General features: G+C 39.3%; 1 protein-coding gene across 2 annotated transcripts; it reads left to right on the top strand.

Annotated features, from left to right (window-relative positions):
- The first annotated feature begins 22,519 nt into the window (after positions 1-22,519).
- CCDC91 (coiled-coil domain containing 91) lies at positions 22,520-132,820 on the top strand. 2 transcript variants are annotated; one of them, XM_054282149.1, is made up of 13 exons: positions 22,520-22,693; positions 42,965-43,007; positions 43,114-43,192; positions 48,103-48,260; positions 51,189-51,356; positions 53,210-53,314; positions 70,685-70,762; positions 80,231-80,338; positions 92,585-92,677; positions 92,839-92,907; positions 94,538-94,714; positions 106,813-106,926; positions 131,484-132,820. In XM_054282149.1, the coding sequence occupies exons 2-13, from the start codon at positions 42,978-42,980 to the stop codon at positions 131,601-131,603; spliced, it is 1,299 nt and encodes a 432-aa protein (XP_054138124.1). In that variant the 5' UTR covers positions 22,520-22,693; positions 42,965-42,977; the 3' UTR covers positions 131,604-132,820. The 2 variants fall into 2 exon arrangements, with proteins under 2 accessions (XP_054138124.1, XP_054138123.1); XM_054282148.1 differs by having other exon boundaries at positions 22,520-22,644.
- Positions 132,821-281,273: the final 148,453 nt, after the last annotated feature.

Here is a 281,273-nt window from a genome sequence, read left to right on the forward strand (position 1 = left end):
GTTCTCTGTCTTCTCCCTGCCAAAAACACTTCCTGTCCCCCAGACACAGGAGCTGGCAGTGAGGAGCTGGGTCAGCTGTGAGAGGTTTCCATGGAAGCAATTAAGCCTTCCTGGCAGTGGGAATTCAGACACCGTGGGATGCGATGGGACTCACTTCACACAGAGTTTTGACCTCATCCAGTCTCTGAAAGCGCTCCCTGACCTCCAGCCCAGCATCTCCAGTGCTGCTACTGCCCAGAACACAGAGTTCCCAGACAGACCAGGTGTGCAGGGAGCTCTGTGCCTCCCTCTGGTACCGGAAATTGTTTGGGATTCAGCAGAATCCCAGAGCAACGATTAATGCTGCTAATTTTTCTGACAGGAATCTAAATGGCGTGGAGCCAGTCACAGCATCAACAGAGTTGCTGCCAACTACTAAAAACAAGCAAGTCAACCATAATTTACTAGCATTCCTGACTCTTTTTCTGAATTAGATTAGTGCATTTTGAGCGTTTTCAGAGAACATTTGAAAGAATTCAGCTGGACGAGGAACAAGAATTGTTTCACTGACACAGTTTATTGGGATTTTGAAAGCACTTTTGACAATATACCTCACAAGAGGCTAGTAAGGAAACTGAGAGGTTGTGAGGTGGGAGTTGTAGTTGTGTGTTGATCACAAGCTAGCTGGAAGAGAACAGAATGGAATAAAAAGCTCAGTTTTCAATATGGAAGTGGTTAGCAGCAGAGCACTGACAGAACTTCAGTGCATTCGTGGCTGTCGCCTGGAAAAGGCCTTAATCAGCATGGTGGCATGATTTGCCATGGAACTGTTTTTTTTTAACAAGGAACAATTATTTAACTGAGCAGTTATTTAAGTTAGTCAAGACAAACCTAGGCAATTAGGCAGCACAATGGCAGAGGAAGTTCATGATGGAAAATTCAAAATAAGGTGTGTTGGGAGGATATTACTAACACACATTGTTGAATTTTGAATTAACAGTAACCACCCAATAAAATGACCCGTGTGTCACCTTGGAGAGCTTAATAAAAACATCTGCTTAATGTGGGAAGGCAATCAAAAGCACATGAAAAGTGACCACAAGTGGAGAGAGGGGTGGGGTCGCAGTGAACCTGCTCTGCCAGGATGTGCAGTGAGCGGGACGTGTTCTCACTCTGCTGCGCAATCCCAGGATGAGCTGGAAAACCTTGAGCACCTTTGACATTGCCTCCCCTCCTCTGCCCCCAGCTCTCTCCAAAAGGCCTTCCTGTGGCTGCAGAGCAGCTGTTCCCAGGATTTCTGCTGCTGAGCTCACAAAGCAAGCCCACCGAAATGCGGTCATTTAATAAGATACAGGATTTCGAAACAGATGAATAACACCCCATCCACTTCAAAATAATAACAGAAAAATCAAGTAATCAGAGTTTTCAATGCTGAAAATTGGTCTGGATGCAAGGGCTAATGTTCCCAAATATAGAGACCAACATTTCTTTTTTTTTTTAATTCCATAACTCAGTAGTCTGCAGACTCAAAAGCTGTGAATACTTACTATGCCGTGATGAAGAAAGACATTCACCACAGGGCAGCAGGGCTCACGAACTTCTGAAAGCCTAAATTAAAAACATCAAGCACCCACAATACCCAATTAATCACCAGGTTTTGTCTGTGGGAGTTCTTTGCACCTCCTTATAAGCTTAATCCCATTATAGCAAGATATTCCATTGCCTCAAACTTACACACTATTATTCTGCATGTAAAATCTCGTTCTCTTTGCAGGGAAGGTGGGGACTAGAAGGACTGATAGAACCAGTCCCGCTCAAACTTACAGCATGAGGCAGAGATCAAACTTTGATTATATCTAGTTGAGAATGCATTTTTACTCCACAGCACACTAAGCGTCCTGTACATGTCTGAAAACAGGTAAGCCAAAATAATGCTGATTGGAAGTAAAACAAGAAAGCAGCTGATCAAAATGCATAGAGGGGAGGGAAAAAAACACCCAGCAATCCAAAACAGAGTTCTGGATCAATAAAAAAAAAAACCCCAGGGAGAAGCAAAGAGACTGGTCCTGAATGGAATCAGGATTTATCAGGCATCATGTTTTTACTTTGCTACAAAAAAAAAAGTATTATTTCTGTTTATGCTGGTTCACCTAGACAATGGTTAGTCATCCTGCAATCAATCACTCTTGTCAGTTCATGTAGGGCAAAGCAGTACAGTGGATTTGGGTTCCAATCCTGCTGACATTTCACATGCTGCCAGAATACAGTACTTTTTTCCAATTCATTTCTTAAAAACTTAAGAAGAAATAAAACATTACATGGCAATTATGCACTAGGGTCATAATGTCAACCGTTAACATTTATGAAAAGCCCAAACTAGAATTATTTATGAAACCTTCATTTGGTCACCATATGCAGGGTTGCAATATCATATTTAATTACATACTTGAAGAGTTATTTATACACAAGATCCCAGGTTTTTTTCAGTATAATGAAAGAAACTTTAGCTACAGCATAAGTCTAAGGCAAAGGCGGAGAAAACAGTTTAAGAGAATGCCCTAATGACTATCAGATACTAGCCTGGAGGATTCTCTTCTAGACTCTGCTACTTCCCATAGAATATCAGACAGCTGACTTAAATTTGTCTTTCCCAGATGATCTGCAAGTATGTTCTCTATTTTTTAGGTGTCTGCTTGGCTTACAGAAATGCCTGCAGCTCAAGACCACATTGGGTATGTGTGGGACTTGTGCTTTGAGCACATGAAGCGGTGGATAGTTCTGAAAAGATCCAACCCACAATAAGTGAAAACTTCTGACCTTGAGACCTTTGTGCTTCTCTGCCCATAATACTGTGTTCCATAAGACGGTCTTGTGAAAACCATTCCAGAAATATTTGTGAAGCATTCATAAAGTGTAGGCATGAATATTAAACAAAATAGGGCAGGGAGAAAGGAACAATTCTGGGTTTACATCAGGGATTCAAAGGCTTGCAATAAACAGGGCACTAAAGCACATGCTGAAGAAAACCCTGTATTAAAGATACCTGTTCATTAACTGAAGCCTCTCCACCCTCTGTCCTCAATGAGACAGAGATTCCCTGGAGAAAATAAAAAACAATATGGTCTTCAATATCACAATCTCAATGGATATACAAAAGGTGACACAAAATTCTGACAGTCTAGGTACCTTATGATTTCATCATACTATAAAAACTTTATGGCTTTTAACTCAATTTCACCCATGTGTGACGATATGCAAAAACTGTTCTTTTGTGACAAAGAAAGATGGACACAATGTTGAGTGACTTGATTAACTATCAACCTATTATTTGCATCCTATTTTACATTAAATCACATCAAAGAAAATTCTCAAAGACCTCTTGGAGACCTTCTCAAAGGTCTACAAGACCACAGCCCCATGATCCTTCTCAGTCTCTTTATTTGTGCAGGTATGGGATGGAAATTGCATTGGCTCCATCAGTCTGAGGCTGAATTATGACTTCATGGCTAGGGTAACACTGCAAGGCTTCTCTTCCACATTTCACTGGCTTTCATATTACACAACAGTGGTGAACATTGCTTTGGAACTGCTTTTTTCTCCCCTGATTTGTTCTTCCCAGAACATCTCATGCAAAATTAATTTCCTTTGCCTGGAGGCTCTCTGAGGAGGGACTGCACTGGAGATCTGCATTGTCATCTTTCCTGTCCAATGTGTATTTGAGACTGTTGGGTGGGAGGGAGGTACATAGGATCCAGGTATTGCTTCTAGGGTGTTATCACAATTTTATCACTCTTCCAACCATCAGAGTGCCTTGCCAAAAGTCTAGGCAAAATGCAGAAGGGTGAAATCTGCTGATGCATCCAGTGCAACAGGGATTAAATTGATGGCATGGTTGAGCATTGCAGCTGAATTTGTAAAACCCCTAATCTTTCATTGTTTCAGTATTTCTTCCACTATGTTTGTAAGCCTGTGGTTTTGATGGATAGCAGAAGCTACCAAAATGCTGCATTGCCCATGCTTGAAGCATTACCTTTAACTGTGGAATTTCCTGTTAGGATCCTTGCTTTCACACTTCACAACTGAACCACCTCAAAGTAAACTACACTGTGTGCAACCCAAAATCCTACAAAACACAGGACCAAAAGAAGATCTGTGGCTGTTAGAAGATCAATATATGCCCCTGGTGCTCCCGGCTGTGGAATGATTCCTAGCTGGAATATAAAAACTTGATTTTGGCTGTAAGGTGCTGGTTGTGAGTCCCGAGGACCTGGCTTCTCATGGCCTGATTAGACACACTGTGTGTTTTTGGTCTAAGTCACCAAAGGCTGGAAATGTCATCCCAGTGGAAGTATCCTTGGAAAATCTCTCTTGATTGAAGGACAGCAGGTTATCCATGGAGTATCCTCAGCTTGGGAAGGACCCACTCTCCTCTCCTCTCCTCCTGACCCCCACTGCATGCCAGAAGCACTCAGCTGAGTGCCACAGGAGTGGGATTTTGGGGGAGATTTGGCATGATATTCCTGTAATATATGGCAGGGATAGCCAGAGGATTTACAGCCTTCCTCTTGTGCTTTCCTGTGAGTCTCATTCAACACAAATGTTGAAGATACCTGGGACACAGAAGGTGCCTGGCATGTGCCACTACATGAGCAATGCGAGATGCAAAACCAGTTTCAGATTGCAACCCCCTGAATTAAAAAAAGAAAAAAAAGGTGAAGGAAATCCTTCTGTAGGGAGAGAACACCATCACAGAGATCTTTTTTATTTCTGTCATTCCTTTCTTTGGACCAATAAAACCCTGCAAACTTATGAGAATCTGCACTTGTTATTTCATCACTCATGAGCAATGTAGCAATTCCAAACTCATGTTTATAAAACTGTTACATCCTTTCAACATCTGTTTCCAATATATGTGAGAGCTGGGCTTATCTTTGTTGTCTGCTTCAGTCTGGCAGTTTTATTTGGGATTTAAATCCCCTTTGAATGCACTGTTCTGTTGATCTGGAGTTTTGGACCAATCCAAAAAAGCTCAAGTGGAAATGATAGATCCTTATGTTACATAAATGTCTTTCTGAACTTTTTAAAGTTCATTACACTGATGGACCAGAATATTTAATTATTGTCCTTACTATCACTTTCCTTCTACTGTTTTCCTCTAATATGATTATAGAGTAAGAATAATATGATGGCTGAGTAAGTTGTCTTGGATACATTTCACACAACCCTATGAACCATCTAGTTTAACCCTAAATCTGTCACTTCCTATGGAATTATTTCAAAATACATAATAATATGTGGTAAAAATGAATGCAGGGTAGATGACTTGAGGTAAATTGAACAGGTTTGGTCATGTGAAATTTTATACTCCTGGAAGTTAAAAGATAAAAAGCAATTTTTTACTGAACGTTTTCATCAAATTGATAGTTATTATTTCCAAAAAATATTCAAAAATTGCATTAATTTTGGAACTAGTTTTCCCTACTCCAAGTAAATTTTTTATATAACATATTCATAAGGGTATACTCTTCCTTTCCTGTCCCATCCTTTCTGTTTTTCCTTACTAGCCACACTGTTACTGTGCTTGCCAGATTGGCTGTGCTTATCACCTTTATGGGACAAATAAGGAGAAAGGAAATAGAGTTTGCTTCAACATGACTTGTGCCTGCCAGGACAAATATAGGCCTGAGAATGGAAAGACAATTTATTTCATTTTTTTTAAATCAAAGATTGCCAACATATGAATTGATGGAAGTTGCATGAGTAGCTCAAAAAAAAGGGGATGATCAGAGACAAAAGGAATAAGAGTGAATTTGATTTAAATGACTGTAATACACTGACACAACTACTTTTGTAACAACCTGGGATGAGTTCTGACAGCTTTTCCTAGTTTTTATTCACTGATTATTCAGGCAAAACTCCCACTAACTTCTCTCCCACGGTCTGACTAATATTTATGTACATTATCTCCATGTCACCTTGTTATGGATCACACAGATCTTACTCATTTAGCTTCAGGAGACAAGTATTTCACACTCTGGGACAGGCAGAGTTGTTACAGCCTAAACATGAAAAAGGATTAGAAACATCATAACATTCATTACTGCTTCTCTGTGCAGTTTTATGCTCCCTTATGTAAAAACCTTTCTTTACAGATGCAGAACTGCTTTCATTATACCATTCTGTCAAATAAGTATGTAGCCATATGATGGCAGCAATATGCTTAAATACGTGGATCCCAACATTTAATATGTTTTACTTGTCCAAAAAAGGAAGATACAACTCAAACTAGTGATCTGGAGAGCAAGGCACAGCAGTCAAACATCACATTCAGACTGAAGCTGTCTCAGTTTTTGACTACAAAATAAAGATTCGCCACCAGTTTTGCTGATGAGTACAAGTCTAAGAAATCCAGTCATTTCATTTCAAATTCCAAAGCCATTTTAACCTCTTTAAGTGTAGAAGAAGCATTTGACAAAACAATTTGCCTTAGCACTGTACGTGTAATGGATGGCATGGAATTATCTGTGCACTCATTGCTCCACAGTAACCAAATATTATCAGCAAAAATTAAGCCACAGTATCAAAATGAGGTCTGGAGGGAAGATGCTGGAAATTTAAACTTTCACTGGTTGATCTAAATTTCTCCAAAATATATCCTTTAGCAGGTGATGAAATTGAATGAACACAAAATGCAAGCCAAAATGGAAAAGAGATTTCATTGAAGTGCCATGCTTGATAAATCATTCAAATTATTTCCCAGAGAATTCTTAAATTCTCAAAAAGACAGTGTAAAAACAGTGGTATGTAAAACCTGCATGGACATACAACCATGCCTGTAAGGCTTGGATGAATAATTACAGCACTGTCGAAGAACAACTTTTTTTGTCCTTTCCTCGGTTTTCTCATCTTGTATCACTGGCTTCCTCAGGAGATCATCCTATCTCTATCTAGCCCATACAACAGAGCTCTTTTAAGACAAGAAATCCAAAAAAATAAAGGAGGTAAGATCTGGAAGGATAAGGGGACACTGGAAATATATTCCCTTAACCCTCTGGTAGTAATTTACTCATTTTTTTTTTTCCAGGCACATCTCCACTGAAAATTTATTGAACACATATTTCTATCCAGTGAATTTGAACTCCTCTTATTCCAGGGGGAGAAATGCTTCATGGAAAGGAAGTGGCATGCCTACAGCCTGGACAGTAAGAGACTCTTTAGATAAATACAGAGAGATTCAAGCAAAACTTGAGGTCCTTTTAGACTTTAGATCAGAATAAAGGTTAGGGCAAATCAGAAACTGAGGGGTCAGTTCCCCTCTAGTACCTGCTGTGTAATTCCAAATAGACCTAAAGGGGCATAGCAGTGTTTGAGCAACTTGAAGGACATTGGGTAACACAACTTTACACCTCTTCCTTCTTTATTTCAATTGCTCTCTCAGCCTTTTTTCCCCCCAATCCTTTACTAGTTTGTGCTTTATTTAACAAGGAAGATTATTCAGAAACAAACCAAAACAAAATAAAACATATTTTCACTGATCTGATTTCTTGTTAGTGGAAAGAAGCATTTTGTATTTCAACAGATTAAACATCTTACAATAGATTTTATTATTTTAAGAATGTTAAAGCACAACCTCTCATCAAGGGACCCAAATAATTTCTGGAAACAGTTTTGTGGTAGGAGATGATATATGGAGAAGATTAGGATGCTTTAAAAAACAATAAATATCCATTTGGTTGTGTGTGTCTATGATTAAGAACACAAAAGACTATTCTTTCTTTTTAACAAATGGTTTCTTACAGATCATTTTGAGGATCCACCTGTATTGTCTACTTACATGGCCATGAAAAGAAATGTAATTCATAATGAAATGGAGAACAGGAAAACTTTGTACCTTAATAGAAATAATAAAAATCAAAAAAAAATCCTGAAAACCACATGGTACATTGTTCTTGAAAAAAACACTTTTACTTATTTATCAGCAACTGAGCTCTGGTATCTACTGAATGCTAAAGGTATCATGTCATTACTGACAGATTCCACCAAATGAAAAATACTAAAGTAATGTGATTTTATTTTTTTAAAAGTAGCAACTTTTAGAGAATATAAATTATTTTCAGTGAGCCTTTCAAAATTTAAGTATTCGTACAGGTTCTAGAAATTAATGTTTACTATCAACAGGAGTTCACACGCAAACAGAAAATCAGTTAAGTCCAGTAAAAAGTTGTTGTTCCATTACCCTCTCCTACATGAAGATTATTTTATATAAGGAAGAGAGGTATGTTATGTTTTTCATCTCCCATTCTTGCACTATTTACTGGTTTGATCCTTTAAGCTGCAGCTCCAAAGCTCAGATCTTTCTGAATGAGCTGCACTTGTATAGAAAAAATGTCTTGAAAGAAATGTGGCCATATAGATTCATTCCCCAGTTATCCCTAAACCTCCCCTATCACCATCCTCACCATGTTTTCAGGTTAAAAAAACAAAACAAAACAAACTATAATCTGCATTTACGGAATTTCCTGTAATTTTCACAATCCTGTTGTATTCATAACTCAGGGCTACTAGCATGAGAAGTGTCTGATCAACCAGTGCTTTATCAGAGAACACCTTGAGCCAAAGCTGCAGAAGGCAGGACTGGAGAACCTGCAGGGAACCCAGGTGTCTGTAGCCTAGCCTGACTGTCAGTCATCCTTGATCTACAAAAAATACTCTCAGCTTCTCCAAATCTTCACCTTTGGCCATTAGAAATCACAGAAATGACCCATGGACATTGCTGGTCTTTGGATCACATCTCAAATGTAAGGGAAATCTGTTAAAACAGGTGGCAGTAGTGCCATGAGAACTGAAAAATACCTGTATAACAAGGTATAGCAATTTCACAGACACTTTACCAAATGCATGCTTCTACACTTAACTAAGACTTAATGGGTGCTTCCACTATATTCAAATTTTCCCTGTGTGTTTTGACCTTTTCTCCTCAGAATATTGCTTCTAATTTTCGGTCATTTGCCATATGAGACGAAATCCACACACAGTTCATAGAAGACTCAAACAGACTTTCTGCTGCTTCTGTTTTCATTTTATTTAGGTTTATTTTTCTAAACCACATGTTACCTTATACCTTGCCAATGTAACTGGTTTGGAAATAACATATTAATTCAAACAATGTTTGTTTGGAGGAACTCTCTGATAGCTTTCAGCTGGCTAAACACACTTAGATAGCATCCTGTTGGTTTCTGAGACAGAAGTGAAAGGCGGATCTGCTTACCAAGTGACGGCTTTGATGCAATATCCTCACAATATATGAGCACTTACACTTCTATATTCCTGGTGGCAGCTCTTTCTCAGGAGTCCTTCAAGTGCCAAAGTTCATGCAGTTCATGTTTATATTCAATTAAAACCCCAACTAAAATATTTGCAGACAAATGCTGCATTCTCAAGCTCTACGGAAGCCATTCAGACACATCTTCTACACAGATAACAGTGTGGGCTAAGTAGATAATTCCATGACAAATCACCTCTACTGCTGTTTATTTTGGTAGAAAGTGATTGCTAAATTTGTTTTCATGCATCCAAAATGAAATGTAACTTGATAATGCTTCCACTGAAAATACAAAATGGGTTCAGAAAAGGAAACTGCAATTCAGATTTGTTTTAAAACATTTCACAAACTGACACATTATTTTGTTTTCCAGGGGAAACAAAAATCTAAATGTGCCATGTGAAAAACTGAATGAAATTCAGTGTGTTTCTAGAATGAACTTGAAATACTAGTACTTAAATATAATGGTTCATGTTTTGATAGTGCTTTTCTCTTTTGCTGCTCTCTGAAAGCCTTGTAGGAGCAATCAAGGAAAGCAAATATAAACAAATAATGTTAAATGCAGTATGAATAAGAGTATACCTCCTTTTAGCATGAGAATATTTCCCTCCCACCTGAAAAAATGAAGATATTTCACTAGTGTTGTGGCAACATATTGTATTATCTACTGTTATTAAGCTCAAAAATCCCTGAAGTTTACTTAGAGAATGGTTCAAAATATAAAATATCTTTATTATGGCACACCCATAGCCACACATTAAATGTTTCCTTTTCTAGCTGTCTATGAGAATGGCATTGACTTAAAAGTAATTTGTAAGGGAAAGATACAGTAAATAAATGTCATGAACTTTAGGTAGATATAATCATTTTTATTACAGCACCATGTTATTTACTGCTAAACCACTAATGGTTCAGGTTGATCAGGGCAGCATAATCAGGTGATCAGTAATTAATCATAATTAATAACTTCCAAGTTCCATGAGTTCCATGATGGTAAGACAAAGTAAGTATAGAAAAAGAGTGTCTGCCACTTGCCTGTCTTGAAAATGCCCTGCTCTATTTATTGTCTTTACATAGAAGAGCATCTTTTGTGGGATTTTGTGGGCAGGATATTTGATTTTCTGTGAAGGAAAAGGCCTCTTTCAACTATCAGCTTTAAAAAACAAAAATGAGAAAAAAATAAGTAAAATAAATATAAGTAAAAATACAGGACATTAATAATTTCAAGATTCTCCAGTTTCAGTAGAGTAAGTTATTACCCATTTCTGGAACCCATAAGCACTTTCCCACTAAAACCCTTGCCTTTGAATGTTATGATGGTATATATATACTACCAATAATCAATGGTATGATTATTGATAGTACCCTTCCTTTCAAATCCCTGATAAGCAGCCATGACTGCCACTGCCAGTCTATCATAACTAGACACTGTCTACACATCATTCATAGGGGGTTTTCTTCTCTCATTTCATATTTGCTGCACAAAAGAATCATAACTGGCAGTGTTGATGTAAGTCTTAACATTTGTTTCAAAAGAATGTACTTAATGAATGTGCTTTTTAAAAAAAAAAAAAAAAAAAAGCAAATTTTTACTTCAGTCAAACCTCAGGATATTTGCTGGAGTAAAGCCAAAACCAACCCACCCTAAACAAAATGGAATCCCTGAGAATGAATCCCTTCCCAAAACTAAGAACAGGTTCGGTCCTGTGTTCCTGAAGCTGGATAGATTCTATCAGTACCACATAATTACTCTCACAGCTTCTCACAATGCCTGCTAGAACAGAGCAGTAGACCTGAAATGTGTCAGTGGACTTCAGAATGACAGCTGTCTCCTGAATAAAGGATGTTTTCTGTCAGCAGGCCCTGGTACCAGTGCATAAAATCAGACCTGCACTGCCATGTGTGCACAACCTCAAGCTTAAAATGTAGTTTCTGCAGCAGCTTTATTGTCTGTGTATAAATGCATGTTCAGACTCAGGTCCAGCATATACCACCATGCTCACTGGCTGGAAACTCTGTGCTGGAGAGGGAACACGATCAGAGGATTGGGATCTGATTTATGATTCAGCTCTATTGTTACAGAAAGCAATGGGCATGGCTGAATTAATTTGTCCTGGCTCCAGTCCTCCAAAAACCATATCAACTTGCCATGTCCTTCCACCATGACTCAATAGCAACATAATCTCAGGATTCTATTAAAAATCTGTTAGGCATGAAACACACTTGTGCCTCCTGAGGGAGTCTTTATGGGATTACGTAGCTCCTACATGAAGCAGCTTAGTGAATTACAATATAGAAGAGAATTATGTGAGCCTAGGAGAAAAATAAAATTTTTGAAAATATCTAAAGGAAGAAAAAGTTTTCCTCTAACCACCAAACAAAGAAGGCCACAGAGGGAATATAATTCTGATCTGGATGCACCAGGAGAATACAATACAAGACTAAAAAATGAAGAATTTAATATTTGTTCATACAGATCCCCAATATCAACCAGCCCTGCAGGGACACACATGCCTGTTCCATGGAAAGCAGGGTGGATTTAACCTACATGATTTAATTTTTGAGCCCCTGTAATTCAATGGCAGGACCACAAGTGAAACAGGTAAGTTGGGCCATATCCCCCACGAGGCACTCAAAGTGTGAGACCACAGGGCATCAGACCCTAACAAGGTGGATTTTGGAAATCCCACTGCCACAGCTGTGGGTCCCACACACACCTCAGCTGCAGACCATCACTGCAGGTCCTGTAGAGCAAACCCTGCTGCTGCACAGGTGTAATGCAGATGTTTGCAGTGGTGAGCACAGGTGTGAGGTCTGTCACGAAAGGCGCAGCACATATGGAAAAACTGGGAAATCTAAAATTCTATTGTGGAAATTTCCTAAGTGTTTGATTCCAGGATGAGTAAACATAAGCTGTGGGGACAGTCTGTGCACAACTCTGTGGGCTGCACCTTTCAGATCCTTCATATTTCTGTGAAACACAAAAATATGGACATACCAGAAGGGCAAGAAGGGCAAAGTACAAGACAATACGTATCCTACAATAGAAAACAGGTACTTAAATAATGATCTGGTGAAAATTCTTATCTTACATACATTTCCTAATTTCCTTGGCATGACTGAAAATGAATTCTCTACAAACCTAGTTAGAATAGCGTGATAAACTGAAAACCATCACAAAGTAAACCCAAGTGAATAGAAAATGAACATTACCTGGGACATCACACCTTCCTTCACAAATAGGTGTACAAGCTCTGTAGAAAACCTTTACTAACAGTGAACTTTTAAAAGTACAGGCACTTTTATGAGAGTGAGCTGGGTTTATCCCTGCAGTTTCTATGGAATGTGAAGGGTTAGGTGGAGGTAAGCCCTACAGCCTGTGGGCCAATCTCACATGAGACACGAGCCTGTGGGGCAATCTCCCCACAGCTCATGTTTATTCCAGGATGAATAAACATAAGCTGTGGGGACAGTCTGTGCACAACTTTGGGGGCTGCACCTTTCAGATCTTTCATATCGCTGTGGAACACAAAAATATGGACATACTAGAAGGGCAAAGAGAATAGGTATCATACAGGTATTTAAACAATTATCTGGCGAAAATTCTTATCCTACATACATTTCCTAATTTCCTTGGCGTGACTGAAAATGAATTCTCTACAAACCTAGCTAGAATAGCATGATAAATTGGAAACCATCACAAAGGAAACCTGAGTGAACAGAAAATGAACATTACCTGGGATATCACACCTTCCTTCACAAATAGGTGTACAAGCTCTGTAGAAGAACTTTACTAATGGTGAACTCTTAAAAGTACAGGCACTTTTATGAGAGTGAGCTGGGTTTATCCCTGCAGTGTCTATGGAATGTTAGGGTTAGGTGGAGGCAAGCCCTACAGCCTGTGGGTCAATCTCACACGAGACACACATGCAAGTGTCATTTATGCGCTGCAGAGCTCGCCAACACTTGCTGACTTCAGAAAGTATGTGCACAAAACCGTGGGCAAGACTGAACAGCCACTTTTCAAACCGAAGTTTGTTCACAGAAATGCAAACACTTTCTGCAATCTGATTCTAATTAACAATAGAGTCATTCATTCATTCTCTAACAAATGAGCAGAAATCCCCTTCCTTTAGCAATACGCAGACATTTGATAGTAACTGAGTATTTGAGGTGATTATGTGTTACAAGATCTGATTCTCTTGTATTTAACACTCAAGTCTTGTTTCCACCTCAGCTATAGGCCACAAAACCACTGTGCTGGATTATTTGCTTTGGGGCATTGGAAGAAGAAATCCTCTACACACAGCTGCAAAGGAAAGCAGTGTTTTGACACAATGAAGAGAACCTGAGGGTTGTCCTGATACTTAGCTCATAATCCCCAGAACAGAAAAGTACCTGCTGAGTGTCAGCAGGAGCAGCCAGCACAGTCCTTTTTTATGGTCTGAGATCTCTCCCACATGAAACTTCCCAGCGATTCCTTTGATCCCAACTAATAAAACCAGATCTGTGAGGAAGCATCCCTCAAGCTACTGGCAATACCCAATTGCTACTAAGCACTTGATGCAGCTATCAGGCTATTGTCACTTAAAAAACCCTCACAAAACAACAGAACAATTCAGACCAAAACCAAAGAAAAAATCCTGCTGACCATCAAGCAAGTATTTTAATTATAAAAGAAAAAGTAAAATGCTTGCTGCACTAGAAACTGAGATTCCTGCCACAAGAGTCTACTGTTGGCTTATGTTCAATTTGTTGTCCACCAGAACTACCAAGACTTTTCTAGCACAACTGCTTCTCCAAGACTCTTGTTTAAATCATGAAATCTTCAAGTTTGGAAATACATTTTTGCTTTCTTCACTCATGCAAACAATATACTGGTGTGATATTCCATTACAATGTGCTAATAAATAATGTTATTTCTAAAGTATGTAGTGTACTACAATGCGGATCAACGGATTAAGGTCAAAATTCTCCTGAGTAATTTTGCAAGCATTCATCCTAATTTTTTTAACATGTGGACACATTTCTTAATACATATTTTCAAAAAGACAGATGTTTCAATTACTTTAAAAGTTTAATAATCTTTGTACAACTGAACAATGCAAATTTTGTTTGTATGCATAAGTTGTCTTACAAACATCTTGTAAGTAAACTGAGAGATTGTAACATTTCAGGCCATGCCAGATATTCAATACATCCTCAAAAATTCTTGATTGCCCAAAATAATTCCATGCAATTAACATGGCCCATGGCAGAGAGTTTGGAAATAAATGATTTTTAACGTTCCTTCCAACCCAAAACATTCAAAGATTCTATGATCTTAATGGGTACAGAACTACAAAACATTGGGACCCAACTTTCTGCTGCCATGAATGTTCCCAACAGGAATATTCTTTTGCTCATTGTTAAATGAAAATTTTGGTTCATGAAAACCACCAATAGTAGTGGCCATCACAATTTGCCCACTGAAATATATCACCAGAAAGCTAATAATCAATTTTTTTAAATCGCTTGTTTTTGGTAAAAATAATTGCCAAGCATTTCAAGCACCACTGGCAGATCATGAGTAGAGGTTAATTTTTAATGTTATGATGGCATCTTTTGAGGATTAGATGCAAGAACCTTAGTTTATAGCATACCAAATAGTTTACTTTTTCTTTTGTAATTAAAATACTTGCTAAATGGTTAACAGGGTTTTATGCTGGATGGGTTTTTTTTGAAGTGGCAATATCTTGATTGCTGCATCAACAGAAGATTTTCCCTCTAAAAACAGTAAGAGTTGCTGGCACTTAGAACCTGCTTAGCAATTTCTGGGTTTGCCCAAAAAAACCTTTCTTAAAAAACAGTCATTATGCGTGTCTTTTTCACTTCTTTTTCCTGTGTGATAATGTAATTTATGAGTACCAAAAGTCTCCAATGCTACTTGAAATTCTTTGCTTGAGAGGAGGTTTCTCTGATACACTTGCACTTTAGCAAACATTTACCTATTTTCAATAAAAATGTCTCATCCAACTATCTTTTTATGGTCTTAATTAGCAGCTTAACTACTTGGAAGGGTTTCAAATAGAAAAACAAAATCTAGTTTATGAAAGAATAATCAGGATCAGAATACTGATCATCTATTTGCTTGACAGTTATTCTAATGATGTTATGCCCCAAAAAGGACCATGTGGTTAATTATTCTCCCTAAAATTTAGCGTGAAGAGATGGCAAAAGGTGTCTTCATTGAGGAAAGAGAAGTGGGACAGGAACACGTGTTCCTTTTAGCTCTGCAATGTCAAGCTCAGTCTTTGACTATATGTAGACATGGATATGACATTCCTGGCGGTGCAATGGCCCAGCACTGCTGGATTACTGCTGGAGAAAGGAATGGTCAGTCCCCTCTGACTGCCAGTGGAAGGAATGCCATTCCCTGGCTAAGAGCTGTCCAACAGGGATGGCTGCAGCCACTGCCGCTGACAAAGTCCAGGTCTCACAAAAAGGTGCTCACTTTTTACAACGAGAACTAATTGAGGTTTTTTTTTTTTTCTTCCAGAACCTTTCTGGCTGTTTGCCTGAGTCTGTCTCAAACATAACAAATTCATAGGTGGTTATAAATAACTCCAGGATTGCATTCAGACGCTCAGTCTGAAGATTTTTAGGTCTTACCACAAGCCATTTTTAACAGCGGATATTAAGACACCCATAAGGAATTACATGCTAATACGCTGAACAATCTGAGGCAGTACCTGGTTCCAGCAAGTTTGGTCAGAGAGGATTCCAGGACTGAATAATGTGGCACAGCATCTGGTTCAGCTACTGCACTGGAGTCATGATTGCACAGTAGGACAGACAATTCCAAGCAGCTGCTCCAAAACAATAGCATTTGTCCTTCTTTGGGGCTCCAGCTCGTCCCTGAGTAACTGGAATAGTTGCTCATGCAAGTTCTCTGTAATATTTTACACCCACCTTTTTAGCTGTTGGATCATTTACCTGGCATTTTTGAGATTCTAGAAATTCTGAGATTCAGCTCTGGGTTTCCACAGCTTGGAGCAAACTGTGCCAGTTCCTGCTTAAGGGAAGTTCAGGACTCCATGAGTTCCTAGATTACCTAATGTCTATTTCCAGTCATTACTACTAAGAGCAAACTTATTATTATAAATTTTCTCAGTAATTTTAGCAAAATAATAATAAACAACCAAAATTCCCATGATAAAGCTCTGTATTTCAAATATAGGTACTCTGAGTAGAGGAACTAAATGTAAGGAAGTGGCACGATTTAACTCTTTCATTTCTTGAGTTAGTCTCCACAAAACTGCATCGATAGGACAAATCCAGTAGTGCTGCAAAGCCTGTCATTTTCTTTTCAAGTATTTATTAAAAATTAAAATAAACGCAGAAGAACAGCAACACTGCAAAAACTTAAAGAGAAGCAAAATCTTTTGGTCCATTGAATTTCTATGCTACTGGACATTAAAGCACAACATATGCTTAACTTCATGAATTTTGGCAACATTGTGGAGAAGATACTGCTGATGTCATAAATAAAGTTATGTTTCAATCCTATCCATAGAAGCCTTAAATACTGAAGCTCTAAGAAAGCCAAGTGTGAAAAGAGAATTGTTTTCAAGCGGCAATACTTCTGTCCTCCAAAGTGATTTCTTCTGGGAGTTCTTACCCTAGGTGTTGAGAGAATTTATGGACCTTGTTTGTCCACTCTTTCAAACACCCACAAAACATGTGCACATTTGCTGCCAGCTGAAGAATCCAGCCCTACTTCTTGTTGGTGAGGTCTGGCTGATTTTAAGTGCCCCAAGTATGTTCATAAGGGCTTTAAACAAAACTACTTGGACATTTCCATCACAGCTAAACCATTCTCCCAGCACTTGTGCAATTTTCTGTGGTTTTTAGGTGACCTCTTTGTGCCATATTGTTTACACTGGAGTTTCTGTGAGCTCAAATATTTATATATTTTGACATTAAATAAGGGAAGCTAAAATACTGTAAGAAATTACTACCTGAAGTAAAAGCACCGTTCATAATCGCTCTTGCAGATGTAAGCAAAAGCTGATTTAAAAAGAATTGTGCTTGTGACCCAAAAATCTGTCTTAAACCTTTTAACATGATTTCAAAAAGATGTCTCCAGTGTAGCATTGCTGCTTATATAAATGCATTTAACATATAAATCAATTAAACAAGGAAAAAAGGTAGCTGAAAAATAGATCACTGATTACAAATTCAAAAGTACTTCCACAAGATTTAAAAACCAGCAGGATCCAATATTTAAAAAAAAAAACCCACGCAACTCAGAAAAAGACTAAGCCACCTAGTACAGTGCTTATTTAAATGCACAAAAGCTGTGATAATTAGAGAAGGTTAATTAGGTAGATACTACTAATTGACTGCAAGGACAGGACTGCATGACTTGAGATGGAAGGTACAGTACAACATGCTGCCAGAATGACTCTTGGTGAAGCTGCAGAAACCTTGGCATTTCTGCCAATAAACAGATTCTATAAATGGTGAAAAAAAACCCCAAACCAAAAACCGACACTTTAGAATGTGGCCTCTGGGTTCTGTCATCTAAGAGAAGAAATAGCTTTTAATAGGTAGAGAAGAAACGTTACTCTATAGTGGTTTTTGTGTTACAGCAAGAGTTGTAACTGTCTACTTTTAGTAAATTTTCTTGAAAGGAAATGACAATGACTTCTATACTATGCTTTTCCTAGAAAACCCTAAAAGGCAAACAAGTATGGTATGCCTTGACAGTGGGTTTTTTAGTGGGTAGAAAAGGGTGGCAGAATTTTGCTAAGCTGGATTGTGGTCTAGCAACAAATACACTTTTTGCCTTATTGCCAATTGTGAGGTCTGAAGTATGTGAGTAGCTTGGTAGGGTAAAAATCAGAGATTTAAGTTGAAACAGACTGAATTATCCTACACATGATGGCTACTTGGACAGTTAATAAGTTCTTCAGTTAATATAGTTAATACATTTTCTTCTCCTGCCCTTTCAAGCTGACTGGACATTGCTCCTAATAGTGGCCACAAGAATGAGAGAGGATGTTGGTTCTTGCTGTGGAAATGCTAGTTTGGCAACAAGATGAATTTGGTCCACTCTTCCCTGCTGATCACCAAACAGTGGATCATAAAGACTTTAGATTCCCCAAGGTTTGGCTGTGTTTGAAAAAATAAAAAAATTGTGGTTACCTTTCATATAAAGAATCTCACTGTCCCATGCCCCATTGTCTCCATCTGCTTCAGGGTAAGAAAAGTAAATATTCATTTTGTTGTGTTCTATCACCAACTTCCCTCAGTATGGAAGACAGCCCTGTAGGTTAATGATGGCATTTAACAGTGGTAAATCTATCCATATCTACTTTAAAAATCATGCTTGTTTAGCAGTTTTGCTTATTTCTCTACTAGGATTTTAAAAAAGCCTCCAGTCCAACAGCATTACAAACATTGTTTCCTTTGGAAGATCCACAAATATGACTGGCTTCATACCACACAAAAATGCTCAAATGAAGGGGGGTATCATCCACCTATTTATAACCATCCAGTGCTACCATGTAAGGCTGAATAAATTAAAAAAAAAAAAAAAAGTTCCAGAACTGACAGGAATCTCTATAAACTTTGCTCTCTAGGAGACAAAACAATAACATTCAGCCAAAATTAAGATTTTTTTGGTCTTGGATTGTTTCAAACTATTTTGGGTGCAATTATGCTGAACCTTCTGTTTTTCAGTATTATGAAAGGTCTTTTTCATATTTCATAAAGCTTTAGAGAGAAACATAGTTTAAAGCTGAGTACAGCTAAAAATATAAACAATCAACTTTTTGCTATTTACTACATGCGACCTTATGCCAAATACAAGCCTCCCATACAACTTCTTCCTGATTCCTTCTAAAAGCTGTAATCAGTGTATAATTTGCATTGTCTTTCCTACTTTTGCTTTTTTCTCTACTTGCTGAATTTGCACTTAATAAATTGTCCACTTCAAGGAATGAGTCTGAGGCTGAGACAAATGGATTTTCTTGTTTCCATTTTGCTTCTCTGCCCTTCCATTTCCCAAAATACAGTGGCTGTCAAGAATCAATACTACTTTGGAAAAAATGCCAACAATTTATACAGACAGTCTGACCAAAGTGAGGTATTCAATGAAATGCAGTGCAGGATAGTAATAAAGTTTTGGCTCTATTTCCTCAGGGTGTGCTAAAACAAGAAATACTCCTAAAATAAAAGGGGCTTTATCCAGGGAGATTTTCAAAGTGAGCTCATGGGTGCCTTGAGACAGGTCAGATGAAGGAAAAATTGAAGTAGATTCACCAAGAGCAGCTTATTTCAAGGACTACAGTGTGGCAAATCAGCAGAGAAGACAGGAAAACAATTATCAAAAAAAAAAACCCAACCCATCAAACCCCAAGGAAACCAAAAATACAGATATTTTGAAAATTATAGCCTTAAAAAAACCCAACAAACAAGTAAACAAAAAATCCCAACCAGAGATAGAGGTCTGTGTCACAAAGATCTAAATTGTGTGGAAGAGATGTTGAAATAGATTTTTGGACAAGCTAAATATAATAATTCACAAAAACCCCTTAATATTTGAATTTTTTCTTGGAACAGTTCTAGTATACTAGGCACACTTCCTCTTGTGCTCCTGGTATATAAATTAAGGATAGAAGACACAAAATTAATGCAGCTGTTTCAGTGGAAAATCAAAACAAAAGTGCTTTCATTTTTCTCATCTACCAAGTTCTGACATGGAAAAAAAATAAGAGAAATCTGATATTGGTCATAAAAAAATTAAATAAAATCAGGAATAGTAATAATAATAATAATAATAATTGTAACAAGAAATACATTTACTTCTATTACATTTCAAAATGGGGAAAATAAGGTAATTAGAGAAGTCGACATTTTGAGGGGACATTTTTCTTTTGATAAGAAGAAAAGTGTAAAGCTATGTGTATTAAATATTAATTTTCACAACCCAAAAAGCACAGCTGTGCTTTAAAGACAGAGTGAAATTGTAATTATCTAAATTGGCTTGGTAAGAGCTACTTTTTCTTGGCTTTTTGCCCAGAATACATTTATCCCTTCTTTAAAAAACAGTATAGCAAATTCTAAAACAGAAAACGAACATGCTAGAGACACAATACAAGAACACAATGATGATAAATAACATAATTATGCCTTCAGTAATCCAAATTTACATTAATCTGTACAAAGAGAATCATATAGTAAAATTTGATAACAGAAATGAGTGAAATCTTCAATTTATTGACAAAACAGGAGCAGACACTGCAGGCCTCAGAGCAGGTTTGAACACTACCCTGGAAAGAACCTCCTGAAGTCCTGAGAATCTAAACACTCACTTACAGCATTACAGAAACCCACCAAATAACTACTGACTAAAACTTTAAAAAACCTATTCAATGTACCAACATTAATATAGAATATTGAGAAGGTGTTTTTAGGGAGATTTTTTTCCCCTTTACATCCAGGAAGATATTCTACAGTCTGACTGACTGATATAATGGTTGTTAGCTAGGCTAACGCTGCAGTAGAAGATCAACTAATGCTGAGAACAAGCCCTTAATTGCTGCTTTTGTCTGCTGAGTAGGAATATTTTAGAAACTTCTATCAAACTGTCAAATTTTTTAGTGCTCAGCACACAGGCACAAGCTTTTTTTTCCATTTTGTATCTTAGAAGAAGACTGATAATGCTGCATGCTATTTACCCCTCCAAAAAATCATGTCCTATAGCTACCTACAGGAACACTGCAGTCAGGTATAATGGGACACAAAACCTACACTGTAATATCTCTTCATTTTAATAATATTTTTGTGAGGCCCTGGCACAGGTTGCCCAGAAAAGCTTTGGCTGTCCCATCCCTGGAAATGTCCAAAGCCAGGCTGGACAGGGCTTGGAGCAACCTGGGGTAATGGAAAGATGTCCCTGCCCATTTGGAAGCCAAACCATTTTGTGATCTTATGTTTTTTCATGTAGTGTGGAACCCGAAACTGCTGCAAGGTACTGCTCCAGTGGCATAATGTTACGTCTTTTTCATTCTATGACCTTTAATGTACTGTTCACTAAGTAACTTTCTACTTGATACTGACACAGTTCTGTTCACAAAAAAGGTTCAGTAGTGAAATTAACGAGTTGTTTTCCCAGTTCATCACAATGTGTCTTTCACAGCTCAGCTGCCTGCCCTTCCTTTGGCCTCTTTATGCCATGTCCTCTCATAGAATGGCACTAAGGATTATCTCCTGCCCAGCCCAGGGCTGGCGTGATCCTCACTGTCCTGTCAGTTCCTGATTCATTTCCATGCTTCTCAGCACAAGACAAGAAGAAGGAGACCACAAAGGTGATGAGTGATGAGCAGGTCTGGTGAGGAGGGACTGCTGGAGCTGTTTATTCTGGAGAAGAGAGGACTGAGAGGGGAAACCTCATTAATGTAGACAAGTATCTCAAAGGAGTGCCAAGAGCAAGGACCAAAGTCTTTCCAGTGGCACCCACTGACAGCATGAGGAGCAAAGACCATAAACTAAAACACGAAAAGTTTCATTTTAACATGAAGAGGAACTTCTTCCCATTGAGGGTGCAGAGCACTGGGACAGCTGCCCAGGGAGGGTGTGGATACTCCCACCCTGGAGACATTCCAAACCCATCTCTGTGCCACCTGCTCTGCCTGCCCCTGTCCTGGCACAGAGGTTGGACTGGATGATCTCCAGAGGTCCCTTCCAACCCTCAGGATCCCGTGATTTTGGGGTGACACTGAAGAGACACCGCTGATGCTCTGCCACTCACCGAACCCACAGTCGGGCTGGGTGAGCAAACACGGACCGGGAACCAAAGGGCAAGGGGCAGAGGCTCCGTCGAGGGCCGGGGGTGATGCCGGGGTTGATTCCAGCCGTGATTCCAGCCAGCTGTGATTGATTCCAGCCGTGATTCCAGCCCCGCCCGGCAGGATCAGCGAGCGGCGGGGGCGGCCCTGAGCCCGGCCGGGATGAGCAGCAGCGCCCGGCGCTGCGGGGGCTGTTCCCTAATTCAAGAGCTCCCTAAACGCAAACACAGCAGTCTAGAGAGTTTACAGAATGAATTCTGTTTATTCTCCAAAGGACGCACAGTGGGGCTTTCCACAAACCACGCTCAGGTCGTAACAACTCGCAATCTTTTGTAAAGCAAAACACACATGGTGGACCCGCCTATCTAATCCACGCTCTCCGCCTACCTAATGCATATTTATCCGGTGATGCAATCTTACGCAATGCTACAAACACAAGGTTGTTTCCTTCATTAAGCAACCCGTATTGTAGAAGTTATCTGACGCCATCAGTTGCGTTTACACAAGGTGAGACAGCCCAGCCTGGGGACAGACAATTCCGCTCGGAGGCATCAAGGTGACCTCGGCCGCGGGGAGCGGGGGGGCGGCCGGATCCACATCCGGGTGAGGCCGCGCCGGCGGGGAGCGGGGACGGGCCGGGGCAGGAGCGGGGCTGGTCCCGGCTGGCTCCGAGCCCTGCCAGCCCCGGTCCGAGCCGGGTCCGAGCCCTGGCAGCCCCGGGTCACAGCCAGGAGCTGCGCTGGCCGAGCGGGCGGCAGAGCCCGGCCGGAGCGTGGCCGCAGGGACGGGCCTTTCGAGGTCCGGCTCCACCTGCCGCCATTCTCCTGCCTCCAGCTGCTGCAGCTTCATCTGTTCCCTCCTGCCTCCACCTCTTTCCATCTGCCTTCACCTGCCCTCACCTGTCTCCTCCTGCCAACACCTGCCTTTTCCCGCCTTTTCCTGCCTTTTCCTACTTGCACCTGCCTTCTCTTTCCTTCATCTGCCCCCTCACCTGCCTGCCCTGTCGAGCCCTCCCTGTGCCGCAGCACTGACAGCGTATGTGGCGCTGGTGATGCCCTTAATGATGGGCATGTGAAAAACGCCAATCACTTGTTTTTAAAATTGTAAAAGTTTCGTAGTAATAAAATGGTTATAAAAATAGGGATACAGTTAGAGTAATGATAATTTGGACAGTTTGAATTGGGACAATATGAGACAATAGAGACAAAGAGTTACGGATGTCCGGGTACCTTTTTCTGGGCAGCACAAGCCCGAAAAAAGACACTCGTTAACAAAGCATTAACCCTTAAAAACAATAGCCTGTTGCATGTTCATACACTTCATACATGATGCATAAATTCCATTCAAACACAGGATTCTGTCTGGTCATCAACAACTTCATCAGAATCCTAACAGCGCCTTCGAGGCGGGAAGAAGTTCATTTCTTCTGATAAGAGGGCAATAAATTCTTTTTCTCTAAAAGATTTAGGTGTCCTCTGGCTGCTATCTCACTGCGAGTCCTTTCTTTTAAGAAAGTATCCTACATAGCATAGTTTCTATTTTACCCTACATAGCACAGTTTCTATTTTTTATAAACTAAAACTATATTTAACACACTACTTAAGAGAATTAATACAGCGTTACTTTCTAACACAACACGTATAATATTCATTTTAATATTTGCAAAAAGCCAATTATAAAATACATGCATTTTTCACAGGGCATAAGGATCGCTACAAAAGGGGATTTTAGAATTAGTTCAGAGGAGCAGCAAGGGCCTGCCTTCCTTCCCTGCATTTTCCTTCTTTTGCACCAGAAAGTTGGTGTCCCTTGTCAATGGGAGAACTCTTGGAGTAGTTCTCTAGCACAGAGGTTTGGAAATCCTGGCTGAGTTCTTTGTTCATCTGCTTCCAAGGCCAAGCTGCACATGGCCAAGTTTTCAAACATTGTCCAGAATCTTTCAGTTGTGAAATACCCTGCGTGATTTTTCAGAGATGTGTGGGCGCCTAGTATCTGTTACTGTAAACGGAGTTAGGTGTTGAAGTACTCCTGAAAATCTCTCAGAATCTTCAGGCATTTAAACCACTTTCTGTAAATCTGCTCTTTAAATATTTTAGGAATTTTGAGGCTTCTGATCTGTGTAACAAGGTTGACTGCATCCTCTTGATTCCTCAGCGCCCGAGCCCACCCTTCTGCTCTGGGATATTGTCATGCTGAGCTCTGCCTGCAGCTTTGGTTCTTGTCAGTAGACTCTAGTTTATTTCATAAACAGTTTTTCTTTTCTCTCCTAGCAATTCTTTTTGCCAGTCAATTGCACACTGTGAATGCATCTTTTGCCACCTTACTGCAGCATTTTGGTGGAATTATGAGTAGTGTTTGTCACAGTGCTTGAACACCTGTTTCAGTAGACCTGCTTGATAGTTTTTGTTCTCAGCACTTCCTGGCTGTTTGCCTTTCTGTTCTTTAGATTTTGTTCTTCCATGTATATTTTTTGAATAAATGACCATGATCTGAGTGCCTCCACATCCATGGCTTGACTGTCTAGAGTAAATATTGATGCAAGTGTTGTAATTACTTCCTTGTTTTTCCTTCAGGGGCTGTCAGTTTCTCACTCCCTAATACTGGAAGCAGACTGCTGACCATCCTCAAACACAGATTGCAGGGCAGACAGTGTCTGTTGAGTGCAGTAGTGACCCTCATGGCTGGTGGGATCTGAAAGAAGAAAATCACAGTAGTGTTCAAACAGGTGATGCTTGGAAGCTCAATGAAGGGTAGATAATTCCAGAGCCTTTTTTCAGAGCTTTTTAAAGAGATTCTTAAGTGTATTTTGAAGACAGTTAAATGCAAGAGATAAGTTTCTGTGCTCTGTGCCTCAGTGTGTCTGTGAATTGATCCACCAGTAACACTTTTTGCTGTTAGTCTGGGACACTGAAGCTGAAATGGTATTTTAGCTCAACTGAGGGCGTGGCTGGGTCAAGTGCAACCAGATTGAGACAATCGGCATTAAAATAGGGTCTGTTGCCTTTGGATTTGTTTTCATCCAGATCTCTCTCTGACCATTGTTATAATTAAGTTTAAGGCTTCCTACCAGTTTGATTCTACCTGAAGTGGTTGAAAACTGAGCGTACCAGATGACACATTTGCTTCTGTTGTATTCACACAGAAACCTCCATGAGGATTTGGAGACACAGTGATCACTCCCAGTGCAGTTTTAGTCCTTTTGCAATTGATTAGGAGCTCCTTGACTGTTTTGTGCACGTCTTTGGAAACAACCATGGGCTGTTGGGGCAGCTCCTTCACATTTCTTTCCAAGTGATGCAGCTACTGCCAGAGCTTGGTGAGGAGTATCTGCTGTCTGGGTACTGTTAGCTGTTTCTCTGGTGTCAGGCTGATGGCAACCACACAGATTTAGAGATGCCAAGATGCAGCTCTGCTATGAAGCATATTTCTGCTCCAGAGGAACAGTTGGATTGCAATCTTAAGGGCAATAACTCCCCAAATCTTTACAGAACTTCTGAGACACATATCTAAGCGTGGTGTCTCTCTGAGGGCTTGGCTGGAAACCCAGCTTCCAGGAAAGCTTGCAACACCAAATGGGGAAAGGATTGTGATGTGATGGAAACACACTTTCTGTGAGTCCTTAAATGTACAGTTCACAGTGCCTTCCTGCCCATGTTCAGGTACTTGAGGTGTGTTTTGTGTGTGCAGGGCCCCATATCCTTATGTGTGGTGGAATCTGCTGCTGTCCATCTGTCCAGTGCTTCATGCTCAAGTGCCCTTACAGGGGAGTTCTTTCTGCTCAAGGAAAACGAATTTGGTTATAATAAGGACACAGAAAAAATCTTGTTAAACCAGTTTTGATACTCAGAACTTTTACAGCTTTTGTTTGTTTGTTTGTTTGTTTCCTTGCTTGCTTGCTTGCTTTTTGTGTAGGGCTTTCCCCTCAGTACACTCCAAGTCTCAGGCAACAGACTCTAAATTTTAAGTCATGTGGACTAAATCTACTTTTAAGTGCAGTGTAAGTGGCAGATCATCTGAAAAGTGTTTCAAGGTGACTTTCAGGCACTGTATTTTAACATCTGTTACGTTTCATTACTTTGTTACTTTCATATTTATAAATGTAAGAATACATCAGAAGTTCAAAATGCAGGACTTGTTTTTCTTTTTTCTACCTCATACTTCTAAAGACTTAAGACTTATGTGGAAATAAACCCTGCTGGTGTTAGTAAAAATAAATACCTTAAATTTGAAGGTTGGATTTATCTTTTCTGATAAGGCCTCTTGCAAACCTAATCTTCTCTCATTACTTTGCATCCTTTAAGCAAAGGTATCTGCTCTCTAGACCTGAGTCTTGAGAAGTAGTATTATTTTTACACATAAAAATCAAGTGCTTTGTAATTTGCTTAATGTAGAATTATATTATCTAAACTTTCTTGGTATGCAATAGGATTTATATTACTTTATCCTGAAGAGTTGGGATTGACCAGTGTGAAGAATTTTGCTTGCCTGACATAGCAGGCTTTTTTTCCTTTTCATTGTTCAGTTGGCAGATTTATTTTAGGTGTGACTGAATTGAATTCTGGGGGTTCTGTCCACTCTTTCAATTAAACCATTAAAATTGTAAATTCCATTCTAGGGAGTGGGTGGAGAAACAGAATTATGCACCCATAAATTTCTTTCTAAGTAATCACAGAGGACTTTCTGAATTAAGAAAAAGTGAATTAAGTTTTTTTACTTACACATACAAGTGGCAATGGATGTTCCTCAAGTGGTTTTCAGGGATGTAATTTTTATTGAGTTTTTCTGCAGTTTCCCATCAGATTTATGTGACATCTGTGTCTGCCTTAAGTTTGTTGGCACTCATGAGGCTGACGTTTCCTGTGATCACCTTGCTACAGACACTGCCTAGTAAATGTACCCATCCTTTGAATCGCAGCTAGAGGAATGGGCATAATGTATATAAAGTTGTTTTGGATCCTCAGAAAGAGAAATATTTATCATAACTTAATAATGCCCATAAGAAAAAAGCAGGTGTTTGTATTTGTCATTGCAATGATAAAAATTTATTCATTTGAATGTCTTTCAAGGAAGAATTTGGAGATGGATTTAGCTTAAAAATATGTCTTGTGTTATATTTGCAAAAATTCTTAAGTTTTAGTTTTAAGAAAATCAAGCGTGTCTAAACTGTAGTGCTAATTTAGTACAAAAAAAAAAAAAAAAAAAAAAAAACCCAAACAACTCACCAAACAAAAAACCCCTAAAATCTCAGGCAGTTTGTAGAACTCTGAGGTCTTTAAAAACCTTCCACTCAGTGAAAATGATACAGTGCTAAATCCTGATTTTTAGGGCTCCATGAACAACTGTGGTGAGTTTTAGAATGTAGAGTTTTCACCTGTTCAGCATTTTCCTTGATGAAAGGACCAAATTTGAACCTCTTTATCTGATAACATATGGCATCATAATACTCAAATATGAAATAGGCAAGTCTTCACTTGCAGTGAAACATAGGTCAGGTTCAGACCCAATCAGACCCGTTCTTCCATAGACTCCGAGAATATTTGTCTCATTTTTGTGCAGTCCTGGAAAAGATGGCAAATTTTTGTGTGTGTACATAAATTGATTTTAGGTGCCTGTGCAACATTAATGGTTGGAGCTGTTTGTTTCCTTTGAGAAAAAGTAATTAAAATATTTAATTTTAATTAAATTAAATGTAATTTAAATTTTTACCTCTCTGGTAGCAGAGGTGGTTCCAAATGGAGACTTTTGCTTCTCTTCATCTTTCCTCTGGCTGTAGCAGATCAAACAAAGCAATCTCTGCTGGAGGGTAGGTTGCTTGCAGGAATACAGTTGGAATCTGGCATAAGGGCTGACAATATTTAAAACTTGGTATCTTTGGAAACGAAGGATTTAGGGTGTGCAAGCACATTTTGAAGTGCAAAACATCCAAACTCAAATTACTCCAGTGTGCAAACTAGTAATTTCAAGGCTGTAGCTTAGGATCTGTTACTAGAGCTGTTGCTTTTCCTTCAACAAAGGACTTTAAAAAGGGACTTAATGTGCTGTGTTATTTACAGAAAAGCAGTTCACAGGGACCTTGCTATCAGTGTTTGAGCGTGCTGGCTGATTGGGTTTTGTTTCTGTACATACTGGAGAATTGCACTCTGGTTATAACCACGGCATTCATGAGAGCTCTCAGCACAGCCACACCAAAGCACTGCATCTTTTGATCTGAGTAGAAGATGAAAAATTCACAAATGGCAATCCACTGCATCTTTTGATTTGAGTAGAAGATGAAAAATGCACAAATGGCGATCATCTCTTTCAAGTGACAGTGAGTGTGTATGAAAATGGAGTGGAAATTCCATACTTCAGTACGGATTTGATAGAAGGCATGTCCTGTGAGGAGTAGCCAGACAAACTTTGGGTCTGTCCAGTTTGGAGAGAGGGAGGCTGAGGGGTCCCGCCATGAGGGTGGCCAGGCAGGGCAGAGGCTCCCAGGTCGGTGCCCCAGGCGTGTCCATGTCCCAGAGGCACTTGGACAATGCCCTTCCTAATGGGCTCTGACTCTTGTGAGGGCTCAGGCTGATGGACCAGATGGTTGTTGTAGGTCTGTTGTAGCTGGAGCTATTCTGTTCTGTGAGCACTCTGGGGAGGGGATGCAGCTGTGGGAGAGGATATTGAATAAATACGAGCTGAAAGGGATGACAGATGCTTGCCCTAAGCTGTGGACATTTCAAGAAAATCACTGCTGTAGACATCCTTACTGGTGCACATGTGCTGGGCACATCAGCTGGAGGCAGAAGAAATCTGGAAGAAGGTGAACAGGTTTAGAGGTGCTTCATCAGTTAATAACCATGCTCTCAAAAAGAGAATATAATCTTCTGCAGCAAAACAGGAGCTAACCTAGTGCTGGAAGTAGTTTAACATTTAAAAACCCAGCTGAACAACCCCCCTTTGTCTGGGAAGCAGAAACTAACAATCTATTACATCAATTCATAAGCAATTTGATCTCAATATACAAGATTATGAAAGGATTCTTTGTAACAACCTTATAAGCTCATAAGTAATTTTGTTGTCTCCTTCCCAGGTGTTTATATTCAAGTGAAATGATTCCACATAAAATTTAAATATTAGCAATACAAAACTTGCAAAGGTTTAGAAATTATTTTGTTAACTAAACTTCTGTTAGATTGTAAATAAATAGAGATACTAAATGTTCTGAATTCATTCTGTGTTTCCTTAATGTTTATTCTGTGTCTCCTTAAGGGTTCTGAATAAAGTGAATGCAGGTAAGAGCTATAAAGTGAATGCAGGTAAGAGCTATCCAATATTCTGTGTATTGTTGCAAAAACTTGGTCTTGTAGTTCTTTATTCCTAAATACTTAGCCAGAACCCGCTGCTAGAATTTTTTTATCTTGAGGTGTGTTTACAGAAAGATGGAATTGCTTTGCTTTGAATTTGTTTTAGTATCCATTTATATTAAATACCTATGTTTTCATATAAGTATCTCCTGTTTATTGCAGAACACAGTGATGTTTGGGATTTTTAAAAAATTTCTGAGGAAGAGAGACCTACAGTCAAGTTCTTTGTGCTAGGCTTACTTTTTTCAAGATTTTTACAACGCATTACTGTGTTACCGTTGTTGAGCTTAGTGTGTGTGTATAGAGAGAAATAAAGTGGAAATCCTGTCTCTGAGGATTGGAATTTAGTGTAGATTTAGATGGAAACCAAAATATTTTAGCATGCATTTGCCAGTTAAGCTTTTAAAAGGACTTTCCATGGGGTTCAGCTTCTGAAATAGTCTAATAGTGAGTTTCTGAAGAGGTTTCCACACCATGCACATGCCACAGTCAGCTTGCTTTTAGTTCATAAGCTGCTGCAGTGAAAAATCAGTATGGCCTGATCCACTATGGACTGAAGAAAAGTTGTACTTATTTGAAATCATGGAATTGTTAAGGTTGGAAAAGACCTTCAAGATGGTCGGGTCCAACCATTAACCTCACACTGCCAAGTTCACCACTAACCCATGTCCCCAGGTGCCATATCCAAGTCTTTCTAATGCCTCCAGGGCTGGTGGCTCCAGCACTGCCCTGGGCAGCCTTGTCCAGTGCTTGACCACCCTTTTGTGGAAGATTTTTTTTTTCCCCAATATTCTATCTAAACATCTCCTGGTGAAACTTGAGGCTCTTTCCCCTTTTCCTGTCCCTTGTTCCCTGGGAGCAGAGCCTCACCCCGATCTGGCTGAATTCTCCTGAGTTGTGGAGAGCTAGAACATCTCCCCCAAGCATCCTTTTCTCCAGACCAAACATTCCCAGCTCCCTCAGCCACTCTGTTCACAACTCTCTGGGCCTGTTCACCCAGCCATTTATTTTACCCAGTCATTTATTTTACCCAGCAAAGAGTGCACAAGTTCAAGCCAGGAGCAGCCAGTTTCTCCAGGTGAAGACATTGGAAAAAGATAAGTTCTACTAAAGTCCAGGTAAAAAAAAAAATCCAAAGCCTTTCCCTCATCCAAAATGTGGGTCACGTTGTCACAGGAGATCAGGTCAGATCATCCTTCCCTCTCTGTTGGTAGGTGGGAGGAATACTTTCCCAAGCAACTGCCCAAATAGCCAGGACTGCTGGTGCATGGTTGGAAGTGGCTCTGTGGCTCTCTCAGCAGCTTGCCCAGCACCCTCAGGTGGATCCCAGCCAGCCCTGTGGATCTGTGTGTGTCTGAGAGGCACAGCAGCATCATCTTCTGGAATGTGGGGCTCATTCTGCTCCCTCTCAGGGCTGGCTACCCTGGGGACACCTGGTCTTGCTACGAAGACTGAGGCCAAGACAGCACTAAGTACCTCAGCCTTTCCTCATTCTTCCTCACTATTATTTTCCACTGCATCCAGTGAGGATGGAGATTTAGCCCTCCTTTTCTTGTTGTATTTATAAAATCATTTTTGTATTTTTTTATGGCGGTAGCCAGGTTAAGTTTTAGTTAAGCTTGAGCCCCCCTGAATTCCTCCCTGCAGAGCCTCATGCCCTCCTTGCAGTCCTGTTTCCCTCTGCTGGGCTGGATTTCTGGCAGGCACCCTGAAAAAGGGCCAGCAATCGTGAGACTCATCCAAGTCCTTTAGAGAATATTTCATCTGTCTCCATCCTGGTTGGGTGGGCTGCAACACACTCCCACTCGAATATCTGCCTTGTCTACCTTGTTCATCTGATTTTTACCCAAAACACTTGCTACTCCCTTTCCCCTTTTTTCTTTTTTCTTTTTTCTTTTTTCTTTTTTCTTTTTTTTCCTTTTTTCCTTTTTTTTTTTTTTTTTCTTTTCCTCTGGAAAAGTTCCTGCACATTTGTTTAGCACTGATAGACAGTAGCATTCTAAACTTGCTCTGGAAGGAGTCTCAGTTGTTTAGCACTGATGGACAGTAGCATTGTAAACTGACTCTGGAAGGGGTCTCAGAAACTGAGAACTTCAAAACCACTTTTGTTTAATCCACTTAAAAATATTCTTATGGAAATTTAGGGTTAATCACAGTGTGATGAATGATAAAATGAGATACTGATGCTCCAAGACCAGATGAAATTTATTATTGGGAACTAAAAATAGATTCTGCTTTAGGACTTTCATAAATACTTTTTCTAATTAAAGAGTGCTCAGAAAGTGTGTGATACAGCTATTTAACTTCCATTAATATTGAATGTACCTAGGATTTAGTTAAATTATCCTTACAAATGCACTTATGAACTGCCTTTAATGTTTATAAAAACTCCTGACTTGCCCTCTTGTTGGGGTTGAAAGAACAATATTGGTTTAAGAATCTTTAAGTGGAGAAGAGACAAGAACTAATATTCTTGAAAATTTCAAAAACTGAGTCAAATTATACTTATATTTGGAAACTTTTTCATTTAAATTGACTGTGTGCCCTGAAGACTTTGCTATACATAGATCCTTTCATTTTACTATCTGAAAATGTGTGTTAATTGTCTTTCTCTTTATATACATATATATGTATACATATATATATATACATATATATCTAGGTACACACACCTGTATTGCCTCAGTGGTATTTTCACAGTTCAGCAAAGTTAGTAGTTGTTTCTTTGGGTTTTGTTTTGTGTTTGTTTATTTTTCATTTTTTATTTTAGCAAGTTGAAATAATGTAGTGTAAATCCCTAGTATTTTCAGAGCATACTTTCAGAAGTTACCACCTTTGTAATTCATTTATAGGGGACCAAGGTAATACTGTTAAAAATGAACTTATCAGTAAAAGATTTTGAAATGTTTTTGCAAGATACTGGCTTGCTAAATTGTCTTAATGTATTCCAGAGTGTGTTAAGGAAAGATGGAAGAGGTTAATTTATTGAGTTATTGTGATGTGAACTGTATTAAATACATATTTTTAGTAAAGCAGACGGATACTGAGTTGCAAGAGTACTCAAAAATAGTTACAAAAATATAAATCACTTTTTACAAGTTATGATCTAGATATAGTATTTGTAAAACACACTCGGAAATGAAGTAATTCTCCTTCTAACATTATTGAATATTTTTTATTTAAAAAAAGGAAAATAGTTACAAAGTTGTGGCAAAAACAGAATACATTTTGATTTTAAATGGTTGTCTTTCCAATTTCCTTATGGTGTAAAATACACCATAATCTGATTAGAGTCTCTAGTTAATAAATAAAGGTTTCAATGGGGGTTTTTTAAAAAAGATTTTTTTATGTTAAATTTTATGTCAACATTGAATCCTATGGAAAAATTATTGTATTTTAAAACTATATGTATTTAACCTGATTTAACTCCCCATGACTGCAGAACATGTGAAGTTGGTAAAGCTAACAGAGGATGGAACACTGACATTGTCTTTGGTAGAGCAGGGGCTAATGATTAGTTTTTCCTTATTAACCCAGTCCAGGTTCCTCCAGAAGGTTTGAATTATAAACCCAAACACCACACACCAAATAAAAAAGTGAGGGAAGGCTGAAAGGAGACCAGCAGCCTCAGAGCTGAGTTTAGTGCCAGTCTTAGGCGGACTAGAACAGGCAGGCTCCTGGTCAGAATTCTGGTGCCAGCCAGCCAGGCTCCCTCCTGAGCAGCTGCTCTCATGAAATGCACTGGGTTTGAATTTCTTAAAATTATTTTGGCATTTAAAAGGGTTTTTCTTTGTTCCTATTTAGTGAAATGCTTTACCATATTAATTTTTCTGTGTAAGTTGTGCAGTGTGCAACTACATTTGATGATAGGAATAACCTATTAATTATGAGTGAAGGAAGATAGTTGTGAGTTTTTCAGTTGATTTTTTTTACAATCATATATTTTACAAGATGGCTGGATTAGCTTGAGATTGGCCATTCACATACATTTCTTTGTCAAAGCCTCTACAGAAGATTATAGTTATCACCTGAAACTTTAAATTGCTAAATGAGTTGGTTTTTTTTTTTAATTACTATTGAGTGCAAATGTAGGGCACTAATGGTTATTGTTGTGATATTCAAGTTTTTTCTTGCTGACTTTAGTCAAGCAGAACTTGTTTTCATTGGGAATTTTGCTGACTGAAGACTGTGTAATTGCCCAGTAATTAACATAGTTAAAAGATACCACTCTAGTTGTAGTGTGTAGTTTGCACTTTGGAACCCAAAGGTTCTGTTGGTTTTCACAGCATTGCCAGAAGGGACACTTTTGCATAGTAATTTGAATAAATTTCAGTAGTTCTCTTTCAACAGTGCTGGTGTCAAAAGCCATTAGTCTCTGTGCAAACATAAGGCCCTTGTTACCTTAAATAATTCCATAGATTCTCAAGTATATTATTTCTAATTTCACTGTGTGCTTGTGTAACTAACTGTCCACTACAACTTGTTACTGGTTTGTTCTTGTACCTACCTGTATTCTACATGCCTGGAAGTTTTACACTTTAGGATGAATATCTGTTAGGCATGCATTTACTTCCAGTTCAGCAAAAGTCTTAGAGGAGTTACAAAATTGTGGTTTAAAAGAAATTAGCTGGGAGAATGAACAATTGGTTTCTTTTAAACCGGGAAGATGTGGAACATTTTGGTTTTGTCTGTTTGAGGTTGGGGGGAAGTTTAACTCTTCTTGAATGAGAAATAATTTTTGCTTAATTGTTAACTGACATGTGATATTCTTGGTATGTGCCCTCCTCAATTAGTTGGTCCTTAAATGTCCTTGCTGAGTATGGAACCTGTCAGGAAACATCTCTGTCTGTTTGAGAAGGGCCTGGTAGTTCTGACAAATCTTTGTCAAAAGCTTTGGGCCTTAGAGAAGAGCTGTATTCTAGAAATGCATGGTAGGCATAAAGAATCAACCTGAAGTGATAAATTACTTTAAAGTGTTGTGATCTGATTAAAAGAAAAGCATGTAGGTGTTGAACTCAAATCCTGTTTTCGCTCTGGCCTAATCTGGAATCTCTGTTTGCAGCTCCCTCAGCATATTACAAAGGCATTGATGGCAATCAGCCCTTTCTCTGAGGAATAAATATTTTATATTTTTTGATTGCAACTGAGAACATACAATTATGATAATATCCATTTGGTCAAAGGTTATGTGATGGAAAGTGTTGCGTTGCGTGCTTAGGAGCAGACCAGAAATGAAGATGAAAAAAGGAAAGATAATGTGCACAGACATTCTGGCAGCAGTGTTTTCTGTTGGAAAGCACATTAGCATTTTGATTTTACTTGTTTATGAGTTGGGAATTGGACAATGTGAAACCTCTCCAGTTTGCTTCATAAGAGTCATAAGAAAAGGAATTTTAAGTCACATCGCGAGTTGCTTCTTCATGAGCTGGACCATCTCTTTGGAGACCAGGGAAAATCAAGTTAATCTGCTTAATATGTGAACAAAAAGTCATCAAGTCTTCTTTTTAAGTATTAATAAAGGGAGCAAAAGGTGCAGTGATGATACATTCTTCTTTCTGTGTGGGAGGGAGGGTAATATCTGGTCTTGATCTGCTTCTAACACTATATCTAGAGCTTGCAAACAAAGGATTAAAAGGGTGTTTTTAATGACCAGTTGTGTTGTATTTCAGTTTTTGCATTAAACCTCCATAAAATCTGAATTTCTAATAGATGATTGGGTCAAAATGAATATTATTAGTGTTATTTAAGGTTTTCCTTTTCAAGACCAACAACTGAGTGATATAAAATCAGAAAGACTTGAAAATCTGAGACATAATGTCATAATGTCAGAGAAATAGATTAGTGTCTTGTTTCTTGCCTGAAATGAGTATCTTTCCCTGTGAGAGGTGCTGTGCTTTCAGGGTTTGGAGGAAGCTGAGGAGAGTTGTTTTATTAATTGGAAAAGTGAGTCTTCCAGTCCATTGGGAGACATAGAGGAATGATAAAAGAATGCTGTAGATTTTTATTTAGTACAATCCTATCTTAAATAATGTATTTCTTTAGTATAATCCTATCTTACCATGTGATGCTGATTTTGTGGAGGCTTTTGGTTCTTTGGGTTCTTTTGGTTTTGTTTTTTACTTTTAATAAGAGAAAAAAGCCTCATTTTTAAGTGCATGACAAGATGATCTACAGAATTTTTAAAGGTTTTTTTTCTTGGTTTTTTTTTTTTCTTTTTTTACTTCAAAGATTCTTCTTCTTGTGAAGGAGTGTTGGTTTTTAGAATAAGTGATTCACTCAGCACCAGATTTTCCTAAGTACTGCATTGTGCCAAAACCTGGTATTACCCTGGGTTTGGTTTTGTTTAGTTGTTTTTTTCTACTTTTCATTTTCCTGTGAAGCATATATTCCTTTTTAATGTGAAAGGTCTTGAGCACTCTTTTCATAACATTAATGACATTTATTAGTGCAAGTTACCACACATCCATATGCGCATGCATTCAAAGACCTAGATTTTTATTTGACATGTTGTTACATTAAATTGTGTTGCTGTGATGCTCTTACTGTTACTAAGATTGTGTCAAACCTTCTGTTTTCACATACCTGTTCTGTGACAAAGTTCCCTTGAGGCAGAACTTGGTGCCTTTTACTCTTGGAAAGCTTCTCCATTGTGCAGACACCTCTTTTTAAGTTCTGTTAAAGCACATTACTGTGATTTGCAGGTAAAAAAAATTGATTGCATTTGCTAATGCTGCTTATAGTAACATGGAGAAGCAGGAGAATTTCAGTTGTCAGAGTTCTTGAAGCTCAATAATATTTTAAGTGGGAATGCATTTGAAACATGTCACCCTTTCTTTTTGCTTTTAAACCCTCCATTTCTTTAGTTTATCAGACATGAACTGTAGAAGAAAGACCACAGTTTGTTCTGGCATTCCCAAACTCTTAACAGGAGGTGTTTCTGTACCCTCTATTTGCTTCTAAGTAAAAAGCTTGTGTTCCTAAATCACAGTAGAAAAATCAAGCGTTTAGTTGGAATTACTGGTGGCATGAAATTCTTGGAACTGGTATCAGCTCTTCTCTTGAGAGGGAAGCCCTGAATTGCAAAGCACTGTGTCTGTTCAAAGGCTGAGAGGAAGGTAAAGGCTGAGCCTACTGAACCTGGCTCAAAGAGCCATTGATTCATTACGAAGCGCAAGACTTTTCTTTTTGGGAAAAAGAGTTGTTATTTGTAATTGTCTTGCCATGTTCTTGATCAAATAGTAGCATTTAATGTTTCCTAGGAAAGGTTTTGAATAAGTTAATGAATTTACAAAGTAATTTATTGCTTCCAAAGAAGAAGCATCCCCGTGCAGTTTTGCTTTTTTGTGGGGATATTTTTTCCTTAATGCCAAAATGTTGAGCTGCATTATTTGGGCTGTGGAAGAAAATTCATTACAATGGGCCAGGCTTTAATATTTTCTTAAAAATACCATAAATTTGAATGGAATAAATTGTAACATAAGCAACTACTAGTGCAAAATAGGTGGGTGTGCAACTGCTGGCTTTTTTGGTTTATTTTGGTTTTTTTTCTATTAGAAAAGTTTTAACGTTACTTAATGTACTAAGTGATTATTGAGTCAGTACTGGAAGTGAAATCAGAGAATAATTTAGGTTAGAAAAGACCTTTAGGATCATGGAGTCCAACCCTTAACCTCCCACTGCAGAGTCCACCCCTGAACCACATCCCCAAGTGCCACATCTATGACTTTTAAATACCTGTGGGGACTGTGATTTAACAGCCCTGGGCAGCCTGTTCCAATGCTTGACAACATTTTTGGTGAAGAAATTTTCCCTTATATCCAATCTAAAACTCCCCTGGCACAACTTGAGGCCGTTTCCTCTTCTCCCATCACTTTCTGCACCCTCCTGTAAAGGGAGTGGTAAGGACTGATAATATTCCCCTGAGCCTCTTATTCTCCAGGCTACATGAACCAGCCTCAGTTCCCAGGAAAAATTGCTGTGACACTTTCTGTGTTGTCTTCTTTTTCCCCATAACCCTGAACTGTTCAATGTGCGGTTGGGCAGGCTCCTGTCCCCTGTTAAAATGAATGTGCTGACAGCCCTGTCACTGTGCCTTTCACTCTGGGAGGTGACAGCTCTCTGCTTCCTGGCAGGGCAGGTTTCCCACTTGTCCCTTTTTTATGATGGGATCCACACTGGAGCATGGTGGAGAACACTGGTGTTTTGTTGTTGCCTGGTTTTCACTGTGTTATGATGGAGTAGGACGCAGCATGCAGAATTGTTAGGGTGACTTTTCTTCTGTAGGGAATTCTACAAATGCTCTAAATGTATTTTAGGTTCCATTATGCTTTTACATTCATATTCTGCTCTTTGTTGAGCTAGGTATCCTTTGGGATATGTGTATTCTGTAATTAAATTTTTCCAATTAATGGCTTAGTAGCTATGACAAGTTCTTAAGATGCCAAATGCTTATCCTTCAGTTATAATTGGTATAGAGCAAGAGGAAAGCTTGTATCAGCCAGGTAAAAAGTAGGAAGTTTGTTCCTGAATTTTAAAATTTGTAAGGAATACTTGGAGTTTTGGTGAATGCCATGGGGAAAAGTGCATGTGAGCTAGTTAAATCTTGGTGATACAGAAATTTGTCATCTCCCCTTCTCTTTATCACAAAGGTATTGCCACTGTACATGCTTTCTAAATGATGTCTTTTTAGTTTTGTTTTATTTGGGGTTTTTTTTGGTTTTCTTTTTCTTTTCTGGTTTTGTTTCTATTTTTCTACATCTCATCCTGAGCTGACTTTTTGGAACCTGCAGTTTTGGCCAAAGATTTATTCTTCAAGTGCTGTGTTCCATGGTTTGTCCAGTCAAGGGACAAATAATAAGCCTATCCTGGACTGAACACCTTGGATGAGGCATTTAGGAAATATAGGAATGAAAATAAAACTGATAGGCTGTCACAGATAGGGAGTTACCCTGGGGTTTGCCAGAAATACAAATGCAGCAGCCCCACCCTCAGGCAGCTCCACACACACCATTCTGACAAAACAAAAAGCAGTATATTCTGTCAGGTGTTCCATTAAAATGTACAAAATTCGGCCTCAAACTCAGACTTACAGGCCAGGTTGTACAGAAGTCACTTGATTGTACCTGGCAGAATCAGATCTCTATTACCTAGACAGATTTAGATTATCAAAACTTGATTAATTTGAATTCTCACTTATCAGAGGTGGATGTGAATGAGAAATTCTTCCTAATTCACCATTTGGTCTTTCTACCATTTCTGCCTTTTGCATATGAAGAATACCAGGATTTCTGGTGGGATTACATTGTTCTTTCTCCCCCTAACTGTTGGAATGGGAAAGAGGGAATTTTTTCCCCAGCTTACATTTTTCTGCCTTATTTCTTGGTAATGGCTCTTGTTCTTCCTGTGTATAAAAACATGCTTTTGGTGTGTCTGTTAGGTAGGCACATTTCACAAAGTTCTCATGAGCTGTTTTAAACTGCTGGCCAGGCTTTGGTGACTGGATTTGGCACAGGAAACCTTGTGAGCTTCTGAATAAATCCATCATGCAGCCTTACCAGCCATGCAGGAGAAAGCCTTGAGCAAATTTTCAATTTCATGTGAAATGCAGTGTTGACCCTGCTTTGAGCAGGAGCTTGGGTTGGATGACCTGCCCGTCTGAATTTTGGCAGAATTCACTGTTCCATTTGGTGGATTCAAGCTTGTTGATAAAACCTTCTCAAAATTCAGTGGCTTGCATATTCCTTGTCCATGGAAAGTTTCCTTCCTTTCACGGCATGTGACTGGAGAGCTTCTCAAAGCCTTTTAGGACATGACTGTCTGAGAACTGCAGTGTTTTGGAAATGACCTGGGCTGGATGACCTACTGTGTCTTTTCCAACCATAATTTCTATGACTCTGTAATTTTGAGGTTGACTTCTTGTTGCCCAATTTTACAGTTACTTAATTCCAGTATCGGGCATATTTCAAGAGACCACATTTAGTCATGGTAAGACTGTGTGGGTTGTTTTGTCTTTTTCTGGTATTTTCCAAATCCTGGAGATTGTCAGCACTTAATGTATTCTTTCCTATTCTGGTGCCACAAATAATTTCCTACCCAGTGAGAAAAGAAAAGTCTGATTCCCCATTTTGGAATAGATGGTTGATTAAAAGAACTTGCTCCCAGATTTTTTTCAGTTCTAAGGAGAGGTGTTAGGCTACTTCTGTTATTTATTTGTACCAGAAATGCATTTCCATCATGAGAATAAGGGACAGAATTGAGAAATTTTGTATTTGGTCAAATTTTCAGCATTGTTATCAGTCAAATTTATAATGCATTATTAACACATTTTTAGAGCTAAATGCACACGTACTTTGAGGACTGTAAATGTCTCATATTTCTTTTTCTAAACATTTCCCATAGCATTGATGTGGCCCTTTTCCTTGCAGAAGGCTCCTTTTTATGCAAGAAGAGATCATATTTTGGGAAATGCATTGCCTAACAAGAGCTCTTGCACCAACATTCTCTGAAGAGAACCTCAGCCTTTGAGTTTTTGATGTGCCTTATATCAGCATCCCTCAGGATTTATTCCATGCTTTCTATCCTAATCTGCTGCCTCCATATTGATGACACACGCTGAGTTTACCAGTTTCTGATGTTTTTAGATATTTTTTTTGTCCACAGTAATCAAAGCATGGAAACAAATCAGGATTTCCTTTTGAAAGAGAGGTGCATGCACATGTATGAATATATATTATACACACCCAAAGAGCAAACAGACCTAGAATTCTCTCACCTGGAGGAGAATCACTTGGCCTGGAATTCCTGTGGGGTTTCTGAAGAACTGGAAATTGGAGGATTAGCATCTAGGTGTGAAAACACCATTAGTACTACAGAGACTTGCTGGGGGTTTGTTTATCTTTTGTTCCATATATGTGGAATAATTCATAAATTAATCACGCTGTTGCAGCCACAAAACGTCGGTGTTTAAAATTTGTGGGGTAAAGGTAATCTTAGGTCAGAATAGTCCTGGGACTGTTACCAGGCTTAAAAAACTGTATATGAAATGCAGCAAAAAGATGATGGATTCAATAACAGGTTGGTCTCCAGTTTTTCATCTGCCCTACATTCTTTTTCTCTATCAAAAGCTCCGTTTTATTTATGCATAGTTTCTTATAAATGCTCTTGAAGGAGAAATGGAAATCCTCACATGTTTTTCTTACAGGGCCTTCTGTCTTTACTGCCTCAGGTCAGTGTTGTATTTGAAGAGAAATCAAAGTAGTTAATCACTTCTTAGAACATGATTTTACATATTTTCTATTTTTGTTTGCCTTTTATTTTTTTAGAGACTCTCCATTTTAGCATGCCTTTCCAAAATTGCTTTAATTCTTGTTGAACTCCTCTGAACTTGTTCCAGTTTGTGTTTTTAAAATACAGTGCTGAATGTAATTTCCCTGGTTGAGACAGAGCCAGTACTGAGATGATGGGAATAATGTCTCATGCACTTTGTGGAGAAAATCTGCTTTGAAGGAACTGTGTGTGGAGCCTGTAAGACCTGTTGATGTGATACAGAATGTATTGCAGATAAAATAGATCAAATACCTGTTTGCGTTTCTCAAGGCTCACTTTCTCCAGCTGGCTGCTCTGCCTGGTGCCTGAACTCTGGGTTGTGCAGTGATTGTGTCAATCCTCAGTCTGGTTTGGGTGTTTTTCCCCAGAATGTGGCATGGACACAGTGACATTCTCAGTTTGTGCTGTCTCCATCTGCACTCCTGTGCTGTCCACACAATCTCCGTCCATCACTTGTGCGCACACTTGCTGCATTCTTGAGCTGTGTGTTAAAGCTCTGAATGTTGATAGACTGCATGAATGTTTGACCAATTAACCTTAACACTGATGGGAAAAATACCCAATTACCTTCTTTCTCTCTTGGAAAATGAACCAGCACAAAACCCAACTGACGCAAAGCCAACGAAACCCCTCCTAGTCCCTAGAAAGATACTGAGTTCTTGTACCACGTGAGGCTATAGAGCAATAGTTCAATTTAGACAAATATTTGTAGTTACACTGTGATAGTGATGACTTATCATTGAATCACAGGGGTTTGGGGTGGAAGGGACCTTAAGGATCATCCAGTCCCATGGCAAGGGCATCTTCCACCAGCCCAGGTTGCTCCAAGCCCCATCCAACCTGTCCTTGGGCATTTCCAGGGATAGGGCAGCCAAAACCTCTCTCAGCACCCTGTGCCAGGGGCTCACCACCCTCACAGGGAAAAATTTCTTCCTGATATCCAATCTGAACCTACTCTCTTGTAAACAGTCCCTTTCCATCTTTTCTGCAGTAATGTAAGTTTATCCATCCTATAGACTGTTTTAACTGAAGGCAGTTAGCTTTATAAACATTTTAACATCCTATAAAGACCATATAGGTTTTTTGGATCATCCTTCATTTACCTCTCAGAATTACATATATATATATATATTATTAATACATAATACCTTTCTTTCAACAGCTTTGTATATCTTGAGTTAGTTTCATTAGCTGAGAAACTTAGCCTGCTTTTTTTTTTAAAAAGGAACTGCAATTTAACTATAAATATATCCAAATGCCACAGAATTCAGGGCTGCAAGTCAAAAATGCTGATCAGTTTGTAAAATCTTAATCAGTCCCTCCATGAAACCTAGGGACGGACCTCTGTGGTAGCAGGAGAATTTCCAGAAATTCACCACAGTCTTTTTCCAAGCTGCAGTTTGTTCTGATGTTGCCAGACAGCTAAGAAGATATGGGAGAAGCAGGAAATCTTTTTGGATTTAATCACAGTGCTGATTTGGAAAAGCAACCTAACAATGGAAAATATTTTTTATGCTTTAAATCATAAACGCAAAACTGTACGAGGTCCATGGTAGATCACGACTGCATTAAGATAGATTGTTTTCCTTTTGAGTAAAGATAACCCTTCATTTTGGAATCTAGTGGTCAGAAATCCTATTTCCTAGACATATTTATGTATTTATTTGTTTATTCTATATGTATATATCCAGACTAGATTATTTGATGGTTCTAGTACCATTTGTTGAGGTACTCATGACCTGTTTGCTATACCTGAAGTATTTAGATATAACCTTTAGGTGACATCTTCCTATTTTCCTCTATGAGGAAGCTTTTCCTGCATTTTTGCTTTCAAAAGATGTTGGACTATGTTGGTGGGCAGTGCTTATGTTTTCCCCTGAAGTTATCCAAGTCCTGTTGTAAAACACCCAATGTTTTGTATTTTACTCGATCAATAAAAAAGCGCTTCTTAAGCGAGATCTTGCAATTCTTGGCCTTGCATCCTCTGTGTGAAAAAGTTCTTATTTAGGCCCTTTGATCTGTTTTAGGACTTTAAAAATGATGGAGACTTCAGGTGGGCTGTGCAGATGAGACTGGAGGGAAGGATTGAATGCTCATTTCTGAGCGAGCAGGGGATGAGGTTATGAAAATGTTTTAAAATCAAGATTTCTTTTGTGTTCCAGTGCCTGCTGAAAGATGGATGATGATGACTTTGGAGGATTTGAGGTATGCTGTTTGGATAACTTTGCTTTGAAATTTAACAATTTTCAACTATTTTATGGACATTTATAGCATTTTGTAAAATAATATAACAGTGTCTTCTTGTTTCCAGGCAGCAGAGAGTTATGAGTTTGGAAATGGTGAAAAGCAGACCACATCTCCTGCTATTGCTTGGGCAGCATTTCCTACAGGTATTGACAGAATCACTGTAAAAAATCTTAAGATTCTACTCCTTTCTTTGTGTACTCACTGTAAAAATCAGGGCTTAGAAGGATGTGTACAAAAAAATAATGCACAATAAAAAAATAGCCAGCAGTCAAAACTTGATCATAAGGATGTTCCTGAGCAATTATTTTGGGAAGCTGCACTTCTCAAAGTTAAACTTTATTGAGCAATGAAAGAGAAATTCAGTTTATACAGTAGAAGAAGAATGAAAGTTCTTCATTCAAAGGTTATTCTTTTCTACTGAGTGTGGAAGATCTGTTGGAAATTGTGGGAAAACAGAAAAAGTTAAAAATGGGATTGTGATGAAGTCTTTAACTTGCTTTGGGGAAGAGAATGCTTGTTTTTACTTAAGCAATTTATATAGTTGAAAAATGTATTACATATTCTTTATCTCAAGCAGAAGCAGAAACATTAGGTAACTGTTGTGTTAATTTATACAAGTGCCTGGTGCCTGTCTGGATTTTAGGAAATTGATAGAAGATTATTGATAAATGAATATTATCAGTGGAACAAAAAATATTATGGAGGTCTTAACTGATTTTCTTGTGGTCTAGATTTCACTCTTTTCACAAAGCAGAACAGCACTTTTGCTGCACCAGGAAAAAATGACCAACAACCCACATTGTATTGTTGTGAAGAATAAATTTTGCAAAATAAGGCAGGGATTTTTCTTAACGTGAGCTCTTTATAAATCATGCTCTTAAAATGTTTTTATTAATTTATTTCTAGCTTTTATCTCTTACAGAATAATTAGTTTTATTTGTCATTGAAACAGAGGAAAACAAATACTAAATAAAAATATTTTTCCAAATAACTTTATTATTCATCTTGTCATTTTGACTGATATTTAAAAATACTGCTGAAATTCAGTAGCATGTTTTAATGTGTTTAATAAATTAAATCCAATAGAGCTGTGCAGTGTCTGTCAGTGAAGTCCAATTAAAATTCTTTAAAGTGTGTAGAATTGAAATTATTTGTACATAACACAGAAGTTTTTTGTATGATTTTAAGTGACACAGAAGTCTAGGATAAGTTATACCAAGGTATTTTAAGCATTTCAAAATGAAAGCTCCTGTGTTCTGGATATTTTGTTACTGTAGAATCTTTATGTGACTTTTTCATGCAAATATTGCTGTGAATAAATTAGTTTATTGCAATAGGCAAGGTTTTAATAGTATTGGCCAAGTGCTTCTTGGGCATTGACCTGTAGGTGGATGATTTTAGCAACAGAAATAACTGAATTGTCTGCCCAATGTTATGTATATATAAACATGTAACTTTCTTACCCTAGCAATTTCTTAGTAAGTCTTGCTGGGAAATTCAAATGTATTATGGGGCTGTTGGGGTGATTTTGATAAATTTGGGGGGTGATAACATTGCATACCCGCAAGATTTTGATAAGTGTTCCAGAGGAGTTACTCAATCTTGTGAATTTCCTCCATGTCTGCTGTTTGGACGTTATAAAACAAAACACTGAAGCCTGTGGCTGTATTTTTCAGTGTGCAGGCAGAATTCAGAAATTATTTCTAAGGCCTCAATAGTGACTTTATTGCAATTTTTGCCCTTGAAATTGGTCTTGGGCTTCTTACTATTTTTTTGGTAGTATGGACCACATGGCTGTTGATTTAAAATGTTAGGATAGTAGATGCAATTCCATTTCTTCTAGAATAGTTTGGCCTTGGAGGAATAAAATGTGGGGAAGAGTTACCAGAAATCAGCTTGAGAGTGCAACAGAGTGGTTTTTCCCACTGTGGTCACAAAATCAGTTTTAAACTCAAACTTTCTACCCAAATCCCAAATGCTACTTTTAATGAAAATGTTCAGGGATTGAGTTTTCAGTGTATAGCTGAAAGTGTTCTTGAATTATAAAATCAAGAAAGAGGAGTTGAGGAAGGAAATTTAATTTTGTTTCTGAGGGTGTTTTTACGTTAAACAGCTGAAACCTACATGTAGGGGAATTGTGCTACAAGTAGTTTGCAACATTCTACAAAAATATGTCAAATTATTATTATATGGTCTTTTGCTCAGAGTTCTGCTGTCATATTACTTCTTAATTGCTAGATATAACTAACATTCAGTTAGTAAATGTTACCCATGTGATACATTTGATATTTGATGTCTTCATTCTGAAACACAGCACAAAGGATAAGACTCAATTGGAATGTTGATTTAACAGCTCATCTTCATCCATTTGGCTTTGTTTTCAGAATTTCTGATCCCATACGGAATTTTAATAATTGTTTAAGCTTCATTACCAGCATAAAGACAGAATTTTCCTTGCATTAGCAAAGGAAAATTGCAGGCTGTCCCTGATCTCTGCTGCTATTAACAAACTGCATGGTTCTGGCAGTTCTTACATAGAAAATTATGACAGAAAATTCTTAATATTGGGGAGCCTGGTCTTCAGAAATTATTAAATATTTTTAAAGTAGAATTCTGGCAATAACTTATATCTGCATCTTATTTCAGCCTTTTCAGGTGTATGACTTTTGATATACCTGTAATTGTGTGAATGCTTCTTTTCTCTACAGTGCTGCAGCTCTGATCATTGAACAATAAATTTATTTGAAAATTCATCAGACTTAGCCTGTTGAAGTCAGGTCTGGTAGTTCCAACAGAGGCAAGTTTTTGTTTCAGGGGTTGTGAAGCTGTTCCATTATGGTAGCTAAGGCATGGTAAGCAGGAACGATTTAGGAGTTCTCTTTATAAGCGAATTTTGAGCTGAATTAAACGCAATTTCACCAGTATATACACAAGAGGAATGAATTAAGAGAGCTTGAATTACAGACATAGCACATGCAGTTCTAGGAATGTCTAATTTATGAATCTTTAGCATTGCTGAAAAGTGAAAAGAAGGTTTTGTAAAAAAAGATGTTTGATACCTTGGAGAGTTGCCACATTTTCTTGTCTTCTGCAAGGTCATGTGTTTAGTTGAAAACTTTATACCAAAATGTTCAGAAATGCTCACCAGTGGTTGCTCCTCATTTCCTAGGCTTCATTTTGACAACTTAAGGAGTGAGGATTTTCTTTCTGGTTTGTTTTTTTCTCCCCTTCAAGATGCAAAGCATTCATTACTATAATTAAAATACTGAAAGCTCCACCTGATTGTAGAAGATTCCACATAAAACTCTACTGCCTGAAAAATGGATTTTTATTGCTAGGATTGGACACCCCAAAATATGTGAATACCCAAAGCTCTTATCTCAGCAAGTCTACACTCCTCATATGTGCCCAGTCTCCATGGCTGTTTTTACTTTTGTGATAAATTATTTATATGTGAACTATGCCTGTGCCATGGTAATCCTCACCAAAGGTTGAGCGCTCTCATCACAAGGATCATGGTCAGAAATTGCCTGGTATATTATTTTAGCTGTTTTTCAATCAGGTGGAAATTGATTCAAAACTGAGACTCTGGCCATTAAGCGATAGCATCAAGCTGAAGATTTAAGGTTTGTTTAGATACAAAGAGATCATCTTCTATGTCACTTCACTGCCTCTTGAACTAATAGAGTAGGTAATTATTATAGGAAATTGCCTTTGAAAGGAGACATTTGGAATGGGAGGGCAGTTTTATCTTAAGATATTTAAAGGAAAGCCAAAAAAGTCCCATTTCCAGCTCTGGAGAAGAGTTAACTATTAAAATGCAGTTACCTAAACTGGTTCCTGTTCTGTTTGCTGAAATACTCTCCTCTAGGCTTTTTAGCCAAGTTTCCATCTTCTGCTGGACTGTGATTTTTTTTTTCCCAATTTTTTTGGCCACGTCCAGATCTACTATCATTGCAGTTACCTTACTGATACTTTTCTGCCTCATGATGTATTTTCTTTCTTTTCATTCGATGTGGTTTGCATGTTCCTCTGTGTTATACCTGAATCCTAGAACTGGCACCTGAAGAAGATGGGATAGAGAATGCCTGGATTCAGGGATTAGTGTGTTTTTCAAATGCCTTGAAGCCATTTATATACTCTGTTTTGTACTGTGTGAAGAAGAGATATCCAGAGGCTGAGCCTGGCTAGTGGCATCTTTTACATGTTGCCAGAGTTGTAATAATAGTGGGAGCTGCTTTTTCTGAAACACTTTGGTTGTGCTTTTTTCCCTATTGCAAAGACACACCTGGAGACGACGGTGTCAAAGTTTGCAGGACTTCGCTGTTAAATTAAAAATGTATGCAAAACTTTCTCTTGTTCTTTCTTTTTATTTAATTTGTTTAGTTTATGTCTTTTTTAAAACCAAGATTTTCTGTTGTGCTGGGCTGGTAATGCTGATTGAAGGTTTTTATAGCATAACTGTAATTTGGGATAGAAGAGCTCTAGGTCCAGAGTTGATTCCACTTCAAGTTTATTAGCTAGAGAGTTATTTACTTTGTTGTCTTTTTATCTCTTAAAAAATATAAAGCTGTTTTATTGTGTGTCTTGGCAAGCTGTTTGTATGTGGCTTCTAAGACGGTTGTGGATTTTTTTAATTTAAAATGTATAAAACTTGGGAAATTATGAGTATACTTTTCCTGTTGATTGAAACTGATTAAAGATCATGCTGAAGCTGTAAGACTGTGTGAATCAAAAGAGACAGAGTTAAAACTGATCCTTTTGAGAGCTGCTGTCTTGTAAAACCTCTGTGTAAATTAAAAGTCTGAATTTATTGTGACTGAATTTATTGTGTAAGTCTAAATTTATTATGATTTTGATTGTCCTTAAATTGATACTACTGAAAATCACAGGCACTTTAAGTGAATTACTTTTCAGTGAAGTTGAATTATAAGAGGTACATAAGCTTACATTGGTATGACTAGACTTGTGATGGGTTTTTCTAGGCATGGACTCCAGGAACAAAACTAATTTTTGGGTGTTTCTCCATATTGTGTGTGTTTTCTGTTTCCAGTACCCGAAGTCCATAGGTCTGCTGATGTTCTCCTGGAGCACTCTGTGCCTTCTTCCTGCCTGCTTCCTTCTGACCCTTTCATTTTGTCAAGTGACAACGTGGCAGCAGTTATTCAAACAGGCAAGAATGTGATGAATCCAGCTGTTCCTGAAGAACAGGTAAATTTTTGATCTTCAGTGTGAGAACTCAATGTATTAAATATTAGTGTTGTGTCTTTTTTGTGCGCATTTAGGTTGAAATGCTTTTTAAGGTCAAAAGGTCCTTGGATTTCTGTGATGCAGACTTTGAAGTAAAATGGTTTTTAGATTGTTTATGAAAGCTATAACTGATAGGAACCGTACTACTTTGATCTGAACTGAGAAGAGAGATAAATGTATTGGAGTTAATAAAAGTTAAAGGCATGCTGGTGGTGATTTCCATGCTCATTTCTTTCCATGCATGAAGGAATTATCAGCAGGTAGGTTGTCTCAAAAAAACTGGCTACTGTTAAAGCTTGTCATACTTGTATGTTTGCTCAACTATGTTTTTAGGATTTTCAAGGATGGGGCTCTGAGCAATCTGGTCTAGTGAAAGGAATCCCATCCCTGCCCATGCAAGAGCATTGGGCTAAGATGATGTTCAAGGTCCCTTCCAATCCAAACCATTCTGTGATTAAATAATTAACATTTAATCTTTACCTAATTATATTTATATGAATTTTAGGGGGGTTAAATTGCTTTACTTTGTTTTTTCCCCATTACTTTTAAAGTAGATTTTTTTTTGGTTGTCTAGTTGTGGCTTCTTAATCTCTGCTGCTGAGAACTGAGCTTTATTTCTTTCTGGGGTGTGAAAATATTTAGTTTTTAACTAAACAACTAGGTGAGCAAGGAGAGAAAAAGCCTTTCTGCCTGGAGATTATCATAGGAATTCTATCAGAATCACAACAGCTTCTGCAGATGAGACTTAAATAGATTAACCCTACTGAATTTTTTACTGCCATTAATTGCAGTGACCCCCATTTGGACATGTTAATTCATTGTAAACTTCCTTGTTTCAGGATGTGGGGTAGCACATACTTCAATTAGAAAAGGCTCTTTCTCACTCTGTAGCAATCAGTGTTTTGGGCTATTTGTCAGCCCTCCTTTTCCAGCACTTCCTTGATTTTTTTTCTTTTTCAGGTAGACTTTATCAAGTCTTAAGGCTGCTCCTGGTGAAAGCTGAATTTCATTATTAAGTCAGATTTTCTGATCATTTAAATGCATTTCTTTAGAGCTATTTAAACAAAATTCACAAAATAAAGGTTTTGGTTTAACTGAGCCTTATAATTTTCTTTTGAGGGGCATCTGTATGTTCACACTTCCAGCAAGTCTGTGGCACAAATTGTGAATTAATTAATTAATAAGTTACCATTTTGTATTTGTACCCAGGCAATTGTTCTGTGGAAAGCCTATACAAAGTAAAGAAGAGATGTGCCCAGATACAAATGATATCAAAAAAATGTATAAATCCAAAAATTATGGGTTTTTTTTCTTGAGAGGGAGGAGTATTTGTTTTCTTTTTTGACTGATGCCAGGCACAGTAATTTTCTGTGTTGAAGGCTCTTCATCTGGCTCTTTGACAAAGTTTTGATAAGTAAATTTCTTTTACTGGAAGTCTGATCAAAAAGTGATTTTCTTCAGCCACCACAGATCCTGCCTTTTTAAATTTTGGCGAACAGTGAATAACCTTCAACCTTTCTCGTTTGAGCTAGGCCAGCAATTTCAGCTTTTGTGTTCTCTGGAAAGAGCACTTGGGTTATTCCAGAACACTAAGGCTTAGGGGTATTTTTTAAAACTATAAAGTAATTTAGTTAGGTAATCCAACAGAAAATTAAAAAATACTCTTTGTTACTTCAGACTAAGTGCGTGTGCAAATTCTAGTTGTGGTTCATGTTTCAGTTTTTCTCATCTTGTTCTGTTCAGCCACTGAGAGACCCATCATTCTGTAAATTCTCTGCAATGCAGGAAATAGTCCAGATTAAAAAACTTTATTAGCAAGTCCTGCTGAAGGGAGTTGAGAGCAGGTCCTTTAACATTATTTTGAAATGGAGATGGCTTTGCACTAAGGAGTAAGCAAAAGGAAAAAAATGGGCAGAAAACTAAAATAAAATATTCTAATACCTATTAGAGGGTGGTGTTAGTAGAACTGTATTTTATAATTCTATCTCCAGAGCCTCTTGAGGTTTCAGGTAAAAAAAATCCTTCCCTGTTACAGGTTCCATACTCACAGTTTTTGGTGGTGCCAGATTCTGATCCTGAGTAGTACTCAGAAATGGAATTGGCACATATGGCTCCCCTTTCCTTCTTACAGGAGAATTCAGAGCACAAACTGCAGTTTTCTCTCTGTCTGTTTTGTCTGCTGTATCTTGTATATTCATGTTCAGTCAAGATCTCAGCTTTGTTTGTTACTTTATTTGAATAATTTGAGAGATTTTTATGGGAAAGACCATGCATTATCTAAATGTATGTTTGGAATAAAAGGTGCTAGGGGGTGGATGAGGTCAGATCAGTCAAACCTCTCTTTAATGAAGACACTGAGATGTTCCCTTCACCACCCAAATCTCAAAGCCACATGCTTGGCTCTCAGGTTGTTGAAAAAGTGGCAGCTGAATTAATGTACTAGTTCTTTCCTTGGAGTTCTTTTCTGGTGAAAAGAACAAGTTTTTGCCCCTTCCTTTATTTTTTTAAAGGGGAGAAATAAAGTTTTGAATTTTGTTATCTATACTACAAAATGTTTTAAACATCTTAAACAAATTTATTTGTGTTCTTTTCTGAAAGTGTGGGCTTACTATCAGTCCTTCACCTGTTTTCTGTACTTCCACAGTTACTGAAACAGCAGTCACGAAATGTTTAGAGATGTCTGGATTTCTTTTAGTCTGTTAGTCTAGCCTAAGGATGAGATATTTATTTTAGATATTTATTTTAGCACAAACCCTTTGTATTCCCTCTCTGTGACCACTGATTGCAGCGTGCACTCGGTGAATACATGAAATGACTAATCCAAGGAGAGGTTGTTTCCCTGAGGCATTGAGAGAGATGATTCAGTTCCACTTTTCTCCTCTGAACTAGGCTCAAGCAGATGTTCCAGTTGCCTCTTCAAATGCAGTTGAAGACAAGACTTTAGCTGATGTTGAGACAAAGAGAACAAATGAACCCAAGAGCTGCCTTCAACAAGCTGTTGCAAACCTCGAAATCAAGCTCTGCAGTGCTGAAGAAGAAAAGCTAAAAATCAAAAAGGTATGAATAGTCATTTTGAAGGGAAACATTTGGCATTTATATAGGAATTAAATATAGGTGGAGCTGGCAGAAGTTTAAAATTTATTTGAAATTCATTTTTTTCATAGAAATTAGCCAAATTCCAGAGAAACTGGCCAAATTTAGAATCAAAGACTTCCAAGACTTCCAAAACTATCAAGTTCAACCTGTGCCAGATCTCCACCTTGTCACCAGCACAGAGCATTGAGTGCCACATCCAGGGATGGGCACTCCACCACCTCCCTGGGCCTGCCTCCCTTTTCCATGAAGAAATTCCTCCTGATGTCCAACCCGAACCTCCCCTGGCATGCTTGAGGCCATTTCCTCTTGTCCTGTCCCTTTGTCCTGGGAGCAGAGCCTGAGCCCCACCTGGCTACAGGAGATAAGGTTCCCTTGAGTCTTTGCTTTTCCTCAGCCTCTTCTCATCAGATTTGTGCTCCAAACCCTTCCCAGTCTCCATTGTCCTTTTCTGGATGCTCTCTAGAGACTGGCCAGAACTGGGCACACCACTCAGTTTAGCTGAAATACTTTTTTTTTTAGATCTGGTGTCTATTTTAGGCTGAATTTTTGTAAACTGTCAGGAAAGAAAAGAAGATGCAAGTTTTCTCAGCATGAGCTTTGTTTTGATTTTTTTGGAGTGGGAGTTCTAGTAGCTAAATTCTTCATATTCCTTCTGACCTGAATACAATATAAGCACCAAGCAGGGCTGTGCCTGCAGTTACACATCTAGAGTTAGCAAAAGGTCACTGAGGCATGGGAGGGTGAGTTTAACTTCTGTTATTCTTAATATTGTTTCTTGGGAGGCCTCAAGCTGTGCTGGGGGAGGAGAAATCAGCTTTTTGGAAATGAAAATGAGGGTGAATAACTGGAAGAGGAGACAGGTTGAGAGAGAGGCTTTAGATTGGTGCTCCACTGTCTGTTTCTGTCTCACCAGTGAAGTCTCTGAAACTGTTTTGACTATTCCATCCAAAAGCAGGGCTGAACTAAGAAGACCTGCTCTTTCTGTCCTCCTCATGACCCTCCCAGTCGTGCCTTTGTTTGAATAGCTGTGCACTGACCTGGCAGGTCATTTGTTTCTATACTGGCTTCCTGCATGGCTTGCAGAAATAATTGCTCTTGAGCAACTGAAAGGGTGCCAGCAATGTGCAACAGCAATGGCTGCTTTAAGGAAAAATAAAAATCTTTAGCTCTTTGTATAGCAAATAATTTTGAAGTTTATTGTCAGTGGTGTTATTCTCCTTTCTCTCCATAGCTTGATATTGGGCAGGCTTCCAGAGTGGCTCTCTGCAAGATCCCAGAATATTTTAAGATTTTATTCATTTTGGAGATGTAGATAGAGATCATTACATACATGCATAAATGTCATAGGATTCCTGCCTTTTCAGTGAAAACATTTGCTGACAGTACATTTAAAATGCTGCTTTTCAAGAGCAGAAAGGCAGAGCAAGATACTAAAAATATAAAAAATAATTGGAACAGAATAGAATGGTTCCAGTTGGAAGGGACCTGGGACAACAGGTCCAGCTGCCTGAACCCTTCAGGGTTCAGAAGGAGTTAGAGGATGTTATTAAGGGCACCTTGGCCACTTCACATGGGTCATTCCTTATACATGAGACATGCCTTGGGTTTTAAGTACCTCACACTTGTAAAATACTGTGCCAATTAAAAGACTGCAGTCAGATTTTTCTTGCACAACCCTTTATCTCTGGGATAATTATTAGAGCAAATATCACAGTTATCAGAAATTAAATTAGTTTGAATGGTTTAATGAATCTGTATTTTCACAATTTGCAGATGTTTGTAATTTCAAGTGTTTTATTTTACAAACTTTATAGGAATTGGAATATTTGCTGGAAAAACATAGTGCGCTAGAAATGGATTTTTTGAAGGAAAAAAAAGAAAAAGTGCTTCCACATCAAGATCAGTACAAGACACTCCAGGTAATTTCTTTCTTGTAGTATCTTTGTTTTTCAGGAGGGTTTTTTATAGAGTATATTTATGTCCAACAAATATTCTTTTTGACATATGTAGGCCTGCTGCAAAGCATTTTGATTTTAAAAAATTTCTAAGGTTTTTAGATCAGAGCCTGATCTTTTACATTAGCAGGAAGGGAAGTTTAATATTCCACTTGCCTTTCTACATTTTTGTAACTCAGAACACTCTTCCTTGTTAGGACCTATTTCATAAAACAGATGAAAAGGAAACCACTTTTTCTCAGTGGTTGTGTTTAACAGCATGACTTAGCACGTTCTAGAGTGCTGTGGCCAAATCTTTGTGCTGTTTTACCTAACTTCACTGTGGAATAACTCATGCTGCATACTAAAAATCAAAATAAAAAATTAAGTGTAATTAAATGATGGACAGTGCAATTAGAATTGTTTCAATTGTAAAAGTTAACATCTTCCATTAAATACATGTATAAAGTTTCACATTCCAGACAAAATTTTCATTGAAGTTTTCAGTCATCTTCCAATATTAGAGCAAATTTTCAGAAGTTTGTGTCTGTAACTCAGCTTTGCTTAATTTTTTTTGTTGCTGTGGATGATATTTAATAGCTATTGCATTGTTTCTCATTTTTATTTAAAGGGCTGCTGTAGTAATTTGTTTTGAATTCCTTACAGCAGTACATTCTGGAATTTACAGTAATATAATTATCTAATACTGGTTTTTTTTTCCTTTTTTTGTGTGTAACACTTTACTCAATGAAATAAATGTTGCTTAACCATGATATAAAAGGAAGTTTAACTTAAAACCCTCATGATTTATGGAGTACCGCAGGGGTTAAAGTTATTGGTTATCCTAAGCAATAGAATGGGTGAATTTCATGTTGTTAATACTTAATTACTTCTGCTTGAAGATCACTGTGAATTTGAATAGTGGAAATGCTACCGAGGTTTGCAGCTATCAGCCCATATCATAACTCTTTGAGTCAGGTGCTGCAGTTTCCAAAAATGGCAATAAAAGGGTCATAACCTCTAACTTGGTAGAAATGCTCATGTGCCTCCTCTTGATGTCTTCTGGGTACAGCAGGAATCAAACCAGAGGAGGAAAGTGAGTCATGTTTCCAAGAGCTGCCGGTGAAAGTCGCTTTCATGGGGCTTGAGTTGTGGATGCCTTCTGTCACTGCAGCTTTCAGTTTCTTTTGTCTTTCTCCTCTGGCTCCTGCAGCGCCAGGGTCACCACCTGTGGCCACACGTAGAGCAGAGCTGGCAGCTCCTGGGGACGGATGTCTGTCCCTGGCTCTGCCTTTCCCACTGATAATTAGTAATTAATAATTTAAAAAAAATTAATTAGTACTGGTAATTAGTGCTGGTTATCAGTGCTGTTGACCTGAAGAGCTTTAAAGCAGACTGCAGTGGTGCCTCTGGCACAGCTTTGGGAGCTCTCTGGGTGAGATTTCCAATGGAACCGATGCCAGCACCCAAAGGTGTAGGGTGTGCATTGACTTAATTCCTTTTAAAGGAAATTGCTGTGTTAATGTTTGAGTAAAAAGTATAAAACCAATGCCTTAGGAGACTTTTCTAACTGCCTTTTACATGAAAATGTAAAGGTTTCATGCACCTTTATATTTACTAATTAACTGACTTCTGGCACTTGTGGCAGGGAATTCTCAAAAGCTGCTCTAGATAGAACAAAGCAAGTCAGTTAATCTGTTAAAACTTTGCTTTAACAAGGTGATCTTTAGAGAAGACCTATTTTTTTTTTTTGAAGAAGAAGTTACTGTACTTAATTCTGAGAGAAGATTTCAGTGATCTTTGTCAACTAAGTCACTAATCTAATTTTTTTGCATGTTTTCCTATTGGTTTCTGCATCAGTCAAGGGTGACAGTTATGTCACCACAGTTTTGTTCTCACAAAATTGCATCAATTAAATATGTTTTAGGTTTTTTGATATAGAAAAAAATATCTTTGAAAGGCAAGGCAGGAACATAAAAACCTAAGCTTTTCTCTAAGCTGGGTTACCATTCTAATGAAGCAAGTTTTGTTCTGGACTAGTCACAAACTTTCTTCATCATAGGTGTGCAAAAAGGCCTAGACTGAATTTAGTAGTTCTTAAAAATTGAAGAATGGAAGGCTAGTGATAGTCACTATTCCCAAGCATGGGAGGCAGACTTCCAAATCTTTGCTATAGTGTTATTATTTAACCAATGGATGACAATAGAGTTATCATACCACATTTATCATTGTGTAAAACCAAAAAGTAAAAAGTTCTGTGTTTCATCTAAATAAAATTAGCTTTAAAAAAATTAGGATTGAACAGACCATATCTCCACATTCTCAACATTATTTCCATATGTAGCTGCAACAACCAGAGACAGTAAAGGGGCAGCAGTGGGTTCATAAACAGAATAAACAAATTGCTATTAACTGGTATTATAAAGTTGCTTGGATATTTAATGCAATGGTCTCTTTGAGATCTTGAATTCATATAAGCTAATAAAATTAGTTATGATTCCCACATTCATGCTTCAGTGTTTGTACTACTTAAGAGGCAGAATAACAGAGTATATTTTTAACTTCTTTACTTGCAAATTCGAACTGAGTTAAAATTGCATTGGGAAGTGAAATTTTAGGGGCTTTGATTTGTGTGCAGTGTTGCAACCATAAAGTTGCAGTCTTTGCCTTATAATTCCTTGCTTATTTTAGGCAGCAGAGAAACAGGTGAAAATTTATGTCTGATTTTATATTTTCTTGGTTGGTAGGTCAGTTTTGTATTTTTCCTTTTTTTTGATCAGAGTTTATATATTCATCTCACCTTTTAGCTTCAGCTCTTCCCTAGGTGTGATTTGCTACATATTTTTAAGCCATTTGGGGCTAGTAAGTCATACCAAGTTTTGGAGATAATGCAGATTTAGTGGTCACTTAATCCTAGAAATCTAAAATTTTGCTGTAGCCACATTGTAATAAGTTATAGAGGTAAGCAAAGGCTGCACTTTAAAACTACCAAACTCCAATTTGTAATACAGTGAAAACCATCAATAGCAAAATTAACATTCCTGTTCAATAGGTGATGTTCTCTTGTTCACAAATCACTGAGGGAACACTTAATTTGAGCAGGGAAAGTAGTGCCTGGTTTCCACTGCTCTGCACAGGAATTTAATTCTTGGGACAGATTGCTTAGCTGATAAGGCCCCTGATGTTTGGTCTGTCTACAGACAACTGGTTTTGATGATTCACTGAGAACTGGATCATACTTTTCACTGCTATTTGTTTGATTTACCACACACCCACATTTGAAGTGCTGCATTGCTACTGGAAAATTCTCGCTGCGGTTTTACACATTTTTTCCCATCATCATCCCTTTCTGGAAGTTAAGCAGGCTGTTTTTCTAAAGAACAATATAGTTGCTGTGGTGTGACCTTTCTTTTTGAAATAAACTTCTTTTTTATCTTTTGACAGCAGACTTCTGTTCTTCCAACTTATCAAACCTGTAATTGTTATGAAAATACCAACAGGTTTTGGTTTTTTTTTTTTCTTTTGGAAACCATTGTTTCTGTTCCATCTTTCTTTAGGGAACACCTTAGAAATTTTTATTTTAAAAGGGACTTTAATAGGCTTATTTTATGTAGCAGTATTACAGTTATTGCAAAGAGTAGTGATTGGAAATGAATTGGCTAGTGTGACTTCACCTAATGTAATATTTTTGTGTGTAAGAGAGCAGGTCAGATAAACTCCTTGTTTGAGTGGTTTTTCAGAAGGGCAGGAGAGGAAGATTATCCTAAGGAAAACATTGACAGAACAGTACAGAATGATGCAAAGGAAGTTCACTAATTCATGCAGTAACACCTAGCTGGGATTAAAAGTAGCAATATAACCTAATTTCAATCATTGCAGGTGTTAGTTGTTGCTTCATTTATGTATTTCCATGGCTGTTGATGTTTTTGGAGATTTTTCATTTGAGTACCTGTACAAATGTCACGTTTAAATTATACAAATTATTCAAATTATGAGGAAAAGTCTTTAAATACAGTTATACAAAGATAGAAAATGGTAGACCTGAGATTTTGGGCCAATTTGTTCCCTCTTAACTCTGAAGGATGACTTTATTTTTAGTTTGATTAATATCTCTTGTTGTTTCGGTGGTTTTTACATATTAGACCCATTTATCACACAAATTCACATGAACCAGGATGCATATTTGGTGGTGTCTGTCTCCTTGTTTTTGAAGTTAGTGCTTCCACTTCCCTTTTATGTCAGAGTTTAGTGATATTCATCCATCCAGGCCTCCTGCTGCCAGCTTGTCCCTATGGACCATTCTTGGGTTTGGAGGAGATAATCCCTGAGCAGCAACCAGCTCCTTTGTGGCTTTCTCTTTAGGGTGGTGTCCCATGTCCCAGGCAGATCCCAAAGAGGCCAAACCCTTCTTCCCTCCATTCCAGTGTTGTGATCCTTGGTTTTGTCCTTCTCCTGAACTCACCATCTCATGGTCACTGCAGATCTTCCCATCCCCCCATGGGAGAATCCTCCCATGTTTTTAAGGCTTGGGTCCAGCAGAGTACCTCGTGGATTGTTCCTCAGTTGCCTTGTGTTCCAGGGCTTGTTATCTGCATGCCCCAGGATTGCTGCCTTGTCCCACTGGCAGATTCTGGGGTTGTAAAAATGCAGATGTTAGAATGGTGGGTGCTGCAGCCTATTTCTTGTCCCCAACCGACCTCTCCTGGTGAAAAGCAAGCTGAGTGAACATTCAGGCAATGCAGTCAAACCTCCACTCAACACTGACTGCAGCTGGCTCAGCGATAGAGGCAAGAAAGGCTCTTGTGCAAGGTTTTATTCCAGCAGGGTCTTGTGCAGCTGAAGGGGAACCTGGGGAGAAAGAGGAGGAACCACATGGAGCAGGCAGCTTAAGGAGGGGAAGGGTGGTGTATTTGTTTTGGTTTAGGGCAAATTTGGGAGAGAACAGCCAGTGGCTTAGGGTGACTGTCTGATTTAGCTACAGCCTGAGTAGCTGGGGTGTTGGCTGCAGCCTGAGGGAGTGGGGCAGCTGCTGATTTATCTCCCTGACCCCTGCCTCTGTCTGCCACCCACAAGCCTTAAAGGTGCAAAACAACACACAACTGGGGATAAAAGCATCATATAGTTAACTTAGGGCAGGGTGGGAGGCAGAGCTAAGGGCTGGGCAGAGGGGACTGGCATCCAAAGGAAGGGGGGCAGCCACCAGGGATGCTAAGCCAGTGAGGGGACAGGGAAAGGAGAAACCAGGGGAAGTTTGGACACAGAAGTCCATGGGGGAGTCTGTTTTTCTCCCCAGGAGGGCTAACCCTATGGTCAGTAGTTACTGCTGCTTCCAGGACTGGGGGCTTGGGATTTGGCCAGTGCAGGAGAGTTCATGGGATGCAACAAGGTTGGACGCATTCCTTGTGAGGAATCACATGAGGCTCCCTCCTGTTGTCTGGAGAAGGTCTCACCTGCCCTCATCCTTCTGGAGACTGTCTGGCACAGCAGTTCCCGCTTTGCTGGCCCTGCCTGCTAATCCTGACCCCCAAATCCTTCAGTGATCCCCTATCCCAAGACAGAGCTCCACACATTCCAGCTCCTCCCTCGCACACCCTGTCATCGCCTTGCTGGCCTTTCCTTCCAGGAGAGTGCATTTATGATCCTGGAAAAGGTGTTCTTCTGCAGGAGGCTGGAAGCAGGTCTTGGAGGTAGGTGGTTTTTATGGCCGGAGTACTAGAAAATGTATGTTTTCTTACAAAACTAATATATGACTTACATCCTGTTAAACACTATCTTCTAAGAAAATATTTAGGTTGGTTTTAGGTGCAGACATAGAGGAGACAGAATGTTAATAACAAAAAAAAAAAAAAAAAAAAATAGGTGTGAAAAAAAAGTTTATGTGCTGTTCCTGCAAACAAATTTATAAATGAGATTCCAGGAAATTTCATGGGTCACAGCAGGGTTTAAAATTATGGAATATGGAAAAAAAGGGGGAATTTCAGAAAAGACACTTTAACAGATAGCAGTGCATCTTTTTGCTGAACTGCTAAAGGTATTTATGGATATGGCAAAAATCCCTTGCCCACCTCTTTTTCAAGTGAGTGCCAGATATCTCACGTTTATTTATTCACCTTTAATTTTTTTTAATGTTACTCTCTGTACTCGTCTTTCAGACACTCATTTTTATTCAAAGTCTTTATTTATTAATAATTTCAGAGCTGTTTACATTTTGGCCTGTTTCCCCTCTGCCTTCACTGCCCCCCTCTCCCCTCCCAGTTTTGATGTCTTATTTCCTCTAAATTATTTTTCCGTTCATGAGGAAAAATAACTTTTACTTGTATTACAGAAAGATTCTGCTCTTTTACCTTATGTTTTCCTTTTAAACTTCAATTCTTTTATTAATCATTTTGTTGTCTTGTTTCAGGATTATTAATTAGAAGAGTGGATGTAAGACTAAGCATTTGAATTTTGTTTTAAAAATATACCTCTTATGCTGTTGTAGTGTTATTTAACAGCTTTGAGATGCCCAACTTGCCTTATAATCTGATATTCAGTCATGGGGCATGACAAGTATTTTTTTTACACTTTTGTGCCTCCTTTGCCTCCCTGGTTTTAAAAACATTCAAACAATTATGCTTAAATAATGTTCATTTTCTTAGTGCGCAAGTAGGTGCTAGCAAAACAGTTTGTTTTTTTTTTTTTAACCCAAGTTTTGTGTCCTGATCTGCTTTTTGCCAATGCACCCTGGATTTGAGTGCATTTACTGATTTATGTTCAGTGTGTTTAAGTCTGTGACAGCTGCTCCACATCTTCATTTGCACATTTATATCAAGTGCATTCAGAGGGATTCCTCTTTTACTTTTTCTCCTACTTGATATGGAAATTCTACTAAAGAAGGTTGTGAAATTCCCAGATATATTTAGCACTGGTTGGTTGGGGTTCTTTACCACCAGTCTTGTCTCCTCAAGATTTTCACATCAAGATTTTTCTTTTGTGGGTAGGAGTAGTATCTGGTTGGATTTTTGAGGGAATGATGAAAATCTGCAAAATTGATCTAAAAAGAAACCTGTGTAGACAGGAACTTGAGTAGCTGTATTGCTAAGACAATACTTAAGGCCAGTTATTTGTTACATGAATAAAATTTAATAGAGATGGAAAAGGTTTAAAGGTGTAGCAGGTTAATGAGCTATAAAATTTTCGGCAATCTACAGCCTCTCATAGTTTATTAATGAACTGTGAACTAGACAAGATGATTTAGGAGTTAAAGGGAAATATTATAATGCTTGCAGGACAGTTGCAACACCTTAAAACCTGTGAGGAATGGTGCCAAATCATCTCCATGTCTCTGGGTCCACTCCAGTCCTGTTTGTGTTCAGTGTGAGCATCTGAGACGGGGTAATTACTGTACCTGAGCATTATTCACCCCCAAAATAGTAAATCCTAGCCAATATTAGCCAAAATTAGTCAATACTTTTAAAAGAATTTGTATTTCCTTTTTATACGCTTCAAGGTATAAGATGCACTGCAATTTCAGGATGATGTTTTAGGGAGAAATTTGGGAGATTGTTCCTTCATTGTCCTTTACCAGTTAAATCATCTTACTTGGGTTATAATTCATTAATAAACTATGACTGACGGCAGAATGCAGCTTAATACATTACTGAAACTTCTATTGGTAAATTAACCTGCTGCACCTTTAAATTTACTTTTTCAATCTCTATTAAATTTTATTCATCTATAGTATACACATGGTGTTGAAACACAGTTTACTTGTGTTTCTAAACCCAGCTGAAGTGTGTAATTTTCCATGTATTAAGCGTGTAATTGTGTAATTTTCCATATAAACAGATTTATTTGTATAAATGTGTTCTAATCTAACTAATTCACACACTGGAAGTTATAGCCAAGAAACTCATGTGATTTACATATCAAAGTTGAATTTATTCATCCCTTCTAAGTTCCCTTAGAAACTTCCTTATTAATTATGGCTATACATTTTTCAATTTGAGGGAACTGCCAAAATGTTAATATGTAGGCAAAGTGTCAACAAATAACTACTATTTTAGACTAGTACTAAAGGTGTGTATCAGGTCACTTCTGTATAACTCCTGATATTGAGAAAGCAGTTCCAGAGATAAAGTATTGGTTACTTTATTGTTGCTGCTCTTAAATAAATAAATAAGACTTTGCTGCTGAGACTTGTATAAGGTTTTTTCCTCACTAAAGACTCACAAGGTCCAGAAGGGCATGTGACATTTAAAATAATCGTGTACTTAAACTACTGAGAACTTTTTTACTATTCTTGGCAAAACTTTTATCACTGAAAGAAAGCTGATATTAATGGAAACTAGAACATCTGTTCTTAAACCTGGAGGATATTGAGATAAAACAGATTTTCCCAGCTCTATGTAATTCCTTAAAAATAAACCTACCTTACTTGAAGGTATTTTTAAACACAATGCAGTGTTTTGGTTTTGGATATGCATTACAAATTAAACCATTCTCAGGCGAATAATTGGTTAGGATGATCAACATTAATTTCCAGAAGTGAATATCATAATGACACAATGAAATTATGAAAATGAAGATATGAATAATTCTTAAAAAATAATCTAAGGCATTGCGATGAAGGACTGAGAGAAATTCTGAATTTCTTCAGTTATTATATTTTTAAATATATTTTAAGAATAATTTCAGCCAGTAAGTCTGTGCGTAATGTACTTCATGTTTATGTAAGGAGAATGCAAAGTTTCTGTGCTAGGTTTTCAAAGGGCTGAGTTTGTCTGGCTTTTGAGATAAGTAATAAGTGAGTGTGTTGTTGAAAAGCAAATTTCCATTTACTTGCTAGGCAGAGAATTTGCAATAAGTCTTGATAATTCAGGGAAGCTCAGAAGGAAAACACCTATTGAGCTCATAAGCAGTGGAGAATGTAAAATGTCCTGAAGCGCCCTTATATTCAAACTTTATAACTGGAAAGGTACTTTTTATGCTTGAAGAGGCTTCTTGTTAGTGATAAGCAGAGGAGGAGATCCATTTCCATCTTTTTGAGCTAAAACCTAATTCCACACAGTATGCAACGCCTGCTTTTTTGAAAATACTTAGTGAAATACTTTTGTGAAGTAATTTGTTTAAAAGAGTAAATAAAACAAAGAAAATAAAACAAAAACAGAGGAGGGTCAGTAGAGGGAACAATTCTGGGGTTTCTTATGGAGTGTGATAACATCTGGCCCTTGGGAGTTCCATTACCTGCACAGAATTCCCAGTGGGAGAACAGCTGCGTTCAGCTGGGCTTGTTGGGGAGTTCCCTGAGTCCCTGGGGCTTGGACTCACTGCTTACAAAGACACATTTCAACTCTGTGTCACTCCAACACGTTCAGTGGTGGTTTAAGATCAATTTGTCTTAGATATCCTACGCTATTATTTTCTATAAATGTGGTGACAGTTGTCAGCTGAGGAAAATTATTCAGGGCTTTATGGCATTCAGCCAGAAATGCAGTGGACATCTCCCATGCCAGAAGAAAGGGGATATTGTAGCTAACAAAGACTACAGGAATAGTTTAAAAACTCTCATATTTCGCATAATATTTTCGTTAGAGAGTTCTCTCATGAATGGGGGTCTAGTGGCACTTGCCATCCTGTTTACATCAAATTTGTCTGTCTTTGCTTTTACATGTTTTTGAGAAATGATTATTTGTTAAATAAAAATAGCAGCTCTTTGAAGCGTGTTGCAACTCTTGTGACAATATTTTATCAACTTTCAGCACAGTCCCATTCTGTCACCACCAATTAAATTACCTTCTCCTGTACCAATCACTGACATGGCTGATGAATCTTCCATTGCACAACAGAAACACAGTAGTATTTTTTAAGGAAGAACAAAATGTTTATTCATTTTTATGATATTTTGTATTTTTAACTGCTGCTGCACTACTTTACATTTTTAAATGTGGCCTTCAGCCCTTTAAATACCTTTACATATGCTTAATAAATCTGCATCCATCCAGTTGAGAAAGCTATATTACAGCAGGATTTGCTTTCCCTTTTTGCAAACACTTTTAGCCAAGAGCCTTACTGTAAGCAATGTTTGTGCCCCTCTGAAGAGGGGAGCTGCTCAGAACAAGAACGTGTCTTAATCATGATTTTTCTCATCTGGGTAAGCCAATTTGTGGGAGGTCTGACGTAGTGTAAAATACCAAGAAGTCTCAAACCAACCTAAAACACAGCTCAAGATTTCTATCAAATTCAGTCCTAATGCTACAGCCTTTTTGAAATGTATTTACATTTTAATTTCTCATGTACAACAAAGGAAGGGTGAGCTTGTTTTTGCCTCCTTGCCAGTTGGCTTGGAGAAAGGATCTGAGGGACTTCGAAAGGGGCAGCATTTTATGGTCTGGGTTTGTAGAGTTAGAGGAAACAAATTTTTATGTCCAAATTAGAATCCCTCTGCTTCTCCCTCTCATTCTTTCAGCAACAACAAGGCTCTTACTGGGGAGGGAAAGTTTTGGCTGCTGTGGGATGTTTGGTGGGGTTTTTTGGTTTTTGAGGTTTTTTTTTAGGGGGGAAAGAGCGAGATTGCCTTTTTGTTCTTAAGTGCAGCATATTGAATAGATTAAAGAGGGAGCTGTGGAATTACTGTAATTCAAAATAAAAAATTCAAATATGAGAATCGTGGTTTTAACATCGTTGGAGGGAAAGACAGAGTGAGGGGAGGAAGAAAGTGAGGGGTGTTCTAGAAACAGGGAAAAGGCAACAAGGAAAAATCTGGAGAGTGAATGACTGTCAGATACAGTAATGGGAAGGTTAGTCTCTGCCTCATATTTATGCACTTATCAAAGAATATTTCTTTCAATAAACTTTCAATTTATTTCTTTCAACAAAAAATTGAAAGTGATGGTACTGTGTTAATTAATATCATCAAGATGAAGAAGTAAATGGGATGTATAAAAATGTCAAGAATCTTGAGTTATATTACTTTTATCCTATATTTCAAAAAGCACAGATGTATGTGTATTTTTGTTAATTTCACTGTACCTTTAGAATTCTGAATATCTGTATGAAGCCATTTGCTTTTTGTGGTCAGTAGTAATACATATTAAAATAGATTAGTTGACATAGCTTAATGATCTGTAATTTTTAAAGTTTAATAAGTCTGTGTTTTTTAAAATACAGTTTAATTAAAAAAAAAACAACCAAAGTCCAAGTAAAACCCAACATAGCTTTTAGTTACCTCTAGGAAACTTAATGTGGTGTCAATCACTGCTGACTCTTTCCAAATGTTCCATTTGATGTTTTCTGGCTTAACTTAGAGAAAAAAAAAAAATGGATTTTGTACTTTGGTTCAGTGATTTTAGTGAAACTGCTTTGCTTTGAGGAAGAGATTAGGTTAAATTTATCTTTTTTATTAAGACTCTGATTAGATTTACCGCCTACCCCACATCCTCAAACATAACTTTTCTCCTCTGACGTAACTGGTTTTGTGGTTAGTTCAGTACCATCAGTGTTTCACAGTAATTAAAATAGAGACATTAATAAACGTATGTTATAGTTTTCACCTGGGGTTGGTTGCTCTTTAGATGCCCAGGTTTATATTTAGTCTCCAGAATATAAGGGGGTTTTGGGAGATATCAGGGTGATGTTTGTTTGTTACAAATCCTGTAGAATTGGAACTTCATTATGTCAGGCCATTTGATGATGTCAGGATGTTGTCATCATCTTTGCTAATCAAGCCAAATTCTTTAACACATTCTTGAGGATTAATTACTGTCATCTTGATTTGTCCATGTTATTTGTTGCTTGTAAAAGAGCAAAGCAAGGTTTTCTTTCTCCTCCCACGTGTGAATTTGGCATCTATTTGTAAGTGGGGGTTTAGCCACCTCAGAGGTGGGAGGTGGTGAAAGAAATAACCCAAAACAGGCTCTCGTGCTTCAAGCAGCACAACAATTGGCTGGATTCTGGGGACCCATGCCAAATGTACACACACAAATACATGATGTCTAGGAAGCCAGCAGAACCTGAGCTTCACCAGTTCAGCAAAAAGGAATGGGAGAGAAGAGGTGTCGTTTGTGAAAACGAGCAGCTTCAGCCCACAGAGCTCAGGAGTGATGAGAGAGTTGGCTGTGAGAGAGTTCTGCATCCACTCAGAGGCTGGGGGAAGCTGCTGGTTGTTGGAAAGAGACAGGAAGGATGATGGATGGATGGATCCAGGCACACCAGCCTCTTTGGGAATATCATGGTGTAGGTGCTCTTGGCAGCCATTTCCAGGCACACGAACAAGGTGATTGGAAATGGCCAACATGGATTTACCAGAAGACAAGTTATGCCTGATTGCCTTCTGTGGTGAAACTCCAAGATTTTGGATGAGATTTACACTGACTCAGTCTGGAGAAGAGAAGGCTTAGAGGAAACCCAATAGCAGACAGTCAATACTTGCAAAGTTGTCAGAAAAATGGAGCCAGGCACGTTCTGCAGAGGTGTGTAGCAGGAAATTGGGTTACACTGAAGCATGGGAAGATGCAGCTTGTTATAAGGAAAAAGGTATTTTATGATGAAGATAAGTATTAGGATGTCTTAGCCAGTGATGTTGTGAAATCCCCATCTTCGGAGTTTTTCAAGATCTCACTGGACAGGGATCTGAACAATCTGGTTTGAATTCAGTGTTGATCTTGCTTTAAGCAGGAGGTTAAGCTAGTTGACCTCCAGAGGTTCTTTCCAACCTGAATGATTGTGTGACTTTGTGATTTAATACTTTGGTCACAAACTGAGAAAAATAAATAGCCTACTCCCAGTCACTAAAGTTATAAGTCCAGTCCAGGGGATATTCCCCAGGCTGAATTATTTGGAATATTTTACTCCAATCTGGCCTACCTCATTGCCAATTAAGGGCAGGGTCAGGAATGCCTGAAACAAAAATCTGATTAATGCAGTATTTGAAACGGTAAAGTAGTCAAAATATCAGTTACTGTAAACTTAAATAATTGTTGTATGGAATATAACATTTTTGGTGGTTTTCAGTGTATCTGCCATGTAAGAATAGGAGCTTGTACTATGAAACCTATCCATGTTCAGTGTGAGGTTTTACAGGAAGCAAAATAGAGTTGTTCAACTGCATTAAAAGTTCCCTAAGATACACTGGAAGTGTAAAGAACTTCTTATAAAATCTGCGTATCTGTGATTTAGATACCTTCTTCTAGTCTGTGGGAGATGCTTCCTTCCAACTGGAATTTTTCTGAGGTTAGGCAAAAATCTGTTTCTTGCAGAATTCATAGCAGTATCTTAAAATAAGCAAGCAGTAGTTAGTGTTCTTCTTTTCTTTATGTACTTCTTTGTTTTCCCTGGTAAAGGTATAACTTCTATCTCTTTGGATTTTTTCCCCCTTCATGCTTAGACTATTTTTGACTTTTTCAGGAAGTACAACAAAAAACCAACAAATTAATTTTGAAGTTGACAGCTTGATAGCAGTTCTCTGATGGAGGAAAATATTTGGAGTTCAGTTGCAGATGATGTTTGTGTTCTGGTTTGGACAGTATAGTCTAACTGATGAGCATCTGATTTTATTTCATATCCCTCTTTTCTCTGCAACCACACAGTCAAGAGAAGCTTTTCATGCAGATCTTCAGCTAAGAAGGAATTTAAAAGGCTGTATTGTCATCTTCAGTGCCTGTATTTCTTGATATTTACTTTATCCCAAACTCTTTGATTTGATGCTCAATTTCCCAAGCTGATGGTTGTTTTACTTTTTGATCTAAATTCTTGTCACTTTTCTTATGAAAAAAATACAGCAAGTTGATGCAAAGATGGATACTTATGTCTCTGGTTGTCCAGTGAATTCTGTGAGTTTTGTTCAACCTGCGCATCATCACTTGTCTTCTGGAAAGCAACAAACAAAAATGTGTTTGTAGCCCAGAATGAGCATGGCATCAATTTGTGTTGAGGCTGCTTTGCTTGTACTTTGATGGGAAAAGAGCTGTTGTTCAGCTAGTTTTCATATAGTATGTCTGCTTTGGAATGCTTTTAGTGTTCCAAAATATATTTACAAATCAGAAAAGGAGTTAAGATTAAAAGAGACAAGTACATCACCATTGTTTGCTCCCAGAGTTTTAATTAAAGAGGCAGACAAAGAAAATAGTTTACATACTGAAAATGGAAAGGATATTCAAATGTAAAGATGTAACTTATCTTTCTGCTGATTTTTTGCTAAGTATGATTGTTGATGTTATAATGAAACTTCTTTTCTATACTTCAAAAATAAGGAAGAAAACAATTAGGTTTTTTATTACATTGGAAAAATTTCAAAGATATGGTGATCTTACAGCTTGACATAAAATTATTAGAGTATTTATACATAATGATGCTATGAGTTCTTTTTTTTATATCTTCTAGAAGTAAATCTTGGAAAGTTTTTACTCATGCTGAAGTGAAATTTATTCCTGCATGCTTTTGAAGCCACTTGACTGGGTGTCAAGTTTCTTTGTAGATGTCTTGGATTTTTAAACATCCATGAAAAGACTGAAGGTATCCTCTAGGAATGTGCTGTGAACATCATTATGTGTTATGAATGGTACAACTCTATGAAAAATCAATATACATTCTTTCAATTAGTTATATTTTTAAAGCATATGTTAGTCACTTCTTAAAGGTTAACAGAGCTGCAGATGGAACTGTTACCAATTTTTGGTGCATAAGGTATCTCTAGTTAAAGTCTTGTTGATATAAATTGTGGGTTTGATTACTATTAGTTTTGACATTTGACATTTCATATGTTTGAAACTTGGTAATAAAAGATTGTATCCAGAATAAATATTGGAAAACAGCATGTGCACTGTAGTGAGCTGTATGCAGTGGTTCCTTTGGAAGGGCTCACCTGTGATAAATATGCAGCACTCCACTGTTGTTTGCTTTGTAAGATATTTTTTAGTGCTTTCTGTGGAAAAGTTTTCAGAAAAACCAAATGTAATTTTTTCATACATATCCATATGTATCATGAAGTGTACTACAGTAAAGAAATAGGGATATATTATAATCAGTAATTACTTATAATTATTTAATTATAATTAAATTATAATACTATAATGCAGTAAATAAATACTGATAGATTTTTAAATACATGCACTATGTAAAGTTGTGTTGGGTGCTACAGCTAGCTTCAGTATCAGTAGCCATTTATCACACCTGGCAACCCTTTCCAAATTAATATTTTGTTCTTTATGAACAATGGTGGAATTTAATTTGATTTGAAGACTGATGGTTTTGAGACAAGAGACATAAAAATATCCTAATGAAGCTCAGAATTCCTTTTATGATTACTGTGTTGTTTAGTGGAAATGTCTCTTGTTAGCATCGCTGGCACTGTTCTCCTGTTCACTCCTTCCTTGCTTCCTCTTGCTATCCTTTATATCATTTAGATTATGTGGGGCAGTAGGAAAGTATCCAGGGCATAAATTGCCCTGGCACATTTCTATCTTCATCCCAAAGAACTATCTGTGTAATATTTTAAGAACCTCAAGGCAGCCATGGAAGGCTTCCTGAGCCTTCTGTGTAGGTGCTATTTGCCATATCATGCAGTTTTGGCAGTAAAATGTGCTTTCATACTAACAATACTTTAGCTTTAGCACTTCTTTTTATTGTTCAGTGTCCTCCTCAGTGGAGGGTCTCTGTATGCACATCCTGTAGGGAAGGGGAAAGAGCAGATATAAACTATAATTGTTCTTCACAAAATATTAATGTCTTAAATGTGACAGGGAGGAGATCCTTGTTATACCCCCCAAATACTCAGAGTGGTGTGGGAACTCTAATTCTGTTTCAGTGTGGGGCATGTGCAGGCTCTTCCATACCATTTCCTTTGCATAGTTTTTCACATTTAATCAGTCACAATATTCCCAGCAGGCTGCTCTGTTCACACTCACTCAGCTCTGGCTCAACTCATTTCTAACTCAGCAGGAAATGTCCTCACCACCACGATGTTAGGCACTTGCTTGTGAAAGTTTATTTGCTACCTCACTTCATTTTTCACCTCAGAGTCTTCCATTGTTATGCTTCAGGTACAAATTATGTTTACTTGTATGAAATAAATCAGTGTCTCCTTGCTTCCTGTGGTGAGCTTCAGGTTGTGTGTAATGTGGGGGTCTTGGTTATCTTGGGATAGCTGAAATCTTTCTCCCCTCCATGTATTTTTCCTTATCTTTAGGTTCTTAGCTGTATCTTTCACTAGGATGTTGATGATAGGACCAATGTGGAAATACTTGCTTTGCTAGAGACCTGGAGATGCCCCCATGTCTTAGTTCTGTAGATCTCACATCCTCATTTCACATGAACGGAAATAGTGACCAACCTCTATTTTATACACAAGAGCACACTCTAGTGTGTATATTAATTAGCCATTATGGACTGATTCTCATCATGTTTACCTCAGTTTCTCATTGGTTTTCATCATGTTTACCTCAGTTTCTCCTTTGCATTCAGTATTAATATTATTTTTTTCTCTGCACTTGGGTAAATTGAAGGAAATATTTTTTCTTCAAATAAGAACTTAACAGAATCATTATGATGCTAAATGTTGAAATCCAAGATGATTTAAAGCACTTACATCTTGCCATATAAGCTGATACAAGAACAGACCCTGAAGCAAAGAACAGGGAGAGAGGGAATGTTTTTTATCTTCATACTAATAAGTGATTGAAAAAAGTGGTGCTGCTCATTGATAAGGGGAAAATGCTGGTTAAAATCCTATGAGGTGTTCACATTGCAGCCTTAGCAAACTATTAGGTAAAGGAAAAAATGCTAGAATGTTTCTCTCCAGGTTCCTTTTACATAACTATGCAGAAAATAAGGTGAACAATGTAGCTTCTTTTGAAAAATCTACTTAGGATTTCTTTTGCAAGAAGACTTTCCCTGAAATCTTAAGAATAAAACAAATTATAAAAGAGGAGCCGCATAATAAATAGGAAAAAATGTGCATTTCTAAGGAAACTCAATCTGATACTACTTTATCTCAAAATTTTTATTGGTCGGGGCAGTAAATAACATTACTAAGAAGGTGATTTGGAAGTCCTACCATCCACAGGTATACTAAAAAGCATAGAAAGTTCTGAAAAGAACTTGAAGAACCATTTAGAACCATCTGTGTTCTATGAAGTAAAATTAAGAAATAAAAATAAGTTTAATAGTGGGACCTGCTTATAGATATATACATATATATATGTATATAGATATATACATATATATTCATATACATTATATATATAATATCTAAAGGATCCATCTGTGTGAATTTCTTCATGAAAGATATAAAAACATGAAAATAATTGGTATTTATTTATTTATTCTCCTGAATTAAAATTGTTATGTCATGTGCTTAATATTTTCTGTATTTTCGTACAGGAAAAGCATAAGCAGGAATTAGAAGACATGAGAAAAGCTGGACATGAAGCCTTAACTATTATTGTTGAAGAATTCAAGGTAAATGAGCTGCCAAGCTAACACAATTTCCAAATGGTGTTATTGTAGTGGTGAACAGGATGAGTGCCTGCAGTGCACAATTATTAGTATTTCTTGTGCTGATTGCTTGACTTCTCCCACTGTCTTTTCTGTTGCTTTCAATTTAGATTGTTTGGTCTGAAATTTTGCATGACCTGTTTTCCCAGCCTGCACTTTGGAAAACTTCTGATAGAGTTGGTTAGCCATTTTCAGTAAGGAAACTTAAAACCAGAACAAACCCCAAATTCTCAGTCAGTTGTGGTAAACTTTGGGTTGGATTGTTTATCACAAATCCACGTTTTGGACCTCTTCAGTCTCCAGAGCTGCACTTGCAGGCAAGCAGCATCACAGAGCAGTTTCAGCAGGTTTTTGTCCACACAGCAGCACTGAGGGAGGGAGTTATGGATGAAATAAAGCTGAATCTGTGGTTCTTCTTTCATGCTGTTTTGGTTCCTGTCAGGATGTTGCCATGGAGCATAAATCTGTGTCTTCTGTTATGGAAACTGTTGGGTAAGAAACTCACAAAGGACAAAATCTGAATCAAGTCAGGAGGAGAAGGTAAAGCTAAGAATTCTAATTGGACTTAAAACTGATAATAGGAAATGGAAATTAAGGCTGGTTTTGAAAATGAAAAGGGAAACTTAAGACCTGGTAGGCAACTGTGAGCTGAGAACACAAATCTGACAATGTAGTTAGTGAAGGGGAATTTCAGATTTTAACTGTTTGGTAGCAGTAATTTGTAACCAAAGAATGATCTGGCATGGAGGGCATGAAGATGTAGTGGTGGGCTTGGCAGTGCTGGGTTAGGGGTTGGACTAGATGATTTTAGCAATCATTTCCAATATTAATGATTTTATGATAATAAAGCCTTTTAATAATCTTGCTAATGTTAGTAGTGTTGTAACTAATATTGAAATTGGCTCTCTGTGGAAATATGTTTGTGTCCATCAATATGACTTACAGTAATTTCATTCTGAACCTATCCAGAAAAATGGTTCAAAAGTTTTCATTCCTGAGAAAACTTAAACATGGCCAGTGGTGGTATCCCACTTCTCCAGTGGGAGAATTTTGCTCCTCTTCCCTTAATTCTCTGAGGACCCCTTTGCCTTAGAAATTCTCAAAAGGGAATTTTATTTGGAGTGTGCACCTTTGGATGTGCCACTGAACATCTTCAATGGCAGCAATTTTAGTTTCTGTTGTGTTCTAGATACGTGTAAAATGTCTGTCTGTTCTGTGTGGACTTACATTTCAAAAAGCTTGTGAGCTTTTGGTGATTGCTGCCCTTACATTTCCTTCTTTTTAGTTCTGAAAATATAGGCAAATTGTGAAATCCAACAATTTTATGCTGTTGAATGAAAGTTTTGAATGTTTTCGAGGTGTAATTTTTCACCATTTTAATGGATTTGTGTCAACTAAAGAAGAGCTCTGCATGGGTTATATTTGCCCTTTAAAGGAATAATTTCTTCCTGTGTAGTTGGGTAAAGGGATACATTTATGAGCCATAATAATTTTTGAAAGCTCTTTTGCCAGTCAGAGGCAGCTGGGTAGATCTCACACGCCTTCTGGAAAATAAGATTTATGGTTATCAGTTTCAGTGATTTGGCACAAAATAGTAGGGAATTAATTGAACCCTGTGTTTCTAAACAATGTTTATATTTAGTGTATTATTTCTCATAGAATGTTTATATTCACGTAGTTACATAAAGTCACTCTTGAATACCATGGAACCATGACATGAATATACCTCATACAAATCTTCCTGCTGCATCATGTGGTTAGTTGAACACTCTGATGAGACATATTATCAGATATGCCAAGCTCTGAGTAAATTACTGCAATCAGCCCTGTCTGCAAACATGAGGTGACTTATTCATCAGGGTTTTTAAAAAAAACCCAAGCATTTTTTGGTTGGTTGTTTGATGCCTTTCTTGTAATCCTTTGCCATGTATTTTAAATAAAAAAGTAACACTATATCATCAGTGGACACAAAATCTGTTCTGTAGTTTTGTCTGAGAAAATTATCTCATGGATTCTTTTAAAATGTTAATTCATTGTTCATATTTCAATATGAAACAGGACTAAGATCTATTTTTTCTTAAGTAAGCGAGTAAAATGTGGTTTTGTAATTATAAAAGTAGTATCTTACATTCTTGGGGCTTTATAATTGCTCAGATCCTTAGGAGTCGATTCTATTTTTCAGATATGGTGACAATTAGATAATCAAATAATGGTTCCTAATGCAGCATTTTTTAGGAATGTAAATGAAATCTGATTAGTCATTTTAGTGAAAGACAGAATCGCGAGATTCATTAACTCTTTTAATTTACTCATGATTAGCCAGACTTAATTTTGTGCTGAAATATGTCTTCTTTAGAATTTAGACTGTGTTACTGTAATACATATTGTTTATATGCAGAAGTAATTTCCATTTTCAGTAGGTTGTTGTAAGTGCTATCTAGTTAATCCCCAAGTTACGTTGAGTGTGGAAATTCACCTAAACAAATCTATGGGTCATTTAAAAAGATGTGGGAAGGAAGATCTTGTTTGTGATGAAAACAAGTTTATTTTGCATTCTTGGGGATTTAATAAAGGGAACTGATGAGGGTTATTCCAATCAGGGGATTGCTCAGGCCCTAATTAGGTTGTGTTGCAGTCAGGAGTGTTGGAATTCTGACTAATCCGCTCTGAAACCAATTCAATTATAATTCTGTGGTGCTGCTCCAAGCAGAGCTACAGCACAACTTAAAACGCCCAACATTGTTGGGTTGTTTAAGGATAGCTTGTGAAAAATATGAGCAGTTCATCCTTAGCCCCAGGAAATAATCCCCAGAATGCCTCAAACCCCAAATCCTCAGGTATTGAAACCTTGAGTGGAACAACAGTGGAAGAAAGTTTACTGGCTTGTCTTTTCTGTGTTCTTGGCACAGGTAAGTGTTATTGTTGGTAGATTTATGAATGTGCCTTCCTTTTGGTTTACAAAGGAAAGGAGAGTTGCCATTTTGCTAACCAGAAAAACACCGTTTTCTTTCATTCAGAGCTAAGTCCACTCCTTCCAGATGTGCTGCTGCAGACCTTTGTTGTGTTTGATGTATCTTTCTGTACTTCCAAATGGCTTACACTTCCTTCTAGTCCCTTTTCATGTATTTTGGGGATTTATTTGTTGTGGAAGGGACAGTATTTCTCCACATGGATCTTTCACTAGTGTGGTATCCCTGGGCAGACCAGGTACTCCAGTTTGAGGACAAACCCCCTCAATTCCTGCTCCTGACTGGTCCTTAATATGGCAGCAGTGCTGAAAATGCAGCTTACACAAGAAGCCAAATATTTAATGACCTGTTTTCAACGACCTGGATATACCAAAACCCTTAGAATTAAATTCAGTTATCTTTGGAATGTTCAGTTGTTGAATGTGTTTGGAAATCCATTAATAGAGACCATTAGATGCTTTGTAGCACAAACCCTCAAAAGCCTTGGCCATTGTTAAGCATCTCACATTCTAATCTTCCTTACAACAAATAAACCATCCACAACACGGTCACGAAATTTGTATTAAAAACCACAGGAAAGCAAATTAAAAATTAACTCAGTGCTCTGTGTAGGCCAAGTTTCCCCTTCTCATGTTTACCTAATTTTGTTTAATTTCTGTCTTTCATGTCATTGTTGTTTTAAACTTTTATCCCTGGTAATTAACCACGGTAAAGAAAAGTAAATGTAGATCTTGGAAGTTTTGCTTGTGGGATCACATCACATCTGAAGATATTTACCACAAGCAACATAAGAATTTCTCCTGTGCTTGTTTAGTCAAGCTTTTGTTCTGAAATTGTCACAGTTCTGTAAATAGATGAGTTAATAGTTTTAATCTGTTTTATTTCTCATCCTATAAAGTATCCTCTAATGTAAGCTTTAAAGAATATGAGGTTACAGGCAGGTGTATTTATTTTGATGGGTTTTATTTCCTTAGATTATTTTATGCAATTAATAGTGTTCTAAAAGACAACCTGCATGAATCAGATGTATGTTCCCTTTATAGAAATGAACTTAAAGGTGCAAAGTTCTTCCCAGCCCTTGCTGCAGTAAGAGTTTTGTCCACCAGTTTTCAGTGTAAGGTGATGGGATTTTTCAGATTTTCAGAATGTAAGAACAGACAGATTTTCAAAGCATGGAGTATGTGGGGGCCATCAGATTTTCTTTCAAAAATATTTGTGCCAATAATACACCTCTGAACTGAAAGATTACCCTCTAATAAACAAAGGAAATTTTAAAGGATTTCATTACAAAAGAAGTTAATCTAGAATCAGGATATCTTTTTTTAGACATAGTTTATCCCTAGTGAGGGAAAGCTCTGAAATGTGGCCAGTTCTCAGCTCTTTTAAACATCAGCTTAGCTTATTAAGTTTCCAAGTTGACATCCTGGCTCAGAAAAGCCTGACACATGAATAAAAGGAAAAATCCAAAATTGTTGCAAGGGCTTGTATTTCACTTCCAAACTTCTATGCTTGTTCATGTGCAAGTCACACTAGAATTCAAGTGAGCCTAGAATATAAAACAACATTGTTTTTTCTCATGGAGAGTATTTTCTCATTTTTCTCTGGTGGCTGGAAAAGGAGAGATTCCTTGGGATTTTACAGTATAAGAGTACTTCTTTACAACAGTGATGCTACTGTGGAAGTGTCTCTAGAGAATTCCAATTAAAGCAAGGTGCAATCAAGTCTCATACTTTCAGAGATCTGGCTATCAAAAATATTTTATCGTTGATTAAATGGCCTTTACATTTTGAAAGCAATTATAAAAATTGCAAGGAATCTCTCCCTCCCCTCTAGTAAGGATGAATTTTGTAAGTGCTTCTAACTATAGAATAATACATAGAGTGTTAAATATTATAAAAATTGGAAGGTTAATAGAAGATTAAGAGTGAGTTTGCAGTTTGTGTGTGGTAGGAGTTTGTGGGAACATTGTTTTGTGGAAAATAAATCCTTTGCCCTCACATACCATTAAAACTGAGCTATCTAGATAAATACAGCATAGTATTCAAACTATAAGTTGTTGATCCTTACTGGTATGAATTCAACCACAAGCAGTTGAATATGGTTGTGGATACTCAACAAATATCCACAAATATTCAACAAATAAAAAATTAAATTTTTTATATCACTGCAAAAAACACTTCTTCTAAATAGTTTTATTTGTATAATCTCTGTCTTAGCTAATAGCTGAATTAAAACCCAACTAGTCAAATACTGCATTTTATTGAGTTAATGCATCTTTTCCATGGGTTAGGAAAGAATTTGCATTGTGTCCTCTGCTCTATCGTTCAGCAATTGGTTAATTGCATTTCACCCTTAAATTAAGTAGCAGCAATTTATTAAATGGTGGAGACAGGATGCTGAATTAGATTAATCATTGTCTAATGCTATAAAGCATAAAAAATTCCAAAGTACTATTGCTGCATGTAATGCAATTCGCATGTTTGAAGCAGTGTGGTAACTTCTCATTAGTAACTTTTATTTTTAAAGATGACTTGTTTTGGTCATCCTGACTCAGCAATTTTGAAGTAAAGAAGTGGTTTTATGTACTGACCTCCATTTAGCTAGTTAAACAAGCCAATGATGCTTGAGCAGGATATTCTTTTCGGTTACCTGTGGCTTTTAAGGAATATTCTAAAACGTAACCCAGCAATTTGTACACCATTATTTGTATTTCATACTGATGTTACATATGAGTTTAACATTTACACACAATGCTATGTGTCTGTGTGTGGGAAGCCTGTGTTTTGCATGTGTCAGAATTGCTTTTAATTTTTTAATTTTTTTTTTCAAAAGAGATAGGAGAGGATAATAACCTCTGCTTTGTTTTTCCTGTTGCCTTTATTCTGACTAGCTTTTTTCTGTAGTAAAAAGAGTTGAAAGAAAGGGGTTTGGTAATTTGTTACTCTTGGGGAATTCAGGAAGAATTGGGATAATGGTCCTATTTTGGCTATTTAATTCAAGAGGTTTTCTCATAAATTCTAGCTTCTGGCCTTACAATAAATTCTGTCTGGGCAAGTAGCTGTGGTTACTATTGCCAGTGGAATGAACACACTATGCACTAGGGCTGTACAAGTAGGTTTGTATCAAAAATAGTCTGGGGTGTCCACTTTTAGCAAAACTGTAGTTGCTGCACTTTTGCCTTTTTAAGTATGAGGAGAAATCTTAGAGATAATCTGGTGCTCAGTACATAACACACTGTAGAAATACAGGATGAAGTGTTGTGATCATTTGTGATTTTAAGCTTTTCTTCTCATATTGGGCACAGCGCAGTTTTTCAGTCCCTGGTGTGTGTGCAGGAATGCTGTTCTCCAGGATTCCCAGCACACAGGTAGTGTGCTGTCAGTTCCAGGACTAAATACTCTGACCAGGGATCATGGATCTTATGATGATATTTGAGTTTACTTTCAGCTCAAGGTCTTCTAAAATTATTTCAATGTATGAAACTTATGGCTAAGGTTAGTTCTTTATCTGAGCTCAAACAAGGGATTCAGACTAATTTACTTAGTTTAACTCATTTAATTTAAGAATGTTTTGTGCAGTCATTTAGATGTGTGAAGATTTTTATAATGGTTTGAGGAAATAATGGTTTTTTCTTTGATTTTTATAATGTATCACACATCAAACTGAAATGGAGGCTCTATAGAGAACTTAAAGGGTTTCACTCTATATGTTCTGTCAGAAGCCACCCTGATGTTTTGGTTGTTGAAGGAAAAGCAGTATCAATTCTCTGAAAGTGTTTTTGGGTTAGTAGAGGGATCAGAAAGTGGGGAAGAAGCCAAGGTTGGATGGGGCTCTGGGCCACCTGGTCTGGTGGAAGGTGCCCCTACCTATAGCAGGGAGTTGTAGCTACATGATCTTTAAAGACCCTTCCAACCCTTAAAATCCTATGATCTTGTGATTCTGTGATGATCCTTCCCAGCCAGTGTCTGGGAAGTTCATTGCACAATACATAGAGGGAAAAATTAATTAACAAGAGCACTCATACTGAAATCCTACCCTTGAGTTCATACAACAGGTGCCATAGGCTTCATTGTGATGTAACCTGACTTGAAATTATTCCATTGAAAGGAGAGTGTTTCAAGAATGCCAGCTTGGTATTAGGTCATTGGCTGTAGATCTATGGAATGTCAGCCCAGCAGTATAATTAATAAATCCTCCTTAAATAATTAAGGAAGAAAGTGGTATTTCAGCAGTGATAAGAGTGTTGGCCTAGGATAGCAATTAATCAAAAGACTTTTGATGTCATTGTTGTTGTAACTATAGGATTAGAGATACTGATCATCAAGCAGCCAAATGTGTGTTTCAGTTTAGCAAATGAGCTACTTGGTAAATGATTAAAAAAAAAATAAATTGATTAGTAGTTGATTATCTTGAAATTTGCCAGAGATTTGGATGGGTATCACATATCTATGCTGTATTTCCCATTGAGAAACCTGTAGTACTGTGCTACATAGAGAGATTTTTTTCTCTTTCTCCTCACTTGGCCAACTAGTGGAACAGTCAGATACAGCATCAACCCTGTGGTACTATTTAAACTGTGTTAATAATGAGTATGACAGAAAAGGAAGACTTTTGTTTCCAAATGTGGAATTTTATGTATTTTACAAAGAAAAATAGTAATAATAGGTTAATTTAAAAAAATGAACAGCCTCTACATGCCATCCAATGAATAATATTTATTTCATTGAAAACTGAAAGTTCTTTATACCATTTAATAGGATTTTAGCAGTTGCCAGTGAAGGCTGCACAGCAAAGTGCATAAGGTGACTCAACCCTTGGCATGAGCAAGATCTGTCTGAGAAATGGCATGGCAGCCTAATGACCATTATGTGACTGTGTTCCCTAAAAACAGAATTATTTTGTTTTCTTTTGTACTGGTTACATGAAACCAGTACAAACCATCGCTGCAATAATTTAGGCAAAAGGAAAAAACCCAAACCCCAAGGTCCAGGCTTAATTTTTGCCTGTGATGTGTGGCTATTCTAATTCAGGCAGAGTATAAAGATTCATGTCCAGAGGTTACACTTCTTTGAGAGTTCAGTTTTTCTGCGTGCTCAAATTTCTGTGAATGAAAGAATTTAATTTAGTAAGAAATAAATAGGCTTTTTTGAAAGTAAACTTACAGTTTGCTAAATACCTTGCAAACACCAGTAAATGTATTCTTATACTTTGATTAAGCACAAATTTTTACCTTTTTGATCACTGAGCTTGTGCTGAGAACTGCTACCATGGTACAGCATTACTGAAGAACAGCGATTTTGGCATAAGAGGATAGTTAGTGAAAAATTTGGAAAGGTAATTGAAAAATTGTCAGAAGATTTTATCTTTTTTATACATTCTTGGGGGTTTTTTTAAAGTATTCAGAATTTTATTTGACGTGTGTGTTATGTTCCATGAAGTAAATGTATCTCTAAAATAAAGACTGTTTGAAAGATGGGGATTTTTTTACTTTGTCTGCATTTGGGCCAAAGGTCTGTTTTCTGTAAAAGTCGTGTCTGTTTTAACTTACCCAGTCATTTTGACTATTTCAGTATATTGATTACTAGTCAAGAATAGTTTGGTACACTGTGTATAAATAGCCCGATGAATATTTGGAAAGTGGCCAGAAGACTTTATACAACCAGGGAAAAAGGCTTGAATCACATGAGCCAGGTAAATGTTTAGCTGCCATCATTGTTTAGGGAAACCTGAGCGTAATTCTCCAAATGATAATTATTTTTTTTTCATGTATTTTTGTTGGTCTTTCTGCATTCTGGAGGTTTTGCAGGGCTGAGCCGCGCGCGTGTGAGTTGAGGCGTTTGCACAAACGCGCGCTCGCACACTCACAGCTCCTGCTCCCATCAGCTGCCTGTTACTGCCCTGGTGCTTTGACTTCCCACACTTCGGCTTCCACTGCCTCACATTCAAGTGTGAACATCCTGGGGGGGCATTCTTTCATGTTTTATGTTGCTCAGAATTTCCATCTGCTTTTACTTGACTTGTGGTTGTGAAGATCATGCTTGGCCCATGGGATCTTACACAGTGCCGAGAGGATGTGGAGTTTTGTCAGCCAGGGAAATATGTCTGGCTTTTTCTTTTTTTTTTTTTTTTTTTTTTTCTTCTTCTCTTCAGCAGCTTTCATATGCTCCTCTTCTTGTGTGGTCCCACTAAACTGAGTATATTTAACAGAAATACTCTCCCTCTCTCTATCTTCTGTGTGCTGCTGTCTTTTAGGCAGACTGTATAAGAAATCTGAGATACAAAAAATGTTAGTAAGGACTGAAAACAAGGTAGTGTTACACAGAAAGGTACTTTAATCATTGCACATTCCAAATTTTTAACAGCATTCCACATTCTGGTTGTAGATAAGTCTTAGTGGATCTTCAGTTACCAATAAACATCCCAGTTATATCTTTGCTGAGTATTTTGTGCCCTTTTTTTGCAGGCGCTGCTACAATCTACAGTTCAGCAGCAAGAAGCAGCTATTGAAAAGCAGTATATATTAGCCATTGAAAAGCATTCTCACAAATGTCAGGAGCTCCTTGATGCTCAGGTATGGATGTGCACATGCAAGAATTTCCATTATTTTCTTTTAGTGTCAATTCTTTCCTGTTAGAAAAAAATATTAACACATATGATTCCCCAAAAAATTATCATTCTCTTACCTTGTTTCCTCAGCATGCCACTATACACAAGTATTTAAAAATGCTATATAAATAGAGACTCTTCATCTGTTGGGATCAAAAATGTTCTATAACACTGGAGCCTGCTTGGAACAGATTCAAGGAGAGTATGTAGCACTGAGAAAAAGTCTCAGAGCAACTTAATACTTCTTAACAGCTGCCATTTTATGTGGTCTTGGAAAAACCATTCAATTATTTTTCATTTATGTAGATAAATGAAGGATTTGATTTTGTGGGATTTGCACGAATTTTTGGTCCAAATTTTGAGATGGTTCTTAGATGGCAGATGAAAATACATGTTGTCCTGACCTACTTTTATTTCAAAGAAATCCTACCTAAAAATAAAAAAGCTATGAGTTTCATAATATGCAGAAGTATATACATATATGCATTAATTGCCTAAATTGGCTCATTTAGCATGACTGGAGTAAAAGCACACTGCACAGCAAGTATTTGAGATCAGAGCAATTAGAGATGAGTCTCTGAACAGTGTCAACCTGATTTGTTATCAATAAGATCCTGCTTTGGCTGAAGTGCTGCTCTAGAATCAAAATGACCATGAGCATGAAAGTCTGAAAACCAAGAAGTTAATTTGTTAGTAGCCCCCTGGAGTCGTTTATATTGCAACTAAGTTACCTTTTGAGTACTGTTAGCAACAATTCTGCAAAAAATACCAAAGATTACTTTTTTAAAAATTTTCTTGCAGTATCTTAGTCCTAAATACATCAAAAGTCCCTTTGAAGGACTCCACTATTTCCAGAAGTGTTTTATGACCATTTGACTGTTCTAATCATATCAATTAACACCTAGTGCAAATGTGTATTAAATACATAAGCATCTGTGTCAACAGTATGAAGGAAAGATGTCATAATGTGGAGAAACTGATTGTGTCATGAGTGAGTTTATTGCACAGAATTGCAGTTATTTAATGCTTGCTTTAAAGCTCTAAGAACAAGTAAAATTAATTAAAAAAAATGTTTTGTGTTTTTGAAATGAATACATTGTTTGCTAACTTGATACCACTTTCTGAATGTTAAAAAGGAATGAACCTCATGAAATGCAGAAACTTCACAGGAAGATTTTTTGAGATTGTTCTTACAGACTGAGCAATGACTTGCACCTGTGATCAGTGAGATTTGCGTCAAAACCCCAAAAATGGGAGAGAAGTGTGGAAACATGCTGAAGAGGTTCAGATTTACCTGGGGAGAACCCAACAATGTAAAAAACTGTTCTTGGTCATAAGGACGGGCTGTGGTTATGACAAAACACAGTGCCCAGTTCACATCATATCTCTATTCAACATCCCTTTGGATCCCAGAAAAAGTGTAAATTTTGTTCACTAATTTCCAAGTCATTTCTCATTCAATACAATCACGGTTTTTGTCTTCTCATTGTAATGTAACACTGGGATTTTGAAGCCTAATCAAATAGACAAGTGTGGGTGCTTGTGGTTGAGCTATCAGGTTTAATTAAATATGATTTATACTGGCAGATTTTATTCACTCATAAAACTTTGTTGAAAGATCTGAGAAATGGGTGGTATGGTTTCTTATTCTTTTTGAACACATCTATTCTTAAATGTATGTTTTCGTGTTTATTTTCACACTTCTTTTTCTTCAAATGACTTTATGTGCTAACAGTTGAGTTTGATGAAATTACTGCTGGTATTTATACACAGATTCAATTGCTGTTTTATGCTATGGGTTTGTACATGCATAGCCACCTTTACTAGTTGATCTGTGAGTGTTTGTATCACTGTAAAGAATATTTTTGGTGCAGCAGTAATCACACAGTGCAAGTGTACACTCAACACAAAAATCACTTCATTTTTTTGTTCCCTTCTAAGATTTGTGCCTTACAAGCAGTATTTTGCCTTCAAAGTTTTAGGTTTGTGTAAAACTGTCAAGCCACATAGTTTTTTGTGCTCATTTGCCATTCCTTTTAAATTTTCTGCTGTTTTATTCATTTCTAGTTCCGCACAAACAGATTATCTCATGTTAACTCCTTTGTCATGTGTTCCACTTACTCTTGTTTCCTCCTAAATTCCCATGCCCCTCCCTCACAAAAGTCTCTTTGAGATGGAGGAAACACTGTTTTTCTCTGCTTGTCTTTAACCTTTTGTTAAAGTTTATTGAAGTTTCTGATTTTGAGGCTTAATTATATCAGGTGGAGGTGCAGGTTAAAATCCTGTCCAGAGTGGTGCTGTCCTGCTGATAATGTTCAGTGTGCAAGGTTGTGTTCTCCAGGATGGGGGAAGAAGTGAACGACCTCACTGCGTTGTCCTATCCCAGTTTCCAGCTGGAAAAATACCTGCAGCTGATATTTGATCATTATGTGTCAGGCTTGTCAGCAAACTGGCTTTCTGTAGGAAGCATCCTGGGTGATGATCTATGCTATGCTTGTCAGTTCTACTTTTCTAGAGTTTGAAAATATCAGAAAATACTATGTCAGTTCTTTACAAGTTGGAAAATCACAAATTTCATCTTCATCTTTTTCTGAGACACAAACCTTTGTTGCCTTCTGAAAATGAACATCAGCTGTGATCTTGTGGTTTTACTCATGTGCTGTGTGAAAATACATGGTGAAAAACATAATCAACAAATTTCTGAATATTTTTTTTAATACTCAGCAATTTGTCATACTATTCAATCAAAGCTGATGGTGTTAAAATGTGTCTATAGCAAGGTATATTTTTTTATTCTTCTTAGATAAGTCAATGATATGTGTATCAAAATAAAATCTTGAACACCTAAAGCGGTTATTTTTCATGATGATTTTATGTGTCTGAAACATCTCATATTTTTAAATGCAGCAGCATTTAAGACAACTAGGGTTACCCCCATGTCTTTAATGCTTTTTCCACTCTATCATGATGTTGGCTGTGATTTCTATGATAAATAGTAGCTCAAAATCTCTTGCATGAAATCTTTTGTCTCTTTGAGACTGACTCAGAGAAGTATTGGTTTACCTTCAATATGAAAACAACTGCTGAAAAGTCAGAATAAAAATTCCACTGGCTGGAGCTCATCTTTTAAAGTTTATGATGGTTTCAAAAGCAGCCTGTGGACAAGCAAGAAACTGGTGTGACAATAGCCACAAACTGCTGGAATGTGATAGGTATCTTATCTTCTCTGTATTTAAATGATTCATTTTGATGTGCTTTTCATAACCTTTTGTCAAAAGTACCACTATGTCTCCCAACAACTCCTAGAATGCAGAATGACAGTTCTTTTACAGCAATTGTTTGTATGCCAGGGAAAATGTTTGCTTCCATTGGAAACTTAGTTTCACAGGTGATATAATTTTCTTTGTTTCCAAATAATTGCTTTTATAACTACTCAAAATGTGCCTCATGCTTCTCTAATAATGCTTATTGTGTTAAGTTTGGTTATGTTTTTCTTTTCTTGAAAGAGGCTCTGTGTTTTTCCCATCTGATGGTAGTAATTGTGAATTTTTTTTTAATGTCTGATCTTGGAGGAGCCATATGCAAACTAGATTCTGAGAGTCTTGTGAATATTTGCATTTTTAGGAGACATTGGCCAAATTTTTGCAGTGAGAGTAGTAATGCTAAAGACTTACAGACTGAAAATACCAACACTGTGGTGGGCATAACCTTTCTAGTTCAATAATTCCAACTATGACAGGTCTGGAAATTATTTAGAGTATTTACCATGTCCCCTTCTTTGAGCATTTCCTCTCAATTCCCAGAAATCTTGTCATTTGCTGCAGTAGAAATATTTGTTTATTCATTCCCTTCAAAACCAAGTACTTCCAATCAGTCCTTCCTGTTACATTTTCATGTAATTCACCTTCACATAATTCATCTAGCTGTGTGTTTTCAGGTCTGCTGCTCTTTTGCCAAGAGTGAAGTTACACTTTCCCAGATCTTAAAGGAGCAAAAAACAAGGATTGATTAAAATGCTGTGGCAAATTTCAGAAATGTATTCCTGAATTCTAGATACTTCCTTGATTTCCATGTATATTGACAGAATCAAAATGAAAAGAGCAAGAATCAGCTTTTCCTGTGCTGGGATGGCATTTTGTTTGTTCCCTTGCTTGTTTTTTTCCTAATTCTGAAGTTTTTTCAGGATTTATCCTGCTTGAGCAGGGATATGGAACCAGATGACCCACTGTGCTCCCGTCCAGCTTGACCCATTCTGAGATTCTGTCCTTCCATGAAAAAACCTGGTAACAGGCAGAACTGTTTGGTAGCTTTTTTTTAAAATATAAACCCTTACCAGAGTTTACTAACCCAATTTCAATATACCCACTCTCACATGCCAGTTGGAGGTTGATTTTGCAGTCCCTTTCCACTGTTAATTCATCCATTTAGTGTCCCCACCAAAAATCTGATTTGGAAATTACATTTGCTTCCTTGAATTTCTCAAGTGGCGCTTGAAAGTAGCTCTTTAGAGTGATTTTTTTTTCCTCTCTCTTTTGCTTATATAACTTGTTATCTTCAAACATTCACTACTTGTTAGGAATTTGCACCCTCAACTCTTGTTGATACTCTGAACAGCTAAGCAATACAGAATGGATTTTTCTCCTCACTTATTTTTATGTCAGTTGAAAAAAAAATGTATGTATGTATTTATGTAGTTGAAAAAAAAATTGGGTTTGTTCTTTTTTGCTGTCTTTCATTATTGAATATTTCGCTGTTTACATTGGTCATGTTTTAGGAGTTCATTTCCTTTATTTCTTCCTGATAAATGGAGCAATTTCCGGAGAACTCACATGGGAAATGAATTAGATCAAAAAATAGAAGAAGTCATTGATACTTTTTTATTATTGTCACATTTTTATGAAGTTGCTTATCTCTGTATCCCCAGGAGCTTGAAGTGTGTTGGGTTTTTAATGATCTCTATTACTATGTATGCTTTCCAAGAAAAGTATTTTCATTATTGGATGTCTTTATATATCTTCCTACGTTATTTATAAAAATTATGAAGTACTTATGCAGCAAAATGTTTTAAACCTAATTTCATCCTCTGATGTGGCTCAAATGATGCAGTTTGTGCATCATTGTATGCTGCTGAGTGGGACCCCGAGTAGAAGCCTATCTTAGTTATTTTATTACTGCTGTTCCACTTTTTCTTTATATTTACATTGTTTCAGCTTTTCTCACGTAATGATGTTTTGCTGTTGCCTGAGCTGTCTCTTGGAAAAGCTCTGCTGCTTTAGCAGACGCTTGGACCTCAAACTGGCACAAAGATGCAGCTCAACCATGCAGGCAGTAATAAGTTATAATTTGAGGAAGTGGAAATATGTACCAGATGTTGGAATTCTGCAGACAGATTTTCCACCTTGCACTGCCAAACACTTGAGATGCCACAGATAGTGAGGACAGTGTACGAAACCATTTAAAATTACCAGTCCTTGTCATTTGACTTAGGCAGAGCTTAGCAGTGCTGAAGAAAGGTGCAGTATAAAAGAAAATGCTGTTAAATGTAGACAGCCTTGTTTAAAGGAGCAGAAAACCATTACTAGTATTTTAATAAGGTTGCCTTTTTCCTCGGGATAATATTTTGAATAGGGTTTAGAAATGGGAATATTTTGATAACATTACAAAGTCATGATGTGTTTTTGTTACATCACCTTCCTCTCACATAGATAATAATGTTTCCCATGACCTGTGTTATTTCTTCCTACTGTTAGATCCCTTCATGTGAGACAGAAATCAAAGTAGAACTTAGTGAGTTAAGTTTCTTTTAAAATAGGTGAACACATTTGAAGTGTTGAATTCTTGAAAAGCTTCATCCAGTGTTTTATTTTCCATGCTGGTGAATGAAGTGCTGAAGCATTTACTAAATATTCCTGAAAATAATTTTCCCAAGTCTTGAAGGAGCAGGATGGTTCCATGTCCATATATTATCAAGGTAGAAAAAAGCTCCTGCAGTATTGCAGGTGACATTATTTTGTTTTTCTCTATTAAACAATTGACGACAATGCAGTTTCATTAGATTTAAAAATTCAGTAGATACTTGTTAAAAGGAAAACTGGTCTTTCACTGAGGGTGAATTAGACATATTAATGTCTCATACTGGTTTTGGTGATGATGGCATTAAAAGAAGTTTCCAAGTATCATTTCTTTAGTGTATGACAATTGTTTCCTCAGATGAAAGATCTGTGGAACAGGGAAACACCAATAACTTGTTGTAGTGATACACCAATTAAAGCAAGCCCTGTTTTTCCTGTTTAGTTTTAGGATGGTCATATTGACTTCTGTACTTCTGTGATGTTCTTTGTTGTTTTATTTGTGGATTATTATCTAACTGACTACTTTTACATAAGCTATGAATAGCAGCTGACCACATTAATTAATCCCTGCCAAATTTGGTGATGTTTGCATGATGATTTAGTCAATATTGAGAAGGAATCAATCTGCAGAATGGTTCTGCAGATTCCATTACTATAGCAAAAAACCCCCATTTTTATTTATGGATTAAATCCTGAACACATTTAATTTTAAATGAAACAGTACAGGACTCAGAAAGAAGCTATTTTTTTAAAAAACATTCCAGTTCATGCAAGACACCCAATTTTTTTTTATTTTATATTTGGAGTTTAGGATTAATAGGAATATACAAGGATTTATAACTGCACTAAGTTAGAATTAGTTATTGATAGCTTTAATGCATGATTTAAGCTGTAAAGGAGCTCATCTCATACCTTATTTCATTCACCCCATAAGTTAGTGTAATATCTTCTGTGTAATCCTTCAAATTATGCTTACCTGAAAGAAAAATTTCACGATTCTTCAGAAATAAATTTAATATATAAAAATAACAAAAAGGACAGACTAGTTGCTATTGTGATTAAATCTGTTTACAATGTCTTCTCTGACTCACATTCCAGGAAAAAAAAAGAAAGAATTTTTTGATTTCTTTTTTACAGGAATCAAGAAAAACCACAGGACCTCTGTATTTATATTTGAACCTACATCAAACGATTTTCATTTGGAACCATTGCCTAGAGAACTTCTTGCAGGGAGGAAAACATTATAACCTATTTTTGAATGCCTTTTGTTTTAAACTGATTTTCACAAGACTCTTCTTGACCCTCTCATGCTACTTTCCAGAGGGTAGGGTAGAAATACTAGTGTTTCTCTCCACTGTGGAATACCACGTCTCAGAAAAGTTTGGGGGTTTTCTTCTATTTGTTTTGGAAATCTCTTTCCTATGTTTTACTGGGCCATAATGTCATAAGGCAATTTGCTCTTCAGAATTTTTACAACTCAGAATTTTGCACTCTTAACCCCAAACTCCCTGTCTAAGGAATAAAAGAAGGTAAATTGTAGCTTTGTTGGGAAGAAGTGAGCGTGCTGGGCTATGGAAACCAGGTAAAGTGATGGATTGAAGAGCTGAAGTATTTGTTGTGCCTAAGTTAAGGGTTTTTTACATCTCTCTGGGTATCTCTATGTAGTGTTCAACTCTCTGCTGTGCCTACAGATAACACACACAGTGTGAATGTGCAGCCTAGGAAACTTTGAAAACTGGGTGAAAACTTCCCTGGTGCTCCAAAGGGCAGCTTTCAGTGACATTTATTTTTGTCCCTCACTGATTCATACACTGTATTTCCAGTTCTGCAGCCATCACTTTTTATAAGTTTCCATCTTCGCTCTTCATTCCAGAAACTTGGGAAGATATATTTCTTTATTAACAGTTGGATAATTAGATTCAAAGTTCCAGCATATTTAGATTGGTTGTTTACCTTTTTTATGCTTCTTGGATTGTTGATTAATAAAAAAAAAAGTCACCTAGACTTCTGTTTAAAAACTTCACGGACCTTTGCAGGGGTTAATTGCTTTTTTCCAAATTTAAGGCTTCCTTTGCAAATCACCATCCTAACTTTCACAGGAAACCTGGGAGACACTTGGTTACTTTTCACAGGACTATTGGGTCTGATGAACTCATTATCCTCCTTACAGGAGACAGATCACTCTGCCTTGAAAGCTTTTATTAGGTTTACTGTTTGAAGCATGGGCAGTGTGCTCTTGACAGGTACAATTACCAGGAGAAAGTGGCTTCTCCATTGCTTGGAAATTAAAGAGTTCAGGGTATAAATAGCTCAGAGTGAAGTCTCAAATCTCTTCCACTATTCCTTTAATACTGTCTGAAGGAGAGGAACGTGTTGATAATTCTTACCTGTGGAAACTGCAAATGCTGAATGAGATTGATTCAACTCCCACTCTTTGTCTGGCTTTAGTTCATGGTGTAGAAAGGGAGGGTTTGTGACATAAAGCTGCTTAGCTGTAGCCATTTAACTCAAGAGATCTTTAATTCTGCTATGGTAAAGGCATCTGAACAATAGACCACAACAAAAGTGGTCTATTGTTCAGATGCCTTTACCATAGCAGAACAAGAAACTACAAGCAAATAAATGAACCTAAAACTCCTTGTAATCTCCTGTGAGCTAAAAATACAAGGGCACTTGAAAGCTCTCAAATGTGGAAGTGCTGAAGTGAAACTCTTACCTTCTGTTTGTTTTTAACCTTCAACCGTCTTTAATAAATTTGTCTGAACAACCAACTGAGGAAGCACTGATTGTATGTAAAGTTCACTGTGAGTATTTGGTACCAGACTCTAAAGTCATTCTGCATGTCTAGAAATTCAGTGTACCAAATGCTTCTCTATAATAATTTCTACTTAAAAGGGTGTATGGATGATTTTAAAATCTGAAATACAAACCTAGCTGCCCAAACTAAAGAATAGCTCCAAAAGGCTTAGAATAGCTTGTGATGCAGATCCATTGAAACTAACAGTTTGGAATTCTTTTGATACAATTGTTAATAACTTCCTTTGAATTACTGCTTTTTTTTTTTTGCCTAAGTCTGTCTGAACACTGTCATTATACAGGTGTTTTGGTTGACAGAAGCCTTTACTATCCATAACTTCCAAGATTTCCTGCTCAAGTGATATGCATAACCAAGACCCCTGAATATGCGTTTGAAAGATCTGTGCTTCTGAAATAAGGGATTCAGATGCATTTGGGTACATTCTTATCTAAAAAATGGATTAATAATACCACCAATAATTCCACATCATTTTAATAAGCACATCTTTCCAGGACATTCCGTGCCTCTGTATGAGGACTTACACTGCTGTGGGGCAAAGTACTGTGGAGAAAACCAAGACATTCTTTATTAGTTATTAAATTGCATATTAATTACATGCAGAATGGAAGCTTTCATGTGGTACCCATACTAATTATGTCATATGGGTTTTTTGGACTTAAGATCTGTTTGAGGGAGAAGCAGTTCACATAATATTCTATTCTGTTTTTTCCATTTCCATTTACTTTTTTTTTTTCATATAATTTATGTAATGCAATAGCTTAAGGTATGTTTCTCTCTGAAAAACATGAGTGACCAAATATAGATCCTGAAGCCAAATAAACAGTTCTCCAAGGCATTTCTCTGGGACTAATACAAGACAATTTGCTTTACTGGGTTGTGTGGACAGCTGTTGCAACGTTTGTGGTGATAAATGATCTTTTGGAAGTTCAGATATGAAGGTAATCATCTGTGGGAGGATTATTCCACATGAATAAGCATTTATATTACAACAGGAAAGGACATACCTAGCTATTCACAAGAGACTTACAGTATTGAAATGATAAATTCTGTATTTCCATGAGAAGTAGTGATACCATTTTATGTAAAATAAGTTGTATTGAATTATGACAGAAGTTATTAGCTTCTATTTCGAAAGCTAATAGGGTTTGTTTTTAGGGTTTTGATTTGTAAGGTCATTTAGAAAGCATTCTAAATGCCCTTGCAAATACTTGCCTCTGGTATCTTGAAAAATATGAACTAACACGTTTTTATAAACAGATGCAATTCTTCATGAAGTTCTTGCTGAATTTCTGTGAATTCCATAAAACTCCAAATGCAATACCATATAGATTTTCTAGTCTCCCAAGGAAATAGGAGAGCCTAGCTTAATCAAAGTAATCACACTTAAGTCACAGCAACCTTCAGGTTTTTGGAATTCTTGACTTAATTCTTGAGGCAACTTTTTTTTGTAGTTAGAGTTTTGGTTGTGATATTTGTATTTATCCTGCAAAAAATTACAGGATTGCAGGTTGCTGACAGGTTAATGAGGAGTTAACTCTGCATGGAGATTTAGATTATGTGAAGCACTTTGGTCATCAAACTGTTTCATCATCAGCGGGGACTGACACTGATTTTCTCCGCTGGCCATGTGTACATGTTCTATATTATATTAATGCAAATATCTGCATTCCTGGGCTTCCAGGGTGGGCTTGAATGCCTTTTTATACATACATGGAAAATAAAATTTTAAAACTCTTCTGGAGTTTAGAATCGGAAAATTTTGGTCCCATTGAAAATGGTGTGAAATACATCTGGTAGCTGGCCTGATGTGGCAGCTTGAAATGTGGATACAGGTAACCCAGAAATCTGATGGATTCATAGAAAACCAGGAAATCAGATGGTCAGAGTCAAGCTGGAATTCACTGCCTGACAGGTGTAAACTAGAAAGCCTCATCTCACTGAACAAACCAACTTTTATTGCAAATTTTATTGCAGGTGTTTTCAAGATAGAGTTGGTTTTCTCTAAGGAACTCTCTGTAGAATCTCCTGTGCTGATTCTCAACAAGCAAAATAAAGATTCAGTATTTTGCTTCGCATGATTAGTGAGCTTGAATTTGTGGCATATGTCTGCAAAAATATTTGCAGGTTTTTGTTTTATATTGTCATTGTGAAATAGCATATTTGTAACCTGTGCAGTTAGTCAAGTGAGGAGTCATTGAGAGCATTTAATTAATAAAATCCATTTATTGTTTAATCTTTGCATTGCTGGGAAAATGTAATTTCTGTAAGTGTCCTGATAGTTAAAGCTGATGTCTGAAAACACAACAAAAGTGAGTTACACATCATTAAGTATAAACATTATGTGAATTTTGCTACTCCTTCCACAGGTGTTTTCCATTAGAATATGTCTACCACATTCAGACCTATTTTAAGTAAATTCACAAGGAAATGCCTCTTTACGTGTTTATCCTGGAAGGGCAGATAGACATTTGCCTTTATAAAGCAGTCTTAAAGTTTTCTATTCTTCAAATGAAAAAATATTTTTCAGAACATAGTATTGCAGTTTGGTAATGTATTTCTAGCTGCCATTAGAGACACTTGAAATTAAAGCATAATAAAATTTGTGAAACAGGAATTACTGTTTCTTAGAAAGAAAAGGGGGATTTTCCTGCTTAACTGTGTGTGTAAAAAATTTATGTTTGTTATATACACTTGTACTAATAAAAAACTCTACTGTAATTTTCCTCTTGGTGATCTTGTAAAATGTTATTGCATTGAGGCTGTACTTTCAGGTTATAATAGATAATCTCTTAAATAACTTGTAAAAAAGTGTAATGACTTGCTAGCAATTATATCATGACAAATACGTAGCATCAATAAATTCCAGGAGTAGCTTTTTGGTTTTGGGAAACAGCTTAGCTATTAGAGACAAAACCCACATCCTGCAAATTCTTTACTTGATACAGAGGAAAAAAAAATTGATGTGATTATGAACAGTTCTATATCTGCATATAGAATACGTGGTCACTTCAGAGTTCATTTTCTCCCTGGAAAAATGTTCAGGATGACAAGAAATTGACAAAAAAAAAAGCAGAATTGTCATTTGTTCACATTTCCTGGCTCTCCAGGGTCATGGTATCACAAATGGTTGAAAGAAATACATTTGCTTTCTACTCTCTGTACATAGAACTGAGGTAGTGCAAGACTCATTTAAATTCTGCAACTGTTTAAATGAAATAAAGTGTGGTGCTGCTTAGACCATCTTTATCAATTGTGTAAGTGTTGCTTTTACATAGTGATTCATTTTTCAACTTATTTCACAATACTTTTTAGGCTGAAAGGAAATATTAATTATTCAGGAAACTAAATATTTCTTACTGTTGGAATTTTTCCATTACATGAAACCACTTAAAGGAGTGCTGTGAATGTAATTTAACTGAATCTATATTTGAAGTAATTTTAAAGTGAGTAACTGACAAGTCTGGCTGTCTTGGATGAATTATTTTTGTCTGTTTTACTCACTGGCCATGGTTAGTAAAATATGACTGTTTTCTCCCTATAGCATCAGCGACTTCTGGACATTTTGGAAGCAGAAAAGGAAGTGTTATCAGAAAAGATAGAAGAAGCTATGATGCAGCAGTCACGAAAGCACAAGGTACTGCTTTTGTTTTTCAAAAAAATAAGAGACCAGCATCATGGAGTTTATTGGGGATGATCCTGTCACAGTTATTGACAGGAACCACTTTGACTGTTTGAAATTACTTTTAGCCACTCCTTTATTGTCTATTGCAGTTTAATTTTTCATAACATTTGCAGGAATTGCTGGACAAATGTTTGGATGAAGAAAGACAGAGAAGCAAGGAGGCTCTGGCAGCTGCTGCAGAGGTATCTCTCATCAGTTAGTGGGCATGCCATGTGGATTCATTCCATGTGTGTCATTAGAAATTCCAAGCCCAGACACTCACTTTTGCTTCATAACTATATTTATCAAGCTCTGTGTTCTCATCTGTGCTTAGAAGAAGCTGATTCTACTGAAGATGAACATGTTTGCTATATCCCATGCCTTGATGCAGAGATGTAACTGCCTTCTCTTGGACAATAGCCTCTGAATTGTTTATAACAAGAAGTCACAGAACTGCAGTTCAGTTGCTCTTGTTGCTTAAATATTTGTTTTTGTGGTCCTTTGACATCAGTGCACCTTGAGTTGAAGAGCTAGGTCTCAGGGTCAACTGATGAACTTAATAAAACAATCATGTCCTATTTAACTTTCGTTGAGTTTGGTCGTCTTCAGTGAGGAGAGAACTATTACTAAAATCATAGACAAATAGAGACAGTTTAACAGGTTTTGAATTATTTTATATAAGCTGGTGTTTGGCTAAAAGTGACTCTTCAGTTTTTAAATATGATTTCTCCTGTCTATTTCATTATTAAGTGCATAGGTGTTAGGAGAATAATTTTGTAAATTTTAAGCTGGAATTAAATTCTAATACTGGTGTAGAATCCAGTAAAAAGTTCAGTTGCATGTAATGATCTGGGGAAGCTAGTGGTGTGTATTACCTGGAATCAGGCTATATTGTAATTTTCTGTGTGTCTTTCTTGTGTAATATATGAACACCGGCTGAGCACCTCACTGAATAGCATTCAGTAGTACCACAAACATTTCTAACCTGGTTGATATCTACAGGAAAATGTGTGTAAAATAAAATATAATATCCTAATTTAATTATTGTATTTTTAATATCGAAGTAGAAAATCAAGTCCCAGTGAATTGAAAGAAACAGCTTTAGTTGGAAGTGTAGGTATCTGATGAATACAGTATTTTTAAGCTGAGGGATTTGTGATTAAGTTTTGTTAGCCCATGTTTGCTTATTTTGAACTTCAGTTTGCCACTTTTTATTTGTAGATATTATGCAGTGGTTGTGTTGCTGGTAAGTATATTAGTGTGGCTACTCATGTGTGGAGCTGTTGGCTTCAAGTTCCCAGTTATTTCAGATAATGGTTAAATACAATGATTGGGGAGCAAATAAAACAGTACTTCTTGTAGCATGGCTAAGGAGCTTTGGGAGGGAAGACATTTGTTTTATCAAATGTCTATTGGTTTATTTTCTACAAAAAAGACTCAGACCGTTTTTGCACTTCAGATATTTGTAGATAAGAGCAGGAATATCTCTTACGCGGGAATATCAAGGGAAGCCCATGATGTGCCTACTCTTGCATGGGTTTTGCTGGGTTTTGTTTTTGGTTTTTTGATTTTTTTTATTAAGCAAACTAGTTATGAATGTCTGTGTTTCCAGTAGGTGGAATTTAAGAGCCTTCCTGTAACTTCCTTTTTGCTTTCTGTAACTACACAAGTCATTGCCCAGAGGTAATACCTGCTTGGTGGCACTCTAAGATAAACTGAACCTCGTAGTTCAGAAGTGAAAATATTCACATCCCACATCTTGTGAAGGTGATAAATATGAGTCATTCAGGTTGGATGTGTTGCCCATCTAATTGTGCCTGGTCTGTTTCAAAGGCTGAAAAAGAAGTAGTGCAGGAAGCTGTTCTGAAAGCAGTAGAAGAGGAGAGGAGAAACATGGAGAAGATTCATGCAGAAGAAAGAAAACTGTGGGAAGCAGAACGTGATAGTCACAGAGAGAAGATTGCCCAGGCTGTTTCAGAAGCCATGCAGGAGCAAAGAAAGCAGAATCAGGTTAGTATGTTTTACCCTTCCATGCACCTGCTTTGTGTTTTGGTTTTACTTTTGTATGTCCTCTGTTGTTGTGCTAGATTTTCCTGCGACATCTGTCCCTTAGTTGATATTTGCAATGCACAGTAAGCAGTTTATCTTCATCTGTGAGTATGGAGAGAGGCTGGCACATACAGAACAAAATTCCTGTGACCTTTAAAGGTACATATATTGAAATGATGTAAATCATGCCTGGTTTTGTCATCTGACTTCAAAAGGAGCCCAGGATGAGCAGATCAGAGAGTGGCATTTATGCTGTGAATAGTTTAGATGACTTCCATACCTGTGGGAGGCTAAAGATGTTACATTTCTTCCTTATAGAACAGGTACAAAATAAAGAGAAAGTTAGAAAAACTGGAAACATAAACCAGTAATGAACTAGTTTATTAGAAATGTTTCTAATTATTGGAGAGGTGCTTCTGTAACCATAAATGTATGTCACTTAGCACAAACTGAGAGAGACATTCCCAACAGTGCTTTTAGCATTTCTACAAATTACAAATTGCAAATATGTTAAAATTGCAAGTAAATTACTCTTCTAAAAGTTGCATTTTGTGGTCTTTGATGCTGGAAATATTTGAAGGGGCACCTGTGAATTCACTGATATTTTGGTGGCATATTTGAATGTTAAAGTCTTCAGAAATTTAAGGAGTATATATTTCATTGGTGTGTTGTAATTTGATATTGCTGTATTTTTTTATGTGCTGCATAAGAAAAAAAAGTAAGAATTAGAAGTAAAATAAAAGTACTCTTTGGAAACAGTCACCATTTCCCTTTCCAGTGTTAAAGAAAATTAATAACTTCATATGCCTAATCAGCTACAAAAAAAAAAGGTTTGATGCTGTGCCATTATCATACTCTGTATTGCCTGAATTCCTGATGTAAATAGAAGGATTTTATTTTTTTATATCTTCTTTACTTCTTTCAAATGTAAAGTATCGAATGGTGAAATGTCACTTTTCAAGACTTTCAGCAAGCCTTCAGGCAGTCAAACTCTTCTTCAGAACAGAAGGATTTACAGCTGGGTTCAAAGCTGAATTCAAGCTGAGAACAATTGCTTGGGCTTTAGTTCGATACAAATCATTCAGACTATCCAGAAGCAGAACTGGTGCCAGTGGTGTAGAGAGTCTGTCCCTGGAAGGGAGTGGCAAAGTGTTCATTTACTGACAGCAATGCTTAGCATTAAAAGAAATGGAATTAATGGTAGCTTGTGGAACATGAAGAGATTGGGAGGAGGAGGACTATGGTAACCAAGTTTGGGAAGGGTTTTGATGGATGCTGAGGATTTTGGGTGGAAGTTTCCTGTGACTGGGTGCTGGAGTTCAGCCAGGGTTCTGTGCTCATGGATTTGGGGACACTCAGTGTCCTGGTAATGGGACAGATGTGGCTGAGCTGGGACAGTGACTTGGGGCAGGTTTGCCTTCACTCTGCTGGGTGCTGCAGACTCTCTCATGGTTGATCTTGCCTTTGAAGTTGTCACAAGACAGGATGGCATTAGAAGTAGTTTAATATGGATGGATATATTCTTTGATACAGTCCTAAATGCACTGCTATGTCTGTGTTTCCCTGAGGAAGCAATTCAGGCCTCTCCAAGGACAGGTTTTTCCACTCAAACTTCTTTTAGATCAAGTAGTTCCTAGTGTGGAAGTACCTAGTGATGTACTTGTTGAGATGGTGACAGCACTGAGGTGTTGGAGGCCCTTGAGATTAATTATGTTGTAAATATCTTGCACTTTATGTACTCCTTTAGTAGTGTCATTAGTTAATTCCACTTCTTTTAATACCAAACAGCTCTAACAACTTTTATTGTAACAGGAATAATCTCTCTTATCTGGTTATAACATGATTATTTCACCTTCATGTCTGGTTCATTTTTCAAACACCTGATCCATTTTTAATTAAGGAAAAATGCAGATTTTTCTTGAGATTTCCAAAGCTCTATCACATATACCTATGGCATATATGAAGTTACACTCTTTATTCTCTAATTAATGAGTACAAATTCCCTGGGGAGGATGGAATTTGATGGAGAAATTGGTTTCTTGGAGAAATTTTCTCTTCTTCCTATGCCAAGAACTTGCATATGTCCTTTAGGCCGTTGCAATTATAAGCATACACAAAGTACAGAAATTTTCTGTCAGCAAAAGAAGTCCTGCAGAGCTGATGTGCCAAATGATAACTTATATGTAGTGTCAGATACAGGTTTGGTTTAACAATGAGAAACACTTGGGCCTACAAGGCACTTAGTGTGTGGGCAGTAATTTTGTCTGTGTAGAGCCTTCCACACAGAGTTGTTTTTTATTTATGTTTTGTTTTCTGTAAGATGTCTTACAAAAGCTATAACTGCAGTCTTGACTCTCTTGTAGTCATTGTTTAGGCAATATATTAAGTCAGCTCTGTAAAGGTCAAAATGCAAACACAGAGTCTAACATTTTAGACAATGAAATATAAAAAAATCCTAGAATAAAATTTTATTTTGCTGTAAATCATTTTAAAGAGATTTGCTTTATTGATTTGAAGTAAAAAAGAAATTCAGCATAGTGTTAAAGGGAAGGAGTTTTCCTTCACTGATGCAGTAAATCTGTGAAATTGAAAGATCACAAAGGGTCAGTCTGGTCTTCTGCAAATAGGTGAGGCAGAATGGCTTACAGTCAAAGTGCCACAAATAACTAGGAATAATTAATGGAAAAATTCAAAAACATTGAAAATGTTGTTATTTTCTTTGAGATGCAAACCCATAAAGAAAAAGGCATTTTTATCTGCATGATGCAAGAGTTTATAAAAGATGTATTTTAAAAACTGTAGCACCACTGAGTGTCTGTAAAACATTTAGGTTATGAAGTTGAGGGAAGATAAATTTCCATGTAAATGTGGAATGAATTTGTTGGCTTCTCTTTACCCTTCAGACCAGAGAAACATGATTAGGAGTTTTGATTCATTAGTTTAAAAGAGTAATTTGCTATCCATTAATTTTCTTTATTAAAATAAAATATGTTGGTTTTTTCCACCAGTTTTTAAACACATGCATTAGAAGTTATATGACTATATATAAAAAAGCAAATGGAAAAAAGCATTAAAGTATAGGTTGTTCACACTTCATTGGTGAGGCAGTTTTAGCAGAAGAACAATAAAGATTTGAAGATCACACTTGTGCGAATTAGGCAGTGAAATTTTCCTTCATCACTTACATAATTTGTTTAAAAGAAGAAAATATGGGTGTTTCCTTTGCAGGGATGATCCAGGTATTGTTTTAGACTTTTTGGGGATGTTGTTGCAGAGTGGCCAGGAAGGAGACCCACAGGAGATCCAAATCTGGAAGGTTTATGTAGATGCCTTCTACTTGTGAGAAATTAATGCTTGACAAACCTTTGTCCTAAAAAAAAAGTTTGTCCTCAGTCAAATGGTTGTCAAGTCTGCAGATAAGGAAATACTACTTCCATTTAAAATGTATTATACTAATTTAACATTGCCAGAGAAAAAATGGGAGATTTAGAGACAGTTTAATAAATAAATCATTTTTAATATCAAATATTTTGTTACCAAATATGAAACAGCCAAGTAAAGATAAACTTAGAGTGAAAGTAGGAACTAAAACATACTGAGTTAATATTTCAATTTGATGGAGCAACCTTGACATACCTCCTTCTTTGCTTTTTCTTTAAGAAATTAAAGGATTACAGCAACATGAATATTGTTTTGGGTTTTTTTTTTTTTAATGAAGGCTTTTCATGAAATCTTTGCCTGTTCCAGAGACTTCAGGTCTCTACTTAGAGACATGGTATTTGTACTTAAAGTAAAGGTATTACTTTTTGAGGCCTTATAACTCTAAAGGGATAAATGAGATATTTTACATCACCAGGGGAATGGAAAAGTGTTTTTTAGAGAATGCTTTTGAGGTTGTGAAGTAGTAAAAGTCCAGATGACTTCCATTTTGGTTGAGAATGGCAGCATCTTCAGATTTTATAATTGTGTTTTTCGGGTGCTTCATGATTTTATAAGAGTTTTTTGATTTTTTTTTTTTTTTTTTTGGTTGTTTGTTAATTTTTTTTTTACTTTAGAAGAGCATTCTCAGTTTGGGGGAAGAGCAGACTCGCATTTTAAATCAGGAAGAACAAGCTCTCCTTGAAAAGATCTAGTAGACTTTTGATTAAAGATAATGTTCATTTGCACAGGAACCTCGTGATCCTCTTTGTACACATTGAAAACTCGTCATAGATTGGGAACTCATCTGTTTAACAGACTAGATGTAGCTTGGCATGTCTCCAGTATTTTCTTTTCTAGTTTTTGTGTAAAAACACTGTAAAAAACACAGTGGCATCTTCCCTGAAAGGAGATTTTAATGTCTGGTAGTTATCAGTGTTGAGTGGTGAAATTCCTCCACTAGAATTTTTTTTTCCTAGAACACCTATTTAAATAAAAAGTGGATGTCCTCTAGATAAGGAGAAAGCATAAGAGGTAGTTTGGCTGAAGCAGAAGCTTTTTACCCCAGAATCCAAAATTGCAGTGAAGCTCCTGGGGTATTCTAAACTGAAAAAAACAATGAACAGTTCTCTCTATCCTTCTTTACATTTATTTTTACTCATTTGTAAAACTGAAGTCAAAAATTCTTTGGGGATATAGGATGGTGATATCCATACAATTCTGAATAAAGGCTGCTGTATTCAATTAATAATTAATGGAGAATGAAGAGTAACTCCCATAGCTATAATGCACAGAGCCCTCTGCATGGCAGTTGTTATCATCTTACAGAGCCAAATACTCAGCTGCACAAAGGAGGTGAAATCCATGGTGGTGTGGAAGAGAATTAGCAAAAGAAACTGAAGAGAATTTATGTAGCACTATTTTTGCTTTAAAACAAATTCATTAAAAGTAAAAGGAAAGCCAGCAGCTGCAGGGTGAGCCCTGGAAATTTAAATCCATCTCACAGCTTGAAATAAATAATTCTGCTAAGGCATTTGAAGCAAAGAATCACCTTTGTCATTTCCTGAAGGCTTAAATTTAAAATACTGTATATATTCTAGTGTAGTTTACCCTGATTCTCCAGGGAAAAAGAGCCTGAGTTCATCTCTGCCATAATCCACACAGCAGATCCATTAGAGGCTCAAGTGCTCAAGTGTTCTGAAAGCTGAAAATATTTAGGAAAGAAAGGAAAAAAAACCCCAAACTTTAATTTATTAAAAGAACTAACATAAACTCTGCTTCCTCTTGGACATGAGGAAAAGCAGTAAGGCAAAATTATCTTACCAATGGGAAAGTATTTCAGGAAAACTGAGGCTGTGGTGTCTCATTCAGCCAAGCCACAACTGAGATATACTGAGATATACAAAAAAAAAATATTTTTGCAAGAGAAGCTAACTGAAAGACTTATTAAAAAAAAAAAAAAAGGAAAAAAAGGAACTTTTCAGTGGTCTTTGCTGAGTAAGTCTTTAAGAATTAAAGACAATTGAGTGTGTTCACATTTCTGAAGGTTCATGTTGTGGCGTTCTTTGCAGAGCAATAAATTTGTAATCTATGGTCTTAGAAAGCATTAATACAATTTTACTGGCAAACATCTAGATAGTTGAAAAATAATTTATTATTTAAATGGTTTTTAATGCATTTTCATGGATTTATGAATATCAGCATTTGCCATTGCTTAGAAGGTATAATAAAAATATATTAAATACCTAAATCCTAAAATAAAAATGTGTAGATCACCTAAATCCTAAAATAAAAATGTATAGATCACCTAAATCCTAAAGAATGAATGGCTCCTTACCTGCTACATTATCAAAACCTTTTTTGGTTCTCATCTACTTGAGGCTGTGCTTTTGGTGGTAGTTTGGCAAGCCTGAGGGAACTTGGTATGGAAATTCTCAAGGATTTCCATACCCAGTGTTGTGTAAGGGAATAAAAGATATGTAAATAGAAACATGGAGCTGTTGCCTTTGTTCCTAAGGATCTGGCTTTTGTTTCTTTTCTACAAGTGCTAAAACTAGCTGTTAAATTCTTGTTGAAAATTACTGTTTGTCTAAATATTTTTCCCCACTTCCCTGCATTTGAAAAGGTTGTAAGAACTAAGGAAAAAAGGTTTTCTAAAAGGTTGTTTCCCACTCTAGCTTTCAGTCAGATTTATTAGCTATTGAATGGCCCTTTCTTAGCCCTGTATTCTGTAAAAAACCAATTCACTTTTTCTCATGCATCAAATGAGTAGGTATTGAAGGAATTTTTTGGTGGACATTGTAAGGGGAAAAGAGGAAATCTATGGGTATTATACATCTGTCTTGTCTTTTCATTGTCCAATAAATTTGTTCTGTGTAGGATTGCCTCTTGGTTCGTATTAAATTTGGAAACCTAACTCACTTTTTCCTCCATGGGCCCTTTGTGAGCTATTTCTGTACACAATGAAAACCCTGATAAATCTCTGTGATGTCTCTTTATAAATGCACCACTATCACTCTAAGGTTTCTTAGTCTTTCTTTTTCCCTTTCCCACTTCCCAAACATTTTCTGCACCCTCAAGACCAACCCTGTTGCTTGTTGCTCTGGACTGTATCGTGGTTTTGTTTCAGATCTAATTGTAAATATAATTTTTTGTTTACAGCATGCATTTGGCATCTTATCTGTAAGAGATAAAATATCATATCTAAAAGAAAGGTACAATCTTCAAACAAGGTTCAATATTTAAAGCTCCCACTTTTCCTTTATTTTTATTAATGCTTTTTTTCCTCTCCTTTGTAAATACTGCTATAATTACTGTTTAACTTTCCAGCCCTTTACTCCATCACACTTTCTCTGTTAAACAGGCTATAAACTGCTTTTTGCCTCTGTTTCAGGGTTTGCTGTTGTCTCTTTTTCCTCATTAATCACTCTGTTTATAGTATTTGTTACCAGAAGATCAACTTTTACCTATGTTGGCATTGCTTGCCCTTCTTCTATGATTTTTTTACTATGGAGGGCTTTAACATGATGCAATAATAGCTTAACTTCCTTGAAATATAATTTTTCTTTATCCTCAAAGCTCTTTGTGTTTATGATATACAGAGCTTTGAGTGCATTCTCAGTTAAGGAAATACAAACTATGATGTTCATCAATCTCTCTTTGTCCACTTGGTTTTTTTTTTCATCATTTACAAGGGTTGCAGAGTCCTGTTGAGGAGTCTGAATTTGAAATATTCCCTCTATTCTGTTTCTGAAGTACTTAGCAAAGTGACATATTTTTTAATGTAATTTCAGAAATAACTTTTTATGACCCCATAGGATTTTGATTGGGTCAGTGCTACTCTTTGAAAGATAAAATGGTTTTTCAGTAACAGGCCTGGACTGTTGTAACATTGCTCTTTATTTCAGTATTTTGTGGACTCATACAAGAAGTTGTTGGGGTTTTTTCCTGTATATCCCATTCCTAACTGAATAGCCTGATAACATGGTATCACACAATGCGCTGGAGATGAATTTGCTCTTCAAAGGAACTCTTCTCCTCTTTCTCTTGCCTTTATTGTTCAGCTTCAAGTAGGAGTGTATGCTTACATTTCTCTCAAGAAGGCAGCAAACCATTATTTTCAGTTTTACTTTCTTCTTGTTTTTCCACCATCTTGCAGAAACTTTAGTGTGGCCAGTGTTTGCAGAGACACATTAGAAGAAAATTCTGTGTAATCTTGAATGTGTGAGGAAGGACACAGCTCAGTAGGGCTGAGTGAAAAGAGATCCCTGCCATTAGATGAGTTTATTTTTAATATGCTTGCAAAGTCTGGAAAAGGAACAGTTCACAGCACACAGACCTTAACCATGTCTGAGTTCAGAAGTAGATTGTAGTAGTTTGTAACCACAGACATTATAATTTGAGGGTTACTATTTTCTGAAAAACCACTAACATTGCAGCCTGTGGTTGCATTTCCTAGATAAAGTTTAGTGCTGCCACCTGATCCTTGTGTGGAAACAAAAGAATTTTCCTATAAAATTGCAAAGCAACATATGGCTTGTTTTATTTTTTAAATACTGTCTGGAGTTCTCTGGTGTATCAAGTACACTGCTTTTTCTTTCTGTCTTCATACAGATTTATATGTTGTGATTGTGTGGTTGTCATTTCTAATATAGTGTTGACTGTGATTTGTCAATTGAGTATTTGGATATCTGTATTTTATTTTTGGTTAGATATTCTTAATCTTCTGACTGGTGTCATGTCAAGCACGTGTATAGAGAGTCGTGTAATGAAGCCAATTTTGTGACTATAATTTGGTACTCCAGCAGCTGATCAAATATATAAAAAAAAAATAAAGAGAGGAGAGAGAGGAATTGCACCTCAAGAGCCATTTTGTGGAGTGTTCTTACCTTCTTACAGGAAACTGGTTTTTTCTATTTTGAGTCTATTAAAATAGCACTAAGAGGCTCAAATAACGCTCTACTCTTTCTAGTTAAAGAATAAATAAGGGACAATTTTTACCTTTGCAACCAAAATCTAAGTTAGGATAGAATCTAAAGGTCGATATAGCATTAGAGGAAAGAGCAGAGAGATGAAGGAAAAGTAGACACATGCTGAGAGAGTGTACCTGCAGCTAAGGCTTTGTTCAACAGTAATAGGTAATAAATGAATTTAAATACCTTTATATTAGTTGATAATTTACTCTAATGATAGAAATAGAGGAAAGACAGACAGTGTCTGAGTACCTAGAGGAGAGCACTTAGTGGAAGGTCATATAAAAGAAGTGAGGATTCTTGTCACAGAAGGAAAAACTAATATAAATTATTAAGACAAAAAGGAAATGACTGAGTTGACTAGGGAACTATTGTGCAGTGTTTGCTCTTTGAAGTTTTCTGAACTGAGTGAAAGGGATAAAAGAGTTTTCTTTCAATTTATTGATATCACAGCAAAGCTATCTTTTCACAGTCTCAAAAGAGTGTCATTGTTTCACAGGACTCTGTGTTTGACCATTTTGAACTGCAGGTATGGGACAGTGCAAACCACATCAGCCAGTTCAGGAGTGTTGTCAGAAGTTGTAGAGTTGTGTTTTTTAAGACATAACCTGTGCAGAAAGCTGTGTGTTTTATGTAACTATCTAATTTCTCCTGAATCCAGTCAGCAGCGTAACATTTCAGCTCAGATGAGAAACAGATATTGGGATCTCAGTGAAACAGATCTGTATGATTCATCCTGTGAATAATCACAGGAAAAAAACCAACAAATCAAAAGTGTTGTGGACAGCTGCCAGCAGCCTGGTAAATCCAAAGGTTGGGATGAAGCCCACGAAAGCAGGAGCCTTTTTGTGCAGTCACATGAGATTGTCCTGTCTGGTGGCCACAGGATCTGTCTGGTGACATAAGTGTTGAGATGACTTTCAGGTGGTAACAGGAGGTGACCAGTGTCTGAAACAGAGAATTGTTTATAAACTGGGAAGATACATCAGCACTTAATTTGATTAACTAGAATGTGGTTGATTGTGATGGTGTTCACTGGGGTTTTTGGATGAGGGAAGAGACGAGGATCTGACTCCATGTTTCAGAAGACTTGATTTATTATTTTATGATGTATATTATATTAAAACTATACTAAAAGAATAGAAGAAAGGATTTCATCAGAAGTTTAGCTAAGAATAGAAAAAGAAGGAATGATAAGAAAGGTTTGTGGCTCAGGCTCTCTGTCTGAGCCATCTGGACTGTGATTGGCCATTAATTAATGGGCCAATCACAGATGCACCTTTTGCATTCCACAGCAGCAGATAATCATTGTTTACATTTTGTTCCTGAGGTCTCTCAGCTTCTCAGGAGGAAAAATCCTAAGGAAAGGATTTTTCATAAAAGATATCTGCGACAGTAGATGAATCCTAGAATCACTTAGGTTGGAAAAGACCCTTAAGATCACTGAGTCCCTATGTTAACCTCACACTGCCAGGCCATCACTAACTCATGTCCCCAAGTGCCACAACTACACGTTTTTTAAATTCTTCCAGGGATTCTGATTTAACCACAGCCCTGGGCACTTGTGCCAATAACAGCGGAAATAAAAAAGAATTCTTTCCAATTTTACTTTTTTAATGTCGGTGTAATGAATTAGTGTTCCATAAAGATATTGCTAGTGGTTTCTGTTTTCTTGCATTTTATTAATAGACTTGTAGAATTTAATTGGGTTTTTGTTTGGACTTTATAGTCCAAATACTTATTTGGACTATGTAGTGTTTCAAGTATCCTATCAAGTACACTTAACATCAGTTATAAGTATTGTATGGGTTTGTAAGTATTGGGATGTAAGTATATGGGATTGTAAGTATTTTATGGGTGTAAAATTTTCTAGATATAGAATATTAAGATATAGCACTTTATCAGTTCTGTAATTTGCTTTGAAGAGTTTAATGGGGTAGGTTATGGGATTTTTCTCCATTCTAACACAAGACAGTATTTTGGGACCTTTTGAAAAATTAAACTGGCATGAAAATATAATTATAAGAACAGCATATTTCTGTGATATGTAATTTTCTGCTACTTTTTCTGTTAGTCTTGCCAGAGTTCTGTAGTGAAAGAAACCATTTTCTCGGGATTTTTCTTTGATAAACTAAATTGAATGAGAAAAAAAATCATAATCACTTTTCACAACTGATTTTCATGTGTACTGCATTCCAGAACAGTGGGGACTACATGGTTGCACATTTTAAATTTGGGAGTTTAGACTTTTTCTGCTATAAAAATAGCAAAAGTGTAGTTTTGCAGAAACTATTCCATTTTGGCTGAAATAGAGCAAACAACTAAAGGTAAGAAATAGAGCCTTCTTTTTCAGTTGAATAACTTCCACTGAAGGGACTTATTTTTTAAAAAAAAAATTAGTTTGATCCAATTCGGTGGATTATTAATTTTGCACACTAATAGCAGATTGTAAAATATACAGATGAATTATGCAACTTCATAAATATCTTCTATTTTCAAAACCTTAGAACTCCACCTGTCCTCCAGCCAACGTTCCCAACTCCCCCAAATCCAAGCTGTAAATATGTATCATAAAATGTCTGTACTGCTCTGCAGTCAAGCAAGCCTGTAAACAAATCTGCGGGTAGTGCAGTGTTATGTCTAACCAGTGAAGAGTAATAAGGACTCCATTTATATTTACCTCTGATTTTCTAAAAGTTTCGATTCAAAAATTTAAGAAAAAATCATAAATCATGTGAATAAATACACTAGAAGTCATGTTGTGTTCCTGGTTGAACCACTGAGGTTTTTTCCATTTCCTGCTTAATTCTTCAGGTGCATCACTAGCGCTTCTGTTTCTTCCAGTTTGGAATGTCCAGAACAAAGGCAGAGGAATTGCCAATTTCTCCCAGATTTCTGAGGCACTCTCCATCTCCCTCTTGATGTCCCTGAAAAATTATTTAAGATCATGAGATTACTTTTACTGGGTGTTTTTTAGCTTTCTGAAAATGTTACATTTTCAGGATTTATAGGACTCTGAGTCTTGTCATTTTGTTCTCCTGAATCTTGGAAACAGAACACTTGGATTAATAATGTCACTGCTTATTCCATGAGTGGCTTTGGGAAGCCTTGGGACTTCAGTTTTGGGACAGTTTTGTGACTTTAGCTCAGCAATTTGTTTCGTTAACCAAATACTGCAGATGACAGGGATGATTTAAGGAGTGGTTCCTGGCTTTCTCTACTGAGAAATGGCTTCTGGAGAATCTCTTAATAATTTAATTCTTGGGCAGCCCTGAAGGGCTCAGGCAGCTGGAGCAGATGATCTTGTAGGGCTCTTCCAGCTGACTTGTTGTTTACCTGATAACAACAACTGGTAAATCCCTGCCAGCCCTGCTCCTGATGGAAGGTAAAACCTGCATTGCTTTATTATTTTCTGCTCTCAGGGATTGCTGTATTTCTATTAATATAGCTTTAAAGTGATTATTTCTCTCTTTTTTTCCTCTCTCTTATTTACCCTTTAGTACTGAATTTATGGATTTTTATAAAGATACTGCATACATTTAGGATAACTGTAACTGAGAAAAGAGCATAGAGGCAATAAAAATTTAGCATGAGGAAAAGGGATGACCTTTTTCACATTTGTGACTTTTATTTTTTTCTTATTTACTTACATGATTTTCTTTTGGAAAGGAAATTGTCAAGGAGGCATTACTGGATGAGCAGAAACGAAGTGAAAAGGCAATTGAAGAAGCAGTGAAAAGGACAACAGAGGAACTGATGGAATATATGAAAGAGCAGAAGAGGGTGAGTTACCAGTGGATAATGGGTTTCATCATGAACTGAGAAATTGGTGAAGTTTGCTAAACCTCAGACCTCTCTTAAAATTCACAGGAAAACAGAATCAGGAGTTGGGTCTTCAGATCTTTCACTCATTTTTTCAGACAATTTGTTATAATGATACCTTTCTTCATATATATTTGCAGACTTTTAAGTCCATTACAATCTGAAAAGCAGACATTAATGTTACAGTTAAAATTTATAGCATTTCTTATTCCATAAAGTAACATTAAGATGGGGCATAAATGCTGTCTATCATATTTAAATTGTGATCTGAGCTCAGATCATAGAAAAGATTTCAGTGCAAATACCAGGTGCTATTTTATGTTCACAAATGAACTTTATTGTGCAGTTTTTATGCACACAAAGGCCATTAATTTTTTCCTCTCAACCCATATTATATGAGAACTTGAAAATGTACTAGTATTCTATTAAGTGTGATTTATAGTCAGTGCATTGGTCTTGTTATGAAATGTTGCAATGTTCTGAAAGTTGTTTTCAGATGTTCTATTCATGCTATATCCTGGCAGTTTAATGCTTGTGTATAAACAGTAAAATGTAGCTCAAGGGACTTTGATTTGCTTTCAGTAGGAGGAGAAAAAAAATAACACACTTCTCCCCTTTGAAGCTCTTTATAAAAACATAAGCAAAAAATAATTTTTAAAAACCTCTTTCATATGGCAGTAGCAGCCTGAGATCAAATTTCAGTATTCTCAATAAACAAAATCACTCAGCTTGAATCTAATGGGGAATGTTGTCCTGAGAAGGAAGTAGAAATAATGAGTTTGGCCTCTGCTTCTATATTCCCTGCTTTTATAGGTTAAATAATACTATGGGTAATAGGATTCACCTTCAGAAGTTTCACTCTGCTGGTAGTCAGGATTGCAGTTGGGTGAGTTCCTTCCATTATGCTGTGTGTGGAGACATTTCCTTTTAGCAGGATTTGTTTGATTTGGAAAGACAATTTAAACAGAATCCAGTGCAAAACATGATCCATAAGGATGTTTGAGCATATCTGAAGTCAATTATTTATGAAGGATAAGCTGTGGGGAACGTGAAAGTAGGTCTACTATTAAAATAACTTACTTATCATAAGTGTCATAAATGAATGGGTCAGTAAGGCCTCCAGTGCAGATATATATGAAAATATCACCTTCAAAGAAACAAAATCTTTGGTTTATCTGGTAGAGCATAAATTCCTTTCATTTCACAGAGCATATTCAAATTTTTCAGCCAACCTTTTTCTCTTTCTGATCAGTTGACACATATGCATTAATTTTTTAAAAAATCATGCATAAGGAGAACTAGATTTTTCTGGTATAAGATTTATAAAGACTGCCTATATTCAGGTTGGAAGTGAAAGACTTGTTTAACTCCAAATCATGTAACATAACAGCTTTTATATAATTGCATAGTAGGCAGAGGAAATGGTCAAAACTCATACACCTGTAAGAGTATAAATATACTTTATGGACTGTGCTAAGAGGTAGCAGCTTATGTAAGGAATTCCTGGAAAGAACTCAGGGAAAGTGCCTTGTCTAGGATTTGGAGAGATTTTCTGGGTTTTTATGATTGACAGGGGCATCCCAGGTACAGACTTGCAAAAGTAGTGGGCACTCTGTGTCATGATTGTTTTAAAAATCTGTTTGTAGAACCCTCCAAACCATGGGCACAGCAGTATTTGTTCTTGGTTAGCAGGGGATTATTTGAATTAGTAGAAAGTTGCTTAACAAAAAGCAACAATAGCATCATGCTAAAATGCTGACAAGAATAAATGTGACTTCCTCTGTATTGAAGCCAAAAAAGTCACCAAAGCTAGGGGAGAATTTGTTGGCATGTCTTTCCACCTTCAAAAATAAGAACACTAAAGCTAAAACAAAGAGAGAAAAAAAGGAAAAAAAATTCGATTGAAACAGGTATTTTCATACAATAAAGGAAGATGTGGCGTGCATTGTAATTGTGCCATACGAACCCAGGTTTTTACAGATACATAGCACTATGTTGGCAGCAGTTCTAATTACATACTGCAGCCTTAGTTTTATTTTCTCTGTTCTATAATAAATGAAGATTTTTATAGTAGAATTTTTTTTTTTTTAATGTTGCCATAGCTAAAACCTTAAGAATGGGGATATGTAAGAGGTGAAGGAAATTTCAATCAGGATTTTTTTTGTTATGTCATAACAATCATAACAATTTTTTTGTTATGTCATGATTATCTCATAACCACCACCATTCCAAAGGAGGCATCAAAACTGAACTGGAGTCAGGCTGTCCTGTCTGTTCAAAGACATTTTTCATAGCTACCAAACTTGTAGAGATTTATTTCAACTTTTGTAACACCTTGAAGAATCCACCTGAGTCAAATTCAAATGCCTTTTAGGCAGAATTGTTTTCCCCAGCAAAGGTTCGTCCACACTATGTCCAGAAAGTTATCTTTATTAATTGCCTGAAGGTATATTTGACTGTGTAGTCTTGCTTTGCCTTCATCTGCAATAAATATCAGGAAGGCAAAACAATGAGTGAGGGAACAGAGTTGAAGGGTAGCACACAGATTAAAAGGCACTTTTCTTGGTTTGGAAAGCCAAGTGTCTGCTAAGGAAAGCAGGAGCCTCCCCTGAAATGGAAAATGTAAACTCCCTCTCTCTGAATTGTTATAAATTTTAAATTAAGGGGCTCTCAGGAAAAAATGGGAGCAGGAATAACAGTTCTTTATTAGGGGAGAAAATAAAAGGATAAAATAAACAATGCAGTAATAGAAAACATCACTGACAGAGTCAGAACACAACCTGACACCCTGTTGGTCAGGGTGTTGGTAGCAGTCCCATTGGAATTGTGGCTGCTGAACTCCTGCAGTGTCAGGTGTGGTTCTGTTGGAGCAGGGATCCTGTAGAATGGTGTAGTCTTTGGAAGTGGAAGAGGCAGCTGTTCCTCTGGGAAATCCAGTGGAGAAGCTGTGCTGGTGTTCCAGAATCTCCAGATCATATCCAGGTAGGAATGCTTGGCTCCTCCCTCTGGGCGGGACATCTCCCAATGGGATTCTGTAATTCTTATCAGTCAATCAGTGACATTCAATGGCCCCTTATCAGTAGATGTCTCCCCAAAGGGAGGAGTGGTTGTGGAAGAGATAAGGAAAACTGCCCATTAAGTGGGCAGAAGACAGCTGCCATCCAGATGGCAAATAGAATACAATTTGCTTGGCAATCCAGGACAGCACTGAGTGGGGCTAAGAGGCAAGCCACTGCTTTCACTTCTGTCATACAAATAAATGTTATTTTTTGTTTGTATTCAATGCATATCATGTGCTATAGAACTCTATCTGAGACAGAGATGTAGAAGGAAGCAAAATCTTTCAGTTTGGTTAGAATTGAGTAAAGAAGCACTTGTCCTTGAGTATCCAAAGTCCATCTGTTTTGATGTAAGCTCAAGATTCACAGACCTATTTATCAGTATTGTCTTGTGTTGCCTGATGTTCACCATGCTGTAACCTCTGGCTCTGCATTGTGGTTTCTTATCACCTGAGTGCTCTGGAAGCACCCAGCCCTGTGAGGAGCCCCAGCACATTAATTGCCCTAATTGGCACATTCCAGCCCCTCAGGCTGTGCCTTAGTGAGTGCAGGAAGTGTTTGCCAGCTTTTTGCATTAATTGTTAACTATTAATCCTTTAAAAAACCCCAGAGCCGAACTACCTCATATAAGGAAATATCTCCACAAGCGTTCAGTATAAAAAATGCACTAGAATTTTTAAAGGATTAATAGTTTTATTTTGCTCAAACATCTTGCTGATGTGGTGGAATAAATGTACATGTCTGTACATATATAGGCTCTCAAGTTTAGGTGTGTACATCCATGTTTGTGTTTGTTACTTGGGCATCAGAGCAAGGAGTAGAGCCTAATGCCTTGTAAATTCTGGTTTAGGATTAGAGCTCCCAAACTCTGATCCCTGAGCTACAAAACAGAAGCATAACAGTGCCCTTCCCTGACCTGTACAACTGCATTGCTTCTGCAGTATTTTTGGTTAAATTCTGATGAATGGGTACATGCTGCTCTGTTAGGAGTAAAAAGACATGCTGGGCCTATCCCTGCTGCACTTTTCATGGACTTCACATGGGGCTTTGGCCCATTTACTAAAACAGTTTGCTTCAGTTGGCTGATGCTGAAGTAAGTGGATATAAACAAAGCTTTTTTCCCAAATTGCAATTTGTAAGAGCTCCAAGGAACTTTCACATTTGTTGTTTGCGGTTCCAAGGTCGACTGAAATTTTGGAGGTGTGCTGCAAGCATTGCAGTTATGTGAGCAAAGGAGAAGTGTGATAATTCCCTGTGCAAAGGGGGTCCAGATCACAGCTTTTCCCTCGTCCTCTGCTTGCACTTTGTCTCCTCTCCCCGGCCCAGGATGTGAAGGAGGTGCTGCCTGCACCAGGATGGCCCAGGGAGATGGAGAGTTAAAGACAAGAATTGCTCTAAGGTCGTCAGGTGAATTTTCAGATTCCACTGGTCTGAGAGAAGCCAAGCCAGCTGACTTAAGAGAGTAATGCTTCCTCTCTGAACTTTGAAAAGAAATAGTAAAATAGCAGATAAGCAATATCTGAATAGAGTAATATCACTATTGCAGTATATTAATCTCCTTGCTTCCTAATCTTATTTTGGGGCTGTGTGCTGGCCTTTTCTTTGCATTCATACTGTGAAGCTACAGATGTTGTGCAGTTTTCTGTAACTCCTGCTGTTCTATGAAGACAATTCCTGAAATATATTTACATTTTATGACTGGCTGAGACTACTTTTTAAATTAATTTGCAAATAGGAAGTAAAAGACACAAACAAACATTATACTTTTTTTTTTTAATAACTGAATGAAAATATTGAAAGCTATGTAATACTGAATTAAGCAAGCATTTCTGTTTGTCAGGGGACATCTACATAGACCAGAATGTCACCCAGAGAATTCTGGTGGAGCTTTATATTTCCAGGTGTCTCATAAAAATTCTGATTATCAAGACAATTGATTGATCACTACTGTACTTCAAACTGAGATCTGTATCCAATTATTTATTGCTAGGAAGGTCAGGAAATTCTATGCTCTGCTTCTCATTTTTTCATATTTGGACAGTGTTATGGCTTCTTGAACTTAATCTGCAAATGTTGAAAACTTTCAACAAAACGTTTTGTTAAAAACTAAACCTTGTTAATTCTAAAATCACACAAATGTTAGGAAGTCTTGTAGAATAGAGGTTTACAGAAGTATTCTGTTATAATATTCAGGTTGGTGCAGGTTGCAAGCTGTTTATAAATGTCATGGTTCAGTAATGTACTGCCTATTCACTCCAATTGAATGCTTAAAAATATTAATTCAATATGTTTTATTAATTTATTTATTATGCATTTATAGCAGGCAAAAAAGTGATCTAAAATTGTTGTGCCTAATTAATTTTTGTGACCATTAGCTGTACAGAGATAAAAATAATTTTTGAAGTTGGTATACAAAGGAGCGAGTAAGTTACAAGAGGAAAAGTTTTCTACCAAACAAATCTTGTGCTGAATAGGTTATTTAAAGAACTTCTCTAAATCACAAAGATTCACTTCATGAGGTGAGTAGCTAGCCAACAAGCAAATTTTAATTTTTCCTATTTGCACTGACATTCATCTCCCCTCAGGAAAAGCTGCTGCTTGTTTTCTGACAGCAAAGCTGAGGACATTAATCAGTCACCTTTTGTCTGCTAATTGCACACAGTTCTTGCTGGCTTTAAAGGACATATTTTGGCCTGTCAGGAAAAAACTCTGTGTTGGGGCTTGAGTAATCACTGGAATGACAGATCTGTTTTTAATGCAGCCCCTGTTTCCCTGAAGGTCAGGCACTTGCCATAAATGCACTCCCATCCTGATCTAAGGGTCGGATTCTGAGAGCAGAGATGTCACCAGTATAACAAAACTCTCTGTACTACTGTGTGCTCCCATATGATTTGTGCAGCTGTGCCTCATAACCTTTAGAAGAAAACAGAGCTAAACATTTCTCTGACTAATGTTTACCAAAATACTGCAGAATTGAGAATGGCCAAGGAGATACTTTTGGGGGTTTTTTGTTTAATAGATAATTTTTTCTGACACTACAGAAAATAAGGGCCTTTTTCAACCACAGTATTTATATTTGAAGAATCACTGGCAAGCTGATATAAGCCATGTCTGTCTCACAGGAAAGCAAAAAAAAAAAAAAATCCAACAAGTTTCTCTTCTGTTTTTGCATAGAGGAATTACCTCTTGAGTTTGGTAGTAATACAGGTGCTTTTTAGAAAACAGAATTCCAGGCTCATCCCAGGGATGTGTGGGATGTGCCAGGACAGGCAGCTTGGCTCTTTGCCACATAACCAGAAGTTAACACATAACCACATAACCACACAACCAGAGTTATTTTTGCCCTTTTCTGAAGAGGACTTGGAATATTTGGAAAATACTGTTTTACCCTGATAAAACACCTTTATAGAAGGTCAGTTTATTCCAGGCAAGAGCAAGTCATACCTTTCCCCACTTTGAGTGGGATTATTCTGCAGTGCAACAAGTATTTACCCCTTGAAAGGGGAACTATGCATTTCATTCAGTGCACAGGTACAGTGAAGTCACAATGCTTTTGAAGGGAACAAAAATAGTGATCAAGTTATGTCCAAGACAGCAGGACATATCTGACATAATCTGACTGTAATTCAGATTAAAACTGCTCATTTCCTCCATGGTTATCCTTGTTTTTCAGGGTTATTTCTAATAGCATACTGTGTTTATGGAGCGTATGTTGTTTGCTTTTTTTGTCTGAAGGAAACAAGTAAATATTTGTTTCCACCTTTTGAGTAGCCTTCCAACTGATACACTGACTTTTGGGGTTGGTTATGGTACAAAATCGCATTTTAGGGGTTTTTTGAGTGGCACGTGCTATGTGTCATAATTAAATATATTCATACAGATCTGATTTATCATGAATGCACTTTTAGGGTTTTATGTTTGATTTTGTCATTTAGCAGCAAAGCCTATATAAATCTATCATTAAAGCACCTTTACCAATACAGATTGTGGAAGATGATCTATTTTACAATTGCTATAACCCCTGTTATCTATGTAGATTTTTTTTCCTTAAAATGTGAAGTATTTTCTGTGCAATTTCCTCATTCTTTGACATTTTAAGAGAAGATTTTATGATGAAAACTAATGTCTTACATTTAGTTATTTAAGGTAAAGACTGAAAAGAATACGTGAAGCTCAAGTTTAATTAGATTTATCCACCTTGTGGAGGAGAGGCTGCTGCAAATTCATTTGGGTTTTCAAATTGTCTGAGGAATTGTCTGTAATCCACTCCTGAAATCTGACCTTATGAGAAGATGTGTGCACTGCTACATAGTTACTCTGTTATTCATCCATCAGAACCGTCACAGAAAATGGTCAATTTTCTTAAGTTTTCCTTAAACAAACCTGACTAAAAGTTCTCCCTTTACATTTCAAGTGCTGCAGTTGAAATAAGGTTTTAGTTCTTTACAATATTGGCATAAGTGCTTTAGTTGTCATATAAGTCATATAGTCATTGTAAGGACGACCTTGTAATTTATAATCCTTTTTGTAGTGTAAGAATTAGATCAAACTAACGAGGAAGGTCAGTAGAAGAGAAATAAGATGTCTGTCTGGTGGCTGAAACTGGTTATGATTATAAAAAGGTATTTGAAAACAATATTACTACCAGAAAACACCTTCAAACATCAGTTTAATTGGAAATAATTGGTGCTTATTGGCCCCTCTTATCAGGCAGAAAATAATCCTAATTTTTTTCTTGCTATTGATTTTTGATTTCCTGCTTTCAAAGGTGACTTTAGCATTGTAGAAAAATCTCTATATGTAATTGGTGTTTCTGCCACTGAGGAAGTGTCAGGAGGCTGGACCCATTTTCATCTTACCCATACACCAATCCTCATGCTTATTGTCCTAACTGCAATCACAGCAAATTTTTAAAATTAAAAAGTGTTTTAAACAGCAGTTTAGCTTCCTGTCCAACTGAGAATTGACATAGACTTCAACTACTGGTTATCTATATTTTGTCTTTCCTGAAATTATTGAATTGGATGCTTTCTAGACTTTAATTTTATGGGTAACATCTCTATTTAGATGAGAAGTCCTTGAACCTTCTGTTGTTGACTGCACCTTTGCTTTCCTCTCTGTGCTTCCATGCATGATGGTAACTCCTTTTGTGATACATCTACTGGCAGTAACCATTGCAGCTCCACAAAATCTCCTCTTGAAAAGTGAATCCTAATGTAGCTTTAAACCCAAGAGCTCAGATTCTTTGGGTGCTAATCTCATTTGGATTAGAAATTACTACTTTTGCTTTACTTAAATTACCTAATTTTTTTCAACTGTGCACATCCAGTATCTATTTTCTTTTAAGTAAATTTGCTCAATTATTTTATTTCTAATAAAGTAGATAGTTACACAACTGACATGATGATGAATGGAAATAAAATAAGAAACCCCTATACCTGCCTTTCAGAAAAGTACTTCATGTGAATGTGAAACTATTGCTTTGAAAGGCTTCTAAATTACTTACAAATGTCTTGAACAGAAAAGAGCTGTTCCCATATAGTACTACATTAACTTCAGTAACTAGACTGGTATTGCAGTTACTGCAGGTTATTACATCTAATATTCAGTTTTTTAAAATTTATGGTTGACTTTATGGTTCCAGCAGGAGTGCTGATGTGATTCCTGTTGAGGACTGATGTGCTTGCATGGTTTAAATGTGCCTGCTGCAACCATTTTTGGCTCTAGCTTAGAACTATCATAAGGATCCAGCGCTCTGCCCTCTTTCTAATTCTTTATTCCAGGGGTAGTACATCAAACACACAAATCTGCTGCTTTCAGACCTGAATCATGGAATCCCAATGGTTTGGTTTGGAAGGGACCTGGAAGGTCATGTTGGGCTCCAACCCCCCCACCATGGGCAGGGACACCTCTCACTGACCCAGAGCACCATCCAACCCTGCCTTGAACACTTCCAGGCATGGAGCATCCACAGATTCTCTGGGCCACCTGCTCCAGTATCCCACCACCCTCTGATTAAAGAAATCCATTCAGCCTGCAAATAACAGTGCAGGGTTTCTACACAATTCTGTTGGTTAAGCCATGGATTGACACCTACTTGGTCTCACTTTGTTATTCACACCGAGGGGCTGATTTTAAAGGTAAAGCTTGGAATTCACTTCATTTATTAGGTAGCAGGCTAGAGTATGTTGTATCTTATATTATTCAAGTTAACATTGTGTATTAGTGGAGGAACAAGTCCCTGTACCAATTCCTGGTGCACCCTTTCCTCTGTCTTCTTGGTAAATTGGCAGCTTCTTCAAATTCCCCACCCATGACAGGTAAATTATTGTTAATCCCTGGTCTGAGTCATGGGTACAATCTGCTTTCTGAGTCAGATCAATTTTCAACCCAGATTCACATCAGGGATTGAGTGTCTTAGAGCAGTGTTTATATTAGAAGCTCCATATATCCCTTGTAGATCCAGACTGCAATTTTTCCCACATTGGGGATAGTTCCTATGCATCATGAGACATCACAGAAACTGGGATTAGGATGGGCAGGGCTGACTATTCCCTTCTCAGGCAAGAGATCCCGATCCCTTACCTGGAACAGAGCCTGTACTTTACATTGCATCCCTTACTCCAGATCCATCTACATGGAGAGATTGCAGAAGGCTGGAGATTTGGGAGGGAGAGAGAGAGAGAGGGAAAAACTAATAGCTGGAGCAACACACTCTCACCTTGGACACAGTGTTTAGGAAAAGAATGTGGGAATACAAGAGATAACTTAAAGAGATGCTGGTAGGAGGTGTTCCAGTAACAGAGTTCTCATATTAGCATGTCATATCTCTGTGGATAGGAATTTATGTTACAAATTAGTGACTTCCAATTATTGATCCATTCCTGTTAAGTCACTTGCAAAATTGTGCATCAAAACCAGGGAATTTAGTTTTGAGCTCTTGTAGGTAAAGCTTATGCCCTTAACTGTGATATGTGTTACTGTTTTGCAAGTGTGTTTGATTTCAGGAGTCAAGCACAGCTTTCTTCTGAAGGTTTATTATTTGAAGACAAGTGCAAGTGGGAGAGGTTATGAAAATCAGTTTCTTTTATGTTATTAATCTCAAATGAGTGATTTTTTTGCCTTTTTTTTTATATAATACTTGCAATATTTTAATGTGCCTTAGAACAAAATAGGGTGTCATTACCATTCTTGTTGCTGAATGTTTGGCTTGGCATTTGATGCAAGGCCTCAATTGCAGGCTGACGTGCCAGCAGCTGAAGCTGAAAACAAGACTGCGGTGGGCAAACTCAAGATTTAATTTCAGAAAGAGTGTTTATATTTTCCCTGGGGCCCCATTAATGGGAGTCCAAACCCTAAACGTTACCACCAACACATTTTAACAGACCAGTTTCCCAGTTTTTAAAGTGTGTCACCTTGAGTATTTTCCTTTCAACTTTCCCCCCTTCTTCTGATTCTTAAAGAAAAGCAATGAAGTTGTATCATTTTGGGCTGAATTCATTTGGGAATTCAGTGTTGTGTTTGGGAAACATAAATTTCTGTGTAAAGCAACAAGAATTCAAAAATATTTAGTCCTATCTTGTGTTTGTGCATCAGCTGTTTTAACTCAGCTGCCGCAAGGTACCAGTGCAAAATTTTGTGTTACTGCTGAGATCACCCCCATCCAGTGTGTCCCAGGGGTCCCCACGGTGATGTCCTGAATCCACCTGGTGCCAGGACATCTGAACTTGTGACCAACAGGTCAGTGCAAATAGAGAGTCCTCTGGAGATGGGGTCACTGAGAGTTCCTCAGCTCAGTTTCCTGCTCCTTCAGCTGGGCCTGTTTTGTGGCTTTAATAGGATTAAAGAAACATTTACATTGATGTTTTAGGAGCGTTTTCACACTGCTCCTTTACCCAGCTCAAAGAGCAGCATAAATCCAAAGGATTAAGGCAGGGATTTATGGGATGTTGTAGTGTAAGATGAGTTTGGTGCACCTGGCTCTCCTTTTCTCCTCTGTGGATAAGGATCCTGGAGCAGTGTGATGTATCTGCAGGGGATACAGAGGTGAGCCTGGCATTTCTTCCTGAACTTTTAGGTCTGTGTAAGCTTTGAAATTATTGTTTCCAAATACTAAAAGGAAATTATAGTCTCCTGTGGAGGAATGTAGTATTTCTATCAATTGATATTAAAAGGAAATTATAGTCTCCTGTGGAGGAATGCAGTATTTCTATCGATTGATCCTATCAGGCATTTTTCTTCAGAGGACATTTTGGCATTTTTCTGCCACTTTTCAATAGCAAAACATAATGCATTCAAGAAAATGTTTGTTTTCCTGGAAATTACAGTGCTCTGGTTTTAACAAATGGAAAGGGGGAAAAAATACAATTCTATGCCACTTAGTTTCATTGAAATACAAAGAAAATTGTTAAATAACCAAAATTATAATTTCCAAACTCTTTGAGTGATCATTTATGCTGATGAAAGCGATTCAGTTGAAACTACATACATAGCCTATTGTAGGGTTTTCTGCAATTACTTCAGTGTAAAATTGCCAGAGTTTGAAATTCTTTTCTTAAGTTAAAACTGTTTCATATATCCTTTTATGCCACAGTGTATTAATCTACAAAGGCTGAGATTATGCCTGTACTCTTTAGTCAGGCGAGATTCCAGCTGAAACTGAAATCGAGTGGTGTTATTACTGAGAAAATACTGTGCTATCAAAGCCAAAAAGGGAAAAAAATAACAGGATGAATTATGATGTTCAGCAAGGAGATGACTGGACACTCCACTATTTCAAAGCTGCTCTTGTGATTGAGATGTATTGTGTTTTTAATCCAATGTGTATCATCTTAATTGCTGTAAGAGTAACTTTGGATTTGCTCTGCAAACACACAATTATTCATCTGGCTCTGTGGACGTGGAGTATTCACAGGAATAAAGGCTTGCAGTGTGCACTGTGCTAATATCACCCAGATCTGTCTGTCAGTGGTGTGGTTTTCTCATCATCAGGTGATTGGGCACCACCTGAGGTCCAGGGAAGGCAAGATCTGACACCCAGGGTCCCTCTGTTCTGCAAATATTTGATAAGAAGGCACAGGAGGCTCCCAAAATCTCTGTTGTCCATTAGGAAGGCTGTGTGTGACAGGAGGAAGCAAAGCATCCTTACACACCTCTGCCCCCCTGCAAGTGAGGCTCTCCTGTGTTATCTTGATCTTCCCTCAGTGTTAGAATTTCATGGTGTGCTTCTGGAAATGTGAGAATTGTAACCAGATCATCTGTTTGAAGATCGGTTGTTTTGTGTTCTCTATGGCTTTCTCAAAGTATGTTTTGCTATTGAGTAGAGAAAAAAATTCAAAGTTCTTTATTAGGTGTGTGTGGGATTAACCATTTTTAGTGCATCTTGTGACTCTTGTCCAGGGGCATTTTCAAGAGACATTTTGATTAACTAAGAGTAGGTAATTTAAAGAAAAAAAAAGAACAAGAACAACAAACCCCAGAAAAATCTGTGCATCCATGTGTGCAAATGAACATTAATATCTTGCTGTCCTAGTGAGAAAGTTAGGTCAGCTGAATTTTGAAGCTTAAACATTTAATATTCTATTAGACTGAGTAAGTGAATGTTTTGAGGAGGAGGAGGAGGACTTTGGGGACTTTTTTGTCATTCCTATGAAAATAAAACCTTAATTATTTGCTGTCTTTGTCTTTCAAATTCAGCCATATGCTTGTAACTATATTTGTTTTTCACTGTCATTTCTTGATTCAGAATTTATGAGAATGTACAACTAGGTATTTTTGTAACATAACAGCAGTTATAAATTTGATCTTTAGGTTGGTGCAATTTTTTTACATTGCTTTGTACTAGATGGAAAGTTTAATCATTTCAATATGATCACTTGGATTAATTAAAGCTAAGAATATCATCTGCAGTTTTATTTTCTTAGTCATAGGTCAACTTCTTGGCTTTTTCCAAGTCCCTGCTGTACCATTCTTTTAGCACCAAGGGGATCCTAAAGAGTTTTAGAAAGTTAATGATGACCGTGCTCAGCAAAGGGTTTTTGGCATGCACCTGCAGGGCTGTCACACTGCAGAAGAGAGGAGGCAATTGTTCCACTCTGATTGATTCTATTATGAGTGCAGAGATCAGAAGTTGGGTCACTGTCTCTTCCATCCCTAGATTTTTGTGATACCAGTTTAATTACACTGGAATTGAGGCCCAAAGAGGCAAGGACAGAAGACAGAAGCCCCATTTCCCCATTGTTTCCATGACATGCAGGGGCAGTTTTGTGGTCTCTGTGTTTGTGTTGCAAAGATCCAGAAATCACAGTCATTTTAACGAGGTGTTCTGTGGAATTTCTCTGTCCGTGTACCAGGATGGGATAAGCCCAGAGTCCTTGCAGAACCACTACAAAGTCACACTATTTGGCAAATTGTCTTGGCTGTAGAGTTTTGAGGGCAAATTTTTGTTTTCTCTTGTTCACTGCACAAGTAAAATGAGTAGATAACTTTGTGTATAAGGATGGTTTATTCTGTTTTGAGCTGTGTTTGCCTACAGCTGAGGAATATTTCTAGTTCAGGGTTTGTTTGGGGTTTTTGTGCTGCTTCTCATTTACACCCAAGTCATTTTATGTGGAGATACTTGAACCTTAGTAGTTTTATCTGCTTACTCTTTTAGCTGGGGAATTATTTGAGACTTTTTGTAGTTGGTCATATGCAGGAAAATTCAGAGTATTTTTACCCCAAATTTTGCAGCTTCTTTGCTCTTTTTTTTTCTAGTTATGTTTTTGCTGTTTTTATCCTTCTATGGAACTCAGATTTTTAAAAAGTAAATGGACAAGTTGGCCTTACCATATGTGTTTTGATGAATCTTTCCTATAATTATTTCCTGCAATTAGATTCCTGCAGCAAAGCCTGTAGCAAACTTTGAGACTTAATTGAGTTGTCTGTGAAGTTAGAGAAACGTGTAAAGAAATAAATTTTCTGACCTACAGCAATAGCAAGATTGGATAGGCAAAGCAAAGGGATGTGGTTTCCTGTTTACTTTTTGCATTCAGATATTTACCTGTGTGTTAGAAATTCAGCAAGATGCTTCAATGAATTATAGTTATAAGTATATATGTTATTTTTCTGCTTTGGCTGTAGGCTACTGACTCATATAATTTGGACAAGTATATTTTTCTCTCCCTTAATCTTTCCCCCCGCCTCACCCTGCTAAGCAACAGTTTCTTCTGTTTTGTTTTGGGTTTTTTTTTTTTTTTTTTTTTTACTAATGTGAAATATGATATTGCTGATGTGAAAAACTGCTGTTCTGTTTGTGGCTGTATGTAGAAGAGGTTTTACAGCAACTTCTGTGAGCTAGAGAGAAGTTTGATAAGAGGATCCACGTTTACCCCTGAAAGAATTTTCTACCAAGGTCATTGACATAGAAACCAAGAAAGAAAGAAGGAAAAATAAGAGAAATCTGCAACTGTCTATTCCAACAATCACTTTGTTGGTCTTTCCTGATCAATGAGTAAAATGTAAACTTGGGAGTTCTGTAGGAATGTATAAAAAGCATGCATGCTATAATAAAACAGTGTTTGAAGCCTTCTGAAAATGGAGCGTTGCTTTGTATTGTGACCATCTCACCTACAGCAATTGTATGTTCTGGGTGTAATTTCTCAGCAAAGCCTCGACACAAATTTGCATCTGGAAAAGCAGCAGAACAGCCAGGCAGGTAGCCAGAGGAAACTGCTTTGGGCAATGCACTCTATCCCTGCTGTTGAGGAGTCTGCACTGGCTGGCAGCTGCAGGAAGGATTTGGAGCAGCATGGAGCAGAAAACCTGCAGATTGTTGTGTCCTGCTGGTTATTTCTCCCTCCTTTTTAGAATGTCCTGCCTGTGGTGTTGTAAGTGCTGACGTGCTGAGAGCCTGGGTACTCTGTCTGAGTGTGTTTTGAAACAAGGAGGGCTTGCCTTTGATGACAGTGATGCAGCTGCAGCTTTATGAGCTGTTTTGCCAGCAGCTGCCCTGAATTTTGCTGCAGTAGCTTGGCTTCAAACTCCAAACTGAGTTTTCCAGTAAAATGTTACTGTCAGTAAAAAACATTGTGTTCAATCTTCTCGATACTGAAGAAGTCCAGTAGTAAATGCGGGCTCAAAAATTTCTGTCTGAATAGTAGGACATTATTTTATATTCATAATTACTTATGCAAATGCCTGTATATTGCCACAGATTTAATGCTAAATTTATCACAGATCTGCTGCAGACTCTTTTTCCTCATCTAATTTCTTTGTGTGAATCCATCATCTGTAGCTTATAGTGGTAATTTTAGAAAGATACCTGTATTTCATGTGGTACCACCTTTGCCCATGACTTCTAGAATGTCCTGTTTCATCCTGTCATATCTTAAAGTTTCATTGAAATGGAAACCTGGCTGTTAAATCAAGTGTTCCTCAGAACCAAGAGGTGAGATTTTTCTGCTTCTGCTGCTATTTACCAAACTCCAGTGTGTTGTTAGGGGACACTTTGCTTTAGAGGTTGTGGCAGATAGTGTCAAAAGTTGCACAGGAACCTTCAGATAATCATGATGCAACTGCAGTTCCCTTGATATCTAGGTAGATTAATTACAGCCTGACTCATGATGTTATTTGTAGCTTCAGCTTTCCATATAACACAGGTTTTTCACCTCCCAGCCTAAAGCAGTGATTCTCTGCCATGTGTGTTATCACCCACCTGTTACCCTTCTTAGGGGCAAGGAAGTTTTGCTTCTGCTGAGCCTTCTGTTCATGAAGGATTATATTAGATAGAGATGTTTAGAAAGCGCCCATGGCAATGGAGTAGCAGTCATACAACTGTGGTTTCACAGCCATGCACATTATTAGGGTATTTTTTTCCAATTTGGATGCACTGCAAACACTTATGATACAATGATTATGTCTGTTTTACGTACTTATTCATAGATAATGCAAAATACATATTCACAGTAACAAAAAATATTGTTCTGATTAATGCCTGTGTCTGCTGTTTGCTTTTCAGTTAGGCTTAATTAATCCAGTTCTGTAGCTATCATCTGGGTACTGTAAGGCAATTCTGTGAGCATGACTCAACATGAGCCCATCAGATAACATTTTTTTATTTGGCTGGATAACAATAGAAATTTTTATGTGTAGGAAGATTGTTGCTGCTTTTAACCAAGTGTGGTTACATGTGGATTAATTTGGAACACGTTTGCATTCTGACAAATGAAACAGATCTTTGATAGCAGATCCATCACCCAGCCCTGCACTCAGGGCTTTTCAGGAAGCACAGTCTGATAGTCTTCAGGCATTTTCCTGGAAAGGTGGCAATTTGGGTTTATGAAGCTCCACAGAAGCCCTGTGTAATCTCTGCCAAGTCATTTGTAGCTGTATTAAATCAGGATGTGATAGTGCCCAAGACTGATTTGGTTACTTAAAACAGTTGGAGATTAGGAGAAAACTATTAAGGACTTCTACATTCTGTGAGCACTCAGGCTCTGACAAGCCTGGATAGAAATCAGTCTGAGTCACTTATAAATCCTTTATTTAGGTGCTGTTGTAAAGCTCTAGTTCTCTTTTTTCATATCAGAGGAAGTGATCTGATGAATTTGGCCACATGGCGGTTAGCCTGCTGCTCGTGCCTGCCCTGTGGAGACTCTAATCCATTGTGTTTCAGAAGCTGTGTAGGCATCTGCCAGGGCCAAATATCAACTATTTGTCAGTCAGAGATTTTGAAGACACTGTTTGCAAGTGTTTCTGTATGTTTGTTTTAATAATCTTGAATCTGTGACTTAAAACCACAACAATCAGATTGCTGGACCAATCAGCAATTATAGTAGCAATTATGGTAACTCCTTTTTTATTGTATGGCAATAGTCTATAAATAATCTTTAGAAAAGAACAAACCCCATGTTTGTAACCTGTTAAGTAGGTAGATCACTGCAGAGATGTCTCATGTGCTAATGCACATAAATATTCATTATTATTTCGGTGGGCTTAGAAAATGCCTATTATTCACCTTCTACAGTAGTCTGAGCAGATGCTGCAATGGTTTTTAGTTCTTTTTGCACTTGATCTAATTTCCTTGATTGAAAGCAAATTTCTTTCTTGTATTTACATGAAGAAAAGTTAGTATTTTCTTACATTCCTGGGCCCAGCTGGGAGACAGTGGAGTTTCTGAGAGGTTTGACAGGCTGTTTTCCCACCACCTTCAGCAAACTAGGCAAATCTGTTTTAAAGATGTGTCCAACATATGGTATTATTTTAATGATCAAATTCCGAGCATAAAATCCTTAAGGTTTAGAAGGTGCAGCATTATTTATTTAAAGGGGGGAAAAAACCCAAACATTTTCACATGGCAATATAATTTATTAAACATCACTCTTTCCTAGAGGTTCTCTTGAACACTGATGACTTTCTAATGTGGAGGAGATAATGTATAAATTACAGCCATGAAGAACCTTGTTTTTATATACTTAGTAAGTGTTATCAATAGTAGAAATTCACAGGTGGACAGACAAAAATGTCCTGTCCTGGGATTAACTCTAAAATAAGCTCTGCTGCACATATGTACCATATGGATCTGTTTTCCTTCTCATCCATTATAGAAATGAGAGGAAGTAGTTCATTGTTTCCTCATCCAACTCTCAGATTTGCAGGTTCCTCAAGGTAGTAATTTTTCTATATGATCTGTTTAGTGTGCTAGGGAATTTTTTCAAAGCCTTCTGTTCAATCTGTGGGGAGAAGTTCATGTTAGTGCACTGAAAAGGAGTTCTGAAACCATAGTTTTACTAGAAAATATCAGCATGTGGCTGAATTTCTGAATTTCCTCAGAACCTTTCATGTCAGGCTCAGTCACTGGAGTGGGTTAATTGTGGTGGGGAGAAAATCCCAAACAAAACCTGTCTATATATCATAAAAATTGGACAAAGCAAAGCCTTTGTCTTCGAATTTTCCTCAAAGAGGAGAATTGACCAATCAAGCAGTGAAAAGACACTGATGAGTGTTTAATTACACTGCAAGGGTCTGTTGGACTGTGTTTGTTGGCCAATATCCAGTACAGTGGAATCTTAGCACTAAGGTGCAGTAGTGCTTTTCTCCATCCATTGGGCCAGCAGGAGCCTGCAAAAGTTAATGTTTTGATCATACATGAAAAGCCATCATTTTTCCAAAAATACTTTGTCTCTAAAAATATTCAGAAATTATCACATATTTAAAATGCAACCATTTATTCACTTAGAATTGAAGTTCAGACCATTGTTCAGAAAGATCATAACTGCAATTTATAGCTCAGACTAATGCCAAAATCAATTAAAAATAATTACCTATTGTTAGGTAATTATTGTTAGGTACAGATGTACAGGTGATTAGGAGAAGCAGAAATACCTAAAGGCAAATTCAGTTGCAACATCAGTGGTTGACTCCAAGCAAGAAGTTGTGTTACATCTGCATTCCCCGCTCCAGATGCAACCCAGAGTGTTTTGAACTTGTTGTCATTGTCAAGCAAGTCCTTTCACAGAGGAGGAAGTGCCGCTAACAACATTTTTTAATAAATTATTTATATACATGAACAAATCAAGCATCACTATAATTTCTGCCTTATACTTAAGTAATGTATATTCCCGATTCCACTGATTTCAAAGGGACTTAAATTTGTTCCTCCAGTCCTTAATAAGTAAGTATAGAAGTATTTAGAAAAGCAATCTGTCATCATCAGCACTTTTTACTGGTGTTCTGCTCTCCATGGACACATCCATCTAATTGTTGATCAAGCAGTGCTAAGTCAGAATTATAGAATAAAATGAAAAATTATTCCAGAGTCTTTTCAAGTAATAATAGGAATTGTTAGTTTAGTCCTATAATAATTTTTTTACTGAAAGATGTTTCTCAAAATTATAAAAAACCATAATCTGAAGTATGCCTGTCATCATTCTTCAATTTCTATTTTCTTTTTTTAGAGAAAAAAATTTTAATTAGTAAAGTTATATAATACAAAACCATACAGACTAATAGCAAATGGAAATCAGGTTTTTTGCAAACAGCAAACAGACAAAGCTTTAGTATATTTATCAGCAATAAAAATACCTAGAGAAATTAAGACTAAATTAACTAGGACAAACTATTTTACCAATTATTTAAACAAAGCTTCAATTGTTTTACCTCTGGTGTCAAAATGTCCCCTTTCTATTGAACATTCATCAGAGAGGGGACAGGAAAAATATAAGAATGCTTCTACTGCAAGTTCTTTGGAAAAGATGAAATTATGCCAGACTGATGTCTATGAATAATAACCTGTGGTTAATAAATATTTAACTTCAAAGAAATGCCTTGGTGATTAATCCTATTCAAGAGCCAACCAGCAGCTACTTGTAAACACTAAATAAATGAAAATCCTTATTATCAGTCCCTTAATTCCACCTTCAGAGCCCATTCTATTCACACACCCATCTCTATGTTTTCAAGTCTCCAAAACATTCATTTTGCATTGGAAATTTCTCTGTCTTTGCATGAACAGGATTTTCTTTGAGTAACAAGGATACTTTTGAGGATTTTAAGTCTTCCTCCACTGCCTCTTCCTCCTGAATGGATGAACATAAGTGTAAATATCAGTGCTGGAATAGTTTCTTAATGAACTTCTTTGCATTTTTCCTGGAAAAATAACAGGACTCAAAAACTTATTTTTGATTTTATGCTCTTAGGGAAATTGCTCTGCTTCATTACAATATGATGGCATTATTTTTTATTTATTTTATGTGTGATCAACTACAAAGACACCAATAGTAAAAGTACAATTAAAAGCTTTCTTGCTCAACATCTTTGCTCTTCTTTTTTTAATCTTTGATCATTGCATTTGCTGAATTTCATTATAAAAAGAAGATTGCAGTTTTTACTCATGTTAGTATCACAGAGCCAGTTTAGTGAGCTACTGCTACTGAATACATTAATCCTCTAATTGTCATTTGAAGTACAGGTAAATTTTTCAATATGTGTTTGAATAAATTCCTACAGCTGGAAATACATTTGATATTTGGAAGTTGTGTTATCTTAAAGATAATTTTGAAAAATAAACTTTTAAACTTTCATATTTATACAGACAGGAAAACTGAAGAGCCATATTTAACATTAATTTTGTTTTCTTCACTTTTCTGGGTGAACTTCAGGCCATAGTGAGATTTATAAGAAAATATACCTTTACTGGTGGTGAGATCAGAATTTAATCTCATATCTTTCAGTGCGTAACCTAAATTTGTATTTTCCATGTGCTATTTTGTTAGTTACTAGAATGGGAGAGCATTATTCTGACATACAGCAATTATTTATAGAGTTCTGACTGAGTTTCTCCTCTAGTAATTTGAGGTGTTTAAAAAGTTGGTATTTCTTAGAGGAAGATGAGTGCCATGAAAACAAACCTATTTGCAAGTAGTTATTGCAAGGGAAAGGGATGAAGGATGTGCATGCTCAGTTTTTTGTGTAAGAAACAAATTTCTACTTCAGGTGTCACTCATGTAGACTTTTTTCCCGTTTCACAGAGAATTTGAAAGGTAAGGTAAATCTAGGAAAATGTAGAGCTAAGAATGGTGGTTAACTGTGGTTTGGTTTGAGCTATGGGTGGCTGAAGTGATGCAGAGGAACTTAAAGTGATGGGTTGGCTTAAAGTGAAATAGAGCAGGCTGGGGTAGAAGCATTCTCCTGGTGGTAAAAAAGTGCCTTTTATTTTTCTTTTTTTTTTTTTTTCCATTTCTCAAATCCAATTCTTGCATCTGCTCAGGAGTTCTGCTGGGGTTTGTGCCTTCAGGTCGTGCCTTGCATGGCCCCAGGCACATCATCCTGTGACTGGGGTGAGACCCACATCTGAGGGTGTCTCATCCAGGCACCTTTGCCCAGAAGCAGTGTGGAAATGCTCTTAGATCTGAGAAGTGGACTGAGGCTTTAAAGAGAGGGGAACAAACAGCACTGAGTGTGTTGGATGGTCCTGCAAGACTCTGGTCATTTTTGGTAAATGAAATGTCTGAAGGATAGTGGGAATTTAAGGAGTGGAATTCAAGGAGTGTTTTTTTTCCAAATCCCATATATCCACTTTCTCAGCAGGATCCATACTAGTGCCTAGAGAGACAACCTCTGGTTCTTAAGGAAAAAAAAAAATCTCTACAGAATTAAAATACACTGTTGGGTAGCTTAAAATGATGACGTTCTGGAACACTAAAGCTTTGAGCAAATTAAAGCTCCACCAACTAGACACAGTCTAAATAGTTTGGGAACTTTGAACTAATAGATTTCATAGAGTGAGAGAGAAATATTGACTAGCAATGACAACAGTGACAGTATGGTGTAGGAAAATGCCCTTTCTTGGCAGATCTGAAACAACTTGATGCATAGAATCAGAACAATTGGTTTGGTTTGGTTGTGTGAATGCTCCAGCCCAAATATGTTATTTATACCAATTACATTTGCATAAAAGTCGCATTTGAATTTGCCAGATGTCTGTTTATGTTTGTTTAAATCATGAGGTCATTCCATGAAAGGAGCAGGACCTAAAAACACAGAAAGACTGTTAGGAAAAGTGAGATTTAAAATATCTTATAAATTTTCCCATTTTGTGGTGTATTATGCAAGCAGGAGCACGGCAATGTAGAGGCACTCTTCAAGAAGGCTGTGTCCATTGCTAACAGTTCATTAAACAATATATTATATAAAAAGCTTCATTTGTTTCTATTTCCCAGCCAAGCCAATTTTCCCATTAACAAGCATGTTCTACTTTTGAATACATTCAAATGTACCATTTTCAAAGACTGCATCATTTCTTCTCTTTTTGTATTATGTGAAGATCCCAAGTCTTTCTGGTTTGTTTTGTCATTTACTGTAGCCTTGAAGATTTTTAGAATGCCCTGCTCAAGGCAATGCATATTCATAAACTGAGCAAACAAGGGGGAACTGAATTCTCAAGTTTTATGTTATTGATTTACATAAATGTTTAACAAGCAATAAACTTTTCTTATGCACAAATGGAAACTACCAACTAACCACTTGAGTTCAACAAAGGCTCCTCAAATGTGTACTTAAATTCATTTGAGACTTTTAAAATCTTGCTCAAGCCTGAAGAAATTCTGGTTTCTTCATGCTGCAGCCAATCACTACACACATTAAACATTTACTTTAGTACTTGGTGAAATAAATTTAATCCTATACAATTTGAGATTGCAGCCTTGGTGAAGAAATTGAACAGCAGCATATCAGAACACACATCTGGTGAGCTACTCTGGTCCCTTTAAAGCAGAATTCGCAAGGAAAGGCTGCATGGAAAGAAAATGGAGAGTTTAGCCGAGGCTCATGGTCAAAGCTCAATAAAGAATTGTCTAGGAGTATAATGATATAACATGCAATAAAAGGAAACCACCAAAATTCAGTTTCATGCTGAGCTTCTCCAACTGATATACCTGCTAGAAGCAAGAGAATCTGATGACCTCATGTGAGAATTATATTAATTAGAGAAAGAGGTATCTCATGTTCTTTATTAACATGCAACAAGTGATATTATGTGAACTGTGCTGTATCTGCCCATTCATTCCCCAAAGAAATTTGGATCACAAGCACAAAAACATATCTGCAAGCTTCCCCAAGCAAAATATTTTGGTCCAGAAGATACAGAGGAGGCAAGATACTTTTCAAATCAGAGAAAATGCACCAGCACAACAGAGTGGGGTTTTTTTGTTCCATTGTTCCACAACTCTTCCAGATACAGCTTCTTTAGAGACTAGTTCGCTGTTTCTTCCATTTTCGTGTCAGTAGCAGCTGTTAGTTGAATATATGAAGAACAGACTTTTTTTACATTTATTTGAAGTAGATCTGCTTTAAAATCTGCTGTAAATCAGCGGGGCAGGTTCTCATCAGGCTGTGTATGGAGCCCTCATGCCTGCTTTTGCAGAGAGATGCAGAATTTTGAGCAGCAGAAGCAGAAACACAGGCGGACCAGGTGGGATGGGGCTCTGAGCAACCTGGTCCAGTGGGAGCTGCCCCTGCCCATGGCAGGGGATTGGAGCTGGATGATCTTTAAAGTCCTTTCCAACCCAAACCATCCTGTGATTCTGTGCTTCTATTACTGAAGGATAGTTTTATGATTGTGTGGTGTTTAGAAAATGCTTGTGTTTTCTGCTGGTGGCTAGATTTGATAGATTTGATACATTCATCTCTGTTGAAACAAATTGCCAGAATATTCTAAGTACCCAGTTTTGCATAAATTAGAGGAACTTGTGGAGCAGAAAAGCACAGGGTCATAAAAACGTTTCCCTTTGTGTATTAAATCACAGTGCTGCAACTTTTTCCTGAGAGCATTTGCAAAGTGAAGTGGGAAGCTGTCACTATCCTTGCCTTGCATTCTGTGTTGATGTTTTTAAGAAAAGGTTATCTGTTATAAAACAAAATGGACATTCAAGTGACTGCTAGAGCAATTAACTGGACTGCTGATTGATTAACAGATCAGTTTTTGTTGAAAACTGTAATTAAAGCTGTGGGCCCGAAGTATTTGAGTCAGGATGCATTTTTTCAAAAACCTTCCATTATCCACTGCATGTGAACCTGTGCACAATAATCTGGTAGAAGTGCTGACTTCTTCAAAATTCCATTACTTCCTTTCCCTTGAGGGACATCATTTTTATGCCATATTAACCTTGTACCACTACTTTTCAGTCTCACCCTGTGTTGTCATTATATGGGTGTTTAGTTGAATTTGGGCTGATTAAAGAATAGTCACATTGAAAACGTCTCTCAGTTGTGATAATATTTGTTTGACATCTGAACTTCAACATTCAAATGGAAGGAATTTTGCAGTGCATTTTATTCATTAATTGATGTTTAAAAAATTCAAATGCTTTTCAGTAAACCATATTTTTGTCATTTATATTATAAACTCTGCCAAATCTTGCTATGGTGCTCTTGTCTTTTTTGGTGGGGAAGATTGTCTATACAGCAAAGATATATTTATATATATATATAGTTCACATTGCTTGGCATTAGGGGATAAAATGTAGGAACAAGCAAAGTAAATAGCAAGTATGTTGAATTTTTCCTCTGGGAACTACTTTAATATGCTGCCATTTAAATTACAAGTAGGCTTTGAAATTTTGAATGTGCAGTCATATGTAGTGATCACTTTAAACCCAAAGCAGTGTTTCTATAAAAGCAACAGCTGTAATTTCCATGGAGATTTACCTAGCATGGCAGTTAGGCTGTTTAGCATTCTCAAATAGATTGTGTGGAATTTGTCAGCTTTTAAGTTACTTTTAGCCTTGTGTACATTTTATTTTGGAGAAACTCAAATACTTCATTGAAAAGTTTTTATTAAATGATACACATTGAAATTATTTAGGTACTTTAGTTGTTGAATGTTTGTTGTTTAATATGGTTGATTTTTTGCTTACAAACCCTGGCATTTATTTTCAGGTTTTCTTAAAGTTAATTAATCTTTTTTTTCTTTTATTTCAACAGCTTGATGAAGTTGTCCGTCAGAGAAATCTGCATAGTTTGGAACTTTTCCTTTCATGTGCACAGAAGCAGTTAAATGTTTTATTAAAGGAAGAGCCAACCCCAGCAGAAAACAGAGACTGACATTCTCAGAGCTGATGATACAGTGTGATTTGTGAAGCTGCAAATCTCCATCTAGCAAATGATGACTGTATTCCAATCTTTTTGGATTGTATCATTGAGTCAAGATTGATCTGAAATTCTTGATAGAAATGTTTGTGGATCATGTTCTTCTATTTATTTATTTATTTTACTACTATTATCAGATAGCAAATATGAGAGGGAAAAAAAATCCTTGGAAAAAATTAGTTTTTTTAGGATTTGTTTTATTTAGGATTTTGCTTTCATTATATTTTCTAGTAGCCCATGTCAAAAGTTTCCGTGTTATGTCTGAAATTTTAACATTTCCCTGTTATGTCTGTTTTAAATTTGGCACCATGTGTTAATGTGATTCACTGTTATTTTTTTTTAAAAATTGGAGACAAACATTTAGTTGATTATAGGTACAAATCCATCTCTATTTCTAAAATATCTTACCCAAGTCCATTGCCTCAGGTGAACCTGAGTAGCTTATTATTTCTTACTGCTTTTGATGTAGAACAGAAGAATCAATACTGAAACATAAGAGTGCAGTCAGGCATTTTTAAGGTAATTTATAAACAAATCCAGCTCTAGGAACAGAAAAATTTAAAAACTAAACAGTCTATCTGTTTAGGGTAGCATTAAACATTACCATGACCAATGTATAGTATGTAATTTATTTCTGTTTTACAGAGCTAGTTCAACTCCAAAAGTCATTTTTCTCATGAAATTACGATTAATGTGACTGACCTCAGTTTCAGGAAGAAGATATATGTAATTATGTGGAGACTGATACTGCACTGCCTCAGTGGAATTTCTGACACAACAAGGAGTGCAGCCTGCTGACCTCACATGCCCTTTCTGAGCGCATCCAAGGAAGTAGAAAAATTCCCCACTGACATTACTGGACTTTGGAACACTCATAGGACTTTTCCAGTCCTGCTAACAGCAGATGGAATGGAATTTCTGTGCCTACACTCTATTGATTGTAGAACTGGGGCCTTAGCTGTAAAGGAGCTCTGAATGAAGTAAAGGAAAGTAAGTGTTCATGATTAGGTACATAAATAAAGAATGATCTCTCTTACAGTGAGCTTATGGACATTTTTTAAGTGTGGTTCTTCTTCTTTGGAGGTGTTTTGGGATTTTTTGTTAAGCTGATTTTTTTTTTCATCAGCACTTTTCATAAATTGCTTTCTTGTAGTAATAAGGAACACCAAATGGTTGCACATGTATGAAATATGTACTGCAGAATGTTAAGGTTTGTATTTAAATCTTTTTCTGTGATTCATTTTTGTAGTCAAACCCGAAGGTTTTGTCTTTTGTATACACAAAGGTTCACTGAAGAAGTAAACAGTGCTGGTTTTACTAGATGATCACCTTACCCTGCAAATGGATTACAATCCAGTCTTCTCTTTGATACTTGATTGACTGATCAGTTTGCATTATTTTCTGACAAGAAAATCCTGTAGTGTTAGAATTGCCTCATTTCCTGTTCCTAAACCAGTGAAATTTTTTTCTCTGTGACTGCACCAAAGATGACATAGATGTCCCCATGGGATTTTTTGAATGCCAAGGTCCTGTAGAAGGAAATTGATTGACTAGTGCTTTCTCCCAGTGTCTGTTTAGTTGTGGAAACGTGGTATGGGCAGATTCCTAAATGAACTTTTTGGTTTTGTTGTAGACCTGTACATGAAACAATATTCCTTTTTTACTAAAGACATCCAAGTGTTCCCCTTCAAACCCAGAGCCTGTTAATCAGCCTTTTCCTAATTCGGAGATATTTGTATTCTGACTTGCAACACTGTGTAAAATCACTTTTTGAAGAAGCTTATGATTGGAGTCAGTAAGATTTCACTGGCAACTGTGGTGCATCTTTCCCATTAGGTCATATGTTATTTAATTTCAGCTCTTGAATATTGTGATGGTCACACAGAACTGTACATATTTTTTCCTTACCTCTGACAGTTTTAGTCCTTTTTTCTTCCTCTCTATCCTGCAAGCAAAGTTACAGACTAGACCACGTATCCACTGTGAACCCGCTCTCTTTCAGTTTAAAGCCAGGAGCAAGTTTGCAAAATCCAACCTTTTTTTAAAATTATTTTTTATTCCTACATATAGACTGGAGAATGACAAAAAAGAGAAAATACATGTGTCTGTGGGGTAGAACTTCATCTGCCTCTGAGGCCTGGCATGTAGTAGTAAATATTGGCAAGTACCATATTGGTACTGGGAGGAACAAGAAACCCTGGAACTAATCCTCAGAATCAAAATGCAAGAACTAAAACATCAACAAAGCTCAAATAATAAACATTTTCTCTTTATGGTCATATACTTCATATTAGAAATAAACAATAAATCTTTTTATATAAAGACATGTTGGACAGTTTGTGTTAGAAGTGACTTAAAAAGCAGGGCAACAGTAGGTCCAGTGTTTAGAATGCTGTCTTTCCTTGGTGTTAGTCAGGGTCACTCTATCTTAACACTTTTACTCCATGGTCTGGAGCTGAGCAGTTCTAGACTTTGTGATTTGTGTGATTTGTAGCCAATAGTTTACACAGAGTTAATACTGAACATTGTGGCATCGTACAGTCCAACACATTTGTGTTATATTTCTGTGGATTTCTGTTGGCTCCTTATCTGCTTCCACTGCAGGATTCTAGATTGGCCCTGAGACCACGTTTGTGCAAGTCATGCACAAAAGGGAAAAAAGGGTTTTTGTGTACTGTCAATATGGGAATATTTTAACTTTTGCCTTGCTGTAAGAATCTCATTGACAAATTACCATTGAATTCCTTCACTTCCATGATTAGGTGGCAGAACAAAGAAGAAGCAGTAGTCATTCCAGAGGCTGAGATCACTTTAGTATTTTGAATTTTTTGTGCATCTTTACATTGGCTTCTGATCAGCAGTGTGTCATGTCCTGCCAGCTCTGTAAATGGTGAGGTTAATTCCCAACAGTCTGGAATCACCCATGCAGACATGACCTTAGAGAGCCTAATTCCTTTTCACACCAAAACTCCCTTACAGCACTCGAGACCCTGCTCTTCCTCTATTTCCTGTGCCCACATTTGAGCTTACAGATTTTTCTCTACTCCTTTGATGAAGGGAATATGAGTAAGATTTTGTCTTATTTCCTGGAAGGACTTAGCCACTTATATAAATTGTTTATCAGGGAGACTCATATAATTTATGCTCACTTTCAGATCACATACAGTGTCATTGCAGTTATCAAATGGGCTTAGTTTAGGTACTGGAAACTCCACTGCAGGAGTGACATAATGTGTGGATGAGATTGTCTTAAATTTTTTTTACATGGACATCCTGAATACTGTATAGAAAGATTTTATAACATCTGTGGCATTCTTTTTTCATCAATGGTCCATAAATGTGCCAAAAATACTGGAAAACACTTTTTACATGGGTACAATTCATGCCTTGCATTCAATTTAATGTTCTTTTGGGAATTGACAAAAAAAAATGTTTTCTTTTCTGTGCTCTGCCCAAGAACATTGTGCTTTTGAGGCTTCAAGAAGATTCATCTGCTACCATTGTTTTCATTGTTTATTAATTTTAAAGCCCACATAAAGCTAATAGTCCTGCTGCTGAATTAGAGTCATATTTGAACAGTAGAACATCATAGGAAAACCACCCAAGTTGCACTATCAAGTTTTGTGTTTGCTGAGTTGCTCAGGTTTTGTATTTGCTTCACCATTCTTGATGCATCATTCTTGTGATAATAATTATAATTATAGTTATTATCCTGTGATAGTAGTAATAATAGCAACAATATTTTTCTATAGTAGATGTGGTATTGATGTTTTATCCATGCCTTAACTGCTGTGTAATTGTAACCATTTTAATATGCATCAAAGATTCATATTAGCTTATATTGCCTGTAATTCCTCACATTTCAGACTTACACAACCAGCATTTTTAGATGCTTTCCATTACCTGGAATGAATAATACAATGCACAAACTATCACTGAATAAACACTCAAACTATTCTTTTTTTTCCAGATGACAATTTTAAACAATGCAGCAGTGAACACTAGTAAAACAATGAGATGTTTATGAATACACATATCCTAAAAATATGATTCCCAAAAGAAATGCTAGAAATTTATCTTTTTTTTTCAGGTTTGATAATGAATCTGTAGTAATAGGTATAGAAAACTGTCAGAAGTCAAATCATTGGTATTTAGTCTGTTTCCTCATGTTGAAATATTTTGTTTTCTCTCAAAAGCCAAAGCAAAGGGCATTCTTTTTTCAGCAATGGTCCATTGATGGTCATCAAATGCCTCTCTGCATTTAAAAAGAAACTTGTCTTAACTGACCCCCTCTACACAATGCCGTAGGAGGCTCTTTAACCTAGGGAGAAACAGAACTGTTTTTGCTGAATGAACCTTTAAAGATATTCCAGTTCTTGTGTTACTACCAAATTAGGGCACTGGTTAAGTGTGCACGTCAATGTTGCTGCATAAATTTTCCAGAAGATGGCTGGTCATGGTGATGTATGGTCAGTCTCTATTTTTGTGGCAATAATTTTAAATATTCCATTACTTGAACATCCCAGTCTTTTATTATGATCATAGATTACATATTTAGAGCATGATTGGGAAGCACTGGCTCCCAGGAAGTCAGCAGGGATTCTGAAGTGGTAATTTACAGCTCAAAATATCTTCCACATTTCTTGCAATTCTGACCTTGATGAATATAATGCATACAGTTCTGTCTTTGTATGGTTCAAGAAATTAAGAGCAGATTTTATGATCAGTTCTTTGAAGACAATGTCAGCACTTTTTCTGTTGATGGTGTTGGCCGGAGATGTTGGTGAGGGAAAAACTTGTGTGTCATTGTTACTGCACTACTGGTCATAAAATAATATGAAATGAGAATTTGCACTTCAAAATTACATCCAAAACCCCAAAATAAAATAAAAATAATTTAAATTAAATTAAATCAATTATAAAAATGGAAGTTCATGCTTTTTAAAACTTGGAAGCATTGCAAGGTTGACGCTCAAATACATTAGTCTGACAAATGTTAATGATTTCCTGAGCATCCTGAGCAGGATGTTTTAGGAGCTTCTATGGAGCTTGCTGGGGATACCACTGAATCAGGGTGATGAATATTCTTGCTTCATTGCCACACTAGTATTAAAAACAAAGTTATATACACAATAGAGAAGTCTTTATGTGTCTGGCAAATAAAATGGAAGAGGATCCAGATGTTGTGTCATAAGATAATGTGTCGTCTAATCATCTTCTTGGGAATCAGAAATACATTTGCTTCTCAGATTAAATGATTTTTCACTTGCACAGATTGGAACAAAAATTCCTGTAAGCTCCAGACAGCAAGTGCAGAAGGTACTGATGGTTGCACAGGAATGACAAGACTACTCAGAAGAATAGAGGTTATCACAAGCAGGGTGAGCATCAAGTTTCACTCAATTTGGCTATATCAATATGTAATATATATGTCATAGTCACAAAGTGTGAGCACATTTTTAACACAATTTTTCTTCAACAATTTTTTCAAAGAACAGGTGAGTTGAAGGCAGAGGGGACAGTCATTCTCCTCAACATTTAAGAAATATTCAAAAGGATGATTAATTGAGTGATTGATTGATTGTATGTTGGGACCAAATGCTGATATTTATTTTGAATTATAAGCATCCAGAATTTTGTGCTGATTTTTACAGAGGAATCGTGTAACTCAGTTGTCTCTAGCAATTATATGTTTTGATCAAATTTTTCCTCTTGGTTAAACTGCTAAGTGGATTAAAGTCTTTTGTGTCCCTCGTATACTCTTGGTATTATGCAAAATTACTCACGACCATCTCCAGGACAAAGCTTAGAAATTTCAGTTAATAACTTTAAAAAAGCTTTTCTATGTTATAGCAAGAGTTGGTCCACACTTTGTACACTTCCTGTTGTTGGCTCCATGAAATAAACACATTTTTCCTTTAAAGAAGGCAAAACTGGAATGCCAACTGTTTTGGTTTTATTAATCAAGAAAGCCTGTTGGTCAGTGGTGTTTCTCACAGTGCTCTGAAAAGAATTCTTGCTGTTATGAAAGCGTCCAGAAATGGACCAGAACAGATGTGTGTGCTGACTTTACAAGTCAAAGTTTGCTGGTGGATTTTACTCCTGCTGTTAAATACCAAGGCCGGGATTTTGCTCATTGTTTCTAGCTAATGTTTTGCCTTCTTCACAATGGAGCTTTGAGGGAAAGTCAGCTATACCACCCTCAGAAAGGACTCTCTGATGAAGAAAACCACTGAAAAGTATTGCGGCCTAGAGTCCAGCTGGGAATGTGGTGCTTCCATCTCCAAAGACACAATTCTGTCAACTTCTCCAGCCAAATCTGTCATTGTACTCCAAGTTTGCAATGAGAACTCCCCCACTTTACATAGGTTATGGTGTTCTGAGTCTCAGAGGAAGTGTTTTAGCACAATTGCTCAATGAGGATACATCTGGTACACAGCAGTGCTTCCTGGGATGCTGTGCTACTGTCTTGGCCTTTTAATGTTGAGTTTTCTGTAGCTGCCTCTTGTGCATTGTGTTAAACTCACTTCAGATACTATACTGAAAGAAAACTTGGAAAAATCTTGAATTTTCTGTTCTTTTTTATTAGTGAAAATCTCTGATATGTCTTTGTACAGAGAAGGAGGAGGTTGTCAGTACTGCAAGACTCTTGTCATTCTTCTAGTGACAGGTATGGTGTGGAGATTACTGCACATCCTCAAACACAAGTCCTTTGTCCTTAATGCTTAAAATTGTCTGATGGGACAGAATGCTTCCTCCTCAATTTAGAAATTTGGGATCTTTTTGCAGAAATGGTATCACATGTCATTCAACTTTAGGTTCAGATTTGGTAGCAATGCGGTGTGTTAGTGGAGCTCTTCTGACATATTTGAGGAATTGCTCACTTTCTACCTTGTGTTTTCCTCTCATTAAGTGGCCTGTAAACTAGTGCCCCAATATATATCTACTTGACAATGCTAGAAAATCCCAGTCAAATATTATCATGAAATATGGCAAGATCTTCATGTATTTTTTAAAAGTCACAGAGTGGCTTTAGTCATTTTATTAATAAATAATATTGCTTTTCATTACGATTTGTGGTTTTAAACTCCTTAAGATTCAAGCTTTCCACTCACTGGAAATGCAAGTGCTGTAAAGTCTTTTTCTCCCTTAATGGGATCTGAGTTGTCCAGGATTGCAAGAGGTGCAGTGTTAAAGAAAACATCAAATATTATAAATTCTGTGATAAAATCACAGACTATGTTGATTTTACTCACCTGAGTAGCCATGGCTGGGATGTGGCTCTCCTGAAGGAAGCTGCCACACTTCTGTCCTGCTTCTCCTGTCCTTCAGTTATGTGGCCATAACTTCACCTGCCCCTCTGGTACCAATGAGACAACACAAGCAATGTGCCACTCTGTCGAGTTGTCCTACATCATACAACCTCAAAACATTTTTTTACTAAGATTATGCAGAAGAAAATGTCACAAATATCACTGTTGTAGGATACACTAGAAAACAGAGGGATTTAACTTTGTGTAAAAAATTGTCCAACTGCTTCTGCTGCAGCTCCTGCAGCAGCAGCCTTTCTGCTTGGAGTGTGGAGTCCTCACTTGCACCAGTTGATGGTCGGCCACAAATGTGAATAAAATCATGCAGACCCTGAATTAATCACTCCCATGTTGTCTAGCTCATTCCATACAAAGCTGACAGGCTGCTAGGCAGCTTGGATGCAGATAAAGCAAAAATGTGGGAACTGACAAGTGCTCCATGTGTCAGATTTCTGTCAATGGTCCTGTTAAGGGAAGGTTTCTACATATTATAAATTCCAAGTCTTACCTCATTCCAACACACAATAAAACAAGATAAAATGTGCAGAGATAGAGTGGTCAAAACATATATTTGCAGGATCTGTGACTTAAATCTCAGCAATTGTGTTTCAAATATTATTGGCAATGAATAGAAGGAAAGCTTGGTACTGCTAAGGAAAAGTAGTAATCCTTTTCCTTGTTGGTTACCCTAAAGATATCTAAACTAAGGTTAAAAACAAAGAACATAAATAAAAGTGGCAAATCACAGGTTCTCAGCAGACATAGAAATTTTCAAAGCTTATTGTGTCCTCCTAAAGTTCATTAAGGCAAAGACAATGCAATGGACTTTGACTCATTAGAGCACCCAGAGCATGCAATTCACACCCAGAATTGACTGGAAAAGTAGTAGAAAATTACTGGTTCTCATTGTACAAATCAATACCAACAGGCAGCTTGGGTCTTTCAATGGAAAAAAAGGAAAAACTGTGGAAGAATAATGATCCATCAGCAGTGTAAGAAGATTTAATTTTAGTACTGTAAGTAAATAATGATTTAATACTGGACTAAGACCGAGTTAATAATGTGAAATATGAATATTCTTTTTTCCAATGCTGCAATATTTGACATGTAAGATAATGGAAAACATGAATAAATGGCCATGCTGGAAAGTCATTCTTCTTGTCCTTTGAAGTAGATCTGCTGCTATGCATTTCCCAAGGACAGCAGAACTGCAGGGAGCAAAAGAAAGGTGGAGCAAATGGCTCATCATCATTAGCTTAGAGGAAAATTAAAAAACAACTAGGTAAACTTGCTCAGGGTAGTCAGGGTTTTGGTGTTCCCTGGGAAAGGTGTTTTCACCAGTTTCAAATCAGACCATGGATTGATGTGATAATTCTGAGCCATGTGGATTCTACTCATGTATGAGGTTTGCTCTTTTCAAAATGAATTCAGTATCTGAGAGTTACCTGTCAGGCACAGAGAAAAACCCCAATTATTGCAAAAAGTGATTTTTAGTTATCAACATACAGGGGCTATCAACTTTCAGGGCTAGTTTAAACTGTTAATTTCCCTAAAGAAAGTAGTATCAAACACTAAAGAGAAATGAAGAGCATCTGAGAAAAATTTGCCTAAACATAAAGACAATCCAAGGCCAAGAAATGGCACAGGCGAAAACTGCACTAAGCATGAAATTAAAATAACAAAGCTACACATTTATAACCAAAATAAGAAACATGCTGCTAGTCTTTGAAAAGAAACAAATTTACTAAATTGCAGTTATACAAATTCTCCTTGATCTTTTCAGCAACATGCAGAGGCATAGATCAGTGAATCCACCTGCAGAAGTTAGAGCTGATTCAGAACAAAAGGTGAACTTCTAGATGCTGGAACTTGGAGCTTTATAATAAAAAATAAAAGAATAGTAAAATACATACTGTACAGGGTGTTGGTGTCAAAGATTTGGTGAAGGGGAATTGCAGAGGCTGCCTTGTGTCAGACACAGCCTGCGTGTCTCCACAGGGGAATTTGAACCCAGGGTTAAAAAACAGGCCGGGGAAAGAAGCTTTTTTAATTTTTAATTTGTTTCTCATGATCCAATTCAATTTTAATTGCCATCAAATTAAATTCATTTTCCCTAAGATTAACCTGATTTGTTGACAGCAAGATGAGCTCCCTGTACCTTGACCCATGAGCTTTTTCTTCTTGTTTTTCTCCCTCTGTTCTGTTGAGGAAGGACAGTGAGCAAGCAGCTGGGTGGGCATCCAGGGCCAGCCAAGGACTACCCACCAGACATTCATTGACACTGGAACCTCAGTCACAGCTCCTTTAAGTGGATCCTCACTCCAGTGGTGCCAACAGGGCTGGAAAACCAATGTGAGTCTCCAACACCTCTTTCATTATCTCACTCTGTTGTTCTATCGCCATCAGAAGCTGGGAAAATAAAAACAGGGGAAGCAGGGAGGAAGGGCATAGTCTAGAGGAAGAGGTTGGCATGCAGTGCCAGTGCCAGAGGAGAAGCTGCTCCTTCCTTCCTTGGCACACATTTCCTGATGAGGGTCCCAGCAGCACGGGAGAACAGCAAACAGAAAGTTGGGTGAACTCAGCCAGCATTGAGGTATTCCATAGAAAAGACAAAATAAGGAGCAGCAAAGCAGCTCATGAGAAAGGAGCACCCAGCACTGGGAGCTGGCACCAGGGAAATCAGCAAAGCTGGGAGTGGGACCAAGACAAGAGAGCAAGGGTGAGATACTGGAGATCACAGAAACCTTGGAGTGAGCAATACCAAAAAGAATGAAGATGGTGGGTGCTGAGAGAAAGGCTTGACAAGGCTGATCAGAAGGAAGAAACAAATAGTGACCACTGAGATGCAGAACTGGGGTTGGGGTGGGGACAGGGAGGAGCAGACCGCGATGAACTTCTGTGTAATGTTTGCTTCCACTCACGCACTATTACAGTTGGAGAGGGGTGCTGAAAGGGATTTAAATATACTTGATTTCCTGAGCTTGTAATGAGTCCATGCACTTTGGGTTTGGCTGAATTATTTTCCATTTTTGTTCCTTTTTTTTTTTTTTTTTCCACAGGAAGAAGTAATAATATTTTCAAACCAACTATAGTTCTGGTCCAAATCAGTTTTAAGATTCTAGTTTGGGAATGAAAGGATCAAATTCTCACAAGCCTTCTCAGGAGATTATGGCCCAGCAAAGATTAAGATATTTCTGCTGTCTTGATCTGGATCCAGAAATTCTTTCCACTTCTGAGTCTGCTTTCCACTGAGTGCTGCTAAGGTGTATTTGAATCAGAAAAGTCAACTCTCAGCTGTTGTTTTTCTCTCTCCTTTGTCCTCTTCTCTCCTCCCATGTCATAACCCCCAACACTCATGAAAGTTTCACTCCCTTCTGTTTCTACCTGGCTGCCAAAAAAAAAGGAAAACAGAAACTCGCAGCTCACCCTTCTGTTTTTTTAACAAGATCAGATCTTGAGGCTTTGGTTTTGTCTCGTGTCTATATGAGGTAAAAACCACTTAACTTTTTTGTTTTTTCTCCAGCCTTAAAACCTGATGTTGCTTTGGTTTGTGGTGAAAAGGAGATTAATGTCCTCGTGTATTCTCAACAAATACTCCCTTTTCTTTTGCATTCAGTTTTTTTGCATTCATTCTGTAGAATCACATGACCTACTGGGCTGGATTGATAGCAAATATATTTTTAAGCCAATATATTTTTTTTCCTATGCTGTTAAGCGTCCCTGCTGACTTCTGTTTTCTGATGTGTTTTTGGCCTGCCATGGTATGATGCTGTCAAGACAAATAGACTTGTTGCTTCAATTTTTTTTTAAATACTGTCAAAATAATGCACAAGGTGGTCCTCAACTTTCCATGCAGGAACCACCAATACCCACACACACAGAGATCCACACTTACCCTTCACAGATGTTGTCACAGTGAGCTAATCATGCAGGCTTGTTTAAGAAGCCGTAGTTGAAGGCAGAGGAGGAGTTCTGCGAATCAGTCTTGACTCCAGAGTTGCTTGAGCAGTGACTCACTGTAAATAAATTAATTTGTACCTCAGTTTACTGCACTGTAAAAACTAAGTGTCATTAAAGTGTCTGGAGGCTGAAATGCTATTCTGAGAACATTTCTAATTCAGGTGACCATTGGTAAGTGATGTCCTGGCTGTATCTCCCCTGAGAAAGAAACAAATTTGTACTTGGAAAGCTGCCATTCCCAGCAGCCATGCACTCAGAGCATTCCTCCTTCTCCACCTTCTCACTTTGTTTGTAAGGGACTCTCCAGTTGTTTTCTTTACACTGGAAAATGTGAAATGCAAAACAAGCATGGAACAAAAAAAAATTGCTAATGAGTGCTAAGGAAGGTAAAACTTTTGGGGTTTTTTTTTTTTTTTTTAGGAACTATTTCCTCCATAAAAAAAAATCTGTGCTTTCTTTTTATGGGAGGAGGTAAAAAGCAAGGAGCTGGGAGTGAGGGTGGGGGGAATGTTGCATGGGGCTCTAATGATTAAATATCAGCTTTGCTCCTATTTTTTTGCCTGCTAGGAGCTGTGTACCATGGTGATACATAAACAAGAAGTGACCAATTATTCATGTGAAAAGAGGCTTCATGAATCACAGGGAAGCAGTAAATTATGTGGAAAAGCACATTTGACATTCTTTTCAGGATCTAATCGTGACAACATGGAATCGGTATAATAACCTTGCACATTCCTTTTAGTAAGATATGGGAGTGGGTAGGAAAAGGGGTTCTGATAGTACTGGAATGATTTGCAACAAACTTCTCTTTTTGAGGAGAAAAAAGCCTATTTTAGCTGCCTGCTCCAGTGTGGCTCACTGAAGTTTGTGCCAGGTGCATAAACGAAGCCCTGGCAGAACTGGAGAAGGTCAGGCCCTGAGGAGTTTGTTGTTTGTCAGCAGAACACCAAGGGGAAGGTTTGTGCAGTGCCACCAGTGAGCTGGAGGTGAAATAACTATTTTAGCAATGCAGCATCTCTGTCCGCTGGCCTGCAGTTTCGCTTCCTTGGTGGCACGCTGAAAGGGAGGAGTTCTTCCAAGCACTCTCCTCCTGCAGTCAGCTTGCACTGCATGGGTTGTTCCTTGCTCAAGGGACTGGAGTTCCAGCCTCCCACACCGAGATTCCAGTGGCACAAAAACCCTGCCACACTGGCAGCCTGAGCAATCAGCTCTACCTGAGTGGTGCAGAGTCCCTTTGGCTTCACTCAGTCTCTGAGATGGCACTTTTATCCCTGACCCTAGACAGGGCCGTGCAGCAGGGGACCTAATGCTGGAAAATAGCTTTTAGGTAGCCAGTAACTGTTTTTCCTTCTGTCTCTAATGAAATCACATCAATCAAAGTCCATCCCTGTGACCGTGTTCACAGGGGTCCAAGGATGAGGGAAGAGACGAGGATCTGACTCCATGTTTCAGAAGATTTGATTTATTATTTTATGATATATGTTATATTAAAACTATACTAAAAGAATAGAAGAAAAGATTTCATCAGAAGGCTAGCTAAGAATAGAAAAAGAAATAATGATAACAAAAGCTTCTCTCTCGTTTAGAGAGTCTGAGCCAGCTGGACTGTGACTGGCCGTTAATTAGAAACAACCACATGAGACCAATCACAAATCCACCTGTTGCATTCCACAGCAGCAGATAATCATTGTTTACATTTTGTTCCTGAGGCCTCTCAGCTTCTCAGGAGGAAAAAATCCTAAAAAAAGAGGATTTTTCATAAAAGATGTCTGTAACACATCCCTGCCTTCACTGCCCGGGGCTGCTTGGCTTCATGACCAGCTCCAGAAATCCATCACCTGTTCCATTCTGTGTCTGCATCTGCAGCCTCACCAAACAGCAGCACATCTCCAGCAGGGTCAGAGCTGTTTGGTTCTCAGGTGCTTTGCTAGCAAGCACAGAGATTGCCAAGCCTGCACAAACCCCAGTGTCACAGAATGTAATAGGAGCCTGCTCCAGCCAGATCTCATAAGCTCTTAGAGGTTCATTTCTCACCCAAGATAGCTTAGCTACATTTGCAGGCATAAAATAAGCAAGATGGCTTCTGTTGCAGTGTTGGAAACAAAAAGGTTTAATAAAAAGGCAAAATAACAAACTCCTTACAGAAAAAACCTGAGCCAGGTGCAAGAGGCTCTTGCTCTTGGTAACACACCTCACAAAAGCCATTAGTTTCTTTGGTCTCTTCTTTTCCTAGTAAATTGCCCAAGTGAGACCTTTTGGCTCCCGTCCAATTAGCTATCCTTAAGTCTGAGGTGAAGTCCCCCAAGCCTATGAAATGTCTTTTTCACCAAATCGAGGAAAGAAACTTCTGGGCTTCTCTCCTTTTTAAGGGGAAAAAAGATAGTTTTGTCACTTGTCAACAAGGGGCACATTCCTATAATGGAATTCAGTGTCTGAGGAGCATCTGCCACTTGGAAAAGCAGGCAGCAAATCTAACACAACAGAGTTTGTGGTTCTGAAAGGTCACTCCACTGACTTGCTGAGAAAAAACAGACACCCCTTAGCAAGGGCCTTAATAGCACCTTTCCATTAGCACCTAGAATCCAAAGAATGAGGTCAGGATAGACAAGGAGTATGTCTGGAACCCCATAACGTGACTTCAAGTGGTAAAGGAAACAATTTTAAGGTTTAAATTATTTTAAGTATGCCAAGAGTTAGTAACACACCGTTCCTGGACTTGGGAGCCTCTCACACTGAAAAATTCGTGTGCAGAGGGGCAGCATAGAGAACTACAAGTAGGCAGGATAATCACAGAGGGCCAAAGTACACAGGTTCTGATTTCAGCCTGTGTCCAGACACTTCTCCCTCATTCTCTGTGCATTGGATGGCCAGCCATGGTTTGAAACAGCAGGGGTAAAGCTCCTGCTACCAAAGGACATTAACTGAGAGTTCACATTGATTATTTTTAGTGGCTTTGCCCAGGACAAAATGATTGCACAGGGTGACAGTGACAGCACCAGACAATCAATCCTGTGACATCCTTTGAGCTTAGAGTGGCTGACGAGAAGGAATGAGAGGAGGAGCTGATTTATGCTGCAGGGGAAGAGTTCTGCTGCTGAAGCACTCCTCACATCAGAGGTGTGGGCCAGTGTGCCATGCCACAAATGGGGCAAAAAAAAAGCCAAGGTGCCCACAGCCCCTACTTTACTTTTTGTTCTTTATCACCATTCATCAGGTGCTATGTCACATTTAATATTTTCCATTTGCTTTTGGCCAGTATGGTCTGGTACTGCTAAACAGCAGAAACCTGTTGATTCTGGACTGCTAGCTACTACTGGCTGGCACACTGAACTGTAGGGTGACTGAACTGTGGTGGAAGACAGACAGAATTGTTTCCAATGTACACCTAAGGAGGCCCTCAGTAAAGCAAACATTGATTTTGGAGGAGGAAATTTTGATTTTTTTTTTTAACCTATCTGGTGCCAGCAGGCTGTAAATAGGATCCCTATATTTTTCCCTGTTGACACTAACCCACAGAGGAGCTCATCAGCAGCCTGCAGGGCAGTGGGAGCTGCTGGGCCCTGCTGGAAGGCACACACACCTCGGAGCAGATGAGCTCTGTCCCGGCTGTCACGGACTGGGTACAAAGAGTGAAGGCACCACAGGCAGCCTTGCAGCCCATGGGTGGCCTGTGACTGCTGGTTCACTGGGTTCATCCTGCCTGCACGGCCCAGCTCCTGCTGCCATAAATCATATAGGTACCAGTTTGTTCCTGGAGCAACTTGTTTGCTGTATTTATTTGGAAAATTTCAGTAACTGCGCTCGCCGCAGCCTCTCTTGCTGCTGCTGGGTTTGCCATAACTGGGGCTCACTCAAGAATGCTCTGTCTTAACAGTGTGTGATTTCCCCTCATGACTTCTGAACCACATTCTGAATAGATGTGCTGGTAAAGTGTGGTAAATACATTTCCAGATAAAGCGATAGTACCTCAGAAATAGCCCACTCCTCCAGAGACAGAATGCCACGGATTTGAGGCACCCTCAGACTAAAAAAGAGTTGGACATCCTGTGCCCTTCCCCTCCTCCCCCACTTTTAAGATCAGTGAAACATTTAGAACAGAAACCAATTTATTTTTAGTACAATCACATAGTCACTTCTGGTTTTATTTATATTTAAATTAAAACCAGGTTTTAGCTCTTTGGCTAACCCAGAATGCGAATGTTATTTAAGAAAGAGGGGGGGGAAAAAAGAAACAAAATAAGAAAAAGTTTAAAATAGCTAAATAATTCATTTGGACCTGGCATCCTACACTGAGAGGAAACAACAGCACCCTGTGATGGATACAGGCTTTAGAAATTTGGTGGGAAAACTGTTCAGATGTGCTGTGCCTGTGTAGAAGGGTGTGGGTTACAGGAGACACGTGCATGCTGTGTGGCAGAGAAATAGTTAAAACACTCCTTGGGCTGAGTCAAATGTCCAGTGGTGCCTGTTTGGAAGATTTTCCTTTGAGTCATTTTGTTTGAAATGTAATAAATGGCTGGTCAATCTGTTGTTAGAGCCTCTGTAGTTGTTGCCTGGAATATTAATCCAAAATGTTTACTCCACAGAGGTGTCTCATGAGCGGTACCTCTTACTCACATCTGTCACTTTTTTTGGGAGGGGTAACTTGAACTTTTTTTCCTTTTTTCTCCCATCTCACAGATGTTCAGACCAGCACTGTTGTTTTCTCCAGTCACTCTGTCACTGCATATGCACTTCCAAGGGGAATTCAGGGACAGATTTAAAAGTGATTGAAATGAGCAGAAAGGCAACTTTAAGTGAAGTATATTCATAATCAAAAAATATTTCCAGTACAACCAAAGTGCTTGGGAAAAAGTGAAAATATTAATTTTTGATTATGGGGAGGTTTCAGTGAGAGATCCAGATACTGAGATGTTGTGGGAGTCTGTGAGTAAAAAGCATTAACATAATAATCCCCAATACTCCTAAAATCCTGAATTCATGATGTGTGAGTGTGTTTTAGCGTATTTTTTGAAAAGCCTGGTATGTGTGTGAGACAAAGGAAGCTCTATGTGGTTTATCTTTATGCAGCTCTCTACTGTGGTCCATAAACAGCTGATGTACTCCTGCCACAAACTCCACACAGCCTGGAACCAAAGGGGAGCTGCAAGGAATGTGGGAATGGCGTGTTTGACCTAAAACTTCAGGGTGTGCACTCTGCCAAATCCTTTTGGTGGGGACTGTGAGCTGGGGCTCGTGCTGGTGCACAGTGCTGGTTTGAACTGGGAAGAGCTTCAGCAGCACGGCAGGCAGCAAACCATGGGATGTGCTTTGGCACACACAGAGTGGGGATTGCAGTGAGTTCACAGAATCAGAACTGTAGATTGTCCTGTGTTGGAAGGCACAGACAGGCATCATCCAGTCCAGCCCCTGGACCTGCACAGACACCCCAACAATCCCTGCACAGACACCCCAACAATCCCTGCACAGACACCCCCACAATCCCTGCACAGACACCCCAACAATCCCTCACAGACACCCCCACAATCCCTGCACAGACACCCCCACAATCCCTGCACAGACACCCCAACAATCCCCCCTGTGCATCCCTGAGAGCGGTGTCCAAACGCTCCCGCAGCTCTGGCAGCCTTGGGGCCGTGACCATTCCCTGGGGAGCCTGGGCAGTGCCCGACACCCTCTGGGGGAAGAACCCTTCCCTGATCTCCAGCCTGACCCTGCCCTGACCCAGCTCCAGCCGTTCCCTGGCTCCTGTCCCTGGTCCCAGAGAGCCGAGCTCAGGGCCCGCCCCTCCTGTTCCCCTCAGGAGGAAGCTGCAGAACTGTTGTGAGCTCTGATCTCAGTCTCCTCCATCTGAACAAGCCAGGTGACCTCAGATACTCCTCATATTGCCTCTCCTCTAGCCCTTCACCATGTTCCTAAGCCTCCTTTGGATGTTGGATTTAGCTGCTCCTCACTGAAATCCCTCCAGATCTCCCTCCTCTCTGCCCTCAGTGAGGTTGGATTCATCATCTCCTCTTCAATTCATGGACTTGGGTATGATAGCTGTTTTGGGAAAAAGGTGAATTGTCTGCAAAGGTGTGCATGGGACTCTGAAGGAAAGTACTGCTATCCCTCATGGCATAAATATCACTTTATTCTTTTGATTTCTTGAAAGCTCCTCAGCTTCATTCTTGCAGAGACCACTGTTGTGGCAGGAATGAAGAACAATGCCATCTAAGCTCTCCTGCTCACAGACATGTTCTGAGCAATGAGAGTTTTTTTTAAGATCACATACTCTCCAAAAAGACTGAATAGAAAACCCTCTGTCTTCACTACAGCATCTCACAAAATCTCACCTGGATGAGTTGATTGCAATCAGCTGGTCACCCAACTAGTTTGTACTGTGCCCATTCACTTGCTGTCTTAAGCCATTTCCACTGAGAATTTGTTTTGTATATGGAATCAATCTGGTAAATGTTTATTCAGAGAAGCTTTGATTTATACCAGGAGCTGTGTTTGATTAACTGTCTTTTAGTAAAGTACTATGGGAAAACTTTCCCTTTCCCAGTGAATAGAATGCAATTCAGTGAGGAATTAATTTTTCTTGTGTTTTTTAAAAAAGCTATTTTTTTTTTCATGCTGTCAACTAGGGTCTCATCTTGATGTCTCAGACATTTTAAAGCACCGTGTCAGCCTGCGCAGATGTAGTGGATGCCAATATCACACTTCACCTGGTCTGCCAGAGTCCTAGAGTGGGTGTGACCGGGATATCCTCTGGTTCAGCTGGCAGATGTTCCCACAGCCTTCACTCCAGGCCTGGGAGAGTTATGGGCTGCCTGTACCATGGGGATCAAGAGTTAGTGTTAGTTTACACAGGGACTCTGGGGAGTAAACAGAAGGTCCTCACATGGACAGACCATGGAAGGTATGAGTGGGAAAGTGCTGGGATGTGTCCTGACACCCACCTTGAGAGTGATGGGGTGCTGCAGTCTTGCTGGGATGGGGAGAAGTGAATTCCTTGGAAGTATCCCAGGGTCACGTCATCAGGCTGTACTTGCAGCACAGGACTGTGAACTTTCTCTGGTACTTTGCCTCTGGGCAAAAATTGGGCATTATAGAGAAATCTGATTCTGGGTGAGGAGCTTGTGTGAGGTGTGAAGGCTGTGCCGTGGCAAGCAGTGATAAAGCAGCCTGACATCCTGAAAGATGCACATCTGGAGTGGGACAGCTGTCTGCTTGGAACCTGAAGTGGCTGAAATCTTCCTGGATCGGGAAAAAGGGGAGAGAAAGTGATGCATTCTACTCTATTTTATGAGAAGGTTAATTAATAACTTTATTATACTATATTATTCTGTACTATATTGCACTACATTTAAACTGAATTTGTATAAGCATTCAACTCAACTGAACTGCTCAGAATTTCATGACTGTCACCCCACAGTCCTGACACACACACATGGATTCTATTGGTCAGTGGATCAAAACTCTCACACTAGAATCTAATTACTAATTCCCTTCAGGTTAACAGTTTTCTTCAATGCATTCTACTTGTGAACAACACAGGAGCAGTAAATGAGATAAGAACTGTTTTTTCTTTCTCTGAGGTTCAGAGAATGTGAATCCCAGAAATATTCTTGGAAAGAATCTCTGTGAAGAGAAATGCAACTACATTCCTGGGCTGCAGGGTCTGCTGAGAGGATGAACATTTCCCAACCTCTTGACCAGTGTTTCATGGCTTCTCATCTCCCCAAACCCTTCCTTTGACCTAAAGCAATCAAGCAAACAACAGAGAGCACGTCTGCTGTCAGTTCTGAGTTTTAGGAAAATGTCTAGCAAACTGACAGGAAGCAGTTTGTGACCTCATCTGGCAACAAATAAAAGCCAGTTCTAAAAACAGCATTTAAAACAGTGACGTTTAATTGATATCTGCCAGAGAAGGACACACACAAACTTTGTTTAAGTATAACCTCATTGTCAGCGTGAAGGAATTTGGAGATGTTTTGACATATTTGACATTATGTAATGAAGGTGTTGAATGTGAAGTGAGAAGACACATTTTTTTGGGAAAAATTCCCTATTTTTGTTTAATAACCGGACAAAATTTAACACTACAGCAATGTCCTCCTCCTCTTTTCCTTTCCATAGTTTTGTTCCATGCCTCTGTTTACATTCCCGTCAATTTGAGCGAGCTTATGGCTGAAGTCATTACCTGAGTGTCCTTTTTTGTGTAAGAAGGAGCAATGTAATTGTCAATTATGGATTTGTTAATGAAACATTTGAAACTTCCATGAGTCATTAGAAGGCAGGATGGACAGATGTGCATCCTCAGGGGAAAAAGTCAGAAAACGTGGCCAACATCATTTAAAGCATAAATGTGACATTCTGGAAGAATATTCAGTGGGGACAGCTGCTTGGGGGTTGGCTGAGCTTTCCTCAATGCTGGGCTTGGGTTGATAGAGTGGGAAGAAGGTTTTCCATCATCATTATGTCCCTCTGGCTTTAACTGGTGCTTACTTGGAGGTAGGAATAAGTTTGGGTGACATTTGTGCAGCTTAAATAAGTGCTTTGTTAAATCATTCTGGCCAAATTTCCTTTTTAACTGTAGTCTTCTCTGAGGATAACCAGAGGGCAAAGCATTTTAAACACTCTTGTCTTTCTAGTCTCATCTACTGCTGTCTCGAGATGGCTCCAGTTAGGTGGCAGGTTCTGTATTTGGGAAGGTCTTTACTTTCCTTGGAACAGCCACTGTCCCTCTTGTCCCACAATGAGGAATAGAGCAAAGGGACTGTGTCTTGGTTTGGAAAGACAGGAGTCTGCTAAGGAAGGCAGGAGCTTCCCTTGAAATTGAGAATATAAACGCTCCCCACCCTCTGAATTGCTACAAATTTTAATTTAAGGGGCTCTCAGGCAAAAATATGGGAGCAGGAAATAACAGTTCTTTAATAGGGAAGAAAAAGTAAAAGGCTAAAATAAACAATGCAGTACACTAGAACAACAGTGACGGAGTCAGAACCCAACCTGACACGCTGTTGGTCAGAGTGTTGGTGGCAGTCCAATTGGAAATGTGGCTGCAGTCCTCCTGCAGTGTCAGGTGTGGTTCTGTTGGAGCAAGGGGGATCTGTAGAAAAGGATGTAGTCTTCCTCTGAAGATCCAGTGGAAGAAGAGGCAGCTGTTCCTCTGGGAAATCCAGAGGAGAAGCCGTGCTGGTGTCTCATAAAACCTCTGGATTATATCTGGGTAGGAATGCTTGGCTCCTCCCTCTGGGCGGAGCATTTCACAGTGGGATGTTATAGTTCTTATCAGTCATGCAGTGACATTCAATGGCCTGTTATCAGCAATGTCCCCTCTCTAGGGAGGTGTGAATGTGGTCACTCAGAGAGAGAGATAAGGCAAACTGCCCGCTTGCAAAAGATAATCTGCCATTCAGATGGTAATGGAATTCATCTTGCCTTGCAATCTGGAACAGACAGTTTATGTCATTTAGAGAATGCTTCAGGGTCTGATATGCTGAGTTCCAAGGGTAAAGAGTAATAGTAAAAGCTTACTCATTTTTCCCATTCAGCTGTATCTCACAATATCTCATAACTCATTATGACTCCACAAGAGGCTGTTTTAGGGCCTGATGAAAATCAGGGCATTCAGCATCCCTCTCCTTCCCGTTGCCCACAAAGTTAGGCCCTATTGTAGAAGGCAATGAAGCTGGGCAGGCAACACATTCCCTTGGTAAATCCATTCCTGCTCCCTCTTGTTATTTTCTCATCCTTCATGTGTTTAAAAAGTAACTTCTCAGAGCATTTGCTACCAGTTTTCCCAAGGACAGAAGTTATGATGGCTAGCCCTGAATCATTCTTACTCTGTTTTGGGGTCAGTGCAACACCTGCCTTTTGCCAGGAATTAGGAATTTTTCCTCATTGCCAGAACCTGTCAAAGAGGATAGAAATGAGTTCCTCAGTGGCATCAGCCAGCTCCTTTAGCAGCCTGGGATGCCCCTGATGTGTTGTGATGGACCTGCCTGTGTTGGGTGAGAGGATCCCCAGCTCTTTTTCCTGTGGTTACTGGCAGACTGTAATAGGAGGCTCAGAAATTCAGGATGCCTGAGGACAAGTCTCACACATGAAATGTGAGCTGTGAATTACATCTTTTTCCAGTAGCTTTTCACTAGGACCCTGAACCCACTGAGCAATGGATTCACTCTGTCTTTGCCCTTTCTTCCACCAATATACACACAAAACTTTCTCATTCTTACCTTCCTTGATGGCTTCAACTCCATCTGAGCTTTGGCTTTGCCCTGGCTGCATTCCTATTAATGTAATTCACACATGAGTAATCTTACCATTTTTGCCATTCACCTTTTACAGTTTTTGCTGTTTATATTGCCAGTCCTATCAAGCTGCACCAAGTTTACAGAAATAGAACAGAAAAAAATCCTATATGACTCAGTTAATTCAGAGATGATTAAATGGCAGCCCATTTAAAACTGCAAATAAGTTTTATTTGGTTTAGCCTTGTCTCCTCCACCTCCAAGAAATGAATCTATTCAAGTTCAAACCACACAGAGGGATTTTCTCTGTGTGACTGATGGTGAGGAATGATGTACAGATCCCAGCTAGTGCTGCAGGAGTGCTTTAATTTACATGAGATACTGTGAAAATCCACTGCTGTGGCTTTACTCTGCTGGCCCCTGAGCCACCCAGGTAAACTTGAAGTGCAGCTGAGCATACAGAAGCTGATTATCTTTATCAAAATCCATCTCACACCCTGCATAATCTCATAATCTCATGTCCTTTGGAGTCTGGTTCAGAGGTAGTCAAACAAAGAGTTTTTTCCCTGTTGTGATGGAAATCCTGCTTTGAAACAGCTCAGGAAGGTCTAAGAAAGAGAAAGGGACTGACGTGGTCTCGCTTGGAGAGAGTGAGCTGCCTGACAGAACCAGGGACTGGCTTGGAATAGCAGATGAAGGGATATTATGATGTGTCAAGTAAGGCAAAGGAGACCCCAGGCAGATCTGATTTAGGCTCAGCTGTTAATCAAAAATTCTGGGGGAAATCCAAGCCTCCGGAGCTTGAACAGAAATAGAAAGGGCTGTTTCCTATTATACAAGCACATAAAGCTGTGCTGAAGGGGAAATCCAACCGGAAAAGGGCTTTTCTCCCTATCCAGCTCATAGATGGTGCTGGAGCACTGAGACACAGAGTGCTGGGCCCTTTTCTGGATCACAGTAACCCATGCCATGAGTATAGAGGCATAAATACTCCATGGGTGTTCTGCTTGGAAATCCCTTTCCATGGCACTTTCTAAAGAGTTTTTATCAGTCCTGATCAGGCCAGCTGTGGCTTTAGAACCCTTCACATGCATTGGCCTCATCCCAAACCTGTCAAGATAAAGATGCTTGTTGTCTTTAATGGGCTTTGAGTCAAGCCTATAAAACAACCTGACATCTGCAGTAAATGCTCAGGCCTTAATGACTATTTTTCCCTGGGGTTTTGGAACATCATTCCAACATCTGGGAACCTTGCCTTTCCTGGTGCTTCCCATTTGGTAGAGAATTTTTAGCAGATTAATAAGCATAAGCTGTAGGCCAATTGGTTCCTCACTTTCTGGGTTAGTTCAGGTTCTGCTGCAAATCAGAATGCCAAGTAATGTTTCCAGAGGTATTGGATATTCCAGAGAGTACAGAAAGCAAGGAAGGTGACATTGTCACCTGTCAAATTGTAATTGCAGCTTCTCTCTTTGAGCAAATAATAAAAATTCTGTGGCTGAGTCAATGGACCTGACACCAACCAAAGGGTTGAGATGCTTTGGATGGCATAAACACTGCATGTCTTTTTTGGCTTTTATCCTTTTTATTCTGCACTCTAGCAAGTCTGGGAATAGGAAACCACCACTTTTGTCCACAAAAGCCTGACCACACATACTCACAGCAGGAATTTTACCAGGTTTGTCTTTCACTGCCGCCTCACATAACAGCAGTGGTGAAAGGGCAAAGAAAGGAGTCTAAACCACTTGGGCAAGACTAGACACAATCTCACAGACTGAAAGTGGCCACTAAAACATAAAATGTCCACTGGGAGAAGAAGCTGGGAGGCTGAGGGCATTGCCAATAGCAGCATGGTAGGGAGATGCAAAGAGAAAGAGACTTTCCCAGCCCAAACCCTGGGGTAGTTAAGGCTGAGGAGAATTTAAAGATAATTACAAGAAAAGTTTAAAACTTGGGAAGGGAAGAATACCCATGCAGACCTTTTCTTTATTAATACTGTGGTCTGTGTGCTACAAGCATTTTGGTGAAGTGAGACTGGCTTGTTTTTTTGATTCAGTGGTGCTCACAAGATTTTAAAAGGGAAATGGCTTACAGGTTGGAAAATGGGAGCGCTATCTTGAAATCATGACCAGCCCCAAAACATTTGGTCCTTAAGTTTCCATTCATGGTCTCTAAGACAGCACTCAGGCCACAGCAAAAAAAAGATCTGAGCTGTGGCTTACCACAAACACTCCTTGAAATCCCAGCTAGCAGTCTGGCACTTTCTCTAGCCCACTTCTCACGTCTCCAAGCCACTCATCTATCTGCTGATCATGTTAGACATGAACAGCAGCCAGCACTCTCTCCATCTGGAATCTTGCATATGATTTTTAGAAAGGCTCCAACACAGACTCTGTTTCTTTTCTTTGTTTTTGTTTCTGCTTTGTTATTTTTTCCATGTCCAGATTAAGAGCGTGAGTGTTACTGTGGTTGCCTTTCTCACAATGACACTCTCCTAATTAATTGCTATGCTTCACAAGCATCAATGCCTGGTTTAGGGTAAATGAAGACCTCAGATTTAGAACATTTATATGCAAAACTGTGCCTGAAGTTTAAAGAGGCGGCGGAGTAGAAATCCCTGGCCTAAACTTCTCTTTATGCAGGGATTTGCACAGAGTGCCAAACCAGAACCAAATTAGTTTCTTTAAGACTTAGATTTTCCCATGTTTTCTGTTACTCAAAGGTCATGATGTTTTTTAAATGTCTCTGCTGTTCCTGGGTTAGTTTCCTCTTCTGCAGCAACCTGTAGGGAAGTCATAATGTAGTGTTTATGATGACATCCCTTTCGTGCTGTGGAAAGAATTTTAATGTCATGAATTCCACCTTATGACTGGGGAGATGGGCTTGAACTGGAATCTCACAATCACACAATCCGAAACTCAGTGGAATTTGAATCCCCAGCTGACCTTACATTTTAGGAGCCAAAACTCTGTTTTCATCCCTCATCTTCCAGCCTTTGAAACAGTTTAGATCTGTGATTCTCTGGCTCAAATGCCAAATGGTGGCTTCAGTGCCAGAAAAAAAAAATGGGAAAGAGAAAACGGGAAACATGGAGATAAATAGAATGTTTAAGTGGAGAAAAACTAATTAATAACTTTATAAAATAACAATCTACAATGAGAACCTCGTTCTCTATCTGTCCAGCTTGCCCAAGCACCTCCCTCTGCAGAGTTCCCTGGTAAAGATTTTGGCTTTTTATGCAGACTGTCATTTTGCCTACCCACTTGTATCTTTCGTAGTGACACAGCTCTCAGCACCTCACTCCACACCATCTTTTAGCCTCAAACAAAATGACTGTGAGTTACATCTCACCTTTACAAATGGGAAAACCACAGTGTGAAGAATTTAAACAGCAGACCTAAGCTCGCGCTCGAAGACTGCGGCAGAGGAGGGACTCACTCTACCACTCTCTGTTCAAATGTCTGTATGATGACACCAACATTTATTGCTAAATGCTTTCCATATGATGTGCCAAGTGACCTAGAATCACTGGGTTGTTTGGGTTTTTGGGTTTTTTTTTTTTAAGAAAAATATACTTAGAGAGACCCAGAAAATCATTGAATAATTTACCTACAGTCACACTCTTCTGGGTACTTCTCTATGTCTCTTCTGCTGAAGTTCATGTTCAAGTTATTTATTCAATTATTACTCCAGAAAACGAAATTCTGCAATTATTTGAATTAAATTTTAACACTGTTGGAAGAAAGATGATGGAAGAAAATCTGCTTTCCTCACAGGGGAAGCAGATTTTGCTTCTCATCATAAGAAGCACCGAGCAGTGCCTCCGACCTGGGCCAGTGGTCTCTTCTCAGACCTCCAAACACAGGTAAGCTCTCAGGAGCAATGTGTATATTGGGAAGGCAGGACAGACTGGGATGGCCAAGCAGAGGGCACAGAGGGAAAAGAATATGGGCAAGAAACCATCTACATCAGCCCCTTTTGTTCGCTTCCTCCCTAATTTCCGCACTTCCTCCTTCCCAAACCACCTCGATTTCTCCCTTTCCCAGCTTTTGTTTCCTTCACAAAGCACCGCATAAGTTTGGTACAGACCCAAGATGCCCTTCCCCTGCATCCTGCAAAGTGTCCCAATCCCCCAGGCTGTGACCCCTCCTTTTGTGAGGTGGCCTGGAGAGATGCTCTGGGTGATTTTATCCCACTTGGTGATAAAATCTCGCCAAGTTTATCTCACTGGTGTGTGCTGGGGCTGGCAGTCCCCTGCGCCTGCCCTTGGAGGGGTCAGCCCGAGGCTTCATTTCTCTGAGGAGGTTTGTTTTTTTCATTTCTTTGAGGAGGATTGTGGGGTTCTTCCACTCAGTTCCTCCCTGTGTGCAGATGAGGAGATGAAGTTCGATCACATTTTGACATATTTTCAGTGCCAACCACTCATTTTAATGGAGCTAATTGTCAAAGTGACCCACCCAGATTCCTGTTCTAACAATACTGAGCATCTCTCTCATGTTTTAATGTACGTTTTTCTTTTATTCCTGTTAATTCTTTTGCATTGCCAGAATGGGGCACTGGACACCCATTCTTCACTTCAAATTTTGCTCTTCCAGTGAGCCTGTTGCTGTAATGTAGTTTTCTAATTCCTGGATACTAAAGATTGTTTAAAGAGGGGCTAATTTTCCACCATGTTCACGTTGCCATGACTTTCATGTTGCTTTAACTTTAAAATTTTCCCTTCCCTGTTATGTTTTTCTAAAAGATGTAATTCATATAGAACTCAAGTGACCCTTTTTTAAATTTACTTTTTTTTTTTTCTTCTGTAAAATATCACACACATTTCTGGTTTACTCAACTGTTTTTAGAAAAGTGATATATTCGGGTGTCCCTGGCATGTTACATAAGTTTCAGATCTGAGCACAAAGACTCCATTTTGCAAAAATAAGTGCATTCTCTCTCAGCTCACGTCCGTAGGGTATCCCAAATGTACAAGCACCTTGTTTACCGTGCCCTGACACAACATGTGGCTGTGCAACCCATGAACATGCTAGTGAAATGATTAACACACGTCCTTGATGCATCAATTAACCTCATTAGGCTTGGCCCCTCGAATGATTGTGAGTGCTTGCTTGTACAGAATGTTCCTTGCCTGCCTTCAGAGAGGGAGGCCAGCCAGAGGAACTGCCTGTTTATTTTTGAACCCATGTAAAAGTAGACCAGGAGCAGACACTTCCTGCTGCAGGCTAGACCTGACAAAGAGGTCATCTTTGTTGCACATGGCCCAGGAATCACACCCCCTGCTGAAGATCAGGCCTATATTTAGAAATAGGATAGAGCTCCTCATTCTTGACATTGTTTTAATTTCCATCTGAAGAGTCAGGCTGCGTGGCTAGGGAAAAGAGAAAAAAAAAAATTAAAAAATTCTGGTAGGTTGCAGGGCCAGTGCGAGCTGCAAGCCTGTGTAAAAGGAAACCTGATGAAATTGCTCCTTGTGGCGCTGACAGAATTTTGTCCTGGCAGCACCAATGTGCTAATCACTGTAGGCTGACAAAGAGCCATTGCCCAAGAGCAGCCCATAATGGTCATGTAAATTTTACTTAAGTACATACAATTACAAGAAATTGCCCAGAATTTTAACACACATTGTGCTGCCCTGTTTATAGAACAGTATAGATTTACTGGTTCCATTTTTCTACTGTAAATCAAAAGCCTTAGGGCTTAGGAGGAGGGAAAGGGGGAGGGAAAGGAAATGTTTTGGCTTCACAGTATATAACTGCCTACGGAATCATTTTAATGTACATTAAAACCTCATTCAGGTCTGCCACGGATGCAGTGAGTTTAAACAATCCAATGGGGCACATTCCTCATAAAATTCTTCCCCTTCTCTGGCTCTGCAGAGTGCACTTCAGTGGATGGCCACTTATCTCCTGAAGATACAAGAATTCTGGTCCTGTTTTCCACAACAAGTAAACAGCATTTCTCACAGTTCTCAAATGCTGCACAGGAAAATTATAAATTATACTGTCTATTATATAGTACAGGCTACATCATCTCTCCCAGAAATTTCTGCTTCAAGCCCAGAGTTCAGGCTGACAAAGGCCAAGTGTCCAGGCCTGGGCTGTGTTTCACGCTCTCAGCTGAGAGACAAGCACCATAATCCCAGTGGCTGAGTTGTCACCCTGTTAAAAAGGCAAATTTCTAGTCTGGATTATGTCTAACTGCAGCTTCCAGTCACTGAATCTTGTTTATGTCCTGTCCTGGATTAGAAAGATATCTATTACATGAAATTGCTTTCAGGCTGTGGTATTTATGAGGCAGTGTTTGTAATCTCAGGTCATTGTCACAGCTCTTTCTAAACACTTCCAGTTTTTCTACGTTCTTTTGCCAGGGTAGACATCCAACTGGATAGATGACTCCCAAAAATTCTCCCTGGTGCCAGATGGAAGAGTAATATTCCATTTATTTTTGTACTCAGTTGTCTGCTCCTTTTGTAACCAAAATTTACATCAGCAAAGACAGTCTCAACACATCACCAGAACTCACAAATAACCATTTTTTAGAATCCTCATGTTTTCCAGAGCTATTGATTTGGGTATTTTAAAGGCATGTTCACCTCTCTTTGTTCACAACATTTAGAATGCACCTGTTTTAGTAAGCTCACTCTGCTCTGTGGTCTCTCTTAATTTGTTCCCAGGTTAATATGGCATCACTCACAGTTCCAACACCTGTTAATGCACATATTTTTTATTTTCCCTGTAGCCTTTGAGAACTCTGATAAAAACACTGAATAGCAGTCAGCCAGGAAAAGGAGCCCATGGGACACCAGCATTAGCAGCAGTGGATGATGATCCTATTTTTCACAAAAACTGCTGTAATCTGTTAACTTTTTCTATGTTCGCATGAGCTACGTTGATGTTCTCTTTTGCTGGCATTGTTTTTTGATTTTTCAGATATAAAAACAGGTCATACAGGATTACATTTTTTGGGGGAATACTAAAAGAATTATGTCTTCACAATTATCTCTAACCATCCACCCTGTAGTCTTGAAAAGAAAGGGAATAATCAGAAAACAATCACAAGCTTTTTATGGCAGCATAACTTTCATCTTAATGTTACAATTTCTTCATTCCTTTTGGATAGTATCACATAGCAGCCTCTCTGTGATTTTGGTAAGATCAGTGTAATGCTCATCTTGTCCTGTCACAACTGAACTTTAAAATGTTAACAGTTTCTTATCAAACATCTAGAGTTTCTGTTGTCCCACTTTCTCTTAAAAACAATGTTAATTAGTCTTCTGAGATATCCTTGGACAATCATTTAAATACTCTTTACTGAAAATTATCTATTCCTGCAAGTAAAAACTGCGGTTTCCTTCAATCAGCACAGTTTAATATCTGTTGTCTGAAGAAAGGATACCTCCTTTATTTCCATTGAAAAAGAGGATAAGCCTGTTTCTTTCCTAATGAAGAGAACCCAGGTGCACTGTGAGTGCTATTCACATCTGCTTTTTCTTCTCCAGGCTTGATAATTTCCCGTTGAGGATTAGGATGTTTCAGCTTCATCTCCCACAGTGCTGCAGACAAAATCACTGGGAATTATTTATCCCAAAGTGGGATAGGAAGGAGGCACACTGCAAATAGCAGACGTGGTCAGAGATACAGAGAGATATTAAGAGAAAGAATGGAAGGTCAGGCTTGGAAGTAACTCTGGGCTGGTTACCCTGGCACAGCCTGGAGGGAGATGGTCCTCACCAGCAAGCCTGGATCGCTTTATGACTTTAAATGGACATCTCAGCCATCACTTCCACTGGCACAAGGTTGGCCCAGTTAAAAAAAAAAAGTCCAGACAATCTGTATGGCATCATCTACTATTTTAAGCTGGGTTCTTGTTTAGTCTTTGCCCAACGATGTGAGCTCAGGCCTTGTGCTGCCAGAAGGGAATCCTGAGGCCTGAGGATGTTTTGGAGTGAACAGCTTGGCTGGTGAGCTCATCAGAGGCAGCGTGGGTGGGTCCCAGTGCTGCTCAGGTGCAACAACCTGCACCAGCGGAACAGCTAGGAAAGGAAGCACAAAAATGCAAACAACGCAAAAGAAAAAGGCAGAAAGAGCTCCCTAGGAAAACAGGGTGGTTAAACAACTAGTAGCAAAGAACTATGTGGTTGTTCTGCAGTTGCACAATCATTACAGAAAAAGTATGATCTTTTTTTTCCCATTTTGTTCCTAGAATTTAAAGTGAAATAATCATATTTGTCCTAAGTGCATTTCTGCAGAAGTTTTCTCAAAGGTTCCTTTGATATTAGATCCCTACAGAAACCTACAGACTTTCAAAGCAAGAATGAGACTCCGAACATCATGGGACCGAAACTGCCATGGGCTTTTGCATTGTGGGTAATGTTATCACTTAGGTTGGATTTTTCATTTACTTTATGTCTGTATTTTGTTAAAATATTAATGATTAGCATATTTATTAATAACAACATTTCCATTTGTTAAATCCATTCCAGTATATTGTTTTATATTAGTAGTAATTAATTAATTATTAATATGTATTAATTAATAAATAATTAAAAATAATCATTAATAATTATTTATTATTCCATTAAAATAATAATTAATAATAAATATGTAGCACTCAGAAATATCAAAGTGCTGTTGTGCTAGACGTTAGGCAGTATAAATGGCAAGATATTTCTTCTCAAATCAAAGGGTTTTAGAAGGATTCTAAAGTGAAAAATGCCCTAAATGGATACCTTAAAAAAGATAATAATGGGTGAAAGCTAGCCTGGAAAGTGAAAGGAAATTAGAGGAAGGTACTTCTTTTCATTTCCTTAAAAGACCTTATTTACCTTAACCAGGAGAAGCAGCTGATCACTGATGTCCTTGTAAAAGGATGCAGCAGCTCATCTGTTCATGAGTTTTGATGTTCTTTCTCTGTATTGACACGAGCAAACAAGATTTCCTGGAGAACTAAAAGATTCTACAACACAGTTTCTTTTCAGGGTAGATTCTGATTTTACTTCATGTTTATCACTTTCCTTCATTAACTGACTGAAGAAGAAATGCAGCTAAGTGATTAAACAGATTTTGCTTTCATGAGAAATTTTAAGTGTACATGAGTCCAGAAGCGATATTTATGTACAAGAAAATGTCTTCTGCATAATTTAAAGATTTTGGACATTTTTCATTTCACTGTGTTTTGTTTTTTGGGTTTTTTTTTTCCTCTTAGGCAATTCCTACAGATGAACTTGTGACTGGAGCAAATCAGAGAGAAAAATACAAAGATTTTACCTACAACTTAGGACAAGCTTTGCAACTGGCACCTAGATGACAGAAATAATGTCTGGCTTTTCTCTTGCGTCCAAGTCATGGACACAAGCACTGTAAGGTGCTCTGCAGTCAGTGAGGGGAGACAGGAGCTGCTAGAAAATGATTCATCTCACTTATTTTAGAAACCAGTCTCAGGAGGACTGAATCAGCATCAGGAAGGGTCCAGTCCTCCCCTTTGATTAGAGTGATCACAAGAGGCAAAATGACTCATCCATGTACACCCAACAGATGATGCCTTGCCAAAAGTGAGTTATTTGTGGTGATTAAACCCGCTTGTTTTGGTTTTTCTCTTTCCTTTTCATTAATTTTCTATGTCTTTCCTTGCGTTGGCCAAGACCATTACAGGCACACAAGACACTGACTGTTGCAGTTGGCTCCTTGTGTGTTGTTTTGGAAGGTGCAACAATTATATTCCTAAAATAAAAGAGACAGGATTTATAAGCCAGAACACACAAGGGAAATCCACTTTCCTTGAAAGGCTTGGCTGCTGTCTAAGTTGCCTCTGACACAGTTACATAAAAGACCTACTTTATTTTTCCACTTTCTGAGTCAGAAGAGCTTTGGATAAAATTTACAGTGACCCTACTAAATGTATGGAGCCGGACTCCCAATGAGACTTGAGGTACACCCAGAAATTTAAATTCTAACATAAAATTTGTTTTGCAGGGGAAAAAAGAAGTGGCTAAGATAGTAGCCAAGGATTCAGGAGATGTGGATTCATTTCCTTGCTCTGCCACAGACTTCTTATATGACTTTGGGAGAGTCATTTAATCTCTGCATATCACTTTTCTGTGGTAAAACTTTCTGGATGTCTCTGAAGATAAACACATTAAGACGGATGCTCTGAAACCAGAGCCCTTGTGTCTGCTGAGAGAAAGCAGGCTGTTTCTAAACAAATGCTATTTCCATATAGGAATATTTGATTTATAGCAAATCCGTTGAAAAGGATGTCTCTCCCAAACTGTCAAAGATTAAAGATTAAAATCTTGATTAAAATCTATTGTTTCTGCACACCAATAATTCCAGCTGCCATGGGACTCGAGACCGAAGGAGAGCATTTAGAAACCATCCCTCTCCCACACCTTTTCCCCAACAAAGACTCACTCATCTCACCTGCATCCTGTGAGCAATATCCCATCACCCTGAAGTCTTCCTTAAAAGACGGTTGTTGCAATAAATCCAGGAGACAGACAAATGCTCAGTTGTTTAATCAAAAGGAAGAACCAAAAATTTCCCAAGGAAAACTGTCATTGCGTAACTGCACCACCACTTCCCTTTCTTCTGGGCCAATGGATCTCGCAGCCAGGAGCTTATGCTGATTTTAACAGCTGATTTTAACAGCTTGGGGATGTAACAGAAAGATGCTATGGGGAAGGACAGGGCTGAACACGATCCCTTTAGCTCATTTTGCTGAGCAGAAACCCTTGGATAGAGCCCAGACTCTGGTCCACTGAAATGCTCCTTTAGTTGTCACTCTCTTTCAACTCATGTATGAGGTGGACTTTCTGTATTTTAGCAACTTTTTAGGATGTTTGAATATTTCACATGGGTTTAGCTCTCCCTAACATAATATGCAATATTCTTTTTTTTTTTTTTTTTTAAGAAGAGTAAAATACTTTCTCTATCATTTACTTTTCCAAATAGTACTATAACCCTCCATGGAACAGAATTGGTGATAATGCTTGAATCATCTTTGCTGGACTTCCAGATTACATACTTGTAGAAATCATTCTTTGCTGGACTTCCAGATTACACACTTGTAGACATAAATATGCATCTAAATCAGATCTGTGCTTTTGCACACCCAAAATTCACCTCTCTAAAATTGCCTCCCTCCCCACTAAACCAGATATCTCCCTTATTTGAGTGATTGACTTTTTATTGAAAGAAGGTAGAAACATACCATGGGGTCAAGGGGTACTGATGAAGAGACAAGTTAATTTAGAAATCCCTTCTGAAAAGGTCTTCTACTTCAGACAGAAAACTCAAGCTTTCCAGTTGACCTGGATTACTGAAGCTTTCACACCTCTTATATCAAATTTCCATTAAACTTGAAGGTTAAGCTACCTTTATTTCCCTATTTCTACTGTGAGGTTGTTTTGATGCTGAGTAAAAGGCAGAGGTGGGAATCATAAAAGGAGGACACAGAATGATCTGTGCCCTGGTGGAAAAGTTGCTCTGTGGCAATCTTAGAAAAACAATTAAAAAAAAAGACCAAAAAAAAGCAACCCCCCCAAAAAAAAGCTGCAAAAAACCCCAAAAAACCTCCAAAAACCAGCACTAAGGAAAAGCAAATCTTCTCTCAGGAGAAAATTGAAGGGTACACTCCCAAGGCAAGAGCATCTGATTAGATAATGATGACAGTGGGGCAGGGTTGATGATTTCTAAATCAGATGTGGTTTTGAACGACTGTTTGGACCAAACTGGATCTTCCAACAGCACATGGATAAACTTGGAGTTAAAATGTTGTTCAAAAATTGAGCAACTGACTTCTGTTGCCTGATTTATCTCAGCTTCTGTGTGTAGTCTATTGCACATCATAGTTTATGCATTTTGTAAGAATGAAAATATGTTCTCCTACTATTCAGAGATGTAACAAGCTAAATCCATAAAACCCAAAGGAGTTCAGAGGAGTAACTAGATTAAAACACAATATAATTAACCAATATTGCTAAGTACCAGACATTGAGGCACTACAAACTTAATTATGATATGGACTCCCAAGAGAAAAAAATAAGGATTCTCTTAATTGGGGTGTTAAGCATTTGTCTCAGATGGTCTAGAGGCCACAGGGTGGCTGAAAAGTCCTCAGCTTGCAAACTGAGAGACATAAGACATTTTAGCATTTCTTTACATATTGAACTGGGGTGTCCTAGTCCTGTAATTTATTAGGCATGGGAGAATGGATCTGGATACAATAAGGACTGACCTTCCCACAATTTCCAGCGAATCCAAAGGGCTTTTCACAGAATTTTGGTTAACTGTTTCCCTTCTTGCTTTAATTTCCCACGCCTCTTGACTTCCAGGCTGCGCCTGTGACCGGAAGCCAAAATGCCATGAGAAAAAGCTCTTCCTGTGGTATTCCTGACACTGCCAAGCAAAAGGCCTACAAACCACATGGGAAAACTCATTCACATGCAATCCACTCCCCATGAATATCCAAAGGTTTGGGATAAGAATTCAACCTTTAAACATTAATACAAACCAAACTTCTCAAATATTTCAGAGTCAGCCCTTTTAGTAGTTTTCATCCAAAAGTAGAAAGCACTTCCATTAAGCATTTTAAAGATTTCTTTCAGATGCCAAAACCAAGAATTAAATAATTTATTAACTGTATCCATCTGCTTAGTGTAGTTCAGAACATGGAGTGTTTAATCAGCATATTTTTTTACCTGTTTTGCACAGGGCTGTAGTAAACTGGTGAAGTTCCTTGATGCCAGTCAGATTTTGCATCTGAGGACTATTCCTGCATGAATTCTGCTCAGTCTCAAGCCAAACCCCATGTGCACAAGTATTGTCCACACATGGTACATGTAAATCATGCTACATCTATCTCTCTTTCCAGGGAATCCAAGTTGCATCTGGCTGCTCAGGAATGGCTGCACTAAGGATCATCTGAAACCATCTAGCAAGGGAGTAGCCTCCAACAGTGGCTGTAAACAGATGCTTAACTAGCAAAGCCAAGATCAAGTTGTATTATACTTTCTCCAAATGCTTTCTCCCAGTCTTAAGGCAACTTCTGAGTCTGATGCACTTTGTCCAGTTAATTACAGAGCTCTTCCTCTCAGTACATTTGTCCAGTCTTCTTTTGAAGCAATGAACTTCAAGTTTGTTAGAGCTCTTTGCATCAGGGACTCCCATGTGCCTGTCACACCCAGTATGAGGATAGCAGTGCTGACTTGGCAGCCATTGGTGACATATTAATGTATTTTTATCTATTTACAGAGTATCTCAATGTAATGACATATTTCCAGTCATTCAAAGATGTGAGCACCTAAGGGACCAGTTAACAACATTCACTTCAAAGCATGGGTCTAGCTGCTCTTTAATTACCTACAGTGGCCACATGTGTTGCTACCAGGGCACCTGTAAAACCCAGGATTGGAGCACAGGCTGTGAAAAAGTTTGAAAGGCAAACAAAACCATTTTGGAATCTGCTGATAGCTCATCAGGGCTCTGGTATGCCAGAACAGCATCATGAGCTGTTCTCAAGCTGAGTAGTCACAACTGCCTTACAACCCTACCAGAAACAGTTCTGGTAGCACCTGCTCAGCAGATCTGCTCAGAAACGGCTGCTTTGAGCAAATGGCTGAGTTTTGTTGAGACCTTGACTGAGTTTTCTTGGGACCTGTCCCAAGCCAGTGAATTAATCATCCCATGCACCAAAAATGATGATTAACTTCACGGTGTCCTAAGTCCCCTGCTTTCATCTTTCTTCTCTAACAGCATTTGTGTATTGAAAATAGAAGGATAGAAAGTGTGTAAGTCATTTCAGCTTTGTCTGTTCCTTAATGGAGGAGCACTGAGCAATGCTTGCACAGGATGAATGCAGTGCCCAAGGTGGTGGTGAAGTTCACCATCCCTGGAATTGTTCAAGAAACAAGTGGACATGGCACTCAGTGCTCTGGACTAATTGACCAGGTGGTGTTCAGTCCAAGGTTAGACATGATGATCTTGGAGGTCTTTGCCAACCTTAATGATCCTATGATTCTGTAATGTGAATTGATCTTCTTTTTAAGAAGCCTACAAAATGTACCATCAGTCTCAAGTATCCCTACTCTCAAATTCTTTCTTTGGTTCCAAATAAATAAATAAATAAATAAATAAATAAATACCAAAGCTTCTGTCCCAAACAATTCCCCCAGATATCTATGCAGATGATGTGCTTTGATGTGTCACAGTTTTGGACAGCATGTAGCTGTTCCAAGGTGCTGACTAGTTTGGGAAAGCTTCTAAAAGCATTGAGGAGATACTCCCCTTCTTCTGCTGGGTGTGGCATGTCCTTTCAACCCTCTCCCTCTTCTTCCCTCCATGCTCTTTTTCCAAAGGGATTCCAACTTTAGGATTATGAAGTTCTTATTCCAGTTGCAGCTCTAAGGATTTAAATTTCATTTTCTAGTTCTCTGCAATCATGCTTCTCATCCTGTGCCAAAGTCACTCCTTGGGAATGTCCAGAACATTGACTCCCACACTATTTCTTCATCAATGCTATTTTTTTTTTTGGTTCAAACATTTCATGCTTTTCACATAAATTTAAAAGTTGTATATCACATTCATATTGCTGGACTCCTAATTTCCAGTCTGCTGGGAGCTTTCTACATGGAAAACACATAAAATATTTGATCTCTACAATACTTCTAAATGCCTTCACCCTCCTCTTTCCCTTCCCTCCACTACCACCTTGTGTCAGGTTTTGGTGTGGATGTGTGGCAGTGTGAGCAATCATCCTTATATAAAGAAGAATGTGTATAGAAAAAATTATACCCTGTATTATGAAATTACTAGCCATACACTAAGACAGGTGTCTGTAGATAGGAAGAGTGAGCTGCATTTATTGCCCAAAGACAACAAAACCAAAAATGTTTGTATTTCTAAAGAGTGTACCCTCAAGCTTTCATATTTGCAGTTTGAAAAGGAAAGAAAAAAAGGAAAGAAAAAAAACCCCAAAAAACATTTGGCATAATGAAATGAAAGAATAAAAGGTCTGGATTGTCTTGTGTCAGTTCAATACTTAATGGAACAGCAGGCAATGTTCCTGGGGGCCTGTGGTGGTGAGCAGCCTCTTCAGTCTGGCCCTTGGGTTCTTGAATGAGAGGAGCAATCTGATTAGGTATTTCAAATTTGTCTTGTGAGTGAGATTAGAAAGGGAGGCAGATCCCAACTTGGTGATAGCCATGATCTCTGTGTGCCTTTGAGACATCTTTCCCCACCATGCCTATGAGTGCTTGGGGCTGAATGAGGAGGGGACGGCATCACCTCATGGTGGCATGGCTGACCCCAGCCCTGGCCTCACCTCCTCCCTCAAGGGCAAGTGCCAGCCTGCTCCAGCTGCTGAAGAGCTCTTTACACATCCCTGTGCCACACCAAGTGCTTGAAACACGATTTCTGATGGTTCCACTCTTAGGGAGCAGGCCGTCACCAGTGATCTGACCCGTCTGTTCAGACCAAATTTTTCTCTTTCTGCTCTTTCTGGAGCTTTCCCTGCTGGTGGCCTGGGAGGGCTGCTTGGTTTGGGTGCATTTCTGGTTGTAACACCCTTTGCAATGATGAAAGCTTGTGTCCCTGTTAGGGAACAGGATCTGAGGCTTTCAAGGGCTGGCCTGAAGTGCAAGCTGCTGTCGTGCTCTCCTAACACCTCCATGTCAAATCCCAGCTTCCTTCTGGAAGAAACCAGCTCAATAAGCAATGTCTTCACTAAAAATTAAACCTAAGCCTGCCTGGCCCTGCTCCTCATTGCCACATACATACATATATATATATGCATAAAAAATTTAGTTCTAGTTCTTGGACTTATTAGGGGCTTAGGATTGAGGGATAAGGTAGAAGACTTAATTGCTGCAGCACTGACAGGTCTTTCCTGTGTTTTTGTTTGGTTTTGTTTAATTTTACCTTTTTTTTTTCTTTTAAACACTGCTTGGGGCTTTCTTTTTTAATCTACTTTCTGAAATGTCTAGTGCTGAGAGATGTATTTATCCATAATGATGAACACATGGTTTATGCTGCCTAGGTATTACATATCCATGTATTTCACAGGGGCGTATTGTTTTAGGTAAGTGATGCAGCTTTTTTTTTTTTTTTTCCAGTTTGGGGTTGTTTCCTGAACCAAATACTCGTGCCCCCAAGGGTTTCTGCTCATGGCCACATGCACTAAAAGAAGACCACATACCTAAAAGCATTCCTGGCTACTTGCCCTCTAATGGGATCGTTGTGAGGGCTCCATTTGAAGTTACATGCTTTATTAATATTTATTGATAGTGAGCCACCCTCTGTGACAGCCTTCATTCTGAACACTTGCCAGGTTTTTCCTGCTCTACCCATAGACCACTTCTCAGGGTTGAAAAAGCAATCAACCAGCATCCCATCTTATTTTTTAAAAAATATTTTATTTAGTCTTTTTAAAATTACTCCAGATTGACGCAATAAAATGAGGGGTAACCCAGATAGGAAGGTGAATTAAACTAACCAGGTGATTTTGTAGTTCTTGCACTGTAAGTATAAAAGTGATGCAATCAGGCTCTTGAAAGAAAGACTTTTTAGTTTGATCAGTTCAGTACCTTGCATGTTTTTTGTAGAACCCATCAAAAGTTTCAAGGGGACATTCTCTGAAAGAAAATATATCCTTTAAAACCCTCCCCATTGTGTTCAGTTTTCAGCAGCCAAACTGTGGATGTTCATGGTGACAAGTGGAGGAAAACGATAATAATTTGTAAATAGTATAAATAGAAAGGTACATTTTAGCTCAGAGAAATATGAAGTCCCTTCACCCAACTAAGAAGAAAAAAAAGAGTGCTTCAATGAAACTGACAGCCTTGATAAATTCAGTATGTACCGAATGGTTAAAAGTGGAGGGATTTTACTCTTCAGGGTTGTCAGGCCTGTTTTGAGAAGGTGTTAAGAAGGTATCATTCTAAATTACTTGGCAGCTGTCAAAAGTATTCTTGAATAATTTGGACTGGTGTCTAAAAAGGAGTGTTTCATTCTGTGTAGGTAAGCGTGGAAAAATAAATGAAAAGCTTAACAGTGATACCGCAGAGTATATCTCCAATCCCACATCAGAGGAGAGAAAGAACTGCTAAGGTGGGAAAAAAATCCACTATGGATGTTGCTGACTGTGATTTTTGTCACATGTTCGAATGGCTTGGAGCTGTAGAACAAGGCTGCAGTTGTCAGAATATGAGGTCTTGCTGCTTCAAAGGTGTCAAATTCTTACTCCTCAGCTGGAAGGAGCAGGGCCACAGTGCCAGAAGTCTGTAGATTTTGGCCTATGTCTTATCCACTGCTGGCACGTGTGCTTTGTTGTTCTTAAAATCAAATAAAAACAAAAATAAAGGTTTTAATTCTAGTTTAAAGAGGAGAGGTTGTTGTTAATGCTGCTGATATCAAAGGGGTAAAAGCTGAATGGGATCACACAAGTTGTGAGACTGGCCATGAGGTAATGAACTGCTCACCTCTAATCTGATTCAGGCAGTTCAAGTGAGGAAGCTGCTCCCACCTCTTGGATGGGGTTGACCTTGCAGCTTTAAAATGTCTTCATTCAGGTCATCAGCAAAATGGACTGAAAGAAGAGATTAATTCCACAAGTTTTACCCTGCTTTGCCAGCTCTGTGGGTAAAAGGGGGCCTTGGCTGTCCAGTTCAACAAGATGTGCATTCAAAAGAAAGAACTCAGCATTGAGAGTGTCACTGTTTCAAGCTTGTGATGAGAGCAAGAATTCTGAACTGAATATTACCATTCGTCATCAAGGTGCATAGCAATAACATCATTAATGGCATCCATTGAAATCATTCCTAAACATCCTCAAAAATCCAGAGACAGGTAAATTTCTGATGAAATTACTCCAAGTATTTTTAAAGCACTTCTCATCTTACGGTCTGTGAAATTTTGCTCATCACCTAACCCTACCTTAAATCAACAAAAAGCCCAGATAAACAAGGTTTTGCACACCCAATGCATTCAATGCCATTAAAAACAAGGTTTCAGGAACTTTGTGTTTTGGGGCATGTTGACCTCAGCTGGCAGTTTAAGCCCCCACTCTGTCTCTCTCACTCCTCCAAAGCAGGATGGAGGAGAAAATCAGAAGGGGGAAAGGGACAAACTTGTGGATCAAAGGGAAAAAAAGTTTTTCTTAATAAAGGTAGGGGGAAAGGTGAACAAAGAAACAAGAGGGGCAAAAGCAGTCACCACCAATAAGACTCACATCCAAAAAGCCTTGGAGCAACAGGTACTCTGGAAAAAATGCCCCCCAGTTCTATTGCTGAGCATAATGTTGCATAGTACGGACAATTCTTTCAGCTTCTTTGTGTCACCTGTTTGTCTGTGTGTCCTCAGCCTCCTCACTGGACATGGAGAGTGAGGACAGACTGTGCTTTGAGGCTGGGAAAGGGCTGGTCAGCAAGAACTAAAGCACTGATGAGTTATCAACACAGTGTGAGTGTCCCAGCCAAGCTGTAGCACCACAGAGGCTGCTAGGAAGAAAATTAACCCCATCCCAACCAGATTCTCTGCACACTTGTAAAAATGTGCTCAGGTATCACTGAAGAGCACCCTAACTGAGTGTCAGACTTAGGGTATTGCTCCCTCTCTCCAGGCTTTCAGCAGGAGCAGCTTTCCCAAGAAGGGCATTGCCTGGGAGTTTCTCACCTTGGCTTCTCACTTCAGCTTGGAAACTCAGAGATGGCACACGGGAGCTGAAGCCTGACTCTCAGGCCAAGGCTCAGGCCTGAACTCTCATAACCAAACTGATGCACTCCTCCTCAGCTACACAGAATAAAACATTTCTTTCTGTTTCATTCATTCCAAGGCTTTTTGGGCTGCTGACTCCATACAGCCTCTGCCATCCAGGCCGTTATGGTGCATTCCCCAATTTTAAAATTTGCTTTGTCACACCAGCTGCAGGAAGTACAGGAGCTTATCCACTGCAACACATTGGTTTTGCTGTAGGGAAGGCAAATTAATTTAAAATTCCTCTGAGGTCGGTCTGGTATAGTCATTAAGTTAATATCCTTTTATAATAATGGAATTTTTGAGGCTTTGCCTAAGCTTTACTCAGCATGCCCTGTTCCAGCTCTTACAGTCCTAGAATTGTCCAAAGGGGCAATATTCCAGGAGTGAAGGTAAGGGGATTTTTTTATGGTTGACCTCCTCTAAGCCAAAGTTTTACTTCAATAGTTTTCCCATCCTGGACTTGTCTTTGAAAATGTTTCCATGAAGAAAAATTTCTTCCCATTTATTTCATTGCTTCCCTCCAGCTTCCATTCTTAATGAGATTTGGGCTTGGAAAACAGGTGTTTAGGTCATACTTCCAATTTCCAAATTTAGACTCCCTGTTTCTGACAGCTATGAATTCATTCCTCCTCACTAAGGAAATTCCTTGCTGCTTCCATTTATCTGTGCCTGCCTGAAAACTGGCCAGAGGCACCCCAATTGTTCTCATTGCTAGCATTCCACAGCCAGAAGACAGACAAGTCCATTTGTAATGAAATGAGATTTTTCACATCCTGTCCTTCTCACATGTGCTGCCTGTGCCAGCTCTATTTCATGCTCAGAATAAGCCATAAATCCAGAGAGGAAGGCTTTTTTAGATGATAACCAACTGTGTTTTGTATTTTCTCAAAAATACTTTCTAATTTAAAAGAAATTGTTTAAGAAATATTGATAGTGGAGGCAGTGTTTCACTTGAATTTAGAGCACAATTTCTACAGCTCCAAGTGATAGACTTATGGCTACTAAAGCAACCTTAATAAATAAAAAAAAAACACAGACAGGGTGAGACTTATTAAAAATTACATCTTCCACTGTCTAAACATGAGTTTAATATGAGTCAATGGTGTTTTCACAGCTTGGTTCATAGCTTTACCATGGTGGTGGTCCACTAAGGAGAGGTATAAATAATTAACATGTCCCTCTAGCTTGCAAAAAAAGAAGGTCTGCTTTGTGTCATTGCATAGCCCTGTGGCCAAGGAAAGAGACCTGTTACAGTGTGTTCTGTGAGCAGGAACATCCAGCTATACAGCCCTGAATGCCTGCAAGGATGACTCTTCTGTCTCTACAAATATGATTACATTAGAAACAAACCTATAAAGAAATTATTCAGTGGGTTCATAGCCAAGATTTTTATATATATATATATATAAACAACTAAAAAAATTACTTCTGAAAAAAATACTTCTGAGCTCATTTTTCACACTCTAACAATTCCAACTTGAAGTATGCATCTTGCTGCCAGACTGCATTGGCTGGTAGTTGAGCAAAGGATTGGGTAATTTGAAAAATTATTCTGTTTCTCAAGAGCAATTATACCGAAAGTGGGAGCACTGAGGATGAAAAGGAGAGTTCCAGGAATAACCTGCATGTTTCCAAAGGTAAAAGTAAAATTTGGAGGCTCCATACTGATGGTTGTAGAATGAGAGTTGGTTTCCTAGGAGATCACGTAAAATATCCCAAACAGAACACTCAAAGGGTTGACTTCAGTTCTCTCAGTATCCACTTAAAAATAAAATGTTGCTTGGAAGAAATAGGTGCCAATCCTCCCAGGGCTGTCCCAAACTTCAATCTTTTATAGAGTGAAAGTGCAGTAATCCATTCAGTTGGCCATATAATCTGAGTAAATTTTTTTGCTGAAGTACAGAAAGCAAGTATCCAATAGAAATCTACACAAGAATTTAGGGGCTTGGTACACCAACAATTTGGCCACGGTATCTGTGTCAGAAAACTTAACCAAACAGAGGTAATCTCTCATCTCTTTGGTTACTCATTTGTTGCTCTCCTCCTCCAGAAGCTGTTCCATTTTAGCTGACAATAATTATTTCATTATTGCTAGTTGGAATAAGGGAACTTTTTGCCTGGGAGCTTCATAGGTTCTGTACCAAGGGTATCATTCCTATGCATGGGCACCCAAGCTACTCCATCCACATGTGATGTGACCCACAGTACCTGGAGTTGCTCCGCAGCAGTGCAAACTCAATATTTAGAGCTATTTGAGTCATGACAGAGGTGACTTCAGAGAAGATGTGCGCTGTGTAACATCACTGCCCAGAGAGGTTGCTGGCTTGCATGAACAGACAGAGGTAGGGGGTTATTAACAGCCAAATACAGAGGCTAATTTTGTTAAAGTGCTGTTCCTGTTGACTGATTAATTACTACAGCTGCCAACCTGTCCTTCCATGAAAGAACTAAAAAGGTGTGCTTGAACCACTGTTCATGGTCTTTTGGGGAGGCACAGTACTGTTTGCCTGACCCCAAATTATCAGGACAAAGAAATAGTAGTTCTGCTGAACTACAGATATCTCCCACTTTCAGAAAACAATTATTTTCTCCTCCTCAGAGACATGAAATGTGAACAACCCTGTCCCAAGCTAGCCCATGTGTATTTGGGAGTGCAATCAGGCACCTGGCCTCATGTCAGGTGAAGTTTAAACAAGATGCTTTTAAAAAAAATCGATGCAAATACTCTTCCTTCTTTTTTTTTTTTTATTTTTCTGTTACAAAAGCTGAAATTTTATCTTATACAAAATGCAAATGAGTAAGAGGCATTAAAAATATAAGTCGTCAGAGCTTGGTTTGAGCAGAGCAGAACATGGCTGGAGTGAGGTCCATGTGCTGCTGTGGCTCAACCCATACCTTCTTTCATGTTCAAAGCCACTCAGGAGGACAAAGAAGGACTTCTGGTTATCACAATAACTACTGAAATTAGCCAACATGACCATCTAAAAACTGGCTTACTTTTTTAATTAATTGAGATTTTTCTTCTTTTTTGCATCTGCATACATTTGAGTGGAAAAAAAATCAGCACAATTAGTTTTGGACTAGCTTGAAGTGATTTCACTTTGATTTCTCAAAGGTCTGAATTTCAGATATTGGGAAGCAATTTATTTTTTAAGCAGTTTTTTGAACAATGCAAATTAAAATCATGTAATACTCTGTTCGTATTTTTGAAAAAAGTAAATCTTATTTTAAAAACTTCTGGTTTTGGTCATCTTTTGAGGCTGACAGTTTCCAGTTGTTCCAACTGGTCCCATTGCCATCTTTTGTCAGTCTACAATGAAACTTGAATGAATGGATGTTGAATTGGTTCAAACAAAATTGATCGTTTATTTAATAGCTGTATTGATAGTCCTTGATATGATATCACTCTGTGGCCTGCAAAAAGGCTTTAAGAAAGTGTTGGGTCTTAAATATTCTTATGAATACATAGAGCTGTGCCAGAAATACACAGGGGATGAACTGCCTTCTTTGGAAGGAGCTTCTTCATGACTTGCCAGACCATCAGACCAACCAAGAGAGTCCACAGTTCATATCAGGAGCCCAGACCCAGCACAGCTCCAATTCTGGAATATTTATAATTCCAGCCTCCTGCATCTCAGGGCACTGGCAGCTTGGCCCCCCCTGACAAAAACCTCCACGGGTGGAAGAAGCAGAACTCAAGCTGCTCATCAGATGTTTTTGACCAGCCTTTTGTCCGCTACAACTCAGTGGGAAGCAGCACCAAACTCCACAGTCAGATGGGATAGGAGAGAGCACCTGGAGGAACCACACAGGAGGACACCAAGTCCAGTCTTCTACAGCTGCAAGCCACTGGACAACAGGGAGAAACCATTCCTCTCTCTCCAGAGACAGAGAAGGTCTTCTTTAAATAAACAGACTAGATTATAAGGTCTTTTCATGTTTATTTAGTCAGTTGCCTCTACTGTTCCTCCAGGCACATTTTAGAGAGAAATTTGTGCCCAATGGATTTGACTTTCCTACTCTAAGCAGCTACTTGCTTCAGCATGCACCATTGTCATTATGCAGACACACATGCTTGCTCACTTTCCCATAATTAGCTAGCTCTAGGCATTTACCAAGGAGTGCAGATTCCCTCCTGGCATCTATGGCATTTTAGCACCATAAGCTCCAGCCTGCAGAAAGATGCAGTGTCCCATCCCAGCATGCTATTTCTACATACAGACACTCTTTCTTATTCTTGGAATTGGCCAAATCTAAATGCCTGAAAGTTCAAGTTCATCCTCCCAGAACCACAGGATAGACTTGTGAATCATGAGATTGGAAAAATGTTTTAGCATTCTTTTACTTGTCTTTCAGCTCTATGACCTTAAGTATTGATACCTTCAAACAGCAGGGGAGGAGAACAGGGGTAGAAATGTAATCATCACCAAAAAAAAAAGAAATCTCCCATGGCTGCAGGACCTAAAGTGCATCATAAAATCTGACACCATGGTGTGCTCCTCACCTTCAGCCACCAATCAAAAATATGAACTCTAAGGATGTAGCCTCACATTTATGACGCAATATTACTGTGCAAAAAGCTAGCAAGACAATCACTTCATCTCTATACTTAAAATCTATTTTAACACTCTGTCAACACACAACACTGAGAAAACGTGCAGAATCTGGGCTCATAATTTGGTGGGCTCAGAATTACACTGCTTTGGAAATCCATGCCTCTATCTACAGAGCCAGCACCTTGCACTCAGCAGTGTTTTCAGAAGAAGATGAGCATGAAAATAATTTTTGTTGAGCAGTGTAAGTAGCAGGAGGCCATGTGTTGTTGTGTCCTCCCCTGTTTGTACAGTATTTTGCATAATGGCATTCCCATCCTGGTTACCTCCTTTTAATATCCCATAATCAAAATATTAGCACTGACTGTGCTACTATTACCACTAATGAACACAATGAAGTGCTTTATTGTGAACTGCATCACCTAGCTGTGTAATTCCAGCCTTTTCAATATTAACTTTAGTTCTTTAAGTTTCTTTTATGTTGTAATTTTTTTTGATTGTTTGTTTATTTAAAGAAACTGAAACTTTGGCCAGCAATTTGTTGGACTCCAGCACTAAACTGTAAATTTTTGGTTCACTTGGTCTTTCAATCCTTTCTGCTTTATTTCTCTGCCCTGTCAAATGGAGAAGTGGTGGAAACCACAAATCCAATGCATGAGATTCCAAGCAAATAACAGCAGTCCAGTCTCATAGGCATTGGGAGCAGAGCTATAAGAGGCTTCTCATATCTGAGGAATAAAGATGAGAATTTTACAATGAAGTGTATGGAACATGCTTTTTGCTCTGCAGTCTGCTTATCTGTCAGTCACCTTTCTGTAAAATATCTGAAGAGCAAAGTAAACTCAAACAGTTGCAATGTTTGCATCTCCCTTGCACCTAATGTTACATTTACTATTTCCCCCTATTACAAAGAATATGTTGGGCGTTTCCTTATTTTTCTCATCTTTTTGTCCTCATTTAAATTATGTCATTCTTTTTGTCCTCATTCAAATTATATCATTTAAATTATCATTCTTTTCGTCCTTATTTAAATTATATCATTCTTTTTGTCCTCATTCAAATTATGTCTTTTAAATTATCATTCTTTTTGTCCTTATTTAAATGATATCATTCCAAGACGCCTACATGATAGTCACTCAATTCAGAGGGAAGAAAAATAAAAATAGCTTCACAGCAAATCCTACAGTCCTGTTCACAATCAGAATGTTTACGTGTCTAAATCAGGACTATGAGTAGAAAATGACACAAATTTGAAACTATTTAACCCTCAGAAAGAGACTGTATTAGTTTCCTTGATCCTTCTTCTCATAAAATTTCATAAAATTCTTCTCATAAAATTCTCATAAGACTTACTGTTAAATTATAAATAAGCAGGCAACAGTTATTGCACAGAACATTTCAGTGTACTCAACCAACAGGTTAATGATTTATAGCAATGACTAAGAATATTAAGTTTCTCTGAAAGTTGTGGGATTTAAGAATAAAGAGATTATAATAGAAACTAGAATTATAACTACATAAATTACTTGGGTTTATATTTAGGAAATGAGAGCAAAAGAGGATAAAATAGTCAGTATGTGATACTTTTCTGGAGTAGATACTGTATAAATAAAACTCACAAATTCCAAAAACAAGCTTTGAAGCTTGTTGAATGTTGAAGCTTTTAGAATCTAAACCTTATAGAAAACTGAAAAAATTCAAGCAGAATATCAAGAAAATGTAAATTAATGTAGGAAATAAAAGTCTGCTTAATGCTCACTTTCCTGGCCTCACTGACTGCAAATTCTTGCCTGCCATCACTTTTGTTAAGATCTGTCCAAGCTGCACTAAACCCTTGGGTGTGGAGTTTTTAACACAGCCAATGGGACTGTAACACAATGAAAATACTTCTTTGACCTCTCTCAGTTTTCACCTTTGAAGTCACACTATGGATACAAAACATCTTTCAGTTCAGTACAGAATTTTATCTGGGGTTTTTCCTATAAAATGATCTGCTGTGCTGAAAAAGATGAGTGAAATTGGAGTCACTTGAGATGTGAGAGCGCTGAAGTAGAGAAGGGAATTACCTCATAATTAGAGATGTGTACTGCACAGATACACTGATTATTCTTCTGTCTAGCAGATGGTGCCTGTCTAGGCACAATTGTCTTCAGTATTCTCAAAAAAAGTGGTTTTCAGTGCAATCGGTATTCTATACTAAATAATAAAATCTTTAGCAAGCTCTTACTACTTTGAAATAACCTGAATTGGAAGGAAGGTTTTCTATATGGTCCAAACTCCAACCTTACTTGTCTGTTTTAGCATCTTTGATTTTCCAGCCTTGTTAACATCTCTTCACAAGGCTCTTGTTTCTGAAAGTGCAGCAAGGTGCACATTAACCTGCCTGTCTCACTAACTGTAGCTGTTAAACCATCTACAATCAATGACACTGGTAATCAGATATTTTCTTTTGGTGCCAGGTATTAAAATGCAGGTTACCACCAACTTCCAGTCACTCACCACAGACTTCTCCACAGCAAAAATCTCTTTATTTATTTCATATGGATACTGGAGCTCTTCGCATGGATAGTGGAAAGTATGTAAAGTACCTGGAATTCCTGAGTGCCTTCAAGTGAGAACTGCACTTTGTAAGTTCAGATATTTGAGATATCCATAATTGCTTCAAAGCAGGGCTTGAAATCCCATACAAATGTCTTGCAATACTCACTACCAAAGCTAAGCAAAGTATTTTGCTTATAGGCAGAATATTTGAAGACAGGACAGGGTTAATAGGCTCTGACAGGACATAATTTTAAAACAGGACATAATCTCACCCACAATTTTTTGTGGTTTTATTGGTTCTGGTAAGCCCTGTCATACTCAGATTTCTTGAGTTAAAGTGAAGGTGAAAATAATCCTTCCTGATTCTACAGTGTTACACCCACTGATATCAGTGGGGCTCTCATAATAATCATAAATAAATTAATTTCTCTCTCTCTTCCACTTTTGACCAGTGTTCCCTTGGCCTTGCAGCTTTCCAGTTCTTGCTGGAAAACGACTGCAAAAAGACTTAAATACAAAGAGGGTAAAAGAGGAGGTTATGGTTTCAACTTTACTGCTGCAGACTGGGAAAGGCTGGGAGGTGTCTCTGTGAACTGGGAGAGTCATCTTGAAAATGTATAAAAGTAGGTAAATGGTCTGCAATTCACAGTGCACTATTAACATTTCCCTGAAGGGAGGAGACCTGCATTCAGCACCCCAGAACCAGCTAAAACCTGGTTTGCTTCATTGGGAACTTTACTGTGTACTGTACTAAAGCCTTTCTATTCCTGAGAGCAGCACATGAAGTCCAAGAACTGTTCCCATATGGATTCCCACGTGGATTTTTGAATATACTTACTTTTCTGACTGATTAAAAAAAAACACCCTCCTATTTTTTTCTGTATTTGCAATGACAGTGGTACAAAAATGCTCCCTATAGGCTGCAGGGAGCTGGGGATTGGGGTTGATCAGGGAATGTGATTCCATAGTACAGACAAGACAGCAAAAAAGCAAAAGTGCCCTCACATCCATGTGAGTTGAAATTCTCCTTCCCCAAGTGGCCACTTGTCCTATGATACATAAATGTCAGCATCCCTTGCTCTGTTTTCAATCCAGTTCCCATATTTATTTTTTTTCCTTAAACAAGATACAGTCCACTGCACTCTTTAAATATGAATGCAAATTCAAAGTTTAAATAAATACAATTTCTCATTAAGAACAAGAATCTCATTGTCTAGGTTCGGAAATTTACCCAAAGCTGAGTTTTTGATCCTTAATTGAAAAACTGAGCATTCAGCGGCCCAAACTTACACTGAAATGTGAAAGGCATTGGGGCATTGGCATCTTCAGGGACCTGGCAGTAGTTACTCTAGCCATGGGGATTTTCTTTTGCTGAAAGCCTGCTTTTGATTTATTTCCATAATAAAGAGTGAATAGCTGTAGCATCCTAATGATCTGAGATTTGTTTCTAGCTAACAGGCCTCTGGTGGCCTTATAAATTTGTTATGGAAGGACGTATTAAGGGAAATGGAATCTGTCCAGCAGGATGCCCGGAGTGACTCTTGTAGGTGGTAGAAAACATGCTTCTAATCACCTCCATGAGCAGCACTGCTCCAGAGCTATAATCCTGCCACCATTCCATCATGTCTGCCCTTCTCCACACCTACAGGAAAGCCTGTGGAGGAATTCTGTGAGTTTCCATGTGGTAACACCCAGGCAGGGCATCCTGGCTGTTTGGAGACAGCTCTATGGGAGGCTGAGAGGAAGAGAGGTAAAGGAAGGGATTAACTGCCCTCCCAAGAAGCAACCAGCCTAATGAATAACTGTGAAAAACTCTCCAGTCTGGAACATTTATGCTTAGAAATACCCAACAGAAATCACACAGTCTCTCCAAAGAGCAGTAATATCTCATTCCCAGGTTCGTGGTGATGCCAGCTCAGAGTTCAGATCCATAAATTTATAATTTGAAATAAACATTTTTTTATACCTTTTTTTTCCAGCTCTTTCTTAGAATTAATTATCCTTCTCAAAAAAAACTTTACCAACACGTGGAGGGTTCATGGATGATTGTGTGTCAGCAGAAACAAGAGCCGTGTCAAGGAAATCACAGAATATCCTGAGTTGTAAGGGACCCATCAGGATCATCAAGTCCTGCTCCTGGCCCTGTGCAGGACACCCCAAGAATCCCATGTGTCTGAGAGCAGCTGGAGTCTGTCTGAGCCCACGGCATCCCTGGGAGAAATGACTCCACAATTTAAACCAGGTTCTTGCTATGCTGTGCACAGTTCATGGTGCATCCGAGACCAGCCCCACAGAAGTGAGTACATGTGTTTATCCAGTAGATTCCCAGATGAACCATCCCTGGAAGGGATCAAGGCCAGGTTGGATGTGGCTCTGAAGTCACCTGGCCTCGTGGAAGGTGGGTTTGAAGGAGATGATCTTCAAGGTTCCTTCAAACCCAGCCTGTTCTGTGACTCTGTGATCACTGGTGCTCTTTTAATCCAGGTAAGAAACCATGAGCTGAGCACAGACATGCAGCCACCATAGGAATTTTGCACCAAGTTTTCTGACAATGGTTAGGAAGAGCCTTGCTGAGGGGAAGGGTGGATTGTGAGCCCTTCCCTCTTTAAACACCAAGGAATTCAACTATGAGACACAAGGCTGCTGGAAGCCAGGCTTTCTTTGCCTCACTCTGCATAATTCTACCTTTTTCTCAGCCTCCTATTCCCCCATTTGTTTGAATCAATGCCTTGCTGTCAAGTACTATATTATTCCTTTGTGAACAACCACTATTCATCCAATTTACTCTCTCACATTTTGTGGCACATCCATGAGGAAATTTCAATGATTATCGATTCATCTTCTGCTTGGTTGTGCTGTAAAGCCACATCTATAAATGTCTTAGATAGACACTCCCTGTTAAAAATTGAAATATAATCTTTGTTCTCCAGTTTCAGTTGGATGCATGAATCACATGGCATTGTTTGGTCTCAAGTAGGTCTGTGCTGAATGAGTATTCTGAATTCATTCTGAATTCATTCAATCTGTCAGAATGAGGAGTTTGCTTTTTATGAATGCTCTCTTAGTGTTCCTCAAAATTTATTGAGAGCATTCATGGCAGCAAATTGTGTTCATATGATTCACTCATGGGAAAGAAATAAAAATGGGCAGTGCCATACCCAACACAAATCATTTTATGTGCATACTACTTAATTCAGGTTTCAATTATCACACTGTTTTATGATAATCCAAAAGCTGCTATTCCCTTCTACTGTACAATATTAGTACAAAAGTTTTTGTCCCAAAGATGTTGCACACTCTGACATGTATCAAAAGCCATTTCTGAGCCATTCTGGCCTAGAATAAATAATGATCTTAAATAATTGTTCCATTTTAAAAGTGTATCAGTTATTCTGGAATGCACATGTCTTTCATTTCAAAGCGACACCTAATTTAAGATATCATGGTATTATATAACAATTTCTGTCACAAGATGAGACATCTTTGCTGATGTCAGAACTCAGCCTTGAGGGTTTAAATTATTTGCTTTTTCCTCTTTCTGTTAATAAGATGTAGATCACCACTGAAATACACCTGAAAAGCTGTGCTGGGGGTTAGATTATTGGGAACCAGGAGAAAGACCTGAATAAGGGTCAAATTCAACAGCCAGTTCTTGCTACTCTAATTTGTTGTTGTGTTTTGTTGGTTTGATTGTTTGGTGGGGGTGTTTAGTTTTTCATTAGGGTGGAATTTTTTTCACCATTATTTAGCATTTATCCTTCCAAATTTTGTCTCTGTTAAAAAATAACCTCACAACCAACACTGAAGATAATTTCTCTGCAGGCCAAGGGAAAGGCAAGCTATTTGCAATATTTATCCCAGAATATGGTCGCAAATATGTTTTATTCTCAGCACTTTGATCTAAGGAGCAGCCTGTTATCTGTGTTCATTTTGATGCCAACAGTGAGTGGCAAGCAACTTTTCCTCTCTAGACAAGGCTTTTACTAGAATCTTTCTAATATTCTTCTCTGATTTGGTTTCAGAACTTGAAACCTTTAACTAGGGTTTGTCATAATGTCATAAACCAAACAGCATATTAATAATGCAGGTTTTAAAAGTTCTGAGTTAATCCATTTCTGAGACTTTCAGAATTCTTACTGAATTCTTCTTTCTGAGACTACAGAATTCTGAGACTTACATGTTCCTTACAAATTCATGAGAATTATCTGAGGAAGGTGCTGAAATGCATGAAAATATTGATACGAACTCTAAAACAAGGCTGATCCTCTTCTTGTGATGATTATAGTTGTGTATCAGTTTTGGTGTTTTGGGGGCCTGAGTTTTACAGTTTTACAGTGTTGTGGCCATGAGAAGGAATGAATTATCATTGCACCCACCAGGAGGGGCTCAGAACTGCTTATTTTGAAAGAAAAGACAAAAAATTTTAATAAAGGTGCTCAGGTGGAGAGGTAAGTGTGGCCTGGGGTGTAACATCCTCAGCTCAAATTACAGAAGGTAGCACAACCTCAGTTGCTGCTGGGAACATTTTAGAAAGCAGAGGAAAACATAAACAGAGACCAAGCACCTAAAATACGCCACAAGCAACAGAAGGTGCTCAGTTTTTTGTCCTAAGTCAGTCTCAGGAATGTGACCTGAACCCTAAACTCTTTCTTTCTATTACAGGATCCCACTCATCACAAGAAGAAAGAAATTAAGTACTAAAATTGTATTTCTAACCTTATTCTGCCAAACCACTTTATTTCACATAAAAGCTGTATCTCAATTCTGCACTAGCCATAAAAATTTGGGGGTTTAGACTGGCATGCCAGCCTTTGAAATGGAGTCTCATAAAAGGAGGAAAAGGGAGGAAAAAAATTAGATCTTCAGAATGGCAGTAGAAAAGCTCTTGGTCTTAGCTGGGAGCAGTGTGACTTTTGTTGTTCTTGTGTCACTATCCCAGTATTCTTTAAAGGCAAAATTGGATTTTTTTCATATTGAAGTAAAATACAGGGTTGACTTCCAGGCTTTTCATGTTGGTATTTGGAACTTGAAAAACTTGTTTTCCTCCTCATTCTGCCAGGCTAGTAAAGAAGAAGAATTAGGTGATGCATAGCGTATATTTGTTGGCAAAAAAACCTCAAGAGTAATAAATGAAGCTGCCACTTCTTTTTTTTTCCTGAATAATTTGTCTCAACATGTAGAGCTCGGTGTGTTCAGACACAGAGATGTTGGAAGCTGGACTGTTGGCCTGAGCATGGCTGCTAAAATGCTATCATGCTGCACAATCAAATTTCTCTGTCAGGTCTGCTGGTGAAATATGTTTAGCTATCAAACCACACAGCCCCAAGTGAGCACAATTGTCAAACCTATGCACTGCAAGCATCATAGGCAGCCAAATATTTTTGGTAACAGTACGTCAGAGTAATTAAGGTTAATTATCTGCAACTACAGAGGCCTGCTATTGGAATAACAATCTTTTTCCATGACAACCTGTAATTCATTTGATCTTTCTGTGTTTTGAAAGCATGGGTAATTTAGGTTTTCTCATGCCCAGGGCCAGTGGAGTAAAAGGTTTTACAGTTTTTAATTAAATAAAGCCGTGAATACCTGGTGGACTTCGATCAGAAATCCTGCCTTTGGAGGGCTGGGGCTCAAAAAACTTCCGCAGATGGTAAAATTATTATGATTTCTTATTGTAAGAAATTCTGTGGGTTTCCTGTTATTCTGCAGGATTAGTAATTAACTCTATTCCACTCAGGGGAGGGATAACAGCCAGCCTTTGGACTCTAGGCCGGGCATTCAGTAGAGGTACAAAATTCAACCAGCTGCAGCAGCTGGCAACCAAAGAGGGCAAAGAAATCTCAGTCATTGTGTCTGGCAAGGCCACATCAGTACTTGAAACAAAGCATGACAGTTCCAAAGTAAGATGGGGAAAAAAAACCTCGTTGGGGGTAAATGTGAAGTTGGGTAGAAATGGCTTTCCTTATACTGGCAAAATGCTTGACATTTCCAAAGCATTCCTATGAGACAAAATCAATTTGTTCTCATCAGATTTTGTGGCAGCACAAAAGTGCAGTGATCAAGGGAAGTAAAGAAATCCACCATCAGGAAGGAGAATTCAGATCAAATACCAATTCCACTCTTAACTCTTGAGTGTGGCAGGCATCTTGACTACCTTAGTCTCATATGCAATGTGTGGAGAGCAACACAATGTGTTTATAATATTTCAAATGTATTCTGGTCCTGTCAAAGGAGTAATTGTATCATTTATATATATATATATATATATATATATATATATATATATATATATATATATATATATATAAAATTATATCAATTGTTCATTGATATTTTACATATATATATATATATATATTATATCAATGAACAAGCAGGAGTCACACACATAACTGGCTGAAACGCTAACCTGATCTAACCCATGAATCATTAATTCTGCCATGGTTTTTTTGCTGTGATTTTTGTTGTGAAGAAAGTATAAAACCCAATATTGGTATGGGTTTTATTCTTTTCCCATAAATTGTTGGTATGTTGGCTTTTGTACTGAATGAAGTTGGAATTTGTTTGGGCAGAACTATTCCAAAGGGGGAAGAAACTTCCAGATGTATGTTTGAAGGAAATGTACCCATCTCACCTGAGAAGAAAGAATGTTAAAGCCACAGCTAGAGGATGGCTTACAAATAGCACAAAAATTCTGTCAGAAGTTCTTTTGAAAACAGCCATAAATGGACTTGTGAGTACTCCTAGAGACACCCCAGTGCTGGATGCCTACAGGGCAGGAGATGTCATTGTAATGTCTTCTACAGAGCAGTTTCTACACCTGATTTACTCTATCTCCAAAATAATAATCATGCTGAGTATGATTTGAAATTTCAGACTTTGTTTGAAATTACACCAGCTCTTTAGAAAACTTTTGAATCTGTTAATTCTTTAATTCATTTTTAGCTGTAAATAGTAGAAATGGTAATTAAGTTTCATGAAGTGACTATTTCATTAGGCTGTACTTGTGAAAGTATGAAACACTGGAAGGTCAGACTAATGTGTACAGTCCTTGTCCACTGTTCCATGCCATTTTTGTGCTGATGTGTGGTACATACCCTGAAACTGATGTGGTTTTAGCTCTGTGTACCATCTCCAAATTAACCATTTTCCATAAAGTTGTTTTAAACTATGAATCTGTCATCAAACTTAGGAGCAGAACATCTTGCTCTTTTTAGAGAGACAAACTTTTAGCGGCACATTTTTGCCAGCTTGCTTAAGATTTCTATCACAATTTCACATAAAGATTTGTCTTCTGTTGTAACCCAAGTATCCATGCCCCGAAAGCACCAAAAGCTTCTGCCTATCTGCCTCCTGGCCATTGCCCCAGCAGCTGCAGTTAAAATTCTAGTCCCATCTTGTGTCCAGGCCTGGCTGTTCCTGCTTGCTCACAGGACTTGGCTGCAGGACTCTGCATGAATGCTGCGGGAGGCTTCTTCTCCCCTCCTGTTGGCCTTGTCTTGCTGATTCTGCCTGGGGTTGGATTACAGAATCATGGAATCTCAAAATGGTCTGGGTTGGAAGAGATCTTAAAGCTCAACCAGTTTCCAACTCCCTGCCATGGGCAGGGACACCTTCCACTGTCTCAGGTTGTTCCAAACCCCATCCAGCCTGGCCTTGGGCACTTCCAGGGATGGGGCAGTCACAGCTTCTCTGGGCACCCTGTGCCAGGGCCTCCCCACCCTCACAGGGAAGAATTTCTTCCTGATATCCCATCTAAACCTGCTCTCTGTCAGTGTGAAGCCATCCTCCCTTGTCCTGTCACTCCAGGCCCTTGCCAAGAGTCTCTCTCCAGAGAGTCAGACTTACTGAAGCTGTGCCAACCTCTGTAATTCTGGAAAAAGACCCAATGTGAGGACAAATTCCTTTCATGGCAGCTCCATCTGTGAAGGATTCTTGCCAAGAGATCATCACCAGGTCCTGAAGACCAAACTGGAAGGTTACCAGGTTGGGAGGTTACCAGGTTGCCACGAGACACCCTCAGACTCTGAGTTTCTCTGTCCTATGGTTCTTGTAATAATTTCTACTCAACGCAGGACAAAGGTAAAACAAATAACACATGAGAATGTTTGTGTTCAAAGTTCCCTTTCCAATATAACAAGAGAATGTGTCAGAGGGAGAGCAACTGAAGCTCATTAAATCAGTGCTAGCATGATGCAAAAGGTTAGAGTAGACAGCAAACAAGCATGCTCTGCTTTTGCAAATGACTCATCTGTTTGTTGGGATATAGGTCAGGAAAGTGTTTGGAAGCAGCTGAAGCTCCCACCCTTTTCTGAACAGAACACATGCTGCAGGTTGAAGCAATCCCCCTCACTTCTGTCATTTCAACAGACACAGCAAGGACAGAGTCCAGCCATTCTTTTCAAGCTCAACTGCTCTTGGATCTCTCCCTGGAGGATTCCTCTGCTGCAGACAGCACACTCCAAACCCTCTGGTATCATGCTTGGAATGAATAAGGCTTGCGCGCCAGCGTGAGTCGGCAGTAAACACCATCCCTGGACAATTGTACCAGCAACTGAGCAGAGCATGGCATGCCACAAGCCCTCTATCTGTGCACAGGGTCCCAGAAGATGCCCTGTTCTCGGCAGATTGGTTAATTCCCAACAGTATCTGCAGTTTGTTATTGCTGGTTTTCATTTGCTCTGCGCTTCTGGGTTGAGGAACTGCCAAAACACTCTAAGCAGCAATTCTTGTAGCCCTTTTCTCATGAGATTTCCTCTTTTCTTCCCTGATCTCATGCAATTCCCCACTCAGCTTTTCCGTGCCCAAACAATCCAGGTAAATGGATAAGAAGTGACAGTCCTGAGTGCTTATCTGGAACAACAACACAATGTTTCTCCTATTCATCTATTATTATCATATCATGTATGTTTATAGACTTGAATGAATAAAACAAAACTTTGTCTGTCATGTAGCTATCTGTTTAACTTCAAAAGTGCATTTCATGTCCCTCATTGGACACTTTTACTGAATGGTTGAGCTTTCCCAGCAGACTTCTCATGGAAAACACATTCTTTTTACTGCAGTTTGAATTCTGAGCTGTCCACAGTAACGTTTCACTGCATAGCCAAAAGCAGTATGACTTTTCAATTTTCCATTCAACCATGCAGCCAGTAGTGCCTAATGTTGTAAGTGTACATGGAAATTATCTATACTGCATGCAATATTCAACAACAGTACCAGTCTGCTGAGGATATTCACAAATGTTTTGAATTAAAGCAAATATTAGAATTTTGTAAGCAGTCCTCAGGCATCTTTTGATGATCCTTGTGGGTCCTCTCTAATTCAGGATGTTCTATGACTCTGTGATATTCTATCATGAAAAAATGGAAAGAGGGGAAATGACTGTTTAAATGGTTTATTTCAATTTACATGCTATGCTCAAATCTATACTTTTACTTCTGTGGCAAATGAGTAACACTTCTGACCCCCTGGATGTGTGGCTTTATCTTGAAAATGGCGCCCAAAGTTGCAGGCTTTGAAACCAGTGATGCTTACACTGTGTCACATCACAGTTCCAGAGACATTTTTCTCATTGAGAAAATCAGTTGAAGTTGTTCCTTTCCCTTCCTTCCAACACCAGCTGCTCATTTCCGTTCCCTGACTGCCCTATCTATTGTTCTGGCAACAATTCCTTGTGGACTTCCTTGATTTATCCTTTTCAGTCAACTCCTATATTCCCGGATGGGTAATTTTCAATCCACAGCTTTTTCCTAATTTTGTTCCTTGGTTTCTTTATGACCCTGCAGTAGTGGGACAGTGAGTTTGAAGTGGCAACATATGAGCAGAAGACAAAAGCCTGTCTGTGCTGCCAAGATGTGACCGTGGTTTAGGGCACTAAAATTGGTCTTTGGTTATCTGTAGACCTTTTTTGTATCTGCAATGTCAAGATTCATCTATCTAAGATCACTGCAAAATTTATATTTAAAGTTTGGACACCACTTCTTAAGATAGAGAGGGCAGTGAAAAGTAGCAGTGCCTCGAGTGGACGTTTTTGTAGAAGAACCCAACCTCCAGCATGAATGCTTTGGATCTAACTCCAGCAGAGACTGCTCCTGACATGCAGGAAGTCTAATTCATGCCTTCTGCAAGTGGCTTCTGATACCCAAACCATATCCAATCCTGCAGCTAGTGGCAAAATGTTAAATGACGGCTCTGGAATACAGGCAAGGATAAATTAAGAACTGCTGATGAGAACATGTTTCTACATTCAAGAGTCCTTAGTCAAGTCTATGGCAAAATTCCTTCTGGCTTTGATATTAAAGGAAATAGAATTAGTGCTTTTTGTTGCTCTCTGCTGTGTTTTGGTGGGGATTCTTTACAGCTTTTTTCTTCATTGGCTGCAATCTTTCAGCTTTCCCTCATCCGACCCATTCTTCTGTTCTGAACTATCTGCACAGAACAGAAGAATCTTCTTCAGAGCTCCAGAGGACAAGTGAAATATTTCAAGTTTGCCTCGCGGAAGAATGCTGTGGGTAGGAATATTTCCTTTGGGATGACAATATCTATCTATTGTATCTTCCCAGTGGTTTGCTGGGTGGTATATCTTTCCTGATGACAGGTTAGGATTCCTATTGCATCAGTAGCATTCATTTATTAAAGGTTACAAAATCCCATACACTCTCATAGCTCAAACTGGCCAAAAATGCAAAGGGACAAGATGGGTGTGAGACCAAGCTAGAAAATTGAATCTGTGCGATTAGGGCCAAAATTTGGAAGGTGTTAAACTGGGCAGTGATGTACCAGCAACATAACTCAGGTGAGGGTCAAGGGGCTGAGCACAAAAGTGGTTCCCAAGAAAAGGAAGCCCCACACAGTCAGACAGTTTTGCTCCAGAGCTGTTCTTTCACAGCCTTCTCAACCATAGGATATTTCGGATGTGCCATGTCCCAGATGGCCACGGGCCCAGGCAGCAAAACTTTTCAGGATGGAGAGGTTGTGCCCACAGATCTGAGGCATGGTCTGCTGGGAGCTGTGGCCTTCTCTTATGGAACCAAGGGATGATACAGAGAGGAGAAGGCTCTTGGGTTCCTCACCTCCTCTGTCCAGGCAATGCACCTCATGTCTCCTCATCTCACCTCTTCTTACATATGGGATTGAGGATGACCAAGCAAAATGTTTCCCACTGTCACAGAAGTGAGAGCTGGCAGATTTAGAACTGAAAAACCCCACCATGGATGTTATGTCAGTTATTGAACAGCATTTCAGCTCCTGAAGGATGGATGAGACTATTCCAGCAGAAGGGTTTCATGATAATATCAACAGAAGATATTATGAAATCTTACAGAATATTGCATTGGAACCTGCATTTTGATCAAGAACTAAGAGATTGCTAATCCTCTAGAAGCTTTTACACGTGAAAAGAATACAGAAAATCATTCACCTCTGTCTTTCTCAATTAAAGGGTGTAATCAATGGGGTGCATGCCAGCTGTCTAGTTGAAAGATATAACATTTGTGTTTATGATGGCAGGAGAGACATAAAAATCTTCACAGTCCCTGGCATAGCTTCCTTGTGGGTCTTGGCACACAGGGCAATGCCATTCCACCCAGAAAACTGCTGTCTCTTTCAGTGTGGTAACCATGCACACTAGCCAGGGATAATTTTGGAATAAATCCTTACCTCTTTCTCTTAAAAAAAAAAAAAAATTAAAAAGAGAGATTTTTGTTGTGGTCAAATTTAAAAAATGAAGGAAATGTAGTTAATCAGTGTGAATTCTTTGAGGAGCACAGAGTTCTAATTGTTGAAGTGGAAAAATCAACTATTTAAGAAATGTAAAACCCCACTTTTTATTTCAGGTTTGAAACATAGTGGTTCTCTGAGCCAGGACACACAAATTTTAGCTTTACCTTCTAGGGTTTGGCTTCTCGTGTATCCTGGCAATTAGTTTGGCCTCTGCAGTAAAACTCTGGGCCTGAGCTTGATTAAGAGAACATTTATGAATAACATCCTCAGAAAAATTAAGGCCATGGCCAGGCCCAGGCCACAGTGGCAGAGAAGTAGGTCCTGTGCTATGGCTAAGCTGTTCCAGAAAACAGAAGAACCAGGCAGCTCATAACTCTTTCCTGTGATAGCAGTCATCACTCTTCTTTCACAGCTTTCAAGCCCAATTGGAAATTCCTGAAATTTTCATTTCATTTCTTTCTAAGAACGCTTGCCAAATTCAGCAAAAAACACCAGCCATGGTGGTATATTTATTATTAAGATGCTCTTGACATGATGGATGAATCATGAGTTTACACAGTGACAGAAAGACCAACCTCTTCAATCCCCCTAAAAAATACTGGGAATTAAAAAGGCTACTACCCACATATAGGGACAGATTCTGCAGCCCTACTACCACTGACATGACTGAGAATTAAAAAACCTACCAGTCCTGTAAGCATTTGGATCTTTTCAAACTTTGATAGCTGTTTATTGCAAATGGGTTTTTTCCATCTCTTTTTAAATCTTCACCAGTCTGCCTACAGGGCTATTTCACAAACTTACCTCTACATAAAGCTTATCTGCCAGAACCTTTTCCCACCTTCAAACATGTCCTTTTAGGCTTCAAAGAATGGTTCTCCCAATGCCAGGGTTGAATTTTAGTTACTTCTCTCACTGTCCTTCTACCATTTGCTGGAAGAGTGAGAAGCCACCCCAATCCAAGGGGCACTTTCACCTCTCTGCTCTTGTCAAGGAGGCAAAACTTACTGGAAGCAGATGGAGTTTGGGGCTTTTTTTAGTAAGGCCTTCCCAAATGAAGCTCAGTTTTGTGACTCTTAACTCTCTAGTGACTACATCAAAGCAAGTGAGAGACTTTTTTGTTTCAGTTGAAGGAGCCAACAAAGCCAGGGCAGGCAGGGCAGGTGGAGTGTGTCAGAAATAAAGGACATTCCCAAGCAGTCTAGGAAGACAGACTTGCTAAGGGGCCCTATCCACAGCTCATCACTGGGATGCCCAATAGCACTCCAAGGAGAATAGCACAGCCCTTGCACCCCACAAAACTGGTTAGGCAGGGTTAGGGAAAGCTCATTTCAGTGTGTCATGAGGCCATAATGCTCATCAAGGGAAAAATGGGCAAGTCTTGCTGTAAATCTTCTACACAATACAATGGGGTACCAATATCCCTTCCCACAGTGTGGCATGGCTCTGAGCTTCTCATTAGGAATGTCACAAACACAGAGAAAATTCTTGTGGTGGCTCGACCCTGTCTGCATGCCAGGTATCCACCAAAGCTGGTCCATCATGTCCCTCTCCTCAGCTGGGCAGAGGAGAGGAAACAATGAAGGGCTCTTGGGCAGGGAAAGAGCACTCACAATTAACATGACAAGCCAAACAGACTGGACCTGGAGAAAGAAAATAGTTTAATTTACTACCAATTGAATCCGAGTTGCACAATAAGCAATAAACTTGAACCTTAAAACCATCTTTCTTTCACCCATCCCTTCTTCCCAGGCCCAACTCCACTCCCAATTTTCTCTACTTCCTCCTGTACAGAGGTGCAGGAGGAGAGGGAGAGAGGGTTGTGGTGAGTCCATCATACATTATCTCTGCCATTCCTCTCTCCTCAGGGGAAGGACTGCTCACACTCTTCCCCTGCTCCAGTGCAGGGTCCCTCCCAAGGGAGACAGTCCTCCAGGAACTTCCCCAGTGTTGTCCTTCCCAGTGGCTGCAGACCTACACAAACTGTTCCACAGGGTCAGTCCTTTAGGAACAGGCCGCTCCAGAGTGGGTCCCTCACAGGGTCACAATCTTGAACAACCCTGCCCCAGTTTGAGCTTCCCACAGGTCAGCATCCTTTGGGCATGGCCCTGCTCCAGCCTGGGCTCCTCCTTTCCCTGTAAGTCCAATACAAGTGGTTCAAATGTGAAAGCCACTTCTCCATGGATGAAGCCAACAGTTTTTCATTCTTGTCTGCTGATAAATTTTGGCTTTAACCTAATTCATCCCATTGTCAGCTGGGAAGATGTGCTAGGGGACAGCTGGCCTGGGCAATGCAGTCAAAAGCAAGCTGTGCTCCTCAAAAGGGACATATTCTGCACAGTCCATTGAGTCATCCTGCAAATCCTATGGTTTCATTATTTTCACTTTCCTGCTCCTAAAACTTGTCTACAAATCCTTCAACAAATACCCACAAGTGTTTTCTTCTACTTCAGATGTGATTTTCTAATGGATCAGATATTGTCATAATTATGTAGCACTTTTCAATAAGTATTCTTATAATCTCTTTCTCCTTACAACCCCAAGGCCATAGCACTCCACACTGGTATGACTTTCAATATTCCATACCAAACAATGGGAAAAAGACCTGGAGTTCAAAGTCTGAATGCATTTTTCAAATAAATTTGGTGCATTTTCTTGACAGATTTCTTCTAATTAATTAATCTAATTCAATAAAATTATTTCTAGTTCTATGCAGCGTGCAAACTCCATACTGTGTTTACATGCACACGTATGGGCAGAGAAATTTAATTTGAGAGGATTTTGACAGAAAGTTCTTTTCTTATAAAGAACTTCTAGCTTCTTCAGAGCAGAAGTTTGAGATCAAAGGTATTACATAAATCCATTGCTGTCTCCTATAAAAACTAAAGTTTTAGTACAACTCTGGTGTTATAAAAGAAGAGGAGAATTTCACCTCCTAACTGGTAAGATCAATTGCTGAAGTTGTCTCACACACAAGCTGTGTTTTCCAAAATTTCTTTTAAGCAAGTGCTGTTTATAACTATTCATCAAACTACAAGTTGCTGATAAACTGAGCATTGAAAACACAACAAAAGTGGGATATAGTTAATTAAAAAAAAGAGAATTTTCTAGAATATATAAGGGACATCAAGGTCCTAGTGGAAACTGTCCCTGCCCATGGCAGGGGGGTTGGAAGGACATGATCTTCAAAGTCCCAAACTATTTCATGGTTTTATGACTGATTGAAAACTGGTTTAAATATTGAATAGCAAGTAATTTCAATATGTAGTCTTTTAAGTAGTACAAAATTAATTTCAAGAGGTTGTACTGTGACAAAAAAATGTATTTCCCTCGCTTTTTTGATGTACTCCTTGATGGATGGAAAGGGCTTTGGTGTCTGAAAGTGCAGTGTCAGGCACTCAGAAAGTAGTTCCTGTTTTAGAGGAATTAGGCAAGAATATTGCTTCCAACATCATCTGTTCTGTTGGTTTTTTTTTGTTGTTGTTACATGTTGCTATATACATGAGTAGGTATTCAATGTCCTTCATCCAAAAATAAAGAGAAAAGCTTGAAAAAATTACTTCAAAATGCTCAAACAGTAAAAGCAGTCATGCTGATACACAAAAACAGCATTAAAAGAGCTTTTAGGAGAAAACTGTTTTTCAGCCAGGCTTGGGATTTAGGAATCTGGTTTAATAAACTTTGGTTACAACAACAGTGGCATGGCACATTTATTTATACCTTCATCTGCATCACAGCAAGCACACTGGAGTGTTTCCTCCTCTCTACATAAATGCCCTGGATTAGTGGTGATTTCTTTCCTCTTTTCCCACTTCACTTCATGGCGGAGTTAAAAATATCAGCTGAAGCTACAGAACCTACAGAAAAAGTGGGGAAAAAACAGAATCTTAGGCGAGCTTTATGTGAAGCATTGTTTCTCATCTTCCAGAAGATCTGGGTATGGTGCACAAAAAACCAGCATCAAATCCCTGCAGGACGTGCTTTTCTTGAGAACTCTGCTTAGATCCTAGCAAGCACTGAGGTTTTGGCAAATAAAATAAATTCTGCAGCTCAAGTGTCTGTGTGCAATGTGAGGGCATGGGGGTGACAATAAATGACACTACACAGGAGCGTCTCTTGTGCCTTTTAAATTTTCCAAACATGTGAAAAACTAATCATGTTTATCCAGCTCTCCAATCCCAACAATTATGCTGTTAAGCCTTTTATCCATAAATGACAGTGAGAGGGCTGTTATTCATGCATGTATATATGCATAACTTGTTTTCATCTTGCTAAATTCTTCGTTTCAAGCCCATAGCACATGTTCTGCTAAAATGTGGTTATTTTCACCATATATAAGTAACTTGCCCTTTGACTTTCCTGAATGTGATTGTTATAACTTTTTTTTTGAAATTTTTGTGACATTCTATAGTCTCTAGTCCCTTGCTATTTACTTCTTCTCTAAAAATGAAGAAACCCTTTCTTTTTCGCTAATTTTTCCAACCTGGAAACTGCCTCTTTTTCTGAGGCAGAGCTGATTACAGATAAGACCACATGTGATATAAGGGGCTTTATACTAATTTCTGTATTATTTATTCCATGTCTCCTTAGGTTTCCCAGCTCTGTTGTCTAACAGCTAAACAATACTGTCCCTTGCTCTGAGGGGAAAAAAAAGAAACCACAAAAACCCTCAAGTATTTTTCATGTACTCATTTAAAAACAGATGAAATATTTGTGCAGCACCAACCATTATGCTTCAGTGTCAGAACTTTTGGGTTGTCTTTCATGGAGTGCACCCATGGTTTTAATAACTCAAACTGTGGGCCTGCAGGCTCATGCCAACCCATAAAGCAAGTGAAATATTGCTTTTTAAATTTAATTTATGATTTTTTGTTTGCAGGGAGACTTTTGTTCCCGCAGCTTCAAGCAGAGTTTGAAGCTGCTTCCATCTGTACAGCATGTTGCCTCTCCTTCAGAAGACAGCATCATAGAAAAAAATCATATTCTAATGATGTTAATCTGGGGGGTTCATGGAGGTTTATAATCTGATTTTCATTAGGCCAAAGTAACTTTTAAATAGCGGGAGGGGTTGAGAAGGCAGAAAGAGGTTTTGTCTTCTCCAAGGCCTCTTTACTTCATCTTATTCAAGACCTCTCCGACTTACTACGGTGATTCAAAGTGTTCTCAAAATACAGCTGAGTCTGGACCAAATGTAACAAAGAACTGGAAAACTGTACAAGTAAAATTGGAACCTTTCTTTATCTCATTTTCCTATATATTTTGGCTGGGCCTTTTCTTTTCACTCTCAGCTAATTGCTTTGTAATTCATTAAAGGATTGATGGAAGAGGATGGCACCAGGGCATTCATCTGGAGCTGGATGAATCTGGAGCTACATGCAATTCCTTTCTTTTCTATGAGTTCCTCCTTTTCCCTAATTTTATGTATATTAATAATTTAATGTTCCTGAAAGCCAAAGAAACTGGTGAATTTATTAGGATCCTGATCTTCAAAGGTTTTCAGCTCTTCAGCTGACAAACAGAAATAAAAGTACTTTAACACCTTAGAGAGAAGAAAATATAGTTTGTAAAATAAAAAAACTATGAAACATTTTGAAAAGATTGGAACCTGCAATTACAAAGAAATAAGGAGGTCCCTACATGGCCATGTACATGATTCATACATGTGTAAAAATATATTAATGTATTTTTAGATGGAAAACACAAAGGAATCTAATTCCTCCTTCATTGCCATCTCAGAAGACTCAGAAACACTTTAGGGAGGCTTACACAGGTGAATAGCTCTAGTTATGTGAATCCTAGATGAAAACAAAATACCCTGTGTCTGCAGTGGCATCTGTGCATAACTCCACAGTTTTGGTTCATTTAATTAATTAAAGGCTTTTGTGATGGGGCTATTTTTAGGTTGGTTTCCTATAGAAATGGGTTTCTCTATGAGCATACAGTGTGTTCATTCACCCCTCATGACAACTTCTGAAGTCACTGCTCATTCCAGCTCAGTTTGGCAGGGGCATGAAAATGAAGATGGGTGCATGTGAATTTTCATGAGAAGGGGTAGTGGGATGGAGAAAGAAGATTCAGAATAGTTCTTTTACTGAGGAAATGGTAATTTTAACTCAGTTCCTTGTGCATCTAAAAAAACAGCAACCAGCTGAGCAGGCAGCACATGCACTGCCCTAAAATAGCTGGGACCATTGCCCCAGCCTATTGCTAAGATATAAAGTGCCATCATGGAGAGGGAAAGCAGGAGTGATGCTGTGGATGCGATAAAGATGGTGGGAATGGGGGAATTTGGGAACTGGGAAAGAATCCACAGGTAACCAGGAATCCAAAGATGTTCTCCTTGCACTTTTTTTGGTGTTGTTTTGTTTGGAGTTGGTGCTATCAAAACCCTTTTTGGCAAGGGCAGGGAGCCAGAAGAGCATAGCAGGTGCTAGCTGGAAACTTACAAAACAGGGAAGCAGAGGCAAGACTGATGCCTGTGACAGAGAGAAAGCAGCTGCCCTGCATGCCTGTGAGTTAGAGTCTGGTTGTGTGGGAATGGGAGGGAGGATATGGTGGCAAGCCTCCTGTTTATTTTGTGGGAATTTGCTATATGTTTAGGGCCCACCAGAAAGCAGCCAGCATTATCTCTGCTCTCTCCCCTTTTCCTCAGGGGTGAAGTGAGGAAAGCTTTCAGTCAGACCTCACCATGTTTCCCAGCTTTTGCGGGTTTCAGTCAGTCCCTTGTAGTTTAGTGGAAGAGATTTTTTTTTTTTTTCCCTGAGGTTTGAATACTCAAGGAATATACTCTAACATACCATTGTAATTTCAATTGGTTTGTATGTTAGCCTGATTATATAAACCTCTTGGTTTTGCCTTCCAAATGCAAGGAAGTCGGTTGGACAGCGTGTAAGATTCACCCCCTCCGTCTCCTCCGTAGCCGTAGGGAGGGTGGGGCAAAAAAAGCTATTGTGCAAAGAAATAAGAGATTCTCAGTGATCCATGTCACATTGTTGGAGGGAAGCAATGAGACCCCTGCTCTGAAGCACATGGAAATCCTTGGATACCCTCACAGGCACCCTTTGTTTACGCAGGAGCCTGCAGTGACAGCCTCTGCTCCGGAGGCTCCCGGCTTCACAGGGTGGCTCGGATGGGATATTTTTGCATTCCCAGGGCTTCTTCAGGCCAGCTGTTCCTCTAACTGAGTGGATAGCATCAGTCAGCTCCCCCAGCCAGGGCTCACTCCTCTCTGGTGTTAGCACACTGCTGCAGCTGCACGATGCAATTGTGTACATGCAGTCAGGATGAGTGGGACCATTACCATGGATGTTGCCCACTCACCTGATAGGGCAAGTATTTTTGGGGCAGGATTTGTGCTGGTTTTGGTTGGGACAGACTCAATTTTCTTTGTAGTAGCTGGTGTGGGGTTGTGTTTTGGATGTGTGCTGGGAAGAGGGCTGGTACCTCAGTGATGTTTTCATTATTGATGAGCAGGTCTTGCACAGTGTCACGGCTTTTCCTGCATCTCATTCCGTGCCACCAGGGAGGAGGATGAGGCTGCACAGTGGAACAGCTGATCCCAGTGGCCCAGAAGGACATTCCAGACCACTGGAATGGCATTGTGCTCAGCATATAGAGCTGGCAGAAGAGGCAGGTATGGGGATGATGGATCTTGTCTTCCCAAGTCACCATTGGGAGTGCTGGAGCCCAGTTTTCCAGAGGATGGCTGAACATCTGCCTGCCCATTACAAGTGGGAAATTAATTCCTTGGTTTCCTTTGCTGGTGTGTGTGCAGCTTTTGCTTCACCTATTAAACTGTCTTTATTTCAGTGCAGGAGTTCTCTAATTTTTGCTCTTCTGAGTGTGTCCCCTATCCCAGAGGAGCAGGAGGGAGCAGGCAGCTGTGTGGGGCTGAGCTGCCAGCTGGGATTAAGCCACATCACCTGGCAGCACCAGGACTGCTGAGAAGGGTGTGCAGCCCCTGCTGCCTCCATGGCTTTGTGCAGATATACACCAGTGAAGCACCCAGCCCAGAAACAGCACCTTTCCTACACCTTTCCCAACCTATGGTGGCATAAAATGCCTTTTCCCCCTCAAATTTTAGGAAGAAACACTTCTCAGAATCCTCTTTCATTGCAAAATAAAGCAGTCATTTTTCCATTAATCTGATGAGATCTGCAAGGGAAAGATCTAAGCCAAATATATTCTGCTTTTTCTTCTTTTTTAAACATATGTTGTCTTGAATCAGTGAGAGGTCTCCTATGCCCAAATATGATTAAACCCCATATAAGTTAAGTCTTTTTGAGCTGAGTGCATGTTATAAAAGCTGCTGTGAGTCAACAGTGATTTTACAGTCTTGGTTTTGTGTGGTCCTTGTTTGGAGAGTATTAGGCATAAAGTTGTCATACTGGAGCTCTAATGGGTGCACTCAGTAGGTGTGATTTATGGGACTGGTTGCCCTGTGAAAATGAAGTCATGTAGTGTATCAGGGTTGCCCTGCAAATGAAGCAATTAAATTTTGTCATCTTTCTTACAAAGGTGTCCTGACTGGGGGTAAGGACAAGCGTGGGGGAATGGAAAATGGGGAGGGGGGGCAGAGGTAGGGGAAGCTGGGGGAGATGGATGGTTGGTCTCCATCCATGGATGAACACTTACAACACTTTTTCTAAAAGTCTTCAGCTGAATTTCATTTGCTGAAGTCTAGTGCCATGTCTGGAGGCAAACAGCACATCTTTTACTTGCCAGTTCTATTTATATGCCTGTGAAGTAGATCATTGTAATGAATACAGATGGGCAATAACGACAAAGTTATTGCATAATTTTTCAAAATTTTATGATTGCCTTTCCTACTTCCTCTTAAAATAATGGCTCCACTGTACAGCCTGCAGACCATTCAGTATATCTTTCGTATATTTTACCATTTCAGCAGGATTTAATTTATTGGAGACACACTAGAAGTGGTAGGTAAACAATCTACAGAAAGAATCCGATTTATAAGACAAGGAAGACTTGAACCAGTATTAAGTTGCTTTGGAGATCACTTGGTGAATGCAAGTATAAATGATTTTTCGTCTTTCTGACTTGGCAGCAAAGCATGTGGGGAGGAAGTCAACAGAAAGCCACCCACAGCCAGCTTTACAGAATATAGAACAGGTCTGTAATAGGATGTCTTGTTGGATGGAAAGTGTTTCTGCACAATTTGCAGGTTTTAACCTGCCTCAGGGAAAGTTTCAGGCCTGCTGTGAGAAATCCAATTCTCTTTTGTGGGGATGGAGCAGGTTTGGGTTTGCCACCCTGGGGATAACTGGAGTAGTCTGGACCTGTGAGTATCATTCTGCTTTCTCCCCCATTTCCAGTCTAATCCACTCTGCTTCCACTTCTGAATTAATGAAGTGGCACACTTTTTCCTGAGCTGCCATTTACTGACTTCTGAGACTGAGATCCATCTCCCATTTAAGTCAATGGGAGTCTTTGAGTTGATAAAATGAGTATTGGATGTGTCCCTAAAATAACTGGGTTTGAATCCTGGCCACACTGAAGCTGATGGCAAAGAGAAATTGGAATTTCAGCTCGATGTCTACGCATCATCTGCTGCATTGGCAAAGACTATAGCAAAGTCTGCTTCCCCTTGAAGGCAGAACTAAGTGCTTTGGAACCACAAGCAGCTTTTCTTAGTCTCACTTCTGAAACCACTCCCAACTCAAGCCTGCAACCCTCAGGACCACCAGCAATTAACTGCATAAATGCCAGCTGATCCAGTCCTGAACCCTTGCTTATGATTACATAATTGGTTCTCAAAATCAAAGTCCTTTCCTTTGACTTGAATATTCAGAAATACTTTGCCTTTTAGGTGCCCAGCTGGAAATCTATAAGAAACACTTGATTTTTAGAAGGGTCCCTACTTCTAAAAAAAATCTAAAAATCTTGACTTCTCAAATTGTTTCAAGGCACTTAATACAAGTTTGGTTACCTCAGACACTTTTGGCAATTGAAATATCCTTTCTTTTAGCAAATTTTGATGGCACACAACACCAATGAATGTTTATATGGTATAGGTATGATTTGGGTTAGAATTTTCAATCATGTTTCATTTGTTGGTCTTTCTAAATAAAACTAGCAGAACTGGTAACCTATTATGATGGCAAAAGGGATTCTGAAGCTTGCCGTGCCAGGACAGAGAACATTAAATTCCTGCCCAAGAATAATATACTGTTTTCTGCTTTTTATTCAAACATCAGATTTTTAAAAAACAAACAAACAAACAAGAGCCTTTTCTCCTTAGTTTGGGCTTTTTTCATAGTTTTTTGCTATTTCATTTCCTATCCACTATTATAATAAATTTTACTCATGCTGCTCTCTCAATAGAGGGCATCCTTTGTGGTTTTTTTGCCTTTCCCTGAAGCATAAGGACTCCTCTGCTAGCAGAATTTTCTCAAGAAATTAAAAGCATGTACTAAATAACATGCCAGCAACTTTAAAATACTATTGTGAACAGAGCTAATTTTTTTAACATGTTTTTTGGTAGTTTTTTTTTGGTTGTTTTTCATTGAGTTTTGGGTTTTGGGGGTTTTCTTGTTTGTTTGGGTTTTTGTTGTTTTGTCACGGAGTTTGGGATTTCGTTTTTTTGGAGGTTTTTTTTCCTTTTTTATTTTATTTTAGGTTGTATTTTTTGGGGTTTTTTTTTTTGTTTGTTTGGGTTTTTTGTTTGTTTGTTTTGTTTCGTTTTTTTGTTTGAGTTTTTTTCTGATCAATAGATTAAAATTGGAAAATTGGAAGAACTGAAGCTGGTAGTCTCCCAGTGTCTCAGTGGCCTCTGACTGGAATCTTTCAGCCTTCAGCCTGAACCATGCCTACAGCAGAGAAAAGTAAATCTGTTTAACATTCACCCTTCTCCAAACACTGAAATTTATACTATCAGCATTTCAAATCATAAATTTCCCTTTCAGGCGCAGACAACTGTTTTCTTCCTAGGAGGCCACAAGCATCTTAGATTCCTGATCCCCTAAAAAGATTTTACTCTTGCTTTTCCCTCTTTCTATATATTTTTTAATACTTTGGCATAGTCTCTTCTTTCCCCATATGGAACCACTTCTGCCTCCTTATCCCCTGAACACACTTTCCCACTCAACATGATGACATGTGACCATTCAACTCATAAACAGAAGTTAGGGAAACAGAGGTTAAACCACGGGCACCAAAAGTGGTTTTGAGCATGCAAATGTGGAAAAAGTGGGATAATCCACAAGCATGTGGTTTGTTACCATCTGCCTCGTGCTCTGAATGCATAAGCACATTCACCCAGAGTTCACAATTGAAGGGATACAATGTTCTGGGGTTTTTTTGCCTGGTAAAATGCTGTGCATTTTGGCTTGGAAGGCACTCTTCCTTCCCTTCTCGTGGTGAGAGCACAGGTGCTGTGTGCTGCTATTATGGTTGATCTTTTCCAGTAAAGATCCCACACAGACCAGCATACTAAACACACAGCTCAGCTTGATCCTGATGGATTGCCTAGGATCCCACAGCTGTCTTCTTCTTCCTCCTGGAGCCCCATCTAGTGGCTCCCCACATCTGTCCATCTGCCACATTGCCCATCTCTGTTAATCCAAATATCCATATGGCCCAGAAATGTACAAGCCAACTGGAGAAAAGAGGGATGGCTGAATGCACACGGAGTCTGCAGCATTTGCACCTGGACTTGTCTTTGCTGTAAATGTCCCTCTGACAAACAAATACTCAAAGCTGAACATCCTTAACTTTTCCTGCTCTTTTTTCCCTTTCACTTATTTAGAATTTCCACTGAGAGCAGGCTTCAGGTGGTTAAACTAAGGAAGAAGGCTGGCTAAGGTGGTGGGAGAATGTAGAAACTAATGTAGCATCTGATGGGAAGAGTGTCAAAGGAAGGACTCAAAACCATCATTGCCTGCAAGATAACCACATCTTTTCACAGTTACAGAGGTCTAATGGAGCAGGGAGCTTGTGGAACAAAATTAGTAGGTTCAGGGCTCAGGTCTTCTGCTAACAGACTTCATCCAGGTCATTTCACCCTCTGTGTCATAGCATCCCACCTGCAGAAAACAGTGTTGATAATATTTAACTACCACATGGTACTAAATTGCAGCTTAATGAATGGTTTGCAAAGCACTTTGAAATGCTCAGTTGAAACAGGCAAAGGATAATTAACATCATGTATTTATTTAGTGAGCTTTCCTTGCCAGGCACAATCTTCCTGAAATTCCCCTTGCAATAACTGTTTGCACTGCTCTAGGAAAAACAAAGTGGTTCAGCCAGCATGTTTTCTATGGGGAGACTTTTTGCTGCATGAATCAGATGGTTGAAACCTGAAGAGAGTGGCTGCCAAGATGAGGGACAGGCAGGTTTCTGAATGAGGAGGAGGGGGGGAGATGAACAGATGCACAAGTGTTTGTGCTCCCTCAGAGCTGCATGCATTGTACCAGGCAGCTTCAGAGACACAGCCACAAGGTTGCTCTTCACTCCTGTGCCTGGACAAAACAGACCCCCCATTCCTTTGTAGGACTCAAGTCTTATTTCTGCAGCACTTCTGCCATGTGGGTCAATGCAGGCCTCAGTAAGACAGCAACATCCAGAGCTGACCGATTATTTCTGAAGGAAGTTTCATATCTCTCCTTCCCTGTGCTTCACAAATTTTGCTAAATATGGAATGATGGCCTCAAGATCAGGACAGGAAAAATCTTAAGTCTGGAGAAAAATCTCATGATAGGAAAAATCTGGATGTCCATTGCCATAGTGAAGCTTGGACCCCTGCCCAGGAAATGTCACAGATTGATAAAGCTGCTCCCCCAGCCCAAGCTGCACTCACTGTTTGTCTGGTGGATGCAGCACAAGTGGTGCCAGGTGGGATGCAGCCCCTCACAGCAGATGAGGCAGCACACATGGAAGTACATCCTGCTGGGAATCACACAATGCATCCTGCTGGGAATCTCTGTGGGCTCCTGGTCTGAGTGACCTGGTACACACAGTGATAGGATAACTGAGAACGCTCCTAAACTAGAAGAGGAGAGATTCACACTGCATACCAGGAAGAAATTGTGGAGAGATTCAGACTGGATGTCAGGAAGAAATTGTTCCCTGTGAGGGTGGTGAAGCCCTGGCATAGTTTTCCCAGAGAAGCTGTGGCTGCCCCATCCCTGGAAATGTCCAAGGCCAGGTTGGGCAGGATTTGGAGCAATCTCTTCTGGTGGAAGGTGCCCCTGCCCACAGCAGGGGATGCAGATAGATGATCTCGAAGGTTCCTTCCAATCCAGGCCATTCTGTGATTCCATTATTTCTATGTGTATCTGCAGTGTTAAGAGAGAAGGCTGAGTGTTAAGAATGGCTTGAGTAATAAGCAAATGCTGGTAAGAAATTGCTTATTCTTGGCATTCCAGGTCTAAATTTGGAGCTCACCATGAAGAAGCCAGAGTCACTCACTCCAGAAAAGAATGACTGCTGTTTTCACAGAGTCCCATCAATGCTCCATCTTTGTTTACTTCCTCACTTCTGCAGGGAGATTGGCAGGAAATATTCAAACAGTTCCTACAACATTTCCCTGGCATTCTGAGTGAGAAAGGGGAGGTTCAGAACAAACAGGATTTTGATGCCTGAACCAAGCAGACTTTGCCCTGTTAGTCTGTACAATAATAAACACTGAAAGTTACTCTTCAGGCATATTGTGAAATCCAGCCTTGCAATGGGGAGAGACTTTGAGTAAATCACAACTGCATTTCCCCAGAAGTTTGAGTTCAGGAGCTCAGTTCTGTAGATCAGGCTTTGAAGAATGGTAAATAAACTCAAGAACTGGAAAATTAACTCAATGAGCCCTTTGTACAACTCTTTCAAAGAGATCACATCATTGAAGAAAAGCATGTATTGAAAAGGCTGCTTACAGTGTTTCAGATAAATTGGAGCTATTTAATTATATTGATAATCTTTTTTTGTTTTGCCAGCATTGCTAACCTGAAACTTTCGTAAAATGTGACCACCCTCAAAATAAGAAAATTTAAAAATAAATGCACTTATAAATAAATAAATTTAATAAATTTAAAAAAAATTAAAATTTAAAAAATTAAAAATAAGAAAATAAGAAAACTTGGCTTAAAAGTAGTAGAATTTTAAAAAAATTTAAAACCATAAGTTTGTCACCATCATATTTTCTGAAAAATCTCTTTGCCCAGGATTTTTCTCCTGGGAATTTGAGAAGTCTCAGAATAAAATGAAAACAATAATTATCTGATTTGCTTCTCCTGTGTTTTGCTGCTTTGGAATGTGTTTGGACATTGTTTACCAACAGGTGGTTGTTTGATTGGTTTCATGTGAATTGTTTTTGACTTAATGACCAATCATGGTCAGGCTGTGTCGGGACTGAAGGGAGTCACGAGTTTTTCTTTAATATCTTTCTAGCCTTCTGTCTGTATCCTTTCTGTATTATTTAGCATAGTTTAGTATAATATTCTTTTATATAATATAGTATCTTAAAATGATAAATTAGCCTTCTAAGAATATAGAGTCAGATGCATCATTCCTTCCTGCCATGGGGCACCCCACAAATAGAACATAAGCTGAGTTCCAATGACCTTCTGATTTCTAGGTTTTTAGATCTCATCTCCAGGTTTTCCTCTATAATCTCCCAGATTGAAAATATGGTTTTGATGGGATTTTGGTGGGTTTTTTATCAGTTCAGGCAGACATTATAACTCAATGCCTTTGTCAAAGGTAAGGGCACCAGATGCTGAAAGACGGCAAAGCAGTGAAGCCCTGGGTGAGATCTCCTCGGTGCAGGGGCACAGGGATGGGAGGCAGGATGGGATCCCATGTCTCAGCCTCACCTCTGGACCACTCACCTGCTTCTCAAACCCCAGGTCCCATTCCCTCTCAGCAGGTCGTGCCTTGCTTCAGGATCAGCTTTGAAAGGATCAAAGAGGCTGCCTGCAGAGCAAGTTATTAACCCAGTAAGGCTGTAACACATCTCAGGTTGCCTCTGAATTCAGATGTTTCAGCCAGGAAGGTCTGGCTTGTCCCTTTCTTTGGCTGAAACCTCCCACAATGCAGAAGTGCCCTCAAATGTTGTTCGTGAAACAGGAGGTCTGCGTGTTCAAGCAAAGCTCCTGATAGCTGCAGGTGTATTTTTCTTGGGAAGCTAAATTGCTAGAGAAACAAAAGTTTTGGTTAGTTTAATTTGGCAGGACAAAAATGCCATCCTAGGGGAAGACTTTATTTAGCAACTTTATTTTTCCTCTGTTAATTTAGATATTTTTATTGAAATAAAAAGTTTAAAGGTTCAAAAGTTCACAAGAGATTCCTTTTCTGTTGTATTTTAAATATATATATTTATATATAATTTCCCAGTGGGGCAGGACTGTTGTTACAGAGCTGTTGAACCCCAAAGTGACATTTCATTTGTTTTTGTGCTATAGTTTGAATTTTTTTCTGTTAAACTTGCTTGCCTCATGCAATATTTTTTAGTCCCAGAGCAAAAGCAAAAGGAAACTGCTTTCTTCTAACAAAAATCCTGGCTTCCATTCTCAGTAGAGTTAGGTCTAATGATTTTTATTGCTGAAATTTCTTTACTTTACCTTAGAAATACTCTTCACCATTGGAAGCCTGATCATGACATGAATTATTCTTTTCCATATAAAGCCAAGAATGTTCAGCCAATCCCAAGGTCAGATACAAGGTGACAACTGGCACTTGAAATCAGAAAAAAAATTTGGTATACAGACTCCATGTGTGCCCAATGGGCACTGTGTCTGCAGGCTGGTTTAGGTGTGGGAAATATTTCACTATGGAGTGAAATATGAATCTGCTTTTTTTTCTGCTTAGGCTAAGTTCACAGAAGCAAAACAATGGCTGCATGCAGAGCCCTTTAATATTATACTAAAAACTAAGATTTCTCTACCAAAGACAGTATATATCACTCTGGCATTAGGAATAGTACAACACAGGCTCTGGTAACAGGGAGATGGCCCAGAAATTACAAAAATAAGGTTCAATAATAGCCTTGGAAAAAGAAAGAAGTCATAGAGGAGCCATCATGATCTAACTACATATAACAGACAGACCTGAAAACAAACAAGGAATGGGAGCCTGGAGGGAAGATGTAAGAGCATAAGAGAGGATAATTAACAGAAAACTCTAAACAAAACACAGCACTTAGGACTCCATAAATACTGCTCTGTATGCCTGCAAGAATGAATGAAAAAAACCATATTTGAGCTTGCTTCTTCTGGCCTCCAGATGGTCAGCATGGAGAAGGGCAAGAGAATCCATCAGAGCATCAAAAGAGATACCTGTGTATAAAAAAAAAAAAATTTAAAAAGAGTACTTTGAGTTTTTGGGGAGTCCAGGATAAGGCTCCTGGCTCATTACATGAATTGCAGGACAAATCTGTGCCACCTTCTCCGATCCAAGCAGGCAAACACCAGCAGAAGGTGTGGCTGTCACTGGGGACATGGGATGCAGCTCTCCTGTGACTTGGAGGAGCCTGGAGCAGCCCCAAGGGAGCCCTGACGTTCAGAGGGCAGCTGGGGAGTGTTACTGTGGGTGGTTTCTTAGTTTATATTTCCTCAGAGAACCCTCAGACACTTCAAGCAGCCACAGCCAGATAGGATGACCAGAGAGCCTTTTCAATTCCCACTGTATAGCAGGTGAAACAATAAAAAATTTTATTGAGTAAGGAACATTAATCTGTGTTCAGAGTCTTTTAATAGATGATAAATAAATATATCTGCTCAGTTCCTTTGAATCCTACCCGCTTGTGTTTAGCTGTGTGTTTTTAGTGGCAACGCAGTCTCTGTGAGCTGTAGGCCCAACAAAATCATGAGCTGTTTGAAAAAAAATAAAAATAATCTGAGCAGGGATTTAAAATAGGGTGTGGTGGAAGGGCGAGGGTGAAAAGTTTGACAGTGCATCAATAGGCTGCTGGGACCTCCTGGCAAGCCCCTCATTTCCCATCAGTGAACACATGGTTTTCGCAGAGACGCGTTTCTGCTGCCACGCTTTTGCAGCTTCCCATTTCAACCCCTGCTTGTGCATTCCCCAGCAAGAAATCAAAAGCTATCCCAGTGCTACCTCTCATCCTCTGAACAAACTTTTTAACTCAGGAAAAGAAGGCCACAGAATTTTAAATTTAAAAAAAAAAATATATTTCCCTTTAGTGTTGTGTTTAACTCCATGTGGGAGAGAGATGGATGGATATTTAGAAAGTAGTTTCTGGCCTGTGTGAAGCACAAGTTGGGAGAGGCACCATCAGGAAGAGCAGAATGGTAGAGGAGATGGAAAATTATAGAAATTAAATAAAGTGAAAGAAAGCTTGAGGCAGCCATGATGAGGTAGTTCAGGAAACAGAGGTTAGAGTGTCCCTAAAGGACACGAAAGAACACAAGTGCAAACTGCTGCTCTCAAGGTGAGGAAAAAAGGGAGGTTTATTATCTGACTCCAACATTTATAGTTTTCCAAAAGTGACAGTGGATTGGAAGGCCGCCTCTCTAATGACACTGGACAAACCAACAGTTCATCAAATTTCTCCTCCGCCATAAAAGAATGCAAAACAATGAGTTATTTACAGAAAACGTGTGAGAAAGTTCATTACAAGAATGTGAACATCAGAAAACTTAGAAAATCTTAAAAAATCAGGGCGACATTGAATATCTAGCTGTCCATCTGATGGCAAAGAGGGAATAAGAACCACCAACCAAACCCTGAAGAAAAGCAGTCTCAAAGCATGTGTTCCTCCCAGCTCTGCACAATCTGTGACTCTACAATAAATGGCGCCTTTAATACCTCATTTTCACTGAACTCCTTTGGATAAAGAGGGGATGGAAGCTTTTGGAGCTGTAGAGGATAACACGGGTTCAAACCAGAGCCACCATTGAGTGCCTTGCCCATGGTGATTTGCAAACAGGTTTCACCACCAACACTCTGGCACTGTCTTATTAAGCACTGTGTTGATGTCAAAAACTCTTTGCAAATAAGCACATTCAGTAAAAATGCAGGGTTTCGTACTTTGTTTTCTTGCAGCCTGTCTTCCCTCTCCTTGTGCTTACCCGTTTTTTAGTACCAGCTTTTCTTGGAGCTTTTTTAAGGATGTGGCCTCATATCTAGTACACAACAGAGGCAGGAAGAGTGGTTCATAGAAAGATGGCATTTTATGAGTGAGAAAGAATTAAATGTTCATTTATATTTTGTTGTTGCTGTGGGGACATACTTTTACTTCTGAAGAATTTTCTAATAAATGCACTATTTTGGTGTTGGAATCAGTGAAATCCCCCGCTGTTGATTAAAATACTTCCATTATCATGTTTGGGGTTTTTGTGAATTGGGCATCATTATAGTTTTAGGAAAAAAGCTACAGTGGTTCCAGGCAGCTATTTTTCCTGAATTCCCTGTAGTGGATTCTTTTTCTCTAGGCAGGAAACTCTAACAACTCTAGGTGAATGGGCCAAAGGAAAGCAGTGGTTTTGTACACTTCCCTAACATTCATGTGGCTTGGGCTGTTCCAGAGGTTTGGAAGTCTTGCTTGGGGACTATGAAACTTGCATTTTCAGAGTACTCAACAGACATTTTGGATAGATGACAACTGCCTCTTTTCCCTGAAGTCCTTCATTATAATTTTCCATTAATATTTACTTTTTCCAGTCACCACATCTCACTGAAGGGTTGGGATTTTTCATTCACTGCTAAAGCTGTCAGTCAAAATTGCTGGTTTTCTGGGCTGTTTTTTTTTTTGTTGGATTTTTTTAAAAGATTTTCTCGATACACAGAATTAAATAATTAAAGTTTGTGACAAAGTTCACATCATTCAAACCCTTTTAAAAATGTATTGTCTTTCTTCTGTGCAGTGTTTCCAGTACTGATGGTTCCCCTTGAGGCAGTTAGATCTTTTTTACCTCACTTTCATATTTTTTTCATTGTTTCTTGTCTTCCACATCAAATTAGAGATCACTGTCTTCATTTTCATAACCCCTATGGCAGGTAAGTGCTAACAGAATCAAACTTGGGATGAAGCACCAAACACCAGCAGCATGTTGGAAAGGAGGATCCTGGAGTAGTGGGGCAGAGCAAAATGAACAAGAAGTCTTGGAAACTCTTATTCAATACATCTGAATACTATTCCAGCACTCCCTCTCCTCATATAAAATGTAATGCATTTTTTTCCCAGGTTCTGTCTTCATTCCTGCTGTTCTGCAAGCAACGTTTCTTCCTTAAGAAATTGGTGATTTAAAGGAAATATGTTCTGTGAACTAATTTTTTTAAGGTTGCAAGGCAGTTAAGGATGCCTTCAGGCTTTCTCTATTTTTTATTTATTGAGCTGTGGTGGTCTGAAGAGTATTGCTCTCAGTTCAATTTAGGATCCTAATGAGAAAAAGAGCACTGAGGACTGGGCCTTCAAATAAACCAGAATTTTTTTTTTCTCTGTAAAAAGTAAGAGCAATTTAGAAGTCTCAATTCATGAAGCCCTTCAAAAAATGTGACTAACACACCAAAATGATTTGCCTTAGCTTTGTCACGTTGCTTCACTCAACTGCACTTGTGTATGTCAGCTGGCTCAGTATAACCTGTCTGGACCATGACCAGAAGTAATTTGGGCACAACAGTCAAGTCTGTCTGGGAGGTGACCCCACCTTTGTTGAATGTGCTAATCCCTGAAAGGCCAGGGGATTGTGTAAAAGGCTGGAAAATAAAGGATCATCATAAGACCAGTTCAAAAAAGTTACATTTTCATTGTCCAAGAAAGGACTTATCTTCTCTCTGAACATTATTCCAGTGCAGATGTGTGGGAATACTTAAGCCACATGTAGCATCTGGTGAAAATAAAGATTTATTTTGGCTGAACTGGCTGTAGTAGCAGATAGAGATCCGGCTTTGAACTAGATCTTAGTTCATAGCCTGCTGCTGCCTTGGGATTAATTTCAGAATTTCTGTTTGTTTTTATTATGGAGAAATTACTTGCAGCTGATTTTTTAATATCTTTGCATTCTTCAAACGGGCAAGCTACTGAAAAGAGATGGGAAAGTCAGAAAAGACTGGAAGTGACAGTAACTCCAGATATTAACTCACCTCATGGAGACCAGTGATGAGTGGTGTCCTGCAGGGGCTGGTGCTGGGGCTGGTTCTGCTCCACAGCTCTGTCAGTGACATGGACAATGGGATCAGTGCACCCTCAGCAGGTTCTCTGGTGACACCGAGCTGTGCAGTGCAGAAGGCATGGATCCAGAGGGACCTGGACAGGCAGATGTGGGTCTGTGTGAACCTCCTGTAGTTCAGAAAAGTGAAATTCAAGGTCCTCCACCCGGGTCAGGGCAATCCCCAAGACACCGACAGGCTGGGCAGAGGGACTCTGTCACAGATGTCTTTTATAAAAAATCCTTTCCTTAGGATTTTTCCTCCTGAGAAGCTGAGAGGCCTCAGGAACAAAATGTAAACAATGATTATCTGCTGCTGTGGAATGCAACAGGTGGATCTGTGATTGGTCTCATGTGGTTGTTTCTAATTAATGGCCAATCACAGCCCAGCTGGCCCAGACTTTCTGTTCGAGACGCAAACCTTTGTTATCATTCCTTCTTTTTCTATTGTTAGCTAGCCTTCTGATGCAATCCTTTCTTCTATTCTTTTAGTATAGTTTTAATATAAAATATATATAATAAAATAATAAATCAAGCCTTCTGAAAGATGGAGTCAGATCCTCGTCTCTTCCCTTATCCTGGGGCCCCTGTGAACACGATCACAGGACTCTTCATCAGGAGCTGCAGAGGTAGAACGAGGAGCAATAGGTGCAAATTGACAGGGGGGGAATTTAGGTTGAGTATTAGATGTAAGTTCTTTACTGTGAGGGTGGTGAGGTGCTGGAACAGGCTGCCCAGGGAGGCTGTGCATGTCCCATCCCTGGCAGTGCTCAAAGTCAGGTTGGCAAAAGCCTTGAGCAGCCTGGTTTTGTTGTCCTTGCCTGTGGCAGACAGGGCGGGGACTAGATGGTCTTTAAGTCCCCTTCCATTTGTTAAAATTCTGTGGCATCATCTACAACATTTTTTTGTCAGTTTTAAGAAAGGGAATGTAATCCTAATCTTGCAGAAGAGCTTGTGTTGTCCTGACAGGAGCTGGAGTTCTGTGCATTTATTCTCGCCATGCCATGCCTTCACCAGAGAATGTGCTCTTGATTTGAGGACGTGTTTGGACTGCACCACTGCCCTCTGCTCAGCAGTGTCACTGACAGTGCACAAACACATTTCCAGTCTGCGTCTCACTGTCTTTTGCTGTGACTCTCCTTTCCCAGGACAATCTTTGGTCTTCTGGACCTTTTTTGCCTTACTTTGGGATGCCAAGTGAATGCTTACAGAGGCAGAGAAATGGGCAGCGAGACATCCAGTGTTGCTATTGACTGCTGCTGGTTTATTTCTGTTTTGAGGGTGTTTTGCTTTCAGTAGTGACAAGGAAAACCCAGTGAGTGGTGGAGGAGGTCAGCAGAGGGAATTTGCACTTAGAGGAGGGAGTCAAAGCAGAGCTCCTTAGTTGGCACTATTCAGACATGTACAAGTTTCAGTGATGGAGAGTGAGCTTGTGGGTGGACAGATGAGGTGGGAAATTAAAGTTATTTCTATGTCTTCACTCCACGTATAATATCCACACTGCAGTTGTTTTTGTTCTGTGACTCAGGTCAAAGATTTCAAAGCAGTTTATTATGCATCCACTTCACAGCAGAATCTCTTCAGACCTAACAAACCAAGTGTTTGTCACCATTTGACCTTTTAGGCAAACTACGGCATCCTGTAGAGAGGTGGTACTCACCACTAACATTAATGCCCAGAGATCTTATTAAGACAACAAAGCTTCCTGTTGGTTTCTTCTCTTGATTAAAATGTAAAATTTCAAGTACTGACCACAATTTACAGCATCTTCTAATCAAAGAGTCGGAGATGTTATTATTCTAAATTGTAATTTGTCTACCTAGAGCTGACCCAAAGTTTTAATTTAACTAGGTTTGGTTTGAATTTTCAGATATAGTTTTCTGTAGTGCATGTAGTCCCACTGAGCCAATTCTCCACTGAAAAAATTAAAAATAATATTGAAGGAATCCTTTAAGATTTATCTGCATTTATGCCATAAAATATAGTAAAACAGTAAAATTTGACCTATACATGAACAATTTGCTTCTCTAATCCATCTCAGAGCCTACATCCAGTGATTTCACATGGAGGAATGTATCATGGAGTGCTACAGAACCCCTCTGAAGGACAGGCAACATGGGAAAGGCAATGCCACCCACAACTACTTTTTTTAAACAATTTTACGTATTCCTTTTAGTTCCACAGCCAAAGGTAGGTGAATCTGCAGAGACATCAGTCAATTCAATACTTCAAGAAGTAAGTGAATTCTTATCCTTCTGAAAATAATATAACTATCATCTTTTGGACCTGAAGCCACCCCAACACAGACTCATGTCTGTTCTTATACTCTTCTTTCTAAAGAATTATGAATCTAGTTTCTACTCTGCATTAGCTTCAAATAATTGAGAAAAGTCCAGTTCTTGCCCCAGCTGAACTCCTAGCCCTGTGATTTTACCAGTCCATGCAGCCTCAGCCACCCTGCAGCATATTTCACTTTTGAGATGCATGCAGCAATGTTGTGACCTGGGGGCTGTGCACAGCTGTGCCAAAGTTGTCTGATCCTTTTCAGGGCATATGTTCTGAGGGGACAGAAAGGGTAAATGGATTTATGTGGAAAAGTGTGAGATAAGTGGGATGTATTCAGGCCATCATTTTAGACAATCATCTCGAAATGCAAAAACTAGACTTGGTCTTGTTAGAGAACTGACTTGCCTGTCCATCACACCTGGCTTGGCATCTTTCATCAATAATGTATTAATAACACACTAAAATTATATTAAAAAAAAAAAACTTTAAAGAAAGAAACTGGAAACTAAAGGGAAACAAGGCTTTCTGCTATTTACATGGCACTGCAGAGACAGACAAGGTGAAGAACTTCAGGGGAGGTCAGGTTTTAGAAGGTGTGGGAAGAATGGATTCTGTTTTGCCCCTTTAGATTGTTTAGGCTGCTTTGCTGCCTAGAAATTACATCTAGATGAAGAGTATCTTAAGTTCAGAAAGGCAGCAGGGTGCCTTATGTTATTTAAATCTAAGTATGCAAAATAAGACATCTGCCATGTTCTTTTTCCCACTGAAAGAACTCTCACTAACAATTATTCAAAGCAATCAAACATACAAAATAGTCTCTTCTCAGATTTAAAATCACAGTAGTTCATCATTTTTAAAACCAAGTTAAAAAAAACAGCTAAGGGATGTGACAATTTACTTTTTTATTCTCACTCCTGAAATGCTGAATCCATTTCAATCCCAGCTGGGGACAAGGACAGCCAACAACAACACATCACTCCTAGCAGGATACCTTTTTAGATCCTCTTCTGGGATGCATCAAATGTTGATGACCAAATTATGACCCTTTCCACCTCCCTTACTGAAAGCACAGCATTTCTGCCAGCAGTCATCAGCCAAGGTTTTGAAAAATATGAGGCACAGGACTATGCCTGAGTTACTAAAGCAGTTTCTCCACTATCAGGTAGGTAGGTTCTTAAACAGTTTCATGTGACCTCAAAGTTATCAGGAACCTGTCAGCTTAAAAATAAGATATGACTTAGGTATTGCCTTGGTGCCACCATCCTTGTCTCTGAAAACTTCAGGCTGGTGGCCTCAGCTCTGACACCCTTGACCTCCCTTACAGAGAGGCAGTGGCTTTTTAAAATAAGTTCCTCCTGTTTTCAGCAGCATTTTATCTGTACAGGAGGTGCAGTGTAAAATTTTATTGTTATTATGGTACAGAGAGAATCTGGATCAATCCTACTTTCCAAAATCCATGCTGTGTGCTCGTGGCTTATCCAGTGATACACTCGATATTCCCTGAAGGAAAATGTGTGTGTCACTAAGGGTCACATAATTTCTACTGAGCCACTGGGATCTATTTCATTCTCTTCTCTTAAGTGGGCAAACAGTGATAATGAATGACCTGACAAAGATTCATAGGTAGAGCTTAAGAACCATTGAAATATTTGTTTCAACAACTTTACAGTTTATTCACGGCTTTCAGCCCTTCTTGTTCTGCAGAATTGAGTGGGATGGTTTATGGGAGTAAACTTCCTCATGAGGTTAGGATCAAATTCTGCAGCAGCTGCTCCAGAAAAATCACCAAACTTTCCTTGTCCCTCCACTTTTAAAAATAGGCTGGACTAAGGAGCAGGACAGAGGTGGAAGGATGCAACACAAACTTTCCTGAAAAGAAAGGAACACTGGGGTCTTTGTTTAACAATCTTTGTTCTCCTACTTGTTCTGCTCCAGTCAGTTGTGAGAACACCTGTAAATCTAGTTTTGGCTTCTCAAAAAGTAGATTAAGAAGTTGTATTGGAAATCTGATATGCGATCACTGAAAGAGGTCTTTGAAGCAGCTCCGAGGAGTGTAATTTATATCATGGGGCAAAACCTGAGTCCAATAAAGTCAGCAGCCTCTTGACAATTATCATTAATACAATTTCACACTCTGACACCTTGATACACTTTCCCTTTACTTCAGACTTTCCCAGAATAAAACACAGAAGAAAAGCACTCCCCACCCCGTGGACCTTTTACAACAGCTGCATAGGAAGAAAATGAAACAAATGTTTAGTGTCTGGGTGTGCAAACACTATTTTTAAACAAGATGTTAGTGTAGGCTGCCTTTTTCACTTTTGACCATTTCTGCATCTGAGCAAAACCAGTAATGATGGCAGCAAAATTTGATCAGCCACCATCATGAGGTGAATTTCCATGAACGACACAGATGTTTTGGCTACCAAAAAGTTACTGATCAAAATGACTCATTAATGAGGCCCAGAATCATCCAAAAGATTTTGGAGTTTTTCTTGATTAAATGGTTAATGATATTTTTTCACCCTCAGCTGCTCTGTAACAACTCCTGGGAATCCTGAAACTGAAAAATCTGTGTCTTATTTATAAATATATTTTTATTTCAGTGGGGCATACGCACTGCTCCAGGAATAGTGAGTTGTTCCCAGCTGCTGTGCTGTTCCACGGCTGTTGCAACACTGCTCATGTGTGCTGCAGCACAAGATCAGTTTGCTTTAGGGACTGGTTACATGTGCTGAGACATATGACACATTGGCTGGCACTGGTTTTGATTTTAAAATCATAACAGAGAAACCACTAACAACCTTTAGCAATGTCTCAACTATTAAAGCTGCATAATAAGGAATTACAGAAAATTTGCAAACTACACAAAACCCCAGTAAAATGTCAAAATTTATTACAGCTGTGGGACGAGGAGCCAACTAGTTGAACTGAAGTGACTTAAATTAACATGTTTTAATTAATTTCAGATAAACTAATGACTTAAAAGCAGAAATCTGTGGTAATGATCCAATAAATTATCTGAAATAAAGGTTGGCACAACCACCTTAAAGATCTTTTTTTTGCCTTAGCATTCATATCATTAGCATAAACTATTGTGTTAAGAAATGTGAAGAGAAAGTGCAAGAATGAATGGATAACATCTTAGCTGCAGTCTTTCCATTGGAGGAAGACTCACAATTCACAGGGGAAACAAATTACCCAACAGCATCCCTCATGATGCAGTTGAAAAGTTAATGCCTGATTGATTGCCCTGTCAATCAGATGTCCATCACTGGGTCATCAAACCAGCTTCTTTACCAGGCACTAAACTGCTTTCTTCAAATAGATTTATTTAGAATAATTTTACCCCTCCTATCCCTGTGGTGTGCCCTCCTTTGGAGAGTGGTGTGTGGTTCTTTGCTTTGCATGGTCAGACAAAGTTGCTTCTTTAGTACATCCAGAGATGGCAGATTGAGATTGATCTTGTTTTACTTCAGTACACTGAAGAGGATTAAAAAGAGTGGAAAAAACTGGACTGAGCTACCATCATCTTCAGTCCTGTTGCAGAGAAATATAGTATCAAATCCTTTTATGAGAATGTATGTCACATTCAAGAAACCCAACAAACAGGCTATGGCCTAAAACTGGTGTAGTCTGCTGTAACCAGGGGATAAACACTGCACAGAGCAGTGGATCAATCCTGATTTTGGAGCATTTTATGGAAAACTATGGCCCATTCCATTCCTTTCTGTAGGAGCTCACACAGACATAAGCAGCGATTATCTTCTGCGAAATTTTTGGACAGCTGAGCTATTTGACTCATGAAGTAAAAATCCCTGTGGCCTCCCTCCCATCCTCGTCTCATCCTCTCTGCTTCTCCACTTCCCCATTTTCAAAATGGCATGTTGAGCCACCTTCTGAAATGAAAGGTACCTCTTAGTGAAGGACAGCAAAAGCAGGAAAGGGCCCCACAGAATCAGGCATACGGTAAAGTATTCCAGGCTGCTGCTGCCCAATTCATTTTGTTTGCTTAGAAGGTGGTGCAAACACTTGTAAGCTTTTCCTCAGGTGCAATCAGAAGGAAAATAACTATTCACTAAAAAACTGATTAAGGATATAAAGTCATCCAGTCATCCCACGCTAGACTGACTCAGCCTGGTCTGTAAAATCCATGTATGAGCTTAAGGAAGCCACAGACTTACTAACACCCTAGTCTAACAGCTTTATCTAAAGAGAATGTTGTTTGGGTTTTTCAAAGCTGTTTCATCTTTTTTTCCTATTCCCTGTGAAGTATGAGTTTCAGAGGAGAAGGCATTTAAGGGTAAGTGCTTGATCTAAATGTCAGATCTAAAAGGCATTTAGCCCCCTAAGATGATTTTGGGTAGTTTGCTTCCACTGGGAAATTGCTGTTCTACATGCTCTGAGTGGCATGCCAGTAAGAATACCAGTAGGAGAATTTCAAGTGACTTTTGTATACACAGTTAGAACCTTGTATTGTTGTTTGTGGTTTTTTGTTTTTCTGTTTTTTGCTAAGCCAGCCTTCAGTAGTCAGCTTCCTTTTCTCCTAATCTGCAGCTGCTCCACTGACTATCCATCATCTTTATTACAGTGTCATTTCTATACGTCATTCTCTCACACTAATCAGAAGCAGACCAAGTGGGAAAGAAATTGCTCCACAGGGATGAGGTCTGGTGCTGTAAACGATATGTTGAACAAGAGTGGAATTCAATGCAAGAGACACTAGGCTTGTTTACACATGTTGGACTGATATCTTTTATCTGTGAGACGTAGCTCCGCTCTTTGTTGCGGTCAGCTGTGGCCGTCCTCCAGCACTGCTCTGCAGCAACCCTGTGAGCAGTGAACAGCCACAGTGCTGCCACTATTGTCATTAAGTAGCATGAAACAAATCACCCACCATGGCGTGGTGATGAGCTGGAGCCCAGCAGCCTGGAAACAGAAGCTGCTCTATGAGCAGTAGTGTCGCAGACATCTTTTATGAAAAATCCTTTCCTTAGGATTTTTCCTCCTGAGAAGCTGAGAGGCCTCAGGAACAAAATGTAAACAATGATTATCTGCTGCTGTGGAATGCAACAGGTGCATCTGTAAATGGCCCATGTTGGATGTTTGTAATTAATGACCAATCACAGTCCAGCTGGCTTGGACAGAGAGCCGAGCCACAAACCTTTGTTATCATTCTTTGCTATTCTCTTCTTAGTTAGCCTTCTGATGAAACCTTTTCTTCTATTCTTTTAGTATAGTTTTAAGTTAATATATATCATAAAATAAAATATCGAGCCTTCTGAAACATGGAGTCAGATCCTCATCTCTTCCCCAGTCCAAGAGCCCCTGTGCACACCGTCACACAGTAGGACTAATGAAGCCTAAAGATTCTTAATAATGCCTACCCAGTATGCCCTGTATCCTCACACTGTAGGGACCTTCCCCATTGCCTGGAAGAACTTTCCCAAAAGTGAGAGTAACTCATTCCACCTTTCCCAAACTATCTTCATCCCTTTTCACCTGCTACGTGCTTTTGGGAGCCTTGCTACCTCAGCAGGAGACAGGCAGTACAGTGAGAGTGCCACACTATGGCTTTCCTTGTCATTTGACTGACTGCTCTTTCTTATTTGCGACATTCAGCAGAGGCAGTGAGGTTGAGTCCTCCCTTTAGGGTTCTGTCAGGGTGTCTTCCTTCCTCCTGTCCCCAAAATATCAACTTTTTTCCCAAGTAATAACAGTTTACTGTTTCATTATGTCTATAATGAAACCATTATCACTCTGTCAGGTTTACTTGATGGATTCAGACCTGGGTTCAAAGGTTGTCAAAAAGATGCAGATGGTCCAACAGGTATGATGAGTAAAGTCTGTTTCCTTAGAAAATCAGGCTACTTTATATTCTTGAGGTAAATAGTTGCTCCACCACTGTAGCTGCTCCATCACTTTTGCCTTCAGACCAAACTCTGTCACCTTATCAAATGCCTATTTTGCAAGACACGTGTTATTAATTAAGTTCTTGAAATATGTCACCACTCTAAGCAGCAATACTTGGAATCAGGAGAATTTTAAGAACATCGTTTCTTCACTTTTAAGCCATGGTGTCAGTAAAAGCAAGATCAGCATGACCAGATAGGAAATGACTAAGGAACAAAATGATAAATCAATAAGGTTAAGGAAGTCAACTAAAAAGAAGTTATAACAAATATAAACAGAAGAACAACCTTGAAAAAAAGAAAATAATTCTTTAGATTGTGGTTTCTTCTTGAGCGATTATCAGTCATCTGTCAGGTTTTAAGAATTAATTAGAATATTAAAAATAAGTAGGAGCTTAATATATATAAACACCAAATATACTCTTTGTGGTTTGAATGCAACTGCACACCAAATAAAATGGCAATGTTTTCAGTAGGTCCCTCCAGTATCTAAATGGAAGAAATTCTGTATAAACTTCCAGACAGTATTGGAATTTTTATATCCTTATCAGTGAGTGGGTGACTTCAAAAGTGCAGCAGTGGTTATTCAAAGCTCCCAGTCAAAAATGTAAACAAAGGCATGTAATTATATGTAATTATGCAAGTCTGATTTATAGAGCTGTAAATACACATATAAACACAGATAAAATACATAATCAAACATAATGTGCAATGGTGCTGAAAGGCATGCTGTGATCTATGAATTAATTATGTGTGTTTTGCCACCCACTACCGACGCCAAACCTTCGAAGTCTTTCCACATAGTAAAGCTTTAATTTTTCTGTAACTACCCAGCTGTTAAATGCTGATATTGCATTCACAGAGTCCACTGGAAATTTGGATTGTTGATGCAGTTCATAGTTTAGTCCTGAAAAGCTGGATGCATTGGCAGTGATATCACCAAGATGTTCTCACTGAGTCGCAAGGCTCTGATTTTGTCAGTCAGTTGCCTTGGATAACTCTTCATAAATAGGAAGACATTGGAAGGAGAAAAGAACTCAGAAACAAAAAGTACACTGCTTTTCAGGTTGCCTGAAGTCACAGCTTTTCCTTGGGTACAAGTCCCATTCAAGATCATGTTGGGCACTTTGTCCAAAGCTATAAGGAAAGATGCAGTTCACCATTCTTTCCCAGGAGCAAAAGTAGAGAAGGAGGTATGATTAAAGAGAAACCCATAACACATCTGCTGAGGGAAGGAGGCTGAGCAGCACCATGCCCTGGAGCCTGGGTGGCAGGACATTAGGCTTCTCATGGTGAAGAGAAAGGGAAATTACAGGTGTGAAGCTCAATAAAGAAAACCAAGAGGAAAATAAGGGAGGATTTGCTTTCCTCCCATTGAGGTGCATCTGTCTTGTTTGCATCAGGGTAGATTTCTAGACACCTCCAAACCCATTTTATTCCTAAACTTTGCCATCCTAGAACATCCTAGTTTTTTAGTATTGATCCCAATACATATTTTTCTGAACTATCTAAAAAATATTGAAAAAGCTTATCTTTCATAACGAAGCTGAACAAAATCCCCATGATTCCAGAAGCCAGTGTAGTGTTGCTTGACACTTTTTTCTCTAACACGATAGTGCTCCCTCCAGATTTCATGAGTCCACAACACAGTCTCTGAAGAACCAGGCCACCTCCATGGGTTCCCCTTTTCCTAGCAAAACCAGGCTGTTTTCTATGGATCCCACGTGTTTTCTTAATGGTTACCGACCAGCAGCACAGCAAACTCACCCTCTTCTCCTCCCCACTTCCATTCCTGAATTCCTACCGGGTGACTCGGCTGAGAGTGCGCGTCAGTGCTCGCGCTGCAGCTGCCAAGGAGCCTGTGAATGGTGCTTGTGGTTTCCCTAACGTGGACACCTGCCCCATAAAGTCTGGCCTGAGACCACCAGCTAATCCTGAGCTGGCCACCTGACAGAAACACGCAGCCTCTTTTTTTCACCCTCTTTCCAGAGCTTGTGCATGTGTGTGTGTCTGTGTGTGTGCACGTGAAAGGCCGTATTTCTTCTCTTTTATGGGTCTTTTTTGCACCTGCTGCCAGATCAACAGCATGGGTTAATAGCCTGCTTCATGCCTGACATAATTTTGGGTTTATTAACCTGCCATTCTTTTTACTCTTGATAGAACCTGACAGGCAAGCAGACAAATACTTAAATTAACTTAGCTCCCAACAGGCCAAGAATAACACAGAGATAAAATGGAGGGGTTGAGGATGGCTGGGGAGTCAAAAAGGAGAGAGGGGGGCAGAGCATAAGAGAAGGGGGAAAAAATGAACTTTGGACCAGAGAAGTTTTAAAAAAAACAATTATTCAAAGCATAACAACATGACAGAAGGCTGCCCGAAAAACCTCATCTGTGTGAAGAGGGCAGTGCACACGCAGTGGGAAAAATTCAGACACACATTTGCCTCTGGGACAACATAGATTTAATCGCAAGACAACTTCGTAAATGGAAATGAATGCAATGACCTCAGCTGAGGTCGCAAGAGAGTAGAAGCCCACCAGGTTATGAAACTCCTGCAGAAATTAGCCATGCTTGGCAGCATGAGCTTTTGGGAGAGGACCAAGGATGAGCAAGTTCTGAGGATTTCTTTTCATTTCAAAGGAGGGTGGTCTTTCCATTTCAGGGTCAGCAGCAGGACAGTGCAGTGGGTGTAGAGGTGGAAAGGGAAGCACACAATTTGGCTGACTGTCACGACCTCTGGATAATTGGAGATTTAACTTTCCATGTCTCAACACTCCCTGAAACTTCCCACACAGGCCAAATCACCAAAATAATAGATGGAGGAAAATCTTCCTAGGTGGAGGAAGGTACGTAATAGGCGTGTTATGGCATTATTCCTTGTCACATGCCCATGTCACAACAGACACCAGCTATTAAAGTCTGTAATTCAAGGTGGAGGACTGTTGTTCACAACTGAAGCTGTACAGAGATAACATTTCAGACTGGAAGTACTTGGAGTGTGTGGGAAGAGGGTGCAGTAAGATTTGGTTAGGCTTGTAAAGAACAGTGAGTTATGTCTGGAGCAAAGGGGTGTGTGCACATGCACACGTACTTGGAGCCACAAGTTGTGTTCCAAGCGCATCACAACTCCTTTGCAGCAATCATTACGACTCCATCCCATGACCTTTCATGATAAGGCAAGGCAAAAGCAGTGAGGGAAAGCAAGATCAACTGCACAGCCATCATTACAGGGTATGCGTGCCTACATCTAAAGTAAAGAGAATGAAAATCTTGTCATGCTGGTCAGAAGCAAAACTCCCTCAAAAGCTCACAGAGGTTTGTCAAACAGGTTCAAGACTGGGATGAAAAGAATGCTTCAGAACTGTTCTCTTTTCTTCACAAAATTTGTTACTTGGTAAGGTGGGTATAAACTTTAAGAGAAGCAATAAACTTTAAAAATGCAGATATATATTCAATTTATATCTGGTGGAATTCTACTTCTATGAAGAATAAGAGACAAATGTCCTGGCCAAGCTTGTGAGTTTGCATTTGCAGGAATTGTATAAAGTACTGCCACTTTAAATGTTTTCTTAGGAGAAGTAAATATTGAATGTTATACTTAAATATCCTAAGTAATTACCCCTGTTCCTCTCAAAAAGTGCCCCACAGGGTGTCTCAAGGCTGTTTCTTTCTGATAGACAGTGGCTCTGCAGAGAGGCAGCTCCTGCTGACATCCTGTTTCAGGATCTGCCAGTGAGCTGAAGGGTGGAGCACGATTGCTACAGCAACAGCACGTCCAGCTGCAAACGTACGTGCTGCCATGAGTTTAAGCAGAGGACACATAGGTAGGCAAAAATACCTGTGGTGATAAATTACGCATGAAAAAATAAGTGGCCTCCTTCCTGCGGATGCTATCGAACCTGCTTGGCCTGTGCCAGGGGCATATCGGGTATTTGAACATGCACAGAAGCACAAAATTACCAGTTGGATGCATGGTGCTTGGCCCTGGTTACTTGCTGAAGTGTGGAACCAGTCTTAAAAGGCTTCATTGTGCTGTGTCAATGTTTCATGTCCCTCGAACTGAAGAAGTGGTATCACTGTTAAGGCAGAGTTTATAAGCAAGGCATTTCCCAAAAGTACCAATCTGTTTTGCACTGACTGCATTTTTGGGCTAGTTTTTTTGCCCCATCTTTTCCCTCCTTCTTTCGCTACCAAAGAAATAAAAAAGCAAAATAAACTTCTAGCTCTACTCTTTGCAAACTGGTTCAGACTACTGAAATACAAGAACTGTACTTCTTGTACTGAAATACAAGAAAACCACCAAGGCTAGAGGTCAGCATGGCTGGACCGATAGAATGGAATTCATATTTTAGAGTATTTGCTTGCTTGCCTTCTGTCTCCCCCTTCCCAGCACATGACTGTGCCTCACAAATAGGCTGCCCATGTGGTTATTTCCTATTCTAACCACAGTGCTCACAATAAATCCCCTTCTAATTCCTCAGTGACTTCCAAAGAGACAAACAAATTATTGCCCCTAAAGAGAATTCCTCTCAATTTTTCTACCAATTAAGCTCAAAGCTTGCATGGGCAGGTCTTTGAGAGTTTAATTGTTGCAGTGTAAGAAATTATGCAGTGCAAACAGAATTGTTTAATGCTTATGATGAAGCACCCACGACTCTATATCTTTGTTTTGATTTAAAGAGCTCTAAACAATCTAGGATATGTACAATGCAGGGGGTTGAGGAATTTCACTTCATTCTTTAATAACAAAATTTCTTCCTTATCCCCCTGGACATGAAGGAGGCATCAGTAAATTATCTGCTTTTCATTAGGTTCTCCATCATATATAAAGATTAGGGGGGAAAAAGCTTATAATATTTTTCCTATTATATCAAAGGCTTTAAAACGGTTGCCTTTTTATTGTTTATATCTGGATAAATAATTCTTTGAAAAGAAAACACATTTCATAGCAGAGATACATCCAGCTCCTAAAACAAGAGGATTGGATAGATAATAAATGCAGCTTTAGGTTTTAACTTCTAATCCGGACAAGAGATAAGGAAATCACACTGTTTCATCATGATGTTCACGAATTCCTTCACTTTTCTTTCAGAGAAGGAATCAAAGAAAGCAGTGTTTTAAGGAATGAGGCTTAGCAGGACTGATAAAGCCCTTATTGTATCATGACATTTGTTCCTGATTTTAAATGATGAAAATCCACCTAGAGTGATCACTGAGCTTGGCTTGGCTAAGAAATAGAATCCAGCTGGTCAACCAGATGAGGTTTGGCCATTCAGGCATTGTCACCCTAAGGTGTTGGACCAAGGTGAGCCATGCAGAAAGCTTTGTTTGTACCCAGGCTCCTACAACAGCTTGTTGGGACACCAAAGGTCCTGTTACGTATTGTTTTGCTTTTTGGGCAGTAGAAGCCAAAGTGTTCTTGGCACTGTAGGAATAAGGAGAAATTCATCCCCCTTGCCCTCCCCAAATCCACCATCTGTGTCTGGTGTGAAGTTCCTAGGAAATTACCCCAGTATGAATGGAGACTGAATGTGCCCTCCCTAAAAAAGCCAGTGGACACAGAAATGAGCAATGAGGTTTGGCTTTTTCTTTTTTCTACAACTGATATATTGAAATGTTTTGAGTAAAGCTGTGAAGAGAGGTAAAACCTATCTATATTAAATCTGACTCTGCATCCCATGCTGGAGTGTCATCTTTTCTGCTGCTCACCTCACTAAAACTTTTGCCCCACACTTAACAGCCACCTCAGCCATGCCCTGGAAACTACTTACCCCTAAATCAGGACAAATCTGTCTGAGTCTTGACTTGAGCTCAAGGATTCTCAGTTTCAAACTGGGGCAGTTGTTTTGCCATCAAGCATATCTGTAGGAGCATATCTAGTTTTCTTCTTCAACAACATTTACCTCCACACTTGATTAAAACTACTACGTTTTAATCACTGAAACATTTAGTAGAGCCTCTTCTGCATTTTATAGACATGGTTAGCTGAACTTGCAAATTCAGGGCACAGTCAACTAATTTAACAGTAGAAACCTGTGTTAGAAGGATACCAGCATAATTTCTCAGTTATTTCCATTAATTTAAGAGTTTTACTCCAGATGTTGACTTGCTCTGTTTCAATATAGACACATAACAAGTGAAACCTGGGACATGAAACACCTTTCTCTCCATATCTGCAGAGTTAGAGCTTAGTCCTGGACCATTCAGGCAGCCAGGGAATCACCCAGATGATTTTTTTTTTTTAAATTTTCCATGACTGTTCCATCTGAAGACAAGATGGAAACTTCTGTATCTGAAGGAGACAAACCCATGCAATGTTCCACTTTGTAATTCTACTGACTGATCCTTAACTTGCCTTTGGTCTAGTTTTCACTGTTTTATTTGTGAAAGACAATAAAAATTTCTTTCTGCTCTGTGACATTGTAAAATAGAGAAAACCATGACACAGATAAGGCACAGTTTAGGCAGGAAGAATGAAGTATAACTTCAATATGTTTAAAATATGCATGTGAGCTCTTATGTGTGAAGGTGCAGAAAAGACATCATAACATCCAGAATGGCTAGAGAAAGCATCGATTATTGTATGTATGAATATGCAAAAAATTTTAAACATCTCATGGTAGAACGAAGAGATGCAAATAGGCTCAATTATTTCTCACTTTTTTTTCCCCATCATCTACCTCCCCAAATTTTATGTATATGTTTATGTATTTAAGTGAAATTCCCATTTTGCATGCTGTAGGAAAGGACATCCTTTTTTTCTCTTCCTTCCTTCACTCAGTGCTCACTTCCATCAGGGTGCCTGGGAGCTGTGGTGCATCACTGTCGCTTCTGCTGGCAGTCTCTGCAGGACAAGCTGAGAGCTCCTGCATTCCCCACTGGCTCAGGAAACCTCTGTGCCAAAAACTGCTGGAGATTGGGAGGGTATTCTGAAGAAGTGTCACTGCTTTGAGCTACTTTACTTTTTCTTTCCAGCATCCAGTGTGACTGCTGGCTGAGACAAAGATAGGGAGCCAGCTGGCCGAGCTGCTGTGCCTGCCCTATTGTTCATCAAACTTCACAGACACTCTTGGTTTATTTGGCATTGCATAGGGTAATGAACAAAAGGGCAGACCACCCTGGCCATCAACATATCCAGGGGTATGTTTTCATGAAAAAGGACAGACATGCTTTCTGCTTGTCCCCTGAAACCATCACTGAAGAGGGACTAATAAAGGGACAGCAGCAGCTATAAGAGCACAGCTGCCCAGCTGAAAAGGGGCTGTGGCATGGATAGATGGATTGCAAAACCCTGGGGCAAGCAGAAGAGCAATCATGCAAGGCACTTACTCCATGTCTTATGCATGTTTGAAAACATTTAGATCACAGAGCCTTTTTGTGTGTGAGGTAAGAGATGGATGCTGGCCAGTGTTTTTCCATAGGTGGGTTGACAGGCAAATATGCCATGTGTAAAGGCTGGATGATGAAGCAAACCTGGATGATGTAGCAATTGCACAACTGCAGGACAGTAGTCTGACTGTGAGAAAGAAAGAGGCCTTGAATCTCTTCGTTTCAATGTGTGTCTCCATAATTATAGAAAAGGCTGTATAAGAAAATCAGGCAATCTGATTAAACTGCCTTCATTCTGTACATTTAGTAATACTTTTGTCCAGAGCAGTTTTTAAATGTCATTTTACTGGCAACAATATTTTCCTTATTTCTCATCAGTCTTTCCCAGCTGAATTTAATATTTTTACTCCACAGCGTAAACCCTTTAAGTAATTTCTTTCTCTTCTAGTGTTTATATTTTCCAAGTTTCTCTAGGGTCTTACCTTTTTCCCCCCTTGAACCTCCTCCTTCCTCTGACTTACTTATTACCAAGCCAGGTTGCAAACAAATGGTTGGTTGAATCCCTAAAGCAAGTTATGACAGACATGCATAAAACAAACAAAAGGACACACACCCTGAACTGCCCAGAGCATAGATAGGATGCAGCCAAGGCTCAGCAATTAGTGCTTCTCACTGCTCCAAACTTTGACACATAATAAGATTCTGTGACCTAGCTGGGAGTGTCTTGCTAATCCCAGAAACTTTTTAGTCTTTAAATTGCACAAGTGCAAGAAGCTGCCACATCTCCAGGCTGTATTAAAATCTGGAGGAAACTAACTAACTAACTAACTAACTAACTAACTTAACTAACCTAACAAAAAACAAACAAAAAAAAAAAACCACCACATACCAAAACAAAAATTGACCCAAAACCACACCTAAAGCTATTTAAAAATACATGTTTTGAATCTCACTGGGTCTGATTATTTCCTTGGGCAACCAGTCAGATCTATAAAGTATGGCAGAGATGTTTTTGACTTACTGTTTTCTAAAGAGATTTTTATCAATCAGTAGTGCTGACACGGACAAATGCAGGCACAGACATAAACATACACAAAAGCTTTTAAATGTTCTGCTTCTTTGACAAATACAATGTCAGGAAAGAACTGGTTGTGGACTGGGAAGACTGGGGTTTTTTTGCCTTGTTCTGCTTAATGTTTTCTTAATAATGGTAGTCAATTAATTATTAATTTCAAGCCAAACTGGGGGGGGGAGGTTTACCATACAGAGTCACATAAATGTGCACAGATGGCTCAGAAACATTTTCAAAGATGCCCATCTATCTAAATTTCAAAGCTGAGCATTTCTTAAAGATCCTGTGCAATATCTGGTCTGAAAGTCCTTTGGGGGAATTCTCCTCTCTCCCAACTAGAAAATAGGAATCATAAATTCTTTCTTCAGAGTGTGGGGAGGGTGATGCAGAAATCAAATGAGAAAGGTCACTGAGACTGGAATCAAAAAAGAACAGCTTCTAATAATGAACTCTTATGGAGAGATTTTTATCAAAAGTATTCCCTGCCATATTGGGATATCACAGAGTGCTCTTAATACTTTCTCTTTTATTCTCCATACAGGTATGACAATGTGTTCATCCTTTTAACTAAAAAGTCTCTCACTTTTTCAGCTGCAAGAATAAATCATGTGACAGCAAAGACCACCAGTGAAATCTGCGTACAGTGATGTACATGATGTGATGCTTTGCTGAGTCAGAAGTCCACGGGGAAGTGGTTCTGGGGCCATGCTTATGGAATGACAAAGCATTTCTACCCACAGCCAGCCTTTCTCTATGGACTGGAATTCATGGAATCCTCAGAGAACCACTGAATGGGTTGGGTTGGAAGGGACCTTAAAGATCATCCAGTCCCACCCCCTGCCATGGGCAGGGATACCTTCCACTATCCCAGATTGCCCAGAGCCCCATCCAACCTGGCCTTGGACACTTCCAGGGATGGGGCAGCCACAGCTTCTCTGGGCACCCTGTGCCAGGGCCTCACCATCCTCACAGGGAAGAATTTCTTCCTGACATCCCATCTAAACCTAATAACTGTCAGGGTGAAGCCATTTCCCCTTGTCCTATCTCTGTATTGATCATCCCTGCTTGATATTTTTTCTGTTCATGAAACAATTTCCCTTCCTCTTTTCTGAGTCCAGCAAGGTAGCTCTCCCTGTTCAAATACAAAATCAGGTTCACCTCAAACCTTTCATCCACCATGGAAAATGGTCCCTGTAAGAATTAAACTAACTTAAAATTGCCAGATTATTACATTTCCCTGTTTCAGCCTGGCTGGCTGAGTACTGTCCTCAGGACTACCACTAGCAGTAGCAGAGAGCACAACTTTGCACTTTTTTAGTAGCAAGACCTTTTAATTAATAGTATTTAGTTTCTAGGTTAAAAGGAGGTTCTAGATTTCAAATTCTCACATCAAACAGATAAAGCATAGGAATAAAACTGCTGAGTTTAGGAGGTGTCTGTAGAAAGACTCAGTGCCATGGTCTGCCTGATGTGGTGGTGTTGATTTTGTGTTTCTGTGTCCTACGGAAAGTTTTGAAGGCAAACATGACCCTGGTAAGGTTCATCAGCAAAAGTGCCATCAAACACTGTGGTGTTTGTGAGGGTCCCCAGGATGAGGTGAGAGATGAGACTTTTGACTCCATGTTCTCAGAAGGCTGATTTATTATTCTATTCTATTCTATTCTATTCTATTCTATTCTATTCTATTCTATTTCTATTTCTGTTTCTGTTTCTGTTTCTATTTCTATTCTATTCTATTCTGCCATACTAAAACTATACTAAAGAAAGAGAAGGGATACATCACAAGGCTAGAAAAGAAAGAATAATAAAATGCTATGACTTCTCAGAGCCTCGACACAGCTGGACCATGATTGGTCATTAAATAAAACAATTCACATGGAAACAATCAAACATTCGCCTGTTGGTAAACAATGTCCAAGCCACATTCCAAAGCAGCAAACACAGGAGCAGCAATCACATAAGTATCGTTTTCATTCCTCTCTGAGGCTTCTCAGCTTCCCAGAAGAAAGTCCTGGGCAAAGAGGATTTTTCAGAAAACATCATGGCGACAAAACTTTAAAAATTACCACTTGGGTAATTCTTGCTCAGAACTTGCTCTTGAGCCGTGATGCTTGCTCTGCAGCATGACCCAATGCCTTGTGCATTCTCAGGGCCCTCTGATGTGAATGTGTGTCTTGCCCAAGGCTAAATCTGCCCGTGCCTGCCCAGATGTACATGTTGGAGATGTACACAATCGTGGTTGCACGTATGCTCAAGGAGCCTCTTGCTACAGATAACCCCTCTCTTGTGAAAAGTGGAGATAAAGGAGAATATATTTTTTGGGTTTTTCTCAGAAAAATTTAAGATGTTTTCAGCAAACAACCCAGAAGTCTTTGTTGAGTGATATTTTTAAAGAAATGTATTAAAAAATATTTTTGTGACTCTATGATGAATACTTTTATTTACTTGACATAAAGTTTTCCTTAAAATGGCTTGGGTGGAAAAGATGTGATTTGTTCCACTCACTGGAGGTAAAGTCCTGTGAAAATATTGACTGATCATCTGCTCTCTCCATCACCAGACAAAAAAAATTCTGTGATCAGAATTCTCATTTTTTTTCTCCCTCTAAGCATTCTTTCCAATATTCTATCAAGACCTAGATAAGAGGAAATTAAAATATTTATTTAGACCTTATAGAAAGTTGGGTTTTGTTCAAAAAAAAAAAAAAAAAAAAGAAAAAAGATCAGTCTTAGTTCCTCTGGAACTAAAAACTATGACTTACATAGTCTTTTACAGGTATGGAATTGGCCTGCACAATCTTTCAAAATTACCAAATCAAACTGGGGCAAAATTTACATTGAAAATTTGAGATCTGAGCATAGCTGTTGGCAAGAAAGGCTGAAGTCATAACAGACTTTTTAAGCCCCATTACCATCAGAGGTAATGGGAATTCTGCCACTAACTTCCCAAAGTCTGAATTTTAGCTTTCTGCCCAACAGCACTACTTCTTTTTACAGACTCCATGGGCCCTTTTTGACTGGCACCCACAAATCTGCTGCTCTGTACTTCCCCTTTTCTCCTACATCTGCAATGTCACAGAATAATCTCTAAAAAGAAGCAGGAGGTAAACGCGATATTTTAAAATGAATCTTGTTTTGTTAAATATTACAGGTGAAGAGAACATCTGCTCTGCTCAAGTTCCAATTCATTCTTTAATTATTTTTCAGATGCTCATACATTTATTTTCTGAAACTGAAATTTTCAAAACTTTTACTCATGCCATAAAGAAATGTGTTTCCATTCCTCATTCTTGAGTTCTCTCACACACACACAAAAAGGATAAAAAAGAGATTATCCTTTCTCTGTGAAGAAGTTTGAGAATGGTTGGAGCAAAAATCTTCAAGGTATGTTACTTTCTAAAGTCAAATTTTATAAATAATGCACAGTTTGAGATAATAGTTCAGTTATTATTAAATTAAAAGAGTTAACTACCTACATTCATAGAGTAAGACATTTCTGTTCTTTATCCTTGATGCACTTTCTGAGGATTTTAATTAAAATGTACAAGCATTGAAGATTTGTTGATTTTGTTTCTTCACATAACTGTGCAGTAATTAACACTACTCTTTCCAGACAATCTGATTTTTAAATCTCACTAACACTGATGAGCCAGACAGGTCTTCAGGTTGCTCAGTTCAGTCGTTTTTGAGTTTTACCTTTCTAAATGAGCCCAGAACAGCCTCAGCAAAGGAACCCACCATAAGGATCCATGGATACCTGCAAAGCAAACACAGACTGGGAGTCTCACTCGCTGTCTGAGCTGCAGTTGTTCCTGTGTGCTAGAGCCTCCCACAGCTGCTTCCAAAAATTTCACACTGATGCTTTGTGGCAGTGGAGTGTCCTCACATGCTCCTTTCCAGGGAAGATGCCACAAAAGCAGTAATTAACAATCAGATTGAACATTTCATGATTTTCCAGATTTTTTTGCCAGTCACGTCAATAACCAGGGAGCACTGTTTTAGTGATTCCTGCAGTAACATCCCTGGGTATGCCTTAGGCATAGATATCCATGCCAGCAGAAACATTGATTACATTTATAAATTCTATTTGAGCTGCCCTGGAAATGTACCCAGGTAGTTTGGTTTTGTGCTTTACTGCCGCAGTGCCTCCGGAGTGCTGTCCAAAAGTGGAACTCATTGTGCACACAGGTGGATGCTTTGTTTTTCAGAGGACAGCCACAGGCATAGAAAGGCACAGAAAACAGGAAAATATTTGGCATCAAGCTCATCTCCAAACACATGGAAAGGACTGCATTTTGGGGCTATTTGTATCTTCTCTACCAGTTTGTGTGTCTGTTCTGTAAATTCTTCCATCATTTGCCTAATCTCCAGACAATGACTTTACCTGCAACACTACCTTCCTTATATCTACTTTACACTCACAAGGGGCATAGTGTGGGAAACTGAGTTCTATCTTCTTCACACTTCTCAAAGAAAATCATCTCTGTCCTGTTTCACTAAATTCACCCTCATAAAAAAAAAAAAAGAGCCATTTCTTTTTTTTAAAACTTATCTTTCATTTTTTAGCCCACGAGATAGCAGAAATTGTTCTTTTTTCCATGATGTTACTTAATTTTAGTTTATAATCTTAAGTGTGAGTTATCTATAATTTCTACATGTCTGGAGTTTCAAATATGTAATTTCTATTATCTTGTTCTATTTTATTACAAAGATAAAACAGCTTTCTGTATGAACCATAAAAAAGAAATCATTTGCAGACTCCTGGTCAATTCTGGCTGTGAACAATTCATCTGTTGAATGTGAATCTTTGAGAGTCAAATCTCTCTGAGTTCTATTGTCTTTCTCCAAATACTGATCATTGCCTTGGAGTATTATGTGTGTCACAGATCTGTTTACTGATTTTTGTGACTTCTGACAAGCTCTGCAAGATGTTCTGACATAAATCCCTGTTTCAGCCCTCCCCCAGGCCTATTTTTTACAGCTTTGGAGCTTTCCTTAGAGGAGCGAAACAACAAGTTTTATAGCTTTGTTTTTAAACCTTTTTGATTGTCCTACCCTTTCTCATGTTTTAATACTGTTCTGTAACAAAATAGCCAGCAACTACTGAAAACAGAAAGTACATGATCACTTTAAAAAATCAGACTATCATCTGGGGGTGTCGTTGAGATTGATGTCTTTTGTTCACATATACAGACTAATGTGCTGTCCAAGCATTATCTGCTGTTCTCCATACACCTAGGGGAGTTTGAGTTGACCAGAGTTGCTCTGCTTTTCAATTACTCTGTTAATTTCACTGGTGATATTATACATTTTACACAGCACTGAAATGTGTTTCAAGTGCTGCCTTACTGGCAGCACAAAATACAACTAAAAATTCAGGTAGAATCTGAAAAAATGTGGATTCCTTGCTTGAATGGTGAATGTTGAGGGTTATAGCAGCAACCTTGAGAAACTGTAAGTGAATGATGAGAAGTCTTTAAAAGAGTAGAATTGCATTCCATGGTATCTGAGATGTCTGTAGCAGAATTAAAAGTGGGGAGATTTCCAAGAGGTTTGGGTGGATTTTTCAAGACATGGAATTGACACAACTGAAGTAGGGAAACAGGAGATTTTAGCCTTTGCAGAGTCCATTCTGTGGCATCCTTCATTGCTTCAGCTGCCAGGAAAAGGGACAGGTAGGGATGAGTCACTGTCACTCTCCAGCAGAGCACTTGCCATCCCAATTCTGACTTTCCAGAGCTCAATTTGGAGGCCCAAGGAACAGACAAAGAGCTCTCCTGCCTTTGCTCTCCTCTCACTTCAGACAAACCACCATGAAATCAATAAATGGAAACAGTTTGGTGACTTCCACGCTAAACTGTTTTAGGACAATAAACAGTTTTATTATGCCTTTAGAGCAGCTTGAAGTGGTGCATTAAAGAGGTTGCTCTTGGGTGATTTCATCCCCTTGGGGTATGTATCATAGCATGAGAAGCTCACATATTCTGTAAAGAAAATAATGAAAATAATGAAACAAGCCTTAATCTCCCTGACTGGCTCTATGCAGGACAGAAGTTCAGGCTTCATGCAAGCTTTAAAAATGGCTTAGGAATAATTTCTTTTACCATTTGGGGAGAGAGAGAGAGGTGAGGAAAGATGAGTTTAAACATATAATTTAAGCAACTTCCATGAAGAAATGGAGCCTTTCAGTGATGTTTGAGATGGAACTGCTTTTTTAATGCTATACTGGCATAGCAGTAATGGAAAATATGCCTCAGTGGGGAAAAAAAAAAAGAAAGCGGTTTCATCATTAAAGGTGTGGCAAAAGGTTTTGTAAATTAAATCATAAATCAGTCAACTTTTAGTTCAATTAGCCCAGCCAAAAATACTCCTATTAAAAAAAAGTCACTTCAGAGTTTAAGAAAAGCCATAAATCATTGCCTAATCACAGTTTTTAGTACCTTAGAATAAAGTACCCTCCCAGTACTGCCCACCATGCTGGCGTGTGAGTGGAGTTAATAGGGAGCTTGCCAAAAGTTTTGAAGTGAAAACCATAGGGGTTTTAGTCTTTCATTCAAAAAGCACATTAGAGACCTTGGCTATAAATCTTAGCATGACCTGTGGCACTGTTTAATCAATTTACTTCATGCCCTCAAGGGAGGTGGTGTGTGTCTTTGCCTGTGGTCCCTTTCTGAACATACACAGCAGACCCCACCACCTCCCCGACAAATCCAACTGCTAATTATTGAACAAATTCACTCTAGTGCTTTAATTAAAGCAGTATTTCTTATTCTAGTTTGTGACACTGTGTCAGGTTACTCAGGGCTCTGTTTATAGTGCAAGGAACATGTGGAACAAGTCAAGATGCCACGGCAGGTGGCGAGCTCTGAGAAATAAAAGTTGGCTTCCCATCCAGTTTGCAGTAATGTTGTGTACTATATGGACACCAGCCTTGTGCATCTCATTCGGGGTAAAACTTACATGCTATTTTTCAGAGCAAATTATCCACCTGAGGTGGAGTCTGGGAAGAGAACAATGGATGCATGCCAGATAACATAAAACATCCTTATTCTGAATCTACCTGATCCAGAGAGCAGCAAGTCGTAGAAACACTGCAGAAAAAGTGACTCTGCTGTATCCTGGTCCTCTGATTAGTGACAGAGAGGAGCATTTTGAGCTTCTTCTAGCACTGAGTGTCAGCTTCTCATGCAGGGAAGGAAGCCTGACACAGTCAGAGCTGATCCTTGTCCCCCCCAGCACCCAAAAATCACCTGCTGCAGGTTATCACCCAGCACTAAACTGCTGCTCTGCAATCACTGCACAGCTGAACCGTGGCCATGTCCATCCTGCCGAGCACAGATGAAGGATGAGCAAGAATTGGAGTCACATCATGGTGTCTACACAGCTGAGACTTTCCTCAACATTTCATACAGGGTTTATCCCAGTCTTCTCCAGGTGAATAGGTTTTTAATCAGGCTGCTTTGAGGGGTTTTTTTAATGAGTTGTTTCTGTCTTTTCTCAGAATTGTAGTGAGCAAACTCTCTTTTACTCCCAAGCCTTTGGGAACTGAAAGCATGTGTGTAATCCCATCACCCTGTTCTAAAGTTAGAGGGTGTTCCTAATAGCAGCAGTAGTGCAAAGATCCACTGTTCCTTAGTATTTTCACAGCAAAGATCCACCATTCCATACTACTTTCACAACAAACATGAATAATTATCTACCTCTAAGCCATCAAGAGATTTAGCTGATATTCATCTGAGCTCATCGATTTTATAGGATGAATGTGTTTAGGGGAAAAGAAGCTCTTCAAAAAACTGTCTCAAATCTGGTCTCAAAATTTTTTGACTGTCTGCAAATTTGATTTTCTTCTGAAAGCCAAATATTTCTGACACCTCTCCCTCCCAAAAAAAACCCCAACAAAACAAAACAAAACATCTTTTCCATTTGCAACTGGGGAAAGAATACCTAAGGCCAGCCTAATGGATTCAGGATTAGTCATTATGATTCACTTCATAAATGGCAATTCTGACTATTGTACATTTCCTATATCTAGCTATCTAATTTTCTTCAGGAAACCTATAGCTAGTTGAAAACAGACCAAATCTAAGGCCTCAGTCTTTATATTTTAGGCTTCATATTGAGTGGTATTTTGTGGCCTCTTGCTGGCTGAAGATCCATGACTTATTATCTGTGGAAAGTCCAACAAGCTCCTTCTGACTTTAACAACCACTAATCTTCAAAGCCCTCCATTGTTGTCTATTCCCACAGGGAAGCTCTGTGCTAGCAGAGAAGACTGCAAAGTTATTGTTTGGTTTTGGTTTAATTCCTCTTCTAACTTGTACAGTTTTCAGCATGCAGCCTGCTTTTTTTTCAGTTCTAGGGCTGGGTTTTCTTTTAGCCATTAATAACTTAATTCAATTTTCTCCATCTTTCTTATACTTTTCCCTCTTTATGATACCATTGCCTGCTTCAAAGGGAATTGAATTTCTCTCATGGCATGTTTCTACTGCTGCATTTCTTTCATAGTATATTTTTTTAAGTTTATCGGCTCTGACTTTTTATTCTTTATAGTGGTTTGAAAAATGTATGTGCTGCTCATGAAATGTACCAGACCATGACAGCACCAGAGACAGACATTTTCTCTTTCTGCTACCCTTAAGGTACCTATTTGCAGTCTACAGCACAAGGCACCTCTAGAAACTTTTCCATCTTCACCTGTATCTCAAATAACATATAATCTTCCATGTGATAAAAAAAATAATAACATATTTTACCTTCATGAACAGAGTGTCTTGATTAAAGACAAAGAAACATTCAAAGCCTGTGTAGGATCATTAAAGTTTTGCTAATGCTCTCTCAGGAGAGGTAATGAAGCAGAAGGGAAAAAATTTAAATGGGAAAAGAGAGGCCATATCCAAGCACTTTTCTGGCAGCAAAGGGGGAACCATTGCTGTAGCCACAATGTGGAGTCAAAAGGATTTGTCTGGTCTTCTCAGGTAGGTATAGAGGGCAGGACTAGATATACTTTGCTTAGTAAATAGCTCTTATCATTTTTCCATTTATAACTTGGAAGAACTTGCTCCAGTAACTTCTTAAAGCCATGATTACAGATCTCAGGCACCAGGCTGAGAGAACTCAAGGAGAAAACAGAGCAAAGGGCCGTGAGCAGTGGAACACAGCATGCTTGTGTTTGGAGACCCTGTGTCATTTTTCTGGCCAACACATGCTCCCTGTACCTGGTGTGTCATTGCTCAGCAGAAAGTTTTCCTTTCAGGGGGGCTGAGACCACCCAGATTTTAAGGAAAGTACCTTGGAATACATGGCCACTTCAGGCTGAACAGGAGATTCCCTACTGCTGCTGAGAATTGAGTTCATACTCATAAAAGGATCTCCAGGCAGCCAAGATAGGGAGAGAGCCTTTCCAGGAGTTTCTTAGGACTCTCTTGTATAATTCCATTTTATCCTTAGGTACCACTGATGAGAGTAAACAGCAGCTGTTAAATTTTTCCTCCTGATTTGCCTTGAAGCCCCTCAGATTGACTCCCCAACACTGTCAGTGGATCCCAGATAAACCTGCACTCTGCCTGTTTGAAAGCCAGCAGCAGCTTCAAGCCTTGCAGGGCTTTCCAAGTCTGTGCGGTCACCCCATTCATTACTCATGAAAGAGACAGTGAAAGACCCAAATCTCAGTGGGCCCTCTCATCTTTACTTTGTTTGTTTGCTTTGCCACAACACAAGCACTAGCCCAGGCAGTCTCAGAGGAGCCCATGGCTCTTAAGACCAGGTTTTCTAGAAAGAGCATTCAACTTCTGGGTTTCCATGAGCCTTGTTTTTGAATTAGTTCAGCCAAGATTTTTATACCCTCCACCACCCCTTCTTTCCTAGTATGAAATCTAGTAGAGGCAAAGTGTCTCCATTTATTTGTTAATACATAAAAATAGCAATCAATCTATACATAAATGAAAATGAAAGGTGCTTCCTGTAAGTTTCTGAAAGCTCCCAAAATTAGTCTCAGGACTCAGACAAAATTAATACTGTTATGTACCCAGAGTTTCCATGAAAGTATCTGTACCTGGGTGTCCGTACAAGTAAAATTGTGCAAATAACTACAGGCTCTTTTCTGGCCAAAATCCTTTAACATCCCAACAAATGTGAACTCCTTTTTTTACTGGAAACATGGCAACAACCCTCTCTGGTTTTTTTTCCCAAAAAGCTCTTCAAAGCAGTGCTCATGTAGAGAGAAGTGTGGTGTTTCACTAGAGCTCTGTGACTGTCGTGGTGTCCTTGGTGCAGCAGCCAGCTGCCTCTGCTCAGTCATCCAGGCACAGACTCACATGCATCGTGGCTTTCCCAGGCCAGGGACATCTGGCAGGGTTGGCTGCCAAGCAGAGGGAGTGGTGGGACAGGACAAATGTCTCTGGCTCAGATTCATTGCAGGGTCCAATTAATTCAAGCTTTCCTTCTCCTGGGTGCAATAGATTATCAGTGGAGATGATGCAAAGCAAATTGTAGCTTGTTGTTTTATCTCTGCCACAGAGCAGCAGTGCCCTGTGTTGGGAAGGGTCATCCATGGGAGAAGTAATATCTCAAACTGCCAGAGCTTATGCCCAGGGGAATTTTCTGTCAGTGTCCAGAGATAGATGGGATAGTAAATTATGACAGCACGACATGAACTGCTCGAGGTTCACAAACAGAGCCTGTGACTCCCAGAATATTGAAAAAGCAGCAGTACAGCAGTGTAGCTGGTGATGTGCTGCTCTAGAATGTGCTTTCTAGGGAAAGTCCTGACAGGTGCTTGCTCTGCAGCCACTGTTCCCTGAAACTCCTGTCCCTCTTCTGAACTATGGTTGTCCCTCTTCTGACCATGGTCCCTCACCATTAAATGACTTGACATCAGATAGAGCCTGTGAAAGCACATCAGCTTTCCAGGGTGCTCTCCTTGGAGAGGTATTGTGTATTCCTGCTTCCAGTCTTCCCCAGGATCCTGCTAACGAGCATCCTGGAAGCCTGATTAAGTTTAGATTTTGTCTTGAAGAAAAAAATATTATGACCTCGGGGCAAAAGAAGCAGAAAGGGCAGTTTGTAAAGGTAACTCACCAGCAACAAATAGTGGTGGGTTTGTTTTGTAGGGAAGTTTTGGTCTTGTCACTGATTTTTGAAAGGCTCTTTTGGTAACTTCTGCCACCAGAAGAGTGTCATTACTTCACTTCTTTTGTACTTAATTTTATAGATATGAGGAAATAAATAAATCTCTCCAGTCAAATAGAAGCTCTTCCTCTCAAACTGCTTTCATAAAAGAGTTAAGTAAACAGATGGGCCTCCTAGCATGTCTGAAGGGGATGCTGGATCATATTGCAGGCCACAGCTCTCTCTGTCATCCAGCCGGGATTCACAGCTTTGATGTACGGAAGACAGCACTTAAGCTAAATCTCTGGGTAGCCCTGAAATCACACACAGTTGGCTCAAAAATAGAGGCTGGGCTAACTGCTTCCTCTTACACTGTACTGGCAGGTTTAGATCCAGGAGCCCCTCCTCAGTTCCCTGGGCATTGTCCAGGTCAGGCACATCTGGCAGCACTCAGAATCAGGAGCTCCAGCCGCGGTGTTCAAAGACAATTACTGCTCCTTCCCAGCTGAGAGATCAACAGATCCTTGTGCAATGCTATCTCTCCCCTTACCACACAAGAAGAGAAAACCTCAGACATCCTAAAAATATCTTTGAAAATCTTTTGGGAAGATCAGGCCTCTTGTGATTCACCTTTGAAGGTGCTCTCAGGCAGGCTTCAGGTGCAGGAATGAAGGTGCCACAGCTTGTCACTGTGATTTTCCCTCTAGCACTGGAGACAACACAGACACTGGCATCATTTTCTCACTTGAAGGACTTTCCAATAAATAACAAAGTTACCAGGCAGTTGTCCTGCAAAGATACTTAGAGCAGGATGCATAAATTGAAAGCTAAAGGAAGAAGGAGGGGACACCAAGCGGCGTTCTCTACAGAGATGCTGTATCCCAGGAAGCAGATGGTGAGGCATAAATTCCTGACATGCTCTGAGCTAACCTGAGCAAAATTATCACCTCCTCCAACGGGCAGGGAGAATTATTGTCAAATTCCTGTATTTTCATATTTGTTAACCTGAACACCTTCGTTCTCTATGTTGTAAAAAGATCCCTGATTTAATTTAGGTTCTCATAAACCCTAGATCTGGAGTTTTGAAATTCCTTTTGGTGTTCTAGGGGAATTCTTGCTTTAAGGAAAATATACAAGCAGGTCTCCCTCAAACTTCTGTCTGCTTCAAAGTCCTGTAATAACCATTTTAATCCAACTTTTGTCAGGTCTAAGTCTAAAGTAAAAGATTGTGGTATTTTTTACGAAAAGAGTGGTAAGAAATTGCTATCTTCAAAAAACACATCAGCAAAAATACATGACACTTTATATTTTAGCTTCAATTCCTTCTCCTTTTATGAAAATCCACTTCTCTACTTTTAACTTTTATGAAAATTCACTTCTCTACATTTAACTGTTCAAAGAGAAGTCTCCTGTGTAGGCCATTCCTGAAGGTGGCAAATAGTGCTCTAAAAAGATATGGAAAGTGGTTACCTCTTTGATTTTTAATGTAAATTTGCAAAATTTGAAAATGATGTGGATGAAATATACATCTAATAACCAAAAAAAAAAAAAGAGCAACTGACAGAAAAGTATTTTGCTGCTGACTGAAAAACAAACAGCCTCTCAAAATCCAACAATCCAACTCTCAAAAACCTAAAGAAATAAAACCAAAACCCAAAATGAAACAACACGCACATGGACATATAATGATTTTGCAGCTTTGGCAATAAGAAAATGAGGCTGGCAAAAAAGGTTCCTCAGACCCCATATCTTGTCTCTGGAAGTGGAAATTATTATCTACTCACCAAAAAAAAAGTATAAGAAAGAGGTGCCTATTTCTTCCAGGTGTGATCTTTCCCCTGGTATGTGGTCTCATCCTCTGGAAGTCAATGGTTTGGAGAGTTCCCAATCAGAGGACAAATTGTTGGACAAATATCAGATTCATACCATGGCTTTCTCTGAGTTTGTTCTGTCAACATTTTATTCACTGTGATGCCATAATTTTTAAAGAAGTGCTACCAAGTACTGCTGTCTGTTCAGCCATTCAGATACTGCATCGATTTAGAAGGAAATTACTGTATCACAAAAAAAAAAAAAAAGTGAGAATGCTGTCATGCAGATTTGACCTCCAGAAATTATTTTGCCTGATGGATGTGATTGCAACCTCCCTTCCCATTGGTTTCATTATTGTTCTAATCTCAGGTTGCAAATAGGTTCCTGAAATGCATCAGCTTGAAGAGCCAGTGAAAGATAACTCTCTGCTGAGAGGAAATACTTCTCTGGCAGGTAAGCCAGTGGCAACTGGAAAATATTTCTGGAATATAATAGATTTGTTCCCCAAATTCCTTGGGAACTTGTAAATATGCTTTGAACACAGGAACCACAGCTATTGGGCAAGAGTATTTCACTTGACAGCAATCAGTGGTTGTGCTTCAGAGAATACAGAACATTCCCAAAAGAATCTGTGGAGTGGGAAATAAGCAACTTCTTATTTAGTTTCCTTATTTTACCACACATGGCCTAAGTTTGTTCTGGGAGAGAAAATGGGACATTCTGGGTACTAGCTTAAAAAATAAATACAGCCAGTTTTTCTAGCATTTGTCATAAGAATTCTTAAACATATAATTAAACTACTTTTTCTATACCTTATTGAACCCAAAGACCACCCCAAATTTTGTAGAGTAGGAGAAAACAGATTGCATCTTTCAGCTGCTTTCTGGGCCTGATGCTAAAAAGGGAGATATAGGTTTTTGTTATCTTAATGAATGCAAAGACCACCCCAAATTTTGTAGGAATAGCAGAAAACAGATTGCATCTTTCAGCTGCTTTCTGGGCCTCATGCTAAAAAGGGAGATACAGGTTTTTGTTAAGCATATGTTTGTTAATTACTTTCTTGTTGCTATACTTGAGAGAAGGAGGAAGACGAGAAAGTGGGAGATGTGTCAGATGGACTCAGGCAAGGAAGTATCAAGTGAAGAAGTGGACACCCACAGTTACAAGCCAAAAAGAGATTTGGTTCTTTTCCTGTTTCTTCGAATTTCAGAAGTAGTGTGAGGTCCTGGATTGACAAGCTCAGAGACTTGGGTCTTCTGTTTAGCCACAGAAACATTAAACTGTGGGTTAACTTTCTAGGGTACTTAAAAATAAAAACCAAAAAAATAAAAACAAAAAGAGCCACAACACTAGAAAGACATGAAAAGACTGAGCGGGGGGAAAGAGGGTGAAAGGAGGGATGAAGGAGGAGTTGTGCACCAAAAGATTAACTAGACAGCATGAAGCAATGGAAACCACAGGAGGCAAGAGCAATCCCATGCAGGATTCCCAGCCACAGGATGAGACAGGGGAGCAGCTGGAGTGTGCTCACCAAGGTGTGGAGCCGGCAGAGGGGCAGCCCAGGCTGCAGGGAGGGAGGATGTGCTGCAGGACAAGGTGGGGTCTCTGCCAGCACTCCCTCCAGCGCTGGGTGAGACAGGTAGGAGGGAAGCAGGGGGCCTTTTCAGGAGAGTGATTTCACCTGGGGTTTTGTGGGAGAGCGAGGGAGAGCCGGGTTTCTCCCTGCCCTCGGTGGTACTGCGCTTTCTCAGCCCAGCTGACAGAAAGGAGCAGTCACACAGGAGACAGGCTGGTCCCTGGAGCAGAGCTACAAGTGATTAATTGTATCAAGAAAAAGAAACAGTGTCTCCTTGCTGAGCTTTGTAACGGGCTTCATATAAATTTGCGTGAAATATTATGTGGGATTACTGCAGCCAGCCAGGAGTTTGGCTGCAGGAGCCAAGAGGAGGATGGGAGCCCGGCCAACAGGAGAAGCAGGAGATGAAGTGGATCGTGTTTGCCAAGGCCAGGAGGACAGCCAAACCAGAGCTACAGTAGCATAGTAATGAGAAATGGGAATTGCATTCAGCATCGGTTCTTCTTCTTATTATGATCGTTAATGCTCCACATCTAATTGTCCTGCCCTCCTTCCCAGCCTTGCTGCAGACCACAGCAGAATGTGGGACAACAATAGAAGGTAGAGAAAACAGCATAGAGGGGTTTAAAGCTAATCCTGCTGGTGCTACATGAAACCATTTACCCCACCCACTAGTGCAGACCAGACGCTGTAACAGATGCTCCCTTCTGAGCAGCAGAAAGGCGAGCAGGACAGAGGTGACACAAAATGCCATTTTCCAGGTATTTGACTCACAGCAGCACGTTAAAGATGATTAGGGAGAATTGGGACTTCAGGGTGACATTTGTTTGGTTCTCCTGCTTTCTCCCACCCCTGCACAGTTCGTGCTCACTTTGGTTCCCATCTGGGCTCCCAATCCTCTCCAAAGCAGAGCCTGTCCTTCAAGCTGGAGAGGGCTGCAAGCCCAGCTGGACCTCTGGCTCTTGTCCTATGCCTGCAGCTGGGGAGACTCTGGCTGATTTAAGCTGAGATGTCTCAGCTGGAGCTTCACATTTATGAACACATAAGGTGTGGCAAAGTTTGAACTGCTTATCTCACCCTTATTTCCTTTCAGGAAGAGATTGCACTCTCACGCGTGAGCTTTTCTCAAGAAATCTGGTTTTGGATCCAGACTTGGCATCCTCCGTCTATAACAGCCTGCACTCAGCCTCTTCCCCCAGAAATAGCTCAGATTTTGAACAACTCTGTGCTTTGGGACTCTTTCTAGGATTCCTGATTCTGTGCAAAAAATACCTTGGCCTTCATGAAAGCAATAACCGGCGACAAAAGCCCCGAGCAGACTTTCCCAACATGCATATTCTCACAGCTGAGCTCCACACTGAAGGTGCTCTGCAGGCAGCAGCCCCTCCTGGCAAGCTAGAGGGGAACCTTGTCATTAGCTGTGCCAAATGGAGTGGCACGAAGCCTGTCTCAGCCACACCTCATGCTCTGCCCACCTCCAAGGCCTTCACACCCAAGGATGTGCTGCTTTCCCTCGGGATCAACACCTTCTTGGCAGGGCTGGGAAGTGGGGCACACTCAAACCATTGTGGAATAACCCACAGTCCCAGTTTGTGTGCGCAAACAACCTCCAGCCTGGCTAAGGAAAGGGCGTGTTTTTTTCTCTATTTCCCTCCAGCTGGAATCAAATGTGAAATCTTCTCATAAACGCAAACTGAGAGATTCTTGTTTTCTCGAAGGACACAGGGCAAAGAGTTGAATTTCTTCTCCCAGCCAACACTGAGGGAGTTCCCCTCCTGGAGGGAGGGTGCCTGCCAGCCTCATGGGGCGTCAAAGTGCCTGGAAAAGGGCAGTGCTGACCAGGAGCACCATGTGCCTGCAATTTGGGATTCATCCCTTTGCTCCCCAGCTGACATCACCGCTGCTGCTGCTCCCCATTGTGTCACCTGGTCAGTGTGGCTTCTCACAAGTCCTTATTCATAAGGAAAGGGACATCTGGTGTGTTGTGCCAATCTTAGTGCTAGCTCTAGATTTTATTTGAGATTGCCACTATCCAGAGAAGCTTTGGAAAAGGTCATCATGCACAGCTTCCATTAAATAGTTCAGGAATCATTATGTTCCCACGTGCATAGGAATATATATTAAAAATATCACACATGTAGTCTCACTGTGAGACATAAACTCAACACCATATGTTTAGAAAAAAAACTCACCACTTAAGTAGCTCCTCTTCAAAAAAAAAAAAAATTTGAAAATGAACTGTTTTGAGGTTAAGGAAAAAGGTTTCCTGTAGAAGTAGACATCCTGAAAGAGTAGAATGTACACAGCTGGGATATCTCTCTTGTTTTGTTTTCATTTCCTTTTGCAGTCTTTTTGTATTTTAACAAGCCAATGTTGGCTGTGCATCTATGTTCACTAGACTGCCTGGGGCTCTTCCCTTGCAGGAGTCAGGTCAGGACCAAGCTCTGTGCACAACCACCCACAACCCCAGAGTGGTAGTTTTGCTTTGTTTTGTTCCTCACGCACTGTCCCTGTTACAGAAAACCATTTCTTAACTTGGTCTGAACTGAGACAGAGTGAAAAGTAAATTGTTTGTTCTTTCCCTTGAGGCTGAGCCCAGAGTTCTGTTTTCTTAAAGTGTTCAAATCAGCTTCAGGTTTTGTGTTGTGGCCAAATACCATGATCTGTATTTCTCTTTTTCAACAAAAGCAAATTTTTGTTCACTCCTCATACCTCTTACTTCTGCTCAAGATACATAGATGTATTTCTGTCTGTCAGCTGATGAACTTTGTTTCCATTTCCCTGAGCACCTTCTGAGCAGCCATCCAGCCTTCCTCTCTTTTGTCATCATATTTTGCAATCACATATGCAGGGTGTCAGGCAGAAGCCAGCACCTCTAGGCAACCCAGGTCTTGTATTTCATGGCTGGAATACAAGTAGCAAAGATCAACTCCTGTGTGCATGGTATCCCCACACTCTCCTAGCTTTCTCCAAGAAGCAAAAATCTTCCAACTGCACCCATGAAGGTACCTTGCATTTGCTACCAAGAAAAAAAAATTAGATTAAGTGATCCTGTTTAGTTGGTTTTGCTGCCTTTTTTCACTCTGCATAGAGTGCCCTGATAAATAAACAGACATGTACAGACTCCACACCCTGGTAAGGAGGAGAGTCTTTACTCCTGGCAGGCAGCAGCCTGATACAAGGTGAGATTAAGCAGCAGCAGGAACGTAGCAGAGATGTGATCTGAGCTGGAGAGAATTGGAGTTGAAAGCTGAGAAATAAGCCAGTTTATCTGGGCTCCTCCATAAAAGAGCTGCTGCTGTGACAGATACACAGCCTAATGGCACTTGAAGGGGTTAATACACCTGGAAAGTGAGTTTTCAAATGAACTCCTTTTCCTCTTGGCCTCAGCATAAGGCAGTGCTCTATTAGACTTGACCTTTCTTAATGTGAATTAGCAGCTCAGTGGAACAGGATCCAGAAGCCAGAGTCCCTTCCCTCTTCACATCCATGCATTAATGTAACAAAAGCAAAAAGGTGTCAGGAAGGCTAAGAATAACTGAACAGATCTTGTGCCAATTTGGAATAAAATATAGGACCCTCCAGAAGTGGAAGTAACTTGGTTGCTTCTGAACTCTAGGTGAGGCAGGCATTTTAATTCACCCACCTCCAAACCGCAAAAGAAAATGAAACATGGGCAGATTCAGGTACTGAATTTAAAATAAAAAATAAATAAAATAAAATGAAACTAGTCAGTTCATCATTTTGGTAGGACAAACAAGAGGAAATGCCAAATTATGTCTCCAGAATATAAATTACCTTTTCTCTCCTGAAACAGATTTGCTCAATGCCCTCCAATAAAAGTACTCCCTCGCCCCATTCCACTGATTTCCTGGGAGGGTTTCCTCACCCATTCCCCTCGTTCAAAATGTTTCATCAATCTTGTCACCTTGGTTCTACCCTGTCTCATGAGGAAATGGATGGAGCCCAGCTAGACACGAAGATGCGCCATCCAGGAAACCAGACCAAAACTGGTATGTTTAAAAACGTGTTTGAAGAGAGCACACGATGACGGGGGGGTGGAAAGGGAGCAGGGATGTTTTTCAGCCAATGCTTTACTTCTCCCCTTCTTCTCACACACACTTGCTGTTGTCCAGCAGTCCAGAGGAAAAAAAAACATTTTTCTCTTTTTTCTTTTTTCTTTTTTTTTTTTTGGTGGGGGTAGGAACAAGCAATGACAACCAGATCCTCAAGGCACATCAGTCTTTAGGTCCCTATGGGAGCCACAGCTGTGCAAAGAGGGGAGAGCGAGGCAAAAGAAGTAGAAGGGGGTGGTGTCCAACTTCAACTTTCTAGAGATGGAGTTATTTTAAGCAATATCTTTGAAACAAAAACCCGTGTGTTCTCCGCTCTGCAACGCGCTGGGCAAGGCTCAAACGCCGAGCTGGGTTGCCCAGGGTCGCAGGCCCCGCCAAAGAAAACAGAGCTCTGAGGTGGGTCTGAGGCAAAGCTGGTCACCGGCGAGGAGCGGTGGCGCAGCCAAGCCCAGGGAGCGTGCCCTGCTTGGTAAACAGGGCCTGCAGCACCGGCGGCATTGCCCTTCCCTTCCCTTCCCTTCCCTTCCCTTCCCTTCCCTTCCCTTCCCTTCCCTTCCCTATGCTCAGCGTGCGCTGCTCCCCACAAACACTCGTGAGGCGTGGGTGAGGCATGGGGGCACACGAGCTCCATGTGCCTTTCAGCCTGGGCTAGCTTTGGTTTGTTTTTCATGTTTTGATCCCCCCCCAGTCCTGGACTCCTCCTGGATCCACCACTCCGATGTGTCAGTGAGGGGAGTGAGAACGGATCCACCCACTCCGCTGTTCTGTGAGGCATGGATGAGGCATGGGGGAGCATGAGCTCTGTGTGCCTTTCAGTTTGGGCTCAGCTTTGGTGTTTTCCATGTTTTGATACCCCTGGGCCTGGCCTTCTGGATCCACCCACTCCACTGTGCCATGAGGGGTCAGTGAGGCATGGGGGCACACGAGTGCCTTTCAGCCTGGGTCTGGCTTTGGTTTGTTTTTCATGTTTTGATCCCCCCGGGCCTGGCCTCCTCCTGGGTCTACCTGCTCCTCTGCACCAGCAAGCGGAGTGTCATGCCGGCCCTCAGGCCCATCAGACCTCTGGGAAGCCATGTCCACTCACACACTGCTTCCTCAGCAGCAGCTCCCACCCTCACACCTCAGGCCCCTGCACCTATAAAACCCCACATGCACTCAAAAGAAAGATTTTATTCACGGTTTCTCAGGACTCTAGCTGGTCAGAGTGACCCCGAGATATGTTGGAAACTCTATTTTCCTAGCTTGATGGTCGAAGAAGGAGTCAGAACTCTTCATTTTGTTGTTTATTGTATCTTATCTATAAAATTCTTTCTCCTGGCCTGCTGGGGTCCACTCAGCAAGACGGTTAGAGGCATCTGCCTGTCCCTGGGCATTGTTGTCTTTTTATACTAGAAACTACATGTACAATATTTACAATTACTTTCCAATATATATCACCTATGTTAGATAGTGAGCTTCTACTCTAAACCAATCTAAAAGTGCCAACATCACAGCAGAAGATGGAGTCCAAGAAGAAGAAGGAGGAGGAGAAAGGCTGGACATGCCCAGATTCCTCCATCTTGCCCCCTGAATGCCCATTCTAAAGACCCCAAAAATCTATTTTTCACCCTCTGATAAATTCACTATCATTCTACTTACACTTTTGTGGCTTTTAATTCTTCATATAAGGTTGGTAATTGTTTTTTCCAAGGGATAAATCAAAGGCACAGGGGTCTTGGGCTCTGTGCCAAGGTCTCTGAGCCCCCTGGGCAGGGGCTCGAGTCCTCCAGGGCAGCCAGAGGAATTCCCTGGGTTCTGAACAACGGTTCCACACTGAGCTTAGGTATTGTTGTAAACTTCCTCAAAGGCAACATGTCTCCCCCATTCCCTGAACGGGGAAGCATCAGTTCAAACATCCTCAAAAGCCAGGTGTTGCTGTTAATTGAGTTTTAAAAGCTGTCCCAGATCAGAAAGGCATCAAACTCCATTTTCAGGTAGAAATAAACAAGCTGCTTTTCCAAGAAACTCAAAGTTGTCACATTGGTTTTGACCAAGTGAAAAATCACTTTCTTCTCCTCGCATATTATGAAGGAAAATGGGTGCAAGGCAGAAGGATTCCAACATGCCAGTGGGTTTTGGGGTATGCTTACAGGCTGCTGAAGTTCTGGGATGCATATGAGAGAGAATGGGAGACCCAAGGCCATCTTAGAGACTGGAGAAAATAGTGGCAAAATCATCACCCTATTTTCTTCCCTGGCTGCCTTCTTGGGAGCCAGACAATGACATTTTCATGGGTTGGGGGAACAATCAGAGAGGGAGAAAAGAGATAATCAGTACTTTAAAAATACTTTTAAGTATTTTAAGATCAGCTCTCCAAGCATGCAGATGCTACAGCAGTTAAGCTTTGTGAAATTTCTTATGGTTAAGGGCGTTTGTGCTTGTGAAAATGCACAAGTTGAGGAATAAAGCTTAATTCAAATGCCCTTTGTTCACCAAATGATTATTTTCCATCTGAATTTGCTGAATGCCAACAACTCATAGTCAGTGGGGAGCAGAGGGTACTCAGCATTCTGGAGAACTAGCCCCAGGATGTATAAGTATTGCATTAAGTCTCCTTAACATTTCACAGATTTGGCTGATTTTCAAGATCTTTAAAGCATGACACCATACATTTGTCCCGTTTTTTTCTCCCTTTGGTGTGGGTGTGTGCCCATGGTGGGAGTGTTGGTACAGGAATTTATCTCAAAAAGCAATCTTTAAATCCAGCCTCTTGTTTTCCCAGGGGTATTTGTTTACATAAAAGGCTTTGTTGTGGCAGCAAGCACTAATGTGTTTGAAAATCTGTCAAGAGTAATTAATTTATCCTCCTTGCACCAAGCTGTTGGATAAGTTAGCATTATCCCCATACTGTAGCAAGAGAAGTGAGAAAAGAAATTAACCCATGAGGGGCCTAAGGAGGCTGTCAGAGAGCCAGAAAAGGAACACAAATCTCAAGAATTAACAGCCTAATGCCTTAACCACATGAATATCCTTTCTAAGGTTTGATTTGTTGCCATATCCTTTTTCTGCTTGATCACTTAGGACAAAATGACCTGTCCCCAGATAACATTTTATATGTTGGAACTAAAAATAGGAATTCTCCTCTCCTACTCTGAAATTGTAGCATTGTAAGTGTACAGCATGGGAATTTGTGGGAAAAGAAAAGTAGGGTTCAAGAGGAAAAACAGATAAAAACCAAGTGTGGGAGAAGAAGAACACTACAGAGAGAAAGAACCTTTCGTAGAGTGTGCAAGGGATCCACCTCCAAATATTTCTCACAATTTAAGGATTTTCTGGCTGCCCCCCTCTATTGCCCTGCAGAGAAATAAACATGGGATTGAAGAGCATTTTTTTTAATCCTCACAGGTGGTGTGCATGTATGTGCAAAGTTTTGCCATGCTACTCCTTTAATAGGAATTCAGCCAACTAGTGGGAGAGGCACAGACCAAAAGCTGCAGGAAAACAATCAAATATCCCCCATTCCTTCCTTAGGTTTTGCCCTTACCTTGAAACACAGCTTTGCATGAGTTTACAAGTGACCATAGAGCTGAAGAAAGCCTGAGGCTCATGATTTTTTGGTTGTCTTTTCAATACAAATAAAACAAGATTATTTAAACACAACACTGTCACCTCAAGTTAGTTTTCCAACAGCTTTGCAGTGCCAGCTGGAGATCTGCCAAGTCTCACAATCTCTGGTTGAAGATTCCCTCAGCTGTCTCCTGTCTCACAGTCCATCAGTGCAGGGCTGGCGCTTCACTTAGCATCACATCACAGCTTCTCTCTGGCTCTGGGACCATCTCATCCTGCATGCCACCAAACTGTCTGCCACCCATCCACTCTGGCACCAGGGTTTCCAGATAAGGGGTGATTCATCTACTATGTCCCACTGAGTCTACCATCCTGTTTTCTTCTGAGGAATCTGCATAGGGAAAAACCCTTTCTATGCAGGATGTCTTTAGTCATGGCAGGAAAATTCTCTCCTACACCTCTCTTTTTGTTGTGCTTTCACATTGTGGGTACCTGGGTGCTTTCACATTGTGAGAACAGTGTTTAGCACTGTTTTACTAAGCATTGCTTACTGCCAGTGCCTGCTTTTGTTAAATGAGAGCTCCACAGAAGAACATATTCAAACTAGAGTTATGTTCCTTAGAAAAAAAAATGTAGTTCCAAGTTACCTTTGGGTCTTAAGGGAAAAGCTGCAGCATACTTAGGGTGAGGGTTCCCAAAAGCACTCGGCTCTGATAGAAGAACAGGCAGCAGCTGTCACACAGATGCACAAGCCAGAGGATGCCTTTAGCTGCTCACAGGGTAAGAGCATGCTACATCTTTGGGAAACTCAGCTCCAGAGCAAGCTCCCTGCCATGTGCCACACACTTCCTCCTCCCTACCAGCATGGCTCTGGTGTAAGGTCTTTACAGAGCAGCCCCACAGAAGCCAGAGACATTCTGCAGCAGTATAACTTGGGTAGAAATTTCTGACTGGTCATGCAACCAAAAAAAGCCAGGTGTTACCTCGACAAGGTCCTGTCTATGCAGCCACAGAATCACAGGATCATTTAGGTTTGAAAAGACCTCAAGGGTTGAGCTCAACCTTTGACCAAACACCACCACATCAACTACACCAAAGCACTGAGTCCAGCTGTTTCTTGAGCACCTCCATGGATGGGTTCTCTACCACCTCCCTGGGCAGCCTGTTCCAGTGTTTGACAATCTCTTCCAGGAAAAAATATCCCCTGATGTCCAACCTGAACCTCCCCTGGTGCAGCTTGATGCCATTTCCCCTTGTCCTGTTGCTGGTGGTCTGGGAGGAGACCAGCCTGACCTGGCTGCACCCTCCTGTCTGTCAGGAGAGTGAGAAGGTTCCTCCTGAACCTCCTTTCCTCCTGGCTGAGCCCTCCCAACTCCCTCAGCCACTCCTCAACAGGCTTGTGCTCCAAATCCTTCCTCAGCTCCATTCCCTTCTCTGGAGGACGGGAGGGGACATGCTCCAGCCCTCAATGTGCACCTTGCAGTGATGGGTCCAGAACTGGACACAGGATTTGAGGTGTGGCCTCACCAGTGCCCAGTACAGGGGGCAATCACTGTCCTAGCCCTGCTGGCCACACCATTGCTGATCTAAGGCAGGTTCCATTCACCTTCTTGGCCATCTGACCAAACCTGGCTCATCTTCAGCCCCTGTTAACCAGCACCTCCAGGGCCTTTCCCATCAGGCATTTCCAACACTCTGCCCCATCCTGGAGCTGCAGGGGGTTGTTGTGACCAGGGCAGGCAGACAGACTTGGTGCCTTCACCCTGGTTTCAGCATATGGATGACTGGCAGGCAGCACATCCAGGGTGGCACCTGTGCCCTGCAGCGTAATTGAGTGCCAAAACTTCTCTTAACATCTGACCATGAGGTACAATTGCTGCCTTTGCTCTAGAAAAAACACTGTCTGATGTTCTTGGAGGTTATTGCTGTGCAAACAGCTGTGGTGTCATGGTTCAGGGTAGCTACAACACATTTCCTCCTGAAGCCAAATGCTAATAAAAGTCTAAGCAGAATTAAAATAAAATGTAATTATAGGGTCCACCTAAGCCTTTAATAGGGATGTCTACATTCATCATTAAATTCAAGATAGACCTTCTCTACCATGCAGGAGGGAAATTGTAGAAAAATGGCTAAAGAGATCATGGAAGGCATTTAGTGTCCTTTGTTAGACACCACAGGATTTGTCATATTCTGAAATGTGGAAAATGCCTCACTCAGGCTATCAGATTTTAGTTGAACTCTTTTGGCTATGGACAACAAGTCAGTTGATTGTTATGTGTGAATATTCCAAGAAATGGCAAAGCTGGGCAGGCCTTGGGATCATGGTGTACCTGAACATTTTGAAGAGGAACCAAGAGTCCATACACATTGGTCCATGGTCATTTGGGAGAAGCCCAGCCAAGAACCTTCTGTGTCATTAAAAACAAACCCCCATGAGCTGCAAGCAATCTGAAGGAAGCAGGTAATACTGTCCTTCAGCAGGAACATAGTTAGCAAGATTGGAAAAATAGTGCATAATGAGCTTTTTGTGTCTGGGTGGATAATGAATGCTTTTTTTAATGTCTACAGGGCTTTTACAGGTGAAATTTGAGCCAGCATTATGCCAAACCTGGATCAGCTACCCTCTAAAATTGGCTGCAAGGCACAATCATATTCTGTTCCTTCTCTCCCCTTTATCTCTTAAAAGGATAATTCCTGACAATTTACATTAACAGGCAGATGTGGGTAGGGAGGCTTGCTTGCTTACTTTCTGGAAAGTGCTTAAGGTGAGGTCTCCTGTCTCCTCTAAGGAGCCATTTACTTGCACAGAGGGAGGTGGGATACAAAAGATCCTAATATTCCTTACTCTAATCTTCCTAAACAGGCTTAATGCAGAGCTCAGCCCTTGCTGTGAGGGGCAGAGCTCTGCTTTGCAGACTCACTGCTGAGCAGATGACACCATGGGCAGAGCCAGGGGTGGAAGTGGTGATGTGGAGAAAGAGGTAGGGTGCTTTCCAGTGTCCCATTTCCAGCCAGGGACATTGTCAGTGCTCCTGGCTGATGTCCCACTCGTGTTGGACACGCAGCCAGGAGCAGTTCCTCCCTGGGACAGTCTCAGAAGAAGCTGCAGGCGCAGTTTGCCTGAATTAATGCATCCTGTAGGATATATATGGCATTCTAGGCAGTGCTCCTGGTGCTCCCAGGGACTTGCAGGCCCTTTAAAGAACAGACCTGGCAAGCACATGTCTGGAGAAGGCACTGCTCTGTTCTTGGTTCCTCTGGGAGAGCATGTGTGAGGGTGTGAAGGAGGTATTTTCTCTTTGCCAGTGAGCAAAGAAGCCTCCTAGAAAACGACCCACTCCCTGCCAGTGTTTCACAGGGAATGTTACCCACATTACACCTGGCACAGAGGCACAGCCAGCTTGGAAACAGACATTATGAAAGAAAAATAATGGCTCAGCATTTCAGCCCCGGTGGTACAATGGGTTTATTTTCACCGCGCCATGGAGTGAGCGGGAGAGCTGAGGCTGCTGAGCTGTGCTTCTGGACCTGACCTAGTATCACAGAAAGGCTTTGTGCCATGTGCATATGCCAGCCTGACTGGAGCAACCTGGAACCTTCTACCCTCTGCTGCTTTACCTGCTGCCAGCATCAGCATTCACATTCAGTTTTACTCAGAGTCTCCTCTATACCTCTGCCCTTCCACTGTTTCAGCAGTCGCCTTCCCTGGCATAACAGCAGATAAAAAAGGGGTGTCTAGGTCTGCATTCTTTCTTTTCTACCAGCAGTTTTTACTTTTGGAAATATCTGTCCCAAAATTCAACCTCAATTCCTCTTTCATCTTTTACCAGAGGGTTTAAGCACCTTGAAGACACATTTTATGAGATGGGAGAGTTCTTTTGTCTTTTTCTAGTTTTGGAATATCATTACAAATGGGACACAGAAAATGGCTGCTTTGAGGCTGTTTCATTACCAGGAAAATGAGCTGAACTTCTACCTCACTTCAAGAATATAACTAATTTACTTTCTTCTTAGCTCCTTGTAGGTTTCTGTTTGTCAAAGAAATTAAACAGTTGGTAACCTCTGTGTAGGAAAGCTTCAGGCTTCAAAAACCAGGAGTTTTCTTGTGCATTGGCAATGTTGAGTGCATCTCTGCACACAAACTATCCCAGGAACTTTGACTAACTATTACTCCAACCACTAATCCTTCACTTTCCTGTCTAACTAATAAAAATCGGGCAATCCTCATGCATGTCCACCTCTGGGAAGGATGCTGCCTTTGTGGTCTGAAAGACAGTCAATTTTCTGTCGAACTGGAAGGCATTTTACATGGAGGAAAACTCTGTTTCTGATTCCATGTGCCTGGTTCAGGAAGATTTTTGAACCAGGTCCCCCAGACAACCTGAAGCACAGCTCAGAATTAATTACCTTCTGAAGTGTGTTATAAAATTTTTTTATTTAACCTCATTTGTCTGCCTACTTGCATCATATGTTCTGGGATTTTCCTTTATTCCCAGGGCAACCAGGAGATACAAAGCAAGTAAAGGAGCCAGCAAAACAGACAAACAGAAGTATCTGCTAACCTGTTGACTCACCATTTACTGAATCCTATGGTGACTTTAGAAACCAGAGATGGAAAAGCTCCATCACATTATCTTATCTGTCCCACTGCCAAAGAAGGTTCAAGCACGGGACATTATTTGCCAAGCTACTTTTTAGTTTCCAAGTTGACCGTATCTACATCAGATGGTTTAATGTTGCAAAAGTTAAAACATTTGCTTGGTTCTGCAGAGCCTTGTTTACTAAGTTCTGGGCAGAACTGAGCAGATAGTTGTGAATGATGAGCACTGCTCTCGTAAATAGGTGGTGCCCTGGACAGTGACCATAAAATCATAGAATAGTTTGGATCAGATGGAATATTTAAAGGTCAGCTACTCCTCCCTTCCCTGCAATGAGCAGGGACATCTCCAACCACATCAGGTTGCTTAGAGCTCCATCCAACCTGACCTTGAATTTTTCCAGGGATGAGGCATCCACCACCTCACTGGTCAACTTATTCCAGTAACCCCCTAATGGTAATGTGATGCCAATTGTAAAACATTTCTTTCTCAAATCTAATCTAAATCGACCTTCCTTCAGTTTAAAAACATCCTCTCTTGTCCTGTCACAAAACATGTTGATAAAAACTTTTCCTCTATCTTTGTTATAGGCCCTCTTTAAGTACTGAAAGATGCCCTGGAGCCTTTCCTTCTCCAGGCACAGAAGGAAATCCCAAAGCTCCCGGCCTTTCCTCACAGCAGAGCTGCTCCATCCCTCTGATCATCTTGGTGTCCTACTGGTGAGTTTTACAGATAGCTGGCTGAGTATGAAAGCTGGGATTAAATATTTTGAGAGGAGAAGTGAATAAGACACAAATACAATTTGAGGACTGAGCAGAAGCCAAATATGATGCTATGAGGTTGTGTTTATTTTTCACCAGCTAACCTTTGGGTTTAACCTGTCAGCAATACCATTCCCAGAAGCTTCAAAGCAGGGAAGATCACACTGGGAAAACAATTCTGGCTCCAAGGTCTAGAGATATTCAACATAGCAGCTTTGTCCACATCATTCTCATCAGTCTTGTTCCACTCCTGGTGTTTGCCAGCAGGATCCAGTCGTTTCTGCTTGACATCATTTTATTTCACATGAATTTAGAGCTGTTGAAAGGTGCAGAACCTTCTGTCTTAGATGCTGGCTTCTCTGTATACAGGCAGCAAGGGGTTCTCTGTATAAAGGCAGCAGCTTGGCAAGCTTCCCCTGGTTGTCCTGCCAGGACATCCGAGTCCTGAGGACAGAATTCACTGCCCATCTCATTCATACTCAAGCTTCCAAGATATCATTTCACAGATCCTAGATGTAAGGCCCTGAAACAGTCATCTGAACACTCATTCTTGTCACTTTCCATGCAGTAGTGTAGTGAAATTATAAATGAGAAATGACAACTTCTACACAGGTAAATAGGCAGGATTCTTCTACCCCTTCCTCAACTCTCTATTCCAGGCACTAACACCAATTACAGTATAGTGCACTGATATAATATAAACACTACTGAGAAACTGGATATTAAATTGATTGGTCATTAAAGGAAATCACCACCAACAGTAGCCCAGTTTCATTCCAAGAGTGACAATAAGGCTATCATCAGGTGCACCAGGGATGGAGACCCAACCAGGTTCAGTCCACATACCTTCAGGAAGGGGAAAGCCTGTTGGGCATAGTCTGACAGCAAATACACAGAGAATGTGTGAGAAGCCTTTGCAAGACCTGGTGCCTTTGCAATTCAGACACATTTCCTCTGTGTTGGCACTTCCAGAGGAGGATGGATGGTCCCCAAGGGAAGCCTTAAAGGCTTAACTGATCACAGCAGATCATAATAAGGCAAAGCAAATGAGAAATAGGCACTCTTTGAACATCAAAGGTCATTCATAAACAGAACCTCATAAGCCTACTCAAGTCTTCTAAGCATCCCTGAGACAGAGTGTAGAAAGCTCTGGGTGGCCTTTTAAACTCACATAGGGAGAACAATTAACATAAAAACGTCCCTTGGCAAAAAATAGAACCTTTACCCATCATGGGAACACCAGAAGGGTTACTATGTAATTAGTTGCTTACCAGCCTGTGTAGAGGTGCTTGTAATGTCCTGTGTTTCTTTCAAGACCTGTGTGATTTGCCATTCTAGCTTTTCTTACAGGCTGCACATGTAACTCTACTGACTTCAACAAAAAATTATTCCAAAACATTTTGATGTAGACATTAGATCATTCCAAGTCAAAAACAGACCTGGTTCTGATGGACACTCAGATTAGGCTGTAGCACATGTTGTTTTTTACACCTCTCTGAAATGAAAAAGTAGTCTTAATTCTAAGTGGCAAGCAAAAAAAAAAAAAAAAACAAACCAAAACATTATGAATTGACTCTGTAAGTCCCAAAGACTTATCCTCTTGTTTATGGCAAGAAAAAATTATATCACCTACAGTGTTTATTTGCCATTCATCTCAGTGTTCTTTTCACCCCTAGCCAGATATTATTTACATGTTTTTCTTCCTCCTGTTGCATTTTTTCTTCTAGTCAGAAACAGTTGCCGCCTGAAAATACAACATTGCTTAAAATAAATGTGCACTTAAATGAACAAACCACTTCAATTCACAAATTTGCGTCAAAATATGTTGTGTTCACTAGCTGTTGTCACAATCCAGGAATAAGAGAGTACCTGGGATGTAAGTGGCTCTCGTGCACTGTTTCCAATTTTGTACCAAAGTGAGAAGCTATTTTCACTTCTTTTTTTCTGAGGCTGGTCCTGGGCAACAAACTCTGTATGATTTAGGTTTTTGTGTGATGTGCTGTACACTTGATTATGGCAAATTGCAGACGACATATAGAATAGAAGCAGGTATATTAAACCCTGATAAAGCATCTCCTGCATAGAATTACAGACTGATACTCTGCTGAGTGAATTTTATGATTAAAAATACATGGTAAATCATGGGCCACATATGCTCCTGATTTCACTGATTTTAAAAATAGAAAGTGAAAGCTCCCAGCTGGGGGCACAGCTGCTGCTGAACACTGGTAGAAATCATAGCCAGGAGTGTCACTTGTAAATGCAGCAGCCTGAAACTGAAGCAGTGGGAGAGTTTGGTTTCTCCTCAGCCTGCAGCTGAATCTTGGGGGTGGAGTGGGCTTCCACAATGCTTGAGGGGTCAACTGCCTCTTCTCTAAGGCAGATGCAGACAAGTTTAGCTGTGAGATTCCCAAATAGTGACAGTGCTTAGCCAACACTGTACTTCCAACAAGCCGATGTCATTGTTGAGATCTCTTTTTAAAATCATTCAAGTTTCAGCACTTAAAAAATGCTTCCATATGGATTGTCAGGATAGAGCTGGGATAAAGGCTAAAGGCTTCATGACACCAGGTACTGGTGAAGAAGGAGGACACCTATTGAGAATAGTTGATGGCAATTTTCATCATCTACAGAAACAGTGAAGGGAAAGACAGAAGGGAAGAGAGGAATGGAAAGTGGTTGTGTTGTGCCTTTTGTGCCAGCATCTCCCTCAAGTAATATCCTGCTGCCTTTTAGATGGAAAGGTCTGCAGGAAGGAGGATTTCATGGGCAGGTGATTGGGCTGGACAGCTGCAGAGATCAAGCATCTCCTCTTCCAGCACTGAGTCATTGCTGCCAATGTGACAGTAGAAAAACCTATCCAGTGCTTGACTGTACTTTATTTGGTTTGTTTAAAATGCACTTAGTTGTAAAGTCTTATAAATATCAGATGCAGCTTCTTTCCCATATTCAGTACAAAGTGGAAGATTTTTTGTATAAATGGACTTTAAAATGCAAATGTAAACAGTCCTTTGGCTTCCTCCCTTTCAAAAGAAAGAAAGAATGAAACTGTGAAAAGTGGTTTTAGCCTGTTGGTGAGGCTCTGTGCAGGGTCTGTGTAATAAGAGACTCCAAGGAGAGCAGCTGCTGCCTCCTGATCTTTAATGTCTGCAGAGCTCTTGACTCGTACAGCAGGGAAAATAAGTAATGCTATCTTGTTTAATCATGCTGTCTTCTACCTTGCTTAGCATTTACTAACTGGACTGGACCACCTAACTTGAAGACCTTTAAAGGCAGCCCTTTGATGGAAGAAACTCCAGACTGGGAAATTTTTAAACAAGGGCACCCTCTAATGGAAACAAGAATGACAAAACAACCACAAGCATTTAGGGTAGGGAACATACATTTTCCCTTCTCTGGGTATTTATGCTAAGCTTATGCAAGAATCAATCCCTCTCCTACTCTCAGAGGAATGGCTATATATTCTACCTTTTAAATGTAAAATGTAAAAGTTTTGGTTCTTTCTCATTGCAGATCAAAGCTTACAAATGAATAACCAGCTTTTGCACAGAACCCAAAACCGCTTTACCAACCTGAAGACTAAAAAGCAGCTTGGCAACTGGTGGTCCAAGCTGTAAATTAACACAGGAGCTCTGGACACTGAGGCTGAAGACCACTCTGTTTAGATTGTTTCTGTTTATGTTAACTATTTTCCTGCTTCAAACTGCATCAGCAGCAAATGGGTTTTCCCTAAGCTGCTGCTGGTATTATAAGAGAGCAATAATTGTTCCACAGTATGGAAGGACTGAGGAAAAAATCTGTGAGCACTTGTGTCCTGGGATGACTTTATGATGCTTGTATCCCCATTTGTTTGTTTAGCCCAAAAATAAATTTTTCACCTTTTAGACTGGTTCTGAAAGAGAAGTGGGGAGAAGTGTGCAGTTTGTTTTCAGGAACTGCACTTGTTCCCCTGCATCCTTCTCCTGGGCTGTGCTGTCTGCAGCACAGAGAGATGGTGGGACAGGGCTGTCCTTTGCTTTTAGTTAGTTTTTAGCTTGCTGAGGCAGAGAAGTTCCCTGGACTGTGGTTTTTCTTTTCCTTGGGCCTGTTTAACCCTGCTCTGGACAGAACACCCAGCAGAGCACCGGCAGCTCCAGATGTGGGCACCGGGCCGGGCCTGGGCCGTGGCATTTCCAGCCCTGGAGGGACTGACAGAGACTGAGTGAGCTGAGCTACAGCCCATGGAGGGGCTTCCTGAGTTGCTCCTCTCTTCAGATTGGCAAGAGCTTTTATTGTTCAATTTTTTTGTGCTAGTGAAAGTTTTGCCTGTTTTTTTTTCCACTTTTCTCCAAGGAAATATTTTCCTGAACCAGTAGGAGAAGGGCCTGCTTGAATCTGCTTTCTAGAGGAATCCCTTTGGAGGTTTCCTTCCAAATTTGCCCTAAATCAGGTCAATTTGTGCTTGCACAATTAGGCTCCAGAGTTCTTCCATATGAAGCAGCGTGAGCTGCAGACCATGGCAAAAGCTGTGTTAGCAAACCCTCTCTTACCTATCAGAAGTTTTTCACAGAGGGTGAAAAGCAAAATGGGAAGGCTACATCACACATCCAGGATGATTCCAAATGACTTTGCTGCCTGCCCCTACAAGCAAGATCTCTCCTGATTCCCATACAGAAGATGAATGACAGTGTCCCTGGAGAGGATTAAATTCCATGAGTGCTTACCAAGTTTCGTGCCTCAGATTTGCTCTTCTCATCCTCTGCACTGTCATGTGGTTTCAGGGAGTGAACCGAGAGATGAGTTTGTCACAAAGGCTCTGATTTGTATGTTCCAATAGTATCAGAGGACTTCTGGAGGGTGTCACTGTATTTGCTTGCCATTTAATCATCAGCCAATTTCATTTTGCCCTGAGCACCCATGAGCCTGTGTGATACAAAGGACGTGCAAGCCCCAGGAACCACATCAAACAGGAGAGGGGTGCTCTGTCCAGGCTTGCCAGCTGTACCTACTGAATGAAACACGCTCAAGCATTTCCTGAGAAAGTCTGGTGAGTCAAATCAGGCCAGCAGCACAACCCAGCTGTGTGCATCTTCTGTTTTTCTTGTGCTACTGGTCCATAAAATAACTAACACTGATTGCCTCAGCTTCAAAACTTGCGTGTGTAAATCAATGCTATGTCTGTAGCATAGCACCCTCATGACTGTTGACATAGTATTGTACTTAAGGCTTCAAAACAGTTTTTATTCCAAGTGCAGTGTTTTCCCTTGCTTCTGAGTTTCTGAAAGGTTCTACTTTCTAGGCTGAAATTTTCCATCACTATGTTCAGCCAATGGCTTCTGGGAGAAAGTCTGAGGAAAATCCATTTGACCATTCTGTGAAACTGGAAAACAACACAAAATTTCTCTGGCAAATTATTTAGGAATATTTTTACTTGCACATCCAGTGAGAAAAGCACAAGCAGAAAACACAGCTGGGCTTTGATGAGGAAGCTGATTAGAATTTTTTTAGGTTGTGATTCCCTGTAGACTTACTCTGATGCACCTCTCCTGATTTCACCCTTTGCTTGTACTGAGTTAGGTGACAATGGAATTAGATAGCATTTTACCCCAGCACTGCAGTTATCTCTTGGAATGTGCTGGGAATACGAGTGTGCTGTTACCCAGAGGAATGTGAGTGTCACCCCCTGCGTAAGCAGGAGCTGCCCCATGTCAGGACAGACACCACAGCTCTGCTGTACGAACTGTCCTCTTGCAAATGGCATTGAAAACCTGGACATCCAGACACAAGGGAAAAGAAAAAATTTAATTCACCTTGGGTGAATTATATTCACTGCAGTGTTCTCACACGTAAATTAAATAAATATCACTTGGTATGTATTCCCTCTGTTGACATTTCTTGTATGTGCTTTTATTATTTATTTATGGGACATAAAAGGCAAAGAGATATTCCTACAGGATAATACTATTATCATCACATTTCTACAAATCTCAATAACAGGCATACACTCATGTCCCCTCCTTTTTATCTGTATCTGACTCCAAGCAAAAATTTAATCTTCACATGACCCTCAGCATGCAGAATGAGCTTCACTTTTGTTTTTGCACACAGTGCCTCTCTGGTTACCCACAAAACAAGGCCAGCAAGTGGCCCTGGATCAGGTTCTCAGTGAAACTTGCCAGGGTAATGCTGATGAATTGCATCAGCTGGAAGTCTGGCTTGCTGGTGTTTGGGAACTGTGGTGAGGGAGGTGACTAATGTGTTGCAGTGTGTCTTAAGCTTTGAAGCTGAACATCCTGAGGAAACTCTGATCTCAGAGCAAACCTTAAGGAAGTGCCTTGTGTATGTTGTGGGAGAGGAAGGCTAGGAGGATGGATGAGAGGGAAAGGACTTTTAGGGGATTTCTAATGCTCAAGACTTGGCAAAATCAGACCTTGGGACAAGCTCACATTAATAAATGGAGCTTGTTTTGCTGTGTCTAGAGAAAAACTGACTTAGTGAGAAAGAAATGGAAAAGATCTTGTGTTGGAAGTTTTCAGATGTGCTAGAAAATTTCATACAGAAAAAGAAGGAAAAAGTAAAGGTAGAAGTTCACATTTCCACATCTCTTTTTTTCTGCTCTTTATCTTCTAGCCTTTTCCAAAGAAGGCATTTAGTGTTTGCATCTTTGGACAGGAAATTGTCTCATTAGATCAGTCTGAGGAGCTGAACCTTTCTGTGAGGATTCTGGGTCAGAGCTTTTGTCATTGCTGAGCTCTCCTATCCCATGGGCAAACGGAACAGACCAGTGAGTTGTAGCATTCCTGGAACTCCTTCCTGATTCATTCAGCTGCTTCAGAGTGATCCAGATAGGTTAGTCCTATCTGATAAGAAGACCAGGAAGATAAAGCAATTGCATTTGCTTAAGCTGGAGCAAAGAAATAGCTTCAGCCACAGAAAGTGAATTAGGCAAATTCATTTTACAGGCCTCCATCATGTGGTTCTTTAGGAATATCACACCAGGAGTTTAAGTTTGGAAATATTAGGAAATTATGAAGGCAGGGGAACAGTGATATAATGGGACAGACATCGAGGGTAATCTGGTCATAGCAGCCACTGCGAGTGGCTCAAAGTACAACTGTTTGTTCCCTGGTATGTGTGAGCCAGACCTCCCTAGTGCTGAAAGGGGGAGGGAAGGGAATAAAGCCCTTTGCATGCACAGCCAGTGCGCTCCTCTGGAAACTTTAAACACGGGAGCCCCCCTATGGCAGCTCTTGAGAAGTGTGGTTTTTGTCAGAATCAAAGTGTCACCAGCAAAGTGCTGAAACACAAGCAGAGAGAAACACAGCTATGAGAGAAACACAGCTATGAGAGAAACCTGTACCTGTGCATGGTGGGTGTGACTGTGGGTGTACACAGCTACTAAATGTTAGTGGGCAAGCCAGCCACAAGCTGCTTGTGTAGGATAGATCACAAAACTTAACCCAATGACAGCCCAGCAAATGAAGCCTAGCCTTGAACACTGAAACTGTTTGCACCTGTGAGAGCCTGACAGGCTGCCTGCAAGCCCAGAGCCTCTGCTCCTGTTTATTTGGGAGCTTTGATGGTGAGGTGTATCCTCTGTGCATCCCGGAGTGCCAAGGTGAGCCAGCCTGCAGAATAAGGCTGAATGCTTTCCACAAAATTCCCTTCTCACAGCAGCGTGGCCTGGAGGTGATGAGTGACTTACAGGACTTATTTAAAGCCTTTAAGAGATACAGATGGCCTGGCTGGGCCTGAAGCCATCCCAACACTGCTGGTTGTGAGCTTGTAGATGAGGCTGTGCATGCAGGGCAAGATGCACCAGCAATGTTCATCAGTCCAGCAGGTCCCTGCCACGGGGTGTCCATACAGGGAGGCTCATGTGGTGACACATGACAAAGGACAGCAGAAATCTCTCTGGGGTTCAGGGATCATCACTCACCCACAGCCAGTTCACTCAGCACCCACTGGATTTACAGCTGGGATAAGCACCCACGAGGGATTTGGCGGGCGCTCGTGGGAGTTCCATCCTCTGCTGACCCCACAGTGGCTGCTCCTGTCACGGCCCCTGCTGTTCTCAGCTGCCTTGGGGACTTACAGGCCAGTCCCAGCAGGTCACATTTGTCCACAGAGGATGATGAAAGAAATGTCAAAATAAGGACTCTTTTCTCAGTATTTTAGAGGGAGGGCAGGGCTAACCCTTTTGGGAGCATAACGCACTTAAAACCACATCAGCTGGTCATAAATTCTCTCTTAAAGGGTGGTGGTTTCATGCCTGCCTTAGTATGCACTAATTGCTATAGTGGCTGTACCCTGTTAACAGAAATGCCCAAACTGAAAAAGACATTTATTAATCATTGGCACTTTGCTAAGAGCAAGACTTCACAAGCATTTCCCCAATGTCAGAAGACAGTAAATTTGCATAATTTTGTTCAAAAGTACCAAACTATTGAGCCTTAACAGACAAACAAAAAGCCTTTTGAACAGAAGTAACACATGTTGCCACATACTGCAAACTGTACCCCCTGGCTAACCAGCACCTACTCTTATGCAGGTTCCAGACCATGTTCTGAACCTCACTTGGTTAAACCAGTGCTTAAACAAACTTCAGTTTGCTTATTCAAAGCAGCAGCATCCAAAGACTAAACCTCAGTGTAATTATTGTGTAAGAAGTGGTGTCCAGGAATTTTAATGCAAAGCACCTGCTTTTATCTTATGTGCTAGAATGTAATGCTGGTGTGCAGCACTAAAAGGTAATTAGAATGAACAATTTCTCTAATCTTAGGGGCTGTTTTAAAGACTATAAATTTTAATTCAGCCATAAAGAAAAGTTTTTATAATATATATTAATCTCTCTGGATTAATGTATTTTCATATTTGGTAATTGTGAAAGTCAGTGAAGTTAAGACGGTAAGCTGTTGTTGAGAATAAACACATGCACAGATATATTTGTACAGATACATAAATAAAAATCTCTTTAATGCTGTTTCCTTTTAATTATATTTTAGTTTCATTTCTTTACATGTCTCTTTGCTGTTATGCTAACCTGTCTGGAAGAGAAGAACACATGGAAAAGGCCCAGGGATCACTGATGCCAGAGGCTCAGTGAGAACTAACTAACACTTGAGTGCCCACTGCTGGGGAATGACTGACCCATAGTGAACTAATATGGTAACTCCTGGTATTTTGAGACTGGCAAGTTAACAGTCCCCTACTGTGCAAGCCCAGGACGTATTTTTCCCAAGCAAAGTTTCACAGGGCTTCCTATTCTGAATTCACACATGCTAATAATGCAATCGCACGTCTTGTTTGGTGCTCCTGCCTAATTATAAAATATATTTTTTCCTCTCCTAACAGAAGAGGAAGTATAAATATTTTTATAAATATAAATCTTAATTATGGAGGTGAATATTTATAAAATTAAAGCTCATGCTGCTCTTGTGGAAGGACAATTTTCCATCACAAAACAAGCAGCAAACCAAAGTGGAAGATTTGGATGTCCTGTAACATTATAAAAGTTAAGGAAATCCTTTGAGGACACCACTGATTCTGAAAGAGTTTGGCACAAGTCTAACTAGGAGTGGTCCTGATTCCATGGTCCAGAATTTTATTTTTTTTTTTCTGGAAAGGATATTTGCTGCATATGCTAGTTTTAAAGTTCTTCTTAAACTGATCTTGGATTTGGGGGATTTTGTTGTTGGTTTTGGTCGAGTTTTTTGGTCAAGTTTTTATTGTTTCAAAATTAAATTGAATTTAAAAATGAAAAGCACAAGTCTTTAATAGAGTCTAACCCAGTTTTTCCTTTTACACCATATGTTGTTGTGATTGACATTTGACAAATGCTCATTCTTTGATGTTTATACAACATCACCTTCTTCACTCTGTTCATGGATAATTGTAGAATGAAGCCTTGCCTCATAATTTCATCAGGGAATAATTACTTTATTGCTCTACTCTAACCAGACATCATCTTGTCAACTGCAGAATAAAACCAGAAAAAGTCATCTGGCTTCCAGGAGAAGTTGTGTCACTCATGCATGTATCTTTAATAATATTTACTCAGAAATGTACATACTGGCAAAGAAAAATGTAAAATGTTTTCCTTTCTGCATGTTTGTCCCAGCATGAAAATCCCTCTTTAATTCCTTGCCACAGCTGCCAGTAAATGGTGGGGAGGGCAGGGGAGCAGGCACACAGGGAAGAGCTATTTTAAGAAGCTAGGAAAGATTTTCAAGGCTCTTTTCCTATTATTGTTCTGCTGGGATTTTGCTCCTTGAGAGATTTTTAGGCTGGATGGGCTCTCTGCTGTTCTGTGTGAATTGAGTTTGTGCAGCAAGGAAGAGTCTCAGCCCAGCTTTAGCCTTGTGTTTCCTTCTCTTTCCTGGCTCCTGGAGACTCCAGAAGCCTCTCTAGGTCTCGCCAGGTTTTTCTCCTACAGCCTGTGCTACATTACCAAGGCTGGGCAGATCCTGCAGAGTCCCTCAGTGCCACCAAAGCTGCAGGATCGTAGGGCTCCTTGGATCTTTCAGAGTTTCAGAGTAACACTCTGTTCCCTTTAACGTGGCTTTGACAGGCTGTCACTTCTTTTTGCACAACCTGTACTTTTAGAAGTAGTTAGGTATTTGTGGGTGTCTGGTGAAGGGATCTCAAAATCCCAGCCAGAATGTAAACAAAACACAGCTCTTCCATAAAATTCAATAAATATTGGCCAAAATAAGCCTGCAAAAAACATCAGACTGTGCCACGCAACATTAAACCTTGCGAGCTGCTGAAATCCCTCACCTTGAGCCTCTTTTCAAAAGCACCAGAAAAAGTACAGTCTAATGTACATAAATACAGAGGGACCATGTTAGGATGGTATGCGGAGGCCAGTTTGTGTATTTACTCCATATTTTAGGAAGCAGCTTTTGAATGTCTCTGTGCATTTAGAAGATCCAATCTGTAAACTCTGATTCTATTGTCAACAGTATTTTTTTTGGAAAATAAACTGCCTTGGCTAAATTTGGATCTGCTCCCAAATCCAACTTAGTGCTCACTTCCTGATAAATGGCAGTAGAAAATTGAGACCAGCTAACATAAGCATCAGCATCTGTGTCCTTAGAGAGGAGGTATGTTTAATAATTGTGGGTGGGTGGACATCACTCAATAATTCTGTAGGCCACTTAAATACTAGAATTCACTGTTCTTTATTTATACAGCTCTGAAAGATGGCTCAGATGAAAAATCCAGCTAGGCTATAGAGCTGTGCTGCTCCAGTGGTACTTGCCTAATTCCAGACCAAAAGTATATTTTTCCCTATGAAGACCTTATAAATGTGGTCCATCCAAAATTCCTGTGGGAAGACCTGCACTTCTGGTGATATAATTCTTTTTTTTTAAGGAGCAGCTTGTGGTACACAGGTGGAGTCTCAAACTGGGGGGAAGGTACAAAGATTCAGACAGAGGAAGGGATAACAGCAAGAAAGCTTTAACAGCAGCTACTGGATACTGAAAGGATTACCCACCAGATAGTGCTTCTCTGATGCTGAGGGGTTTTCTGGAGTGAAATGTAGGCCAGAAAATCAGAGCTGGAATTCAAGTCCCCAAACCAAATACAGCCAGTTAATTCACATTGACTTCAAAATGGAATAATGAGGTGATTAAGTACCATAGACCCATATCTGGGCTCTAATGTTTATTATTTGCATTTCCTTAACCATTGTATCTGTGAGATGACTTAAGCTTTTTCTTTCACATGGAATCAAAAAAATTCCCTGAACCAATGCTGCTCATGAAATGACCACAGATATTTGTTTCATGATCCGTCAGAAGTTTTTCCAAAACTAATGGTCCTGGAAAGCTGAGGAAGTTACAGAGTAGCAAGACTTGGGGCAAACCAGTCAGGACTAAATGTATCATTTTTGAGCAGCCTTCCTCATCTGTGGTAAAAGAAGCAGCAAGAGCAGTGGCTGAAGAAAACAAGGAAAATTGTTTAACCTTCCCATGAGTAAGAACAACTGTGAGTGATCTAGTGTGTGGTGGTTCTCTGCTGAGGAGCTGAAACTCACTAAAAATATTTTGTAAAGAAGAAGGAAAGCTAATTCCTCTTTCTGGAGAAACCTGCAGTTTGGAGGGGAGTTGCAATCCAGGTATAATTGCAGTTGGCAAAGGTCTTTCCTATGTGGGCATCCTGTGGTAAATAACTGAGCCTCAGAAATTCATGGCAATGGCCTTTGAGGAAGATTTGGTGTTCAGTTTGGTGATTTTAGTTTAAAGGACCCTTTCAAACCAAACCATTCTATGGTTCCATGCCTCTAAGATTCCTGTAATCGTGGAAGGGGCTTGGCAGCCAGCTGCCCACATGGCTTTGCAACCAAGAAATCAAGGAAGGACTTTAAGAAGGCCCTGTTCAGAGAGATACATTTATTTATTATTTTTGCCACCTAGTTCTGATTTTATCTGCTTTGCTTCTAAGGATTTTTTTTTTTAATTCTCTGTTTCAAAGTGAAGACAGACAAGCTGCCGAGTTTCAGCAAATTTACTAAAATGTTGAGTGGAGCTGAGAAGCTGTTTGGTGATGATTGCTACAATGAGCTCTTGATGGTACCACATCAGAATGGCTATAAATAAACTTCACACTTGTTTATCTCTTACATAAACTTTGCCTACCAGCAAGCAAACCTAAATAACATAACAAGAGAATTACTGAGGCTGAGTACCTCTGGAGACTGCCTAGTCCAAAGCCTTGCACAAAGCAGGGTCAGCCAGGCCAGGCTGCCAGGAAGATGTTGAATCCTGTTTCAAAGAGACTCCATGACCTGCTGGGAAATCTGTGCCTGTGCTCAATCACTCTCAGAGTAAAAGCACTTTTGTCTTCTGTTGAAATACATTTTCTTTTTTCTTGCAATTTGTTCTGATTGTCTCCTGCCCATCACTGGACAGCCCAGAGAAAAGCCTGGTCTCAGCTGCCACACCTCGCTGGCAAAACTCCTCCTAAGGAGCCCAGGGAATCTTTGCCCAGGGAATCATGCAAAATAAAAACCTTTTTTCTTCCTAAACCCTAATCACGTGTGTATATCACATCCAACCTAACAGTGACAGTGTCCCCGCTCCTTTCCCCTATGGGGGACCGGGCCACCTCTGTCCAGCACTCCCCTGTGTGCTGGCTGGGGCTGTCTCTGCCCTCCGCTCCCACGGGGAGAGCCGGGGCTCTGCGATTTGCTTGCATTTTCATCACAGGTGACTCGTTTGGAGAGCAAATATCAGTCAATGCACTCGATGTGTTGTAAAGTCTCATATCTGACAATTTTATTTTACCAGGTCCCCGGGGGGATGCTCGAGGGGTTTGTGTCCCTCCGCCCCGGGGGATGCTCGGGGATTTCTCTATCCTTACCTTTGCCGCACTGGGGCCGGTCTCGGTCCCCCCTGCGCTTTTGGGGGCCTTTGTGTCCGACCCCTCCGATATGGGGGGAGCTGGCAGTGTATCTGTGCCCGTGTGATTTAGGGGACAGGGAGGAGTCGCTGCTCCCTTTCTGCTTTGGTGAAGAGCTGGCGCGGGCTCTCAGTCCCCCTCCAATTAGGGGGGGCCAGGGGCAGTCTCTGCCCCCTACCGATTCTGCAAGTGACCGGCGTTCTCCGGCTTCTCTCCCGGAGTGCCAACATCTGATCCGCTGATGTTTTGTCCAAGCACCCCGCGGACAGGCCGGCGCTGGAGGAGATCTTGAGCCACCTGTGAGAAATAACTGCTCACTTTGAAAATTTAAAAAGGTTTATTAAACCTTAAAAGAAATACAGCAAAGGACTACATAAGGAAAAAGCTGCAGTGCTAGGAACCACCCTTGTGCATACCATGCAGCCAGTTCATCTTGAATGAAGATGAATGTGTTTTATACCCCTGGGGTTGCATCAGCCAGCCCTGGCCCCTCCAAAGTCTGTCAGGCAGCTCTTCTTTGCCATTTATCAGTGGAAACTGCTTTCTTGTCACTGGATTGGAGGTCAGGTGCTGCCATGCTGCCCCCCTGAGCACCCCCAAGCTTTTCCATTCCCCACTGCCCCATGCCAGGGACACCTGTGCAGCTTCTTTGTACCTGTTCTGGACAGCCCAGGCTGTGTGATGGCAACAATACAGGGGGAAAGGGAACTGTGGGGAGAACAGAGGACATCCAAACTACAATAACATTACTATAGATCACTGAAGCTTTTCTTAATATTCACACAATAGTTATCTTTTAATTGTGAGAGCCAATCATCTCATTATCCACCTTTGGGTGTGGGGCAAGCATATTTGATACCTGCCGGGACCTCTGCAGGCACCAGTTACTGAGTCCCACGCAGAACTGAGGACCCGAAAAATAAAACAACAAAAAAACACATTCCAGGTGTTAAAAATAGGTTAGAAACTGTTGAAAAATAGTTGATAGATCGTTAAGCGTGTACTGTTAGTTGGGTTGTTATATTGTAAAAGGGATTAAAAGGGTAGTTGTAAGACATACAGTACTCAACAAACCATAATACACCTCAGTAAAGTGCACCACCCCCCAGTGAAACAAGCCAGCCTGGACAGAACGGTAATGGCCAATCCAGCGCCTTAAACCATCATGCAAATGAAAGATCCAAAAAGAAACCAATCCAAAGGGACAAAAAGGGATAAAAAGGGGCTTCTGACCCACTGAATTTGTGCCACTCCATAGGGGACATTGGGGACATCCCCAGTGACGGCGCTGCAGCATCCTTAATGGGGATGCTCCTGCTCGGCCCACAGGCCCCCTTGCTTTAGGCATTTCTTTTTTTTATAGTAAAAGCTGAAATCACTTTAGTACTGGAAGCCTGCTCTTGTTTTTCACCAGGATTTCAAGACTGGTCCTTGTTAGCAACCTCAGCTAAAGAACCTGGTGAGAAAAGGGGTAATCAGTCTTCACTTCAGGCTTGTCAAGCATTCTTTGATGCCTTTCCTCCAGGATGGTAGTTTTGTGTCTTCCAGCACAGGCTGTAGTACAGGTAGGAGGGGCTTTAACAAGCCAAGAACTGACACAGTGAAACAGCAGCTGCAGCCACTTGGGGTCACCTGAAGTGACACACGGGCCCGTGTGTGCATTCCAAGCGCGAGTGGGTGGCAGGAACAGAGATGTTGTTCTGCTGCCAAAGCTGTAAGGAGAACCAGAAGCATCAAAACATCATTTAAGGTCAAGCCCTGATAAACTCTTCCTCTTTCTTTGCCTCAAATTGGCAGCAGGCAAATGCAGCACAGTCTGTGTCGATTCAGGGGACAGCAGCATCCAAAGGAGCTGGGCAGGGATGTGCAGGTGCCAAAAGGGACTCTAGGAAGGATGGACACACTCCAGGGGGCTCAGCCTCCTGGGCTGGGGCAGGGGAAGTGCGTGAGGAGACCCCCAATGCAGGGGAAGGAGCTCCAGAGAAAGTCATCCCTAGGGACTCCCCAGGTGTTGCCAGCCTTTAACCCTCTTACTCAGCAGTTGTGTTATGTAATGCAGCAATTCTTGATAGCTTAGTTACATCCTGTAGCCCAGAGCTTTAGAACACTGGCTCAGTTTGCACAGGAAAGAGGGTAGGTTGACAAATGCCATCTGTCCTGGCACATCTGTCAGTCATAAGTGCAGCTGAAAATGCCTCACTGTAACGAGAGTCTCTGCCACTGAGAGAACATGCTGATGCTGTGTATATATATATATATAGGTGAGAAGGAACATGTAAATCATTAGTGTGTTTCATTTAGTTTACAGACTGCAAAGGGACTGTTATGGCCAGCAGTGCCTTTTTGTTGTAGGACTTGTTTTTTTTGAGAGCAGCTGCTAGACATTGTGAAGCAGTTTGGGATCTTCAAGGGTTACAGTGCAAGATGGTACATAGATCTTGAGGGAAAGCGCACATCTCCAGGAAGCTGGATGCAGTTCAGTGGGTGCAAATTACATGTTGAGCAGCTGATGGCCCAGAAAATGTTCTGCAATGTGCTGCGATTGCCTTTTATTTTGAAGCTTATAAACTGCACAACCAACAATGAAATTATTCCTCTTCCTTCTCTGCTACATGCAGGATCACATTCTGTCAGTGCCCAAGAGCCGGGATCCACAGCAGAGCTCTAGCCCCCACCCTGATCCCACACGAACAGGGCTGGGCTAGAAAAGCTTTTCTTTTTCCTGGGCACTGTCAGTGCTCATCCAAATAACCACACCATGGCGCTGTCGACTCACAGAACAAGAACACGCACCGAGCCCAGCCCGAAACCACCCCAGGGGACAGCCAAGTCAGAAACCTGACTCCCTGCTCTCCAATCAACTGTCAGGACAAAAAGATTTCGCCCATCCAAGTGGGTGCTCTTCTCTGCACCACACTCAAAGATCAACACGAACTCTTCTGCCCTAACAAACTTTTTCACTCCTGTAGAGTCTGGTAACAAACTCGAAAACACTTGCCAAAAACAGAGTTCGCAAAACTGTCAGTGGAGAAAGCTCTTTGCTGCCTACAACTTCAATTGCACCCATCAAACTACAAATACACAGCCTGCTATCCCCAGCTCTAGGTACCTTCTTTCCTTCTCAGCTCTAGGTAGCACCATAAGCCTTCAATCTCTCAGAGTCAGGATTCAAATGGGATGGCACCAGGGACTGCTTACATAGTCCCTAAAGCTACAAGGGACAAAAATTCATTCTGCAGAGGCCTGGCCTCTGCATTCCCACTGACAGTTCAACAACTCTAACCCAGAGAACTGCCTATTGGGAAAAGCCTTTAAATTCACAGACACCACCCAAAGTGCCTGTCCAAACTTGCTTTCTTTGCCAAAGAGAGGAACTAGATGCCCATCTCAAAAGAAATGGCATCTCCTCCTCCAAAATCCAAAACATCCAGGGACTTATCCTATAGAAATGTGTCAGAACACTGGTACTGGGCATTACCTGTGTGGGGCACTAAATCCACTGCACACCAAGACCCAGCACAGCTGCTTACCCTGTTGTCCAAAAGAAGTGTGCTAGCAGAATTTCAAGAAGGCTGCCTCAAGGAAGAGGAAAACACACAAATTGAGTCCTTCAGGAGGGAAACCACCTTCCAAAGATGGATACTGACTCCATGATTGTACAAACCAAGTCAGTGCTTCCAAACCAAATATGCCAGGACAGAAAGTTGCTACCACCCTTAAGCTGCATGACACAGCTTCTTATCTGCACCTCCAACACTAGGGCTAACGTTCTTTTCTTCCCATGAGAAAGCATTGCTATTCTCCTTCAGGAACTTACCAAGCAAAAGCTGCATACCACATCCGGTACTGACATGTCCAACAATAGCTCCTAAAGAGATACTAAAAGAAAAGAAGGCCTCTAAAGAAATAATAAAAGACTGTTGATTAGAGGAAAAAAAAAAAAAACTAGTTAGTTGCGTGAAATCCATTTATATATCAATGAAAAACTTGAGCGCTTGTTGTATGTCCAGATTTACTTAAAAAGAAGGACAAACCTTATTTTGGGATTGTGAAATAAATATTGAGGATAACACCACCATTTTTTTCTTTACTAGACAAGTCTATATTGACCAGGCGCAGATGAGGCTAGCCAGGATATCACCTTGATCAAGCCAGGTATACCTGGAGCAAAGCCTAGAAGCAAACTGAGACCAAATCCTGAGTTTAACTCCAGCTCTGTTGTCATTAAAGTGCAACGGTTCTAATGCCATTACATTGCAAGGGTTCCATATTGCCAGAGTTTCATACCTCCTTGATGTTTGTTGTAGGTAGCTCCTCCAGGCACTGACTCTTCTTTGTCCTCACAGCAGCCAACTGACTTCCATTCCCACCAACCACCCAATCCACTCTTTTATAACACTCTGCTTATTGGCTACAGGTGTGGCCTGTTAACATCAGGCCTGCTCCTAAGCCTTAATAATTGGCTCAGCTGCAACTCTTTAGGGGATAAGATTACTTTCTATACTACCTTTATTTATTTATGGTCTATCCCCCTGCACAGCTCAGGAGCCAAAGAGAGAAGGTGTGTGGGTGAAGCACAGACAAAGCTTATCCCAGCTGTTCTCACAGAACCAGGTTATACAGTTGTGCTGCACCAGAGCATGGCTTGAGCACTGGCAGCTGAAGCCTCAGAGGAGGGAGAGAGGATGATGAAGATTACAAAAGTTTTGTAGGGAAGAAAGGTTGCAGGCTCCTCAAATAGTTACAGCTTTTTGTGGACCTGAGATTTTGGTTCTGAAAGATTTCCTTTTTTAAGTTAGGGGATGGTGAGATACACTGGCTGAGGTGCTCCAGCTATGCAGACAATTATGGAATCTCTCTTCTTACTGCTACTATGGGGTGAGTTCAGGAAATTCCAGTGGCTCCATGTACTTTTATCACTGTAAAAGCAACAGGTAACATGAGCAGCTTGGTAAGTGAGCTACTAGTTAATATATTAAAAAAGAAATTAAAATTTATTGATCAGGACAAAGCTATTTTTTCTCTAGGATGTGTTACTCTTCTCCACTAGACTTGGTTTCCTGGTTTTAGAGTACGCTAGTTGCAAAACTCCTTTTCAGGTCTTCTCTGTGTCATTAGACCATCCTTTCTGTTCCTGGACCAAATGATTTCACTATTTCATGTGAAGTGGAGCAGCTTTAACGGGGAGGAGTGACAGTATCTGTTTTAGAATACTCAGGACTTCCTGTCCAGCTACTTTTCTCATGTGCTTTTAGCTTGGCATTTCTAAGTCATTGATTGATTTGACTCTGTTCTATCTCTTGGTGTAAAAATATTTAAGCCATAGCTGCTTTGCTACCCTCTTGCATTGGGTGTTTTCTCATCTATGTTGTGTGTTCTGAATTATAATATGGATTTGGAAATAAATGAAAGATAAATAAGTGGTTTTGAGAATTTTTTTGAGAATTCATTCTGTTTTAGCCAAAAGGATATGAAAATAGCTGTAGGAATGATTATATAACAAAAGCAGCCAATAATAAAATTTAAGATAGAGAAATAGGCTTTGGATCTGAGAAGATACTGTGTCAGATGAAATGCTGTCATGCCTGGCTCATTAAATCTACAGGGAAAGGAGGGGGAGTGAATTTTCTGCATTCTCCCAAAAGACAGAAACAAGAAAAAGAGACAGGCTGAAATCTGCTGTTATGGTTTTGTAACAAGTGATTCACAAGTTCTCCAGCTACATGATCTAGACACTCTTAAGGAAATAAATGCTTCTTGCTGTAAGTTTTTATTAATGCTATGCTAATGTACATTATTTTAAAGAAGCAGCAGAATGCAGTGGATGGTGTGGTGAAAATATCAATCTGAGGAAGCTAATGAAGTCTTTCAAAGGATTTGCAGTAGATTTTTAAGGACAAAAGCATCTATGGTCTCAGATTTTCTGAGTAAGTTGTATTTTCAGAATGATGTGTTACTAGGTTTTAATAGATTTAGCTGTATTTCTTGAAATAGAATTTCAAAGACCTCCGTTATCTGAATTTAGATCTATCACTAGGTATCCAGATTTTTAAAATATATAAGTGCTCAATAAGACATCAGAGTCAAATCTTAATCATGACTTCAAACTCAGTCAGTACCCAACAATTCCTTGTTATTGCAGTTAAGTGCAAGCTGCTTAGCATTTAACAGTTCTGGAATCATTGCCTGTAGTAATTAACTCTTGGTTCAGTTCCAAGGAAACAGAGGCAAAGCTTCTGTTGGTTTCAGATGTGCATGATCAAGTCTTATTTGATAATACACTCACTTAACCATGTTTGTTACACTGCAATGAGAGATCTCTCATAATTTAATGTGCTGTTGTGTTATCATATAGATACTAAGTTTTTCTGAACTCTCAAGTGCAGGAGAAGTTTTCTTTATCTTCCAATTTTTATAAGGTTGAGCTAGAGAAGACACGAAGACACAAAGACACTTTCAGTTATTTGCCAAAAATGGATTTCTGTAGGAACTTCTTGAATTGTATACACTAGAAATGAAGGGTAGATTAGAAAGTAAGGTTCTTCATGTGGGATGAATTATCACTGATTTAAGAGTGATGATGTTTCCTGAGAGGCTCATTAAAAATGTTTGTAGTGTTTAATTTCATGCAAGATAGACGCCAGGAACTTGCCAAGTGGTATAGTGCCACACTGGATGGCTATAATGTTGTATTTCTTCTGTGTACATTTCTTATCAGTAAGAAGTTTCCAGAATAAACAGGATGATTAACTTTATGGTGCTCAGTTCTTTAGGATATTGAGACTTCTTGGATGGGCATCTGCTGCTTAAAATATCAAAAATAACTGACAAAAGCAAACATGTATTTAATTTTATATCAAAATGTAGAGAACATGAAAACCACTATATATCAACTGTCTATTTATTCTATATGAAATGAAATAGTCTGAACTTTTCTTCTGATAAAACTAATTACAGGGTTCAGAAATTACTCAAGACTGCAGACTGAAGCTGTACCAATTTTATCTGAGACATCACTGTAATTGCAGCAGTGAAGTGCCTGCAAATTTGTGTTGCTTAGTAACATTATGGACAAAGTTACAGGGATGGAGTCCTCCTTTTACTGGCTTCTCTGTGGGAATGTCATTCACAACGTGCACATCACTATTTTAGCTCACTATTTTGTGAGTCCTGTGTTCTTGGAGCTTGTGCCTATGAAGATCCACCTCAGGGAGAGACTTTGTGCAGTGAGGAACTAAAACTTCAAGGAGATTCCTAAGTCAAGAGTATCCATAAATCTTTGCAGGCTCCAGACATGATGTAATTAGCCTAAACTTAGTTACAACCATGGTGCAATGGAATGGAATGGATTTTTAGTAATTTTCTAGTAATTCATTTTTTTCCATATTTGTATTTTTTTTAATTACTTCCTTTTATCGTTATATTTTTTTGGGTGAAGGATATTCCTCTTCTTGCTTTTATGCAAAAAGAGCTACATTTTGCATAGCAGGATGAATCCTTTATTTGGAGGTCAAGTACAGCTGGCAGAGTTTTCAAGTCATCTCAAGAAAAGTCAGGGCTATATATAAAGTGTTGAGTAATAAGTGATATATTGTATGATCACCTAAATTTGTCTGTAAAGAAAATGATGAGTTTTGGTACATTTGAAACCTTAATCTGTGACCTGGTGTAAGTGCTGAATTCCGTAAGTTTTTTTTCTATTCTGCCATGTTGGGGATGAATTGTTGGGCACATACTGAACCTGAGGATAGAAAACCCTCTGTTCTGGTGTAAGGCATGATGAAATTGTGTCCTGACTTCTATGAATGTGATACCTACATTTTAGGACTGCCTTGGGCCTGGTGCTTGATTTGATGACACAAAATTTGAATTAACCGTAGTTAACAGTGCCTGGTGGACTTGGTTTAGTCCAGGATATTTTTATGAGGGTTGAACAAGCTTTTCCAAGAGCTAATGGGAGTGGTGAGGATGGTGAGAGGTATTTAGGATGTGCTCCATCTTCCAGACAGTGTGATGGTCTCTGTAGTGTGCTTTGCATTTCCTGTACACTGTGAATTTAAGTAAAGACACACTTGGCTGTGCCTGCTTTGCCAGCATTTTTGTTTTGAGATTTGGTATGAAATAATTCAGGGTTACTTTTTTTTTACCTTGCAGACTCAGACTCTCTTTTGGACCAGATGTTCTAAGTGCACACCTGTCACATAACAGGTAGCCTGTGCTGTAATTCTCTGCATTAACAGAGAATAATGATGGGCTTCTAACTCCTTTGCTAAGTTTGCTTCTGTTTGAATCTACAGTTTAAAGCATATCTCATGTGAAAAGAAAGGTGGTGTGGTGTTTTTTATTTTTTTAAATTGCCACTTAATCTTCTCAATACACTTTTAGGCTGCAAAGTGAGGAAGTAGGGCAAAAGCAGTTACCAAACTTGCATTCCTATTTAGGATTGCTTAATATTGGTCCCTGGATGGGCCCTTCACTTAACTGGATTTGATGATTTTTTTTGTACCTTTTGTACCTTTCAATTCAGATTATTCTGCGTTATTACTGGTTGTGGTTTGTGTTTTGGGTTTTTTTTTTTTTAAAGTCTGTACAAACTGTGTGCTATTTGAAGTTGTGTTACAATATATTGAGAGTTTTGGCAAGTTTTTAGGATGTCTGTAGTGGATGGAATAATGTACAAGAATTCACACTCCAAGGTGCCAGGCTAGTAAAACTGTGCCACTTCAGTTACCAGGAAATCTCCTAACTTGTTTGGATTAAACACTCTCTTCTGGGAGGAGGGACAGCTGACAAATGCTCACCAGGCAGAACTAAATAGTCAGAATCTTCTTTACCCAGCTGTGTTGTGGAAGTGTAACACTGAAAGTATTCAGATCTGCTTTATACTGAAGTTTGTGAGGAACAGTGCAGCCACTAATATTTCTGATTTCAGTTGCTTTATTTCTCTGCTCTCATTTTAACCATGTATTAATATGCTTGGCTGGTGTGTACTTACAGTCTCTCTTTTCCACATCAGATGTGACAAATTAATTTCAAATGATGTCTTATTAGAATAGAACAGAAGAAAGCAAGTAAGTAGCTCAGGTAAAAAAGAGTTAGATACTTTTACCAAATAGGTGCACAGGAACACAATTCCACTTATTTTTAGTATCAATACCAAAATGAAAAGCATGTCAGGATAAAAACAGAGGCAAAAATTTTCATATGAAAACATTTGTTAGTGGGAGACGTACTCTGGCTAAAGGCACTATAAAAGGGTGTGGCTTCCAAGAAGACTTGGGTTAATAGCATCTGATGGCTCTGTAAAAAAGCAAAATAATTTTTGCGAACACATTTAGGAAAGTTTACATTAGCAGGAAATATAATAAAGATAAGGAAAATAACATTCTGCACATTCTTTTAAGGTGGTAAGAGCCTGTTCTTTCCTTCTTTATTCTTCCACAGGAGGCTGTTTTGTGCTGCCTTTGCCAATTCTCTGTCAGTCCAAGGTCATTCACCTCTGTGATAAACAACTGTCTGACAGAGTCTGTCAAATGCTTTTATTGCTTACAAAGCTGTTCTGTTTGGAACACTGCACCACAGAAGCTGCAGTAAGACATTGTCAGCTTTCCTAACACGGCATTTTAATTTCATTTAATGGTGCTTTAATGAATTGCAGTATCTCTTAGCCTAGGCAGAGGCTTTAGTTGAAGGCTGCTCAAGCTGATCAGAAATACATCCCTCAGTGACTAAAGAGCAGGAGTGTCTTTACTGGCCAAGTGGTTTGAGGTGTTGAGTGCTCTCAGATGTGGGGAGGAGATGGCAGGGCTGAGCAGGCTGCAGGGAGGTTTGTGTGTTTTCCCTGTGTCAACAAAACTTTCAAACCCAAGAAATCAGATGTGGTATCTGACCTGTCATCTGTAATACACATGAAATACTTAACAGGTTCTCAGGGGTGTTTTATGTGGATATGTGCAGAGATCACATGATTTCTGTGCCCTGAGCCTTCAGAAGAGCTACAAGAGCTGCTGTTTGTCAATAAGGACACTGTGTAGCCTCTCTCGGAATTACTTCTGGCCACAAAATTCAGTCAAAAGTGAAACAGTTTGTAAGTATTCCCTTTAGCTTGAAAGAAATAATGTTTGTTATCCTTACCAAAGTCCTCGTTCATTCCACAGGCTATGAATGGTAGTGAGATGCCAGATATAAATCAACTTATGTGGTATGTACATAACAAAACTCATGCCATTTTCCTTTTAGGCCTATGCTCTTGTTCTGTAAGACAGCCCTCTGAGGGTCTTTCTTGGGGGGTAATTCTTCTGTGAAACTCTTTGTGCTGGGTATGGGGTTTTCTTTTTTTCTTTTTATTTTTTTAATTGTCAGACATCCCTAAACGCCTTTCATTTCACAGGTGTGGTCAATGCTGGCAATAAAACAAGGGAGAGTCTGGGTTCTCTTGTGCATTGTGTCATCATAGTCATCTCTAGGATCACTCAGACTGATCTGATTAAGAGGTATTTAATGCAACATTAGCCTGCAGGATCATATTTCATGTTATGTGCCATTTTAGAAAAGTTCTTGAAATTGACATCCTTTACTTCTGCATGTTTTCTGCTGGTTAAATTAAGTATTGGAAGGAGTGATGTGGACCCCAAATAAAGACAAATTGATTTCCACGTGTGCTCCTTCATACCAGTTTACATTATCACATATTTTCCAGTATTTGAGTCATTACTTGGAGACCAGCAGACACAGGAAAGAACAGAGTTGTCTGAAGTTGAGTTGTTTAACAACTTATTTTTAAACAGCATTACCTCATGTTTTAGTTCTGTCTCTAGTCTCACTGCTAACACTTAGGGATTAGTTTGATTTGTGAGAATAACTTGCTGGTAAAACACCTCAAGGAAGTTGTCTTAACTAACAGAATTGCATATAGAAAACAACTTTTCTTTCAATTTGCATTGCATATATCAAGCCTTAGAAAAATGTCTGATATGTAGGGAGAATGATTTTTTTATTGGTTAGTCCTGGTTATCTGGGAACCTAAACTGCCTGCAGCAAAGATGGGATTTCTGCCACCAATAACTGCACATCTCAGGTTCTTGCAGAAGAAATAGAAGTATTCACATTCTGGTCTGATAATATAAAAAAGAAATTAATGTGAAGATTTAAAGCATTGAGGTTTTGAGGGATGACTGAGTGCTACAGAACACTGTACTGTCTTTTTCCAGATTTCTAGACTTTTTCTTTAATTTTTCTAACCTTAATACTGGTATCACAGTGAGGGAACATAAATCCCTGTCTCTGCAGTATCCTCTCACTGCATATGGGACAACAAACAACACCTTTGTCAACACATTGACTGCTGCAAATACCTTCTTCATTACTACTCCTCCTTGTATTGTTCAGAGGAGTTCTTGTAATTCTTCCTTGAGAATGCCTCACCTACCAAACTGGTTATTGTTCACAATATTTATAGTCTTAGGACTTAGAGAACAGGCTAAGCTGTGCTCACAAGAACAACAATGAGACTTTTTCTATTAATTTCAACTGAATTGCATGTGGGATTAATTAACACATAGGATGGATTTAAAAAGCTGTCCAGTTATTATACATTTTTGTTTTGTTGAAGGTGATGAAGAGTTGGGCTGACAGGAACACCTCCAATACTCTAGAACTATGTCATAAATTCAAAATTAGTTTTACCAAGTCTTATAATTTCATACATGACTTAATTGTTTTGGTTTTTTTGTAGTTGTACATGGAAAATCTGATGCTGAAAGTTAAATGGGAGTTTTCATTTTTTCTGCTCAAAAATATTCTAACACTAGGAACATCAAAGAAGGCAAGTACTAGATGACTAATTCTCTAGGATGTTGTTTTTCATTTCACCTGTTTTCTAAATATTGATGATCTTGTTCTCTCCTTCTTCCCAGAATTTATTGTGATGGATTTGTAGTGATGCTTACCAGAATCACATACTGAAATGACAATGCAATTAACATAAAGGATAATGTAGGAACTTTGAAAGCTGTGTCTGGTCTCCACCAATAAACAAGCCTGGGAAATCCTAAGCATATCAGACTTTTGGCAATCTCAATTGTAATAATTGTACTGTCAGTCAGGAACTCAGCCTTGGTTGGAAGTACAGAACACATAGCCACTGACAGAGACTTTGAAATCCAAAGTTGATTATTTTTCTTTCAGCTTGTTGTGGTTTTGCCTAGTGCGAGTCAGGTAAGAGGTGAGAGTCATTCTTTGTCAAAAAAAAAATCAAACAAACAAAAAGTAGGATTTTGTCTGAAATCCTTCAGTTTTGTATAGGAATGCTTTTTTTTTAAATTGAGATGGATGGGGATGAATGGCTGAGTAACTTCCCGACATAAGTGACAATGGGCTATGTAGATCCCCTTGAAATAAGAACAAATTGTATTCAATGTTTACTGTACTGGAAAAAGAATACGTTCCTTTTGTTGTAAAAAGTTTCTGAGTGCACCAGGAATTCTGCACGTGGAGTTTTAACCAGTTAATGTGGCAGTGGTCTGGTCTGGTTCTTCTAATTTTTATTTTTTTCTCTAAGTATAGCAGATATGGCTCAAATTCAGACTGCCAGGGTCTAGAGCTACCAGTGGCCAGTACTTCACAGGGCCATGAGGGCCTCAAAACGGCAACAGAACTGTGTTTGTGTATTTTACTTGCAGCTTGTGTTTGGAGCTTGTTTTGTTACAGATGTAAGCAGGTATATATAGTACTTCGGAAAAGTAAACACTTCCTGTTGATGCGGTGTTTGTGGTGAAAGAATCCCAGGCAGCTCCGAGGGCAGCAGAGCCATGAGGAGCAGCAGAGCCATGAGGTCAGGGTTTGCAGCTCCCCTTGGCCTGGCTCAGCAGCGCACATTTAAATGCTGCCCATGCTGGTGGATGGCAGGACGCTGCTTTCCCTCCTCGGGACGGCAGATGGGACACGCACGGCCCGGCCACAACGGCAGAGCC

This window comes from Melozone crissalis, unplaced genomic scaffold (genome assembly GCF_028551555.1).
Source record: "Melozone crissalis strain CALT ecotype California unplaced genomic scaffold, PUWL_Pcris_2 ptg000033l_1, whole genome shotgun sequence".
NCBI classification, from domain to species: Eukaryota; Metazoa; Chordata; class Aves; order Passeriformes; family Passerellidae; genus Melozone; species Melozone crissalis.

Excerpts from the sequence above, each read along its gene's own strand:
- CCDC91 (XM_054282149.1), top strand. The coding sequence starts at position 42,978 with ATGGATGATGATGACTTTGGAGGATTTGAG. Across the intron at positions 92,908-94,537 it reads CTCTGGCAGCTGCTGCAGAG|GCTGAAAAAGAAGTAGTGCA; the intron begins GTATCTCTCATC and ends TCTGTTTCAAAG. Across the intron at positions 106,927-131,483 it reads ATATGAAAGAGCAGAAGAGG|CTTGATGAAGTTGTCCGTCA; the intron begins GTGAGTTACCAG and ends TTATTTCAACAG.